At 55.7% G+C, this 231445-nt stretch overlaps 7 protein-coding genes, 1 non-coding gene and 1 pseudogene across 13 annotated transcripts; 4 read left to right on the forward strand and 5 right to left on the reverse strand.

The window, feature by feature from the left end:
- Positions 1 to 2635: 2635 nt before the first annotated feature.
- SLC29A4 (solute carrier family 29 member 4) lies at positions 2636 to 26872 on the reverse strand. Of its 3 annotated transcripts, none has more exons than XM_061153738.1 (11): positions 26545 to 26872; positions 14680 to 14861; positions 11977 to 12102; positions 11577 to 11690; positions 10974 to 11102; positions 7999 to 8073; positions 6665 to 6912; positions 5738 to 5873; positions 5430 to 5617; positions 4546 to 4786; positions 2636 to 3557 (listed from the first exon to the last, which is right to left on the reverse strand). In XM_061153738.1, the coding sequence occupies exons 2-11, from the start codon at positions 14849 to 14851 to the stop codon at positions 3415 to 3417; spliced, it is 1572 nt and encodes a 523-aa protein (XP_061009721.1). In that variant the 5' UTR covers positions 14852 to 14861; positions 26545 to 26872; the 3' UTR covers positions 2636 to 3414. The 3 variants fall into 3 exon arrangements, with proteins under 3 accessions (XP_061009721.1, XP_061009722.1, XP_061009723.1); XM_061153739.1 differs by having other exon boundaries at positions 26534 to 26872; XM_061153740.1 differs by lacking the exon at positions 26545 to 26872 and adding an exon at positions 19118 to 19194.
- A 25078-nt stretch (positions 26873 to 51950) lies between these two features.
- Positions 51951 to 76414, reverse strand: WIPI2 (WD repeat domain, phosphoinositide interacting 2). Of its 2 annotated transcripts, XM_061153744.1 has the most exons (12): positions 76259 to 76414; positions 70175 to 70257; positions 61221 to 61390; positions 59199 to 59295; positions 58709 to 58806; positions 58180 to 58272; positions 57698 to 57768; positions 55715 to 55822; positions 54831 to 54995; positions 54248 to 54355; positions 53439 to 53569; positions 51951 to 52606 (listed from the first exon to the last, which is right to left on the reverse strand). In XM_061153744.1, the coding sequence occupies exons 1-12, from the start codon at positions 76330 to 76332 to the stop codon at positions 52494 to 52496; spliced, it is 1311 nt and encodes a 436-aa protein (XP_061009727.1). In that variant the 5' UTR covers positions 76333 to 76414; the 3' UTR covers positions 51951 to 52493. The 2 variants fall into 2 exon arrangements, with proteins under 2 accessions (XP_061009727.1, XP_061009728.1); XM_061153745.1 differs by lacking the exons at positions 70175 to 70257; positions 76259 to 76414 and having other exon boundaries at positions 61225 to 61364.
- A 20245-nt stretch (positions 76415 to 96659) lies between these two features.
- On the forward strand, positions 96660 to 139451 carry MMD2 (monocyte to macrophage differentiation associated 2). The gene is made up of 7 exons (XM_061153754.1): positions 96660 to 96780; positions 125032 to 125113; positions 126872 to 127032; positions 130564 to 130638; positions 135678 to 135779; positions 136576 to 136645; positions 139248 to 139451. Exons 1-7 carry the CDS (start codon positions 96734 to 96736, stop codon positions 139449 to 139451), a joined length of 741 nt encoding a protein of 246 aa, XP_061009737.1. The 5' UTR covers positions 96660 to 96733.
- Positions 97155 to 100814, forward strand: LOC133063934 (FUN14 domain-containing protein 2-like; annotated as a pseudogene).
- On the reverse strand, positions 110122 to 110194 carry TRNAR-UCU (transfer RNA arginine (anticodon UCU)). The gene has a single exon. It is a non-coding gene; the product is annotated as a tRNA-Arg (tRNA).
- A 2843-nt stretch (positions 139452 to 142294) lies between the features above and the next one.
- On the reverse strand, positions 142295 to 160217 carry LOC133063255 (nascent polypeptide-associated complex subunit alpha, muscle-specific form-like). The gene is made up of 5 exons (XM_061152372.1): positions 160189 to 160217; positions 159395 to 159871; positions 156915 to 157581; positions 147080 to 147229; positions 142295 to 142600 (listed from the first exon to the last, which is right to left on the reverse strand). The coding sequence occupies exons 1-5, from the start codon at positions 160215 to 160217 to the stop codon at positions 142295 to 142297; spliced, it is 1629 nt and encodes a 542-aa protein (XP_061008355.1).
- On the forward strand, positions 157141 to 213689 carry RADIL (Rap associating with DIL domain). Its single transcript, XM_061153700.1, has 15 exons — positions 157141 to 157207; positions 161194 to 161789; positions 194860 to 195107; positions 195908 to 196525; positions 197367 to 197404; positions 201687 to 201847; positions 205283 to 205395; positions 205679 to 205916; positions 206393 to 206565; positions 210071 to 210221; positions 210943 to 211133; positions 211234 to 211585; positions 212283 to 212422; positions 212770 to 212909; positions 213326 to 213689. The coding sequence occupies exons 2-15, from the start codon at positions 161258 to 161260 to the stop codon at positions 213429 to 213431; spliced, it is 3201 nt and encodes a 1066-aa protein (XP_061009683.1). The 5' UTR covers positions 157141 to 157207; positions 161194 to 161257; the 3' UTR covers positions 213432 to 213689.
- PAPOLB (poly(A) polymerase beta) lies at positions 171452 to 175775 on the forward strand. The gene has a single exon (XM_061153737.1). It carries the CDS (start codon positions 171637 to 171639, stop codon positions 173563 to 173565), a length of 1929 nt encoding a protein of 642 aa, XP_061009720.1. The 5' UTR covers positions 171452 to 171636; the 3' UTR covers positions 173566 to 175775.
- Positions 213690 to 216427: 2738 nt separating the features above from the next.
- On the reverse strand, positions 216428 to 231183 carry AP5Z1 (adaptor related protein complex 5 subunit zeta 1). Of its 3 annotated transcripts, none has more exons than XM_061153712.1 (17): positions 231073 to 231183; positions 222091 to 222228; positions 221834 to 222020; positions 221508 to 221649; positions 221314 to 221426; positions 220867 to 221035; positions 220528 to 220668; positions 220360 to 220397; positions 220126 to 220288; positions 219561 to 219739; positions 219040 to 219182; positions 218718 to 218858; positions 218314 to 218425; positions 217955 to 218052; positions 217476 to 217608; positions 217184 to 217398; positions 216428 to 216954 (listed from the first exon to the last, which is right to left on the reverse strand). In XM_061153712.1, the coding sequence occupies exons 1-17, from the start codon at positions 231111 to 231113 to the stop codon at positions 216684 to 216686; spliced, it is 2424 nt and encodes an 807-aa protein (XP_061009695.1). In that variant the 5' UTR covers positions 231114 to 231183; the 3' UTR covers positions 216428 to 216683. The 3 variants fall into 3 exon arrangements, with proteins under 3 accessions (XP_061009695.1, XP_061009694.1, XP_061009696.1); XM_061153711.1 differs by having other exon boundaries at positions 217476 to 217719; XM_061153713.1 differs by lacking the exons at positions 221834 to 222020; positions 222091 to 222228; positions 231073 to 231183 and having other exon boundaries at positions 217476 to 217719; positions 221314 to 221421; positions 221508 to 221646.
- Between the last annotated feature and the right edge of the window lie 262 nt (positions 231184 to 231445).

The raw sequence follows: 231445 nt of genomic DNA on the forward strand, positions 1-231445 counted from the left end.
TCCTCAGTGAAAAGGACCAGGACCTACCAGCAAGATCTGCAACTGAAGACATAAAGAAGGAACCCCAGTGAGACAGGCGGGAGGGGCGGACTTGCAATGCAGTCCACTCCACACCCCCCGGGGGGTGACCATACTCTGGAGAAGAATGACATCACAGAGAATGCCTCCTGCAGGAGTGAGCCTCTGAGCCGCACACCTGCTCGGGGTCCTACACGGGGGGAGACACGCCCCCTAGCATCTGGCTTTTAAGGCCAGCAAGGCTTAATTTTGGGAGTTCCACAGGACTAGGGGGAAAAACCACCCTTAAAGGGCACACACGGAATCTCTTGTGCTCCAGGACCCGGGGGCGAAAGCCATGCCTTGATGGGAGCTTGGCCCGGTCTCCCAGGTCTTGGGGGAGGTCTCTTGGAGAGGCAGGGGCGGGCAGCTATGGTTCACCCTGGGGACAGAGACGCGGGCAGCAGCCAGTCTTGAGCCCTCCAACCACGTGGATGCTGGCGCTGCCCAGCCGTGGGGCACCCCCTCCAAGAGCTGGTCCTACCCAACAGCCTGCAGGCCTCAGTGCTAGGACACCGCCTCCCGAACAACAACTGGGTGGGGGACGCAGCCCCACCCACGGGCACACCCAGAGGCAGCCTGTAGGCCCGAGGCCAGCAGAGAGCCCAGCTCCGGGGTGCCAGCCCCTGGCCCTGATCTCCAGGACGGCGGCTGCAACCTCGGGCCAGCCTCGCCCACCAGGGGGCGCACACCACACATGCAGCAATTCCACTCCAGGACATAGAAAACTATAGAATTCAAAAAGACACGTGCACGCCCATGTTCACGGCAGCACTATTCACAACAGCCAAGACATGGAAAGAACCTAAATGTCCATCGACAGATGAATGAATAACGATGTGGCCCATATATGCAATGGGATGCTGCTCAAGGGTAATGAAAGAATGAATGAAAGAATGAAATAACGCCGTTTGTAACCAGAAAGTATTATACTATGTTAACTCAGGAAGACAAGTACCATATGATATCACTGACATATGGAATCTGAAATATGACACAAATGAAACTATGAAGCATCACAGAGAACAGGCTGATGGTTGCCAAGCGGGCAGGGACGGAGTGGCAGGTTGGGGTTGGCAGATGTGAGCTTTTATATAGAGAATGGATAAGTGTAACAAGGTCCTGGACAGCACAGGTAACGTCACTATTCTATGATTATAATGGAAAGAATGTTAAAAGATATTAACTGCTTTGCTGTACCGCAGAAATTAACACACTGCAAGTCAACTATACGTCAATAGAGTTGTTAAAACTGAAAAAAAGCATCCAAAATCTGTAATACACACACAGAAAAAGGAATACAAACATTAAAAAGTCATGAAATCACAAGAGAACAAAAGAAAGGTTAAAAAAGAGACCTATAAAATGCAACTCCAAACAATAACAAGGGGGTTATAAGAAAAGACATGTTGAGCATTACCTTAGGGGCTTCCCCGGTGGCCCAGTGGTTAAGGATCCGCCTTGCAATTCAAGGGACGCAGGTTCGATCTCTGGCCAGGGAACTAGACCCCACATACCTCGAGGCAACTAAGCCCACCTTCGCATCTAAGGAGCCCGTGCTTGTAAGAAGAAACCTGCGCCCTGCAACTGGAGAAAGTCCACGCGCGGCAAAGGAGACCCTGAACCCCAAGAACGACCCCGCGCAAAGAAAAAAGCTAACAAAAACCTATGGAGCTGAGTGCTCCCAGCTGCATTCACTCTGGAAGAAATAACGAGGGTGCTGACTCTCTGCGGGGCCCTGAGCCGGCGCGAGATGGAGAAGCCACACCCTTGTTCGGGTCCGGGGGAGGCTGGGCCGGGGTCTTGGCGCTGCCCCGCCCCGCCCCCCGGCCGTGCGTAGCTCAGGCCAGACCCCACCGGCACCAGCCCAGCGCCCCAGCGCGCCGGGCGTGCATGGGACACGGATGGCTTTGGTGTCTGAGGGCGGTGTGTGGAGGGCGCGGTGTGCGGATGGCGAAGGCAGCGAGCTCAGCGTCTTAGAGCCGCAGACGGGCTCCTGCTTCCGGGACGGTCCTCGGGTTTTAGAGAAACTGAGTCACGGGCTGGTGCGCGCTCCCCCCTCCCCCATCCCTCCTCCTCCTCCCCTCCCCGGAGCCCCGAGGAGCGGCCCCTGTGGCATCGCCCCGCGCGGGCTCGGCCCCGTCCCCGCCTCCCCAACCCTGCTCCCACGCGCCCACATCAGACTAGACCCACCCGGTTCTCAGGGAGACGAGACACAGAACGGCGGATGAATCTGCTCTAATCACAGTCCGTCAGCGACAGAGCCGAGACCTGACCCCAGAAGGCCCCCCGCCCGGCTTCCTCGCTCTGACCCTGGACGACAGGGCCGAGCTGCCGCCCGTTCTCCTCCCCCTTTCCAGTGGGCGCCCTGAGGCCAAAGGGCACCGAGCCGCCCTTGAAAGCCCACGCGCATCCTGTCCGCGCCCCTCCACACGGATCCTCCTGGGCCCGCACGTGCGTGGGGGGAAGCCCGGTCCCAGCTGGCCGAGGGTCTTGCCCCACCAGGACCCCTCCTCCCACCCCGGCGGGCAGAGACGGCGCGGCACAGACGCGACTTGGAGGCGGAGGTGGGGCAGAGGCTCTGCCTTCATCTTTAATGGCCAGTGCGGTACAGTCAGTGGACAGACGCGTGGACGGGACCAGAGGGGGTGGGAGGGCGCCTGTCCTGCCCCTGGAGAAGCCCGCGGCTGGCAGGATGCTCCAGGAATCCCCCCAGCTCAGGGTGCTGAGCCAGCCTGGAGCTCTGGAGGGACCGCCCCCCACCCTCTTCTACTTGCCAGGGACCCCTGGGCACGTCTGTCCCTCCCTGGACAGGGCTCAAGGCCTAGGTCGGGGGTGTGACTCCAGCCAGGCTGTGGACCCTGCTCATGGCCCTCAAACTGTGCCCTCCGGTATCACAGGCGGCTGGAGGAAACGGGGAGGTCGACCAGGCTCCCTGGGCAGACAGACCCCCAGGCCTGTGGCGTCAGGTGGGTACCAAGGTGCGTGGGGGTGCTGGCGCGGCGTGGGCACACCCAGGTTGCAGCTCCCTTGTAGCAAAGGCATTTGCTGGGGACCCAGGGTTTGAGGACAGGGTGTGGGGGCAGGCCTGTGGGAGCGGGGTCCCCAGTGGAGGAGGTGCCGCCGACGGTGGGGCCAGGGCCGTGGGGCCCTCAGAGCGGACCCAGCAGGGGACGCGGGCTGGTGGTCTGCTCTCCTGAGGCAGGGGGGTGATGGCTGTGAGTAACCCCACAGAGTGGGCCGCTGGACACGGGTGGGGGGCGGGGGCAGGCGGGAAATGGCGCGGACCATCCGTGCGCCCCCAGGCACTGCAGGCAGGAGTGGGGAGCAGGCCCGGCGGCCCTCCCTGGGCGGGGCTCAGAGGCCAACGGGGAAAGAGGCGTTGGTGGCCGAGGGGCGCAGGCAGCTCCGGTGGGCGTCCCGCGTGAGGCTGTAGGTGCAGTAGGCCACGGCCGAGCCCAGCGTCAGCCCCGTCATGTAGGACACGGTCATGGTGTTCCCTGTGGACAGGACCGGGCCTCAGCAGGCGGGGGCGGGGGACCCTGGCGGGCCATTGCCTGCGCTGGAGCCGAAGTCCCGCTCCTGGGGGGTGAGGCAGTGACCACGGCCAGCTCCTGCCGTCCCAGGGCTGCTCCTCCCTGACGGACCGTGCTGGGCGGCCCAGGCCTGGCCTGCTTCTCTCTCCAGCCTCCCTTTCTCTCCACCTTGTCATGGATGACCTGGGGTGTCCACCGGCCTCCCCGCAGGTCCCCTGACCAGAACCCACCTCCAGTGCCCCTTCCCCACTCAGCCCCCTCTGTCTCACTTGACAACCGTCCAGCCTTCCTGCCCTGAGCAACAGGCCCAAACTTGGGAGTCCTTCTTGACCCCCGCCCCCGGCCCTTTCTCACGCTCCATCTCCCAATTCATCAGCTGCCCCTGCAGGCCCCACGGTCAAAACAGATCCCGGAACCAGCGCTTTCTTCCAGGCTCCTCCCACCTCTTCAGGCCACCTCCCTGGCCCACGCCACCGCTTCTGCCCCCCGGGCCTTTGCACATGCTAGTCCCGCCACTTCCCCTGCACCGTGGCTGGCCCCTCACGCCTCCCTCCACGGCTCTGTTCAAGCCGCCTCCCCAGCGATGCCTTGCCAGACTTGCGCGGTGAGGCCCGACCCTGACTCCTCCATTCCATCGTTCTGTTTTATCTTCCTCCAGCACAGCACGCCTTTCTATGCTCTCTCTGTCAGCTCTGGACGGTCAACCCCGTCAGCACAGGGACCGCGTCTATTGTCGCTGTGTCCCTGGAGCTCGGGCAGGGGCTCACCGAGCCGTCGTGGGACGAATGAGGAAGGGGATTGATGAACATCCCAGCCTGCACGCTCTGAGCTGACTCACCCCTGGGACCCAAACGCAGCTGCTTGCGGTGTGGCCTTGACTTCTATGGGCCTGGGTTTCCCTGCCTGGCGGTGAACAGTCTCACAAGGCAAGTGGGCCGAGGGGGGGCCTTACCTGCCAGCTCCCGCTGCTTGGGGCCCACTTTGCCCGCCGCCAGGATCATGGGCACGCTGCCGAAGTAGCCATTGCTGATGCCCATGAGGAGGGAGAGGACGCAGGGCCAGGCCGGGTGGCGGAGGGCAGGTGTGCCACTGGGGTAGACGCACAGGATGAAGAGGGGGATGAAGACCACGCGGAGGCAGGAGCAGGCCAGCAGGTGGGTGCCCCGCCAGTCCATGGGCAGCGCCGCCAGGATCTGCGGGGAGACGGACGTGTGGGCCCCGGCCTCTGCCCTCGTCTCTCCAGACCCATTCCTGTCCCTGGACGCTCCCGGCTCAGGCCGTGTCCCTGTCCTTACCAGTTTTTGTCCCTGAAAACCGACCAAACCCCTCATTATGGCGACACACAGGCCGTGCAGTGTGCTCAGCACTCAGCTAAACGCGACACGTGTCCTGCCTCAGTCCTCACAATGCCTTCCCCTGGGAAGGGGCGGGCTCGCGACCCCATCTGGGAACACGGCGGCCCAAAGAGTCAGGCCCACCTCTGTTAACTTGTAGGAAGCGGCAGCAGCTGGACCCGCTAACTAAGCCTGGCTCGGAGTTTCTCAGACCTCCCGGCTGTGTGACCCCAGACAGATGACTCTCCCTCTCTGAGTCTTGTGTTTTTCTAGAAAAGCCCAACTGGCTAGCCTGTTCTGGGAGCTCCTAACCCCCTTGCGTGTCTCCATACCTGTGCTGCCAGAGACCCCCCCCAACCAGTGAGCCTGGGGCGGGTGCCACGTGCCCCTCCTCTTGCCCCTGGCTGTGGTCTGATCCAGGGCTCAGCTCCCACCCTCCCCACCCGGAGCCACGTGCATCTTCAATTGGGGGCGCTCTCCCCTCCCCCAGGGCGGGGCCCACCTTGCCCACGAAGTCGGAGAGGTTGAACACGGCCATCAGGAGGATGGGCAGCCACTCGCCCAAGATGCAGTGGCGGATCTCGGACTCGAGACCCGGGAACAGGCACAGCGTGATAAAGTAGGTCACGGCGATGGAGAGCATGTCCGCCCAGATGACGCGGGCCACCACGTAGCGGTGCAGGAGCAGGGCTGTGGGCGGCCGGCGGGGTCAGAGGGCCGCGAGCCCGGGGGCCCCTGCCCGCAGCCCGCGGGAGCACCCGCCCCGCCCCGCCCCGCGCGCAGACCCGATGCCCGGGCCGGCCCGCCCACCTCGGAAGGAGGGCCAGCTGCGCCTGATCCTTGGCCGAGGCACGTCGAAGCGCGTGTAGGCGCCCCCGCCCGTCACCTCGTGGGCCGGGCTGTCCTTCGGGGACCCGCCGTTGGCCAGCGCTGGGCCCTGGTGCTCCTGGAGGGAGGACGAAGGGGGCGGGGTTTGCGCGCGGGTCCCGAGGCCCCACTGCTTCCTGCTGTCGGGCAAACACGCCAGGCTCTTCCCCACCGCCCAGCCTCTGGGCCTGCGCTCCCCTCTGCCCCCCACGCCCTTCCGGCCGCACGGGTCAGGTCTCAGCCCAGAGCCATGCGGGGAAGTTCCCTGACCATCAAGGGGGCCCCAGCTTCTGACCTGGGCCTTGTCACTGGCCTCCTGTGGGCCGGTCTCTGGCTCACTGTTGTGTCCCCAGTCCAGGGCCCAGCGAGGGCGACTCGCTGGAACAACGCCTTCGAGAACATTCTGGCTCCCCTTGCCCTGACCTCCTCGTGGCCGGCTCCCCGGCGCCTAGCCCCCACACCTGCCATCCCTGGGCCCTCCACGGGCTACGGGCTACGCAGCCCTGCCGCCACCAGAGCGCGCCCCGGCCCCCAGGACGGCTCCGCGCGGACCTCAGGCCGCAGGTGTGGGCCATCACAGCCATGGGGACGCCCAGGCTGCAGGTGTGGTCCCTCACAGCCGACGTGGGGTGTGTGTGTGTGTGAAGAACTCGGGGGCTGTCATACCCAGAGGGGACTCAGGCCCCGGACATGCGCGCCACCGAGGGATGGAACCGTGGTCCACGTGAGGAAGGATGGCCCGTGAGAAAGCGCCTCGGGCCACAGAAGGAGCCGGAGCTTGAGACGGCAGCGGGACGGGGAGCGCGGCTGGGACAGGGTGGCGGCCGTGCCCGGGGCCCCCAGGTGCCCGCCCCCGACCTCGCGACTTACAAAGTGCACGTCCCCGGCGGCCACGTCGTGGTGCACGCGGTAGCCGGCCCTGCGGCTCGGGCGGCAGTGGCGGGGCCGCGCCGTGTGGTAGAGCACGAAGCGGCTGCCCCGCACCAGCAGGTGCAGCAGGAAGCAGAGCAGCTCCAGGCCCGCGGAGACCAGGAAGAAGATGAGCGTGCCGGCCCTCTCGTCGGGCAGCAGCAGCTTGGTGAGGATGCGGCTCAGAGAGACCATCACTCCCGCCGTGCCTGCGGAGCAGGGGCCGTGACGCCGACCCCGCCCCCGCCGGCCCGGCCCCGCCCCACAAGCTAGCCGGCAGCCCTAAGACTTGCCCACAGGAGGCGTCCTTGCAGACCGCCCCTCCCCGGCCCGCCGCCTGCTCACACCCGCTCCCGCCCCGCTGGAAGCAAAGATGGAGTGCCTGCTGTGTGCCTAGCACCGTCCCGGCCTGAGGACACAGTGGGGATGATGCACACAGGCCCTTTTCTTCTGAGGCTGGTGGGGAGAGACCCCAAGGTCTCATAGAAGAACACCAGGATTTGGGGGTACAGGCAGAGACCTGGGCCGGGGGTAGAGGGCGGGGACGAGCATCCCTGGCAGGGGGCTGGCATGAGCTCTGCGTGTTCCTATTTGAGGAGCTGAAAGGAAGTGGTGGGCTTCGAGCCAGGTGGATGGGGGGGGGGTCACAGCAGGCCAGATACCTTCCTGGGGGCCCCTGCTGCTTGGGGCTGGGTGGAGGGAGGAGCTGCCGCTGTGTGGAGCGGGGGCACCGTATGAGGGGGTCGGCTGCCTGGACCGCGGACTGGAGAGGAGGGATCAGCTGGAGGGCGGGCAGGCAGGCAGGCCCTCGCGACTTGTGGAAGGATGGGGTGTCGAGTAACTTTCAGATTGAGCGTGGGGGTGCAGTTCACTGAGGTGGTGGGAAATGACATGGTGGGCTTGGGACAGTGAGTCTCAGATGCTAAGTGGCGGTGGCTCATGGGTCTAGGGCCTCGAGGAGGGCCTGGTGTTGAGGGACAGCACTTGACATCACGTGTGTGGATGTGTGTGGGCACACACACGCACACACAGACACACAGCACATGCCTCACACAGGCGCTCCAAGACACTCCAGACCCACGCTCAGAGGGGCAGCTGCGCCTCACATCCCAGAAGACCACACACCAAAGAGGCCATGCCCTTCACAACCAGATTCCTGGGAGTCCCGCCCTTGCTTCCCGCCAGGCATTCCCACCCCAGGTGCCCAGGGCTCCTGAGCCCCACCTCAGGCCCAGGGAGAGGCTCTCAGAGCCCAGGAAGCCCAGCGCCCACTCCTGGGGTCTGCAGATACTCACTCTCTCCTGTCATCACCCCCTGCGTGTACCTCTTGGGCAGCATCCCTGTGTACCCGTAGAAGCTGGATTGCTGCACTTGAGAGAGAGAGAGAGTAGTAACCGTGAGACACCACCTGTCACCTGTTCATAAGTTCAAGAACACTTGTGTTGGCAAGAGCGTGGGGAAAGGACATGAACACCACTGGGGGCAGACAGACATGGTCCAACCACCAAGTGGGGTGTGGTGGAAACAGCACTGCCTGCCTTCCATGTCCCCACCCTGGACTGGCCAGGCTCCCCCACCTCCTCTGGTCATTGACAGCCAAGCAGAAATGACACACATCACTCCTGGACCAGGCAGGAAAAGCCCACTTGGTCTCCCGGTCTTTTCTCCCCCAGGGGCAGCTACAGACAAGGCCACGGGCTACAAATGGAGAACCACTGTCAGTACCAGTGAGTCTGGAAAGTCCCCAGGGACAGGCTGGACGTGCAGCAAGAGGCAGGAGTAAGACTGGTTCTGTGAAGCCACTGAGATTTCTGGGCTCATTTGTTCCCAAGCATAACCTCTCTCATCCTGACCAATAAGACAGAAGTGCAGGGACTTCTCTGGTGGTCCAGGGGCCAAGACTCCTTGCTCCCAATTCAGGGGGCCTGGGCTCAATCCCTGGTCAGGGAACTATTAATAGATCCCACCCGCCACAACTAAGACCCAGTGCAACCAAATATATATATATATATTTAAAGACAGAACTGCAGCAGTATCTGGGCAAAATAAAACCACGCTGGCTCACACCCTATCATCTAATGACTCCACGCCTAGAAGTAAACCCTGGAGCAGGACTGGCACACGAGGATCTCACGGTTGTCACCAGGATTTTTAAAAAAATAGAACAGGCCTGTGTACAAAGCCTGGATTGAGAATATTATTTCACAAAGCCTTGATTTCATTTATAAACACACACACACACGTTTGCTGGGTCATAATGTGAAATGCATTTCTTCATGGAAGTCATGATCAACAAAACTACTGGCCTGGGCCTTTGCAAACATCGCTGCCATAAAAGACAGGAAAACTGAGCGCCACTTGGATTAAAGACACTACCAGGAATGCAGCACATGGTCCTGGGTCAGAAAGACAAAAACTACAGACGACGTTATAGGAACAGTCTGTGAAATCTGAACATGGATTGTAGATTCGAGACAGTGTATCAGTGTTCAGTGTCCTGATTTGGGCAATTGTAGAGATGGGAATACCAGGCCACCTGACCTGCCTCTTGAGAAACCTGTATGCAGGTCAGGAAGCAACAGTGAGAACTGGACATAGAACAGACTGGTTCCAAATAGGAAAAGGAGTACGTCAAGGCTGTATATTATCACCCTGCTTATTTAACTTATATGCAGAGTACATCATGAGAAACGCTGGGCTGGAGGAAGCACAAGCTGGAATCAAGATTGCCGGGAGAAATATCAATAACCTCAGATATGCAGATGACACCACCCTTATGGCAGAGAGTGAAGAGGAACTAAAGAGCCTCTTGATGAAAGTGAAAGAGGAGAGTGAAAAACTTGGCTTAAAGCTCAACATTCAGAAAACTAAGATCATGGCACCCGGTCCCATCACTTCATGGCAAATAGATGGGAAGACAGTGGAAACAGTGTCAGACTTTATTTTTTGGACTCCAAAATCACTGCAGATGGTGATTGTAGCCATGAAATTAAAAGACACTTACTCCTTGGAAGGAAAGTTTTGACCAACCTAGACAGCATATTAAAAAGCAGAGACATTACTTTGCCAACAAAGGTCCATCTAGTCAAGGCTATGGTTTTCCCAGTGGTCATGTATGGATGTGAGAGTTAGACTGTGAAGAAGGCTGAGCGCCGAAGAATTGATGCTTTTGAACTGTGGTGTTGGAGAAGACTCTTGAGAGTCCCTTGGACTGCAAGGAGATCCAGCCAGTCCATCCTAAAGGAGATTAGTCCTGGGTGTTCATTGGAAGGACTGATACTGAAGCTGAAACTCCAATACTTTAGCCACCTCATGCGAAGAGTTGACTCATTGGAAAAGACCCTGATGCTGGGAGGGACTGGGGGCAGGAGGAGAAGGGGACGACAGAGGATGAGATGGCTGGATGGCATCACTGAGTCGATGGACATGAGTTTAAGTAAACTCTGGGAGTTGGTGATGGACAGGGAGGCCTGGTGTGCTGCGATTTGTGGGGTCGCAAAGAGTCGGACACGACTGAGCGACTGAACTGAACTGAGACACGGTTCTAGGAGAAATGTCTTAGGTTTAACTGTTACTGTAGTGAAACGCCCTGAACTGTGAGTGTTAAGGCAAAAAGTGTGATGATGTCTGGAGTAACTCCTGAAGGGTTTAAAGAGAAAACGTTCATTATTTTATATATATGTATTACTTATATGTTCATTATTTATATATATGTACGGGGAAATTTATATACACATCTACTTTAGAAGTGGGGAAAGACAGAGAAAGCCAGAGAAGGAAAGAAAGCATTTGCAGCAAAATGTTTACAATTGGGGAATCGAGGCAATAGTGAAGGGCAGGGAGGCCTGGCCTGCTGCCCTCCATGGGATCAAAGAGTTGGATGTGACTCAGTGACCGAACAACAATACGAAGGTGACAGGTATATGCAAACTCATCATATTCTTCTTGAAACTTTTCACAGGTGTGAAATAGTTTCAAAATAAAACATTTTTTTTTTTTTTAATTGGAAAGCCCGAGAGAAACACTGACATGGAAATATGTGCCTGAGAGTTTGTGAAGCACAGCTTATGCCTGAGAAAACCAGGGCAGTGCCTTAATGTCCGCATGAGACTCTTGGGCGTGTGGACATGTGCCCAGCGCACGCAGCCCTGTGATGTGTGAAAGTGGACATGCCCGTGTGCATGTGGACACACACCAGCCCTGAGCCTGGCTCGCCCTGTATAACACGCCCCCGGCACACAACTCAGCCCACGCCTGCCCCGGGTCCTACCTGTGCAGCCGAAGGCCACGGTGCCCACAGCGGCCAGGTTGATGGCGTAAGCCTGGTCCCTGGAGAAAAGCTGCAGCCAAACGTCGCAGATGCTGATAAAGAGGAGGGGGCCCAGCGCTAAGAGGTAACCTGTGTGGGGAGAAGCCAGAGAGGGGAGCAGTGAGCGGTGGGCTGGGGGAGCCCCCTCATCCCACACAGGGCCAGGTCTGAGGTGCTCTCTCTCTGCCATTCCCCTTAGGACTGGGAGCGCAGGACATCTTGGAGGTCTCAGTGGGGCACCTGGAAGACTTCCTGGAGGCAGTGCCTTTTGAGCTGGACTTTGAAGCTGAATGTTCCCATGGAGACAAATGGGAGAGAAAAAGCAGGGGAGAGCAGGGGCCCCGGGACACACGTGGGGCACACAGCAGCCTCCCCAGGTGTGGGCATCATGCCAGCGTGTGCTGCACCCCATGAGCCCGACCCGGTTTTCACAGTGGAACCTGTGACATTCCTAGGAGGAGGTGCGCCCATCTTACAGACAAGGAGAGTGAGGTGCAGGGGATGGAGGCGTGTGTGGTGGCCAGAGGGGACGGCTGGGAGCCGGGCGGGCAGCGGGCAGCGTACCCGCGGTGATCCTCGTGTGCAGGCTCAGTCTCTCCACCAGCGCGTTGTTCAGGAGCACGGCCACCAGCGCCACGAGGATGTAGGTGAGGCTCATGTCAAACACAATCGAGGTTCCTGCGGGCGGTGGGGGGACGCTGGGGGGCAGCCGGGGCTCAGGGGAGCCCCAGGCTCTGCACCTGCCCCCACAGAGCATTGCTTCCTCCCTCTGCCCCAAAGGGGCTAACAGCCCAGAGGGGGTGAGGGGCTGCCCTGGGGTTATGCAGCAACTCACAGCCGAGCTAGGGTTTGAAGAAAATGGGCCCCCAGAGTAGGGTGCTGCCCGAAGGGTTTCTGGAGGGCAGCAGGCCCAAGCCGCGTGAGCAGGGCAGCGTGCGATGGCAGGACGAGGCTGGGGGCCCACCTGGGTACTTGTGGTGCAGGTAGTCCACGTCGGTGATGAAGCTGTTGTAGGGTAGTAGGAAGCCCACGCCGGCCAGCAGCATCGCGAAGTAGATGGCGTGGTAGCGGTCGTCAGGCACCGGCTCCTCTGCCGACAAACCCAGACTCCGGGTGAGATGTGGACGGGCCCACGCGTGGCCACGGCCACCACACTGAGGCTGCAGGCCACCGCCACGGGCACAGTGGACCACACCCCCCCCATCGTGACCACCTTCAGCATCGCCACTCCTAATACTCAGCCACTGAAGCCATCATGACTGTGGGCACTCTCCATCCCTCTGGCCACCGCTGCCCACACCACTGCCATCACGGCCAGCATCAAAAGTTACAGAACACCGTGGCGGCTGTCACCATCATACCACCATCACGACAACCATCACTGTTCCGTGGTCCATCGTCACCCTGGCCGCTGTCACCCCGGCTGCCATCCATCCCACAGCCGAGGGTGGCAAAGCCAACCATGCATCACGGCTATTGGCATCACCATCACAGCCACTGGGACCAGGGTCACGGTCACTGGGCCACTGTCTACCCTCATGGCCACTGCCGCCCAAGTCATCACCGTCGCGGCTACTAGATCGACAACCACCCACGCCACGACCAGAGCAACCCTCGCCACAGCCGCTGTCCGTTACCAAGAGACCACCACCTCCGTGACCCTCACTGCCGCTGTGACTCTCATCATCATGGTCACTGAAGCGCCTGGCTGGACAGAACACTGAAATGGCTTTTTGCAGACTCAGTTCAGGGCCAGCTGGGTGGCAAGAACTAGTGGGGCTGAGACAGTGTTCTCTGGGAGGCTGTCTACGCTCCAAGTCCAGGTCCAATATACGGGGCTGGTTCTCCTAGAGTTAGCGTTCTCATACCCAGGAACCACGGCGAAAGTGAGAGTGGGCCCAATCACTATGACCTGTAGGGGTCCCCTAGCTAGGGATACTGATGCTTTCAAACTGTGGTGCTGGGAAGAGTTTTGAGAGTTGCTTGGACAGCAAGGAGATCAAACCAGCCAATCCTAAAGGAAATCAGTCCTGAATATTAATTGGAAGGACTGATGCTGAAGCTGAAGCTCCAATCCTTCAACCACTTGATGCAGACTGACTGATCCAGAGTCGACTCACTGCAAAAGACCCTGATGCTGGGAAAGACTGAGGGAAGGAAGAGAAGGCGGCGACAGAGGATGAGATTGTTGGATGGCATCACTGACTCGACGGACATGAGTTTGAGCAGACTCTGAGAGATGGTGAAAGACAGGGAAACCTGGTGTGCTGAAGTCCATGGGGTCACAAAGAGTTGGACACAACTGAGTGAACAACAACGGCAAAACGTGCGCTTCCCACCCCCATGTCTCCGGGCTCTGCTGGTGCAGGGGGCTGCGTTCCAAAGGGCGGGATGGTTCCACCCCGAGACACAGTGATCGTGCAGGGGATGGGGTTGCTGTGCCAACTGCGGGGGGCGGGGGGCTGATCCTGACCATCATGGGGACATCCGGGTGCTCCCACGTGTGGGTCTGGAAGACGGGAGATTCCTTATGGCCTCTCTCAGGACGTCCGCTCCCTGTGATACAGTCCATGGCAAATGACACCAACCCAAGTCTAGCAGGACTCCTAGTGCTCCAGAGCCTTCAGGACAAGAGCCCTGACCAGCTAAGGTGCTGGTGGAGGGCACAGGGAATGTGGGGTGGGGGGTGGGAGAAAGTAGTTATAAATACCAGCTATAGCCATGTGACTAGCCAGACAGGAGGACTGACTGAGCATTTCTTATTTTGATATGAACACTTGTGTGTATATGTATTAGGGCTTCCCTGGAGGCACAGACGGTAAAGAATCTGGCTGCAATGCGGGAGACCTGGGTTCGATCCCTGGGTCGGGAAGATCCCCTGGAGAAGAGAATGGCAACCCACTCCAGTATTCTTGCCTGGGGAACTCCATGGACAGAGGAGCCTGGCGGGCTACAGTAATCAAATGCTCTTATTTTATTCACTTTCTCACCCCTGTATCATCTAACATAAGGTGTGTTCGTAACAGTTAACTCTGCATCTCAGTATTTAAGTTTCAGGGAGCTAAGAAGAGGTGTGAACATTAACGCACAAGGACTTTGCATCCCCTGGGGGAAGAGTTAGTGTGTTTTCGTGACTTGCCCAAGGTCCCTGAGCAGACAAAGAGACGGGAGCTCTTTGGAACCCAAATCTGCCTGACTCCAGACCTGAACGCTGCCCACTCTGCAAGCCTGCCCTATTTCCTTCACCGAGGGAACCTGAGGCTCAGAGAGGTGAGGTCCTTGCTCTAGGACACACGGTCAGGTAGTAAACAGGGTCCTTGAATCTCACATCAGTCCTCTCTCCGGGGACTTCACTGAAGTGAAGCAAGGCTGGCTCTGGCCAATGAATGTGGCCAACATAACATATGTCGCCTGCAGACGGAAGTCTGCACACGGGTCAGTGCACCTTAACTTAAGTCCACGTTAAGAGGGAGGCTTCCCTGAACACACTGGGACACACGGCGTCGGGGAAGGCACTGGGACCATGGGCTCCTCTGTCACCGAAGCAGGTCTAATCCGTCCTGACCAGTGCTGGCTCCCGGGCTCAGTGATCCCCTCACTGAGCTTCCCCATCCCAGGAAGGCTCGGGAGGACTCCCAAGGCCGACCCTCTGCTGCCCCTCACTCACCAGAGTCCGTGAAAATCGGGATGCCCCTGGTCCTACCGCCCTGGGCCTGCGTGGCCCCGGCCACCGCCTCCTCCAGGTGGCCGCCGTCAAAGCTGAAGCTCATCACCACGCTCCCGTGCGGCGTGCTCGCCACGCTGGCCTCCCGGGGGCGCTGGCTGCCCACCGAGCCCATGGCGGCTGCGCTGCAGAGAAAGCAAAGGAGGCCGGATGGGGAGCCCAGGAGAGGACCCCCGCCCCACTGCCCTGCTGCCAGGCCCGCACCCCGCAGGGCCTTCCATCCTCTCTATTCATCCCATCCTTTTTTTTCCCCTCTTTTTCCTTTTTTTGCCATGCCACATGGCTTATGTGGTCTTAGCTCCCTGCCCAGGGATTGAACCTGGGCCCTCGGCAGTGGAACTGCAGAGTCCTCATCCCACCCATCTTGAAACACTGCGCTGGATGCAAACCTAAGCGGACACGTGATGTCACGTGACTTGTGTCTTAAGATGCTCCCCGGCTGCAGCAGGGAGCAAGACTGGAGGACTGCATGAGGGTGGCGGCGGTGGGTACAGTTGAGAGGGAAACAGATGCGCTGGTGGGGGAGGGATGGTTTGAGCACTCTGTGTACCAGTGAGGCACTCGAGTGTCCCATGAACCACTGCCCTCTGGGAGGAGGTTCCAACATCCACTCATTTGACGGCTGATGAAAATGAACGTGACTGGGTGAACAGCTCCTCTGCCCCGACACCCCCGTCTCACAGGCAGTGAGCAGTGGGGCCTAAACCTGGACCCAGGCCTGTGGGTCCCCGAGCCACCACGGCCCACGTACTGGGGCCAGCGACAAGAGGTGGCGGGAAGTCCTTCCTCTTCTGCTCTTGCCTCAGTTCCAATCTGTATCTTTGGAGGAAAGGAGCTAACTGATCCTCAGTGGAGGTGGTTGTTCAGTCCCTCAGTCGTGTCTGACTCTCTGCGACCCCATGGGCTGCAGCATGCCAGGCTCCCCTGTCCTTCACCATCTCCTGGAGTTTGTTCAAACTCATGTCCATCGCATCGGTGGTGCCAGCCAACCACCTCATCCTCTGTCGCCCCCTTTTCCTCCTGCCCTCAATCCTTCCCAGCACCAGGGTCTTTTCCAGTGAGTTGGCTCTTCCCATCAGGTGGCCAAAGTATTGGAGTTTCAGCTTCAGCATCAGTCCTTCCAAAGAATATTTAAGACATTTCCTTTAGGATGGACTGATTTGAGCTCCTCGCTGTCCAAGGGACTCTCAAGAGTCTTCTCCAGCACCATTGGAGAAGTTGAGTGTCTAGCTTTTTTCCCCTAAAATACTGACCAGTTTATTTTTGTAACAACCTTTAATCATTTATCTGACTGCCAAGAGGATACACACTCATTGTAGGGAACAGAAACAGAGATGAGACGTGGCAGCATCGGGCACTGAGTGTGGCATCCCTACTTCCTGATTTCCACCCCCGCCCCCCCGCAGTGCGGGTCGGGGGGACCCATAGAAGAAGCGGGGAGAGGGACCGCTTCCCGAGGGACCCCCGTGCCCGGAGCCGCTCTGATTCTCCTGAGCTTGGCCCATGGCCACACCCACCCCCACCTCTGCTGGGTTCATCTTTCCTCCAGCAGCCCAGCCGCAGTCTACCTGCTCCCAGCCTGCCCTGGGCTTCCCCTACTTCTTTGCTCCTCGTAGAGACCTTTAGTTGGGGTCTGAGAGTCTGGAGCCTTCTTTGCTTCCAGGTGGGTCCTGGGGAAATTCTGTCCCTGCTGGCTGGGGGCTGACCGGCAGATGGGTACCCAGGAGCAATGTTGGGGGGGGGGGGTCCAAGAAGCCAAGTGTGACCCCTCCTCCAGGCTCAGCCCAGGACCTCCTGCCACATCCGGAGCTGGGGGGCTGAATGGGACTCAGGACGGAGCTCAGCCTGGGGGTAAATGGCTGTGGCCCTGGGCAGGGTCCTGCAAAGAAGGCTTGGACACCCTGGGTCCCCCAGTCACCCAGCCTCCCAGGCGGGCCCAGGGCAGGGGCGGGCTGCAGCGCGGTGGTCTGTAACGATGAGCACCCCTCCTTCCAGCCCTGGAGGATGTCCACCTCCGACCCCCTGGCCTGTGTTCCCGAGACAGACGCGGTGCCCAGGACACGCGCGGCCTCTGCGCTGAGTTTTCTGCCTAGTCGAGAGGCCACGCCGCTCAGGAGGCGGACGTGCTCCGCATGGAGCCAGGAGGCCACCCTGCTGCTCCCAGACGCTCTGCGGGCGAGACGGGCAGCTGCCACTCACACTGCCTGGGCCGCTGTGCCCACATGCTCCTCCAGGCCCCCTCCTGGGAGGTGCTCAGTGGCCCCAGGACCCCTGGTGTGACCTCCCATGTTGGCAGGGCAAGGGGGGCTGGCTGGAGGGGGCTGCCCCTTGTCTCCTGGGCTGCATGCCTCCAAGCCGACCCTCCAGAGCCCCCCACGCCCAGCTCCACTCCACACAGGCAGCCCGGAGCCTAGCTCTTCCCCCCGGCCTCTCCTCCTCAGGGTCTCGCTTTAATTAAACTTTATGGACAGGCACATGGGCACAGGGGTCTTCTCCCTACCCCAGCAGTCCTGAAGGCCCCCACTTCGCAGAAAGAGAGACGGAGGCACAGAGAGCCGGGTCCAGGGGCCACAAAGCGTGTGCTGGAGCCCCACCAGGCCGACCGCCTTTGGCTCCCCCCTATTTCAGAGGCAACTGAGCTCTAACTGCGCCCTCAGGGCACTGTGAAGGCTCCGGGTGTGTGAACCCCAAGGCCACGCCGACCCCTCTCAGGGGCTGTGCTCTAGCCGGAGGGCACAGGGAGCCTGGGATCCGCTTGGAAAGCCAGCCGGCTAGTCCTCCTGGGGCCTCAGGCCCCTGTGAGCCCCTGGCCCTGGCTGGCTGGACGCCCTTGGATGGCCCCGCCCGGGACCCCCTATCTGAGCCAGCTTGTAAGTTCCCTACTGCTCTTTCCCCAGCCAAGCCTTCCCGACTCGCCGAAAGTCCTCACTGGTGGTTCTGCCCACAGGAAAGTGGGTTTCGAGACCCTCGGGCCACCCCCTGCCTGGAGCGCGGGTAGGAGGCAGGCGGGAACGCACGGGCCAAGGCGCCAGAGGCGCCCGCCGGCCCGGGGTGCCTGGCCCCGCCCCTGGCCCCTGGCCTCGGTGCTGCAGTGCCCCCACCCCCGGCTCCCTCGGCGAGACCAGCCCCACAGCAACGCAGTCGGTTCGCAGGCCGGCGCTCCCGGGCGAAGGACAGACGGTAGGACCCCTGGGAGGTGACCTCTGGGCGCAGGCCCCACCTCTTTCAGCCCCTCTCCCGAAAGCTGGGAGGGGGCGGGCAGGGGGTAGGGGCGCGGTGGGGCGGAGGAACTTCCAGGGAGGAACTTCAGCTGGAAGGATGCTGGGGTGTGCCCGGGGAGGAGGTGGTGCCCGGCCCGGCAGGGCCTGGAGCCGCCGGCCACTCTCCGCTTCCCAGGTCTGGGTCCTGCGCTCGCAGAGGGGCTGGTAGCGGGCTGGCCCGGTCCGGAAGCTGGACAGGGTGCGCGTGGGAGCCCGCTCATCCCGGGATGGGGTGGGAGGATGAAGGTCTCGGGGTCCCCGGGGTCACGCGCCCGCGCCCCTAGACTCGGCGGCCGGAGCCGGCGCGGAGTCGGGGGGGAGCACGGAGCCGGGCCGCGCGCGCCTCAGACAAAGGCTCCGACAGGTCCCTGCGTCCCGGCTGGCCAGCGCCCCGCCCGCCGCCCCCGCGATGGCCGCTTACCTCGGTCCGGTCGGGTCTGGGGGTGGGGGGGGGGTCCTCGGGACGTCCGGCCCCGCCCGCGCCCGACGCCCCCGCGCCAGGACCCCTGGGCGCCCGCGCCCCGGCCCACTGCGCCCCGCTCCCGGCACCCCGCCTCGGGCCCGGCGCGGCCGGCGTCCTCCGCGGGTCCCGGTCCGCCGGCCCCCGGGTCGGCGAGCGCGTCCGGGGGGCGCAGCAGCCGCGGCGAGCACAGCGGGGGACCCCGCGCTCCGCCCCGGCCCGCCCCCCGCGCGGAGCCCCGCCCCTTCCCCTCCCCCTCCCCCGCCCTCCGAGCCCGCGGGGAGGGGGAGGGGCGGAGACTGAGGTCTGGGCCCCCCCTCCCCGGTGACCTCGGGGTGACCTGTGGCTGATCTGGCTACCACTGCCCATGCCCACCTCCGCGCCTGGGTGCCCAGTCCCACTCCCCTCCCCATCTCCCCGTTCCCCGTTCACCTCCCCCAACTCCGGTCCCCTCGCCTGGGAGGCCTGTGGTGCTTGAAGAGTGGGTGGGACAGGTCACCCGGTGACCAGATTCAAGTTCTGAAGGATGAGTAGGAGTCTGCGAGCAGGAGATCCTGTGCATTCCAAACAGGTCTAGGGGCTTCTGCAGCCTCCGTCCCCACTCTTGCCCCGGGGTCCCCTTGCTCACTGCTTGGGATCAGACGCTGAGGATGCGGCTTACCATCTTGGAGCCTCAGTTTCCTCCCAGGGGGATGGACTTACAACCCCCCCAGGGCTGTTGGTCCCTGCGTGCGCCTCTCTGGGAGCCTCCCTTTGCTCATGTGTGACCTGGGAGGAGCCCACCGTGCCTGGGAGATGGGAGGGAAGGTTCCTTGTCAGGAGAGGCGTCCAACCTCAAGGGGAGGAGAGGTGGGAGGTGGATGAACCTACCCGTGGGAAGCCCCCCACTCAGGGCTGAGCCCCCCCAGGAGGGATGCACACAGGTGCCTGGCAGACACCCTGCCAAGCTCCCACCTGTATGCCTTCCCCTCACTTCCCACCAGACTAGCCCCTCCTCCTGTCTGGTGACCCACCTCTGGTGGGCTGGAAGACAGGGCCAGTTGCTCAAAGTCATTAATCTCAGCGTTAATGAGCCTGGTGTCTCCCAGGGCTCTAGAGCTTTGAAAGGGCCAATGCAGGAGGCCGTGGTGGAGCTGCCCTGGTGCAAGGAAAAATTATTTGGTGCCCGTGAGACACTGTTCCAGGTGCAGGGAGCCCATCAGGGTCCCTGCCCCCATGGGGTTTCGCAGGCAATTGGCAAGTGGAATCATTTCCGGAAGCTTCAAATGCCTGGAAGACAGAGAGGCAGTGGTGGGAGAGACAATGGCGTGTGCCTTCCGGGGGTGGGTGGGCGGGCGTCATTGTCTAGCGGTCAGGGAAGGGCACTCTGAGAAGGTGACACTGGACCAGAGAGACTGGCCCCTGGTGGGGAGCTTTGTGGGAAGGGTGCTCTGGGCAGAGGGACCAGCCAGGGCACAGTCCCGAGGCCAGAAAACCTCATTCTATTCAAGAACAGAAAGAAGGCCAGTGTGCCTTGAGCAGAGAAAGTGAGAAGCCACTCTGGGGGGACGAAGGGGGGCAGAGGGCAGAAACCAGCCTGAGGGGTCCTGTTGGAGCATCTTATTTCTTTATTTTGGCCACACCGAACAGCATGTGGGATCTTAGTTCCCCAATCAGGTATCAAACCCACATCCCCTGCAGTGGAAGCAAGAAGTCCTAACCGCTGGACTGCCAGTAAAGTCCCTGGAGTGTTTTAGTCGGAGGAGGTTTTTAAGCCTAGATTCCTGGGGTAGGGGGATGCGAATTGGAACAATCCTCCTGGAAAGTAAATTGGCTTAAAAAAGATGCCTTTGATTTGGAAAATCTAGCCTAAGGAAATAATTCTAAAAATACAGAAAAGGCTTTCTGTACAAAAACATTTGCCATAATAGCCAGACATTGCAAATTGTCTGGTTACCCAAGAAGAGAAGATAAGGAATATTCATCATGGTGGGAGACAGATGACATGATTGTTATATTGGAAAAAAAACCAAGAAAACTAGTGGAATAATTTGTCACCACTAGGATGTACCATTTAATGTGGAAACTGGCCATGTGAAAGCAAGTGATATATAAACAGGAAGTGGGAAGAAATACAAAAGATACTTTGAACTTTGTGGCCCAAATTGGAAAAACTGGATAAAATGATTTTCTGGGAAAATAAAAATGAGCAGACAAGCTGCCATCAAATGAGAAATCAGATCTAAATAGAACATTTACTGGAGAAGAAATAGAGAATTTTGTTAAAGAACTATGTCTTCGCTGCTCCCAAACCCCAGGTGTGGGCAGTTTCACAAAATTACGGAATTCTACCCAACCTTTAAAGAACAGAGAGCCACACTGCAACATCATCCTTTCAGAGCACAGGAAACAAGAAAGACCGTCGTAAACCTGAAGAAGGTTTCTCTAGGAAAATAATAGGCGAGTCTCACCTGTGAATATCAGCATAACACCCTAAATAAAATATTACCAAATAGCGATTGCTTCTGAGAAAGGAGATGGTGGGGGCGGGATCAGAGAAAGGACACTGATTTTTTTACTGTCCCTTCTTGTACACTGAATGTTTTAACATCACTTGGACAAGCCCGATACACAGTGTGCACACAGTATATTTATTCTGCATAGAGGAAAGACTAGAAGGAAATGCAGCAAAATGTTAAACTGTGGTCGCCATTGAATGTGGGGACTGGAGAGGCATCATCCTCTCTATTTTTCTGACTTTTTTTTTGGTTATGCTGCAGGGCACACAGGATCCTAGTTCCCTGACCAGGTTTCCTGTGGGTGGAAGCCCGGAGTCCTAACCACCGGCCCTCCAGGGACGTCCCCGCCTTTTCTTTTTGCTGAGATAAGTTTCATTTTGCTAAGACAGGGGAGAGACTTCAGGGTTTAGATGAGGGCCAAGGTCTGGGAGGGTGAGTGATGTTGCCCGTGTCCAGAGGACCTTAGCAGGAGCTGGCGACATCATGGGGATGGTCAGGGCTGTGTCGTGGGGGCTCCAATGGGCCTGGGAGAGGCGGATGCATTTGAATAGGGCTCAGAATTGAGAGGGCCCAGGCCACTGCCACAGCTTGCCACATCAGGACCCCCAGTCCAGCCACGGGCTCCGCAGGGCTCACGTGAAAGCCACACACACCTCCTGTCTGCGCCGCTGACCTCGGGAGGGTGTTTGCCACGCGGCACGACCGTGGCTGTGGTCACTGATACACTGCTCGCGCTGTGCCCTCTGCCCTGCTCTTGAATGTCTCCTTGCCGTGCACCCTGCCATGGGCATCACACCCAGGGACCTTGCTTTACACTCGGAGGGAGATAGGAAGACTTCCTCTTCCCCCCGGGGACCCTCAGCCCTCAGCAGCTGGCGAGAGCTCGGCCCTCCTGCTGTGCGGGCCGAGGCCACTCACCCCCTCTCTGTCTTGCCTGGAAAAGGAGAACCGGAAGGACTGTTGTGAGGAGTAAAAGACGTGGCCCTCTTCACCAGGGAGGGGGGCCTGATGCTTGCTAAGACCTCAGTGCACATTCACAGACATCCTTCCCTGCGTCCCCCAGCTGCCCTGCGCCGGGGACCCCTACCGTCGTCCCCATTCTACCTGCGAGCAGACAGACCCGGAGAGGTCCCCAGCCATCGGGCAGGGCCGAGTCTTTGGCTCTGCCTGCTGAGTGCTTGGGAGCGAGTGGCAGACCCGGGAAAGTGTTCTCTGTGGGTGAGATCTGGGGCCTGGCCCGCTGTCACTGCCGACAACACCCCAGCCTCGCTGACGGCAGCAAAGACCCTGCTCTTCGAAGCCTGTCCTCCCGTCCCTGTGAGCGGCCTTCCCTTGGAGAAGCACCCTCTGCCAGGCTGCAAAACACAGCCAATTAAGGCCTCCTGGAGCAAGCAGGTGACGGGCTGTGGCAGGGCCGAGGGAGGGGCCTGCCGTCACCCTGTTCAGTCACCCAGGCTCGTGGAGGCGGCAACTTGGCGCAGAGAGAGGGTGGGGTGGGGTCTGCTCCATGCCCCAGAGTGACCAGGGGCCGTCACCGTCGGGGACCAAGGCCCCGGCCCGGCCCGCACTCGGCAGGTGCTGGGCGCTGCTCTCAGGGGCCTCGGCAGCTCCTCCCAAAGTCACCTCTCACCAGGATCCTACCAGGGCCTCCTCCCAGCTTGCTAGGCAGATAGAGAGAGCTTCCTAAAAGCCGTCCTGCTCCTACTAATCTCCCGTGACCCCTCAGGGTCTGCAGGGCTAACACCCAGAGCCCAGAGTGTTCTGACCCCAGCTGACCCTCCCTGTAACCTTCCCCACGCGCATGTGATGAGTGGGTGGGAAGGTGGGTGGGCTAGTGGTTCTGTCCCAGCAGCAGAGATTTGGCTCAGCTGCTCAGCCCAATCTGATATAATTGTTTTAAAACCGTTGTGGGGTTCCTGTGTATCAAATTATAAGCCGTTCCACTATTGGTAGGTAAAAGCTGCACCCACGCATCTCTCAGCGCTGGGCTGAGGAACAAGGTCCCTATGATTTTCAGAAGCTCTCTAGTCTAATAGAGAAAGTCTGAGATGCCTGCTTTTAAGATTCTTAGAAGCCTTTTCATCTAGCTGAGAGTGTTTCAAGTCACTACCTTAAATATTTCTTTTAAAAAAATGTTTCTTTAAAAAAGAATTATTTATTTACTGGTGGTGCTAGGTCTTAGTTGAGACATACAGTCTTTGATCTCAGTTGCAGCATGTAGGATCTTTTAGTTACAGTATGTGGGATCTAGTTCCCTGACCAGGGATCAGACTGGGGCCCTCTGCCTTGGGAGTACAGAGTCTTAGCCCTTGGGCCATCAGGGAAGTCCCCTTAAATATTTCTTAACCATATCGTTTACCCCTGACAATGGTACTTTGAAATTTTGCTTGACCCAGGACCATGTATTGTTGGCAATACTCTACATTCAATCTTTCACAAGGGTGATGGTTTTCCTGGAGGCTCTTGGGCTTGTTCCTGCTGGTGGCCCATCTAACCAACTCTCCAGGTGGTCTCAGGGGAGGCACTTTGGGCTCAAGGCGGACGTTTTAGAATAACTCCCACCATTGCAGTGACAATAGCTACCAGCCTGCCCGCTCACTGTCCATCTCTTCCCAGGGAGTCGGTGCCTCCCAGACCACCATGGCCCCCCAACGAGACTCCGTGTGGGAGTAATGTGCTCAACCCAAAGACCAGCGGGTGTATTAGGGTATTTTCCTGTCCCCTCCAGCTATAGAGTGAGCTTGGTTTATTTGTTTGGAGGGAGGGACTCAAGTTAATCTCAAAAATAAATGTCCACAAAAAGGGCAGATACAGATTTTATGCATAATAGTAGAACCTGCAAACAGCCTGGGGCCTTGCAAGGGAAGATGGTTAAACAGACTGTGTCCCAGCCCTACCATGGAATACTACTCAGGAGTGAAAAGGAACACGCTGCTGCCACCCCCAGTGACCGGATGAACATCAAGTGCAGTTATGCTGAATGGAAAAGACAGACCCAGGAAAGATAGGTGCAGAACTCTTATCGTGTGGGTCCATTCACATGAAATTCTAGAATAGACAAGATGAATCCAGGATAATTCCAGTCGATGCTAACCCTTGGGAAGGGGGAGGGGGAGGCATCAGGTGAGCAACGCTCTCTGTTTTGATAGAGATTTGGCTAATCCAACATGTCCATCTGTCAAATCTCAGCAAATGTTCACTTTAGATTCGTGCCTTCCACTGTTGGTAAATTTTGTCTGAAAAATCCCCAAATATTGACCTCTAGCTGCCACTCTGCAGGTGTGGGGGTGAAGTGTCCTGGTGTCTGCAGCTGGCTTTGAACTGCATTGAAGGAAGGTGGGTTGCTGGGAGAAGGGGGGGTGGAGAGCTGGACTCTCCGAAACAGTGGGTTCCAGGCAGGCTCCTCTGGGGGGGCCTCTGGGGGTCCCCGGCATGACTCTTCCAACTCTTCCTTATGTTGAAAATGTTTGCAATGACATGTCGGGATGCGGGGTGTGGGGGGCGGAGAAGGTGCACCCCGCCACGCTCCCTCCCCACCCCGCCCCATCACTGCGAGGGCTGTTCCAGTCCATCTGCTTCCCGCAGAGCCCAAACCTAATTTATTCCCAACTTATTAACTTAAAGCCCATTAGAATCTTCCCATCGACCGGGACATGCAGCCAAGAGTCAGGCAGAGACCGGCAGGAGGGGCTGGGGAGGGAGAGGCAGACAGAGACCCCCCCGGACAGAGGCTGGGTGCTGACCTGGGTCAGCCAGCTGCCGCTCTGGGCAGGGCCGGGCCTCCGCAGACGGCGGAGGGACGGGGGTCTCCCCCCAGAGCACCTCCCCTCTCACCTCTTCTAATTCATACAGGGACCGGGGAGTCCCCTTTGAGGGCTGGGGAAGCCAGTGGGGCGGTGGGGAGGCTGGGATGAGGGAACAGAGGGTCTTGTAACCATGACCCTGCTCACAGCCACACCACACACGAGCCGGAGTCCACGCTCACAGTGACCCCAGGACACGGTGGTGTTGGTCACCTCAGGGCAGGCCCCGGAACCAGGCTTCTGACCCAGGCGGAAAGGCCCCGTGGGCTGGCCGGGACCCCCAGCCCGAGCCTTGCCGGCATCACACCCCGGGACGCAGTCCGCTCACCCTTGCCTGTGCTCTGCGTTCGAGCATCGTGGTGTCAACTTGGAGAAAATGAGACGCAACCCTCTGGGCTAAAAAGGCAACTTGAATAAGTAAAACCCCAGGATTCTCTCCGAGGAGGGCAGGGACGGCGTGTGTGGTGCTGAGCAGCCCAGGGTTTGGGGGGTGGCACTGACAGCTAGCGCTGGGAGCCGGTCCTGGGCCAAGGTCATTGCTCAGACCCTCGCAGTGAGTCTAGGAGGGGAGGGGCCCAGCTCAGAGAGGCCGGCTGCCTCGCCCAAGTCACACCGCAAGGCCAGGCTGATGGGTGTCCCTCCTCAGCCACCCCTGTCTGTCCTGGGGTGGGGCACGCTGCTCCCCAGAACCCCCCAGGCCCCTAGGGCTGGAGGTCAGAGGGAGGCACACCCGGGGCCAGGTTTCCGGGACCAGGGCCCCGAGCCAGCAGTGTCATCTTGGGGTCCGCCCCTCAGGACACCCCAGGCCAGGCAGTGAGCGGGCATAAAGGCTCCCCGGGGCCCTGCTGGAGGTTGGCCAGGGCGGCGGCAGCTGCTGGCCAGGCTCCAGGAGCTTTTAGCTGGAAGAGCTCTTCATTACAGCCGCTGAGGACAGTGGGGGATGGGAGCCTCGGGGGACCCTGGCTGGCTGCCGCACCCGAGCTCTGATCTCCACCTCCTGCAGCTCCGAACCTGCCCCACGACGCTCCCACCCACCCTGGACTGCCCACCCCCAGCCCCTCCCTTGAGGTCCCAGCCACACCCAATTTCCCCGAGGCTTCCCTTCCCCCAACAACAAGGCGATTCTTTTCTGCCCAAGCTTTTGCCCACCTAGTTCCCTCCACCCCCACCCACACACACCCCTCCCCATCCCGCCAACTCCTATCTCCCCACGAAGGCTCAGCACCACTGTCCCCCGCACACAGAACCTCCCCCAGGCTTGGGCATGTTGGGGGGAGACCCTGAGCACTCACTGGGGGTCACCAGGCCCTCATGGCCTCTGAAGGAAGGCCCAAGGACACCCCAGTATACAGATGGGGGTGAGGCCCAGGGGAGGGAAGGTGTCTGCCCAAGGTCGAACATTAGCCCAAGCTGAGAGGCCTCGAGGAGTCAGCCCGTCTCTGAGCCTCGGGGCCCAGCCTGGAGAAGGTCTGGGTCAGTGAAAGGGTCTGGGTGAACCAGCTACCACTGGGGTTGGGGACAGGACCCTGGGGCCACCAAGCTGACCCCAAGAGGAAGGCAGACAGGGTGACCAGACTCCCAGATCCCCGGGTTCCTAGAGCACCCGAACGATGGTTCATGTCTGGCTCGCTTGCCATCAACACGCCCATTTCACAGATGAGGAAACACGTGCCACAGGCTGGCCCGAGTTTTCCCAGCCAGGCTCTGGGGAGTGGCAGGAAAATGGCCCCGAATGGCCGCCGCTCCTGGCCATGCCTGGCCCACGCCCGGCCTTACCTGGGGCTTACCTGGGACTTCGCTGTGCTCCCTCTGAGGCCTCTCCCCTGTGGAGTCGGAATTTGCTCGTCAGACACGCGGCAGGAACGAGCCTTTGTACTCTCTATTTACAAGAGGAGCCTTGTGAGCAAATTAGCAGGGTAACCAGGGAAATGTTTGGCTTCCGTGGGTGGGAGTTGGAGCCATCTGTTCCCATGTGCTGAGAAAACACCCGAGCAGTCAGTCTCTGGGGCCGCCGTGCCCAGCAGAGCCATGCAGGGTGCCCCGGGGCCCTGCGGGCTGCGTACCCCCCAGGCTGCGCCCCCACCCTCTCAGGACCTGCCCCGGTAAAGCTGAGGGGCCCCGTCTGGCACTGGGACTCCTGAAGGCTTCCTGCCTGCCTCCCTCGTCCTTGCCGTGTAGACAAGCCCCTCCCCAGCAGGAGGAGGCTGCCAGCCGTGAGGATGATGGAGTCGGCCTCCCCGGCACCAGACTTTGGGGTTGGATCTACCATGGCACTCATTTGTTCCCGAGCTGAAAATAGCTGCATTGTCTCCTCTGATTATAAAGATGATAATTCGCCGATCCAGAAAAGTCAACCAAGCAAGGTACACCTCTCCTTGGGTCGACGGGTTATCCGTCCAGAACATCTGTCTAGACTGCTCTCTAAGCAGTGTTGGAGGGGGCGGGGTCCCTGTAAGGGGAGGCGGGGCGAGGTCATTGACTAGGATGTTTCAGAGATGGAAATAGAGATGGAGGAGATGCAGACAGAGAGAGGGAGGGATTTACTGATACCACCCTCATCCCCGGGCAGTTTCGCTCCTTGTTAAGGTTCCCAGATGGCCTGTGACATAGGGTGCCCTGCCCCATACCTCATTGTTGTCCCCGCTCGGGGAGAGCAGAGAGGCTAGATTTGAGCCTTTGTGTGCATGCGTGCTAAGTCATTCAGTCATGTCCAACTCTTTGTGACCCCCTGGACTGTAGCCCACCAGGCTCCTCTGTCCAGGCAGGAATGCTGGAGTGGGATTCTCCAGGCAGAAATACTGTAGTGGGTCACCATGCCCTCCTCCAGAGGATCTTCCCGACCCAGGGATCGAGCCCGTGTCTCATATCTCCTGCACTAGCAGGCAGATTCTTTACCACTGAGCCACCTGGGAAGCCTGGGTTTGAGCCTTGCCATCAGACAAATCTGGGTTTGACTTGAGTCTTCCACCTTCCAGCCGTGGGACCTGTAAAATGGGCTGACAACAGTAGCTGTGTCACCGCAGCTAATTACACTAGTAACCTGTGACGGTCGTCAAGCCTGGCACTGTGGCCGTTGACCGCGATTGGCAGAACCGACAATAAAACTCCCCGGGGCATCTTGACAGTCGGGTAACAACAGATTGCATGAAGCCGGCGCCAGGCGAGCAGGACTCCTTGGTGAGGCTGCGCTGTCCCGCCCGGGGGCGGACTTGGACATCCAGCTAGTTTCCCCGGGGTTGCTTTGTTGAGGGTAACAGCTTTGGCTTCAGGGGGCTTGTGACAGCTGACCAGTGTCTGACGTGGTCTGGTGGTGGCAGATACACCTCCCCCTGGGCAGTTGGAGAATATTCAGCCTGCAGGGTGGGGGGACTACAGCCAGGACAGACTCAAGCTGGGGGTCCCCCCCCCTTGCAGTGCAGCAGGTGGGGAAAGGAGCCACTGGGGCCCTCAGAGCATGTAGAGGGTGTGGGCTGGGGTGCGGGGTCTCTACCAGGGACGCGCATCTGGATCTGCGGGCGTGGTTGGCATCTGGGGCCAGGCTGTCCCTCAGGCCGGGGACGAGGCTGGAGGTGGCCCTTGGGGGGCAGTGGGCACAGTCCCAAGTACCCCCCACCCCCTACCCCGCCATGCACTCAGTGAGGGAACCTTCTAGATGCCACACTCCAGGTTCCCGGCGCTGTGCTGGAGGTGCTCCTGTCAGCTCTGCGAGCCGACAGTTACATTCTTAGGAAATTCTGCTCGAAGGTTGTTAAACTCAGCCTTTGTTAAAAATTAATTAAACAATGCTGAAGCTGAAGCGCCAATACTTTGGCCACCTGATGAGAAGAGCTGACTCACTGGGGAAAAACTCTGATGCTGGGAAAGATTGAGGGCAGGAGGAGAAGGGGGCAACAGAGGATGAGATGGTTGAATGGCATCACTAACTCAACGGACTTGAGTTTGAGTAAACTCCGGGTAATGGTGAAGGACAGGGAAGCCTGGTGTGCTGCAGTTCATGGGGTCACAAAGGGTCAAACACAAATGAGCAACTGAAGGACAAACAACAACCACCAAGGTGATACATCCTCGGGGCTTCCTGGGGGCTCAGTGGTAAAGAATCCACCTGCCAATGCAGGAGACCCCAGAGACGTGGATGTGATCTCTGGGTTGGGAAGGTCCCCTGGAGGAGGAAACGGCAACCCACTCAGTATTCTTGCCTGGAGAATCTCATGGACAGAGAAGCCTGGCGGGCTGCAACCCATGGGGTCACAGAAGAGTCAGACACGACTTAGCAACTGCCTAGCAACAGCAAGCTTTTGAGACCACGTCCACTGCATCTGGGTGGCGGGACTGTTCAGGTGGGCCACTGCGTTCCTCTTGCCAGCTCTTTTCCTTGATGTCATGTGGGTATTCTGAAATCGGCCAGGGCGGGAGCATTGGCAGAGGCTATGAGTTAGGGCTTGTCCCCCCAGAGAGCCAGTTGTTAAGGCATCCCAGCACACCGCCGTTTCCCCCCCACCCCACGTCTAGGGTCTTACAGTCCTCTCCTCTGAGGGCCCCTCAAACACATCCCTGACTCCCGAGCCCTGGACTCCAGCCCGGGGTCCCTTCTCCATTTGTCTGCTTGGCCCCTGGCCACTGTTCTGCGCCCCCTTTCTCTTCTGCCTGTGGCATCCCTCCCAGCATAAAGCTGACTGTGCTGCCCATGGCTCTGGAGCCTTCTATGGCTCCCACCTGTCCTCAGGACAAACCCGAGCTCCTTAGCCAGGCTCTCAGGTCCTCAGGGCTGGCCACCGCCAGCTCCGCCCACCTCACTGTTCACGCCCAGATTCTGCCAGGTGGGCACTGCCAAGGAGAACCTCTCCTAAGCTCCAGTCAGGGACTCCTGACCCAGGCCATCACCCTGGGTTCCCCCATCCGAGCAGTCCTGGCCCCTGATGATCAGCTGTTTGGCTGGTGTGTGGACCCTGAGATCCAGGGGTGACCCAGGGGACCCCTGCGTGCGTGTGCACGCAGCCTATGGTGTCTGGTTTCACACACGTGTTGTGTTTCACCCAGCTGGGGTTGGCCAGGATCCAGGTCCAGAGGTCGGAGGTCAGCACAGTGCCAACTGCCATGCCCACATCCTGGCAGGGAGCTCCGCTCATACCCGGCCTTCCAGGTCCTTAGGAAGGCGGAGACGTTGCCTCACGTTGCCTCTGTTTCCCCCATTTGACCCCTGCCTCAGTCCCTGCACTCTGAGGAGCAGATCTGACTCCGAATTCCAGACTCCACAATCCTTCTTTCGTGGGTTTCTAGCCCAGAATGCCTTGTCCCCGGGGAAGCCTTCCTGGGCTCACAACACCTCTGCTGTTTGCTCTTATTATGGGCGGCAGCATCCTTAGGCCCAGGGGTGTTTGCTGCAGGGCCTCTATCCTTCAGGGGCAGGTGCCAGCTCTCAGAGGCAAGTGCTGGGGGAGGGCGGTGTTTTGTCCCTGGAAGGAGCTTATCTTGGCTGAATTCTCCTAACCCTCTCCGAGGATTAAGGAACTCAATGCACGTCCCCAGATAATGCGTTTAAGGACTTAATAGGCTTCAGGCTTTCCCAGAGAAAGCCCAGACTTGTCCTTGACTCTCTGGGTGACCTTGATCTGTGTCTGCATTCGTCCACCTGTAAAGGAAGGGGTCGATGGTGGTCCGCGGGCCCTGAAACGTTGGGGGTGGGCTGGGGTTGCCATAGTGCGTGTTGGTTCAGAGAGCTTCCCCGTCCCGCTGCCGCTGGTCACGCAGGAGGCCGGTCACGGACAGCACCCACTGGAGCACGGTGGTTGGGTGGGGACGGGCATACGGCATGAGTCTGGCCCACCAGAGCCTTCCTTGGGACAGACGATAGATGTCTGCTCTGCATTAGTTTGCTTGGGTGGCTGTGACCAAGTGCCACAGTTTGGGCGGCTTAAACAACAATACTTAGGATCTCACACTTCTGGAGGCTGAGTCCAAGATCAAGGTGTCTGCAGGGTCAGTCTCCCCTGAGGCCTCTCTCCTTGGCTGCCCATGGCTGTTGTCCCCCTGGGTCCTCACCGGGTCATGCTTCCGTATGTCTGTCCTAACTTCCTCCTTCTCGAAGGATCTCTCTCCTGATGGATCAGGGCCCACGTTCATGACCTCGTGTGCGTGAGTGCTTGGTTGCTTCAGTTGTGCCCGGCTCATTGCGACCCCGTGGACTACAGCCAGCCAGGCTCCTCTGTCTGTGGGGTTTCCCAGGCAGAGAAATTTACCAGAGCGGGTTGCTGTGTCCTCCTCCAGGGGGATCTTCCTGACCCAGGGATCGAACCCGCCTCTCCTGCAGCTCCTGCATTGCAGGCTGATTCTTTACTGCAGAGCAGCCAAAAAATAAGAAAAAAGAAAGAGCGTGCCCTGCCCTCGGCCAAACATTTGCCCCTGGGTCCTCGGGCATTTGCCTGTGGAGCCCAAGAGGGTGGAGGATTCAGACAAGGCCTCCGTCCACCCGCCCACCCATGTGGCTGACACGGGGATCACGTCACTACGTCGGTCTCAAGGTGTCACAGGGATGCAGGCGACCCGGACACCCTCCCGTCGTTTGCAAAATTCCATTCTCAGCAGGCTTGTCCTTCGCCCAGGGAGGCTCAAACCTGGGAGCTCCCAGCTTCTGAGGTTGTGGGTTGACGCCCCACCCCCACCCCGACCTAATTTTCCCTTTTTAGCCAAAGGCCGCGTGGGGTCTGACGGCTTCCAGCCTGCCCTGCCTCAGCCCCTCTCAGTTTTCTTGGGCTTTTAAGGGATATTTAATAATTGATGGCGGTGGCTGCCTTCCGAGCCACCGGGGGCCCAGGGATCTGCAGTTTGAGGGGAGGCGGCAGCCACCCAGGAGTGTCTCTGGGGCGCTCTCTCTCCCAGCTTCGCAGCCTGTGACCTTGGGCAGGTCACGCCTTGACCCCGGCCTTGGTTGTTGCATCCGTGTGACGGTGCGCTGTCGGGGCCAGGGCAGGGGGAGTCCTGATGCTCTGAACCACCAACCAGGGCTATCTTACCGTCTTACGGGCCCAAAGCTGCTCGGGTACCATCTGGAGTCCCCTCCGGGCACAGCCATGGTCCCCCCACCTTCCCCCGCCTTCTCCCAGCAGGCCCGGCCCTCGGGTGCCCATGGGCCTTCCGCCCCCAGATCCCCATGCTCAGACGCCTCTGCCAGGCCTGCCCCGGGCCTTCGTCTCTGCCAGCATGCTGTCCGCTCCGGGCTTGCTGGCTCCTCCTCCCTTGCCTGAGCATTGCCGGACACGTCCCCTTGGAACGGAGCCCCTAGCTTCTTTCCTAGTCGCGCCCACGCCCATGACCTCCCAAGCTGACGGCCCGGGAGGTCGGCGACCCCAGCCCGCAGCCCCGGCCTGGCTTTCTTCCGCGCTCTGGGAAGGCACGTGAGGCCACGGGCCCTGGCGTCCGGACAGCGCTGTGGAGCCCTGTGCCGAGGGCGCAGATGCGAGGCCCCACACCAGGGTCGTCTCCGGATCTGACTGAGCCCCGTAGCAACCGTTGCCATGGGCTCCCCTGATCGAAACCGGCCAGCTTCCTGACCCCATGATCGGTGAAAACACCCGCCCTCACCCATCTCCTGATGCCACCGTTCCAGCAGGAATTTTCTTTGTCCTGAGGCTGTAAACATCAGCTACTAACCCATGAAGGAGGTCGGCTCTCCCCGGGCTGGTGGGGTCCGTTCACAGTGCCCTCATTATCTCTGCTCTCAGTTCTTAATAAACTCACTCCTTTCTGAAATACTCTGGGTCTGGAGATTCTCTTCCAACCTGCGTCCAGACTGGGCCAGACGTGACCTTCACTCACTGGACTTGGGTTCTCCGGCTGATAAGTGGGGGCTGAGCCCTGCGTCCCGGGTCACGGCGGAGCAGGTCTGCGGGCCCCCCGAGGCCTCCCTGAGAGCTGGAGGTGGGCAGGGGGGAGCCAGCTGTGTGTTTACTCCTTTGCCCGCCTTCCAGTCAGTCACAGACGCTCGGGCTGCTCTAACGGGGTGACACGGGCTGGGAGGCTTAAGCAACAGAGATTTCTATCTCGCGGTTCTGGAGGCTGAAGTCCAAAGTCAGGGTGCTGGCGGCTTCTGTCCCGGGTCTGCTCTCGGTTCATAGATGATGGCTTCTCCCTGTGTCCTCACGTGGAGGAAGTGGTGAGGGGGCCCTCTGGGGTCCTTTTGGGGTCCCTTTCATAAGGGCACTAATCCCATTCATGGGGCCTTCCCAGGTGGCTCAGTGGTAAAGAATCTGCCTGCCAATGCAGGAGACTCAGGTTCAGTCCCTGGGTCGGGAAGATCCCCTGGAGAAGGAAATGGCAAGCCACTCCAGTATTCTTGCCTGGGAAACCCCATGGACAGAGGAGCCTGGCGGGCTACAGTCCCTGGGGTCGCAAAGAGTCGGACACAACTGAGAGACTAAACAACAACAATAGCAAATCCCATTCACGAGGGCTCCACCCTCCTGACCTGATGGCCGCAGAGGTCCCACCTCCTACCACCATCACACCCGGGTTAGGGTTCCGCATGAGTCTAGGAGGACGCAGACAGTCAGTCCACACGTGGGGGCCAACCCTACGCAGCTGGTGTGGGTGCTGGAGAGTCACGTGGTCCCTGCAGAGAATATGACGCCTGTCCTTCGGCTGGAGGAGCCCCTAAGTGACCCTACGTCCTTCTGCCGAACCAGTCCCGTGACAGCGGGTCAGCCGTGATGCTCCAAGCCCAAGCTGTGGTGACTAACTCGGCAGTGACCGGGAGACCGAAGCCCCTCTGCGCCCTGTTACGTGGACATGGGAGAGGGCTTCCCGCCTGGGGAGATTGTTCTGTGGCATCTGTGACCACTGTACCCCGGCTCCAAGCATGAAAGGGCTGCACAGAGAGGCTAACGGAGGGACAGAGCCCCAGAGGGCTGGCGACATCTCTGGAGACGCCCCAGTTACACAAACCACGCATTTGCTGTCTTGCTCAAGACAGCTGGAACTGGGTTTCTGAAACGTGCAGCGCCAAGGGTCCCGATCAGTGCAGACAGATGAGGCCTCTGCCCTTGTGGCTTTTGCAGGAACAGGGAGGCAGATGAAAACAAGTGGGTCTCTCTCTTCCGTGGTGACAACTTACAGTAAACATGGTGAAGGATGCTGGAGCATATCGGGGTAGGGCTCCTGGACCGGCGCTCAGGGAAGACTCCTAAGGAGGCGATGCTGAAGCCAGGAAACTGGGGTCAGTGTGTGGAAGGGACAGCTCACCTCCATCTGCATGGGGCAGACTGGGCCGGGCTGGGGGCCCAGATCAGCACTCGGGAAGTTTCAGGGGGTGTCAGCCCAGCTCATGTAATGAAACTGGGGCCAGGGCCAGGGTGGGTGGGGCTGGGCATCGCAAGCGGTTGGAATCAGGGACAGGAATGCTGGCAGCAAGGGTGGGGGTCTGTCTCTGGCCACCCACAGCTTCCGGCTCACCGCCACCACCTCCCAAGACACCTGACCCTTCCCTGTTCCCCGGTGCCAAGTCCAGGGGAGAATCCTGGTTGGCCCAGTGCGGGTCACCGGGCTGCCGGGGGGTGGTCAGATGGTCAGACACAAGACTGGGGGAGCTGGGGGCGCACGTCAAGAAGGGATGCTCTTTCAGGACATGCGAGGGTGCATTCAGGGTGGTGGGGTCTCATCTAGAATATTCTGCAGGGAGAGGAGAGAGCCTGAGGCTTCTTCGAGTTATAACAGAACCCTTCCAGTCTATTCTGGTCGCTTTGATCCTTATCTGTATTGTCAATGCCGTGACAACGGGGAGATGAAGGCTTTCAAGCCTCCAGTGATTTTTGTAAGCAACCACATTTATATTTTTATCTCTGTGAATCCTCTCCAATGATCTCATTCTCAAGGGCTAGGGTCGGGCCTGGAAGGGTCTCAGGGGCCCGTGGTGCCCCTGGGGGGCCCCTCTGCCCAGGCTCCGACTGAGGAGACCGCCGCAGACTCTGTCCTGTGACTTCATCTCTCATTTCTGCCACCACGGCCTCTGCCTGGCTCCCACCCCGCCCCCACCCCTCCTCCGGGCTGCAGCCCCGCGGTGTGTCCTCTGCCTCTTCAAGGACATTTGCAGGCAAACTGGAGTGTCACCTATTCGCTCAGACTGGATTTCACTCGAACTTCAGTCTTCAGCTCGAGAGGCGAGACACACAGAGGCACGCACAACAGACACACAGACATGATCACACACACACAACGACACACAGGCACATGTGTACATATCTCTAACACGCAGAAACATGCATGTATATGCTAACATACACAGAGATAACGCAAAGACACATACAGACATATACATGCACACACAGACACACACTCAGATATACCAACACTCGGAGTCACACACAGACACAAACCTACAAAGACACCCACACACAGACCTCAACACACACAGTTTCACACAGACTCACACACTGTCAGCGGTGGGCAGGTGCCTAGCTGATGACCAGCTCTGATTTGCCGCAATTGTTAATTGCTGTGGTGTAAGTGCTTCCCCGTTGGAGAAGACTCTTGAGAGTCCTTGGACTGCAAGGAGATCCAACCAGTCCATCCTAAAGGAGATCAGTCCTGGGTGTTCATTGGAAGGACTGATGCTGAAGCTGAAACTCCAGTACTTTGGCCACCTCATGCGAAGAGCTGACTCATTGGAAAAGACCCTGATGCTGGGAAAGATTGAGGGCAGGAGGAGAAGGGGACGACAGAGGATGAGATGGTTGCATGGCATCACCGACTTGATGGACATGGGTTTGGGTGGACTCCGGGAGTTGGTGATGGACAGGGAGGCCTGGCGTGCTGTGGTTCATGGGGTCACAAAGAGTCGGACACGACTGAGCAACTGAACTGAACTGAAATGCTTCCCCGTGGTTGGTGTCCAGCTGCTCTCATGATGTCACTGGACGTGGAGATGGGAGAGGGCACAAAATCAGCTCTTGAGCCGGCAGGGGCCGCTCGCCGCTGTGTACCCTAGTGACGCTGATGGACCATCTCACACACACACACACACACACACACACACACACACACACACACACACTTCCACACTTCCTCTCTCCTTCCTTCCCCCTCTCTGCTGACCAGCCTCTCCACGCTGGTGTCAAGGCAGTCCTGGATCAAACCTTGGCTCCGCTGTGTGTCTTTTTTATCACATTTCTCAACCTCTCAGAGCCTCAGATTTCTTTTAAAATGGGGAAAACCCATTTGGTACTGATGTAAGGACCCCTGGTTGCTGTGAACGCCCTCCATGGAGCCTAGCGCCTGGTGGATGCTTAGCAAAAACGGGGCTCAGCCTTGCGAGGAAGACAGAGCTCTCTGCAAGGTCAATATCCTCCTGGAGCCCGAGGCCTGGGCTGGTGCTGACCTCAGTCCAGCTGCCACAGCCCCCAGGTCACACGGGCCTTTGTCTGCTGGCTCCTTGGTGGGCTTGGGCTGCAGATCTCCACTGCTCTCGAGCAGGACTTGGGGTACATCCAGGGTGAAATCTGGGGCCCTGCCAGCCCCCCGCAGTCTTGCCCCTTCCTCATCACCCCCCATGTTCTGCAGAACACCCAGCACACCAGCGATCTCTGCCTGAGGGCCTTTGCATAGCTGACCCTCCCCCTGTCTGCCCTCCCCTTTCTGGGCCATCAAAGCCCGGTTGTCTGCTCCTGCTCAGGGGAGCTAATCCCTGACACTCGCCTGCTGGCCTAAAAGCAGGACCTGGGACGATGTTCACCTCCACACTGAGCTGGGGCTGTCTCTTCTGTGTCTGTCTTCCCATGAAGCTGCCAGCTCCAGAGCACGGAGGCTGGGCCTGACTCCGCCCCCAGAACCTGACACTCTGCTTGGCATGTGGCCGGAGATCAAGGTTCTCAGGTGGGACCCGCTGGGATCAAAGACTCAGTGATCTGAGGAGCTGTAGGTAGGCGGCTTTGGAGCTGGCACTGGGCGGGCATGGGTGGGTGGGGGGTGTGGATCCAAAAGCCCAGAACGGCTCTGAGCAGGCCGGCTACCAACAAAGGCAGAGTCCTGTCCCCCTGTTGTGGACACCCCCAGCCAAAACGTGAGGTCACAGAGGGGTCAGCTAGAAGAGACTTCACTCTTGACCAGGCTCTGCTGGCTGCCTCCCCAGGCTTCCAGGGGTCGCTGCCCCAGGCCTGGCTCTGCTGTGAAGGCCTGAGGCTGCTGCAGGGGTCTTGGCAGCCTGCCTGTCCAATGCCCAGAGCTGCACCCTGACGTCGAGTTCTGAAAGAGGTGCCAGCATCTCCAGCAGCCCCAGAGCCTTGGTTCCAGGAAGCACACGGCCACAGTGTCCAAATTGACTTGAATTCCTGCCAAACTGGCTGTAGCATTAAGGGCAGGAGCCACCAACTCAACCTCAAAGTGAATAACTTTAGCAAATTGTGACCCAAAAAAGCTCCACAAGCTGGAAGCAAAATGGTGCAGCGCCTTGGAAGATGGTGTGGTGGTTTCTTACAAAACAAAGCATTGCCTTTCGACATGATCCTGATATTTACCCAGAGGTGTGGAAAATGTCTGTCCACATAAAAACCTGCACATGGATGATTATAGCACCTTTGTTCAAAAATGCCAAAACGTGGAAGCAACCAAGATGTCCTTCGGTAGGTGAATGGATAAACGATGGTCCATCTAGACGATGGAATGTCGTTCAGGGATTAAAAAGAAATGAGCTACCAAGCCTTGAAAAGACATGGAGGAAACCAAATGCAGATCATTGAGTGAAAAAAGCCAATCTGAAATATCTACATTCTGTATGATTCTAATTATATGACATTCTGGAAACGACAAAACTATGGAAACAGTAAAAGAGTAGTGGTTGTTAGGGTTGCGGGTGGGGGAGGGAAAAATAGGTGGGGTACTGAGGATTTTTAGGGCATCGAAACTACTCTGTAAGATACTGTAAAGGTGGATGCATGTCATTATACATTTATCCGAACCCACAGAATGTACAGCACCAAGTGTGAACTGTAATGTAAGCCGTGGGTTTGGGGTGACTATGACACGTCAGTGTAGGTTCGTCCATTGTAACAAATGCACCTGCATCAGGCGGGGGCCTTGATACTGGGCGAGGCGGTGCCTCTGTCGGAGGAGGGGGTGAATGGAAAAATCTCAGTACCCTCCTTTCAATTTTGCTGTGAACCTAAAACTGCTCTAAAAAAAGTAGTCTTTTTAAAAATAATCCGCAAGCTGGTCTTTTTCCTTATCCAACTGCCGAGCAAATATTTATGGAGCAGTTCAGGCAAAGTCTCTGGTGGAGGTTTTTAAGATGTGGTTCCCAACTCTGCGACACCCCTCCCATCAAGAAGCAGGTCCACGGCCCCTCAGGCTTGGGGGCCAGGGGTCATGGAGCACCGGATGCTGGTGACTTCGAGGCTGAGTCACGGAGGCTCTCTTGGCCTCTGCCCGGGTCTCTGCTCTGGGCGGGGGGCGGTGGGGGGGCAGTGCCAGCCTTGGCACCACCTGCCATCCTGGACGTCCGGCCCCGTTGAGCCCGCAGATGAAAGAGCTCCCAGGGGACATGTGATTGTCACTATATGAGGAACCCCCAGTGGAACCCCTCCTGAGCAGGATAAAACGGTGTTTCACACTGCATGTCAGAGTTCATGTCAGTGTTAGCGGGCAACTGAGACCAGGCAGGAGCAAACATTCAGCGGGTGTGGACCCCCGCCAAGCCCCCTGGGTCCTCTCAGTGACCCCGAGACAGGTAGGAGTATACCCCGTCTTACAACAGGGACCCAGCTCACAAAGAGAGAGGGGATTGGAGCCTTGATTCTGAAGCCGGAGGCCTGGCTCCTGTGCTGAGTTGTCTGTCAAAGTGCTTCTCTTGATGACCAAGCCTTCAGTGGTCAGGCACTGCTCTGCCCCCCAGGCTGGCCAGTGTGTGGATGGGGGCACCGCCGGACACTTGGAGGTGTGGGCAGCCTGCAGGGGACCCTCAGCAGCAGCCCGGCAGGATGCCCCCACCATAAGCATTCAGCCAATTGCTTGGACCACACGGCTTTTCTGGAGACCGAGGGCAGGAGGCCAGGCCAGCCACCGTCCCAAGGCTGTGATCTCGTCAGGTTCACCTGCCTCGTCCTAACCCGAGCCCCTCATCCGCATCCCCCCTCACCCCAAATTCCATCCAGTAGGCGAAGCTGGCTCACATGGGCCCTTGAAAACTGATTGTTAAATTTTTAGAAATGTTGCAAGCTGGTTGTCAAACCAATCACCCAAGAATGAAACGATGTGAAACGTGTGATTAAACAAATGACAGTAAAAGTACGATAATAAATATTTTGATAAGGCCGCTAGAAGAGACAGCCTCTGGTCAGCCCGGCCAGCAGGTGACAGACAGCCTGCCCCGCGCCCAGCTCCTGCTCTGCGAGGGTTCCGCGGAGCCAAGGGGCCTTCTCCACCCTCACACGGTTTCCAGATTTCAGACAGAGATGCTGGAGCAGAAATGATTTCTTCTGAGATTTCAGATGCAAAACAGATTTCTCACGTTCCGGAGAGGGCGTTTCAGGCCTGTGAGGTGACGCCAGCTGCCACGGCCCAGACAGGAGGCTGAGGGTCTTGGAGAGGGGCGGGCGGGCATCCGCAGCCACAGCCTGTCCTGGGAAGGCCTCCGCCCACAACACACCCCACCCGCAACGCCCCAGCGCCACGATGCAGGATCCAGAGACGCCCTCCCACCTCTCAGCTCTGCGCCCAGAGGCGCTGAGGGGCGCATCCTCGCACAAACACTTCACACAGGCGGGCGGATGGCTTCCTGTGAAGTGGCTCTTACAGACTCTCCACGGGTCCCTGACCTCAGGAGAGGGCTCGGCCGCTCCGGGAGAGAATTGTTTGCTGTGTGGACAGAATAGCCTGCCCAGGGGCAGGGGGCGGGGCCCAGGGCAGGGGCGGGGGGCGGGGCCCAGGGCAGGGGCGGGGCCCAGGACAGGGGCGGGGGGCGGGGCCCAGGGCAGGGGCGGGGGGCGGGGCCCAGGGCAGGGGCGGGGGGCGGGGCCCAGGGCAGGGGCGGGGCCCAGGGCAGGGGCGGGGGGCGGGGCCCAGGGCAGGGGCGGGGCCCAGGGCAGGGGGCGGGGCCCAGGGCAGGGCGGGGGGCGGGGCCCAGGGCAGGGGCGGGGCCCAGGGCAGGGGGCGGGGCCCAGGGCAGGGCGGGGGGCGGGGCCCAGGGCAGGGCGGGGGGCGGGGCCCAGGGCAGGGGCGGGGCCCAGGACAGGGGCGGGGCCCAGGGCCGGGGCCCGAGGCCGGGGTCCAGACCCCTCTGGCCCGCTGACCTCGCCTCTGCCTTGGGGGAGTAAATAACTGGATTTCACCGCGCTAACCAGCCTGCTGCCGGAGTCTGCCGCGCCCTCCAGACACCTCGCCCCGCCAGCACGCCCCGCCCCTGGAGGACAGATAACTGCGCAGAGGACCGAGGACACCGCTGGGAGGGCAGGGGGCCGCAGGGGCTGGGGTCCAGCCGCCCGGCTACCTCTTCTGCCCACAGGCCCCAGGAAGCAGGACTTTGTCCTGGTGGACGGGTGACCAGGGATGTCGGGACAGCAGGGCTCAGTGACCAGAGGCAGAGTCTGAGCTGGGGCTCGGAGGCCGTTTCGGCTGCTAGGGCTGGGAGCAGATCGCCCTCTCGGGTCCGTCTCCTGGTCTGTCCTTTTCTCGCCCCGCCCCCGCGCCTGTGTCTCTCCTCCATCTATGCCCCCCCCCCAACCCCTACATCTGGAGGGACACGTCCCCCACATCCCTCTTACCGGCCTACCTGCGAATACCTGCGCCCCCCGCCTGAGGGCGCCCGTGGCCCGGACACGCAGGAAAACCGGTGTTCCAGGAGCTGCTGCTCCTCTGAGTGGCTGTTTGTGAATAAATCTCCCAGCTTCCTTGTCCTTGGGGTGGGACAGCTCAGAGGCCCCCGGGCTGAGTTCCGTGGCCCTGAGCTCCTTCTGTCCCCCAAGGAAACTCTCTGTTTCTGCCTCCGGGGCCAACACAGCCAGAGAGAAGCCCCAAGTCACTCTTACAAAATGTTGGAAGAACACGGCAATGAAAACCTATAGAGCCTTCACCTCAATATACGAGTTGTTAAGAATGTCATCTTTCACTGTTGATGTCCAGTGTTCTTTTTTCAAGCAAAAAAACTTAACAATACCAAATTTATTTCATATAGAATCATTCAATTCAGTTCAGTTCAGTCACTCAGTCGTCTCCGACTCTTTGTGACCCCATGGACTGCAGCACCCCAGACCTCCCTGTCTGTCACCAACTCCCGGAGTTTACCCAAACTCATGTCCATTGAGTCGGTGATGCCATCCAACCATTTCATCCTCTGTCATTCCCTTCTCCTCCTGCCTTCAATCTTTCCCAGTATCAGGCTCTTTCCAAATGAGTCAGTTTTTTTTTAAATGAGTCAGTTCAAATGAGCCGGTTCTGGCCAAAGTATCGGAGTTTCAGCTTCAGCATCAGTCCTTCCAATGAATATTCAGGACTGATCTTTAGGATGGACTGGTTGGATCTCCTTGCAGTCCAAGGGACTCTCAAGAGTCTTCTCCAACACCACACTTCAAAAGCATCAATTCTTCAGTGCCCAGCTTTCTTTATGCTCCAACTCTCACACGCATGCATGACAACTGGAAAAATCATAGCTTAGACGGACATTTGGTAGTAAAGCAATGTCTCTGCTTTTTCACATGCTGTCTAGGTTGGTCATAGCTTTTCTTCCAAGGAGCAAGTGTCTTTTAATTTCATGGCTGCAGTCACCATCTGCAGTGATTTTGGAGCCCAAAAAATATAAAGTCTGTCACTGTTTCCACTGTTTCCACATCTATTTGCCATGAAGTGATGGGACCGGATGCCATGATCTTAGTTTTCTGAATGTTGAGCTTTAAGCCAACTTTTTCACTCTCCTCTTTCACTTTCATCAAGAGGCTCTTTAGTTCTTCTTCCCTTTCTGCTATAAGGGTGGTGTCATCTGCATATCTGAGGGTATTGATATTTCTCCCAGCTCATCCAGCCCAGCATTTCTTGTGATGTACTCTGCATGTAAGTTAAATAAGCAGGGTTACAATATACAGCCTTGACGTACTCCTTTCCCGATTTGGAAACAGTCTGTTGTTCCATGTCCTGTTCTAACTGTTGTTTCTTGACCTGCATACATATTTCTTAGGAGGCAGGTCAGGTGGTCTGGTATTCCCATCTCTTGAAGAATTTTCCACAGTTTGTTGTGATCCACACAGTCAAAGGCTTTGGCATAGTCAATAAAGCAGAAGTAGATGTTTTTCTGGAACTCTCTTGCTTTTTCAATGATCCAACAGATGTTGGCAATTTGATATCTGTTTCCTCTGCCTTTTCTAAATCCAGCTTGAACATCTGGAAGTTCATGGTTCATGGACTGTTGAAGCCTGGCTTGGAGAATTTTGAGCATTACTTTGCTAGCGTGTGTGATGAGTGCAATTGTGCAGTAGTTTGAGCATTCTTTGGCATTGCCTTTCTTTGGGATTGGAATAAAAACTGACCTTTTCCAGTCCTGTGGCCACTGTTGTGTTTTCCAAGTTTGCTGGCATATTGAGTGCAACACTTTCACAGCATCATCTTTTAGGATTTGAAATAGCTCAATTGGAATTACATCACCTCTACTAGCTTTGTTCGTAGTGATGCTTTCTAAGGCCCACTTGACTTCACATTCCACAATGTCTGGCTCTAGGTGAGTGATCACACCACCGTGATTATCTGGGTCGTGAAGATCTTTTTTGTATAGTTCTTCGATATATTCTTGCCACCTCTTCTTAATATCTTCTGCTTCTGTTAGGTCCATACCATTGTATGGTACAATGGTCATCTGAGTTAAATTCACCCATTCCAGTCCATCTTAGTTCGCTGATTCCTAAAATGCCGATGTTCACTCTTGCCATCTCCTGTTTGACCACTTCCAATTTACCTTGATTCATGGACCTAACCTTCCAGGTTCCTATGCAATATTGTTCTTTACAGCATCAGACTCTACTTCCATCACCAGTCACGTTCACAACTGGGTGTTGCTTTTGCTTTGGCTCTCTCTTCATTCTTTCTGGAGTTATTTCTCCACTGATCTCCAGTAGCATATTGGGCACCTACTGACCTGAGGAGTTTATCTTTCAGTGTCCTATCTTTTTGCCTTTTCATACTGTTCATGGGGTTCTCCAGGCAAGAATACTGAAGTGGTTTGCCATTCCCTTCTCCGGTGGACCACATTCTGTCAGACCTCTCCACCATGACCCAACCGTCTTGGGTGGCCCGACATGGCATGGCTTAGTTTCATTAAGACAAGGCTGTGGTCCTGTGATCAGATTGGTTAGTTTCCTGTGATTGTGATTTTCAGTTCGTCTGCCCTCTGATGGAGGATAAGAGGCTTACGGAAGCTTCCTGATGGGAGAAAGTGAAAGTGAAGTCGCTCAGTCGTGTCTGACTCTTTGCGACCGCATGGACTGTAGCCCACCAGTCTCCTTTCCATGGAATTTTCCAGGCAAGAGTACTGGAGTGGGTTGCCATTTCCTTCTCCTGACAGGAGAGACTGAGGCGGAAACTGGGTCTTGTTCTGATGGGGGTGGGGGGGCCTTGCTCATTAAATCTTTAATCTAATTTTTTGTTGAGGGCTGTGTTCCCTCCCTGTTATTTACCTGGGGCCAAACTAGGGTAGAGGTAATGAAGATAATGGTGATCTCCTTCAAAACGTCCCAAGGCCCCAGCCCTGCAGCAGGCCACCGCTGACCCACGCCTCTGCTGGAGACTCCTGGACACGCGTGGGCACATCTGGGTCAGTCTCTTGTGGGGTCTCTGCTCCTTTCTCCTGGGTCCTGGTGCACAAGGTTCTGTTTGTGCCCTCCAAGAGTTTATTTCCCAGTCCACTGTAAGTTCTGGCGGCTCCGTGGTGGGGTTAATGGCGACCTCCTCCTGAGGGCTCCTGCACACCCAGGTCTGCTGCACCCAGAGCCCCTGCCCCTGTGGCGGGCCACGCTGACCCGGAGCTCCGCAGGAGACGCTCAGACACGGTCTGGCTCAGTCTCTGTGGGGTCCCTGGGTCCTGGTGCGCACGAGGTTTGTTTGAGCCTTCTGAGCGTTTCTGGAGGGTATGGGGTTTGGTTCTAAACATGAATTCGCCCCTCCTACTGTCTTTCTGGGGCTTCTCTACAACCTGATAAATAATTTCTTTATGGTGAAATAAATGTCTTATTTTTGAACAGCTAGTTAGGTCGTGTCATTGCGTTAACATTCTTCACACATATTTAGATATACATAATACTTTGAATTTATATATTTTTCAATAAGCAAGAGGAACAGTGTTTTTTATTGACCTTTTGTTTTGTATTAGAGTATAGTCGGTTAACAATGTTGTGATAGTTTAGGTGGACAGCAGAGTGATTCAGTGGTACACATACATGCATCCCAGTGTTTTATTGTCGGCTACACATCTTTCTTTGCGGCGGGGAGGGGCCCATGGAGTGGCTTGTGGGACCTTAGTTCCCTGACCACGGATTGAACCTGGGCCATGGCAGTGACAGAGCCAAGTCCTAACCACCACTGGACTGCCAGGGAACTCCCGGGTTCACATATTTAAAGTCATCCCCAACAAGTCATTATTGCTGTTTTTATTTTTCTGTAACCACCAGTATACCTTTATATCCACCCACAGGCTTCCATGTCTTTGTTCATCATTAAAAAAAAAAAACCCAACACAATAAAAGGACATTTTTTTCCTTTTATTCTTGTTTCTTTCCTATCCCTCTGGAAAATGTATGATTATTTACTTGCTCAACCAATATTTCTTGGACAGCTCCAGACATCGTAGCCTTTTCCCTAGAAATCCTACTCATTTCTCACCTCCCGAAGTTAATCACTCCGTGTTCTATATCTTTGCCGTCCTGTAGGTTACAGTGTGTTGGAATGGTTTTTGCCAGTGTTCTAAGTAAGCATGAAGGGTCTGTAGAAAAGCTTGGATCGCTAGTGATACTCTTGTAACCACATGTCTAGCTGAGCATTCTTATTGCTTCTAACACTTTCTCAAGGTTTTCCAGGTAGACAGTCACATTGCAGAAAATGATAATTCTGCCTCCTCCTTTCCATTAGTTTTTTTTGGGGGGGGAGGGGGGAGGCTTTTATTATAGTAAAATATACATCACAAAATTTCCTATTTTCAGCACTTTCAAGTGCACAGGCCTGGGGCACCTTCACATGTTGTGTAACCACCTTCACAGCCTGTTACCAGAAACTCTGTATCACTCTGAGCGGAAACTCTGCCCGCCTTACACAGTCACCCCCCACCGGCCCACCCCTCCAGGCCCTGGCACCCATTCCAGAGGCCCCTGGATATGCAGGTGTCCCCGGTTTTCTTCAGGCCTGTGGCTGGGGCTGTCCTGCCCCTGGTCACCGGTCAGTTCTTAGGGATCTGAGTTTGAAGCAGCCTCTGTGCCCATCTCCACCACAAACAGATTCAGTGTCCAGCCCCAAGTGGGGGGTCTTGTATCTGGGGTCCAGCGCCACCCCCCCACCCCCCCCCCCCACCGCCAGGCCCCTATGCTGGAAACCCAGTCTCACCACTTTGGTTTTATTTTTTTTTTTTAAGATTTTAAAAAAATGTGGATCACATTTTTAAAAGCCTGTATTGAATTTGTTCTGATACAGTCTCTGGTTGGTGTTTTGATTTCTTGGCTGCAAGGCAAGTGGGATCTTAGATCCCTGAGTGGGGATTGAACCCACACCCCCTGTGCTGGAAGACGAAGTCTTAACCACTGGACCACCAGGGAAGTCCCTCAGTCTCACTGCCTGGACCTTGAATTTCTCAATCTGAGAATTTCTGTCTGTCTTTGGAACCCAGTTAATTCCGTTGTGTTTATAACCTGGAGCGGGGGTGTCTGTGTCCACCAAGTTCACTGCTGTTGCTAAAATCCTCCACCAGCCCCCGCTGCCTTCCAATTATGGAGCAGGAACAACACAGCCTGCCTCCCCCTCCTGCTCAGGACGTGAGCGGAGGCTCTTGGGGCCTCTGTTTGGACAAGTGAATACCATATCTATCCAGCTATCAAGTCAGGCAAAACCTTCGGAGGATTCCAGGGCTGCACACGCACTCTGGATGTTGCCCAGGTGACAATCACGTCTTAACTGGCCTGTTTCTTTACCAAGTTTTACATTAAGGGCTTCAGAGCATTTGTGTTGCTATTGCAAACTTCTGCTCAGAGCTCTCTGGTAGCCAAGCTCTCCCCCGGCTTATGCAAATATAAATCCCCCCCCACCCCCCGCAAAAGGCAGCACCCCTACCACGTGACCGCAAGTGACAGAGACAGCAGGCTCCACGAAGCTCTGGGTTCCTCAACCATCTGGAGCCGGCGGGCCTGGAGGTCAGGACCAGGTTGGGGGCAGCCTCTCTGCTGCCCCCAGAGCCTTAATTCAGCTCCCCTGTGGCTGAGTCGGCACGTCCCTTTGGATGGAGGGGAACTGTGAAGGCTTCTTGTGTTTTCAAAACATGCATGTATCACAGATGTTCAGCAAAGTATGGGGTTGGTGAAGACGTGAAAGGATCAGAATTCTCACCGGCTGCAAATGAGAATTGGGGCAGCTCTGGGGCTGCCTCCCAGGATGGGGGCTCTTACCTTCCTTCCTGTAGGTTCCTGCTGGTCAAGGGAGTCGCGTTTCCCTCCCTTGCATGTGTGCTAAGTCGCTTCAGTCGTGTCCGACTCTTTGTGACCCCATGGACTGCAGCACGCCAGACTTCCCTTTCCATTACCAACTACTGGAGTTTGCTCAAACTCATGTCCATCAAGGCGGTGATGCCATCCAACCATCTCATCCACTGTCGTCCCCTTCTTCTCCCGCCTTCAAACTTACCCAGCATCGGGATATTTTCCAATGAGTCAGTTCTTCGTAAATATATTCACACTTTATTTGAATTTCATGCAAATTTCAAATACATTCACACTTTATTTGAAAAAGTGCTCCGCAACTGCGCAACGACAGAACTCTGCCCACTGCCCTCTCAGGTAAGCGGAGTGGGCGGAGGAGGGGGCTGCAAAGCTCAGGGAACCCTAACACCTGGGATTGGAGCCCCAAGCCCAGTGGACAACGAGCTGCGTTTCTCCTTCCCAGGTCGCTGCCCAGGACCCGGAGGAGAGGATTGTGGAGGCAGGTGCCCTTGGGAAGCACAGCCAGTGGAGACCCGCCCATATCAGCATCATCCCTTTTACTTCCTCCTCCTCCCCCTTGGAGAAGTCACGGCCTCCAGATCCCCGCTCCCTTGCTGGGCCCAGATGGTGACCATGCCACCCTGCCCTGGCACTTTCTCCCGGGAGGCCATGTGATGAGCAAGGATGAGCCCATGTGAGCGAGCGGCCAGCAGCGTTTCCACAGGGCTGTTTGACAGCCGCCCGTACCGTTACTCCCCGTTACTGCGGGGACCTCGGTGACGGCAGGGGCAGGGACCTGCCGAGGGCTTCTTGTTTATAAAGTTCACTTGCTCTGGGAGGGAGGGGACATATGTATACTTGTGGCTGATTCACGTTGTTGTATGGCAGAAACCAACACATTATAAAGCAATTGTGTGTGTGTGTGTGCTCAGTCATGTCTGACTCTCTGTGACCCCATGGACTCTCCTCTGGACTCCCACCAGGCTCCTTTGTCCACGGAAATTTTCCAGGCAAGAATACTGGAGTGGGTTGCCGTTTCCTTCTCCAGAGGATCTTCCTGGCCCAGGAATTGAACCCTCATCTCTTGCCTCCCCTGTACTGGCAGGCAGATTCTTTCCCACTGTGCCACCTGGGAAGCAATTATCCTCAGTTAAAAACAATAAAGTTCACTTGAGGATTTTAGCTGTCTCTGAAGAGCTGGTTTGAACAGGGCATTCCAAGGGCATCATCTCAAAAGTCGGTGGTTGGAGTTTACAACGCCCTCTGCTTACAACGTGTATTGCCATGTTACATATGCCGGGTGCCCGGGTCCCCACAAGCCCAGCTCCCTGGCAGGCATGTGCAGCCAGCAGCGTGGGGGCAGGGGGTTCTTTATCCAAGAAGGAAAGTGGGGGGCTACAACCCTGCACCGCCCTCCTCCCCCAGTCTCCCACCTGTATCCTCCCTGGAGAAAAGGTGTCTGGTTGATCTAAAGGATGTCAGGAATCTCTGTGTTTAGCCTCAAAAAAAAGAAAAAGAAAAAATATTTAATAGAGTAGGGGGAAAAAAAATCACAAAGGCTGTCCCTTCAACAGGAACCAAAATCAGCATATGGGAAGAGTCACAGACTCACCCAGCAAGTAATAGCTGCCCCAGTGTCCCTCCGAGAGGACAGCGGCCACAGTTCTGTAGTCGGCGTGGGGGGGGCGGGGGACCCGCCAAGATATCAGGCTGGGATGCGACTCCAATAGCCACGCCAGCCGGCCTCTGTCTCCCCAGCTGGGGTCACTGGTGGCTTATTCAGAGGCGGCTTTGATATCAAAGGAATGGCTTGTTCAGCCCAGAGGTAAGAGTTTGTGAAGAGCAACCCCATGACAGGAGGGACGCCCGCGTGAAGGCAGCCGCCAGACCAGCCCTTCCCAGCAGAACAGGCCTGCAAGCCGCCTCCGCCCCGCCACGCGCAGGCCGACCACCGCTGCCCACAGCGTCACTCCGCTGCCTCGGGGGCCCCAGGGGCACAGACCTGCTTAATGCCACCCCCATCTCTCAGATGAGGCCGATACTTCCAGCAGAAAGGAGCACAGAACTCATTCCACAAAGGACAGAAACCGGTCCTGCAGGAGTGGTTTCTGTGAGGGTTCAGTCGGGCTGCAGGCTTCCGATACTCTGTTGTAATATTCTAGGTAGAGTTACAGGGCATTCAAATATGGTACCGATGAGATGTATGGCAGACAATGAATCAATGGGAAAAAAAAAACACAGAACTGCACAGGTTTTACTTTCTTAACATAGTTATAAAATGCTGCCAGCCAGGGCTTTCCAGTCGAGCTTGGTTTAGTATGGAATGTCATCAGTACACACACCTGTGGCTTAGACACATACAGTCTCATACACACACACACACACACAAGCTCACACCCCACACATACTGGCTGTGCCCACAACAGTCTCACCGATAAAGAAAATATAAGAAGGAATAATTTAATTACATCTAAGTAAAGAAGGAAAATACAGGGGTGAGGAATCACAACAGTCTCTTTAAAACTCAGCTTCAAAAAGGTTTAATTCTCCTAAATTAAAGACTTCTCTGGTCAGATACCTTAGAGAAGGCTGAGGGCCGGTCAGGCTTCAACATCCAATTATTTTTTGTGCTTCGCAAAATCAACAAAGTGAAAAGGCAGAACACGGGCCAAGGGTTTTGACCTGGGTGCGAACTAAAACACACAGCAGTGAAATCTGCTTGGCGATTAGCGATCATTATGTATTTTCAGTAAGAAGTAAGTTAGTCACAGAGAGAATCCTGTATAAAGGGCCTCCCTGCCCGCCGCCGTCAGGATGCCAACGGCTTGCGAGCACTGCTTTCACATTTCTGACACCGTCAACCCCAGCCCGAGTGTGCAGCCCGCCCACCGTGAGTTTCAGGGTGATTAAGTACACTTGTAAAATAATGTATTTGGGTTTTCAGCTGTGCTACCTACAGTGTCACATTTAAAACCAGAGAGCCTGTCATTTCTGCATGCAGAAGAGGGGCTACAGAGATTTCGGGGGTGGGGGCGGGAAGAGGGGACACACACCAGCCCCGCGCCTGGGCCATGGGCAGCCCTGAACTTGTGCAGCTCGGCCGGCCTGCCGGCAGGACCTGACCAATGAGACGCCCCGTGGATGGCCGTCTGTTTCCCTTTGCTGAGCAGGGACCGGGGCACGTGCAATCTCGTCTCCATGTGGTCCCTGCTGGCCGTGGGGGAGGCAGAAGCTCTGCTCTCCTCTCCAGACGGACCTGCGATCGGGCCAATCTTGCCGCTCCATCCTGGGTTCGGAGTCCCCGCAGAGGGCAGGGCTGGGAGCTCCAGGTGGGACCAGGAAGGCAGGAGTTCGCGTCCCCGTCTCGGCCGGGATGGTGCCGGCCCCAGGGCCCCGATGGGAAACGCAGCCACAGGGGCGGCGCTCCGCGCCGAGACCCACAAGCCTCCAGGCTCCAGGTGGACGCCTACGCCTCCTGATGTCCGGGAGCGAGAAGGGCGGCGGGGACGGACGGGAACCGCACAGATCCTGGTGTGTGAACGCAGTTTATACCCATTCCCACCAGCTTTGTGCTCGGGACCTGGAACTGAACGAAAGCAATGCATCCGGTCCCGTGAGAACGGTTTCTGTTTCCATGTGGACTGGGCGCCCGGTCAAGTCACCCTTCACCAGGGCAGGGAGCTGGGGATTGCCTGCGGTCCCGACCGGAGCCCGGCGCTCCAGGCCCCCTGCCCGCAGGTGGTAGAACCGGGGGGCTGAATTCAGTCCTGCTTAACTGCAGGTTCAACCCAACACTCGGCTCCATCATTTAGAAAGTGAAGGGTGTGGTCCCGATCCACAGGAGTCCACTGGGTGAGCCTCCCAGCGGCGACAAATGATTCTATTTTAAGCTTGTAAACTGTGACCTAAGAATTCACGCTGGTGTAGAGGTCGGGGTTCAGCCGAGCCCCTTCTCGTCCGTGCTTCCAGCGTGGTAGCAGGGGTCCCACCGCTGACCGCTCTGCCCCTCTGCTTCCTGCCCGAGCCCCTTGCAGGACCCCAGACCGCATGCAGCGGAGCGGGGTGGGCAGCAAACACCCATCCATCCTTTGAGTTCTTCTCAACCAGGGCCCCTCCTGGCAGCGCACAGGTTACGCCGACCTGGGTGAGCAGAGGGTTCTCACATCCGAGAAGACGGCGCCTGGGCTGGCAGGGCCCCTGGGGCTGGGAGGCTGAGGCTGACGGGGAGAGCACCCGTCCACTGGGATGGCCGACCCCAAAGACGAAACCACATGCCCGTGACAACAGAAAGCTGGCACAGCAGATCCGAGGCCCCCAGACACACGAGGGGGGGGCGCTCACCAGCAAGGCTGGGACCCGTCTACGGGGAGGCAGCTCTCGCCCCGATGATTCAGGCCCCAGAGCAGCCACGTGCAGTCTCCACACCAAAGGTGCCACTGAGGAGCCGGACGCCGAGCTGGTTCCAGAGACAGAGGGCGGGGCTGCAGGTGTGGCCGGGCGGATGGGGCTGCGGGCTGGACCCCGTCCTCGCTTAGGGCCCCGCGGAGGCCTGGGTTCCAGACCCTTCACCGAGGGTCCCACTTCATCAGGGACCCTGGATGGACGTGCCGAGGCTCTGGGGAGGGAGAAGCTGACTCCATCCTCCCCCTCCCCTCTCACACGGCACTTCACATCGTTGCGATAAGCTGTGTATCTGCAGATTTCTGCGGCAGACGCACCCAGGGCACCTCAGAGCCAACCAGCAGGCAAGTGGCCTGAGGTGTGGGGACTGGCCCCAGCGCCAGGGCACTGGAAGCGGGCGGTCAGTTACGCTGCTCGACGGCTACGACCCAGGTACACGCACAGCCTAGCACGGACACCGCAGACCCGTCCTCTGCTCAGAGGGAAGGCAGACATGACGCCGCTGCTCTCCCACTTGCATCCTTCACCGTTGCTGTCCGAAGCATCCAGAACCGACTTTGGCACCATCGACTCCAGGCAAAAGTCCCTTAGAACCTGAACGGCTACGCCTCTTGGTTTGGAATGCAGAGTGTGAGGTATACGAGGTTGTCTGGATTCTGTAGAAATGAGAGGGGAAGCCAGGCACACACTGGAGTCTGTGACCACAGTCTCTCGTCACTCGTGCCGAGCCGTTTTGGAAGATGCAAACAGAAAGGCACAGATCACCCTTTAAGTGGGGCGTCACAGCCAGCCGCCTCACCCCGCCTCTGACTCGGGTAGGCAGGACCCCACGGACAGGGGCAGTCCAGGTAAGAGCACAATTTGGGTGCCCATCCCACCTGATTTCTGAGCTTTATGGACAAAAGAACACCTACGAATGTCCCTTAGACAAACCCACAGCCCACACATACAGCTGTTCGACAGGAAGGCTACAGCCGAGACCAGGCAGTCCGAGTACATGACATCCCTTGGCTCCGGTGCTCCCAGGCATCTGTCTTTCAAGCCCACAGGCTGTCGGAAGGAAAGGTGTTCAGTTTTCAGGAAAAACCTCTTTCTCTTAACACTGACCCGGAAAACAAGACTAGAAACGGAAGTCTACCGCAGAAGAAATCCCAGAAGAATCCAATTTGGAAAGAATTTAATTAACAAAATAAAACGGGGAGAGGGGGGGAGAAATGGTCCCAGAGGGGCTCCAGTGAGAGAGGACCCCCCAAGGCCGCCGCCCGGCCCGCCTGAGCAGGACCAGATGCGTGCTCGCTGCGCCGCCTTCTCGGCCCGCACCTCTCTGTACAGACGGAAAACCCCAGACGCCTGCGGGCTGTTACGAGCGGGCTCGAGAGCTCCTGGCTGGCTTGGCACATGAATACATGCAAAGCAAAAGTGTTTCGAGGGCTTCACCAAACAGTTGATTTTGGCAAAAAAAGAGAAAACCAACGAAAAGCTAAAAATTCATAAGCAGGATTAAAAGCCACTGAAGTGAAAACAATGTATTTCTCAACAGTATGGAATGAGCCTACAGCTACAATCTTTTTTTTTTCTTTTTGCTTTAGAAGTCTCTGCCATCCTCTCCCCAGCTTGGGTCAAAGTTCATAGCAGCATGACTGCGAAGTCCTCTGTCAGCCAGTGTCCTCTGCCTCGGGGCCCGAGGAGGTCACAGGTCGCGGTCAGTCCGTCCGTAGAATCATGGGGGGGTGCTCGCTGTCATCCTCCAGCCGCAGGGCGCTGGCCTCGTCCTCCAGCCCCGAGCCGCCCGCGGCGCCCAGCTCGTCTGTGTAGGCTGCGGAGAGAGCGGCAGGCAGGCTGAGCCCCGGTGGGCAGTCCCCTCGGGGAGGCTGATGCCCGCCCAACCGTGGGCAGTCCCCACAGGCAGGCCGAGCGCCCGGTGAGCCGGCCCCTCAGGGAGGCCGACCCTGAAGCAGGACCTGGGCCAGCAGGGGGCTCACGGCCCACAGGACATGGAATTCTCACCTCCGCCCTGACCAGCGAGCTCTCTACAGCCCTGAGCCACCCAAGAGAGAGCTGACTTTCCAAGACCGACAAGGTCAGGAAGGAGCGGAGCGCCCGTGTGGACCCAGGGGACAGGCTGCGGAGGGCCCTCCGGGGTGGGGTGGGGGTGCCCAGAACCGGGACAAGGATGCTCAGAGCCTCCTTGGGGCACACGCTGCCTTCACCTCGGGGTGAAACAGTGAGCGAGAGTGCGGTGGCCGGAGCACGCGACCACTCATGCCCGGGGCGGGGCCCGGGGTGGCCTGGGGGAGCCGGCCCCCTCCTGCCTGGGCCTGCTCGCTGACCCGGGCCGCAGGCGGGAGGGTCAAGACCAAGGGTTTGGGGCAGAATCTGAGCTGAGTAGGGGCAGGTGGTGGACAGTCCACAGGCACCTAATGCCAGAGAGCTACTTTTGTCTCAAAGATGAAAATGGACTCAGCCTCGGGAGGCCTTTGAAACCGTGCTTTACAACAGCCGGCCTGAGCCTGCAGGCCCCACCCCCGAGTGCAAGAGAGCCGAGCTCCCAGGCTCCGCCCCCAGGCTCCGCCCCCAGGCTCCGCCCCCAGGCTCCGCCCCCAGGCTCCGCCCCCAGGCTCCGCCCCCAGGCTCCGCCCAGCCCTTACCCAGCGCCGTGGGGGACGAAGGCGCGAGCGGGCCCTTGGCCACGGCTGCGCTGTACGCCTGCGCCACCAGGGGGCAGTCCTGGGACGTGGAGTCCAGGATCTCGTTGGTTGTCTCCATGCTGCCGTCCAACCTGGACGAGGACAGAAAAACCAGCAGGGACAAGTCAGGGCCATGCCGGGGCCGCCCGGGAGGGCCACGCGTGACGCTGCGCTGATCTGCGCGGTGACTCCCCCGAGGGTGTTCCCCGGGATTTCCACACGCTCAGTTTGATGGAGAGAGCTGGACTTAGGCAACCCCACTGCGTTTCCTGAGACTGAAGACCAAACCAGAGTGCGCTGTAAAATAACGAAATCACCCTCATGTTCGCCCTCACTGTAAGAGTATTGGGGTACCACTGTTTAAAGACAGAAAACCCGACGGCACTACCTCCCAATTAACTAACGTTTACTCCTTCTCTTCAAAGAGAACAGCAGCGTCTCAGCAGCATCCCAGGCCCCTGGAGAACCCGCCCCACGTCACAGACGGCACCCTGAAGTTGCTGCTTCTGTGCAGGACGCTGAGCTGCGTCCTCAGCGGTCCTGCCCCGAGACACACCCCCCACCCACAGGAAAAGTGCACCCCAGCCGCTCTGGTCTCTGCCGCGTGCTGAGCCGGGCGTGGGCAGAGGTGTGGAGGGTAGGCTCGCACCCACACTGATGGGTGGTCGTGCAGAGACCCGAGCCTCTGGGTCCCTGGCTTTGGGAAAACGAGCAAGTCGCCCTTGCCCACAGGGACCCCCTCCCGCCTGGCGGAGGCGCAGCCGACTCACTGGTGCTGCTTCATGAGGGTGCATTCGCCACCTTCCTGGGGATCCAGGTTGTACATGTACAGGTACCCGTCCGAGGCGCCCACCAGCAATCGGGGAATCTTCTGGATTCTAGTGAGGATAAAAAGCAACCAAGTTCTAGATCCGAAACTTCCACAAAGTTCCTATTAAACTAACAGCCTGGCCTTTAGCCGGGCCAGGGAAGAACGCCCCCCCCCCCCCCCCCCCAAGCGAGTGAGTGTAGTTTCGTGCACACACACAGTCCACACATGAAGATAAAGAGCCTCGGACCTCGTGAGGCTGCCCGTGCTGGAGGCCAGGGCTCAGGAACTGGCCCTCTCACACGGTTCTGAACTAATGATGCTCTCCAAATGTCCCAGCAACAACGGAAGAGGAGGCGTGGAGGGTCAGACACTGTGGGGGCGGACATCTGGGTTCCCTAACAGCGTCCAACCTACGGCCCCCTCCGCGTCCCCGAGACTCTGGTCTAAACCAGAGGGCCAGGTGTGCAGGTCATCCCCGGTGGCCCGGGACCCCGCTCCCGGCTGGATGCACGGGACAGAGGCAGCCCCCCGCCCCAACTCACGTGGCCAGCGCGCAGATGTTCTTGTGGCCACAGAAAGGCAGGCGCACCGTGGCGAAGGCCCTGCCCTGGTTGAACATCTCTGTCACTTGGGAGGGCAAGTAGCTGGTGGACGCCATGAGCACCTTCCCGAAGTAGCCGGTCCAGGTGGTGGGCTCCTCCTGAGGCCTGGGAGGGGGAACGCCGTCAGACACATGGGGCCCTGGGCTGAGAACGACCACGCGCCCCTCACGTGGAGGCGAGGCTCAGCCCCCAGACTCGAGAGAAGGCTCCCAGGCTCGCGGGGACCCTGGGAACGTCACAGACTGTGTCCTTGGAGGGTCTGCAGAGGGGCCAGGCAACGACCGGCCCCTGCTCTGTTGCTGAGGACACGAGGCCCACGTCCAGGACCCCCGCATCTTTCTATCGGGACGTCTCCAAACACTCCGAGCGCAGCCAACCGGGCACTCCCGCAGCCCATCCCTGCTGTGTTTACTCTGTAGAGACGTGTGAGTCACCCCACAGGCCCCTCAGGGTGAGACAGCACAGATAACAGCACTGATCCTAGTGGGAGGCTTGCCATAGACACTAAGAGACGACAACGCAGAACCACGCCCTTCGCCACACACACCGATGCAGTCACACGCTCTTTAAATCAACCGCTGCACAAACGGAAAACGCCTCTCGGCAGGAGGGAGGCAAGTGCCCCCTCCTAGGGTGGTCCCCCAAGACGTGCCATGGGGGGAAGCGCTGGGGGCAACCACCCTCTGCCGCCCCACCCAGCAGGCCCCCTTCGAACCCCACCCATCCCGCCGCTGAGCCCCCACGAGCCCCCCGGACAGCGTCCATGCTTCTGCCCGTCGGTGGACAGAGGGCCCTGTGTCCCTCTCAACGCCTCTGCGACTCACTTTTCTTTCACAGTCTCGAGTTTGAAGATGTGCACAGTCTCGGTGTTGCTGGAGGCGGACAGGAACATGCCATCCATGCTGAAGGCCAGGGAGCAGATGCTCACACACCTGCGACGAGAGGGGCGGGGTCGGCCACACTGCTGCCCGGACGCGGAGGGCAGACGGCAACCAGCACCGCCGCCCGCTCCGGAAGGGACATCACAGTGAAGGAAGGTTCCCATGACAGGCGCAGGAGGGTCTTCTTACTCCTTTCTAGTCACCTTCTCAAACCACGTGAGGAAGGAGAGCGTCTGAAAGCTGACGCCCTGACGGAGCCTTCTTTTCACAGGTCTTCACGTGGCCACGTAATGAAAGGAATCAGGGCTTCGCTAAATCATTTTTGGCAGAATCAGGCTAGACTTACAGCACTAAACTTAGCAAAAGAAACCTAGTCATTGAGATTATAGCAATTCTTAACATGGAAAAGCATGAACTGGCGACCCTGATAACGTTTAAGAATAAACTTCTGACATCCTGAAGCTAGCTCTCCTTAAAACATCACTGTAAAAACCCGGCGCCTGCGTTTACTCACAGCCCTGCAACCGCAAGGTGCGCTGAGCCCTGTCCCTGGGGAGGGGCTCTGCGCACGTTTCTGGAGCTCAGGGCGCACGGGCACGTGCGAAGGCGCGGACGTGGCTCCTGCCTAGAGGAGCCTGGAGGCTGGGGGCCGGGGCTCAGCACTGCGAAGAGAGGGCTGAGCAGCGAAGGGAAGGCGCTGCAGACACTGGGGGAGAGGTAGGAGGGGGTGCTCAACTGGCGGGAGGGCGCAGGAGCCGGCAGGTCACGGCCAGGGCCCACGTGGAGACAGCTCGAGAAGCTGGGAGAGACGGGGAAGGGAGGCGCACCACAGCAGGAAAGCAAGGAGTCCTGCGTGTGGCGTGAACCCTGGGACGGGGGAGGCCCCGAGAGGCTCCCCGCAGGGCTGCCCCCATCTGTCACACTCCCCCGTGGAAGAACAGCCAGTGGGCTCAGGCCTGAGGGCCAGAACCCGGCGAACATGAGCTGAGGCCACGGTGAGCGCAAGGCCAGGTGGAGATGCCTGGGGCGGGCGAGGCTGGCGGTGGGGCGGGCGCCCCCCAGGTTCAGGCGCCAGGAGGAGAGCGGGGCTGTTCCCTGGGACATGCTGTGTGCAGCATGGTGGGCTGTCGGGGCCATGCTCTGGCCACTGGGTGGAGGGCCCAGTAGGTGGGAGAAACGTGGGAAACCTCGGCAGGTGGCCTGGGGACATGGAGGCATCCCCGGGCACAGAGAGACGCCGTGGCTGAGAATGGATGCCCAAAGCGGGGCCGGGGAGGCTCAGGGCAGAAATGCAGACACAGGGGTGGGAGCAGCAAAAGAAAAGACCCAGACAGATGAGCGTGAGGAAAAGCAAAGGAAAAAGGAAGGAGAGAGACATGAAGCAGGGGACAGGGAGGCCGGCAGCCCGAGATCGCCCGTGGGAGCCCTGGAGAAGGCGGCTCCAGGTCCCGCGGGTCAGGCCCCAACCAGGCAGGGACGCGGACGTCATGCCACAGGGCGGCTGCGCTTTGCCGTTTCTTTAGAAAAACACTGTGCGGCCAGAGCCAGCTGCTGGTTGGAGGAGGGCTGCAGGAGCTGCTTATGGGTTTTCAGAGTCGAGGAGAAGGAGAGGAGCCGCTGCCCAGGTCAGGAGGCCCAGCGCCCACTCAGCGCAGGCCCAGCTGCGCAAGCTCCTCCTTCCACAGCCCGGGCTATCGGGCCACGCAGCTCAGAACTCAGGGCAATCACAAACAACAAAACACAGCTGCCTCTGTAACAACGCCCCTTGACCTCCCACAAGACCCCAGGCCCCTCCTGCCCCACCAGCTGGGCTGAGATTGCTGGCGGCTGGACGGGGCTTAAGTGCCCACTGCTGATCACAGAGAACGTGAAACCGAATTGCAAACAGATGCTCCAGATTCCATTCTGGACACTTGCACACGTTACCTCTTCACTCCTCTCCGGAACTCAAAGAGTTTCTGTCCTTCTGGAATGGAAAACACCCTAATCACGGTCCCCTGCAGCAGGGAGAAGAGGACAGAAAAAGGAGGTTGAGCTGAGTGGAACCAGACTCAGGTCTCTTGCTCTTCGGACACTGGCGGACGGGCGCCGACAGCTGTCCCAGCCGCACGACCCCGAGTCCTACACCCCGTCCCTCGCCGGCACCGTCAGAGCACACCCTGCTCGCTGTTCACACGGTGAGACGCCGTCACTGCTCATCCTAACGCTGAGGGCCCTGCAGTCACAGCTGTGGCGCTCCCCGGCCCAGCATGCTTCAGCCACCGCGCTCGCTCGGCTCAGGCGCGTGTGGCTGCGGGCATGTGGGCCTGGCTGTGAGCGGTGGGGACAGACACCGCTCTGGGGGCTGGGCTGTGTGAACTGCGGTGGACAAGCTGGCGGGACTCCGAGTTTGCACGCAGCCGCCTTACCTTCTCGGAAGCAGTGGCGAGTTTGGTTCCGCTGGCGTCGAAGGCCAGGGCGGCTAACGGGCTGTCATGAGCCGGGATCATGTTCGCAGCTCTCTGGAGGAGAGGGGAAAGTGACCCCGTGACCACTGTCTCTGCGAGTGACCCCCGCCGCCCGTGAAGTCACGCGCTGAGAACGCCCACAGCTGTTATGGAAACCCCTGCATGGCTGACACAGATGCCAAGTCCACCCGATTAACCAGGGGCTGGGGAAGGGGCACGGAAATGCCACTCGGAGCCTTAAAGAGAAAGGGAAGCAACGTCCCCACAGAGGCTCTGTCGCTTCCTCCGTTCCCTCCGGCACGCGTGCTGCCGACTGCTCAGCACGGGGAGCGGGGACAGGAGCACGGCTGGAGGCAGAATGACCCAACCCGCTCGGCCACCAGAAGGCTGCGTCGGGAATTGAGCCGCCGAGCCAGGGAACAAGGAGGCTGGAGGCACCGACCCTTGCCTGAGGAAGGATGGGCATCGCACCGCTCCCCAGGAGCCTCACCAGGTTGATGGTGTCGAAGACCTGCACCTCCCCAATGGTGGCGCTGCCCGGATAGGCCAGGTAACAGTTGTCGTTGTTAATGGACAGCGCACACAGGCCTGCGGGCAACACACGAGGACAAAGCGAGTCAGATCGCGGCCCCTGGGCTCCACCAGCAGCCGGCACGTGCTCAGCGAGGCGGGGAGGATGGACCCATGAGCTCTGATGAGGCCTGGGTGGTCGCATTGCTGGGCCTTCTAAGTTCCAAGACCCCCCACGCCCCGCAAGTGACAGCGGGACTGCTCAAAGGCACTAAGGCCGTGGCTGGAACTGATCAGAAACCCCAAGGCTGCAGGCTGACAGAGCCCATGACTCGTGCGGTCACGAGACCAGCATCAGAAGGACGGTAGCTGGCTCTAAGAGCAACACTGTCTCAGCCCGTGGAACCTAAGGAGAGAGAGAACTCTCACGGACAGAGACCTCTGAAGCGGCGGCGCCCCGCCCCGCTCACCGGTGGGGTTTGGGGGCGTCTCCCGGATGGTGTGCAGCACCTTCATGTCCCGGATGTTGTGGATGTAGAGAGACTCCTCCAGGCACACGATCAGCCTCTGCGAGAGATGCGGACACGGAGGCAGTACGTGAGGGAGCGCCCGACCCCGAGCCCCAGGTAGGGCCTCCTGCATCGGACACCACGTTCCCTCCGGAACCCCGCGTGTGCACCGCGCTCCAGGCCCTGCCCACCACCATGTGTGCACCATGCTCCAGGCCCAGGCCCCGTCCATAACTGCACGTGCACCACGCTCCAGGCCCCGCCCATCACGCACGTACACCATGCTCCAGGCCCCGCCCATCACCGCTCCGCGCTCCAGGCCCCGCCCATCACGCACGTACACCACGCTCCAGACCCCGCCCATCACCGCGTGGGCACCGCGCTCCAGGCCCCGCCCATCACGCACGTACACCACGCTCCAGGCCCCGCCCATCACCGCGTGTGCACCGCGCTCCAGGCCCCGCCCATCACCACGTGTGCACAACGCTCCAGGCCCCGCCCATCACCGCGTGTGCACCATGCTCCAGGCCCAGGCCCCGTCCATCACCGCTGTGTGCACCACGCTCCAGGCCCCGCCCATCACTGCGTGTGCACCATGCTCCAGGCCCCGCCCATCACCGCTGTGTGCACCGCGCTCCAGGCCCCGCCCATCACGCACGTACACCACGCTCCAGGCCCCGCCCATCACCGCGTGTGCACCGCGCTCCAGGCCCCGCCCATCACCGCGTGTGCACCGCGCTCCAGGCCCCGCCCATCACCGCGTGTGCACCATGCTCCAGGCCCCGCCCATCACCGCTGTGTGCACCACGCTCCAGGCCCCGCCCACCACCGCATGTGCACCATGCTCCAGGCCCCGTCCATAACTGCGCGTGCACCACGCTCCAGCCCCGCTCATCACCACGTGTGCACCATGCTCCAGGCCCAGGCCCCGCCCATCACCGCGTGTGCACAACGCTCCAGGCCCCGCCCATCACCACGTGTGCACCATGCTCCAGGCCCCGCCCATCACCGCGTGGGCACCATGCTCCAGGCCCAGGCCCCGCCCATCACCGCTGTGTGCACCACGCTCCAGGCCCCGCCCATCACTGCGTGTGCACCACGCTCCAGGCCCTGCCCATCACCGCTGTGTGCACCACGCTCCAGGCCCCGCCCCCACCCCGCCCCCACGCCTCTCAGTCCCCTGGAGCTGAGCCCCCGCCTGCAACTCCCGCCTCCGGTTAGAGAGGACCTCTAACTGTGCGGTGTAATTGAGCATGACAGAAAGTGGTCCCTAGCTAAGAAAACTGGGGTTTGATTTTGTTTCGCTCTCGGCCCTCCCCTCATGAAAACCAGGTTGAGAGGCTGGGGTCGCTCTGGTGAAGGCCTGCTGCTCTGAGAACCCGATGCTGAGCGAGGCTGAGTAAGCCGCAGCCACGCGGCCATCCCGGGCACTACCTCTGGTCCTGGCCACCAGGCCCATGCTTCAGGCCAGACATCCTTGTGGGTTTTGGGACATAAACCAGACATAAAAAGGTAGTAAATCCTTCACCTTTAGTTAAAAGTTAAATTAACAGTTAAAAAAGGGATAAAGAATTCCTTGGGTGTCCTTGGTCAGGTCTCTGCTTTCACTGCTAAGGCCTGGGTTCAATCGCCCGGCAGGTAACTAAGATCTCATAAGCCACACAGCATGGAAAGAAAAAAAAGATGCTCAGAGGTTTTTTAAAAAGGTAACTCTTATAAAAAAAGGTTCATGTCTTAAGGGATGGGTAAAGCTAATGGCACTAGCCAGGGCATCATCAGGAATGGGTTAGGGGGCGGGCTGCAGTCTGAGCAAAACTGCTGAGAGGAGCGAGCAGACCCGAGCCCGGGCGGGCTGTGAGGGGAGCAGAGTGGCCGGGATCTGCCTGAGGCCCAGCGGCCGCCTCCCAGGTCACTGGAACAGCCTCGCAGCCCAGAGCCTCCCAGGAACCCGGGCCCGGGGCGGTGAGCGGGAGCGCCGCCCACCTGCCTGTTGAGCTTCACGGCCAGGATGGTGTTGGAGTAGCTGTAGTTGCAGATCTCGGTCCCCTTCTTAAAGTGGCAAACCTTCAGCTTCCTGGGAGCCTTGAGGCTGACGATGGCCACCAGGCTGCTCGAGAACAATCTCTCCACGATGCACACGTCTTCCGTGTCAGCTGAAAGGAGGAAGAAAACAAACCCACGTGAGCGTGTGTCCCTGTCAACTGGCCCCAGGGGTCCCCGCACATGAACATGCGTCTAAGGGCAGGCTCCCCGCGGAGAGCTCGGGGGCAGGTGGGGGCAGGGGGTAGACCCCCAGGTCAAGTTCATGGTTTACAAGGCCCAGGCGAGCTGCCCGCAGGTCGCCCCACACTCTGAAAGGAGGGCCTGCTCCTCAGAGACCCCCAGCTCTTGGCCACGGGGCAGGCCCCCCATTCCACACGGGCTGCACCTGACACTCGAGGGGCCCCCACGTGCTCCCGCGGGCTCCACGCCCGGGGCTCCGGGCTTACGGACCCCAGCGTGTCTGCTCTCCGCCCCTTAGGTCCCTGCACCCCACTCACATGGGGACACCCCCACTCAGAAGACTGTGCCTAGAAACCGTGTGTGCAGCGACCCGCCCAGAAAACAGGGGCACAGTGGACTCTCCACGGCTGTCACCTCACCCCCAGCCCCCTCAGTCCCCATTGCGTTTACTTGTGGTCACCGGGGTCAGTTCAGGGGAGGAGCAAAGGGCATTCTGGAAGGCAAGACTCTGGATGATTCCCAGCTGTCTGGACCTGAGCTGCAGCTGAGCCGGGGTTAAGCAGCGGCCTGCTGATCAACCTAACAATGGCCCAAGGCCACACTCTACTCCATGAGGTCCCGAGCTCAGAGGACAGAGAACTAGATGGGTCACAACCCGGGGACCTGCAGGGCCTGAGCGCACTGTGACCAGGCGTGCCCATACCCAAGACCGACGGCTCCTTCCAACAAGCCCTGTCACTAAATTCCATGCTTTAACTGAAAAACACATGTAAGTTTAGAAACCAAATGACTAAAGTGAACGAGTAAGCTCCACAGGTCCCCATATTAAGACAAAAACTCTTTCCAGGAGAATGCAGTGGCCTGGATCATCGCCATGTGGGTTTGAACTCTGACGTGCTTGGCATGGGGCCCATCCAGGGGGAGTCAGCCCAAGGCGACACGACACACATCTGTGGGACTAAAACTAAGGTTTTGCTGTTACGTGGAATGGGACGGGCAGTAAAGTCAAGCTCCTGGAGAACAGGCAAAACCAAGCCATAGCAGGAAACCCAGAACACGGCCTGCCTCCCGGGGGTGGGGTGAGGGAGCTTTCTGGGGTGATGGTGAACCGTGATGGGAGTCCAGGTCACACGGATGTACATGCATTAGTCAGACACGGATGCTTCCTCCAGATGTGTGTGTAAACATGAGGCGTGTACTGACTGTACACAGAGACTGTGCACAGACGGCTGTCTGCAAGGGGCTTTGAAATGCAGACACACAAGACGGACAGGCAAGTTCAACGGTCACAACAGACTCCAGATCCTTGGGTCATGGGTACTGACTATAAAATACTTTCAACTTTTCTCTGTGTGTGAAAACTTCCATTAACAAAATGGTGAGAAGAGGAAAGGGATGAATCGTTCATTCGCTTAAACCAAGGGCAGAAAAAGTAAAGAAACATTTGCTTTAGGTGTCTGTCTAGCTTCCCACCCCACTCTAAGTTTGAGAATTTTTGAAACTTTCATGAGAAGCATAAGAAACTTCTTTCTAGCATTTTAACAACAGGGGAAGCGTGGCGTGGAGGCAGCCAAGCTGGTTTTAGCTGCAAACATTCCTAAGAGCAGACACTGTGACGAAGCTCCAAATACCCAGGACCTAGACTCACAAATGTCATCCTTCTGCCGTTTGGCCTCAACCATCCTTTTCTTTGCTGACTTTTCAACGAGAGGCTCATCATCTTGACATTCCCGCTAAATAAATGAAGACACAGGAAAAATGTCTTTTCCAGCTCATGAAAAAACTGGAAAATTTCTTACATCAGAATCAGCTGAGAGTGGATCAGGTATTTAATGTAAAACCCAAAGCCACAGAACCGAAGGAAGACGTGTGAGAGTGCTTATGCACCCAGAACAGGGAGGACTCTGAAAGCCTCAAGAGCAGGGCTGGGCACAAAACATCAAGGAGGGCGAAGAGACCACGAGAGAGGTGAAGAAGCAAAGGGCCCAGAAGTATTCGCAACCTCCACCAAATGGCTCCTGTGCCTTCAAGCAGTAAGAGAAATGATCCAACAGAAAGAGCAGGAAAATCTAAGAAAAAAACATGCGAAGGACAGTGACTTCTGGAATAAAGTTTCATTTCAGTTATGATTTAAGAAATGCAAAAAAGACAAAAAAACATTAAAAAAACTCAGGCTTATAAATACACATCCACATGATAACCTGCACACAAACATTCACAACAGCCAAAGGGGAAACAACACCCAAACGATGGCACATCCATTGCTTATCCATCAGCAAACGCAGCACATCCACACTGTGATGTCACTGAGCAAGAAAGGAAAGGAAGTGCTCGTCCACGCTCCAGCATGGCAGAGCCACGAAACCAGCCCACGAGAAGGAAGCCAGGCCCACGCCATTCCAGTTACCTGAAACTTCCAGAGCAGCAGGTCAACAGCGGCAGAAAGGAGATTAGCGTTGCTCAGGGCTGAGGGGTGAGGGAGAGGGGAGCCGTCACCCTGCTGCTAATGGACTCAGGGGTTCTTTGGGGAGTGATAACAATGTTTTAAAATTAGATTAAGGTAGGTTGCACAACCCAGTAAATATACTGGAACCTGCTGAATTGTACACTTTAAACAGGTGGTTTCTTATTGGCATCCAAATTACATTTCAAAAAAGCTACTAAAAAACCCCACAGGCAGACTACTGCATCCATGTGAATTCTGACCAGTATGCTGAGACCTGATGTAGTGAGCACAGGGTGGTGAGCAAGAGTGATGGACAGACGGGGGCAGCAGCCCAGCGCCAGGGAGGGTGGAGGGCCCTCACCACGACCCTCTCCCTGGGGTGACCCACGGCCCTGGACCGGGAGCACACACAGGCTTCCACAGGCTCTCAAACTGCTAAAATCACACGCTAGGCATTGGGTTTTTCTCTGGGAAGTACCCGCAACTTCCATCAGATTTCCAAAGGAGCCAGAAAAATCACAGAATGGCCAAGGCTGCCTGCAAAGGGCAGAGGAACTGCCAACCACCGAAAGGGCCATGTGCTTTCGTCTCTGCTTCAGCAAAAACCAACCAAGAGGACCCCACCCCTTCAGCCTAGGAATCTGCCTGGACCTTTCAGGAACACACCTTCACAAAGTGATCTACCTTTATACACTGCCTGCGGTTCACACCCTGCTTGTTGGTCACACCCTGCTCGTGGTTCACACACTGCCCACGGTTCACACCCTGCTCATGGTTCACACACTGCCAGGTTCACTGCTCATGGTTCACACCCTGCCCGTGGGTCACACCCTTCTCGTGGTTCACACCATGCCTGTGGTTCACTGCTCATGGTTCACACCCTGCTTGTGGTTCACACCCTGCCTGTGGTTCACTGCTCATGGTTCACACCCTGCCCGTGGGTCACACCCTGCTTGTGGTTCACTGCTCATGGTTCACACTCTGCCCGTGGGTCACACCCTGCTCATGGGTCACACACTGCCCGTGGTTCACACCCTGCCTGTGGTTCACTGCTCATGGTTCACACCCTGCCCGTGGGTCACACCCTGCTTGTGGTTCACACCCTTCTCGTGGTTCACACCCTGCCTGTGGTTCACTGCTCATGGTTCACACACTGCCCATGGGTCACACCCTGCCCGTGGGTCACACCCTGCTCGTGGGTCACACCCTGCCCGTGGGTCACACACTGCTAGTGGGTCACAAGCTGCTTGTGGTTCATATCCTGCTGGTGGTTCACATTTACTTATTTTTCTGCTGCGTTATTTCCAGTTTAAACATTTCTATGTTAACACCTCACTCCTGAGAGAACTTTTGAAAATAAGCAGCCACAGCGTCCACAGACCCCGAGTGAGTGGTCACGTCCCACAACACGGAAGCGGGCACGGCCGGCAGTGCTGGGATCCAGGTTGACGCCCGGGGAGCAGCGCGGCGTGGGTGCGCCCGGAGGCCTGGCTCTCACAGCCCATTGTGGTGGCCTCGGGCAGTTTGTGCCGAACTTCCTCCTAGAGACTGCCCATCCAAATGGATGAAACTACTTCCTTCTAGAAAGAATGTCGTCCTCCTGGTGCACTGCAGAGCTGGTGATGATAAAACTTCCCACAGGGTGAAGCGGGGAGGAACCAAGCCGCAAACCAGCACAGTGCCGTCCCTGCCCGGTGTGGCCAGGACGCCAGGGGCTCAGAGGACACGTGCGTGTGAGGCCCACCTGATCGTCCACCACAACAGATGCAGGCAGAGAGGGTCCTGGGCTGCCCCGCTGGAAGCCCCATCACGGCACACCTCACCGAGCGGACTGTTCCAGCCAGCGCCCAGTCTGCCCATTCTGGACCGAGACGGACAGCCTGCTTATGTTTCGTTTCTGAACCGAAGGCCTCGTGAGGTTTGAGGTCCTAACTCAGAAACATAAAACGCAAAGATGACACAGGACACAGAATCTGAAAAGGCCAACTTCTCCTTCCAAACTTCCATGGCATTTTACAAACAATACGTTGTCGAATCTGAAAAGGCCAATTTTTCCTTCCAAACTTCTGTGGCATTTTACAAACAATAAATCTACAGCCTTTATTTATATTGTCTACTAGGGTACGGTTTCATGGCAGTAGTGTTTCAGGGAAGAGAGACCACATATTTGCACATCACACACCTTCAGGTAAATAGAAAAGGACACAAGAGGGAAAGAGAGAGTGATTAAACAAACAGGGTACACACAGTGGGCAAGGCGTAAACACGGGACTTCCTGCAACTTGAAGTCTGAAAGAACAGTATAGAGTTAAAAGCAAAAATCTTCCAGTGCTGCTGGGCAAAGGTCTTGGTCTTTTGTTGTTGTTGTTAAATAAACAACAGAACAAGTAGTGGTCAATCTTGCTTTTCCCAAGACCAGCTCTGGCTCATTCTTTCTGTGGCAGCAGCGGTCACCAATAGTGAGGATCTGAACTTATGACGGTCGGTCAAGAGTCACGGTCTACTGAGCCAGGCTGAGTCTGGAGCAGGAAGTTCTACTCTGCTCAGATTCTATGTGCAGAAAAATGCCAGAAAACCATCTTGGTGCAGTAGCTAATTTGTTTTCTAAGAGACATTCTTTTTATCTACTTAATAAAAGAATATGAAAGAGGAAAGTTGGATAATATTCTAGGAGCAAAAGAATTCCACAGCTTCAGTGCATTAACTGTCAGAGAGTTCTCTGTGCATTCCCTCACCTATTTTAAGGGCCAAAGTTCACTAAGAAGAACAAAGAAATCTCTATACCACTTTACCACGCTGGTCAGTATACACCCACTCTTCTGATGATGCTATCAAGACATCACATTTGGGGGACTTCTCTGGTGGCCCAGTGGTTAAGGCTCCAGGCTCCCAAAGCAGGGGGCCCAGGTGTGATCCCTGGGCAGGGAACGAGATCCCACAGGCTGCGACTAACAGAGCCCATGCCACAGCTAAGGCCTGGAGCAGCCAAAAAAAAAAAAAAGCATCACATTTTATTCCAACAAAAACCTTTGAAAAATAAGGTGCCAAAAATCACTTAATAAACTTCAAGGAAACACATTAGTCACTGAATGGATTCAATCTGAGGAAGTGCCAAGACCCTTTCTAAGCACAACGGGTGGGGGTGGGGTGCGGAATCCTGTACATTTCAAACCAGATGACTAATCCCTGCAGCCACAATTTAACAGCACAACTCGGCACTGGTGGGGACGCAGATTTAGTAAATGCTTCACTCATTCGAAAAGCCTAGTGGAATCCTTTCTTCTGTGAAGAAACTCCCTACAGGAAACGATCGTGTGTGGGGCTAAATGAAGGCGGCCAGTGTGGAGGTGAGCAAGTGCTAGGGCTCGGACACACTTCATCACCCAGACCGCACCCGCCAGCCCCGCATGGGGAGAAAGGCTTTCGTAGGAGATGCGGTAAGCATCAGACAGATGAGGAGTCAAGTCTGTGGCAGGAGCCGTGAGTCAGGGACCCGCACTCGAAGAGTCCCGCTTCCAGCTGTCTCCTCATGAAGGGCCCAGATCCCGGCCTCCGGGGGCCTCCTGGGGGTTCAGACACCTCCCACTGCTGGAGGTGAGGGGCACCCGAGGCGGACCCGAGAGGGGAGGCCCGGGCCTGGAGGGAGCCTGGTGAGCCTGGGACCCCGGTGGGCGCGAGAGCTCTGCTGCTGCAAGCACCAGGTACACGGTGTGACTTTCCTCCTGCGGGCCTCGCCGCGAGCTCACGGAGGTGGGGGTGGGACTTACAGCTGCGTCTGCTCCGCACTGTGTCCCCGGCCTGGCGTCTGACACAAGCGCGTTTGCTCGTTCCTGGTCTGCCTCCATTTAAACAGAGCATCACGAGAGCAGGGACTGTCACTGCTGCGTCTCCACGGCCGGAACAGGGCCGGCACACGGCAGGTCCTCGGCGAACGAAACCAACAGTGGACAAGGGGTGTCTCTTCACAACCACTCACTGAAACTCCCCCTTTGTAAGGGACACTAATGGGTAAAGGAGCATTCCAAAAGGGAATACCAAACCACAGTGGAAGCGAAGTCGCTAACAGTGGAACATTCCAGAAGCAGATACTGGCATCGTTAATACAGAGAAAACCCAATTTCCCCAACTGCATGCCCATGTGGATAATTAAAATGATAAAGAGCAAACCTCTCTCTGAGTTCATACCCCAGAGTGACAGAATATGAGCATACTGACCTCCTCAGTTCTCTGTAAGGAGAATTCTTAATGAGGTCAGGCCACAGGCAGGCTTCAGAGTTATCGTCATGTGTAGAGAAACTATTTACAAACCACATACATGAGAAAGGACTAGCATCGAGGGTATAGAAAGAACTTTCAAAACTCAGCATTACAAAGTGGGCCAACACAAATAAGCACATGAAAAGATGTTCGACGTCATTAGCCGTCACGGAACACAAAGCAGAGTGAGGCGGCAGCACACAGCTCCACCAGGAGGGCCAAAACAAGACACGCCGGCCACACCCAGGGCGGGCAAGGATTCCGAGGGGCGGGCTCACTCATACACTACAGGCAGGAATGCAAACCGGTGCAGCCTCCCTGGAAAACAGCTTGGCACTTAGAAACAAAAAACCCCCACACCACCATAGCACTCAGCAATCACACTTAGACATCAATCCCAGAGCAGTGATGTCACAGCCACATGAGACCCGGCAGCTCTAACAGCCCAAGACTGGAGCCAGCCCACGAGTGCTCTGCCAGGCGATTCATTCTGGTGAGCCATGGTGTTCCACTTTGCAGTTCTCCTCTGCCTGCTAATGTCTCTTAGGAAGGGGGAGTTTCAGGTGCAGGAGAAGCAGTTGGGCCGTGTCCGCATACAGAATTCCAGCAACAGAAAAGGTGGCGCTACCGACACCCAGCAGCTTGGGTGAACTTCCAGGGAAAGACGCTGAGTGACAACAGCCAGTTCTCAAAAGGTCTGCTGGTGTTTGGTCGCTAAGTTATGTCCAACCCTTTTTTGACCCCATGGACCGTCAGGGCTCCGTGGGATTTCCAGGCAAGAATAGCGGAGTGTGTTGCCATTTCCTCCTCCAGGGGATCTTTCCCACCCATGGATCGAACCCGCATCTCCTGCGTCTCCTGTGTTGGCAGGCAGGTTCCTCACCGCTGAGCCACCAGAGAAACCCCTCAAAAAGCTACATACTTCCATTGATGTAACATTTGCGAAATGACAGTCATTCTGGAATCAGAGGACAGGTTCCTGGCTGCCTGGGATCTGTGACTAGGGTGGGGGTAGACAGGTGTGGTTACAAAAGGGCAATGGAAGGACCCTGTGCTGTTAGAACCACCGGGTAGCTTCACTGTGGTGGATATGGGTGTTCAGGCTGGGTGGGACCACACACACGCACACACACTCTGACAACACGCGCGCACACACACACACGCGCACACACACACACACGGATCGCATCCTGTCGCCTTCCTGATTGGGATGCTTTATTGAACTTTTGCAGAATGTTACCACTGGGGGGAACTGGGAAAAGGGTAGAGGGACCTGGAGTATTTCTCACAACTACACGTAAACCTACAATTCTACTGATGAAAAAGTTAGGTACGTGTGAGTCAAGGTTTTTCATCCCATTCTCACTGGGGCAGGGCCTATACCTACTACTATTTATTCAGCAAGTGCTCTCTCTCTCTCTTTCATTCTTTTACACACACACACACACACACACACACACACACACACAAAGAAACTGAGGTCCATGAAGTGATCTATGTAAAGTCACAGCAGGTGACTGAGAAAGGTGTCAAAGTTCACGGTCCTCCTGCAACCCCACAGGTCTCTGACACACAGCTATGAAAACACCGTAAGATGCCAACTGGGAAAAAAATAAACCATTCCGAGGCAGGGTGTAAAATTTTCAAATTCTGGAAGTCTTCCATGAGAGATACCTAAATAGTTTTATTGACATTTAAAAAGGGGGAGCATTACAGAGTAATATAGCATGATATCATGTATTGAAAAAGAGGGCCCATAAAACAAGCACTTCAAGTATTTCTACATGTACATTTATAAGCATGCAAATGCACACTTTGATATGATCTCAGAGAACAAATACCGGCTGTTCACAGTCACAGCTGCCCCCTGGCAGTAAGGCTAAGGTGAAGGCAGATCCATGGTCAAGGGGTATCTCTGTATTTTAACCATCACGTTTCAATTAAGAATACAACCTAATTCAAGTATAACTTGTCTACTTTAAGAAAGGGGAAAAATAAAGCAAACACTTACTGCATTCATAGATCTGTTCCAGTTTATCCACAGAAGAAAGGGAGAAAAATTTATACCCGGATTTACTACCAACAGCTAGAGACCTGCAAAAAAGCCAAATTCAGAAATAAGAGCTGAGACGTGTAGGCAGGAATAATGCACAAATGAGCTCCTCGTTACCAAACTTTCTCCATCATCTCTACCCAAAACTAGCACACACGGGTTCGTGTAGCTGGTACCAGGTGAGTAGTGGCAGAGGGGAAAAGAGGTGGGGCAAGGAAGACGCTGGATCTCAGGCCAGGAAAAGGCGACTGTCAACAAAGGCAGAGTGAAACTTTGAAGATAAGTCTGACATAAAAATAAAAGTACTCGACCCTAAACCAATGATCCCCTCAAACACAGTGGGGTTTCTCAGGTGACCCGACACACGTGCGTGGTTGTATGGGAGAGTCCGAAGGTGAAGATAACACTGCAAATTTTAAACAAAGGCATTTACACCCTTGGTGAATGATGGTGTCTCTTGGCACTGCAGTGGGCTGTAACGAACGCAGCTCAGTCATGTGATGCTGAGGCTAAGCAGTGGGATGGAAATAAAACAGACCAAGGAGCTAACTCCCAGTCTGCAAGGGGAAGACCACATCGCAGGGCTGGGCCAGAAGGACAACCCTGTGTGTACGAGCCCACATTCACCACCCAACACCGCTGCTTTAGCTCAGAGGCTTGGGAGGACTTCCGAGCTCTCGCTCCAGATCCCCAGCGTGGCAGAGCTGCAACACGAGATGAGCTTCCCTCGCAGAAGACTACTGCTGTCCAGGACGTGAGCGACCCAGGCAGCAGAGATGAGCTGCAAGCATGGGTTTCAGAAACACAGAGGGCGGGAAGCGGTGGGACAGGCGGACTCAGAGCAGGGGCCTGCCTGGCGCTTCATGTCTGGGAGAGCAAGGCAACAAGAGGAAGCAGAAGGTAAACCAGAAGCCCAGAAATAACAAGGATGACAGCTCACACGATGAGTACATGTGTGCCAAGATAAAACTAGGGCTATTTTCATGATCATTTCATCTATTAGAAACTTGAGATTTCCAACCTCTTTCACGTTCAGGTAGAAGAAACACATTCAAAGAACAGACTTGCTATGAACACTATTGAACTTTCAAATTGTAATTGGTTCACCCCAGAGATATAAACAGAGTAAATCTCTATCAACTCAAATAATTCTTCTCTGCAAAACACTTCACTATATTGAATTAACTAGTAATTAGGTACTGTTACCTATAAATACTTTGAAAAACAATAAAGGAGCCAATAAAAACACAAGAATATTCAGGAAAGCTAAAAATAAAAAAATCTCAGCAGTTCACAACTTCTGGAAAACTGATGTTCAGGAAAATGTTTTCCAGACAACTTAGGGTTACTATTTTAAGCACCCAAGCCTTTTCCCCCAGCATTTCCGATTCTCTTAAAAACTCATTCTTACACAGGTTTCTGTGTGGGATGGCAAACCCTCGACAGCCGAGTGGACTCGCACCACTGAACAAGTGTACTGTCAGAGTGAAGTGACCCTCAGACCCTAACGGGAGCTGAGGGTTTGGGCGGCGGGCGGTCGTGCTGGGCGACACACCACCTGTCACCTTTTCCAGCACTGCTCTCCAGGCACCCTACCGGCATTAACAGGCCCTCCTTCAAATTTCTTGTTGACCTGGAAAGCAAGTAACCAAGCTTCATAGTTTTATATGTAAAATAAGCCCAGGGGGCTTCTTCTATGGGCAAACTTAACCAAACAGAATTGATGAATGAGAACCTGGACTTTTATATACGGGCCTTGCCTGTGCTCCAAATGGCAGAATTTGTTAAAACTGATCAAATACTTGCTCTCGGACATTCTTCCAGATGCTCAGAAATGGGTTTAGGGCACTAAACACCTTCGCTAGTTTTCACTGCATGGCTTCCCGCTTGTGAACCCCAAATCAGTGGGGATGTAAACAAAAATACACCACCTGTTTTTGATAGGTGCGTGTGGTACAGCGTGAGCATACACTTTACCAATAAAGGCAGACACCTTTAAAGGACGGCATGGAATATAAACAGGTGTGATATTTACATCTCGGATACCAGCAGTCAGGTTCACGGACCCGACTTTGTGGAGATTCTGCTCTTAACACCACCTGTGAAGGCAGCGTGGGACAGGTATGGTAACAGACAAGCATGAGAGTTCCCTGACAACTAATCTCATTCCCCGCTAAGTGTTGCTGCAGTAAAGTTTTTGTTTTGTTTCTTAAGGTAATACAATGAGATCTTTTACCGACAAACGGAAAACCAGCAATAACAGAAAAAAGGATATATTTACTTAACGCCCCATTTCACTACCACACCCCTGCCTTCACCTGTGGCTGGTGTCAACATCCAGAGACCCTACGGTACCCTCTGGAGATAAGGCCCAGTCCTTCACCTTTGGGGGCAGGAGACAGCCACTGCTTCTGAGACACACTTTGGGCCAGCCCTCTGGATCTTCGCCACACAAAACTTTCCTCCACTGCAGAGCTTCCTAGACCACCTGACCTGAGCCTTTGGGGGTTCTGTGGGTTCAGGTAGGCTAGTTCTCTGCCTTTCCCACCAGCGATGGAGAAGCTACTTCCTTTATCCCTTGCTGGTTTCCAAAATTTTGTTGCTGGTGCCTTTCTTTCTCATTCTCCTCATTCTATGGGCTTAAGCCTCTTTAAGTATCTTTTTTTGATATTTTACTGATTGCCATTCTATCACAGTTCTGAGCGGGAACCAAAATTAATACTTGTGTTCCATCCACCATCTTTACCTGCAGGTCTCTGTCACTGAATTTAAACTTGATTGCTCAGTATCTAAGGCAGGGATTTCCACTAAAAAACAAACATGTTTTTTAAAAAAACATTTCAAAAATATTTTAAAAGAAAAAAATCATTTTCTTAATGCTTTTTTCTTTATTCCCTTACCCACGATCAGCCGGCCCACTAATGTTTTCCCTTTTCATTATCTTCACCAAAGAGCTACACTCAATGATGGGGTAAAGTGGAAACAGCTCACATCCACAAAAAGGAAGCGGCCTTAAGTGCTGCTGAGACCTGGCAGGCCCCAGGGCCCACCGCAGTAAGCCCCTGTCCACCCCAGACCTCACCCGGACCTCCCTAAGGCCTTTCAAACTCAGTAATATCCAAAGCAGAGTTCACCTTCCCCCTAAACTGAAGCCCCCTCTGATCCTTCTATAATGTGCTGCCACTGTTCATCTCGGACCCAGGCTGGAGACGTGGGAGGGACCTTCACTTCTCCCTCAGGTGCATTATGCACCTCCCGTGTGTCACACCAAATCCCACTAGCTCCCCAGTAGCTCACTGCTGGCCACTGCCGCTGGACAATATCCTCTCCAGTGACTGCCCTGGTTCCTCAAAATGCCCTCCACACGCGGGCAGAACCACCAAGAACTTCAAGGTCAAAGGGTCCTTACTCCCACATCCCTGATCTACTGATGAGGGAAAAGGAGAGAAGTGACCTTCCAGGACAGCTGATGCAACCCAGAAGCACCCCGGTCCAAGGGAGCAATAAACTCAGACCAATGCCTCCCTACTGCCTCTGTGCCCGTAACTTAGACACGAACAGCATCAATGCTACAAACGGAAGATGAGGGAAGTCAAGTTTGTGTCCTTCTGTTTCTCTGAGGAATGTGGTTTCTAAACGATTCGGCTACCGCCCAGCACTGAGTCTGCACATGCCTCATGGGGCCTCCTGCAAGGACTCAGTCCCTGATATTTCCATTGAAGAGCCAAGTGATACTCCACACTTATTAGTTTCTTAATTTTGATGTCAAAAAAACAAAAACTCCTCCAAAACAAGCCTTCCAAAGGGTTACTTTCAAAAGTGGGAGATGACAGGGACCAGCTTCTCTTAATTCCTTCCCCCTAGTTCTAGTTTAAAAAAAAAAAAAAGAAGGTAAAATAAAATAAAACACCCAGACTTTTAGGATAAAAATCACAGGAAAAAGAAAAACAAAACCCTGACAATATTTGAAACCATATTACTACCACAGACAGGACAGATATAGCTTCATATGAAAGGAATATTGCTGTTCAAGCATTACCGTATAACACACAATGTATTTTCTATTAAGTGAAGTGGTTCCAGATTTTCTCACTGAATACCATGAATGTGGATCCAATAATCCTTGCCTTCTGAAAAATTACTGGACGTAATTACGTAATAACGTAAATACTGGAGATGGGGCAAGGGAGGGAAAGGGGTGAACGGTCTGGCCTCTCCCCAGGTGTACACTGACAACAAATTAGTCACTTTAGTCAATAAACTTTTAGTGTAATCCTAGCTTACTATTCCTTCTTATTTCTGCTCATACTCTATCTAGGTCTCTCTGGCAACTCAAAATTATGATGCAGCAATCTGGTCTTGAACTAGTAACTTTAGGACTCACAGAGGAGTGGGAAAAACACATAATTTCTAAGCACAAAAAGATCTTATTTCAGGCAAGAGTGACATTCTTCTATCATACAAGGAAAATGGTGTTTGAATGCCACTTGAAATGACAGCAAAAGAGAACGCTTTCTCATACCTGATTTCCTTTCAATATAAATGGTGAGCGGTGAAAAACAGGAAGAACAGTAGAAAATATTCTGGAGATTCTCTAATTTATACAAGACATAAAAAACCATAAAGCTACCATTCTTACTGGTCTCAAAATACTAAGGGCTTAAAAACGGAATCATCATTGGTTTGAACTGCCCTCTTCCCTACCCAGATTAGTATAACATAGTTCTCAGTCACAACCCCCTGCAACAGGTGGTCCAGATTGCTTTCCCTGGAGTGGCTTTTGGTCATCACGCTAACCCTTCGTCTTTTTCATCTTTAAAGATCGCTACAGTCTGCTTTCTGTGTTCACCGTCCTCCATACCCTACTCTGCAGGTACAAACAACAGCAGGGTGGACTGGAAAGGAGGCTGGAAGAGAACTCAGGAAAGCTGCTCCCACCCCACTATTAACAGAGTCTAGACCCAGGCTCTGCTCCCAAGTTCCTGAACTTCAGTTTCCTCCTCTGAAGTTGGCACAGGTGATCTGCTCCCTTCCAAGCCTCATCCCAATCCCACCGTGGGGGGCTCTGCACTATTTTCCCAACTCTGGAAGGTGTGACTGAGCACCCTCCGCATGCCACTGACTTGGTGCCTTGCCATTCTACAAATGACCTTTCTTTTGCTGATTCCACTGAGCCAGGAACAACTCAACCTACTACTTAGTATGAAGCCAACGACCCACTCCTCCCCTCTTACATCACTTCCTCTTACTCACTTCCCAAGATGGCTCTCCTCCCTTCCAGTCCCACTCATCCTACCTTCTCCAGAAACCTCCTCTAATAACTATCCTCACACGTTCCCCCAGGAGACAGCCTCTGAAGAATCGGCTTCAAACCCGTCAGGGTTTGGACAAACAGCGTTAGGAACCAGGGGTTGGCATCAAGGGCCTCTCTTCCCATACAAGGCTGGCCCATTCCCCGAGGCTCCAGGACTCCTCACGGGTTTCTCTGGTACAACCCTCCCCTTGGCTAGTTTCTCCCCGGGTCAGAGACCAGAATTACTGCTAAGTTTGTTTCTTGCTCGAGGAAGACATCAAGGTTTCCTGTCAAAAAGAACAGCACGAGAGGAAGAAAAGGAAATAGAGGGGTTCCCTTAAGACAAGGAGGAGATGAGAAGAGCCTGGAAGAGCGGAAAGAGTGAGGCAAGAAGCCTGACGAACAAGGGGGCTGGGGGGAGGCGGGATGCACGGGAGAAACCCACCCCCAACCCCCACCGCTCCAGAGATGGTTGGGACAACAGATCAGGCCACAAAGTTCGGGCCCAACTTGGCGAAAAGTGAGATGGAAAAGACAAAGCCTTCTTGGAGATGGGGACAAGAAAAGACCTCCCCTGGCTCCATCCCTTTCCCCGCCCAGAGGTCGCAGCTCCCAGGGCAGAGCCTGGCGGGTTCCCCAAGGAAGGGGGACCCGCCGGGGGTGGGGGGACGACTCCGCCCTCCCCGGGCTCCAGGGCCCCTGGTTCTCCCGGGACCCTGACCCCGACCCCCGACCCCGCCCGTCCTTACGTGACGTCCTGGTTGAAGTTGGCGAAGAGCAGCTGGCTAGCGCCGGCCTCACCGCTCTGACTCGCCAGGTTCATGGTGGGCGCGCGGCCCGCGGGCCCGGCCGGGGGCTCGCGCGCGGGTGGGGCAGGCCGGGGTGAGCTCAGGGTCGGCGCCGGGCCCCGATCGCCGCCTCGCTCGCCGCCGCCGCCGCTCGCCGCCTGGGCATTAACCGCCGCCTCATCCCGGCCCCCCTCTTGTTTATGCTCCGGAGCCGGGGTGCCTGGCACGCCTGCGCGGCCACGCCCCCTCGTCGCACGGCCTCTCACGGCGCAGGCGTGCTGCGGTGGTCCCGCCCCTTCACTTCCGGTCCGGGCCCGGGTTCCGGTCGAACACGCACACGCGTGGGGACGCGCAGGGGGCCGGGCTTGCGGGCACGTCAAGGGCTGCGCATGCGCGTTGGAAAGAGTAGGCGCTCAGTATCCTCCGCCCCCATCATTTTTTTGTTAGTATTAAAAGGGGCCCGCCGCCGCGTGCCAGTCATTGTGCCAAATGCTTGCGTTCTCTGTTGGTGCTTTTAGTAACTCTCTGTATAGCCTGTTGCGTTGTCGTTTTACAAATTTGAAAACTGAGGCTCGGAAATATTAACTTACCAGGTGTTAAATCCGAGAACGGTAAACCCCGCGTTTAGGAGCCCTGGAGCAGATTCTACTTAACGCGTCTTGATTCATTTAGTAACATTTAGGGAGCGCTTTCCATGTGAGCTAAATAGTCCTCCTCTTTTCCCTCAGCGAAGGCACAGTGGGAGAGATTCTTAAAGACTTTGCAAAGCTGGGATTCCATGAGATCACGTAAGGAGGTCCCTTAACCTAGCCTCAAGGGAGGGGACTGTGCAGCCCCAGAATGCTTCTTAGAGATGAGACCTGAAGTTCGAGTAGCAGGTAACCAACCTAAGAAGTGGAAGCATTCCGTATGGCAGAGGTCCACGGATGAGAGTGTGACCTCACCAAGGAACTCTATGCTGTGTGTCTGAGCTTGTGGTGGGACAGTGGACACGACACAAGATTTGGCTTGAGAAATAAGAAGTGGCCAAATCAGATTGGGTGTTAAGATACATTTGGCAAGAGGGTTTCCTTGGTGGTACAGTGGGTGGGAGTACGCCTGCCAAGGTAGGGGACACAGGTTCGATCCCTGGTGCAAGAGGATTCCACGTGGCTGGGAGCAGCTAAGCTGGAATGCTGCAACTGCTGAAGTTCATGCCCTACTGCCTGTGCGTCCCCAACAAGAGAAGCCACCTCAAAAAAAAAAAAAAAAGAGAAGCCACCTCAATGAGAAGCCTGCACGCTGCAAGGAAGAGTAGCCCTCACTTTTCCACAAGTAGAGAAAGTTCAGTACAGCAAGGAAGACCCAGTGAAGCCAATAATAATAATAGGTAAATTAATTTAAAAAACTAAACAAGAAATTTTAGAAACTTTAGGCAAGAGACTCATCTTTGTACCAAGAGCAATATGCCACTATTGAAAATACAGGATGGTGTGATCAAGTGTGTTAATTCTAGTCATGGAAACAAGTGCCTTGAAAATCACTGGGGTGAGTACATCAATTATACTTCAATTTTAAAAAATAGGGAAAAAATTGTATCTAAAAAAGAAAGGAAGAAAGAAAATCACTGAGGAAAGAATGGTCTTTTCTATGAGAGATGCAGACTCTGCCCCATCCCCCCACCTCATACCATACTCAAGCATTCATTTGAGGTGGATGGAAACCTAAATGTTGAAAGATAAGACAATAAAGCTGCTAGAAGAAAACATAGGAGGGTGCCTCAGTGTCTCTGATGTAAACAAAGTCATCTAAACAAGTACTTTAAAAATTACTAACCACGGAATAAAAAGTTGGTTATCATAACTAAGAACATCTCATCAAAAGAGATCATCAAGAGAGGTTGGAATGGGATATGTATATTTGCAATCCATATCTTTTGACAAAGGACTTATTTCCAGAATATTTTGGAGAACCACAAATTAATGAGGAAAATACGGACGACTCATTTTTATTAATGAGTCAAATACTTGAGCACAGACACTTCACAGAAAAGGGCATCAAAATGATGAGTGAGCACCTGAAAAGGTGGTCATCATTGACACTCATCAAGAAAATGCAAATTAAGAGCAAACAGGAGACAGCCAACCATCTGCCAAGTTGGATAAAATGGAAAGAACTGACAGTGGCAAGTTCAGGCCACAATGTGGAGCAATTGGAACTCTGGTACACTGTGAGTAGAACCCAAATCCTTAGAATTACTTTGGCAGACTGTTTGACAGTGTCTACAGAAGTTATACATACATGTTCCCTATGATTCAGCCATTTTACTTCTATGTATATACTCAGTAGAAATGAGTGCTCTTCCCCCAAAAGACAGGTATAAAAATATTTATAGCTGCTTTAATCATAATAATCCCCAAACTGGAAATAACCCAATCATTCTGCTACAACAGAATGAATAAGTAAATTGTGGTGCATTCATATAAAAGAATACTATGCAGCAATGAAAAAGACATATACCCATGGATAATCTCACAGATGTAACATTGAGTGAGAAAAGCCAGACACAAAAGAATATATACACGAGTCCACTTATATGAAGTCAAAAACAGGCAGCGTGGTGGTTACTTCTGGTGGGGAATTGCTTGGGAGGGGGCTGAAGGAGCCAGCTGAAGACGTTTTAGTGGTTGGCTGTATGGACATATACATATGAGGTGTGAGTGTATGTGCACATATGTGTAGGTGTATGTAGGTGTACATATGTGTATGTGCGTGCGTTAGTCACTCAGTTGTGTCCGACTCTTTGTGACCCCATGGACTGTAGCCCGCCAGGCTTCTCTGTCCGTGGGATTCTCCAGGCAAGAATGTTGGAGTGCATTGCCGTTCCCTTCTCCAGAGGATCTTCCCGACGCAGGGATCAAACCCTGATCTCCTTCATTAACCGTTTGAGCTACAAGGAAGTCCTTATGTAGGTGTGTTAATGTGTAAATGTGAATGCCCATCAAGATATAGAGCAGAATCAGCGTCTTCAGGTGGTTCTGTATTAGTTGGCACAGTTTCTTTTGGTCCATTATTATTGAACGAAGGCACACAAAGGGGTCCCCAAGTGAATCCCTGGGTTTTAGACAGCCCTTGACTTCACCTTGAAATGCCACCCGATTTCCCCTTGTTCATCAGAATCTATCAGTCCATTCAGGGTAGTAACTCCTTCTCTGTCTACTGGTTGGGCAGGTGGAAATTCCCAAATGCCCCAGGAGTTGACTGTTTCCAATTTACCAGAACTGTGACTGTATTCCCTGTAGTGATAGGTGACTGAATCTCAAAATCTGGTGAATGTAGGGTTGTGTGATGGAGACAGAAATTTCTTTTTTTTGTTTGTTTTTTTTTCAAACTTTTAAAAAATTTTATTGAAATGTAGTTGATCTACAATGTTGTTAATTTCTTCTGAACAGCGCAGTGACTTCAGTTATACATATGGATATTCTTTTTCATATTCTTCTCCATGATGGTCCGTCACGGGATATTGTATATAGTTCCCTGTGCTATACCATTAGACCTTGTTGTTTATCCACCCTGTATAAATAGCTTGCCTCTGCTAAGCCCAAACTCCCAGCCCTTCCCTCCACTGCGGACCACCCCTCCCCCCAACTTGGCAACCTCAAGTCTATTCTCTGTATCTTTGAGTCTGTTTTGCTCAGTTAGTCGTGTCTGACTCTTTGCAGCCCCATTGACTGTAGCCTGCCAGGCTCCTCTGTCCATGGAATTTTCCAGGCAAGAATCCTGGAGCCAGTTGCCATTTCTTACTCCAGGGGATCTTCCTGACCCAGAGATCGAACCGTCCATCTCTTGAATCTCCTGTATTGGCAGGCAGATTCCTTACCACTAGCGCCACCTGGGAAGCCCTGAGTCCGTTTTGGGGAAACAGAAATTTAAGTGAATAATTAGATGTAATCTGGAAGAAAACACTCCGCCTCCACTTCTAGTTTGCAGCCGTGAATGGTGTCTTGTTTTTGTTTTTGGCTGTGCCTCTCGGCTTGCAGGATCTTAGTTCCCTGACCTGGGGTCAGTCCAGTGCTCCCTGCAGTGAAAGTGTGGAGTCTTAACCCCTGGACCACCAGGGTCGCCCCTGTACTGTGTGTTGTAGTAGAATGACACCTGGGCCTCACAGGGCGTGGTCTCTTAGCTGGCACCACAACTGAACCTTCAGTGAAGCCATCCCATCTTCTGAGTAACAGGGCACATGCTGAGGGTGGTGAATTCCAAGGGCATGAGCCCGTTGCCAAGCTCCCTTCACCTAAATGGAAGGGACTTGGTCAGAAGACGTGTGGTGTGGGCACCTGAATAACCGTATTGAAAACAGTGGCCTCCACCCTTCTGCGTATTCCCCATGCCTTTCATTGTGCTATATTTCCATTAACATGTATTATAGAAGGCTGCATGCTGCTGCTTTTGAATTATGGTGCTGGAGAAGACTTTTGAGAGTCTCTTGGACTGCCAGGAAATCAAAGCAGTCAATCCTAGAGGAAATCAACCCTGAATATTCATTGGAAGGACTGATGCTGTAGTTAAACATAAAATAGTTTGGCCCTTGATGCGAAGAGCTGACTCATTGCAAAAGACCCTGATACTGGGAAAGACTGAGGGCAAAAGGAGAAGGGGGCAGCAGAGGGTGAGATGGTTGGACGGCGTCGTTGACTCAATGGACATGAGTTTGAGCAAACTCTGGGAGATGGTGAAGGACAGAGAAGCCTGGTGTGCTGCAGTTCATGGGGTCGCAAAGGGTCTGACACAACTCAGCAACTGAACAACAACAATAATAGCTCTTATCTTGTCCGATATGTCCAATAATCTTCCCTCCCAACCAGAACACACGCTCCATGAAGGCAGAATTTTTGTCAGTGTTGTTTACTCTTTTCCCATTGCTTACAGCACTGCCTGGAGAACTGAATTCTAGGCCTCCAATCCTGGTGACGAGGATGAGCTGAGGGCTCACCCAGCTTTTGTTTCACCGCTTTATTATCTGCGTGGTATTCAGACACCTGCCCATGTTGGCGAGCAGGCTGGCTTTGTGCCAGAGACCTGGACCTGCGTGTGACTCATACACCCTCGGGTTCCTGCGCACCTGGGGATGGCGTGGCTGACATTCCTGATGGCATGTGGGGCAGGAAGGAGGCTCAGGGGTTTGTCATCATTTCAGGATTCCTCGAGGTGACTGGCCTGAGGCCAGTCCCACGGAGAAGCACTTCGGTTCCTCTGATCAACCATAGAACTGTTACCCAAAGGTGGGGTCTGGCTGCTCGCTGCTGAAATGCCAATAAACAGGCCAGGTTGGTGGAAGGGAAAATCTGCTTTATTTCAGATACCAGCAACTGGGGAGGGGGAGGGGGAGGGCAGACATCTGTCCAAAGGCTGACTCTCCCCACTGGCAACCAGTGGGCGAGAGCTTTTATAGAGAGCAGGAGGGGGCTACACGCAGAAACAGCACAGTCAGCTCTGACAATCATCTTCAGGTTGGTCATCGGTGGTCTGACCAGCATCATCTTGACTGTTTTGGGTACAGCTAATCTTCAGTTCCCCTTCATGGGTCACAGCCTTGTCATGGGAAAGGGGCTTGCATCACTCAATGAAGCTATGAGTCATGCCATGCAAGGAGATCAGACTAGTCAGTCCTAAAGGAAATCAATCCTGAATATTCATTGGAACGATTGATGCTGCAGCTCCAATACTTTGGCCATCTGATGCAAAGAGCCGACTCATTGCAAAAGACTCTGATGCTGGGAAAGATTGAGGGCAGATGAGATGGTTAGATAGCATCACCAACATGAATGGACATGAATCTGAGCAAACTGCGGAAGCTGGTGAAGGACAGGGAAGCCTGTCGTATTACAGCCCGTGGGGTCATGAAGAGTCGGACTTGACTTAGCAACTGAACAACAACACATCTTCAGTTCCAGAGTCGTCTTATTTCCAGTTCTTTGAGTCAGTTCTCTGATTGTGGCAGCTCATGTCATGGGTACAGTCCGGTGATTATGTAGTTAATTTCTCCACCTGGAATTTCAGTATCTATAAGACAGCTCACAGGATATGGATCAGAATATTATCTATTGCCCTTGAGAAAGAACTAAAGGTCCTTGACTGTACTTAGTGACCACATCATTATCATTTGATCTCCTTTGACTTTGTTTTTTGTATGTTCTCATTTCTCTGATTAAACTTACTCTTTGACTGAAGGCAAAATGCAGGCAGAGGACATGAAGTGGGGGGGGGGGGGCAGGCAAGGACAGGGTCCTGCCCTGTTTCAGAACAGAGGCATCAGCTGCAACTGTACAACAGTCCTCGAGTAGTATTCTCACGTGCAACACTGAGAGATCAGCAGCCCCCTGCCCACAGGCAAGGTCCCGCACAAACTCGTAGCATACACAGCTGGCATGGAGGAGGGAGGGACACGCGGGAGTGAAAGGGTGGTGGCGGGCATGTTGCTCGGGGTGCAGTGGTGGGAGGGGGGTCAGGATGTACGGAACACCGAGATCAGACAATGGCTCAGGTTCTTACCAGCTGTATGTTCTTGGGTCAGTCACCCAACCTCTCTGAGCATCAGCTTCCTCGGTAATCACCAGGACTAAGATAACTCACCTCCTGAGACTGCTAGAAGAAAGGTTGAACGGAGGCTTTCCCGACACTCCAGTGGTTGACTCCACACTTCCAATGCAGGGGGTGCGGGTTCAGTCCTTCGTTGGGGAACTGAGATCCCACATGCCGTGTGGCCCGGCCCAACCAACCAACCAGCCAACCTCCTGGCTTCCAAGAGTGGCCACTGCGAAGGAGCAGCTCGCTGTCTGGTGGCGGTTAGGTCAGGAGTTCCGGCGAGGCCCCGTGCCAAGGGGGCATCCATCTGTTTGGTGGGGCTGGATGCACGTGGGGAAGGCTTTCCCCTTGACCCCGAGTGTTGCCCTGAGTGGGCATACCCTTGCCGCCTCCAGGATTGTCTGCGACCCCAGGAGGGCGTTTCTCGGTTGTCTCTCTGGCGCTCTCTCTTAAACTCCCGGACGTCCAAGCATCCCCACCAAGACGTGTGAGGTCTCCCTTTAGGCTTGGCGTGTTCGGCTCAGAGTTCCCATGTGGCCGGTCCCCTCAGGCACGAGAGCTGAGTCCTCAAGTCTTGCTGCTTTCTCTGAGCAGAATCCTGGGTCGCCTCACCTGAGCTGGGGGTGGCGACCAGCCCATCTCGCAGTGACACGCACGTCATCCAAGCTGTCCAAGCCAGCCCTGGGGGAACGCGGGGGCAGCCTACTTTCCTCCGCATGCACGTCTCGAGGTGGAGAGTGGACTGGGGTGGGGTCACTGGGGACCCCAGTGTCCTCAGTGATGCCTGGCGCACAGCTTCCGCCCGCGAGGGCTGACTGGAGAGCAGAGATGGGTCCTTTAGGCCGGTCACATGGGCCCGGACTGCAGTTCCTGCAACAGGGGTTGATGAGAAACTGGGGGAGCCCTTCCCTCCCAGCCTGGGCTGGAGGGAGCCACATCATCTTCTTGGCCTTCCCAGCCATCCGTGGAGCTTCTGTGACGTGGCCGTGGGGTTGGGTGATGTCCGGGGGTTGTGGCTCAAAAGCTATGGACTGCTGCTTTTCATCGATTTAGTCAGTATTCTCGAAAGAATGTGGCTCTACTTGCTGTCTGCCCCAAGGACCATTTCCAGAGATGTTGATTGATTGTTCTGGAATACTCGCACCAGTTACAGCTGTCTCCCAGGCAGAGGGGCCGCTGAACTCCTTATCCATCCTTAATGTAAGTCATACCTCTACCTGTAGCTTTTCCACTTAACCACGCAGCCTGGGGACACTTCGAGGCCAATCCAGATGGAATGCGTTGTTTTCTACAAGTTGCTCTGGAGTCCCACCGTCTGGCTGTCCCACCCGTGTTTAAAGCAGCATTTCTGAGTTGATAGGTATCTAGCATGTTTCCACTTTTTCACTATTTCAGGACGTGTCATTCCTTCTCTCATATTGTCCTAAATTGGCTGCACTGGGTCTTAGTGGCAGGCATGTGGGATCTCGTTCCCCAACCAGAGACGAAGCCCCGGCCCCCTGTGTTGGGAGCGTGGAGTCTTAGCCAGTGGACCACCAGGGAGGTGGTCCATCTTATTTTTGACTCCCAGATTTATTCCTTCTCCCCGACCTCTCCCCTGGGCTCTAGAATGTTGGAGTCTTCCCTTTAGAGACTTCACATGGAGCATCTCCAACTTAAAGACCCAAAGCAGGTTCTGAGCCAAAGTGGTTTCCCCGAAGCCACTCTCCCCCTAGACCTTCCCCACCTTGGCCAGGGACCCCCCTTCCCCACCCCCCCACCTTTCTCTCACCGCCGTGGGCAGGAGCAACCACCACCTGCATGAGAACAAGCAGAGGCTGTCTACTCCGCACTTGCTATAGCAGGAGGGTCGCCCGCCATCGCTGCGGGCTGGCAGAGACTCAGGCAGAGGGGTGGGGCTTCATGGGGGAAAGAAGGGGAGGTGTCAGGTGGGTCCTGCCTGGAGCCTGCCGCCGGGGGAGGCTGCAGGCAGGCTCCCTGGAAGTGAGACGTCCCGGTGCTCCTGCTGAGGGGCGCGTACTTGCTTTTCTCTGGTTGGTCCTGAGTTGGAAGTGGGGCAGTTGTCAGTTACGGATCAAGTCCCGGCATCTGGGGCCGATGGCTGCAGGGGTGTCTGTCTGGGGCCCTGGACTTACTGATCTGGCTGTGGGATGTTTGTGCATCTAGTCAGCCGCACGCTCAGCAAACTGCAGATCCTGCCTCCACAATAGAGTTAGAGACGGACCGCGGGGCACCCCCCATCCCCCGCCATCCGTGTCCTGTACCGTCGTCTCTCACGCTGGGGTGAGAAAAGGCTTCCATCTGGGCGCCCTCCTTGGCGTCCTGCGATAAGCGCTGACCTTTTCCTTCTCCACGACCGAGTGTCAGCAGACTGGCTTTCCTGCGTGCGGGCGAGCAGACCCAGGTTTGCTTTTGTAACGTGACCATGCAGGCCCCCAAGTCCCTGTCCCGCTGTCTTCTCTGCTCCCCCTTCATTTACTCATTTTGGCCATGCCACGTGGTGTATGGGATCTTACTTCCCTGACTAGGGGCCGAACCCGGGCCCTCAGCAGTGAAAGCATGGAGTCCTAACCACTGGACCACCAGGGAATTCCTCTGCTCCTCTTTAAGCACTTAATTAAAAAAAAATATGGATAGTTTCATATTCACCAAAAGCATAGAGCACAATGCATTTCTACAAACCCATAACCCAGTCTCACTGGCAGTCAGCACTTCACTCTCCTTGTTTCAGCTCCACTTCCCGACATCTGGTGGGAATATTTGAGAAGTCAATCCCAGATGCCATTTCATTTCACCCATAGTACCTCAGTTTACATCCCAGAAAACCTCCCCCCTGCCTTTAACACGGCCATAAATCCATGTCTCACCTCACAAAATGAACACTTGCTCCTTAACATTATCAAGCACACAGTCCAGGCTCCACTCCCCACTGATGGTCTAACAGGTCTTGTTTATGGTGGTTTCCTTTGAATCACAATGTAATGAGCCTGGAAGCCTCATTTTAATCAAAACAGTCTCCCCTCTCTCTGTTTTCATGCCAGGGATTTGTTGAAGAGACAGAACCAGTGGATCATAGCCTTGTGTAACTCCATGAAGCTAGGAGCCATGTGGTGAAGGACCACCCAAGACAGAAGGGTCATGGTGGAGAGTTCTGACAAAACGTGGTCCCTCAGAGAAGGGAATGGCAACCCACTGCAGTGTTCTTGCCTTGAGAGGTCTGTGAACACTGGTCCTGAAAGGACCCCCACATTCTGGGTTATGTGGTTTCTTTGATCTCGACGATGAGAACGTTCCTCTCATCTCTTTTACTGAGAGCCAGAGGAAGTGTGTTTTAGCGAGAAAGCTCATCTGGGATACCCAGAGCTGGGGTCAGCGGGTCGGAGAGTTGGTGCATCTTAAGTTCCGACGTGTACCGCTGAGAAAGTTTTCCTAGTTTATAACCCCCACCCCCAGCCCCAGTCAGAGCCAAGCCCTGGATTGCCTTCCTCTTTAACGTGTGATAATTCTACTTCTGGCCACAAGAGGCCAGCAAGGCCCAGATGTTGGACCCAAGGGACCCTCCAAGGCTGGATCCTGGGCTTTGGATCCTCTTGAGCGGGGCCAGGGTTGGGGTGTCAGTAAGCAGGAGGTGGGTGAGTGGAGTGGATGGGGCCGGTATGGATGAGGGGCTTGGCATGTCAGAGAGGAAGAGAGACGGGCTGGCCTGTCAGGGCTAGTGGTCAGCTCCTGGGAATTTGAGTGCAGAACATTTCTGTGATTAAAAACACGTGCTAGTTTTCCAATCATTATCTTAATTTTTAGCGCTATGGATAAAGAATTTGGAGCTTAGTCCACTGCTCTTGACTGAGGTCAGGAGGGGAGGCGTGATCAAAGGGAGTTGATGTGAATGGTTATTTCAAGTGCTGGACAGTGGCTGTGGACGTGCTTGCTAAGTCGATTCATTCGTGTCCGACTCTCTTGACCCTGTGGACTGTAGGCCTCCAGGCTCCTCTGTCCATGAGATTCTCCAGGCAAGAATGCTGGAGTGGGTGGCCATGGCCTCCTCTAGGGGATCTTCCCGACTCAGAGATTGAACCCACATCTCTTATGTCTCCTGAATTGGCAGGCAGGCCTTTACCACTAGTATCACCTGGGAATCCCCAAAATGCCAGGCTCATCTGCCTGCTTCCTTGCTCAGCTGGGAGGCACAGTTCATGGGATTCTCCAGGCAAGAATACTGGAATGGGATGCCATTCCCTTTTCCAGGAGATCTTCCTGACCCAGGGATTGAACCTGTTTCTCCTGCATTGCAGGCAGATTCTTTATTGACTGAGCCACCTGGGAAGCATGGACAGCTATGGGTGAATCCCTTAAGGAGTCTGGATAAATACAGATGGCTGCTAAAACAGAGAAATTAAAATTGTCTATCCATATCCTTAGCAAGTTCATGTATATAGTTTTTATGAGAATGTCATTCCTAAGGTTTAATGAAATTGAGCTTCTACAATATTTAAGAATATGCTAGCTCACTCAATTCAGGCATGTTATCTGATGGCAAACAGAAATGATAAAGAAATGTCATTTTAAAAAAGTTAAAGTTGATAACCATCAATTACAGCAGAAAATGGGCCCCCAAACAACACACACTTTCTGTCTGCCTTTCTTGTGCACACACACACACACACACACACACACACACACACACAGAGCAGGTACAACAATGTGGCTTTTTTTCTATATTGTTACATGTATTTTAAGTCTTTTCAGTCTAATTAAAGTATAATTTACACATAGCAAAGTACACTCTCGTGAAGCGTTCAGTTCTAAGAGTTTTGACAGGTTTATACAGTCATGTAATCACCCTCAAGAGTGAGATCCAAAACAAATCCATCACCCCTAAAATTTACTCATATCCCTTTGCTGTCACATGCAGCCACCCCGGTCCCCAGGCCCCAGAAACCACTGATGTCTATGAGTTAGTTTCTGTATATGATATGAGATATGGAGGCAACAATATTTTTGCACATGGATATTCAGTTTTTCCCAGCACCATTTGTTGAAGAGACCGTCCTCTATAGCCATTAAGTTACCTTGACATCTTTGTTAAAAAACCAAAGGATCTGTTTTATTCTGCTGGTCTGTATGTTCTTTTCTCCTGTTCATAACGTCTTGATTAGTGTAGCTTTAGAATAAATCGAAATCACCTAGCAGGATTACTCCAACTTCGTTCTTCTTTCAGTATCGCTATATTTTTATTTTAGAGTTTTTTAAAGATTATTTTTAAAATTTTTTGGCCGTGCCTCATGGCATATGGGATCTCAGTCCCCCCACCAGGGATCGAAACCAGCCCCCTGCACTGGATGGGTGGAGTCCTAACCACTGGCTCACCAGTGGTTCCAATTTTAGTTTTAGAGCAGGAATACCTTCTCCTTCTCCTCCTCCTGCCCTTCTTCCCCTCCCCCTCCACCTAGGCCTCCAGATCATTGGAGAGCCTGGCGTTGAACTTGGCTTCTTTCTCTCAGAAGGTCCCTCCAGCCCTAGTGGTCTCTTTGAACATGAGACTGGTTTCACTGGAATGACGCCCTTGGGCACTTTGCAAACAGATCACAGGCTGAATAAGAGGTGTCTGGAGGATGAAGTCCAGACCCTGACAGCCCCACGGCCCTCCTCCAGTCCTGGTCTCTGCTGCTGGGGCGGTTTGGGGTTTGGACCCCCAGCTAAGTCAGGAGAGGAGCAATGTGTTTGGAGGAGGTGGGGGGCAGGGAAGAGAGTGAGGGGGCCCAGGCGGAGCCGGCGGTTGGGAGCCGCAAGACCCCCAATCAGAGTTACCCTCCAGGCTGCCAGCCCCCCCCCCCACCCCGGGGTTGCCTCACCCACCTCCTTCCTCTTCTTGCAGCTGCACCCCATGACTGACGGATGGAGTGTGAAGACCCAGCTCCCTCACTCCTGGAGGGTCTCCCCAGCTTCAGAATGCCCCTGGGGACCTGCTGAAGCCAAGGCTTCACTGCAGCCCAAGGGCTCGCCCTGCCCTGCTGCCCACCCAGAAATACTGCCTCAATACATCCCCTCACTAAGTTCATCTCAGAGTCTGAGTCCTGGGAACCCGGCTGGGGGAGCTGCTTTCCCCTTTCTGGCCAGACCTGAAGCCGGCTGCTGGGGGAGGGGGTCAAGGCGGGAAAGGAGGAAGAGTCCCCTCCCCAGCCATCGCCTCGGCCCCCAACCCTGCCTCCCTGGGCGGGCAGTTCTCTCAGGCCACGGCACACGGTGGCCCGAGCGAGGGGCGCGTGGTCGAGTCCCAGGTTCAGCTGATGACAGAGGACAGAGCAGGCTGGTGAGACCAGGACTCCCGCAGTGATGCACACACTTAATGCAGGCCGTAAAATCTGGAGTGTGCTATAAAATCTGAGGTGTATATGTGTATGTAAGCCTCTTTGCTTCTCTGGTGACTCAGAGAGTTAAAGAATCTGCCTGCAACGCTGGGGACCTTGGTTCAATTCCTGGATCAGGAAGATCCCCTGGAGAAGGGCATGGCTTCCCCTTCCAGTGTTCTTGCCTGGAGAATCCACGGGCAGAGGAGCCTGGCAGGCTACAGTCCATGGGGGTCACAAATAATCGGACACGACTGAGTGACTGACACACTAACATGTGTATTTCATCCATATACAGGTATATACAGCTACACACATATACACATGTATACACACATACATGTATACATGCACACAACACACACGTACACATATGTATATACATATACACAATACACATATACATGTATATACATATATAACATACAGATAAGACACACGCTGGCTCCAAGGTGGCACAAAGGAAGAAGCTGTTTTCTTGAAAGCTCCCGCAGAGCCCTTTGATCTGAGTCTGGAAGAACAAATCGAGGCCTGCCAGGCAGATTAAGGCGGAAAGGCATTCCAGGCAGAGGAAACAGCATCCGTGTGGTCACGGAGCAAGAGAAAGCCTGCATGTTTGGAGGAGTTTAGAGTCACTTACTCACTGTGATGGTGGGTGAGGCCCTTTTCTCCTGATTCCACCCTGAGGGCCATGGGAAGGAGAGGGAGACTGGCCTGATCTGGTCTGCATTTCAGAGAGGCTGCTCTGGTAGGGAGGGGGTGGGAGGGAGGGGTCCTGGCAAGGAGTCTGCTGGGCCCCTGAAGCCCGGTGGGGGAGGGCAGGTCCTGGGCCCCTGTTGTCACCTCCTCTCTGTAGCCGGGGGTGCTTGGGTGGGCCTGTGAGTTCTGCCCCAGGAAGCTTCCCCGAGTCCTCCCTCCACTCCAGGGCCTGTCTGGCCCTTGGAGGGTCTGTAGCCTCCCCCACAAAGCCTGGATCTTTGCGGGGCCCTCAAGATACAGGCAACCAGTAGTGGCACACTCTTGGGGTAAGACCCAGGCACATCAGGCACCCCAGCCCCGCCTCCAGGGTGGGCAGCCGAGAAGTTAAGCCCTGGACCCATCCTCCATGGCTTTGCCTCCTGACCCCTCCTCTCTCCGCTGTTTGACTTTGGGCATGTCATTGAACCTCTTTCTACCTCAGTTTCCCCCTTTGTACATCAGGGAGGGAAATCTACCAAGGGATTCTGAAATGAGTGAATCTGTGCAAATCACACACCTTTCAGGTAGTAAGTTCTCAGTTCACATTGGCTGGTACTGTAGTTCCCACTTTAGCCCTGAAATCAGGATGTGTCTTAGCATTCGGTGACCTCTTTATTGGCAATAACAGCCAGACACTGGAAAACAGCCCAGGTGTCAGTCAACAGTGGAGTACGCAGGCTAACCTCGGTACGCCCACACCCTGGGGAACGGACTCAGTGATAAAAGGAACCAGTTACTGATCCATGAAGCAACTTAGATGAATCTCAGAGGCGTTACACTAAAGATCAAAGGATATCAAAGGACATCAAAGGCATTATGTTGAATACAGACTGTGTGTGAAGTTCTAGAACAGGCAAAACTAACCAGAAGAGTGGTTTTCCCTGGGAATGGAGGTGGAGGTTGACTGGCACATGAAGGAACTTTCTGGGGTTCTATATCTTGGAAGAATTTGGCTTATGCATGTGTATGTTCTTGTCAAATACCCATGAATGTTCGCTCAAGATTTGTATTTCATTTTTCCTAGATTTTCTCCTAAGAAAGGATGATAAACACATATTCAACTCTGGTTAATGATATGTACCCTAGTGTCTATTATGACTCCAAGCTACTTTGAAATGCACTCCAAAAAAAAAAAAAAAAGATGGAATGAGGGTATGGATCGAGGCATAGATACGTGACAGGACCAAATGCTAGCTATAGATTCTGGGTGGTGTGTACATGCATGTTCGCCGTACCATTCTTTGAAGCCTGTATGCCTGAAAGAAGTTCGTGATACCACGCTGGCAAAATTAATTGGCAGCAATTTATCTTCCTGAGTGTCACCCAGAAGTGCACCTTACCTGAATGGTGTCTTAGATTTGATGAAATGTGGCATTGTCTATGAGAAGCTGGGTCTCAGCTGGGAATTGGGGGGGGGGGGTGTGTCCTCGTGACTTCTCTTCCTCCATTTCCACTTGCAGACATTCTTTATTTATTACTTATTTTTGGCTGTGCGGGGTCTTCATTGCTGTGCGAGGGCCCCCCCCCCCCCAGTGGCAGCGAGCAGGGGCTGCTCTCTGTTGGGGTCCAAGGGCTTCACGTGGACCACGGGCTCAAGAGCGCCCAGGCTCAGTAGCTGTGGCACCCGGGCTCCACGTGGCCTCAGGGCACGTGGGAATCTTCCTGGATCAGGGGTCGAATCCGTGTCCCTGCACTGATGGTGGACTCTTAACCACTGCACCGCCAGGGAAGCCCTTGAAGACACGTGGCTTCTGTCTCCCAGCATCTCTGTTCTCTGCTCCCTCAGCTCAGCTGGGTGTCTCTGCCCTCAATGGCAGCTGCTCTCCTGTGAGCACCCCCGCTACGTCCTCTGTACTGTGGAGAGGGCCACGTGCCCACGGCGTTGCTTAAAACCCGCTGCCTCTCCAGTGCCCGGAGGGTGTTGTCCAGACCCCGCACCCAGGCTGCCTCTGCACACGCCCTTCCCTCTGCCCGGAAGGCGCTTCCTCCCGTGGCTGCCCCTGGTCTTCCGGCTCATGTCCAGCCATCGAACAGCCTCAGCTGAGATGCCTTCCCCTAGTCCTGGCCCCCAAGGCAAAGCCACTTCCCCTTTGTGGTCCCCGCACCCCCCCAAGACCTCACCTGCGCCTTGGCTGTTGCTTTCCCCAGGCCTGCCTCCTCCATCCACCTGGTGCCTCAAGCTGGGAGGCTAGGGGACTGAAAGGGAAATTCTAGAGACAAGCAGGGGGTTTGGTGTGAGGTCGATGTGGGTTTACAACCTGGCTCCACCCTTCCTGTTGGTCCCCAGCCTCCTGTCCAAGCCTCAGTTGGTCAACTGAACAGGAATCACTGTGTGACTGTTGAAAGGATCCATGTGATGATGTATGTGAAGAGTCAGGCAGGTGACAGGTACTCGAATTGATCACTTGGGCATCAAACAAATGGTTTGCGATCATCAGACCCCATGCTCTAGGCAGCCAGGACTTTGCCTGCTTTTAGCTCCGAGGCCCTGCTAGGAACATCATAGGTGCCCATTCATATCTATTGTTGGAGATTAACGTCACCAAGAGGGAGGGGGAGGAGGATCGGGTCAGGGCGTGCTGGGGGGCCCCAGGCAGAGATGGCCCCGTGGCTGGGGGTTGATCTGGGTGATGGGGAATGTCAGGGCTCCAAGGAAGGGGACAGAAGCATGGGCGGATGGGCAGGCTTTATCTCACCCACCTGCTTCCCGCTCTGCCCCTCCGAATCACTGGGAACGCGCTGAGTGTGTGATCAACATCTGTTCGATAGTGCAGGGGCTCCAGGCTTAGACAGAATCGGCGGTGATTTTTAGTCTAGCCATGTGGCTTAAGTTGGCTGAGCCTGCTTCCTCACCTGTAAACTAGAGAGAGGATTCAGGAGAAACAGACTTTCCATAATCACATCAGATCCAGGCTGCCTTTGTTCCCTGGTGATTCTGCAAGGGTGGGTGCTGCTACCCCGATTCTGCAAGTTGCGGGGGGGCTGAGGCTGGAGCGCTAGCCCCCAGCCTTGAGTCCCGGGGAGGCCACTTAAGAGCTTCCCAGGCACTACCCAGGGGGTAGTGCTGGTACCACCTTTGGGGCTTGGGGGACCGGAGGAGGAGCAGCAGAGAGGAAGGGGAGCTCGCGAGTGGGGTTGCGGCCTGGCGAGGCTGAGGGGCTGACCCTCTCGGCCCGTGAGCTGTCACCATGGTGGAGCTGCAGGTCCCATCTGGAGATGAGGGGTGTCGCCCAGTCCCAGGAGAGGTGAACCAGGCTTTGGTGACGAGGCCGGGCCGAGCCTGGGACCACAGAGCTAGCAGGAGGTGGGACTTCCCAGGTGGCGCTAGTGGTAAAGAGCCCTCTGCCAATGCAGGAGACATCAGAGATGCCAGTTTGATCCCCGGGTTGGGAAGATCTCCCCTTCTCCCCTGGAGAAGGAAATGGCAACCCACTCCAGTATTCTTGCCTGGAGAATCCCATGGACAGAGGAGCCTGGAGTCCATGGGGTCGCATGGAGTTGGACATGACTGAAGCCAACTTACCGCACGATCACACACACACACACACACACACGCATGAGCTTGCACCAAAGGGTCAGCAGTGAGCAGGGCTGGACCTCCCTTTGGGGTGGGGGTGGGGCAGACCCGGGCCCTTTGCCCCAAGGGCGGGGGCCTGAGGCTTGTCCACCAGCCCTTGCTACCCCCGGAACCCACTTATCTTCTTTCTCACACGCAGCCCAACCCTGACTCCGGTGCAGGAGTCAGGCCCTCGGTTGCTATAACAACTGGATCCCGGTGGTAAAAATAGTAACTTATTTTTTATTCAACTTCTCTTGCTCTTGGAGGAAAAGAAAATCCATTTCTTGGCTTGTGTTTCCTTACGGGGGTCTTCTCTGGGGCCCTGCTGAGCTCACTGGCAACACCTGCTTGAAGGCTGACCATGGATGGGGGCTGGGAGGAGGTGAGCGGAGCCGGAGCCGGGGAAGGCCCAGGTCCCCTGCTCTGAGCGTCTCTGCTGGGCCTCTGGGGTTGTGGTCAGCAGCGGACACCCTGACCCTGGGCCTGGCTACCCCAGAAAGGGGGGGACTCTCACCTTTGAAAAGCCAGCAGGGGCGTTTTGGAAATTGAGGTGGAGGGCATTGGAGGAGGTCTGGCTGGTGCCTGGGGACCGGTGTGTCCTGGTGCAGCTGATGGTGAGGCTGGGGGCAGAGATTGGGGTTCAGAGCAATGGCGATGGAGGTCGTCAGGGAAAAATAGCCACGATGTGCAGGGCTTGGCCTTAGCTGCCTCAGTGTGACTTTGGGCTCCTGGAGGTCTAAGAACTCCTTGGAACGGGAGGTTCTGTGCGGGCAGTGAGCTCGGAGTCTGCAGAGCAGGGCTCCTCAGGCTGTGTGACCTGGGGAGGGTTCCCTGGTCCCTTTCAGCCTCACTTTCCCTCCTGTATACAAGGGGAAGAGGCGCTGGCCACCAATGCCATGAGCCCCGCCCTTCTTAACCACGAGACCCAGTAAGAAACCCATTTTCCTTCCCAACCGGGACCCAGATGTATACAAACAAAAGTTTCTTGAATGTACGTGCGGGCTCAGTCCTGTCTTGACTCTTTGCGACCCTATAGGTAGTAGCCCACCTTGATCCTCTGTACATGAGATTTTCCCAGCAAGAAGACAAGGTCCTCCTCCAGGGGATCTCCCAACTCAGGGCTCGAACCTGCGTCTCCTGCATTGGCAGATGGATTCTTTACTGCTGAGCCACCGGGGAAGGCCCTTCTTGAACGTGACCTGTTCCCATTGTCTCTCTTCTACTTCGCTTTCTTTTTAAACGCTGCTCACCATCCTGAGGTTGACTTCATGATCGTCTTGTGTCGTGTGGTCCCACAGAACCTTCCATGATGTTGGCAGCGGTCTGATACGGTAGCCCCTTGAAATACAACTAGTGTAACCTGGGAACCACATTTTCAATTTTATTTGGTTTTCACTCAGTGTGAGATGTAAAGACCTGCCCGAGGCTGGTGGCCACTGTATTGGAAGTCACAGCCTTGGCAGGTCCAGAGAGCAAGTCGAACCCACGGGTCTCCTTCCAGCCCAGCCCTCCCGGGCCCTCCTCACCGGCTGGACCCTCAGCCCTGCCAGACCCTGTGGCCCACACATCTATCTCTTGGCCTTCATGCTTGGCATGCTTGGCGTCATCCCTTGGCACTCATGCCAACCTTGACCTCAAGCTCACCTGGCCAAAACCCCATTCATGTTCTCCCGGCTTCCTGTCACTGCCCCTCTGGCCTCCTCCTCCTCCTCCTTTCCCCACCCTCCTCCCTGTGCTGTCCTGTGCTTCCTTGCTCAGTTGTGTCCGATTCTTTGCAGCCCACCAGGCTCCTCTGTCCATGGGGATTTTCTAGACAAGAATATTGGAGTGGGTTGCCATGCCCCCCTCCGGGGATCTTCCCAAGCCAGGGACAGAACCCAGGTCTCCCATATGGCAGGCGGATTCTTTACCGTCTGAGCCAACAGGGAAGCTAGGTGGCATCCATACCCACCCAGCAGGGCCAGCCAGAAACCCAGGGGCCATCCCCTACTTCTAATCCTCCATCAGCAGGGTCTGCTGGATTTTACCTCCTAAGCACTCCTGGATCCCTTGCCTTGTCCATCCCGCCCCCCCCCCCCCCCCCCAGCCCCGCTGTGGCCTCTGAATGCATATACCTGCAACCCTTCTGGTCCTTACCCATTCCATGTGTGTGTGCTCAGCATCTGGAACCCAAAAGGAATTTGATGGAGTTCCTTTGTCTTTCTCCTTCTTGTTCTAGCTACCTTGGGGCAGAGGACGTGGGTGGGATTATTCTCTGACTGTGTAGTAAGATCTCAAATAAAGCTGGTTATAAAAAGTAGCAAGGAGCTGGGGCTTGGGAAGGGAGGGGCGGAGGGAGAGGTGTGTGGGTGCGAAGGGATGGCCTGTCCTTCTATTTGGGGACTTATCCTTCCCTGTTGGAGGCTGGCCTGCCCTCCAGCAGCCCCTCAGGGTGTCGCCTCTCCCAGTAGGTGGTTTCACAGAGCCCATCATCCAAGCCAAGGTCCTCTAAAGGAGACAGCTGCATTTTGTACAGACCCGGGGTGGGGGTGGGCAGATCCTGGTTATCTGGAATCTGGCGACCAAATGTCCAGACGCTTGTGCCCCTGTCTGGGGATCACGAGGGTCCCCAGAATCATAGCCTCTGGGAGTTGGGGGGGTTCCCCAGAGACTGCGGCCATCCCCTTGGGGCCGTCGAGCTTCGAAGGGGCGTCAAGGCGGCGGGGGGATCGCGAGCTACAAGTACCCTCTGGGGCCGGGCACGCAAGGGGCTGCGGGGCAGACTCGCCTGCAGGCTCCGCACGCCGTGCTGCCCAGCCCCGGCCGGGCCGGGGGTGGGAACAGTAAAGCCAGGGCAGCCTGGCTCCGTCTAACAGGCCGTCTTCGGGCTGGAAGAACTACGTGAGGAGGGGGCCCGGGGAGTGAGGGGGAAGGGGCTGCATTCGGAAGCCCCCGGCCCCCCTCCTCCTCCAGGGCCCCCGCCCCCCAGCGAGGCCGGGAGGGGTCCGCCCCGCGCGGGGAGGGGGCCGGGGCCGCGGGGACTCAGGCGATTGGCCCGGAGCCCCCCCGCCCCGCCCGCCACCATCTGCTCGGGATTTGGCGTCGGCGGCTCCCGGCTCCGCTCCAGCTCGGCTCCGCGCGCCCCCGGCCGCCCCCGCCCCGCGCCCGCCGACCTGCTGCTCCCGCCCCGCGGCCTCTCCGAGTTGCCGCGGTCGGAGCCCCCGGCTGGAGGCCGATGGAACCGCCGCGATGTTCGCCCCGCGGCTCCTGGATTTCCAGAAGACCAAGTACGCGAGGTGAGTGGCGGGGGCGCGCGGGCGCGGGGGCGCGGGTCCGGCTCCCCGCACGGCCAGCGCGCCCCCTACCCCGAGAATTCGGGGTGACCAATGGACCCTGTCCCCGGGCCGGAAGAACCCGGACGCGAGACGTCGCGGTCTTTGTGAGCTCTGCGCTCTGGACCCTGGAGGCGCTCGGGTTCCCAGCGCCTCGGACACGCTTAGCGGGGTGCCCTGGGGCCAGTCGCTTCACCTCTCGGAACCTCGATTTCCAAGTCTGCAAGGCAGGGGTAACGAGCGTCCCCACCCCGGGGGCCCCCCGCGAGGGTTAAGTGAGACGATCCCTTGAAAGCTCTTTGCACGGGCTCAGTCGCTACCTGGAGCTTTTGTTAATGATGAAAGGCGTTGGCCAGTACCGCCCCGTCCCCCCGACCACCGCTGTCCCCGCGCTGACCCTTATCCCCAGCCACCCCTGTCCCCCGATCACCCTGACCTCCTTGACTACCCCTGTCCCCCCCGACCGGCCCTGTCCCCTCACCACCCCTGACCGCCCTCACCGCAAGCAGGACGAATGGGCAAGTGCTCTTTTCAGGTGGGTAAACTGAGGCTAAGCGCCAGGATCCGTGCGTCTTGGCCCTTTCATAATATGAAATCCGTGGTCTCTCCTGAGCTTCCGTTTCCTCTTCTGAAGTGGTGATTTCAGATTGCTGAGTGGAAGCCAAGGTCCTGTGGCTCAGATTCCCAACTAAGGGACTGGGGGAGGGGAGGGAACACTAAATGGCTCTAAGATTTGGGGAGGGTGGACTTGCCTGCAAGCTGGATGAAAACCCTTTTCTAGGGTTGCCCCTTGGCCCCAGGGGTCTCGGGGGAGGACAGGCCGCTCTGGGCATGCAGCCCTGGCTTCTGCCTCCTGCCCTGGGGGAGCCCGATCTGGGAGAGGACACTTTCCCTGCCCTGCCCCTGCCCTCCACCCACGCCTCCCGCCCCCGGGGTGGAGGGGCGGGCGGTGAGTTGAGCTGGTGGGCGTCATTTTTGCTCTGGCACAACAGGGCTCATTGTCTCCCGGCAGTTGTTGAGGGCCCCTGGTCCCACGACGTCTCCGCGAGTTCCGGTCAGTGGGAGCACAGCTTGGCCCCAGAGGCCGGGCTGGGGGTGGGGAGAGTGGGTCCTTTCCCCCTCAGTCTCATCTCTGTTTCCCCTGGAGGGAGACGCGTTGTGTCTCTTCAGTAAAGGTGGGGAGTCCCGCTGGAAAGGGGATGCTAGTGGGAATTCCTGTGGAGTTTCTCTTGGCGCGAAGGTGGGAGGGGCTGGCTGCGCAGACCTGTGAGGGCTCCTCTGGTGTGGACGCTCGGACTTTCTTAGGCTTTTCTCAAGGGTCCAGTGCGCTCATGTGAGATGTAAGTTGGTGGAGTGTTCACTCAAAGGGAAGGGGGATGCCTGGGACCCGAGGCTACACATGCAGACACTCGGGGGAGGAGCTCTATCCCACACCTGCTGTGTGATCTTGGGTAGGTGTCTCAACCTCTCTGGACCTCTGCTGGTTAATCTGTAGGACAGGAGGGTTGGTGTAAGTGATCGCTAGATTTCGGCACTGGTGCTGCCCGCTCTGCTACTGGAGCAGAGCTCCAGCTGGGCTGAGGGCTGGACCGTGAGCCCTTTCTTTCATGCTGGGACTGAACGACTCTTCTCTGGGTGATGAGCCCAGTGAGGAGACGGAGTGCATCGATTATTTCTGTTCTTCTCCTCCTGGTGTGGCCCTTTTTACCATCCAGTCCACATATTAGGGCCATAATCAAGGCTTTGTGATTGAGTGAATTTAATAATATAAGTGAGTTCTCTCCAATAGAGATATCGTACAAGTGATAGAGATAGTTTTAAATTTCCTAGTGGTCATTCAGTTTAACGTGTAGCTTATGTCCCAACTCAATGTCATAAAAAGGTAAAAGAAACAGGTGAAGTTAATGATGAGAATATATTTTAGTTAACTCTTTCTATCTAAAGGACTTTCAATATGTAATCAATATAAACAAATTATTCATGAGCTATTTTACGTTTTTTTCCAATGATAAGTCTTCAGAATCTGGTGTATTTTATACTTACAGCCCATCCCAACTTGAACTAGCTGTATTTCAAGTGCTCAGTAACCATAGATGGTCCAGTGATTGCTGTATTGAACAGGATAAGACTATCCTCCAGGGTGAGATATGGGTATTAATCCATTCAGGCTGCCATAAGAAAGTACCATAGACTGGGTGCCTAATAAACAGCAGAAAATTATTCCTCACAGTTCTAGAGGCTGGAGGTCTGAGGTCATGGTGCCAGCATGGTCTGGGTCTGGTGAAGGCCCTCTTCCAAGTTTCAGACTACTGATCTCTCTGTGTTAGAAAGACACAGGGCCAGCTCTTTGGCCTCTTCAGATAAGGGCACTAATTCCATTCATGAAGGCTCCACCCTCATGATCTAATTATGTCTCAAGTGTTCTGCCTCCAAATGCCATCACATGGGGGGTTGGATTTCAACATGTGAATTTTTTTTGGAGGCGGGGACATGAACGTCCAGTTCTTAATAGTGTTCTTAGTTAAATGCTGTGTGACATTGCAAAAGATGCTTTCCCTCTCTGAGCCTCTGTTTCTCAGTCGCTGGTTGGACCAGTTCATCTTTAAGGTTCTAGCCTCAAGTCCTTGAATGGCTTATCTACATCCAAAACACACTTATCACAGAGCTATAGGAATTAAAGACAGGGTGCAGAGCTTGGCAAATTGACCAACGCAACAGAATAGAGAGCCCAGAAACAGATTCACGCATATAAAGGCATTTGACTTTTGACAGAGGTGGCATTGCTGATCGGGCAGGGATGGTTTAGTGAATAAATGGTACTGAGACTGTTAGTCAGATGCAAACAAGAAAACTGGAGCCCTACCTCACACCTTACAGAAAAAGCATTTCTAGATGGATTACAGATTAACAAGTGGAGGATTTCCCTGGTGGCCTGAAGGCTGAGACGCTGCATTCCCAATGCAGGGGATGGGGGTTCCATTGCTGGTCAGGGAACTAGCCATCTGCCCGAAACAAAAGTTTGCATGCTGCAATGATGTAGTACAGCCTATATATATTTATACACACACATACATACATACATAGGACTTGGCTGTGGGGGGAAGAGGAGTGGACACCCCAGGCCTGCCTGCTCTTTTCCGTCTCCCAGTGGGAATGGAAATGTCTACCACACGTGCTGCAAGCCAGCTCACGCTTGGGCTCCACCGAGCATCTACATTCTCAGAGTTGCCGCGGGTGTCATTGCAAGATGAGCTCGCCGGGATGGCGGCAGCCAGTCAAGGAAACTGAGGAAAATTTTGAGTCCCTGGACCTTGCAGAACTTGCTAAAAAGCAGCCATGGTGGCAAATGCTGTTTGGGCAGGAATCTGAACCTTCAGCCAAAAATGTAGAGTGTGGCTACCCAGCCGTTACTTGGAGATATCACTTGAATGACTGGGAAGCCTGGCGTGCTGCGGTCCACAGAGTTGCAAAGAGTCGGAGACGGCTGAACAACAACTGGATAGTGTGCGGGTTTCATATTCCAGAAGGTGGGAAAGTTGGCTGCGACGGCTTTGGGAGGTGGGTTTCTTCCCTTTCAGCCTGTGAACCATACTGGGTCCATCAAACTGGACTGGCAGCGGGTAGAGAAGGACAGGGGAGAAAGCCACGAGCAGCTGAAGATCCACAAGAGCAACTGGGATACCTAAGCGGAAAGAAAGAAGAAAGAAAATCACTTAGTTGTGTCCGACTCTTTGTGACCCCATGGACTGTAGCCCACCAGGCTATGGAATTTTCCAGGCAAGAATACTGGAGTGGGTTGCCATTTCCTTTGCCAGGGGATCTTCCTGACCCAGGGATCGAACCTAGGTCTCCCATGTTGTGGGTGGACTTTACTGACTGAGCTGCCAGGGAAGCCACAAATCAAGAGCAAAGCAGAGGAGCTGGTGCCGTTTGTGAAGAAGAATGTTCTAGCGACTGGTGGATTTTTTGGAGGCTTTCTGCTGGGCAGGGCGTCCTAAAGAGGACGACTTCACTTCCATTTTTCCTGATTTTTCGAGCCAGCAGCCTCTTGACTCCACCCTAGACCAGCATGTCTCTCCTTCTCTTCTCCCGTGGCTTCCTACCTGCCATGGTGTATCTGATTGGCTTCTGTAGGCATCTGTTGGTTCACCTTGATAATGACCCTACCGTGAGCTTGACCACAACCAGAGAGACGATAGACATTACCTTTTCTAGCACACTTCCCCTGGACTAAACTGTAGGTCAGCAAGAATATTCCTTTCTCCACTACGTAAGGCACTGACCAGAACATGGTGCAAGGTGGCTTTCTATGGAGGATGAGTGGGCCCTCAAAGGTTGTCCCAAACTTGATCTGTAAAAGAAATAACAAACATATAAGATACCATATGTTCTGCATGGAAAGGAACTGAATGCATTTGCCTTTAAGCATGAAAAAAAAAAAAAACAAACGTACAAGTAAAATTAAAAAAATTGAAAACTTTTTGAAAACTTAAAACAGTATCTTTTGGCCATCATGCTAGGTAAAGATTTCTGAAGGCACGGAAATGTACAAACTATAAAAGATCGATAAACTCAACTACAATAGAAAATTTTACATTTTTATTTGCCAAAAACAAAACAAAAAAACTGCCAAGAAAACAAGAGAAGACAAGCCACAAACTTGGAGGACTTATTTGCAACACGTTTAACCAACAAGTAGTTAATACCCAGAATCAGGAATTCCATGGTGGCCCAGTGGTTCAGGGGCTTCCCTGGTGGTTCATGGTAAAGAATCCACTTGCCAATGCAGGAGACACAGGAGACTTGGGTTTGATCCTGCGTCAGAATGGTCCCCTGGAGAAAGAAATGACAACACACTCCAATATTCTTGCCTGGGAAATCCCATGGACAGAGGAACCTGGCAGGCCACTGCCCACAGGGTCGCAAAAGATTCAAACACGTGTTAGCGACTAAAACCACTACCAGCACCAGTGGGTAAGACTATATGCTTTCACTGTTGTGGCCTAAGTTCAATTCCTGTTTGGGGAGCTAAAATCCCACAAGCCACACAGCATAGCCAAAAAAGTTTACAGAATCTGTAAAGAACTACAGTAACAAAAAGACAACCCAATGCAAAATGTGAAAAGAGAGTCCTTTCTGGAAAAGAGAGCGCAGATGAGCAGTAAGCATGTGAAAAGCTGCTCACTTGTATTTGTGATCAAGGAAATGCAAAGCAAGAGTCCTCGGGATGCCGTGCTTGTTTTCAGTATGTTGGAAGCCTGACAATACCATTATAATTGCTTTGGAAAACAGAAATTATCACGTGAACCTGGGCACGGCCATTCTCTTCTGGGTGTCTGCCCTAGAGACACTCTGCACGCCTGGGTACCAGGGGAAGATGGCCCAGAAACTTCTCAGCAGCATTGTTCATGGTAAGCAAGACCTGGAGACATGGACCCAGAGGTCCATGCTGATTGAACAGGGTGTCCTTATACAGTGGAATAGTAATCCTGCAATGAAAACAACCTCCAGTTTCAGAGAGTATACGGATAAATTGCACGGATGTGTTGAACGATAGCAAAACACGGAAGAAAGCTTGACTCCAATCATGCAACGCTTGAAACTCCTCAAACCAGCTGTGTGGTTTAGGAATGCAGAGAAAGGTATGCAAAAAGTGAGAAAGTGATGATTACAAGATCAGGTTAGCGGTCACCTCTAAGGGAGGGAGGGAAAGATACACAGGGTGCTTCTGGGTCTTTGTAATTCTGTTTTAAAAATATTTATTTGTTTTTGCCTGCGCTGGTTTTCGTTGCTGAGCGAGGGCTTCTCTCTAGTTTTTGTGTATGGGCCTCTTGTGACGGCTTCTCTGGTTGCCGAGCATGGGTTCTAGGGCTCAGTAATTGTGGTGCTTGGGCTTAGTTGCTCCACAGCTTGTGAGATCGTCCCAGACCAGGGTTCGAACCTGTGACCCCTGCATTGGCAGGTGGATTCTTAATTGTGGGACTACCAGGGAAGTCCAGGGTCTTGAGAAGAAAAATAAATTTGGTTCTATGTGTCCTGGAAGGCAACTAGGTCTCACATTTCCTGGGCGAGCCCCATGAGGCCACACCTCACTGCAGGGAGATGAGAGTGAAGTCCCATCTGTCTGTCTGTGCCCAGAGCAACACCTGGCACCTGAGTAGTCATCAGTCACAATCTGTTGCTTGGATCCTGGCTGTGTGACTTTAGATGATTGAATCAAGCTGTGCCAACACCAGTGCCCTTTTTCGCTCAATGCAGTGTGACCTTAAACGGGGGTGGGGGTCATTATAAAATAGCAGTGTGGTTATAGATGTAGCTCATGCTCCTTGGAGAAAAGTTTTTAAATCCTAGGAAGTAGGTATGAAAATGGAAACAGCAGACCCTCAATCCCATGATCCCGAGATTATCCCTTTTAAATGTGTTTTCTTCTGGTCTTTTTTTCTATAGATACCCTACAGCTAGAACTGTATCCTGATATTTAAAAATTGACTTGCAATACTCCTTTCTCCTTCATCTTTCATAATTGCTTGCAGCTGCAGTTCGCCATGGGCTTTTTCATCATGTCCCAGCTCACCATCACACCCTGCTTTATTTTATTATTTCCCTCTGTTGGACACTCAGGTTGTTTTCTGGGTTCTGCTTCTATGCAGTCACGCTGCGGGAGCGTCTCTGCAGCGCACCCTCAATCTTTTGTCCATTCAGGGTGTTGCCCTGGTCACCAGGTCCATGTGAGGATCGCCGACTGCCCAGGCGACCGTGACCAGGCTGGGGACCCCCACCCCGTCACAGCGCAGGTCCTGCCGTGGTGTTTGGAGTTGCTCCTAAGGTCAGAGTTGGGTTCTCACTCCTTCTACGGCAGCGTCCTGGGGGAGGAGGAGGAGCCAGGGGCTGGTGCTGTGACCCTGTCCTCCTCTCTGCTCCTTCTCACGGGCAGGGGGCTTTCCCCTGAGCCCCGCTTTCCCCTTTGTAAGTGAGGCTGACAGGTGGGGGCGGGGACGCATGAGGTGGCCGTGGGAGGACTTCTGTAGGTTTAGTCCCGTCTTGCTGCCTGAAGTCACTTCAAAGCTACTTAGTCCTGCTCCAGCCGGGACTCTGAATTCTGGAGGTCACAGGTTTCCTAAACCTTGGCGGTCCTTAAGGTGATTAAGATGAGGTACGCGAAGCAGCTGGTGAGGTAATGGTTTACAATTGGTGCTCTGGAGCGTGGTTATTTATGTCATGGTCACTCTGATCCAGGGTGTCTCTTTCCAGAGAAGCTTTGAGGCAGTTTGTACGAAGCAAGTTTCTGAAGATCCAGGGGCTGTCAGAGAAACCCTTCCATTTTGGCAAAGCTTTCTCTGACTTCAGCAGGTGTCTGGGTGGATGGACAGGCTCCATAGTCACAAGGGGCCAGCAGCCGCTCTACGGGACAGCACAGACATTTAACATTTCCATCACTGCAGAAATTCCTCCGGGAGAGCACTGGCCTAAAAGGTTCAAGTGGAAAATGTAATTAAAAGACTCCACAAATGTAAATTAAAGCAAATGTCAGAAACTGAAAAAGTTTATATGATTCTTAATTCTAAAGTATTCAAAAATTCCTATTAAATTGAAAAGGCAAAATTCAATTAAGATGGGTGAGTATAACATTTTAAAGTCAAATAGTATTTAAGTTAAAGCTGAGATATTTTATTTGAGTTTTTGGAAAATATAATTGAAACCCATCTTATGAAAATGAAACTGCTCATGCCTCAAGTCCAATGTCCAGCTCGTTGCCAGCGTAAGGAATAGATAGAGATCGGGCTTATGGTTGCCAAGGGGAGGAGGAAGGAGGGGGTGGACTGAGAATTTGGAGTTGGTAGACGCAAACTATCATGTAGAGAATGGATGAAAAGGTCCTATTGTGGAGCACAGGAGACTATCCAGGGTCCAGGGATAAACCATCATATGAATGTGAGAGAGAAAGTCGCTCAGTCGTGTCTGACTCTTTGTGACCCCATGGACTATACAGTCCATGGAATTCTCCAGGCCAGAATACTGGAGTGGGGTAGCCTTTGCCTTCTCCAGGGGAGCTTCCCAACCCAGGGATCAAACCGGGGTCTCCTGCACTGCAGGCAGATTCTTTACCAGCTGAGCTACCGGGGAGGCCCCTACACCATCATGGAAAAGAATATTTATGTATTTTGGCAGTGCTGAGTCTTCCTTGCTGTGTGTGGGCTTTCTGTATTTGCGGCGAGCAGGAGCTTCTCTAGTTGCGGTTCGAGAGCTTCTCACGGCTCTGGAGCTCAGACTCAGTACTTGTGGCCATGGGCTTCGTTGCCCCGTGGGACGTGGCAGCAAGCGTCACAGACCAGGGTCGAACCTGTGATCCCTGCCTTGGCAGGTGGATTCTTAACCACTGGACTGCCAGGGGAGTCCAGAGAGGAGTATTAAAAAATAATGTGTATATTATTATGTGTAAAACCAAATCACTTGGCTGTGCAGCGGAGATTGGCACAACGTTGTAAATCGACTATACTTCCGTTAAAAAAAAAGACTAGGACTTCTGTCTCATGCAAGCTGCCTCCAGTCCCACACATGTAGAAGTTCAGGCATGATACGAATGCATTCATATTTCATGTGTCCTTCAGCGGCCATGTGCACCGACTGGGGATTCCAGGGCAATTCACAAGTGTCTTTGAAACCTGGAACTGAAAGGGGAAGAGAGACAAACTGGATGCTGGAGATTGCTGCCTAAAGAGGAAGGCTTTCGAGGATGAATCGAGGTCCTCCCTCAGTACGCACCCTGGGTGGTGGGTTAGTTCCAGGACTCCCTCAACTCCCAGAGTCCGCGGATGCCCCTCTGTATCCTTGGGCTCCGCATCTGTAGACTGAACCAGCTGCTGGTCGCTAGTGGTTTCCGCCTGCGGTTGGTGGATCCCTGAGATGTGTGACCTCTGATGGGGAGGGCCAACTGGACTTTGCTTGTCTCTTACCCAGATCTTTCTGCTGCTCACATCCTTCTTGTTCCCAGTGCCATGCATGGCGTCATCCACAAAGCTCCACGGCGTTTGGATGTGATCGGTTTTTGTTTTTAATTGTGGTAAAATATGCATAATGTAAAGTTTGCCATTTAAAAAATGTTTATTTTATTTATTTGGCTGTGCTGGGTCTTAGTTGTGGCATGTGGGATCTAGTTCCCTGACCAGGGATCAAACCCAGGCCCCCTGCACTGGGAGCTCGGAGTCTTAGCCACTGGACCACCAGGGACGTCCCTGTCATTTGCAAACTCTTTTATGATAACAGTTCTGACTGGTGTGAGGTGGTATCTCATTGTAGTATCTTCCTTTTTAAGGCTGAATGACATTCCATTGTATGGATCTGTACCCATGTTTTGTTCTAGGGACACAGGACAGGAGATGTGATGAAGTACTTGTCTGGGGCCTGCCTGTATTGTTCATAAAGCGGTCGTCCAGGGTCACAACTCACACTGCTGACAACGAGTGCTGTTTCCCCCATGACCAAGGTGCTCGAAGTCTCATTAACAGAGCAGCCTGTGTTTGTGCGAGTGGGGCCCCCTAAACCCTGATCTGCAGCACACTCCAGAGATCCGTTGCCTTGGCGTCAGCTAGCACCCATTAGAAATCCACTCACGGCCTGTGAAATCAGAATCTTCATTGTCATCAGCTCCTTCAGTGATCGGGTGTGCATGAAAGTTGGAGAAGCAACAGATCTAAAGGACGGGGTTAGGGACAGAGGCCCTCTTGTTTAAGGGTGGCGCCGCCTGAACACAGCTCTATAGGATTATTGTTGTTGTTCAGTCTCTGAGTCGTGTCTGACTCTTTGCAACGCTATGGTCTACAGCACGCCAAGGCTTCATGTCCTCCATCTCCAGGAGTTTGCTCAAGTTTGTGTCCATTGAGTTGGTGATGCCACCCAACCATCTCATCCTCTGTCGTCCCCTTCTCCTCCCGCCTTCAACCTTTCCCAGCATCAGGGTCTTTTCCAGTGAGTCAGCTCTTTGCATCAGGTGGCCCAAGTATTGGAGCTTCAGCTTCAGCATTAGTCTTTCCAATGAATATTCAGGACTGATTTCCTTTAGGATGGACTCATTTGATCTCCTTGCAGTCCAAGGCACTCTCAAGAGTCTTCTCGGGCAGCACAATTCAAAAGCATCGATTCTTCGGCACTCAGCCTTTTTTATGGTCCAGCTCTCACATCCTAATAGGATTGTTAGAGTAGGACAGTAGCGCCCTTACTGCCGTCCTTCTCTTGTGTCCAGGGCAGACATCACTAATTGATCGTGGAATTCAAAATCATCCTTCCCACTGAGCAGAGGGAGCCTCGGGTTCCTCAGCCCAGCACGCTTGGCCAGCAGAGAAGCAGGCCAGGGGCACGGCCAGGCAGGTGCAAGAAGTGTGGCTCGAGGGCTTCCCTGGCGGCTCCGTGGTTAAGACTCCACCCGCCAGTGCAGGAGACATGGATTCGACCCCTGGTCTGGGAAGATCCCCCCGGCCGCAGAGCAGCTAAGCCCGTGCGTCACAACTGCTGAGCCTGTGCTCTCGAGTACGGGAACCGCAACTACTGAGCCCGTGAGCACTAGAGCCCATGCTCCATGAGACAAGGGAAGCCACCCCAGTGAGGAGCCCGCGGATCACAACCAAGAGTAGCCCCTGCTTGCAGCAACTAGAGAAAGCCTGTGCAACAACCAAGACCCAGCACAGCCAAAAAAAAAAAAAAATGTGGCTCAAGATTTGGGTAGATTCATTCCCAGTGTCCCAGACTGCTTCTCTGCCACTGTTTTTTTTTTTTTTTTTCGTGTTAATTGCTGCCACAGTAAAGACACGCACCATTTCCCAAGTGTTTTGTATGTTCCAGGCTCTGCTTCCAATACTGTGTGCATTGATTCTTAGCCATCCCGGACCCTGCCAGATCAGTGTCCTTGGCCCCAAGTTACAGGTGAGGTGCCAGGGAGGCTGGGCCGGTGGCCAGGGAGAGGGGCGGCCAGCGCTAACCCCAGCTCCGTCTCACCTCAAGTCTGAGCTTTTTCCAAGCCCTCCCTGCGGGGAACCCAGCCCTCCTTCCAGGGATCCCCAAACCGCCAGAGCTCCCGGCTGAGGCCCAGACCCCTGCAGCCCGCTCCCTGGGGGGTTCTGGGGACCCCTAGCCAGATGAGTGGGAGGGCCACTGGACTTGACCCCAGAGTGTTGGCTTAGCTCACGGTGTCACTGTGGACACTGGCTCACCGTGACTAAGTGAAAATGAAAGAAAGTGAAAGTGTTAGTCGCTCAGTCGTGTCCAACTCTTTGTGACCCCGTGGACTACAGCCCGCCAGGCTCCTCTGTCCGTGGGATTCTCCAGACAAGAATACTGGCGTGCATTGCCATTCCCTTCTCCAGGGGTGCTTCCCAACTCAGGGATCGAACCCGGGCCTCCGGGGTTGCAGGCAGATTCTTTACCGTCTGAGCCACCAGGGAATCCTTGACTAGGTGAAGTCACTTCTTAAAAAGCAGAGCATCTGAGCTCGTTGCAGACTTTGGTGCATTTAGGGCTCCGTGGAGCCTGGGGCTGGAGGCCAGGCGCCCCACAGAGGCCTCAGCGACTCTCCGGGGGTTCGCCCTGTTCTCCACTTTCTCCCTCCCTCACCCTGGACTCTGTGGGTCCTCCCTGCCTCCTCCTCATAGTTCCCGCTTTCTTGGAACCTCAGCTCTCCACCTCTGCTGCTTGCAGCCTCCATCCTGTTCTGTATTTGACTTGCTCCCTTGGCCATCTCCCCACAAGCTTGGGGGTGGTGGAGAGTGTCGGTGTGTCCTCTCTCTACCTGGGAGTGAACGGCACACGGTAAATGCAGCAAGTCCCCAACAGATTGAGGTCTGTTCCGAGAACGCATTCGTGAGTCCAATTTGCTCGTAAGTCCGACAAAGTTAGCCTAGGTACCCAACTAACACGGTACTGTACTGTAGTAGGTTTATAATACTTCCCACACAGATGATACATAAACACACGCACAAAAGAAAACATTTTAAAGGTTATAGAACAGTACCTTGAAAAGTCCAGTAGTCCAGTACAATGGCTGGCGTACAGGGGCGGGCGTTGGGTCACCAGGCAAGAAGGGTTAGTGACCGGAGAAGGGAGAGGAGGTGAGAGGTGGTAGAGCGGAAGGGTCACCAGCGGTGGGAGACGTGGGGCTCAGATGTGGGGCTCAGACGTGGGGCACAGACGTGGGGCTCAGACGTGGGGCACAGACGTGGGGCTCAGACGTGGGGCTCAGACGTGGGGCACAGACGTGGGGCTCAGACGTGGGGCTCAGACGTGGGGCTCAGACGTGGGACACAGACGTGGGGCTCCCGCACCGCTGATGCTGATGGCACAGCTCTGGTTCCTTGCTGGAGTCAAGTCTTAGCTACCCTCTTGAAGAAAAAAGAAAAGATCCAGTGACGTCTGGGTAGTAGATGTTCGCATCTTTGGAAGCTTGCAACTTGGGACTTAGTGTACTTGAGAAATGGAAAGTAGGGTTTCTCCGTGGTGCCTTCTGGCATAAGACCCCCTGTGTGTGCCTCGGGGGCCCCGCCAGTGAATGGCTGTGTGATCTTGGGCTTGTTTACCTGGCCTCTATGTGCCTTGGTTTCCTCTTCTGAGAGATGGGGAATAATAGTGGTGCTAAACTTACGGGGTTGACTGAGTCTCTGAATATCGGTTTCCTCATCTGTAAAATGGACAGAATAGTCGAGCCCCGTTATGAGAGGTCTGGAAGACTGAGTGCCGACCCTGGCCGGTGCTCGGCCCGAGTCCCGCCTGCAGTGAGTGCTCTCGTGGGTGTCGTCCGTCTTGGTCCCGTTGCTCCCCCACTGGGGGCTCTCGGGCTGGTCACTTAGCTTCCCCGGGACTCAGGTCCTCCATCACTGCATGAGGTATGGGCCAGGCGCATACACTTACCAGCTGGTGGGCTGTGCCCCTCTGGCCGCAGACTGGACAGTGAATGACCCTGAATGAAGCAGAGTCACTAGGGTCACTCCAGGAGTGACTCCTCTTGGGACCGGGTCCCTGCACCCTCCGGTCCTGCTTTTCAGGGAACCTGAGCTGCAAAGCTGTGATCCTCAGGCCTGGGTGGGGGGCTCTGCCCCTGGGCTCCCTTCTTCCACCCGATGGTGAAGTTCCCCCTCCTCCCAGAATGCCCAGCTGAAGGAGTCATCAGGGGCGCGAGGGCATCTCGACGGGTTGTCGGGATGCCCCTGAGTCTCTGCCATGTGAGCAGATATGACCACCCAGAAGGCGGGAGCCCTGGGGATTCTGGGGCTGTTTTTTTAATCTATCTGTCTATCATCTGTGCAGCATGTGGGATCTTAGTTCCCCGACCAGGGATCGAACCTGTGCCCCCTGCATTAGACGTGCAGAGTCTTAACCACTGGACCACCAGGGAAGTCCCTCCGACTTTAATAATTACTGCTGGGGTTGAAGTCTTTAGTTGGGGGTGGGGCAGGAGAGAGAGGGGCTCGAGGGTGGATCTGTGCCAAGTGCGTTGGTGGACCACGGGGAGGGCAGCCAGGAACACGTTTCCCGCCATCGACGTGGACACATGGCTGCTCCACACAGCTGCATCCGTGTTTCGTTTGTTCATGAATTCAGCAATAATCGCCGCATGTGGCAAGGTGCCGGGCGCTGTCCCGGTTGCTGGGGACACAGGGCTGACCAAGACAAGCTCCCTGACCTCATGGAGCTCACAACCTGGTATGAGAAACGGACAACAGACGGATGACTATGTGATGGGATTTCAGGGGATGACTGGCCAGACAAGGATGTGAGGTGCAGGGTGCATTGGAATTAAAATGGACCTAATGATGCTTCCCTCGTAGGACTGTTTGGAGGAAATGTACGTAAACCTGCATACAGGGGGTGCCCGTTAAGCGCTGGACTGGTTCTGCAGGGACGGGGTGCTTGCTGCGGGGCCGGGCGCCCCAGGGAGCTGTCCTTTCAGCACCAGCAGGTCTCAGCTCAGCGCCCTCTGCCTGGACTGCGGACCTGAGCTGACAGATGTGCAGGGGATCCTGGGAAGTGACAGTTGTCTGGAGACCCGTGCCAGCGGCAGTGCAGACTCACACCTCAGGTTCATCCAGACGCAGCCCCCCCACCCCACTCCAGGTTTCTTCCAAGCCCTTGTCTCAGGCAGGAGACAGCATGGCAGGTCTTGTGTCCTTGGTCACCATTCCCCAGCCAGACCGCAAGCTCCTTGGAGCAGGGGTGGGTTGGGGGCTATTCAGACCCCCCGGTTTTGTCCCGTGAGGGGCCAGCATGGTCTGGCGTGTGGTGGGCGTGACTGACTCATCCACTGGTTGGGCACCCACAGTTTGCTAGTTGGTTCACTGACTCACCTGAAAACCTTGTTTGAGGACCAAGGCTGGGGCAGAAAAATGAACCCTGTGCCAAGCTTGCCGCCTCCCCTTCCGAAGCTCATAGTTTAGGGGTCTGCTCATAGTATGTGAACAAATGCATAGTTAGGATATTGATACATATGCTGGAAATGTAGGTGTGGTTTCTGCTTGAGTACCTGGGTGAGGAGGGGTTTGAGGGTGACTTTGGGCCCTTCAGTTATAAGTAAGAGAAGTCTCAGTTTGAACTGGCTTAAAGAAGAGAGAGAGAAAGTGGCAGAGGGCGAAGAAGGAGGGAGGAGGAAGCAGAAAGAGGAGGAGGGAAAAGAAGGGAAAGCAGGTTGATTTTCGGAAATGAAAAGGTTGTCGGCTCAGGTCCAGCTGGATCCAGAGTCTCCAAGAGGCCCGGGCTGCCTCTATCTGACTCTGGGGTCTGTTTCCGCTGGTGTCCCCATTCTCTGGACTGCCCACAGCCCTTACGGGTGGAGAGTGTCCTGCAGACTCCTCCAGGAGCACCATGGCCCTGGAACTGAGCCTTCTTGTCCTGGCTTGGATTTCACGCCCATTCTTGGACTGTCGCTGGTGAAAGGTGGGGGGCTTCTTGGGATCCCCAAGGGTCCAGGGCTGCTGGAGCTCTCTGAGAAGGGATACTCGACTGGAGGGTTCCTTGTCGACATCCCCCTTGGCCCCAAAGCCTGCAGTATGTATTTGTTCAGTCCCAGGGCACTGTCATGAAATGAGATTTAAAAAATGAAACCTAGCCTTGAAAAGGAAGGGCATTCTGGTACAGGCTGTACCATGAATAAACCTTGAGGACATTCTGCTACTAAATGTAATAAGCAGAATGCTGTTTTTGCCTTCTGCTAAGAAGCTAACAAACAAAAAGACACCTCCTGTGTGATTCCACTTTCACGACGTCCTTAGAGTCATCAGTATCATGGACACAGAAAGTAGAAGCCTGGGTGCCAGGGGCTGGGGGTGGGAGGGGAGTTAGTGTTTCATGCAGTCAGAACCTTAGTTTGGGAAGATGGAAGGGTTCTGAAGGTGGAATGCTGTGATGTTCGCATAGCAATATGAACGTGCTTATGCCGCAAAAGGACACCCTTCAAAATGGTTAAAATAGTGAGTTTTATGTTGTATCTTACCACAATTAGAAAGTTTATGAAAAATAAAACTCAGTTGAAAATGGTGACATATGCAGGTCGTTTATTAAACGTGAGCAGAAACAGGAAAAAAAGGAACGTTGGCGTTCATGCAGTATTATTTGTTTATTTTTAAAAGATTTTTTTTTCTAATGTGGATCATTCAAAAAAATCTGTGTTGAATTTGTTACAGTGTTGCTTCAGTTTTTTTCTGTCTTGGTTTTTTGGCCGAGAGGCATGTAGGATCTTAGCTCCCCCACCAGGGATCAAACCCACAGCCCCTGCCTTGGAAGGTGAAGTCTTAACCACTGAACTGCCAGGAAGTCCCTGGTGCAGTATTATTTAATGAGAGGCCCACAGACTTTCCCAGTGGCCACATCAGTGGTTCAGTGACCGCTTCCCAGCAGCAGGATGCCCGTCCTGTCCTTGTGGTGTTTTAACCTTGACCCTTGCGCCTGAGCACACACATACACAACCTTGACCCTTGGTTCAGCTTTTACAGGTTGCTCTCTGTAAAGTTACCGTTTCTTTCAGTGATGAGTACCACTGCGGAGGGAGAGGAAGTGCTTGAGAGTTTGCAAACATTCCATTCCTCCTATCGTGAAAACGTCCATTCAAAAAGTAGAGAGAATAGTTACGATGGACCCCATAGCCTACCTAAAATTTACTTATGAATGGACGACTTGCCACACTTGCTTCATCGCTTTGCTTTTTCTCTGTGGACGGTTGAAGGCAAACCCCCGGTGATGTTGCTATTTCAGTCCATGTCTCTAACTGGTGAGGGTTACTTCCATGACCACAAGACCCCCGTCACACCAACAGCGAGGGCCCTGCTTCCTAGCACGGTTGAGCGGTAGCACAGCTGAGCAATTGAACTGCACCTTTGATTTAGTTTTAGCGAGTTCTTGTTGACTTGGCCACACATGGCCCGTGGCTGCCAGAGTGGCCCACACAGGTGTAGAGCCTTATTATATTCAGGATCGACATTCTTGGCGAGACAGACAAGAAGCGTCGCTTCGCATCTCCCAAGGAGGCAGGGGATGCCTGACTGTGCTGTTTCCGGTGATGCTGGGGTCTGTCTCGGGGCCAGCGAGGTGATGCTGAGTTCCCCGGATTGGACCATCCCATTGCTTAGCAACCTCTCATCAACCTTCCCTGCGTCTGTTGGTCACCCTTGCCTGAATCAATGATTTCATTAGGGGTTGTAGTTTTGTGATTTTTCAGGAGCCTCTCTTCAGGAAAATAGACCCTCACTTCAAACACCTCTGCACTCAGTGTATCAAAGTGGTGGGATCTTTGTTATTATCTGAGACAAAACCGAGCCGTCATTTCTTTTGAAGAAAGGCCTCAGTGAGAAGGAATGAATCAGTCCCTTTTTGAAGTGGAGACGTTCTCAGAATGTGCAGGTGCTATTTCAGGCTCCTTGCACCCCCTGGGGTTGTGCACACAGTGTGTGTGCAGGTCTGTGTGCATACCTGTGTGCATGTGAGTGTGCGTGCATGCACATAGGTGCATTTTGCTCCAGAAAGGTGTAGGTCTCTGGGGGAGGCTGTTCCTGCCTGAAGGCAGCTGCTTTGCTCAGCAGTTGGTGCCTGAATCCTGGTCGTAAGGGATGGAGTTGGCTGGGAACCAGCTTTGAGGGGAGAGGACGTCCCAGGGCCCTCTGCTTTGGAATTTCCATGGCTCCACGTAGGATGGTATCCTGGACACTTGGGCGTGGGCAGGGCTGGGCTAAGCCAGGGCCAGTGGCTCTGTGTTGGCGGAGATGGGGCGTGCCCAGGCCTCTGCCCTGTTCTACGGGCCCTGGAGTGGCCCCTCCTTCCACGGGGAATAGTATGAGCATGGAAGAAACGATTTTCTGTGAAAAGATCAGCCATCCCAGGATGCCCCTGTGGTTCAGGTGGGAGGATGGTGCAGCCTACCGGTTGTAAGGTGGCTGCCCCCATCCCTGGAGTTAGGGCTGCTTTCGCCACTTAAGCTGAGCCCAGGGTGGCGACAGGTCTCCTGAGGCTGATGGGGGTGGGGTAGGGGGAGATATTTATTGACTTTCTTTTTATGTAAATATTTATTTACTTATTTTGGCTGTGCCAGGTCTTAATTGCAGCATGTGGGATCTAGTTCCCTGACCAGGGATCAGACCTGGGCCCCCTGCATTGGGAGCCTGCAGTCTCAGCCACTGGACCACCAGGGAAGTCCCTTACTGAGTTTCTCCAAGTTCCTTCCAGTGGATTCTGGTTTGGGATGTGCCTCTTTGAAGGCACATCGGGTGTGGCCCCTGCGAGGAGAGGAGGGGTGGTTGCGATCCCTTCCTGGCTTCCAGGAGGAGAGCGCAGCAGAGATGGGATGTGGTGGGTTTAGGGGAGCAGGGATGGGCAGCATGGTGGCCAGTCCCTTCCCGAGGTGTTGGAAGCCGGAGGGTGTGAGTGAGCCTTGCAGACTGGGATGCGCTGTGCAGACAAGCCTCCTGGGATCAGCAGCTGCAGCAGCCAGGACTGGAATCCCTCAGAGGCGGTACCGCTTCTTATTTGTCGCTTGTTGGCTGCAGGCAGCGCTATGCAGCCTGTGGGATCTTCGTTCCCCAGTGGGAGATGGAGCTTGGGCCCCCCACCCCCCGGATGTGGAAACAAGGAGTCCTAACCACTGGACCGCCAGGGACGTCTGCAGGCTTGCTTCTTGCCCAGAGTGCCTGTGGCTGTATCTTTGGGGTTTTACTCTTAGCTGCCAAGAACCTGCCCTCGTGTGGGCTTCCCCAGAAGCTAAACCCAGGGACGAGGATACAGGGGCAAAGGGTGTATTTGGGAGGTGACCCCGAGATGCAGCAGCAGGAGGGAGCGGGAGTGAGGACAGGGGAGGGCGCAGAGCCACAACGGAAGCGGGGTGCCCTGTAGGCGCCCAGAGCTTGGTCCTGCACGGGAGACTGTGGGGAGCAAGGCTGGGAGTTGTCTCCACTGAGGGCAGAGGGGCAGGGTCTCCGTCAGCCCGCCCGGAGTCCCTGCGGAGGCTGATTCCTCTGAGCGTTAGTTCCCGGGCTCCTAAATCTTCAGTGCAAATCTCAGAGCTCTCGGTCTGGGGTCTGGATGCTGGGGAGGGGGATCGGCATCCCCAGCTTCGAGGCGGAAAGTCGACCACTCGGCTTGTATCAGCTCCCCGTTATGGAGATTCCATAGGGTGGACGTCCACCCTGGGTTTCTGGTCCAGAATGTCTGGGCTCCCGTGGCACCTGTTCGTCTGTCATCTTCTGGGAGCTTCTGGTGAGGCCGGGAGGATGGGGTGGTCCCTGCTTCAGAGGCGTGGACCCTCATTAAGCCAGATTCTGCAGGGAGCCCCCTGGGGAGGCTGCAGGGCTGGGCTCTGGCCCCAGCTGTGTTGGGTCAGGACCACCGGCTGCGCACCTCCAGCGGGGCGCCGTTCACATGGGTTGCCACATTTTCTCTGCTCCAGGCCTACCAGGGACCCCGGCCCTTTCCCCTCTTCCTTGGCTTGCCTTCCTGGTCCCGCTCTCTCCTCGCTGGGGTTTCGATCTCACAACAGTTCTGAGCTGGCGGCGGCCCATGGTCTGTTCTCCCCAACTCTGTTTCCCAGAGACCGAGCCAAGCTGCTGTCTGCTATCCAGGAGGAGCTGGGAATTCATGAATGGACACAAAGAAGTAGCCCGGGACCCAGCTGGAGAAAGGGAGCGGTCCAGAGGGCCCGGGGCCAGAGGGACGGACAGACAGACCCTGCTTTGTCTCCTGGACAAATCCCTTTAGTCCTCTGTCCTGGGGATTCAAGGCTGCCACCACCAGGCACCAGCCTGGCCCGGAAGGGGCGGCTGCAGCAGTTTCCCTGGGCCCTGGGCTCATTCGGAGGAAGAGGCCCGCTTCTCTCCTGGGGCTGCGGACCCTGGCCTGGCCCAGGCCTGGAGGGGAGGGAGACATTGCAGAACTGAGCCTGGGCCTGGCTGCTTCAGACCGCAGGCGGGGAGGGGGTAGGGGGGAGGGCCAGTTGCTGGCACGCCCAGGCCTGGAGGAGGGCCCAGGTGGTGGGCACAGGGCGGGAGATCAGCAAGCTTAGGCCCTGCCAGGGGCTGCCGGCAGAGACCCCAGGGTGGTGGTTTAGTAAGCACACCTTTTACAGGCCCCGCCCAGACCTGGCTGGTAGGAGCCTGAGGCTACTCCATCTTTAACCCTTTATCGGAGTGTAACTACCGATCAAAGTTGGGAAAGGAGTAGACAAGGCGGTATCCTGTCATCCTGCTTTATTTAACGTACGTGCAGAGTATATCATGAGAAAGCTGGGCTGGGTGAATCACAAGCTGTAATCAGGTTGCTGGGAGAAATATCAATAACCTCGGATATGTAGAAGATACCACTCTCATGGCAGAAAGTGACGAGGAACTAAAGAGCCTCTTGATGAGGGTGAAAGGGGAGAGTGAAAAAGTTGGCTTAAAACTCAACATTCAAGAAACTAAGATCATGGCATCCAGTCCCATCATTTCATGGCAAAAAGAAGGGGAAAAAACGGAAACAGTGACAGATTTTATTTTCTAGGGCTCCTAAATCACTGCGGATGGTGACTGTAGCCATGAAATTAAGACACTTGCTCCTTGGAAGGAGGGCTATGATAAATCCAGACAGCATATTAAAAAGCAGAGACATCATTTTGCTGATAGAAGTCCATATAGGCAAAGTTATGGTTTTTTCAGTAGTCATGTATGGATATGGGAGTTGGACCATGTAGAAGGCTGAGCGCCAGAGAATTGATGGTTTCGAACTGTGATGCTGGAGAAGACTCTTGAGAGACCCTCCGACTGCAAGGAGATCCAACCAGTCCATCCTAAAGGAAATCAACTTTGAATATTTATTGGAAGGACTGATGCTGAAGCTGAAGCTCCAGTACTTTGGCCACGTGATGTGAAGAACTGACTCATAGGAAAAGACCCTGATGCTGGGAAAGATTGAGGGCAAAAGGTGAAGGGAATGGTTGAGGAAGAGATGGTTAGGTCACATCACTGACTCGATGGACATGAATCTGAGCAAACTCCAGGAAATAGTGAAGAACAGGGAAGCCTGGCATGCTGCAGTCCGTGCGGTCACAAAGAGTCAGACACGACTTGGCAACTGAATAACAGCAACTACTGGAAAGTGTGTGCCTTTCCTTTAAGGCTGGAAAACTGAGCACCCCCATGGGACCATTTTGAGTTTGGCCGGTTTGGCCAGGGCTGCTCTGACCACTGGCCAGTGAGGTGGGGGTTTCAGGAGCTAGGAAACGGCTCTGTTCCTTCTCTTCTTCACCTCTGATCCACAGCCTGTCCTCCATCCAGGGGGGAATGATCAGATAGTTTATACTACGGTGTGAAAGACTGATGGCAGAACCTTTCCCATCAGGACCATGGACAGGGCTGAAGGAGGAGGTGAGTGGACTGTCTAAACCTGTCTGGGTTGCAGTCAGCCACACCACTTCTGAGTTGGTCTCAGAATCCCCATATACAATGACAAGCGTCATCTTGGCCCTGCACAGCTTACGGCGTCCTTGTGAGGCTGGGAGAGGGGGAGGGAGTGGAAGCTTTGGGGGGAGCTTTTACATCAGTGACGGCCGCCTCTCGCCTACCCGGCGCCATGGCAGACGTTGCTAATTCATCACCTAGATTCATTCTCAGAATTCTTTCAGCACAGCACTCCAGGCCGGCTCCTGTCCATTGATCAGAACTGGCGTGTGAGCTGAAGTCCGTGTACTCCCTCCGCTGGGCCCGGTGTTGATTCTGTGGTCCTGGGGCCCAGGGCCATCCCTGCTGAGTGGCACCTGGCACCGTCCAGGTGGGGCGCCTCACCCCCTGCCTGCCGGCCTCTTCCTCCAGCGTGGAATCGCGTGGGAAGTTTTTTTAAAAAAAATGTCGCCCCTGCTCCCCAGCTGCATTGATCCTGGTTTGTCAGGGACTTTGGGACTTTTCAGATCTCCCCGGTGATTGTTAAGGGCAGCAGTGCTAGCCCTGGCCCCTTCCTCCAGCCTGCCAGGCGAGGGATGATGTCGCTGTTGTCCTGGGTGGTGTGGAATTCGGGGGAGCGGAGCGGTGATGGCCCAGTGGAGACCCAGCTCATGTCACCTCCATGCTGGCGTGTTCACAGAGGGTCTTCGTCCATGCAAGACTTCTTCTTTCCTTACTTAGACACGTTGGAGCACCTCTTCTAGAGCTGGTGGAGGAGGCAGAGGGCGTCAGCGTGTATACATGCCTCCTGTGGGCAGGGCACGTCACACGCTGTGTCTCGTCACCCTCCTGTAGCCCAGGTCTTGAGGTTGGACAATCCCAGGCTGAAATCCTGGCTCCTTCCTTTCATAGCTGTCTTGAATCACCTCAGTTCAGTTCAGTCACTCAGTCGTGTCTGACTCTTTGCGATCCCATAGACTGCAGCACACCAGGCTTCCCTGTCCCATCACCAACTCCTGGAGCTTGCTCAGACTCATGTCCATCGAGTCAGTGATGCCATCCAACCATCTCATCTTCTGTTGTCTCCTTCTCCTCCCGCCTTCAGTCTTTGCCAGCATCAGGGTCTTTTACAATGAGTCAGTTCTTCGCATCAGGTAGCCGAATATTGCATCAGAAAGGTGATTTGGTTTTTTGGATCTCAGTTTTCTCAGCTGTAAAGTGGGTTCAGTAATACCACGGAGGATTTATAGTAACAGAATCATCAGTGTCAGCCATGTGCCGATGTGTACGGAGTGCTGTGTGCAGACTAACCCATTCCATCCCTTTAGGATCCCCCGGCGGGGGGGGGGGGGTGGGGTGCTGATAACGTCCCCATTGCTCAGATGAGAAAAGTGAGGCCCAGAAGGCTTGAGTAACTTGTCCACGGACACGTGGGTTGATAAAGGATGGGGCTGGGGTTGAAGGAGTAGGGACTGGAAGGGTTTTGAAGTTCATGGAAGTAAAAGGCAAGAAGGGGCTTTTTAAAGAAATGTATTTACTTATTTGCTGTGGCGGGTCTTGGTTGCATCGTGCGAGATCTTTCGTCGTGGGACACCTGGGTCTCTCCAGGTGTGGCTGTTGGGCTTAGTTGCTCTGCAGCATGTGGCATCTTAGTTCCCCAACCAGGGATCAAACCTGCATCCCATGCATTGCAAGGCAGGTTCTTAATCACTGGACCACCAGGGACGTCCCTTGAGAAGGGACTTTTCAAGGTAATTCCGGTGTGAGCCCAGCAAGAAAAGAGGAGAGTGGTAGCGAAAGCCTCCATCTTCTGCGAGAATTCATGACAGTCGTGACTAGGATGTTGGCAGAGATTCGGACCCTCACTTTTCTCATCTGAGCAACGGGGATGTTATCAGCACTCTCCCCGCTCCCAGGGCATTCTAAGGCCAGTGTGGCGTGGTCTCAGGTGGGGTGAGGAGCATGTTACTGGATAACGGACAGAAGGTCCTCATTGTAAAGCAGCTGAGATCTTTGCCCGAGTTGTCTCTGTGCTCGTGACCTGGGTGAGGTGGGACTTGTACGTGGTGACCTTGGGCGCTGAGCAGAGGCGGTCCTGAGCCCACTGTTGATGGAGAGGCTTGGCCCTCCCAGCTGCTGATAGTGAGATACGGGAGGAGAGAAACGAATCGAAGAAGGAATTGTGATGCAAAAAGCAACCGGGACGTAAAGATTCGGAGAATTCTCCGCCTGTCCATACGTTAAATAGCGGGCACGTGTTCAGAAGGGAACACCGCAGATGTGGCCCGCAGACCATTCGTGAGGAGATTAGTGTCGATGGGGGGGACCATGGGCCCATCCGCCTCTGCCCTGAAGCCAGGGGCAGAATCCTCCCAGCCGGGGTGAATACATGGAGGAGGGCCGCAGGCGAACGCGGGCGCTGTTGCTCGGGAAAAGGGAAGAGCCACGAGCAGAGGCAGTTCTGAGATCTCGGGGCGGGACCCGCTGCTCCTGTTTTCAAGGGTGGGGGCATCTCAGGGGTGGGGTGATCTGCTGAGCTGGGGGGGTGATGCTGTCACCCAGGGCCCCCGGAGGGCAGAGCGTGGGACCAAAGAAGACATTCTCCAGCCTGAAGGTCTCGAGGAACTTGCCTTGCTCCCCTTTGGCCTTGTTGGGCCCCATCACCCCTTCCTCCTTTGTTCTAACTCTAACAGATCCCTTCCTTTTTAATTTATTTAGTCTTGGCTGCGCTGAGTCTTTATTGCTGCGCGAGGGCTTTCTCTAGTTGCAGTGCTCGGGCTTTTCATTCCGGGGCTTCTCTTGTTGCAGAGCTTAGAACCCTTTCCTTCTTTTCGATATCTTTTTTTTTTTTTTGTAATGGGAATGTCTGTCCCGCACCTGTCCCACTGTTGTATTTTGGAAGCACACAGTTTATTTCGTTTCCCAGACTCACAGCTGGAGAGGAATTTTGCCTCGGAATGAATCGTACTTCCACGTCTCACCCATGTCTGACTTAGATGTCTTCGCCTGACTCGACTTGCTCACTCTCTCAGTCGTGTCTGACTCTTTGCGACCTGGTGGACTGGTGCCCGCCAGGCTCCTCTGTCCATGGGATTCTCCAGGCAAGAACACTGGAGCGGGTTGCATTTCTTCCTCCAGGGGATCTTCCCGACGCGGGGGACGGATGCAGGGATTGAACTCCCCTCCCCTGCATTGCAGGCCTACTCTACCGCTGAGGCATTGGGGAAGCCCCTCGATGACGTTTCGATGAGACTTTGAATTTTGGGCTTTAGAGGTAATGCTGGGTTGAGCTGAGACTTTTGGGATTGTTGGGATGGAACGAGTGTATTTTACGCTCAAGAAGAACGTACATTCGAGGGGCCCGCGGTGGTACGCTGTGGACACACGAGGAGGTCGTGTGGCTGCCCAGAGACGTTAAGGCGTTTCCCCTGTGTCACACAGCAGCGAAGTGACCATGCAGGGACGTCCCGCCCAGCTGTGTCTGGCTCCAAAGCCCTGCCCCGCCAGCTCAGGGTGGGGGTCGACCTTCTGTCCCTGTCTCCCTGGCAGCTCGGCTTGGGAGCCCTTTGCAAAGAGGTACCCTCTCTACTCCCATCAAATGCTGCGGCCACGTGGTCATCTAAGTGGCCGGGCTGGCCACAGAATGCAGATTCTGTTCTCCAGAAAGGAGGCAGAAGGCCCATTTCCCTCCTTTATTTGAACCAGCAGCAACTTGCTAGAAATGCTGACTCTGAAATTTCCCACAGTCTTGAAGTCTGCCAGCTCTGTTCCAGAACATTCTAAATTTTCTCTCTGCATTTCAGCTGTTAAAATTGACTCCCTCATCCCCGTACTGGGGAAACAGATAGACAAGCCGTGGCACGTCCATACGCTGGACTAGTTCTCAGCAATGAAAAGGAAGGGACCATTGACCCAGGCAACAGCATGGATGAAGCTAACCTGCATTAAGCTGAGTGGAGAAAGCCAAACTCAAAAGGCTGTGCCAGGGGAAAAGAAGAAAAGAGGCTGGAAGCGTTGAGATGATGGCCAAGAATAGTAATGTTAGGAGGGTCCATTTTTTTTTTTCAAAGGAAACAAGTTTGTCTTAGATACAGTTTAAGCAGAGAAGAAGTAAGTCCGTGTTTGGCATTCCAAGCACAGTTTCTTTTCATCTAAGAATACACTTGACTTGATGCAATCAATTCTTTTCAGACAGTAAAATAAAATAAAATAAATGTCTGCAGGGCTTCTGTGTGATCCCGTGTATGAGGTGCTGGAAATGGGGAAGCTATGAGGGGTCAGAGAGCAGAGCATCGGCTACAGGACTGCGGGGAGGGACGGGGCAGCAGGAGGGTGTTTGGGGGATGGGCCTTTTGTTTCTCTTGGTTTCTCTTGGTTATGGTGGTGGTTATACAACGCTCTTCATTTACCTAAACGTGTATAAAGATGTGCCGCAAAAAGGAGAAATTTTACTGAACGTAAATGGAAAGGAAATTTAAAAACATAAACAGTGAATGCACTGTCCTCTTCAGAATGCCTGCCTAGAGGTTTGTGAAGGAAGAAAAAGGACGCCACAAGGAGTTAAAGAAAACGTTCTCGACTCTTGCGGGCTGTGGGAACTCTGTTTCTTGGGTCTTTGCCCCTGGCCCCTCTCCACTCTCCCGACCACATTCAATAGCGGCAGCTCCGGGTGAAAGACAAGGAAAGTTTTGTGGAGCCCAGAAATAAATAAATAAATAAACTGCTGCATCCCAGTCGCCCTGGCAACCGTGACATCACCCTCGGACCTGAGAGGCTGGCCTCGTGAGGGGCTTGGTGTTTGTTAAAGGGGCAGGGGAGAGGGCGGTCCCGGCTACAGGTGGGGGAGAAAGGTGTCAGCTGCACCCCTTCACGGCTGGCCTTGGAGTCCCGGCCCCCAGCCCAATCAGCGCGGTGTGTAAACTAGCACCTCCTCTCTGGGGTCTCTGGGGGCAGACTCTGTCAAAGGGAACGCTGTGTGTGCCTGTGTTGGTGTCTCTGGTAACGGATGAACACACACTTTGTGGCTTAGTTATTTTATTTTTTTGCCACGTCGCGCTACACACATGATCTTCGTTCCCCGACCAGGGATCGAACCTGTGCCCCCTGAAGTGGAAGCACGGAGTCTTAACCAGTGGACCACCACGGAAGTCCCCACACTTAGTGGCTTAAAGCAATGGAAATCGGGCCCCAGTTTGGTTCCCTCTGGAGGCTTGCGGACACGCCTGCTCCGGGCCTCCCTCCCAGCTTCTGCCGGCTGCCGGCACCCTCAGTGTGAAGCTGCCCCAGGCCTGTCTCTGCCCCGGTCTTCACTATGTGTCTCTCCTCTGCTTACAAGGACACCTGTCATGTTGGATGAGGGGCTCACCCCCCTTCAGTGTGATCTCATCTCAGCTGATTACATCTGCAGCTCTTTACAAATAAGTCAGATTCCGAGGTCCTGGGGGTCAGGACTTCAGCACAGGAATTTTGGGACGACACAATTCAGCTGTTATAACGCTATTTTTTTGTTGTTCTATTTGCTCTAGTGGTGTAGATCCAGCATACAGGAAGTACCCCACAAATGCTAAGTGGACCGCGCCCGCAGCATTGGGAGCGCAGGGTCTTACCGCTGGACCACAGGGAAGTCTCCCACACCTAGCGCGGACACAGCATACAGTGGCGCTTTATAAATGTTCTGTGCAGTGTACTGCATTGAGCCCTTTGTTCTGAACCACACACTCATTTCTCATGTCTGTGGGTCTTTCTAGTCATAATCGGGTTCCTGGGGTGGGGGCTGGTTTTCGGTGTTTTAGTGGAGTTAACCACCCCTCCCCCACCCGCCACAGGTGGATGATTCTTGGCAGAGTCCAAGGTGAACCGTCCACTTGCCTGACTCTGAGCCGGTGTGGTCCTGCCCGCTGCCCGAGAGAAGGTGTTGGCAGCTCTCATCCCCCAGCCCCCACCCCACTTCCAGCCTGACCTGGAGACACCTGCAGGGAGTCCTGTCAGAGGCAGGCCCGTGCCATCCCACCTGGGTGATGTCGCTTCCTGACTCTGCCCTGGAGCATCCCCTCTGGAAAGCAGGGGTTGTGATGGCTCTGTGGGCCGGTGGAGCTCCTGTGAGGAGGAGACGAGAGACTGGGGTGGACAGAGGCGGGGCTGGGGCTTGGAAGATTCTCTAAAGACACCAGAACATCAGGAATGTTTATCATTGGAACTTCCGGGAGACGTGGGTTGGATCCCTGGCTTGGGAAGATCCTCTGGAGAAGGGAAATGCTACCCACTCCAGTATTCTGTTCTGGACAGTTCCATGGGCTGTATAGTCCATGGGGTGGCAAAGAGTCAGACACGACTGAGCGACTTTCACTTTTCCTGGTGGTTCAATGATTAGCACTCTGCACAGTTAGTGCAGGGGCCACGGGTTCGATCCCTGGTTGGGGAAGTAAGATCCCCCATGTGGCCAAAAAAAATTTTTTTTAAATAGGAATGTTTACTGTCAAGATGAACTCACCTGGTCGTTCCACCTGTGGATCAATGCCGAGCAGAAATGAGTGCATATGTTCACTACCATGAAAGCTCACAGCAGAGTTACTGTAACAGCCTGAAGCTGGAATGTCCACCTCCAGTAGATAGGATAAATGAATTGTGGTTTGCTCACCTGGCAAAATACTGTATTGCAATGAAAGCAAGCAATTACTCCATCTGACAAAAGTCGCACTGAGCGCAAGGAGCCAGACCCAGAGAGTGTGTGCTGTGTGATCCCACAGATGGGAAAAATCAAGAACCAGCAAAAGTAATCTACAGGGACAGTGTGTGTGTGTGGGGGGGGGTGGGGTGGGGTTGGGGGTCGGGTTCCTTGAGGGGTGATGCTCTAGGGAAGGGATGTGAAGGCAGTTTCTAGGGTGTGGGAAAGGAGCTCCGGGCGTGTGTCTGTAAAATCCTTGGAACTGCACCCTGGGGAGCTGTATACTGTGTGTCTGTGACACGTAAAGAAAATTAGGAAATGAAAGAGCATGCTGCACCCCGAGATTTATTTATTTATTAACATTTTGTCCACACTTCACGACTTGCGGGATCTTAGTTCCCTGACCACGGATTGAACCTGGGCCCTCCGCAGTGAGAGCACAGAGTCCTAATCACTGGACTGCCAGGGAATTCCCTGAAACCTGATATTTAGCAAATTCGACTTTGGGGATTTGGCTCAAAATGCTAGATAGTCCAAAAAAGGTGTAATAGAGAGAGGGAGTGAGGGGAGGGGAGGGGAGGGGAGCGGAGGCGGGCCCTCCCCACCAGCAGGGCCGAGGGCCCCTGGGGCTCTGCTGGCCGCCTTGGCCCAGCTTCCGGGGGTTCTGTGTCTTCCCCCCAGGTTCATGAACCACCGGGTTCCCGCCCACAAGAGGTACCAGCCCACGGAGTACGAGCATGCTGCCAACTGTGCGACCCACGCTGTGAGTCCTGGGGGGCCGAGAGCCACAGGAGGGCCAGGAGGCAGCCCGTTGCCCTTGGGGTCCATGCTCTCCTCCCAGGGCGCTGACCCGAGGGGGCCTGTCCCTCAGGCCTTCTTCCGTGGCCCCGGAAGAGGGAGTGGGATCCCAAGGGAAGGCCGTGTGGGTAAATGGGGCTGTGGCTCTGAGTGTGCCTCTCTTTGGTTTTAAGAACCTTCAGTGGCCCCCTAGTACCCAGTACAGTGTCCGGGCTCCGTAGAAGCTCCCAGCGCCAGGTCTTGGCCTGAATGTTGGCCCACCTCCCCCTGCCATGATCTTGCCCTCAGGTGCCAGCATCCTGAGCCCCACCTGCTGTTTCCAAACTAGAAGGCATGACCCAACGTCTTTGCACATGCTGTTCCCAGGGCCTGGAATACTTGCCATCTCCCCCACGAAATCCTGCTCTGGGCAGCGGTCCTTAAACCTTTGGGCCCCTTTGAGGATCTTAGGAAGATCCGGACCTATGCTGTCCAGCTTCGTAGCCACTGGCCTCACGCAGCTGAAATACGGCGCGTCTGAACTGACGTGTGCTGTGAGTGTAGACTACATGGCAGCTTTTGAAGACTCAGCATGAAAAAAAGGACGCAAGATATCTTAATTCTTTTTATATTAACGATGTGTTGAAATGATACTTTGGATATATGGGACTAAGCAAAATATATCAATAAAGTCAGTTTCATCTTTTTTTAATTTTTAAATAAAGTTTTTTCATTTTTAAAATGTGGCTACTAGAAAATCTAAAATTACCTGTGCTGGGACTTCCCTGGTGGTCCGGTGGCTAAGACTCTGAGCTCCCAGTGCAGGGGGCCCCGGGTTTGATCCCTGGTCAGGGAACTAGATCCTACATGCCGCAACTAAGAGTTTGCAGGCTGCAACTAAAGATCCTGCACACGGCAGTGAGGATTGAAGACGCCAAGTGCCACAGCTAAGACTCGGCGCAGCCAAGTACATAAATTAAAAATAATTAAAAGGAAAGTTTCCTGTGCCACCTGCATTGTATTAAGTAGTTCTATCGGCTGTAGCTACTGTAGAATCTCTCTCCAAAATAAGTGCTCCTAACACACAGAATTAGACAAAATCTTTTGGAGACCCTGTACCCCAACCCCCTCCCCGCCAGGGCTTTGGAGAACTCTGAGACTTCTCAGAGGAACCTAACGAAGATCTGAAGAGTGAGTTTTCCAGGTAGACATTGTGGGGAGGGACGTCTTCGGAGAGAACCCTGTGGGCAACAACGCGGCCGTGTGAAGCATCATGGCCAGCCTGGGGTGCTCGAGGCCGGGTTAGCAGTGGACATGGAGGATGGGGGCAGCGGCCAGAGATGCTTCCTGAAGACAGGAGATCCTGGCTTCCTGTTTTACCGCTACATCGTCTAGAGCTATGCTGTCCACTGTCCTGGTGTAGCTGTTGGATTTGAAGCTGAAACCAGTTAAGGTGAAATAAAATGAAGACGACAAGGCCTTAGTGGTACAGCCACATTTCAAGTGCTCGGCAGCTGTGTGGGCTTGGAGGCTACCATCCTGGGCAGTGCAGGTCTGGAACCTTCCCTCCACCATGGGAATTCTGTGGGGCAGTGCAGGTCTAGAATGTTTCTACCATGGTAGGGAGTTCTGTTGGGCAGTGCAGGTCTGGAGAAAACGCGTGGGGGTCGCCCCGGGGCTCCGCACTTGCCTGGCCCCGGCTCCAGAGCCCGACCTTGTAGCACCGCCCCCTCCCTGCCTCCAGCTCTGGATCATCCCCAGCATCCTCGGCAGTTCCAACCTCTACTTCCTGTCGGACGATGACTGGGAGACCATCTCCGCCTGGATCTACGGCCTCGGGCTCTGTGGGCTGTTCGTGGTGTCCACCGTGTTCCACACCATCTCCTGGAAGAAGAGCCACCTCAGGTACCTGCTGCCCAGCCCACAGGTGGGGGCGTGTGCGTGGCGGGGTCACCAGGGCTGGTGCCCACAGCGGGCCAAGGGGGAGGCGAGATGCCTCGGGCTGTGCTTGGCTGAGCAGAGAGGGGCCCAGGATGGAAGGCCTTGTGCCACGTTTGCTTCCGGCTGGCCGGGTTGAGTCCCCTCGGGGGACTCCCCTCACCCTCAGAAGCCTCGTTTGCTCCCCTCTGAGCAGCCGGAAGAGCAAGCTCCTCACTCCCGGGTCGTTATGAGGGACCCTTAGCTGTCACAGTAACTGCCCGTTTCTGGGCACCCCTAGGTTCCGGGCACTCTGCATCTGTCACTTTGGATCTCTCCAAAAATTCTGCAGTGTAGGCATTAACATCCTGGATTTTAATTTTGATTTGTTTTGTGGTAAATATGCATGGTGTAAAATTTACCATCTTGACCGTTTCCAAGTGTACCATCCAGTGGCATTAAGCACATTAACGCTGTTGTACAACCATCACCACCATCCACCCTCTGAATATTTTCATCTTCCCAAACTGAGGCCCTGTCTCCGTTAAACGCTAACTCCGCATCTCCTCCCAGCCCCTGGCACCGCCCTTCTACTTTCTGTCTCTGTGAGTTGTCTGCTGTGTACACCACATGTAAGTGGGATCATATACTACTTAGCCTTTTGTGAGCACAACGTCCTCAGAATTCATCCTCGTCATAGCAGGTGTCAGAATCGCCTTCCTTCTCAAGGCTGAATCATGTCTCACTGTGCAGTTGTTTATCCATTCTGCTGTTACGGACACTTGGGGTGCCTCTGCCCTTTGTCACTGGCTTCTTTGACTGACTGAGACTCATCCCGGGGCTCATCCACGTTGCAGCTTACAGAATCCCGGTTCTTGTGGATGACGACTCTGAATTTTGAAGGTGACAGGACAGGCTTAAGGTCACCTCGCTGGTCGTGTCCAAGCCAGAACTGATTCCAGGACTCCAGGGCCCCCACAGAGTGAGGGGACGCTCCGGTCCATTGTAGCAGCCGCAATGACCACTGGTCCCCATGTCCAGCGCCCCTCCTGCCCCCCAGAAGCCCTGTGACTGCTGTGTCCCACCCATCCTGCCCCCATTCTTTCCGTGGGTCCTGCTGGACCCCACTGTACGCTGCTGTAACGAATTCCCACACACGGAGTGTCCTGAAGCAACAGGAGCTTAGCCGCTCCCGGTTTAGGAGGCCAGAGTCTGAGACTAGTGAGTCAGTGGGGCCACGTCTCCAGGGGGGGGGACCCCGTATTTCCTTCTCCGGCTTCTGGTGGCTCCTGTGGTTCCTCGGCTTGTGGCCGCGTCACTCCAGTCTCCGCCTCTGTCTCCATAGGCCTGCCTTCTGTGCATCTGTGTGTCCCAGTCCCCCCTCTCCTTTTCCTTCTAAAGACGCCAGTCCCTGGGTGTGGGGCCCACACATCAGTGGTGTGACTGTGCCGCCCTCTGGTGTCCTCATCTGTGATGTGGTGGATGAAATAACGGCCCCTACCTGCCCAGGTGGGATTAAAGAGGTCATGCTTAAGAGCTTTGCACGGTGCTCTGATTATAGGATGTGCTCTGTACATGTCAGCTGTTGTCACTCGCTGTATTTCTAGGGAGAAAATCAGTTAGCCCAGCATCAGACACAAAACACTGGCCGTTTAGAGGGCTGCAGTGACCAGACTGAATCACAGTTTGTATTCGTTATCTACTGCCGAGTAACAAATTATCCTGAATCATGGAGACTTCAAATAATGATCAACTCCAATTCTCTCTCTCTAAGCTTCAGAGAGGCAGGAATTGGGGAGCTTCTCTGTGTGGTTCTGGTCCAAGGTTGCTGAAGTGGTCAAGATGCTGCCGGGGCTTCCAGGGGCTGCAGAAGCCACTTCCAAGGCTGCTGCCTTGCAGGGCCGGCGCATCGGTGCTGGATCCTTGGGGGGTGCTTGGTTGTTCCCACGTGGACCTCTCCACGGCCCCGTGGCTTGTTCCCCTCCGTGGTTAGCGATCCAAGAGAACAAGGCGGAGGTTGTCGTGTCTTTGTGACTGAGCTTCAGAAGCCACACGCCGGCACTTGTGTAACCTCACATGGGTTCCCCACGGTTGGTGTGCTCGCCGTGGGAAGGGCTGATGCGGGTGTGAGGACCAGGAGGGGGGGCCCCTTGGGTACCATTCTGGAGGCTGCACCACGCTGGCCAGGCATGTTACGGAGTGTCGCCTGCCCTTGAAGGCGAGGTCATAATGGAAACAGGTGACGTGTGTGAGCACTTCCTGTTCTGTGTGGTGCTGAGTCCTGACCCTCTTCACCCTCACCCTGTGGTAGGATGCCAGTATTCCTCCCCGTTTCACAGATGAGGGAGCTGAGACCGCGGAGAGCAGGTACTTGCTCAGGGTCATCGTTCCTCCGTGGTGGGGTTGGCATCCGAACCCAGGCCTTCTGGCTCCAGAACTTGGACCTGAACTGGAATACCAGAACCCAGAGGGTCTTCAGGGGCACCTAGGTTTGCTGGTTTAGTGAAAAGAGACTAAATATTTAATTTTCCATGTTTTCTTCTGCTTGCCGTGCTTCTATTGAGTATTTTTTAGTTCATTTTTATTTTTTTTAACTGAAGCGTAGTTGGTTTACAATCTTCTGTTAGTTTCAGGTGTATAGCAAAGTGATTCAGTTATACACACACACATGTACTTTTTCAGATTCTCTTCCCATATAGGTTATTAAAAATGTTGAGTATAGTTGAATTTTTTTCATTGTTTAATGGAAGTATAATTGATGTACAGCATAAGTTGCAGGTGTACAATTAGTGATTCACAATTTTTTAAAGATTATATTCCACTTATAGTTACTGCGAAACACTGGCTCTAGTCCCCTTGGTGTATGATACATCCTTGTAGCTTATTTTATTGTGTTTTATTACTCAATATTTATTTAGCCACATCTCAAGGGATGCAGGATCTTAGTTCCCTAACCAGGGATTGAACCAGGGCCACCGCAGAGAAAGCACCCAGTCCTACCCACTGGACCGCAGGGGAACTCCCCTCCTAGCTTGTTTTATAGGTAACAGTTTGTATCTCTTCATCTCCTTCCACCCCTCCCCTCTCCCCTCCCCACTGGTGACCTCCTCTGTTCTCTATGTCTGTGAGTCTGTCTTTTGCAGACTGTGTTTTTCTCTCTCTGTTGTGAGTCTGTGTTTTTTTAAGCTACTGAATTTTTTATCATTTGAAATCTTTCGAAAAGCCCAGAATGTAAAACAGGATGCAGAGTTGCTTTGATCAAAGTAGAAGAGGAGGATGTCAGGGAAGGAGGGTCCTTGACGGGACCCCCGAGGTGTCTCCGTTCAGCCCCTGGGGTGACAGGGAGCCTGGCTGGAAAAACACTGCCTTGGTTGCTCACAGATGGGGACACTGAGGCCCGAGGGGTCATGGCTGGATGGAGGCTCACCAGCCCTGCGCCCAGGCGCCGCCCCCCGCCCAGCCCCGCACAAAGCCCGTTTGTCCAGGTTGGGCCCCCGTAACCCGCCTTCTCTGCTGCAGGACGGTAGAGCATTGTCTGCACATGTCGGACCGCATGGTCATCTATTTCTTCATTGCGGCGTCCTACGCGCCCTGGTGAGTGTCTCTGCGGGTCCCCGAGTGAGGCGGGGGCTGGGGCTGGCTTCCTCTCCTTCCCTTCTTCAAATTTCCCTGCATGTTTGGCTGGGTGATCTGTGACCTCAGCACAAGAATGTAGGTAAAAGGGCACCCTCCACGCCTTCTCCTTCCTAGAAGCCATGACTTAGCGCCAGTTTCCTGTGTATCCTTCCAGGGTGATTTTGTGTAGAAAAGAGCAAATGTGTATGTACGTGTATATGTATAGACATGCATTTGCATACATGCATATGCATATATGCAAATACACACACACACATATATATATTCACACTTACACTTTCCTACTTTATTTTTTTAAAGTCTTTATTGATCTTGTTACAATATTGCTTCTGTTTTACCTTTTGGTTTTTTGGCCACGAGGCACGTGGAACCCCAGCTCCCTGACCAGGGATCCAACCGAGACCCCCTGCCTTGGAGGGTGATGTCCTAACCAGTGGACCACCAGGGAAGTCCCTATTCTTTCCTACGTTCATGCTCAGTAGCTCGGTGGTGTCTGACTCTTTGTGACCCCATGGACTGCAGCCCTCCAGGCTCCTCTGTCCACGGGGATTCTCCAGGCAAGATACTGGGGTGGGTAGCCATACCCTCCTCCTGGGGATCTTCCCCACCCAGGGATCGAGCCCAGGTCTCCCACGTTGCAGGCAGATTCCTACTTGAATAGAAAAGGAAGGATACTGTTACAAACGCTGAAGTCGGCTTTCACTCTCTTAGTCATGGTCTGGGGGAACCTCTTTTCATATTAGTACCATGAAGATTTCCCCATTCCTTTGTTATAGCAGCATACTATTCCCCGGCCGCCCCTCCTTATGAGTGTTTATGACGTCAGGACGCCCCTTCCTTCGCTGTAACACACAGGGCTGCTGTGAATGTCCTTGCTGATGGGTCATTCAGCACATGTGCATGGTTCGGTTGCCTGGAAACAGGTGAAACTGCTGAGCCAGCCTGTTTAGAGCTACAGAAGCCCCAGGTTCTTAAGCCGAGCCTCATCTTTGTGGGGTGAACGCCGAACTTGGAGGCCCAGTGGCAGGAGTGGGCCTTAGTCCCTTGGCTAACTGTTGCCAAGGCACCTTGCACAGATTGTACCGGTTTAAACTCCCCCGGCAGGGACCTCCCTGGGGGTCTGGTGGTTGAGAAACCGCCTGCCAGTGCAGGGGGGACGTGGGTTCAATCCCTGGGCCGGGAAGCTCTCATATTTTGCAGTGTGGCTGTGCTCATGGACCACAGCTGCTGACCCTGCTCTCTAGGGCCCGGGAGCCACAGCTGCGGAAGCCGGCCCACCCTGGAGCCTGTGCGTGTTGGCCTCCAAGGCATGGGAGCCACAGAAAGGCTTGTCCCAGTTTTGCCCAGGGAACTCCAGTGTTTGGCTGTCGTAAATGGAGTGTTCTTTTTCATTATGTCAACTAATAAGTGGGTTCAGTTGGTGCACACGAAGGCGACTTGCCTTCGGACCACGTTTTGTTGAGATGTGCCTGGCAGGGGGGCGGTCCACACAGGGAATTCCCACATCCCGCGGCCGGCCCCCCCGGATGGAGAAGCCATGTGTCCAGCCCTTCCCCAGCCCGCGGCTCCCGGGGTTGGTGTCCACATCCTGTGGTCGGCCGTCTTGGGGCAGCTTTGCCCGATGTCATCTTCCATGTGAAGGGAATCATCATTCTTTCCGGTCTCGCTTTCAGGCGGCCTTGTGTGGTGAGGGTCACGGAGTCACGGTCCAGACTCCTTGCTGGGCAGTGTTCTGGATGAATGAACCAGAGGTGTCCGTCTCCTGTGACAGCCAGTCTGCAGGGTTTCCAAGCTTGGGGTGATTATGGATCCACGGTGGGTCCTCTGGTTGTTCTCGTGAGGGTGTGGCGGTGAACTGAGGAGTGGGTGGGGCTTGAAGCAGGATATTCACTTGGTTTTATTTTATTTGTTCTGTGGACTGTTTTTAAAGTCTTTATTGAATTTGTTACAGCATTGCTTCTGTTTCACGTTTTGGTTTTTTGGCTGTGAGTCATTTGGTTTCTCAGCTCCCGATCAGGGATTAAATCTGCTCCCCCCCTGCATCAAAAGGCGAAGTCTTAACCACTGGACCGTTAGGGAAGTCCTTGGTTTTATCTTTTGGACCGAAGGATGGTGCCTTGGGAGCAAGGAGGTGCAAGGAGGCTGATGCAAGGAGCTGGGAGAGAGATGGTTGTGGCCGGGGCCATGGCAGTGGCCTTGGAGTTGAGAGGATGGATGGATGGATGGTAAATGTATTTACAGGAAACTGAGGGGGAACTGTGAGTGACTGAAGGTGGGGAGGAATACCCAGGTTTCTGGCTTCCCCCAGGAAATCGGCCCATGCTGCTGTCAGCCTGGAGACGTGATCAGAGGCAGCCCGTGCCCGGCTGAGCTTTGTGGGAGGAGGGCACGTATAAACTAGGATGCTCTGGTTGTCAGATGCCCAGTGGGCTGGTGTACGCGGGCCCTGGAAAGAACGGTCAGTCCCGGGTTAGGGGCTGCTGTGGGTAGGTGGGGGCCCCTGGAGATGCAGAGCGCAGCAGAGGGAAGCCAGGAACGATGGGAGGGTGCCTCCCGATGGCCCCGGGCCGCCCCAGGCACCACCTGCAGTTCCCAGGAGTCGGGTGATCTCTGGTTTCTTTTTTGGATGTTGCGAGTTAGAGTAAAGCTAGCTTTTGTACTTGGCCGCAGTAACCGTCCTTGAGTGAGATTTCTGGAACCACCCTCTGACTGTCCCCCGCCTTGGCTGGTTCAGTGCCTGGGTTTCTGTCCTTTATCCCTGATGCTGATGGTCTGGGCACCGACTTCGTGCCCATTGAATGCTGGTGTCTGAGGATGTGGCTGTGAACAGAGACACAGGCCTCTGTCCTTGTGGGACTTAGCGTCTCCCGGAGGATGCGGACTTTGTCCCGACACTGACGCAGAGATAGAACCGCCACTGTGGTCCAAGCTGCGGAGGGGGGACGCAGGAGCGGAGAAGGGGAGATGTTTCCTGGTTTGCGAGCTGTGTCGGGGGGAAGGGTCGGCAGAACCTGGTGGTTGACCGGATGTGGGGTTGAGAGAGGATCAGAGGCGATGACAGTGTCCTACCTAGACACCCGGCTGCATGGGGGAACGGAGACGGGAGACAAGGGTTTGTGGAATGATTTGTGGGTAGTTTTCTTCACAGTGCTCTGGTTGAGGGGGTGGAGGCGTGAATGACTCTGGGTCCCCTCATCCCTGCCTCAATCTGAAAAAAACTCAATCTGTGTTTTGGTTTTTATTTTTGTTCTTTAAAATTTTATTTATTTATTTTTGGCTGCGCTGGGTCTTGGTTGCTGTGTAGGTTTTCTCTAGTTGCGGCGAGCAGGGGCTACATCTCTTTGTGGTGGCTGCTCTGGTTGCGGAGCGCGGGCTCTCGGCTGCTCAGACTTCAGTGGGGGCGGCTCCCGGCTCTAGAGCGCAGGCTCAGTAGCTGTGGCGCAGGGGCTTGGTTGCTCCGAGACAGGTGCGATCTTCCCAGACCAGGGATCGAACCCGCGTCTTCTGCATTGGCAGGCAGCATCTTTACTGCTGAGCCACCAGGGAAGCCCCTTTATTTTCGTTTTTGATAGATTAGACTTACATACAAGATTCTAGCCTATCACCTTTACTTAAAGAAGGGGTCTAAAAGGTGGTCGAAAGGCTCCGGCATTGCTGAGAGAGAACAGTTGTGGCATCAGACCACACGAGGCCCTGGTCCTGATCAGCCTTTCCGGAGCCACATGTCCTGGGACAACTGCCGAGTCTGTCCGAGCCTCAGTCTCCTGGCCTTTACAATGGAGGCAGCGATATTACCCCGTCCCCCAGCTGTTGTGAAGAGGGACAATGGTGACCTGCACACAGATGCCATTCACGCAATTAACCAGGCAGGGAGGATCGTGTCACGAATGATCAAGAAAACTGGCTGGGTCGAGGGTGACACAGAAGCTTCCTTTCCGCAGTGCTTCAGAAAACTACTAATAATCAAGTCATAAATATTGAGGAGCACAGAAGACAAGTCACCGTCTTTTGGAACCAGAGTCCCTTCTGCAGGAATCTAGCGTGCTTCTGTGCAGTCAGGTTGTACAGACGGCGGCATAGGCCGGAGGCAGGAATGCATGCTCGCGGGGCTGGAGAGAGGGTTTAGGACCAGCCTCCTGGCCTGGGGCACAGGCCTGCATTGTCCGGGGCCCCTGGCTCTGCAGCCATTTCCTAAGCCGGGGTCCCCATCCTCCGAGCTCTAATGCCTGATGACCTGAGGTGGAACTGATGTAATAATAATAATAAAAAATAAAGTGTATAATAAGTGTAATGTGCTCGAATCATCACGAAACCATCCCCTCCCCAGTCCATGGAAAAATTGTCTTCCACGAAACCTGTCCCTGGTCCCTCAAAGGTTGGGGACAGCTGGAGCCAAAGCCTAAGCCAACAGCTGGAACCAAAGGCTGGGCTCTGTAGGCACCTGGCCCAGGAGACACCACTTGGCTCGAGCAGCGGAGAGAAAAACCCACTTTTCCGGGAGTCTGGGGAGAGAGTCTCAGGAATGGGGAGGGAAGGAAGGAGTTCCTCCTGCAACGTCCCGTCTACTGCCAAACTGCTGGCTGCAGAGGGAGAAATTCATGAGGCCCAGCTCAGCTGTCACCCAGCAGGCAGGACTTGCCTGGTGGTCCAGTGGGTAGGAGTCCGTCTGCCAATGCAGGGGACACGGGTTCGATCCCTGCCCCGGGAAGATACCGCGAGCTGCGGGGCAACTAATTCCGGGCGCCAGGAAACGCCCTCTGGTTTGAGATGCCCTTTTTCTTCATGGTGGGACATCCTCAGTGTTGCTGACTTGGCTCGAATAATTGCATACAGTTTCGTCTTCTCTGTCTCTCCACGTGTCCTCTGTGAGGGGCCACATCCCACACGTGCAGCCACAGGGGTCTGTGTCCCTGGGAGGGGCTGGCTGTGGAAGGCGAGGTCCCAGGCCTGCCCCGGCACCCCCTCAGGCCCCTGTGCCCTCCCGTCCTGCCTCCCAGGCTGAACCTCCGCGAGCTGGGCCCCTGGGCCTCCCACATGCGGTGGCTGGTGTGGATCATGGCCTCGGTCGGCACCGTCTACGTCTTCTTCTTTCATGAGCGGTAAGCCGGGGCCGGGGGAGAGGGGGCGGGGTCTCGGGGGGGGGGGGGCCGGGTGCCTCCATCAGGGCCTCCTCCCTGCCCCTGGCGGGACGAGACGGCAGGATGTGCCCAGAAGCTTGTGGGCACACAGCCACGCCTGTCTCCCCTGTGTCCAGGCCCATCGGCGGTCCCCAGGCCCACAGTCCATAGGGTCAGTGTGAGGAGGTTAAAATTAAAAGGTCATTGTTGGGGCTTCGACCCGCTGAATGGGGTCTTCCTGAAGCTGTGTTAGCAGATGAGAAGGAGGGTGTCCCAGGGCCGCCCACCCCCTTCCATCCTGCTGAGAGACAGGATGGAAATGAGGACGTGGGGGAAGGAAGCAGCTGGAGAAGGGAAAGGCAGCCGCAGACCCCTGGACTGTCCGAGGACGGCAGACGGGAGTTGGTTGGTGCAGCCGCTCGGATGGATGGAGAGCGATTGCTCGAGCCTTGTGGTGAAAGGTGCTGGGATCGAATAGTAATGCCTGCCCTGGGTTGAGCAAGGGAGGAGCCCCCAGGCACGCTATGCCCACCCAGCATTTGCCACTCTCGAATGTCAGTTCACTGGTGTGGAAACCAAGCCTCAGAGAGGGACAGGGACCCGCCCACGGCCACCTGGCTCTGCCAGCACTTACTGGGTGCAGCTGGATGAAACCCGAGCTCAGGGGTGCTGGCCAGGGGACAGAGTCCCCTTCCATTACTCTTGCGGCAGGGGGGTGTCCCCTCCCAACCACAATGGGGGAGGTGCTGCTCACAGGGAGGCCTTGTCTTCCCGGCAGGTACAAGCTGGTGGAGCTGCTCTGCTATGTCGTCATGGGCTTCTTCCCCGCCCTGGTCGTCCTTTCCATGGTAAGTCACCCCCACCCGCTGTGGGGCTCGCGTCTGGCTGGAGGGGGCCCCGAGTGGTACTGGAGATGGTGAGGTTGAGCCTGCTGCCCCGGCAGATGGCAATCTGAGGCTGGGGGTCCGCATGACTCGCCGGCCAAGGCGGGAGACGTGCAGGTCACCCTGGGCTTGGCTCCTCGGTTCTGGGGCTCCTCCTCTCTCTGCTTCACCTCATTGGGTTCATTAATTTCTCTGGGCTCCAGTTTTCCCGCTTATTTAGGGATCAGCTAAGAAAACTCAGGGAAAGTGACGGGAAGGGTGCCTGCAACAGAGTAAGTCCCTGCTGGCTAAATTAAATCTATAATAATAATAACATAGGTGGCCATGGAGGCGGAGCTGAGTCTCCAGCTTGTGACAGCCCCCTTAGCGTTCCTACTCAACATTTTCCCTGTGAAAATGTGAGTTGTTTGTTGTTCAGTCGCTAAGGCGTGTCCTACTCTTTTGCGACCCCATGGATTGCAGCACGCCAGACTTCCCAGTTCTTCACTGTCTCCCAGAGTTTGCTCAAATTCATGTCCATTGAGTTGGTAATGTATGTCCATTGAGTCCGTAACGTGAGTTATCTAATGCCTCTTCACGAAAAACAGAAAAGATATACAACAAACCATTACGGATGGTTAACAGGCACGTCTATGTGGATATGCAGACATGATGACTTGTGTGCTTTTCTTTTACAAAATAATGGGATCACCCTGTACAAACTGTTCTACCACACGCTTGTCTCACTTGGCGTGATGTTGAGGGCCCGTCACGCAGAGCCGTACCTGCCTCGGGAGAGTGTTGTGAAGATGGTATCGGGTAACTCACGTCAGGCCCTGAGGATGGGGCATGGCAAGCAGTCCATGCTGAGAAGTGCTACTGTGATATGTCTTTAATAGTCAGGCATCACCCCATGGAGGGCTGGGTGCGTGCTTGTACATACCTTCAATGAAAAGCTCCCCAGCTGTTCCGAAGACCAAGGTGGGTCCCCACGTGGGGAGGTAGATAAATCCCCACGAGACTGCACTGTGGAAGTGATGTATCAGATTGACAGGCGTGGCCTGAGCCCCCTTATCTTAAGTGATCTGTCCCTCTGGGCACATACATGCTTATGAAGTGTGTACCCTGTATTGTGTGCATCTAGACGAGTCTGGAAGGATACCATCAGACACTTATTGGTGGTGAGCAGTGAGACCTGTGGGAAGGGGGCCCAGGAGACAGGGCGGTAGGTTCTTAGGCCCCTGTCCCTCCTGGTCTCCTGGAGCCCTCGTAACAACCACCCAGGGGTCACTCGTGCTCATCTCAGAGGGCTGCGAATGCTGCTCTTTTCTTACTGCTTTTTGTTTTTCTCTAAAATGGTTCGCCATGGATCAGTTCAGTTCAGTTGCTCAGCCATGTCTGAATCTTTGTGACCCCATGGACCACAGCATGCCAGGCTTCCCAGTCCATCACCAACTCTCAGAGCTTGCTCAAACTCATGTCCATTGAGTCGGTGATGCCATCCAACCATCTCATCCTCTGTCATCCCCTTCTCCTCCTGCCCTCAATCTTTCCCAGCATCAGGGTCTTTTCAAATGAGTCAGCTCTTCGAATCAGGTGGGCAAAGTATTGGAGTTTCAGCATCAGTCCTTCCAGTGAATATTCAGCACTGATTTCCTTTAGGATGGACTGGTTGGATCTCCTTGCAGTCCAAGAGACTCTCAAGAGTCTTCTCCAATACCACAGTTCAAAAGCATCAGTTCTTTGGCGCTCAGCTTTCTGTATAGTCCACTCTCACGTTCATACCATGGATACATACTACTTTTTAAGAACTGTGATAACATACACATACAGTTTATGGTTTTAGCCATCTTTAAGGGTACAGTTCAAGGGCGTGAAGTTCATTCATCTTGTGCAGCCATCACCAGCGTCCTTCCACAGGACTGTCTCATCTTCCCACACCCTGTCCCCACTAAATCTCAGTCCTTACCCGTTCCCCCCAACCCAGCCCCTGGTGGCCAGACAGCCACTGTGCTTTCCAACCATGAATTTGACTTGTTCAGGTTGTCAAAGCCTACGGTCGCTGTCCTTCTGCATCTGGTTTATTTCGCTTTGCACAATGTCCTTGAGGTTTCCCCCGTGTTGTATCATGTGTCAGAGTCTCCTCCTTTTTCAAGACTGAGTAATACTCCATCGTATAAACGAACACGGATACCATTCTGCGTATCCATTCTCCTCCCGGTGGATGCTTGGGTTGCTCCCTGCTTTTGGCAGCTGCAAATGATGTGCCAGTGAACTTGGTTGTACAAGTATCTGTGTGTGTCTCTGCTTTCCCTTCTTTGATGTATTGCTTTTTAGGAAAGACAAAAAGCTACGACATACCCTTTGAAATGTTGACCGAAATGTGTTACACACGAGGATGAATCGGCGCGGCAGGGGTGGGGTGGAAGAATTCATGACATCGGTGTGTGGAGATGCCCCTCCTGGGACTCTGGGCGGCCCCGCCGCCCACGTGTCTTCTTGTCTGGGGTGGCAGGGGGAGGGCTGGGTGGTTTTGGTCTTGCCGGCCGCTCATCTGACCTGTGCTCATCCTTGTCCTTGCCGACAGCCCAACACCGAGGGCATCTGGGAGCTGGTGACCGGAGGGGTCTTCTACTGCTTGGGCATGGTGTTCTTCAAGAGTGACGGGAGGATCCCCTTTGCCCATGCCATCTGGCACCTCTTTGTGGCATTCGGTGCTGGCACACACTACTATGCCATCTGGAGGTACTTGTATCTGCCCAGCGCCCTGCAGGCCAAGGTATCCAAGTGAGGCCGCGCAGCACGCCTGGGGACATGTAGGCCTTTGGGGCAGAGCATCACGGGGCATGTTCCTGCAAACCGAGCCCAGCGCACAGCGTCCAGGCCCGTCAGCCCTCCCGCGGGTGGAGCTTTCAGTGGGTCCGAGATCACTTCTGCTGATATGCCAGACCATCCCTTGGGTTCTAGGTGGGAGAGAAGGCATTTAGTCATTTTCACAGAGGAGAAATTAACCCTGTAGTGCATTTCTATTCTAGAGAGATGTTTCCTAAAACAACCAATGTTCACATCGTCAGAAAAGGGGGCAGACGGGGTCCTGGCCAGTTGAGGAATGACGGGCCCCATACATGCTTCTCAAGGCCCTGAGAAATCTATCGGGGAGTATGGTGTTATTGATACCCCAGGTGGCCTGCGCCTCCTTCTCTGCTACCAAAGTCCTGGCTGGGGAATTATCCCCTGCTCGGGGGCGGGGGGGGACGTCCCCCAGCTTGTAGATCAGGGATGGTGAGAATCCGTGACCGTGGCAGGCATCCCCGATCAGCTGCCGCGTGGTGCGGTTTCAGAATTCTTTCTGCGACTTCTCTGGGCAGCCACTGCCAATCGACTTGGCACTCGTGAGGGCACCTCTTGGCCTTGCCCGCCCCCGTGCGCTCTGCAGTGGGGTCGTGGCCAGACCACTTCGGCGTCTCCGTGCTGGGGAGCGGGCTTGGTCCCCTGGCAGGGGCAGCTGAGGGCCATGGGGGGGAGATGAGGGGCACCCAGAGCAGCCCGCCATCCTGCTGCTCTGCAGGGGGTTCTCCGCACAGAGGGCGGGCGGCGGGGGATGCGCCTCCAGTGCCTTGGCCGTTTCTTCTCTCGCCGACAAACCCAGAGACACGACGAGAGCCATTCACTGGGGTGGGGGGTGGGGGGCAAGCAGAGCCCAGGAGCTATTTGCTGGCTCCAGATTCAGGGTTTGTGGTGCAGGTTCTCAGTGGCTGCCGATCAGCCGCCCCTGGAGGCTCCTTGGATGAGCCCTGGAGGGAAGGCCTCGGGTCATCTGATGAGGATCTGGGCAGAGCGTCCGGGACACCCCCAACCTCCAAAGCCCATGGCAGTCCAAAGACCAGGAGGCTTCCAGGGGTGTGTCCTCAGCCCTCTCGCGGGGCCAGGCCGGCACTCGGGACTGGCACACAGGCATCTGCTAGGGAGGGAGCCAGGCCGCCTGCAGGGCCTGATCTGGCATCTCAGACCGCGTCAGGACCTCTGTCTCGTTAGACGGATGTCACTCTGAGACTCCCAGCCAGGGTCAAGTGGGCAGAAACAGGGTGCCTTACGCTGAGTTCTCGAACATTCCAGGGTGTTGTTTCAGGGCTCTGGCGTCTGGAACCCCACATCCAAGACGATATTGAGTCCTCTGACACATCCTCAGGTGGGTGGGTTTCTGAGCTTGGGAGTTTTTGTCCTCTTGCCTGGGTGTGTGTGTGTGTTTGTGCAAACGTGCCCTGTGAGCCCACCAAGGATTTCCTATCAGTTGGGGGTCAGGGTTGGAGGTGGGGGAGGGGAAACTTTGAGGGGGAGGGCAGGCTCGCCCTGGTGGGGGGCAGGGACCCTGTGACCCGACCTCTGCTGGGGTCGGAGGTGGGGGAGGGACCACGTGGGTCCTGGGATGCTGTTTAGGAAAACTCCCGAAGCATGGCACCATGGCAGGCGGAGACGACAGTCCCGTCACCGAGGGGCTGATGGGAACCGAAGCCCAGCGGCAGGGCCAGTGCTGAGTGTTCAAGACGCAGACCCGGGACTTCTGTACTGTCCCCGAGCCCCCGCTGAGCGCCTCTGATGCCTGCGTTTCCTCATGCTCCTTCTCCTGGGTGTTGGGTATGACATTTCTCCCTAGACGGCCCGCTCCTTTATCCCCACACCTTTGGAGGTGCCTGTTCCTCTGATGGGGACTCTGTTCACCCCTCATCCACCCAACTCCTATACATCCTTCAAAGCCCCACTCGGGCATTAGCACGGAAGCACTGCCGATCTTCCTCTGATTTAGGGGCTCCCCCTCTCTGCTTCCCAACGCCCCCTGTGCTCACCTGCCCACCCGTGTTCCTTCATCCCCTGGTACTTGTGCCTGCTGCCCCACACACGCTCCTGGAGGGGGGGACTGTGTCTTGCTAGACTCGGGACCAATTCCAGCATCCTCCCACCCCTTTGTGAAGGCTTGGGCCAGCTCCTTAGCCTCTCTGAGCCTCAGTGTCCTCTGCTGTCAGATGAGTGTGGTAAGGCAATACTTCGCAGGGTTTGTTTCAAGGGTCAGCAGGAGGCTGAATGTAAAACACTTCGGCCTGGTATCCTCATTAGCTCCCTGAGTTGGAAAGCAATCCCCGATGATGATAATGAGAGGTGTGGCAAAGCCTGCACCGCCCGAAGGAATGAATCACTAATGGTGGAATGTCTGACTACAGACAGGCTGGTGAGGACCCTGGAGGGTGTTCTGTGCAGCCTTGAGCACACTGCCCCCACCCCCCAACTCCAATTCAGGACCTGCTGCCCATGAGCTGTCTCTCTTTTCCAGCATCATTCTGAAAATGAATTTCCCATCGCTTCTCGGCCTTTTGGCTAAGATCAAGTGAAAATGAATTTCCCAGGATGCCATTTAACCCAAGACCCTGGCATTCCTTCACATATATCACAAACATTACAGGCAAGGAAAAGACATTCCTTAGTCTCTCGTTAGGTAAGACTCCGTCCCAGTAGCAGCCTAGGCTGTGCCCGGGGGTGAGGGGCGGGGTGGTCAGGACACTGGAAATTGAGATGCCCACCAGCTCCCTCGTCCTGTCCTCCTTTGAGTCCATGCTGTGCCAGGATGACCCAGCAAGGCAGCTACTGTGTCCCAAGGAGTCGGGGGAGGGAGGGGTTGGCCGCAGAGTGGCCTGTTGGGCATTCCGGCACTTCAGCCACCGCTCCTGAGTTAGGGGGGCACTTCCAGGGCAGGGCGAGAGGTGGAGCTGGTGTGAAGGTTGGAGAGGAAGGCAGGAGCGGGGGTTGGGGGGCCCCCCCCGGCATCCCGCGCCGCTGGGCCGGCCTGCCGTTGACCACCTGCTCAGTTAGTCCACTAGCGATCGTCACGACAGATGCGAGCAGGAGTGCTTGCTGCTGGAGGCCTGGCTGCCGGCCGGCGGGGCTTCCCTGAAAGGCCCGGAGCAGAGCTCAGCCAGGGCCGGCCCCCCAACCCAGGGGAAGGGTTTCAGTCACTGTCACAGACCAGAGCTGCCTTTCTATCTCGATTGCCAGTTGCAATTGCATGTACAGCGGGAGCAGGACTGAGCAGCCACCGTCCCACCAGCCCCTGGGTCGGAAGAATCCTAGGGAAGCACCGGGAGAGGAGGGGGGCCGACAGAGATGGGACTCGTCAGTGGGCCTGGATCTGAAGCCCTAAAGCCACCTTGGCTGTGGGTGGATGCCCCGCACAGAGGGGTCAGTCCTGGGGCCTCTGGGGGGGCGGGTTTCAACTCTTCCCAGCTCTATTTTCTGTATTTGCGAAAGCTGAAGCACTCTGAAGGTTCTCTGTAACCCTGCTCGAGCCCCTGCAGTCGGACCCAGGCCTCTGTCAGGAACAGGGCAGGGTGGTGCTCACAGCCCCCGCACGTGCTGAGACGGGCAGTTGGAGCTCAGAGGCTGAGAGATGGGCCTGGTGACCTGGTCAGAAAAGGACCTGTCAAACGCGCCAGCGCATACTGTGTGATCAGATGCTGAGATGCAGGCTCTGGGGATGGCTTTGTGGGGTGCTGAAGGAGCCCGGGGAAGCCCCAGCAGCCACTTCCCCATGGGCAGAGCGGCTCAGGAGTACCCATGGGTTACAGGTGTGGGTACAGGTGAGGGAAAGAGGCAGATACTGTCGTCGTATCATTATGAAAGGGCTTTCCTGGTGGCCCGGTGGTAAAGAACTCACCTGCCAATGCAGGAGATGCAGGTTTGATCCCTGGGTCAGGAAGATCCCCTGGAGGAGGAAATGGCAACCGGCTCCAATATTCTTGCCTGGAGAATCCCTTGGACAGAGGAGCCTGGTGGGCTACAGTCCACGGGGTTGCAAAGAGTTGGACATAACTGAGCGTCTAAACAACAAAAACAATCATTATGAAAACACTTTAACTTTGGGAAGCCTCTGGCAGGGTCTTGGGGGGGCCCAGGGACCTAAACTAAACGTTGTTGAGAACCTCGGGTAGATCTAGCGTTGTCCACCTTGTTTTACATCTGGAAACGCTCGGTCAGTGGCGTTACCATAGACCAACACTATCTGGTTCTAGCTGAACCTGAAGACGTGGGCGCGTCAGGGCGGCAGAGGGGAGTGGACAGTGGTCTGGGAGACTCTCTTGGTGTCGAGGGCAGGCCCCATGATCGTCGGGCACTGACAATAACCCCATGCCCAGCAGAGCACCTAGCGCTTAGCAGGTGCTTGGAGAAATGTGCGGACGGAACTGGGGATGGTGAGCGTGGTCTGGCGTGGGCTCCACCTCGTCCCCCTCCCTGAGGCTGAAGACGGGGCAAGGAGTTTCGTGTCAGTCTTGGTCCCTTTACGTCTGGGGCCCGATGGGGCAAGCTCGTGACCAGGGTCCCCAGGGACACTGCCCTGCCTTTCCTCTTGTGTCTCTGCTCATCGGAAGACACCTCGGGGCTGTTTTTTTCCAACTCAGGTTTGTGACGAGCTTTGCCTCTGCCCCAAGTGGGTCTGGAGCCCTGGTACTGCAGGATGAGGGAGACAGGAGCCCATGGGGAAACAAGGTCTGCCCATGTCGGGATGGCAGTCTGGAGGGGCCTGAGACGCCTGTGCCTGGAGGCAGCGTGTATCCTAGTGACTAGGAGGGGGTGGCTTGCTTGCTTTCTTTTTTTTTAACTGTACCAGAGCTTGTGGGATCTTAGTTCCACAATCAGGGATCAAACCTGGGCCCACGGCGGTGGAAACTTGGGAGTCCGAACCACTGGACCGCCAGGGAATTCCCCTGGGGGTTGTTTTCTTAAAGATGTTTTCATTATAATAATAAATGCTTACTATAAAAATTTCAGAAAATGCTAGAAAGGTAGAAAATATTTGCCAGCATCTACCTCAGATAACCCCGGTGGCTCAGACAGTAAAGAATCTGCCCGTAATACGGGAGACCCCCGTTTGATCCCTGGGTCACAAAGATCCCCTGGAGAAGGGAAAGGCAACTCACTCCAGTATTCTTGCCTGGAGAATTCCATGGACCGAGGAGCCTGGTGGGCTGCAGTCTGTAGGGTCACAAGGAGTTGAACACTACTGAGCAACTAAAACACACACACACACACGCCTCAGATAACCACTCCTATTTTTTTCCTTTCTGTTCTCCTCACTCAGTGGGTACTATTTTTGGTTCATTTTGGCTGGGAGAGCTGCAGGGTCTTAGTTCCCTGACCAGGAATTAAACCCAGGCCCTCCTGCAGTGAAAGTGCAGTGTCCTAACCTCTGGACCGCCATGGAAGTCCCTCAAGGCGTACTTTTAAATTTTGATGTTTTCTTCTCTTGCCATAGACACCTTTATAGCCTACTTAAAAAAATGACTTCTATGGAGAAGGAAATGGCAACCCACTCCAGTATTCCTGCTTGGAAAACTCCATGGACAGAGGAGCAAAGGGGTCTATGGGGTCACAAAGGGCTGGAAACAAGTGAGCAACTGAGCATGCATGCAACTCATCCAGTGCTTACAAAAGAAAAACTCAGTAGGACAGGTAAGGATGAATGACCCAATATTAAAAAAAAAAAAAACTAAAGAAGCAAAAAAGTTAAAAAAAAAAAGATTTCTATTTCTCCTTACTCCAAGCTCTCTGTAAACATTCTTTTAAAAGCCTCCATTAAGTGGACGTACCACAATTTCTTTAGTCATTCTTTTAATTCAGGAGACAAATTAGATTGATCTGTGATGAGGATCTTTCACCATCAAGTTTTGCCTCGTATGTCGTGTGTTTGCTTTCGGCCCCATGCAGACGGTAGGTGGAATTTGCTTCCTCCTAATGTGGACTGCCCCATCCTGGCCACCACCATTCCTGTGGACACTGGGCGGATTGCTCCTACAACTGGCCACCGTCCTCATCCCTGAAGGAGTGTGGGCTTCTGGGGACCTCCTAAGGAGTCCGGGTTTCCGGGCACCTCCTGCCTGGGTGCTGCCAGAGAGCGGGATTATCTGGGAGGTTTGGAAAAGCCAGCCCGTGAGGCGTGAGGTGTGAGCAGTGGAGGGGGAGGGAAGCACGTGTCTGTGTGTCCTCCAGGTGGCCTGTAGATTGAGGGCAGGAGGAGAAGGGGGCGACAGAGGCTGAGACGGTTGGACGGCATCACTGACTCAACGGACATGAGTTTGAGCAAGCTTTGGGAGATGGTGAAGGACAGGGAAGCCTGGCGTGCTGCAGTCCATGGGGTCGCAGAGAGTGGGACATGGCTGAGCCACTGAACACGAGGTGGTCTGGTGGCTCACAAGAGGGAGAGGCTGGCGGGCATGCCGCTGGGTGTGGATGCGGCCAGCTGCTGGAGGGAGGTGAGAAGCCCCTGAGGGCACTGGTGAGCTTTACACATGTGTGGTGCCATGCAGCCTGACTGTTAAGCTTTCAGGACTTTGGAAAGTCCTTAAACCACGGCTAGTGTGAATCTGGCCAGAGTGGAATATCGACAGTTGTGGAAATTGGCACAGCCTGCACATCAGAGCTTTGCCTTCTGGGGAGCTTGTTCACCAGCGGGCCGCGGCCCGCACCCCAGGCAGGCATTCTGTGCTCCATCCCCTCTTCATGATTGGCAGGTCAGATACACACAGTTGGAGGGCTTCCCAGGTGCCGCAGTGATGAAGAACCCGCCCGCCAATGCAGGGGACATAGACACTGATCGATCCCTGGGTGGGGAAGATCCCCTGGAGAAGGAAAAGGCAACCCGCTCCAGTATTCTCGCCTGGAGAATCCCATGGACAGAGGAGCCTGGCGGGCGATAGTCCAGGAGGTCACCAAGAGTGGGACACGACTGGGCCTCTGAGCACACAGTCACACACAGTTACAGACGAGTGCTATTCTCATCCCTGTTTTCATGTGTTGCTCCCCGCAAAGCCTGGCTAGACGAAACTGCTGTTTGTGCGTCTTACTTGGGGAGACAGGCTGCTCAGAGAGGCCGAGTGATTTGCCCAGGGCGGCCCAGCGGGCGGGGCCTGGCATCCAGGGCGTGGTCCCTGGCTGAGGCACCCTTCCTCCTCCCAAGGGGCAGGGCTGTCCTGCTCCCCAGGGCTGAGCTCTGGGCAGCAGGTGAAGGCGTCTGCTTAACATCCTTCTGGGGCCAGGTTGCTCCTGATTTGGCTGCTGAATCCCCGAATTCCGTCACTTTTGCCCGCGCCTCGGCAGCTCTGAGGGTGAGACTGCGGGTATTTCCTGCTCCCCCGTGGTGCTTGTCTTCTTAAGGCGCGCGTGTCCAGCCAACGGCTTTCCCACCAGCACACGGCAGTGTGTACACACACTCAAATGAGTCCACGCGTGGAGAAGCGACTGCTCTCATCCACCTGGCCTGTCGGGTGAGGATTTGGGGTCTGCTGGGCCCGGCACAGCCGTGACTGATGAATCCACCTCAGGTCCTCTCAGAATCTCTGCCCATGCCGCACCCCCCACCCCCTTCTCCTTGCAAACCTGGCCTCGCGATGGGCTTTTGAACCGACGTGTACGCTCGTGGTGGTGGTCGGAGGGGAGGCGCCCATCCCGGCGGTGGCCCGACAGCCCATTTCGGGAGGGTGACCTGTGCGTCCCGGGGTTGGCCCCGTGTGATCGCGAGGAGTCAGGCTGCAGGGCGCATGGATTAGCTGGCGTTCGTGTTTTCCAAGCCTTCTTAATACCCATCTAAGAAATGCGTTTTCCACATACGACTCCGGTTCGTATGTCCCGCCCTGAAACAGGACCTGCTGGTGCGTGCACTGTGACCTTCCCTAACCTACCCCGCCCCCCCGGCTCCATCTTATCCTACGGCATTTTTTTCAAACTGTTGGTTGCAACCCCTGGAATGATTCTGTGGCATCCTCAGTTCTGGGAGCTGCTCTTGGCGCATTCTCTGAAAAGCTCCGGGCCTTGGTGTTAGGGCTTCGTGCCAGTTGGCCGAGATCGGCAGGGGTCAGCATGGTGCCATGCCTCGGGAGCCTGGGTGTCCCAGGGCCGTATGGGGAGCTCTGAGGATCTGGTTACTCCCAACCCTGACCCCCCTGAGGGAAACACAGCGTCAGACTTTGGGGGTCTCTTGTCCTGGTGATGCTCCCACGTTCAGGGGCCCCTGGAGCTGAGTGGTTTAGACCTTGGGTGGGCGGCACGCCTGGACGTGTGGGTATTAGTTCAGGAAGCGCTGGGAAGGCGGGAGGGAGAGGGGGAATCCAGATTTTGGAAGAGCAGCTTTGCCTCTGTAAACAATTTCAAATTTCAGGTTCTGACTCTGGGGAATGACCAGTCCTGTTTACACCGCCAGGTTTCATGAGGAATCTGCCCATTTGTGGGCAGGTGTAGACACTGCGGCTTGTTAAGCCCTTTCTTGGGGGTGGGGGTGGGGTAGCGACCAGGAGCTCTGATTGTCTTTCCTACTCATTTTTATAGATCTATCATGTCTACAATGTTTGGGATTGGCACATTTGTGGCATGACTTTTAAAAACCGTCCTGCTGGTACTGGACCTTTTCTGTGGTTGTGAAACTGTCGTTTTGTATTAACTCGTTATTGGATAAACATTTGTATTAAGAAGAATAATCCTGCTGGCGAATGTGGTCGTTTCCAGTGGAGTAGAAAGAACTTAATAAAGATTCAAGATGCCTCACACTTGCCCAGTTGTCTTTTTAAAAATAACATTGGTCAAAAGTTTTTTTTTTTTATATATATAAAAGCTGTTCATTGTAGAAAACTTGGAATATTTAGAAAAATATAAAGGAAAAACTGTATATTGCTATATAACAAGTTATCCTAGAATGCAGTCTTAAAACAGCAAATAACCATCCACCTCTCTTTTGGCTTCTGTTGGTCAGGAATTCAGAATCAGCTTCAGCTGGTGCGGGGAGTCAGCTGAAGGCATATCCAGTCGTATGGTGCTTGGCGCTGGCAGCTGGCTGTGGCCCCTCACTGGGGAGGCTGGCCGAACACCCTGCTTTAAAAGGTAGATCGTGGGACTTCCCTGGCCATTCAGGGGGTGCAGGTTCAATCCCCTATCGGGGAACTAAGATCCCAGATGCTGAGTGGTGTGGCCAAGAAATGTGTTTTTTTAAAGTAGATTTTATTATTATTCAGGGATGGCGAGGCCAACAGATCAGGAGATGACTGCCACTGAAAAGACAGTTATTCACAGACCCCAAGGGAAGGGGGCGTGCGCGGCCAGGCAGGGCTGCAGTGAGAAGCACCAGGTGGGTCAGGAAGCAGTCGGAGCAGGAGAATGTGGACCACAGCCTTCGCTGTGATTTCCTGGAAGGAATCAGCGAGGCTCTTTTGGTCTTTTCCAACCTTTTGTCCAGACTTTGCCCCAACTGTGCATGCACACAATTATTTTTGGTTCATTACGATTTCCTGTGTATTGTAGGTCCCAGTGCAAGCGTTGCGGCAAAGGGTTCTTGGGTCCCAGGCCCGTCTTGGTACCTCCCCCAAAATGCTCCCAGGCAGCAACAAATCAAGTAAGCAATAAAAAATTAATTTTCATGGAAATGCCAGACCCAAGCAAGCATTTTGGCTCTTCAACAATATGCCCTCTAGAGGCCATAGTCTTATGTTTATCACGAGGTCATATTTTTGGCTAATGAAATTAATCTTGATTCCTATGTGGTCTGAAACATACTCCCAGTCCCAAGAGCGCTAGAACTTCCAGAGACTTCACCACATGAGGAGTTTAATAATCACTGGGGTAGAAGATTTATTAGAGCACCCCCCAGCCTAAAATCTGTGACAGTTAATATGATTCAAGTTTCTTTATGACAGACCCAACACTCAAAAGTAATTTGATGTGATCTACTTTAATTGGAAGGACTGATGCTTACGGTGCAGCTCCAATACCTCGGCCACCTGATGGGAAGAGCCAACTCACTGGAAAAGACCCTGATGCCGGGAAAGATTGAGGGCAGAAGGAGAAGGGGGCGACAGAGGCTGAGATGGTTGGATGGCATCACTGACTCAATGGACATGAGTTTGAGCAAGCTCCGGGACGATAGTGAAGGATAGGGAAGCCTGGCATGCTGCAGTCCTGCGGGGTTGAAAGAGTCAGACACGACTTAGCAACTGAACAACAACAGAATTTTAGTGTTACTGTTGGTTTAAACACTGCCAGGCTTCATTTCCCATCAGCATGCTAATGACTTTTGAATTTTATTATTATTGTTTTAATTAAAAACTTTCATTGAAATATAGTTGTTTACAATGTGTTAAGTTTCAGTTATACAGCAAAGTGATATAATTTTACACACACACACATACACACACACACACGTGCTCAGTCGCTCAGTTGTGTCTGACTCTTCCACCCTGTGGACTGGACCCCACCAGGCTCCTCTGTCTATGGGATTCTCCAGGCGAGAATGCTGGAGTGGGTTGCCATGCCCTCCTCCAGGGGGTCTTCCTGACCCAGGGATTGAACCCCTATCTCTTTTGTTTCCTGCATTGGCAGGCAGGTTCTTTACCACTAGCACCACGTGGGAAGCCTGTATGTATATATATGTATATTTTTTCTCTTTAACATTCTCTTCTATGATAGGTTATTACAAGATGTTGAGGATAGTTCCCTGTGCTGTACAGTGGGTTATGCTAATGACTTTGAGTTGATATTTCCCAACTAAATAGCTCACCCGCGGTACAGATCCCTAGCCCTGAATGTTGGATGTCTACATCAGAATATGTGCACAAACTTCAAACTGAATAGTATCAAGTATTGTATCTCTGCCATCTTGGTACCCTATACATTACTCTGTAGCTCTGGTAACCCCACATGATCCTGTAGTCCTCTTGGTGGTGTTCAGTCGCTAAGTTGTGTCTGACACTCTGCGACCCCACGGACTGTGGCACACCAGACCTCCCTGTCCTTGACTCTCTCCCAGAGTTTGCTCAAACTCATGTCCATTGAGTCAGTGATGCCATCCAACCATCTCATTCTCTGTCACCCCCTTCTCCTGCCCTCAATCTTTCCCGGCATCAGGGTTTTTTTTCCCAGTGAGTCAGCTCTTCCCATCAGGTGACCAAAGCTTTGGAGCTTCAGCTTCAGCATCAGTCCTTCCAATGAATATTCAGGACTGAGTTCCCTTAGGATGGACTGATTTGATCTCCTTGCAGTCCAAGGGACTCTCAAGAGTCTTTTCCAACACCATAGTTTGAAAGTATCAATTCTTTGGTGCTCAGCCTTCTTTATGGTTCAACTCTCACATACGTACATGACTACCGGAAAAACCATAGCTTTGACTAGATGGACCTTTGTTGGCAAAGTGACGTCTCTGTTTTTTAATACGCCTAGGTTTAATACGTCCAGGTTTGTCATAGCCTTTCTTCCAGGGAGGAAGCATCTTTTACTTTTGTAGTCCTGTTACTCCAGACATTACTCTAGTCCTGACACCCCATACTGAGCTCGCTGGGACCTGGGACCCTTAACTGCAGTGCTTGCCCTTGGACAAACATCTCCTCAAGCAAGGAAATAAAAAGAAACGAAAAGGGCCTAAAAAATAATTGCAGGCATGTGCAGGTGGGGCAAATTAGGGACAATCAGATACAAAAAGGCTACAAACCAACTGCCACATCGGAGGTGCTGGGAGCAAAAGCAGGGGCCTTGGCTTGATCCCCACATGCAGCACCACCAAGGGGGTGGGCAGACCACCCAAGCGGCTCCTCCCGCCAGATGCGCTGATGCTCCCCGACCCTCACCCCCTTGAAGGAAGCAGCCCACGCTCCTTGGAGCGAGCCAGGGCACCTGTGACTTGTGTTCGCTCCTTAGCACGAGTCCCAGGACAGCCTCGCCTGAACTGCTCGTCTGGCCTCTTACCGGCTTCTGTTGATTAAAGGGTGCAAGGACCCAGCGCCTAAGTCCTGGCTTCCGTACCTTACCAGTGCTGCTGCTGCTGCTGCTGCTAAGTCACTTCAGTCGTGTCCCCATAGACGGCAGCCCACCAGGCTCCCCCATCCCTGGGATTCTCCAGGCAAGAACGCCGGAGTGGGTTGCCATTTCCTTCTCCAGTGCGTGAAAGTGAAAAGTGAAAGTGAAGTCGCTCAGTCGTGTCTGACTCTTTGCGACCCCATGGACTGCAGCCTACCAGGCTCCTCTGTCCATGGGATTCTCCAGGCAAGAGTACTGGAGTGGGGTGCCATTGCCTTCTCCATACTAGCGCCAGAGGTACTAATTGTCAGCCGAAAGCTATTTAGCAGAGGATGTGGGAAGACAAATAATAACTGCAGAGCTGTCGGCTGGTGAGTCCACAGGGAGCCCCAAGCCCTGCTCTCGCGGGGTCGTGGTGCTGAGCTCATGGGGGCGGAACCTGAGCCCGAAACCACTCATTTCCAGCCCCTTCTAGGGATGGAGAGGTAACTTCCTCGGTGTGTCTGCTGCCTCCTTCCCTCCCTCTCTCCTGGCCTTTCGATAGCTCAGGCTCTCTGCCCCTGAACCTGCCCTTTGACCTTAACAAGATGTTTTTTCCTTTGGGCGCCTTTGGTTTTTCCCCTAGTCCCGGGGCTCTGCTGCTCTCTGGTGGCCACAAAGGGCAGCTCAATGCTCTATTTAAAACCCCTCAGTTCAAAATTCTGCTCACCGGCCCATGGCGGCAGTTGCAGGAATACAAGTGTTGGTCACTCAGTTGTGTCTGACTCTTTACGACCCCATGGACTGTAGCCCGCCAGGCTCCTCTGCCCATGGGATTCTCCAGGCAAGAATACTGGAGTGGGTTGCCATTCCCTTCTCCAGGGGATCTTCCCAACCCAGGGATCGAACCTGTGTCTCCTGCATTGGCAGGCGGATTCTTTACCACTGTACCACCTGGGAAGCCCTTATTCTGAACTGGTGAGTGAATTTCCCAGAAGGAATACAAAGATGAATAAAATTCAGCACTTGTCCTTGAGAAGCTTCCAGCTGAGGGAGGGGGTGAGAGGTTGAGATTGGGTGGAAATCTGTTCATTCCCTTGCTCATTCATTTAACAAATATTTATGCAGCCCGAAATCTGGGGCTTCCCTGGTGGCTCAGATGGCAAAGAATCCACCTGCTAATGCAGGAAAGGCGAGCTCAATCCGTGGAAGATCCCCTGGAGAAGGATCCAGAAGTGGATCCAGTGGATCCAGAAGATCCACTGCAGTATTCTTGCCTGGGAAATTCCATGGACCGGGGAGCCTGGTGGGCTACAGTCCCTGGGGTTGCAAGAGTCAGACGTGACTTAGTGACTAGCACGTTTTCACTTACTCTGTGCCATGTGTAGCAGTAAAGAAGACAGATGAGGAGCCGGCCTTTACGGATCTCAAATCCTGCTGTGTGTGTCAAATACACAGATGAATAGTGATGAAGGCCTGTGAAGTAGACAGCTTGTGAGACAGAATGAGCATAGGGGTGACCGCCATGAGAATGGTCAAGAGGTAACAGAACTGTTTGTTTTGGCCGCTCCACACAGTATGTGGGATCTTAGTTCCCCGACCAGGGATCGAATCCATGGCCCCTGCAGTGGAAGCGCGGAGTCTTAACCGCTAGGCCACCAGAGAGAAGTTCCAGAGCTGGGTTTCAGGGAGAGGAAGATGGCATCATGCCGGCACAGCAGGACGAGCATTTGGGGAAGAGGACGCAGCAAGGGGAAAGGCTTCAGAAGAGGGAGTGAGCTTGGTGTGTTTGAAGACAGAAGCTTGGCGTCACTGGAGCTCTGTGGTGCAGGGAGAGACCAGGTGGAGCGGTCAGCAGGGCCCCCCTGGAGGAGGGCGTGGTAGCTGGACTTTAAGCTTGAAGAGAAGTGATTCGAGGACCGCAGGACGGGGAGGAGAAATCTCTGATTTGCATTTAAGGAACGTGGTTTGATATAACATGGACTTGGTGAATAAAAAGGTAAAAAACAAAAGTCTGTGGGAGGGAACTCCCCGGTGGTTAGGACTCCGTGCTCTCACTGCTGAGGGCCCAGATTCAGTCCCTGGTTGGGAACTAGGATCCCACCAGCCGAGTGGCAAGGCCAAAAAAAAAAAAAGGTCTGTGGAGCACAGAGGAGGGGCATGTGGCCAGGTCTGGGGGCAGGGAGGCCTTTCTGGGTAAGGGGCACTCATTGATCTATTGCTGCGTAACCACGGCCCCAAAACTTAGGGGCACCAGTCAGGAGTGAACATTTATCGTCTCAGGTAGTTTCTGAGGGCTGGGGATTCGGAAGCAGCTTTGCTGGGTGACTCTGGCTGTGTCAGTCACTCAGTCGTGTCCGACTCTTTGCGACCCCATGGACTGTAGCCTGCCAGGCTCCTCCATCCATGGGATTCTCCAGGGATGGGTAGCCATTTCCTCCTTCAGGGGATCTTCCCAACCCAGGGATCGAACCCAGGTCTCCTGCTTTGCAGGCAGATTCTCTACTGTCTGAGCCACTGTGTGGCTGAGGGTCCCTCAATAGATGCGATCAGGGTGGCAGTCATGGAGGTTCCTGGGGCTGGGGGACCCACATCCAGGATGGCTCATGCGGGTGGCAAGTTGGTGCTGTTTTGATGGGAGGCATTGGTTTTCTCGCTACGTGGACCCCTCCAGGGTTCCTTGAATGTTCTTCCTCTGGAGGGAATGATCATGGAGAGAGCAAGGGCAGAAGCCACAGCTTTTCTAATTTAGCCCCAGAAGTCACACGGTCACTTTGGCAACATCTTACTGTTTACACAGCTTCGATCTGATTCAGCCTGGGAGGGGACTACACTGAGGTATGAAACCAGAAAGTGTGAATCACTGGGGACCACCGTGGAGGGAAGCAACTACATAAGTAACATCTACTCTGAGCCTTAAAGGATTGAGTAGAAAGCCAGATGATGAAGACTGTGTGAGGAACTGAATTGTGTTCCTTTCAAATCCATATGTTGAGGACTTCCCTGGTGGCCCGGTGGTTAAAAATCCGCCTGCGTGTGTGGATTGATCCTCGGTCCTGGAAGATTCAGCACGCCGCAACAAGAGAAGCCACCGCAATGGGAAGCCTGCACGCCCCAGCTCGAGAGTCACTCCTGCTCACACAACTAGAGAAAGCCTGCCCAAGGGCAACGAAGACCCAGTGCAGCACCCCCCAAAAAATACATTTTAAAAATTAAAAAAAAAAATCCGTATGTTGAAGCTATACCCCCCAGCATCTCAGAATGTGACTGTATTTGGAGATGGGGCCTTTAAAGAAGTGATTAAGTGAAAATGAGGTCATTAGGGTGGGCCCTAATCCAGTCTGACTGGTGTCCTTATAAGAGGAGATTAGGACACAAATAGGAAAGGAGGACAGTGAGGACACAGGGAGAAGCTGGCTGTCTGCAAGCCAAGGGGAGCGGCCTCAGAAGAAGTCACCTCTGCCGGCACCTTGATCTAGGACTTCCAGCCTCCAGAACTGTGAGAAAATAAATCTCCACTGTTGAAGCCCCCTGGTCTGTGTTATTTCATTATGGTCACCTGAGCTGAGTACTACAATTGGGAAAGGTGTACCAAGGCAGAGGGGATGAACTGAGCAGAGAGAGATGTGAAAGGTGTGTGTGCGTGTGTGTGCGTGCGTGTGTGTTAGTTGCTCAGTCATGTGCAACTCTTTGTGACCCCGTGGACTTCTTTACTATCTGAGCCACCGGGGATGCTAAGAAATAGCTAACAAATAGTTGGCATTACTAGATCCTGAAGAGCAGGGCCATGGATTTTTCTATAAAGGGCCATATAGTAAATATTTTAGGCTTTGGGGTCTGAAAAGTCTCTGCTACATGAAAGCAGTTTTAGATGATATATAAACAAAGGGGTGTGGCTGGGTTCCAACATAACGTTATTTACAAAAAACAGCAGCTCAGGTTTGGCTCACAGGTGGGAGTTTGCCCCCATCACCCTGCTGAAGAAGGGTGAGGGGAAGGGTAGGCCTTGGGACAGGATGATGGTGAGGAATGCCTTAGGAGGAAAACATAGGTTTAAACCCAGGCTCTCCTTTCAGTGCTGACATTTGCCTCTTCGGGGTCAGAGTGGGGGAGGCTGTGCACATATATGGGGAGTCTTGCCGAGAATATTTAATCACACAGTCCTGGCTTCAGTTCCTGGATCTACTTCTAGCTGTTTGACTTGTCTGGGTGTAACAGCATCTGCCTCACAAGAGTTGATGTGAGCTTCAGATGGGATGACCAACATAAAGCCCCTGGTCTAGGGTCCAGCATACAGTAGGTGGTCAATAGATTTCTGTTCCCTCCTCCCCAGTTTCTCCCTAGCAAATCTGGGGTTATGACCATAAAACTTTATACCTCAGTGAAAAAGTGAGAGTCAGTTGGTCTTGTCCGACTCTTTGCGACCCCACGGACTGTAGCCTGCCAGGCTCCTCCATGGAATACTCCAGGCAAGAATGCTGGAATGGGTTGCCATTCCCTTCTCCAGTGGATCTTCAAGACCCAGGGATCCAACCTGGGTCTCCCGCGTTGCAGGCAGATTCTTTACTGTCTGAGCCACTAGGGAAACCCTTTTTACCCCAATAGCTGTCACCAAAAAGATTCACTCCCAGGGTTAGAATTCTGCATGTTTTTATCCAGAAGCCACATGAATCCCCCAGGTCTAGACCAAGAGCAGGGCGGTACAAAGAGAGCTGTTTGTGAGAAGCCTTTCTCCAAGGTGAAACCCCAGCTGGAGGACTTGGGCCAAGGTGAGTCTAAGGACACGAGCTTCTTTTAAAACAAGTTACTCAAGGAGGACGGTTGGGCCAGAGCCCCGGCGCTAACCTGACCCCGTTTTGCATCGTTTTAAGCAGAAGAGAGCCATGATCTGATTTGTCGTTTAAGACTCAGGCTTCTAGGTGGAGGACGGATTGTAAGAGAGAGGTGAACCTGCCACTCTTGTCCTCTTTCCGTGTTTTGGATGTTCATATATCAGAGTAACGGCTATGTAGCAACATAAACGCTTTCCATCAGCGCTTGTCTTAACCCAGCTTCTTTGCCTTGGCCTTGTCCGCCTAGGGACTAGAAGGTGGGGACAAAATAGTTTGCTAGCCCCGGCCCCCACCCAGCCTGAGGCCGCCACTTGGCCTCAGAGCTCAGCTCTGGCCCGGCATCTCCTGCATAGGCCCCTTGAGCTGAAGACAGAGGTGCGCTGCCCAGCCCCCGCTTCTCTGCGGCCAGCCCCGCCCACCTTTGCCTTCGAGGCACGTCCGTGCCTATTAATTGGTCGGCACGTGGTGCCGGAGCCCGGCACGCCCCCCATCGGCTCCACCCCTCCTCCTAGGCCCCGCCCCCTCCAGACCTTGTGTGCGTTCATTGGGCGGCCGCGGGAGGACCATAGGCCCCGCCCATCTCCAGTCGCCCCGCCCACTCAGGGAGGCCACGCCCCTCGAGGTCTCACCCGCGTCCATTGGGCCAGCGGCTCGTCCCTCGGAGGTCCCGCCCCTTCCCGAGGCCCGCTCCGTGTCTCGGGTTGGCCGCAGGAGGAGCTCGCGCTCCCGTCTTCCCGCCGCCCGCCCCGCCCCCCTCGAGGCCCCGCCCACCTAGCCCCGCCCCCGAAGGCCCGCCCCCGTCCGTTGGGCGGCCGGCAGGAGGCGTCGCGCCATGCGCGGGTCCGGGACACGGGCTCGGGCCAACGGCGAGGGTGGGAGCCGCGCGGGAACGCGGCGGCGGCGGCGGCGGGCTGCGTTGGAGGTGAGGGGTGCGCGAGGAGCGGCGGCAGGGGTCGCTCCGTGGCGTCCGGGACTCCGGGGCGCGGAGGCTGGCTGGGCGGCGAGGCCCCGGGGCGGGGGGCACGCGCCGGGGCGGCTGGGCCCGCACGGGGCGTCTCTTGGGCCGCCCAGGCCAGGCTTCTCCGGTTGTCGTGGAAACAGGAGGCTCTCGGGGGCCCGGGCGCGGTTTCGGGGGGCGGGTCCCGCAGGCCAGCTGCAGGGGGTGAGGGCGGCCTGGCCCGAGGGTTCCAGGAGGTCACTTGCGGCCACCGTCCCCTGCGGCCCTCCGAGTCCAGTCCCCAAAACCGCGGCGTTCCCCGAGCTTGTCTCTCTGGCGGCCCCCTTGGAGAGGGGTGCCTGCAGGTGGGCACGGAGCATGGGGGTCCGTCACCCTCTTCTCCAGGGTCGGGGCGACAACCCACCCCCCCCCCCCCACGCCCACAGCCTATTCTGGTTTTCCTGTTCACACAGTAGCACGTTCCCCGCTCGTGTGCCAGCTGAAAGCATTGTCTCCCGGTTATTTCTGTACCATTTCCAGCCCCTCGACAAAATAGTGCCTCTTAAGAAAACACGCAGGGCTGGGGCTCCTGGGGACCCCTGCCGAAGAAACAGGATTATCCCATTTCGGAGCCAGTGGGTGGGGCCAGGGCGGGGCTGCAGACCCAGACACCCGGGCTCGCAGCACCTGGTCAAGTGTTTGATTAATCTGAATTGCTGGAAAGAATTTTCCAGCCGTGATTACAGGTGTCTCTGGTTAGTTACAGGTGTCTCCCATTAGCTTGGGCAGCCTCTGGAGTATACTGGAGAGAGGAGACAGTCCTTAATCCCACAGACAGAAAAAGTCAGATGCCTCTCAGGAGGCTAGCACGTCCGAATTAAATCTGATTAAATTATTTTCATCTTTAAAAGTGTGGCTCTGGCCGGAGCTGTCAATGTAGGATTTATGGCTGGTCGGAATCAGACAGAGCCTGTGAATCCACCCTCTTCCTTCCCTGCCCCGGTGGAAATGCTAATGGATCCCACATTGCAGTGTTGGAACAGCCATGTCCCTCCACCCATTCGGTCAGCCCCACACTGACCTCACTCGCTGCTGTGACTTGAGCTTGTTTTCATCAGAAATTGGACTCTTTTCTTGAGAACAAGAGAAAAACATTCTCCAGGAGAAGCAACAGCAGGCGACCTGCAGCCTTGGGCCCCTGTTTCCCCAAGTTTTTGTGAGAAAGAGGAGGGGACTGAGCAGAAGAGGAAAAGGCTGGTCATGCTTCCAAAAAAACAGATCTGGTTACCCCGGGCGTGCTCCGCTCCGTAGGAAACTCCTGCATGCCTCTTGCCCTTTGCAAAAACTCATGTGTCCCATTTTGACAAACAGGCTGTACTCTGCATTCTGTGTGTGATTGTGGGGGAAGGGCGCGTGTGAGCAAGTGGCCACACTCCGTGGTTTCTCCCTGAAGGTGGCCACAGAGGGAATGCCCATGAGGATGCGAGAGTCTCCTGGTAAAATGGATCCAGCCCATCAGGGTCTGTGTTTACTGGGACTTCTTGGGGCTCAAGAAGCAGTTGCTGGAAGGGAGTGAGTCAGTGTCTCCTACGTTTTTCTGCCCCTTTTTTATTGATGTTGCTAACTTTGCCCCAGAGGAGGGTGGGCTCCCTTCCATGACTCTACACATAGCAGCTATGTGTTTGTGATTTTCTGTTTTTAATTAAAGCAGAATCATACAGGCTTTAGAATCTGTAAGAACCTTACAGAACCTGTAAAGATGCACCTCCTGGTGCAAAATAGCTTTTTACTTCTTCGTTGTATCTGCTCTGCTTAGGTGCTAAGTCATGTCCAACTCTTTTTGACCCGATGGATTATATCCCACCAGGCTCCTCTGTCTGTGGGATTCTCCAGGCAAGAATACTGGAGTGAGTGGCCTTTCCCTCCTCCAGGGGATCTTCCCGACCCAGGGATCGAACGCATGTCTCTTGCATTGGCAGGCGGGTTCTTTACCACTGAGCCACCTGGGAAGGCCTCTGTTGTATCTGGGGCCTTTTAAATCCCCGCATTTATTACTTCCTGACTTTTCTGTGAGCTGGCCTTCTGCTGAGACACGGCTTCCGCCATTTTCAGCATTGTATTTACTCTCAGACTCAGACATCGTCTCTGAACACAGAGGTTTCCCTGGCAGACCGCGGGGCTGCGCTCGAGGTGAGCCGTGTGTCTGTGGGGGTCAGGCCCGCCGAGAGCGGGTCGCCAGGGGCACGAGTTGGACATTTCTGAGGCGGGTAGCGTGACTCGGGAGGCGCTCGCGTGGTGTGGGAGCCAGAGCTGCGCACTTGTCCCGGGAGGCCCATCGGAAACGCTCCCGTGGTAGGTTTAGTCGGGGCTTCGGACGGGTCTGAGGGGGAGCCAAGCCAGCTCTGGGCTCCGCGGCCTCTGACGGGGAGGACGGAGTCGCTCCTTTCCAGCGGACTCGAGCCGGGAGACCTTGTGCACTCCTCCGCTGAGGACCCCTGGCTGCTTTCAGCAGGTTCAGGCTTCAGAAAGCTGGTCCGCAGCGAGGGGCTCTGCGGTGGTGAGTGTGGGCAGCAGGCTTGGCGGTGCAGGGGGCTCCAGGCCACCCGGTGGGCACATGTGAGCGTTCGGAAGCCAGTGTTTGGGGTGTGACTTTGTCAGGAGCGTTTTGAAGGGTTCAGAGTTCTCTAAGGATGGTTCTAGAGGAACGGAAGGGCAGGTCTACTACTCAGCCTTCGTTCCTACAGCCCTGGGGTCGGGGTGGGGGGTGATGACCTCACAGGCTGTGACTGAGACCCAGGGGCCAGCCAGCTGGGAAGAACGAGGTTTGATGTCGGTGCCCTGGCCGGGTGCCTCGCCCTCTTTGGGTCCCGCGGTGTGGGTGTGGGTCCTCGTCTTCAGAGGGGCTCCCTAGTCACTTCTCCTACCCGGGGCGGTCCCCTTCCCCCCTGGGAAGCCCCTCCCAGCACCCGGGAGTCAGGGCTGAGGCGATGACCATGGCGGAGTCCCGTGCTGACACTGGTCAGGGGGGCCGGTGCCCAGAGCTGCTCTCACCAGGGCCGGGCCTGGGTTTCCAGAGCCTTCTAGAAAGTGGACCTGTCCTCTCCAATCTGCCTGCCTAGAGAGGGCGCAGAGTCGGGAGCTGGCTGTGTTCGGGCTCCCCCAGGGTCGTGAGCCCCGAGTTTCTGTGGAGGAGGACATCTTCCTTCCCCTCCGCCCACCTGGAGCTCGTGGGGGGAGGGCCTGGGACCCCGCTCTCTGGAGTCCTAGGTCTCTGGGGCCCCAAGTGCGTGAGAGTCCTGACTTTATGACTCTCCTGGGTGTCTCAGTGCTGTGTTCTCATTTCCTCGGCACGATGGTCCCTCTGGCCTAGCTTGGGCCCGCGTGCCTGGCTGGACGCCGTGGGTGGACCCCGGCATTCCAGCCCTGCCTCCGCTGCCTCTGGAAGAGCCCTTTTGTGCCCGTGGTGGTCATGTGTCCATTCGAGCGCTGCCGTCCCGGGGAGCGGCTCCTCCAAACCAGGACCGGTCTGCCTGGAGCAGCGTGTTGGGGGCTTGTGTGCTGACCGCGGGTGGCTGTCCGCTCGGCCCGTGTGGCCGACTCTGCCTGCCGGCTGGCTGCGTCACCGTGTGCGCCAAGTCTCCCGGAGCATAGGCAGTGTGGGGGGGCAGGTGGCGTTTAGGGGAGCCGCACCGGACTCCACCCTGGCTCTGGGCGTCTCTTGTCCGCCCTTGGGTGACCTCACGGAGCTTCCTCGTGACGACTTTCCCTGAAGGGAACCCCAGCCGCTCCGGACCTGCTCTGTCCCCTGCAGTCCCACCGGCTTCAGCCGTATCCTCCCTGTTTGATTCTTCTGAGGTGCCGTGTCCGTGGCTTCTGCTGGGGCAGCAGGACGGCCGTCCAGTCCAGTGAAATTCTCCCAAGCCTCGTGGGCTCCTGCTGGTCGTGCTCACCCGCCTTTCGTTTTCTCCCAGGACGCGGCCTCTTCCCTGCCGCTGGCCGGAGCCCTTGGCGCTCATCGGTGAAGACGGGCCCATCATGTTCTATGGGACCCACTTCATCATGTCCCCACCCGCCAAGAGCAAGCTGAAGCGGCAGGGCCAGCTGCTGTCCAGCGTGCTGTCCCGGACCCTGAGCTACAAGTACCGCGACCTGGACGCCCCCTGCTCGGGCCTGGGCGCCAGCGATGACCCCGCCGAGCTGTCCACGCAGCTCTCGGCCCCCGGGGTCCTGAAGGTGTTTGGGGACAGCGTGTGCTCGGGCACCCACTACAAGAGCGTCCTGGCCACCGGCACGTCCAGCGCCCGGGAGCTGGTGAGGGAGGCCCTGGAGCGCTACGCACTGAGCCCCGAGCGTGCCTCCCAGTACGTGCTGTGTGACGTGGTGGGCCAGGCCGGCGGCGGGCACACGTGGCAGGCCCAGGGCTTCCGGGTGTTTGGCGACAACGAGAAGCCCCTCCTGATCCAGGAGCTATGGAAGCCCCGAGAAGGCTTGTCCCGGAGGTTTGAGCTGAGGAAGAGGTCGGAGGTGGAGGAGCTGGCCGCCAGGGACGTGGACACCATGACGGCAGGTGAGGCGGCGAAGGCGGGGGTGCGGGGGACAACGGGGTGTCTGGAGGGGGACAGACGGAGGGGCCTGTCCACACGGCGGGTGGCTGCTGGTGCCGACTCCGTGCCACCTTGCGGCGTCGTGGGGCAGGGAGGACCTCGGCCCGCACAGGTGGCAGACGTGATACAGAAAAGCCCTCGGCGTCGGAGGCTCCCGGGGCGTCTTGGGAGCAGGGGGATGTGCACTGCTGGAGGAAGGGGTCTCAGCTGTAGTGCACCGGGGAACATGCCGGAGCTCGGGGCCTGGGCTGGAGGAGGTGGGTCACTGCCGGAGGCTCGCTCGGTCAGCCTGAGCCCCTGAGGGGGCCGCAGCCTCTGGGGCCTGCAGGCTGGCCGCTCCTTTGTGTCTGGCTTTTATTCACTTGGTGGAAAGAAGCTGGTTATCTTAATGGTAAGCGCCATAAAAAATATATGCTTTTTCAAATGCCGAAAGACTCTTAAATATATCTCGGGTCGTATTTGACTTCTCCTTTGTTTCTTATGAAAATGGTGGCTTTATGTGAGCAAATGGAGTGGTCTCATGCGGCTCAGAGCAGAGGTCATTCGGTGGCCTCAGGAGACCCATCACTTGGTACTGCAGGGTCGGGGGGCTGGAGCCCTTGCTGACGTCCTGTGTGTGTCCCCAGGTGTCTCGAATGCTTGCGTGCTCTGGTCCTCCTCTGGTGTGAAGCCTGCCTTGCACGCTCAGGGTGTGGGGACGAGAGTGTGGCAGGCGGATGGATGGCTGGCGTCCCGGGGCCTGCCGGGGCCACGGTGCCAGCTCCAGGGCCACCACGGGTGGTGGTGGGCGGCAGCGGACCCTGCTACCTCTTCTGGCCTCAGTCTTGTGATCTGGAGGTTGGGTGCTCGCCTCGCAGGGGCCCCAGGGTGCAGGGGTGTGTGCAGAGTTTCCACCTGTGATTGACTGGTTTGTTCTGTGTGGGCCGGGTGTTTTATCACCGATGTTGTGTAGAGTTTCAGGCACCTGGGAGAATGAGGAGCTGCCCAATGAGTAACTGATGTTTCTGGGTTGTTTCTTTTATTGTTTTATTTTTTTTAAATTTAACTTTATCGAAGTAGAGTTAATTTACAGTGTTGTGTTAATTTCAATGTTATTGTTTCCAATTCTCCTCAAACGCTGCGAACGCCCCACCCACAGGCCTGGCTGCAGGTCCCATGCCGGCCCTGCCCTGCTGCTCCCGAGGCCCCGGTTCCTTGCCCGCCTCACTCTGGGAGGCCTGGAAGGGGCCGCGTCACGTCACATGGGCGGAGGGGGGGTATTTAGCTCAGTCACCATCCTGCCCAGCATTTCCTCTGCTGGACGGAGAGCAGAGAGCGTGTGGGCTGGGCCGACCCCGCCGGTCCTGTGGGTCCCGGATGGGCCCTCGGGGGGCCGCTCTGTGTCACAGGGGTGACTGCTTGAGCAGAGAGGGAGCAGGGCAACCATGCGGCTGGCTGCCAGCTGGGCGCACAGGGTTTAGTCCTGTTCCCCAACCCTATTTAGACCTGTTCCTCTTACACTATTGAGGTAGGAGAAGGCGCACAGCCTATTCAACCTGGCAGTGGTTTTCAGAGAGTCTGTTGACTTGGGTGGGTCTCACTGACACACTTCTCCGGGCTGGAAGTGGGTTGTGTTACCTGCCCGGAGCAGGCTTCCCGGGCCCCAGGGATCGGCCTTTCTGGCCAGCCTCTGACTCGGGTGTGGCCTGGGTGCCCTGTGCCTCCTGGCTGGACCGTCCCCCCCACCAGTGACCATGCCACAGAGTGAGCGCCGAGGACCCTGCAGGCAGGCCCGCCTCGTCCAGCCCTGCTCCATGGGGCACGGGCGGCGGAGCTTCACCAGAGCCCAGGACCCTTGTGTCAGATGTCTGGGGATCCTGGTGATACGCGGATGTGTGCACACGCTCACACGCGTGAATCGCACTCTGCACTGTTCCCTCACGTAGAAAGCCCGCTGCAGCCCCTGGGTCCCTAGGTGTCTCTCACCTCCTAGGGCACCCCAGGGTCCGGGCCCCCCTCCTCGCGATGGCGGGGACTGCAGAGAGACTGAGGAGTGAGGTGCTGCTGTCGGGGGGTGGTCGATGAGCCCCTCTGGCCGCTCCTTCCTGGCGGCTTCTGCTCCTGTTCCTAACACCTGCGTCTCCAGAGAACGGGGCACCCCACCTCCCGGGTGGCCTGTGATGAGCCCTGAGATGCTGCTAGTGACCCGAGTGTCGCTGAGAGGCTGTGGTGGGCACCCAGACACCTGATTCCCTGCCTCCTTCCCTGAGGATGGGTGACGGTGTGTCTATGCCCCGGGAGTGGACGGTCCACTTCGTTGGGAGAAGGGTGCGAGAGGAATGGATTGCCTGTGTGGACGTGTGTGTGCATGTGTGTAGGTGTGCGTGGATGTGTGTGCATGCATGTGGATATGTGCGCGCGCGTGGACGTATGTGCATGCATGTGGGTGTGCGCGCGCACGGATGTGTGTGCATGCGTGTGGACGGACGTGTGTGCGTGTGGACGCGTGTGCATGCGCGTGGACATGTGTGCATGCGTGTGGGCGCGCGCGTGTGGATGTGTGCATGCGTGTGTGTGCCTGTGTGGACATGTGTGCATGCATGTGGATGTGTGTGCACGTGCGTGGATGTGTGAATGTGTATGTGCGCGCACGTGGACATGCATGTGGGCGGACATGCGCCTGGACATGTGTGCATGTGTGTGGGCGTGCGCGTGGACGTGTGTGCACACATGTGGACATGTGTGCATGTGTGTGGATGTGCGCGCACACATGGACGTGTGTGCATGCGTGTGGACGTGTGTGCGTGTGTGGATCTGTGTGCATGCGTGTGGACGTGTGCGTGCATGGATGTGTGTGCATGCGTGTGGATGTGTGTGTGTGCGTGGACGTGTGTGCATGTGTGTGGATGTGTGTGCACGCACGTGGACATGTGGATGTGTGCGTGCATGTGGACATGCGTGTGTGTGGACGTGTGCGTGGACATGTGTGCATGCGTGGACATGTGCACGTGCGCCTGTGTGTGGATGTGAACAAGCACCCGCCTCCCTAGGTGTCAGGTTACTGCAGTCACAGCATTAGTAGTTATTCCCACAGTGTCCTCACATCAGAAAAGCGCCTGTGTGGTGTGCTGGGGCTCATTGGTTGTGCTGGTTTCAGGTTAAAAGCCCCCTCGTGCATCCTGCACCCGAGGCCGTGTGTCCCAGGGCCCTGCCTGAGGGACTGGGGTGCCTTCCTTGCGGCTTGCCTGGCCTTGTTCCTGTCTGGGAGGCAGGGCCTCCTTGGCTCTGGGCACCCTCTTCGGAGGGAGGCAAGCTGAGAGGGTTTCTGAAGCTGCCATATCGTGAGGTTCTCTCTGCAGGACTGTCTCTGCATCAGCCCTGGGCTTGTCCCCATTGCGCTGCAGTGTCTGTGTGGTCTGGCATACAGCAGGAGCTCGTTAAATGCCTGTTTAAGGGTTGATGCAAATTAGAAGGGCACGCTCCTGTAGGTGTTGGCTTCAAGGTGCACCCCAGGCTGCAGGTCTGGGACTGGTTTTCTCTGTGGGGCGTGGGAGGTGGGGGTGGCCTGCAGAGGGCATGGGTGCCCACCAGCACGGGCTGGGGCTCGAGTGAGGAGGAACATGCTGCTCTGGCACCGACCGCGGGGCCTGCCAGCCTCCCATCTCCTGCAGGGCTGGCGGTGGCGGGCATGTCATCTGAGCAGCAGATTGGGTGTGTGTTCACCGTCCCACCCGGTCCATGGAGGGGTGGACAGGCCTGAGCCCCGACTAAACTGGGGTGTCCAGGCGTCTGGTGAGACCGCTGCGGTCTCAGCTGCTGCCTGTGCTGTGAATTCCGTCCCGCGTCCCCAGCTTCTCAGTGCTGTCTGCTTTTGACCTTGTTTCTCTCCTGCCACGAACCTGACGTTTCGTAATACTTCTCTCAGGATGAAGGAGGTGATCTGGATTCTTTTCTCCCTTACTGAACTCTCGAGTCTGGAACGAGACTCCCCTTGAGCCTGTTCTCAGCCAAGTCATTGTGGGAAACATTTAGTTTACGTGGTTGGGTAAAAGCAAAACAATGCCCAGCTTTCCCCATCAGTCTAAAACTAGAAAATCGACTGAACCTGAAAGACGTTTTTGAGGATTTCTGTTGTTTATTTCTGGCTGTGCTGGGTCTTTGCCGCTGTGTGTGGGCCTTTTTCTAGTTGCGTCAGGGGGCTACTCTGTTGCGCTGCGGTGGCTTCTTGTTGCAGAGCACAGGCTCCCGGGCACGTGGGCACTCAGGATCTGCAGCACGCAGGCTCGGGAGGTGCGACTCTTGGGCTCTAGAGCGCGGGCTCGGTAGTTGGGGTGCACCGGCTTAGTTGCTCCGAGGAATGTGGTGTCTTCCCAGACTAAGATCAGACCTGTGTGCCCTGCGTAGGCAGGTGGATTCTCATCCATTATACCTACCATGAGGGAAGTGTGTTCTTGAGGATTTTTAATTCAAAGAGAACATAAAGTTGAATGGTTAGCTGCTAACCAGTTTCATCCTTCGATTCACTGCTTAAAGAAAAAAATTATAGCCTTTAGTTTCACTTAGAGGCGGGGTGTTGGAAGGAAGCCTAGAAGCCCTGTCCCCCGAGCTGGATGGTGCCCACCTGGGGCCTGGCTGGCAGCACCTCCCCCTGCCTGCCCCCCAGAGACTTTGGGCCACATTATCTAAGGAGCCTTCGAAGGCTCAGCGCTTAACACAGAAAACACAGGGGGAGATCAGAACTGGTGCAGAATGTTTGAAAGACACAAAACATACGAGGATTTGGCTACAGTATGGCTAGGGTGGACGGTGCAGGGAAGGAAAAGTAAAGTTGGATCCTTACTCCAAATAGTTTAAAAACCCACACATCAGAGAGAAAGTTATAGAGCTAAAAGAAAGATTTCATAAATAAGGCTTCAGTTCAGTTCAGTCATGTCCTACCTTTGCGACCCCATGGACTACAGCACGCCAGGCCTCCCTGTCCATCACAAACTCCCGGAGCTTCCTCTAACTCATGTCCGTGTCAGTGATGCCATCCAATCATCTCATCCTCTGTCGCATCTTTCTCCTCCTGCCTTCAGTCTTTCCCAGCATCAGGGTCTTTTCCAATGAGTTAATTCTTCGCATCAGGTGGCCAAAGTATTGGAGCTTCAGCCCTTTCCATGAATATTCAGGACTGATCTCCTTTAGGATGGACTAATTGAATCTCCTTGCATTCCAAAGGACTCTCAAGAGTCTTCTCCAACATCACAGTTCAAAAGCATCAATTCTTCAGTGCTCAGCTTTCTTTATAGGACACAAACCATGGGTTAAGGCAGATAAATTTGACCATATTGAAGTTTAAGCTTTCTTTCCATCTACAGACATTATATACTATATAATGTGTAATAAGATATCAGATTTAGTTCTACCCATGGTGCTGCATGTAAATCCAGCTCTTTTTTGAGGCACTGCTTTTGCTTGAGGCCTGGTTTCCACCACTTGCTTTTGTACTCCATGATCCATTCTCCTAATCATGGGTACTCAGGTTGCATCCAATTCTTCCTGCTACAGACCATGGCATGATGACCCTCTGCAGGGCCTGTGCCAAGTTCCCTGGGGGGTTCCCACTAGGGAATGGTGCTTCTGGATTATGGCAGGACAGCAGCTTTGCAGACAGGCTGCCTGCCTTCTTGTACAGCCGTTCCGTATCCTCAAGCATTGAGTATGAGCCGCCGCCACATGGAAATCCTCCTGGAAACAGGTTAAAATCAGAAGGTTCCAAAAAAAAAAAAAAGGTGCTGCAGGGTGGCAGGGTGCCGGAGTCATGCGGCCAGAGAGGTGCCTGGGCTGGCGGGCGTGAGCAACTGTGGACTGAGCTGTGAGCTGACTTTCCGGAGTCAGAGTGTGACTTTGAAATGGTCCCTCGGACTAAACAAAACTCAAGAGACGGACCTTCTGGATGTTGATTAGCCCGAGGTTTGAAGGTGAATGAATTTTCCTTTTCAAAGACTCATTTGGCTCTACTGGGTCTTCGCTGCAGCAGTGGCATCTTCAGTCATGGCATGCGAACTCTTAGATGTGACGTGTGGGACCTAGTTCCCTGACCGGGGATCAAATCCAGGCCCCCTGCGTTAGGGGTGTGGAGTCTTAGCCACTGAACTAAGGGAAGTCCTGAAATAATTTTCTTTGTTATGCTCATTCATTTATTTGTCAGCAAATATTTGTTGAGTGCTACTATGTTAGGTACTTGACTAGGTACTGGATATACAGCAGTTAACAGACAGGTCATGTTCTCATGGAGCTAAGAGTCTACAGTGGGAAATAAAGATGATTTGAAAAACATAGGATTACAAATTCTATGTGCTATAAAAGAAGAGCATAGGTGCTAATGTAGCAGGGAGGTTAGGGATGTTCCGAGATGAAATTCAAGCCGATCTCAGAGTTGACAGCACCAAGCAGTGAGGAGCGGTGGGCAGGAGGCCGCAGGAGGCGCCTTCCGGGCGGAGGGGGCCGCGCTGTGCAGAGCTCGGGGCTGAGTCGCTGCTGGTGTCAGTCGCTGAGTCGCGTCTGAGTCTTTGCAGCCGCATGCGCTGCAGCATGCCAGGCTGCCCTGCCCGTCACTGTCTCCCAGAGCTGAGTCAGTGATACCATCCAACCATCTCATCCTCTGTCACCCTTTCCTCCTACCTTCAATCTTCCCCAGCACCAGGGTCTTTTCCAAGGAGTTGGCTGTTCGCATCAGGTGGCCAAAGTATTGGAGCTTCAACATCAGTCCTTCCAATGAATATTAGGGGTTGATTTCCTTTAGGATTGACTGGTTTGATCTCCTTGCTGTTCAAGGGACTCTAAAGAGTGTTTTTCAGCACCACAGTTTGAAAATGTCAATTCTTTGACACTCAGCCTTCCTTACAGTCCAACTCTCACATCCCTGCATGACTACTGGAAAAATCATAACTTTGACTATACAGACTATACAGACCTTTGTTGGCAAAGTGATGTCTCTGCTTTTTAATATGCGAGAGAATGAAACAAATGTGAGTTACCAAAAGGCAAGGTAGCCAGAGGGTGGGGAAAGTTGTGAGAGGTGAAGCTGGAGAGTTGGTAGGGGTTGTTAGGGATTTTGGATTTTAGACTAAGTTTAATGGGAGGCCACTGAAGGGGTTAAAGACCGATGTGGCTACTGGGTAGAGAATACTTTGAAAAGTCAGTAATAGATTAATTACTTTATTGTAGGAGTCTAGGTGAAAGTTGATGGTAGTTTGGACTAGAGTTATGAAAAAGCAGGTAGAAGCTGATGAATCCCAAATATATCCTGGGGGTAGAATCATCAATATTTGTAAATGAACTAGATGTCAAAGATGAGAAAGAGGTGTCAAGAATGAAGCCCGGATTTCTGATAAGAGCAGCTGAGTAGATGGAGGTGCCATTCACCGAAGTGGTGACTTCCCAGAGAGAAACAGATTATGGAGGGAAGAGGAAGAGCTCTCTGCAGACTGTGTCCAGTTTGAGACGTCCAAGTGGAGGTGTCAGGAAGGAAGTCAGATGATGTGGGTCTGGGGCTCAGACGAGAGCAGGTTATAAAAGCTGAAGCTGTTAATAGGTGATACTTGAGCTGTGAAAATTGATAGATGACCCAGGTAATAAATACACATACAGTGAGAAGAGTCAAGGGCCTAACAAGGAAACTGGAAGAGCTCCAACTTTAGAGGAAAAGCAATGAAGGAGCAAATTAGACTGAGGGGAGACCAGAGATGTACAAGACAACACAGTGGGTGATACCGTGGAGGCAGTGTGAGTCTACTGTAGGTCAAAAAGGGTGCAGGCCATAGAAGCCACTGTATTAAGCAAGATGGAGGTCACTAAAGGCCCTATTGGTAGCTATTTTGCTGGAATGTTTAGCACGCATACCACGTTGAAATAGGTTGAGAAAGTAGTGCTTACATTTCTGGAAATATGTGGGATTAATTAGCCTGGAAGAGCTTTCTGTATAAAGTACCTGGAAGTGCTGGATGAATTCTAACAATTCTCCTTTTAGATGCATAGCTGAGAACCTCCTAAAATAAAGGAATCCCTAGGGGTGAAAAAAACGACAAAATGAGGACCTTAGAATCTGAACTGATTATGAAGCTAAAATTGCCTTGCAGTTATTTGCCAGTCTTTGTAATCAAGAAACTTAAGTTTAACAGCTGTCCAAGAAAGATGTAGCAAGTTGGAACTGAGACCTCATATCTTTTTGAAAACTATAAAGGTGGACACACTCAATGAAAAGATAGAATATGAAGAATTTGCTACCTGGTAAAAGGAGATGACAAAGAGTTCTCTCTCTTGACCCTGGCTCTGGGTGCAAAAAACTAAATACTCTTTCCTGGAATTGAAAATCACTCTTCCTCTCACATGTTTGGAGTTCAGAATTGTACTATTTAAGTGATGTGAATAAGAAATTACATTGTACATAATTTGATGATGTACAAGGACATTGGATAGAACAAAGTACTCTTTGGAAGGACATCCTTCCACACAGGCCTCCCAAATCTGGCCAGAGATGAGCTCAGAACCCCAAATAACAAGACACATGAAGTGATGCTACTTGAAATGAGTCAGTAGAAAACTGTAGAATCAAATTCTCAAGAACCTGGGAATTGGAACCATTAGTTATAAAATATTGAGTAAGTAGTTTTAAAATATTTAATGAAATATAAGGTAGAAAGAAAACAGGAAAGAACAGAATGTCATCCCAAAAGGCAGGGAGGATTTGGAAAAGAAAAAGATGCTTTTAGTAATAAAAATGCAAGTTTGTAAAGGGACACTTTGGTGATGGCTTAAACAGCAGACTAAATACGACCGAAGAGAACTAGAGAACAAGGTAGACCCGGCACCATGCAGACACAAACATGGGCTGAGAGTCACGGGGAACTGACGGGAAGGTCTGTCACAATGTCCACACGAAGAGGGTCAAGAGAATGGAGGGAGGACATACTCCACGGACGTGCCCGAGAGTTACCCGGGAGTGTGACTCCGCGAGCACCAGTCTTCCGCTTCAGGACTCGGCGTTCGCCGCGTGATTTGAACGAGAGGTTCGCCCCCTTGCTCCCTGGTGGCGATGCCGCAGGACATTTCAGGCGGATTTTTACAGCAGTCACAAAGACAAGACCGGCAAGCAGCAGGCTAGCCGGCTGCAGACTCTGCACCGGGAGCCGCAGAAACCAGAGGTCAGCAGATGGGACCCTCAGAGCTGGACAGGACAGGACCGAGAACCCGGAGCAGCGGTTGCAGCTGCCCCGCTGCCACCCAGGTAGCCGACCACCCGGGACGTGACAGAGCCGCTCCCCCGCAACGGACCCCGCTTTGCAGGGGTCCTCAAGGACGGGCCTGAGGACAGAGGCCCCCTGAAGGTGCCGCGGGAGGGGACGGAGACCCGGCAAGGAGGAACTGGCGAGAGAGCAGATGGACGGTAGGTCTGGGCAAATGTCTCACACAGCTTTGACACGGCCGGAGCCGGGGCGCACCCCTGCCCGCCCCGACCGGCCGGACGCCGGGGCGGAGCCCCCGGAACTACAGCCCCCATGAGGCTCTGCGCACGCGCATGCGCCGTGGCTCGCGTGGCGCATGGCGTGCGTGGCGCGCGGCGTGGCGTGCGTGGGCGTTCTAGAACGCAGCGGCGAGGGCCCCGGCGCCATGTTGGGGCCGAGGGGACCGCGGAGAGGCGCTTGAAGCGGCGGGAGCGGAGCGGGAGCGGGTCGGACCTGGGCTGGTAGGAGCCCCGCCCCTCCCGCCTCAGCGGATCATGACCCGGGCGGCGGCCACGGAGGTCGCGGTGGCGGGGGACGCGGCGTGGCGGGGCCAGCGCTAGAGATGATGCCGTTTCCGGTGACCACCCTGGGACCACAGCGGACCCCGCCGCCGCCCAAGCACTACGGCATCTCTTCCCCCATCAGTTTAGCACCCCCCAGGGAGACTGACTGCATACTTACCCAGAAATTAATTGAAACTCTGAAGCCCTTCGGGGTTTTTGAAGAGGAAGAGGAACTGCAGCGCAGGATTTTAATTTTGGAGAAATTAAATAATCTGGTAAAGGAATGGATACGAGAAATCAGTGAAAGCAAGAGTCTTCCACAAGCTGTAATTGAAAATGTTGGAGGGAAAATCTTTACATTTGGTTCTTACAGGTTAGGGGTGCATACGAAAGGTGCAGATATCGATGCGTTGTGCGTGGCACCGAGACACGTTGATCGAAGCGACTTTTTCACCTCCTTCTATGATAAATTGAAACTACATGAAGAAGTAAAGGATTTAAGGGCTGTTGAGGAGGCATTTGTACCGGTTATCAAACTGTGTTTCGATGGGATAGAGATTGATATTTTGTTTGCAAGATTAGCACTGCAGACTATTCCTGAAGATTTGGACCTAAGAGATGACAGTCTGCTTAAAAACTTAGATATAAGATGCATAAGAAGCCTTAATGGTTGCCGGGTAACTGATGAGATTTTACATCTAGTACCAAACATTGACAACTTCAGATTAACTCTGAGAGCCATCAAGCTGTGGGCCAAATGTCACAATATTTATTCCAATATACTAGGTTTCCTCGGGGGTGTTTCCTGGGCGATGCTAGTAGCAAGAACTTGCCAGCTTTATCCAAATGCCATAGCATCAACTCTTGTCCGTAAATTTTTCTTGGTGTTTTCTGAGTGGGAATGGCCGAATCCAGTGCTACTGAAAGAGCCGGAAGAACGGAATCTGAATTTGCCTGTTTGGGACCCAAGAGTAAATCCCAGTGATAGGTACCATCTCATGCCCATAATCACACCAGCGTACCCACAGCAGAACTCCACATACAACGTGTCTGTTTCAACACGGATGGTCATGATTGAGGAATTTAAGCAAGGGCTTGCTATCACACATGAGATTTTGCTGAGTAAGGCAGAGTGGTCCAAACTTTTTGAAGCACCCAGCTTCTTCCAGAAGTACAAGCATTATATTGTGCTTCTGGCAAGTGCGCCAACAGAGAAACAACATCTAGAGTGGGTGGGCTTGGTGGAATCAAAAATCCGAATCCTGGTTGGAAGCTTGGAGAAGAATGAATTTATTACACTGGCTCATGTGAATCCTCAGTCGTTTCCAGCACCCAAGGAGAGTCCTGACAAGGAAGAATTTCGTACGATGTGGGTGATTGGGTTAGTGTTAAAAAAGCCAGAAAACTCTGAAGTTCTCAGTATTGACCTCACCTATGATATCCAGTCTTTCACAGACACTGTGTATAGGCAAGCGATAAATAGTAAAATGTTTGAGATGGACATGAAAATTGCTGCAATGCATTTGAAAAGAAAGGAACTTCATCAACTACTGCCTAATCATGTGCTTCAGAAAAAGAAAACAGTTTCCACAGAAGGTGTCAGATTGACAGCCTTGGATGACAGCAGCCTTGACTTGTCTGTCGACGGTGAGAACAGCACGCCTGTGTTATCACTTCCTGCCGCTTCGAAGACTGGCCCAGTGACTGGCAGCACTCAAGGCAGAAACAGTGCTGCCCCGGCTGCAGCGGCAGCATCTGTGACCGGCATACAGTTTCCTGAAGTTTCCTCTCAGCAAGCAAATCCCAGCGACAGCCCGGGGGGCCCGCCCAGTGAAAGCATCCCTCAGACTGCTTCACAGCCAGCTGTTCCTCCAGCACCGAAGCCCATGGTCACCAGAGTTGTTTCCTCGACACGGCTGGTCAGCCATCCACCCAGACCTTCAGGGAGCGCAGCAGCAAGCATAGCGAATCCTATCGTAGGAGTCTAGAGGACATTGTTGCGTCACCAAGAAGAAAGGACCAAGGCAGCCAAAACAGAAGAGGAATGTTCTCGTGGAGAGACCAGTGTGACTCGATTGAAAACCATTCAGACAGCAGCTTCTGTTGGCCTCACGGGGAACATCCACTGCAGACCTTCCCAGTACCCCTGCTCTCCCTGCAGATCCTATTCCTATTATCAAGAATTCAATAAAACAGATTGAACTGAGAAAAACACCTCGAGGGTCCATAAACAGTATCTGCCAACTCAGCCTGCTGTCTTCACGTGCTAACGGAGGAGAAGGAAGGATGCCAGACTAGATACGGCCCCAGATAGGCTATTAGGCACACTTGGTGCCTTCTCTCATGGGCTGAGCTTGATCAGAAGTCCAGGTTAGCATGTGAAGCTAGAAGTGCTGTTACTAATGTGTGAGGTTACTATGTGTTAGCCACAGTTATGCTATATATGTCAAAGAACTCCTGCCCTTTAGGAGGAAACAGTGAGGAAAGAATCCCTCCAGCTGTGTTTGTACCCATGACTGACATCTGGACGGGACTGAGGTTGGATGTATTGTTGGGGGAAGTTTGCAATACAAACTGGTATCAGAATTCATTATGCTGATGCACTTTATGTATATTTTTATTAGAAAGTAGAACTAACTATAGATTTTTCAGCTTGATGAATTTCAGTTTTTCCTGAAGGCTGTTCTTCGCTATTAATCTTCAGATGGGTTCCCATTGTGCGGTGAGTGGTGTACTGTACTTCAGAAAAGGCATCAGGTCCACCTGGCTCAGTCCTGTGAGGTAACCCTTTGAAACGAAATATCAACTCTTAGGATGTGCACTTGGCATTGGAACAGTAATTAGTAGGTGTTTGGTTTTGATGAGACAGGATCAAGAAAGGAGACACTGGTTTTATCTGTAGAACTGTTTCAGGGTGCGTACAATCAGTGGTCAGACAGCAGATACTGAATTGAGCTAACAAAGCTCCATATTCTCTTATCCTTCATCATCTGTCTTAAAACAAGAAAGAGCTTTTTGTATCCCCCACCCCTGCTGCCTTCTCTGCTTGTGTGCACAAGGTGCGCTTGTATATTGTTTCACAGAAAACTCAGTATGCTAGTGTTTGCTTAACCATGATGTGAATCCAACAGTCCTGTGGCTACCTGGCCAGTATTTCAGTGAAGTTTTACTAAAAGTAATTCCTGTGAAGCATGTTATCCATGTTGGATGGCCATTCAGTCTCCACATAAGAGAAGATGCGTATACTCCACAGAATACCTGCTTATGGTAAAGTTAATTTCTAATTTAAACGTGTTAGCAAAAGCATTTTCTCTAGAATTTTAAATCAATTTTTATTTGTAAGTGACTTACGAAAATTCATTAGTGAAATTTACATGTAGAAACATAAAACGTTTCTAGCAAGCACTTGACATCTGGTCAGCTTTCTACTCTTGTTTATGCTGCAAAAGATTCGAAATACCTTTCTTTAAATTAGAAAAAAAAGATCACTCATGATTAAGCCGCAGAACATTCATGTTGAAAAACAGGAATGCCCGCACTTGTAGGTGAATGAAAACTTAGTCTTATTCTGGACACAGCAGACCTAACAGGTTTTCCATACAGCCTGGTTCTGACTCTTGCCATCCCCCGACTGTTCCTTTCTACCACACGTGCATTTTTCACCTCAAACTGCAGCTTCTTAAACTCTTTCCCCGTCCTTTTGAATAATTTCCCCAGAGTTGGATGATAGTCATTTCCGTCGTGGGCTGTGCAGTAATTGAGACTCTTCACCATGACTTCCTGACGCCTGGTGCACGGTGTTCCTGCTACCTGTGTGGTCCTCTCCCCTCCTGCTGCAATAAAATCGGGTGACGTGTGTACAGTACCTGTGTATTTTGAATAGCTATTGTGTCATTGAAATTGCCAGGCACAAATTTAGTCCTGTCATTTTGGTCACACATTGGGGGAAAGTAGTTTATTAAGTGTTTCGTGTAATTGTACTTGTTTTTCCAAGCTGGAAAGTTGGAGCTTTTTAATTCTAGTTTTCATTACCTGAATATCGGACTATTTTTTCATACGGTGTGCATAGTATCTCATGACTGGAGTTTGCTTTGTTTTATAGTATCTGTACTCCTTGTATTTTTCAAGCGCTATTTTGAAAAGAGATGATGTATTTCTCCATTTAAAAAAAAAAACAATAAAAGTAAATGAGAAAGAAGCAAGCAGAGGGGTTTAAATCTGAGGATAATGGTTCAGCTGTTCTTACAGTGTTCTGGCAGGGAGAGACACTGATGAACCTTTCCGCTTTATTTGCAGTCTAGAGTTCCTGATATAACGTTAGGGAGCAGCCTGAAAAGGTTAACACTTCATTTCAAGCGTGCTGACCCCGCAACCAGACGAGGGCCTAAAGCGGCAGCAGTGAGCACATGACCTCTGGCTTTCCTTCTGAGCCAGCCTGACCAGAAGCAGCTTGGCCCCTGCCTGACCCCCCTGCCCCAGGCTCTTGTACAGGATGCCGAGGCGGGGAGGAGGCTGGCGGCGTGAGGAACAGCTGGAGTGGGTTCCGGCAGAGGGGCTCCCCAGGCGGCGGGGCAGGGAGGGCGCTGACGAGTGCAAGCCCTGCTTCTGAACAGGTGGCTTCAGCCAGCGGCGGGGAGGGGGCCCAGGGTTGTGAACTGCGCCTTCCAGCCCCGGCAGTGGTCTCTGGAGAGTTTTCTGTGTTGTATCGGACAAAAATAGCATTTTAGAAAAGTCTTAAAGTTCCAGAAGAATTTTCTTCACTAAAAAAAATTTCTGAGAGCATCTTACTTTGTCCTAAAAGCAATAAACTATTTTCTTTTGGGGGCAAATGGTTAAAACATAGAGGTAAAAAATTCCTAATCCAAAAGAAGGTAGGGGACTTCCCTGGTGATTAAACCTCAGCACTTCTAAGGCAGGGGGGTGAGGGTTCCATCCCTGGTCAGGGAACAGAGAGTCCGCGTGCCGGCAGAGCTGCCCAGTAGAAGTCTATCAGAGGAAGTCAGGAATGAGGCGGGGCGGGTGAGGGGTGGGAAAAGGTGCCGAAGGAAAATACCGTCCAAGATGGTGGAAATGAAACCAAGTCCGTCTGTCACTGTGTGTGTAAGTGGAGTAAACATCCTGACTAGACGACGGAGGCTGTCGGAGTCTCTGGAAAAACTGAGGCCGGCTGCTTGCTGCCTTGTGTCCGAGCGGCACACCCAGAATGTAAGACGTAAGAGAGGAGAAAAGGCCAGCAAGAAGCTGTCAGTAACGACGTCATCCAGACGTTTCAGGGAAAATAATTACCAGGGGCAAAAGGGACCAGCGCATCAGGGAGAGGAGAGAAAATGCAGCAGGAAAGGGAACGGCGCGGTGTTCGGATGTAATAAAACAGCCTCAACATAAACAAAGGTTACGATCTGTCGGAAGTGTCCTTGTCAGAGAAGAGTTTTACACAGCTCTTCTCCTTAGTTGATGTTAAGCAGACAAAAAGGAAATAGTTTTGAACACAACAATAGGGGTTGGCAAACACTTTTGTGAAGGGTTAGGTGGTGGTGGTATGGGGCTCAGTCATGTCTGACTCTGTATCCCAGGGACTGCAGCCCACCAGGCTCCTCCGTCCGTGGGAGTTTTTAGGCAAGAGTACTGGAGTGGGTAGCTGTTTTCTCTTCCGGGGATTTTCGCCAGCCAGGGATCAAACCAGTCTCCTGCATTGCAGACAGGTTCTTGACCACTGAGCCGCCAGGGAAGCCCATAAAGGGCCAGCAAGGAAGTGTTTTCAGTTCTGTGGGGCTCCACAGTCTCGGCCTCAGCTACTGAACTCTGCCCTTTAAGGAAGCCCTGGACAGTATGTATGTCAGCGGACGGCCAGGCTGGATTTGTCACCCGTTCCCCCCACCGGCGTTTTTTATCTCTGCACTATTGGACGTTTGTTATAGAACCTTCCACTCAACAATTAGAAAATGCATTTTATTGTCAAATAAACAGTGGGCATGTAAACACACACAAACCCTAATGTTCAAGCAGAAAGTAAAACTCAACATACTTTAAATTACCTGATTGATAGAACATGTTCTCTGACTGTAAAACAGTTAAGTTGGGAATGAATAATAAACAGCACAGAGAAAAATTTCCTAAAGAAGACACAAAAGAGCTAAAGTTATGAAGAGACTGACAAACAGAATCTCTTATTCTATCCAGTGATGAACAGTGAAAAGTGGAAAACAGGCTGTCAGCACGGAGATTTCATAATACATCAGACAGTCACGATCCAGGAGATGTTAACAGTGGGGGAGAAGGTCTCTGAAAAGATGAAGCAACCCGATAAACTGGCGAAAGAAATGCTTAGGTATTTCACAGAAGAGGAAATAAGAGTGGACAGTAAACGTGAGAGGATGCGGAATCTTATTAGTGGTGAGGAAAATGGGAATTAAGACCACAGAGCTGCTTTTTTTCTTTTTTTAAACAAAAATGAAGTCTGACAGTGTTGAGGTTTGGCGAGGAGGGGGGCACGCTGATGTGATGCCAAGGGGACGGCACGCTGACGGGTCCCTTCAGGAGATGGGGGTCTCTGCTAGTGTGGCCGACGTGCCCACCCCGCTCGTGGGGCTCTGCCCTCCATCTGACTGCTCCCTCCTCCGTTGAGGCGGCCAGAGTCTGGGCTGCCGCCGCAGCCTCTGCAGACCCCCCAGCCCCTCTAGCTTACCTCCCGTGTGCCACGTGGATGTCATCCATTCCCGAACGTGCCACGTCAGGAAGCACTTTGCTAGAGAGACTGCCCCGAGGTCCCCAGGGGATGAGTAGGAGAGTGAAACAGCAGCATTTTGTAATAGCCTGAAGCCTGAAAAAACCCATATCTCCATTAGCGCACAGCGGAGGGTGCGTGGTGTATTCATGCAGTAAATAACGTCGACCCAAGCCTACCGTGTGTCCAGATAGTATTCATAGGCGCATCTCATAACGCTGAGGGGAAAAGAAACGCACAGGAAAACATGCAGTGTGGCCATTCTGTACGAGGCTGAAAGAGAAGCAAAGTAGGGCAGTGTCGTTTAGCACAACTGTGGAGTGTGACTCTAAGGGAGAAACCAGGGGAAGTGGAACAGAATCCAGAGTAGCTGGGGCCAGAGGGGCAGGAGGGGAGCTGACGCAGCCGGGACGCAGACACGGGAAGCCTTCCTCTTCTTGCAGGTAGGGTGGGGGAGGAGATGCTGCTGGTTTTATTGTTAGTCCAAGTTGTAAATGCTTCTGTGTGTGTGACGTCGTCTGAGATCAAGAAACCCAGCACCATGGTGATGTCATCTCCCGAAGTCCAGTGGGCTGTCCACTGTGCCCAAGGGCCACCTCCAGAGGGGGGTCTTAAACCCGTCTTCATCAGTTAAGAATTGCATTTGACCAGACGTTGCATTTGACAGTGACTGAGCCCAGTACAGGCAGACTCTCTCTCACGTCCAGAGGGAGTCGGTTCAGGGCCAGTGGGGAAGCGCTCCTGGTCCCCAGGGACCCCGGCTTCCCGAGGGCCAGCCCCACCGTTGTAGTTCGTGCCTTCCATCTGCAGGTGCAGGGTGAAAGGTGGGAAGAAGGAAGGAGGCGGGAGGGGTGACGGTGTCCCTGCAGACCGTGTCCTGGAAGATGACATGCCCCCGTCTTTGGCTCATTGGAATTTGGCAGGCCCTGTGTGTTAGTCACTCAGTCACATCAGACTCTCTGCGACCCCACAGACTGTAGCCCGCCAGGCTCCTCTGTCCATGGGATTCTCCAGGCAAGAGTACTGGAGTGGGTTGTCATCCCTTTCTCCAGGGGATCTTCCCAACCCAGGGATTGAACCCAGGTCTCCTGCATTGCAGGTGGATTCTTGGCCACCCGAGCTACTAGGGAAGCCCTATAAGGCCCTGCCTACCTACAAGGGAGGCCAGAAGGTGTAGTCTGTGCTCGCTGGACACATAATCGTCATCCCCATTGTTATGCGAGAGGGAAAAAGGATGGATGTTGAAATAACAATGATAGAGCATCTTGCACACACTCTAGACACAAAGACATTTCCGAATAAGTCAGGATCAAAAAAGACATTTTAATGTGAATTGGAACTGAAAAGTAATGAAAATGCAACTTAAGGATGCAGCCATGATGCTTAGAAGAGGAGCGGCCTGGCTGTAAACGCTACCCTAGAAAATAATAAAGACTGAGGAGCGATGTGCTGTGTGCCTTCAGAGCTAGATTAAAAAAGGATATAACAAATTCAAAGCAGCAATATAGAGCAGAGAGTAAAGACAGGAAATATACACGCAGTGGGGAGGATCAACAAAGCGAAGAGTATGTTCTCTGAAGACTAAAATAGTCAAAACTGGGAGGACTGAGGAAAGCTAAAGATGATACACACTTTAGAAAGCTTTATGCTAGTAAAGTTGAAAACTTAGTTGAAATGGGCAATCTCTTACACAGAGATAACCTACCCAGATTTACTGAAGGATAGAAAACCTGAGTGGACTTATAACCTTGAAAGAAATGGCTTGAGTAGTTTGAAAATGTCCCCACCAAAACCAAAGTAAAATCACAAAAACATATGACCTAGAAGGTTGTACAGGCAAATTCTACCTGATACTCAGTGAGAAGACTTATTCCAATATTTTACATGGGACTATGCCAGAAAACAGAAAAATTCTATACAACAAATAAAATGTTTATATCAAAACCAGAGAAACAGGACATGAAGAAAGTTAAAAGCCAAATTCACTTATGAATGTGGATATGAAAACTAAACCCAAACCAGAAATGTATACCAAGCCATCCTGAGCAAGTTTGATGGATCTCTGGAATCTGAGGTGATGTAACACTTGCGATGCCGGCTGGTAGGTTGATGCTGGCTGTTGCCAGGAGGCCCCAGCTCTCCGTAGGCTGGCGGAGCGTCCTCACGGTGTGGCAGCTGACTTCAACTCCGGCTCGTGATCTGAGAGTGCAAGGCACGAGCTGTAGTGTCTTCATGACCCGAACGTGGAAGTCACACCACCCCTTCCGCCGTGTCCTTGTGGTTAAACAGGAGGAGACGCCAGAAGAGCTCAAAACGCAGGAGATCCCTCGGGGCCATCTTGGAGACTTCCTCACTGATCAGCAGGCAGAATGGCCCATTAAATGCCTCACGGTGAGACACGGTACAGCACTGGACAGGAGTGAGCTAGAGGTACGCAGAGCCAGCGGCTGTGTTCATAATGTGTGATACCATTTCATCAGGTTTTTAAAGACTGCAAATGAAATATACGCTTTTCAGAGAGGTTTACTGTGTGTGTATATAATATCCTCACCATACTAATCCATGAACAAACACACAGACAGGAGTTATGACCCCAGATCCGTACAGCTCTTTTTGGAGGGAAGACTTCTCACCCGTATCTAGGATGGCCTTTCCAGTGGGTCTGTTCTGTTCTTCACACCCTCGCAGCTGCCTGCAGCGTTTGCTTGTTACCCAGGAGGGCGAGGAGGAGACGGAGTGGGAGCCTGTGTGTAGGCAAACTTTCCACAACGTGTGGCTGAAGAGGAGGGTTGAGGGAGGCGCCTGCGGCTTGCGGGTGTGGGTGGAGGCGGGGCTGGGAGCCCAGCGCGTGGGGTGCCGGGGCTGGGGCCCACGGCCAGGGGGCGAGGGGAGGCCTGCCCGCCGCGTGTGGGGCTGTCCTGCTCACCCTCCGTCCTGGTTGTATAGCAGCACACGTTCATCTTAAAGACTGAACCACTGGTGAAAATACAGAGAAGAAAGGTCACCGAGACCCCGGCTCCCGTTAGACCACCGTGATGAACCGTTTTCCTTTTTACAGAAGAGGATGCGAAGCATATCTGAGGGCTTCCCTGGTGGCTCAGAGGTACAGAATCCACCGCCAAGGCAGGAGACACGGCCTCAACCCCTGATCCGGGGGGCCCGCAGGCCAAGGAGCAACCAATCCCGTGACCACGGGTGCTGAGCGTGCGCTCTGGAGCCGGGAGCCGCAGCTGCTGAGGCCGGCACACCCTGGAGTCGGTGCTCTGCAACTGGAGAGCCAGCCCTCAGCAATGAGGGCCCTACGCAAACAAAAATAAACAGATAATAAAGAAAACTACAAACAAAGCCGCGTCTGGGCAGTAGAACCAGCAGTTACAAAGCTCCGTCACCCCCGCTGGGCAGCGGTGCCCTCGGCAGGCGGCCGGGGTCTCTGCTGGAGGTGCGCCCGCGTCCCGACTGGGACGCTTTGCTTTTCTCCAGATGGCCCGGTTTTGCCTCAGTGTGAACTTTGTGAGCTAAATCAGAGGGGTGCGGGCTTTCGTGTCTCCTTTCAGCCGGCTTGCGAAGTTCAGGCAGGCGCTCGTGGGTGCGTGCGCGCTGAGCCGGGCTCCCGCTGCACGGAGCGCGGATGCTCCGGCCGCCGCGGGGCCGTGTGCGCTGACCGGGGCTCCGGGGCGCGCTGATCGCAGCTCCCGCTGCACGGAGCGCGGATGCTCCGGCCGCCGTGGGTGCGTGCGCGCTGAGCGGGGCTCCCGCGGCTCTGAGCGCCGGTGCTGCGCCCGCCGCGGGCCAGTCCCTGCTCGTGTCAGGTCTCGGGCTGGTACGAGGCACGTCGCCGTTGTCGTCGTCTCCCGGGCTCGGGGTGCGGTTGGGGTCACTCCCGGGGAGACCACCTTTCTGTCCGCTGGCCTTCCCGGTGCCGCCTCCTGCTGAGCACGCAGACTGCCCTGGAAAAGGCAAGGCCTTGAAGCTGAGACCGCAGCTCGAGGTCTCTTGGACCCACCCTGCACCCCGTACGGTCACGTGAACTGGTTAAAACTCTCTCCTTCCTCCTGCCCCAGTTTTTATTGGTGCCCAGACACCTCTTCCCACCGGCCCTGGGGTTATCTGTGGCTCCCTTCCCCTTCTGAGCTTTCATCCTGATGTGGGGAGGGTCTCCTTTACACTCACTGAAGTGGGTGAGCCCAGCTTTGGTCTCTAGCTCCACCCTTGTTCCCTTCCCCTGGAACCTGCAGGGTTTTCAGGGCAGGTGTGGCCGGAGATCCTCCTGCCTCTGGGTCTTCAGTTCAGTTCAGTCACTCAGTCATGTCCGACTCTTTGAGACCCCATGAATCGCAGCACGCCAGGCCTCCCTGTCCATCACCAACTCCCGGAGTCTACCCAAACCCATGTCCATGGAGTCGGTGATGCCATCCAGCCATCTCATCTCTGTCGTCCCCTTCTCTTCCTGCCCCCAATCCTTCCCAGCATCAGGGTCTTTTCCAATGAGTCAACTCTGCATGAGGTGGCCAAAGTCTTGGAGTTTCAGCTTCAGCATCAGTCCTTCCAATGAACACCCAGGACTGATCTCCTTTAGGATGGACTGGTTGGATCTCCTTGCAGCCCAAGGGACTCTCAAGAGTCTTCTGCAACACCACAGTTCAAAAGCATCAATTTTTCGGCGCTCAGCTTTCTTCACTGTCCAACTCTCACATCCATACATGACTACTGGAAAAACCATAGCTTTGACTAGATAGACCTTTGTTGTCAAAGTAATTCCAAAGTAATTTTAAATATGCTATCTAGGTTGGTCATAACTTTCCTTCCAAGGAGTAAGCGTCTTTTAATTTCATGGCTGCAATCACCATCTGCAGTGATTTTGGAGCCCCCAAAGATAAAGTTTGACACTGTTTCCACTTTTTTCCCCATCTATTTCCCATGAAGTGATGGGACCAGATGCCATGATCTTAGTTTTCTGAATGTTGAGCTTTAAGCCAACTTTTTCACTCTTCTTCTTCACTTTCATCAAGAGGCTTTTTAGTTCTTCCTCACTTTCTGCCATAAGGGTGGTGGTGTCTGCATATCTGAGGTTATTGATACTTCTCCCGGCAATCTTGATTCCAGTTTGTGCTTCCTCCAGCCCAGCGTTTCTCATGATGTACTCTGCATATAAGTTAAATAAGCAGGGTGACAATACACAGCCTTTCCCCACTTGGAATCAATCTGTCAGTCTTTCTGTGTCTCGGGCTGCACCCTGACAGTTTGTTTCCCTGGGGCCCTTACCGCCCCCACCAGCTCTAGCTGTTTCCAGTGTTGATAGTGTCCTTGTCCACAGACACCTGCTGTGACCCCTGTATTTCAGGGAACAGACACCGCTCCTGGTGCTAACAAACATATAGACTCACTTTCACGTGGCTGAGTGTGTGATATAAATTTCTTTATCGTGAATTCTGTGCTGGTTAACAGCCTGATGCCTCTGTTAGTTTTGCCGGGTCACAAGTCGCCTTAAACTCGGCAGCTTCGATACTATCCGTGTGTGCGCTCACAGATGTGTGCTCAGAGGCTGGGGTGATGTGGCTGGACGTTGAGCATCAGTCACAAGGTTGAATCAAGATGCCTGGGGGCAAGGCCCGCTCCCAGCCCGTCTCCCCGTTGTTCCGGCTCCTGGCTGTGGAGCCGTTCTGGCTGTGGAGCTCAGGCTCCCACCTCCCTGCTGGCCATCGTCTTGAGGTTATCTTCCCCGCCTTTCGGCCCCTGCGCCTTCAGGTTCCTTGTCCTTTGACCCGTGCCCTCCTCTCCACTTTTACAGGCTCCTGTGGTTAGGTCAGGCCCACCTGGATAATCTCCCTTTGGATGAAGCCAGTGAACTGATTAGTGAAATTAATTAGGTCTGTGGAACCCTTCTTGCCATATAACAGACAGCCCCACCCACCCGGAGGTGGTGAGACCGGCACGGTTGGTGGGCTCATTCTGGCTGTAGCCTGCCCTCTGGCCCCAGCAACCCTCATCCACGTGCAAAATGCAGGCACCCCATCTCCCGTTCCCAGATCTCACCCCGTTACAGTAACAGTTCAAGTCCCAAATCTCAGTGTCTAAGGAGCCTCGGTCGAGTGTGGAGGAGGCCCCTAGGTATAGTCCATTAAGCACAGCCCTGAGGGTGGAGGGGCACAGTCCTTCCCCCGAGGACCCGTGGGTACAGGGGCGAGCTACCTGTCCTGCTCCCGGCAGCCAGTGGTGGGGCAGACACAGGAGAACGTCATGGGCGTTCCAGGTCGAAAGGGGGACATGGACGGTGAGGAGGAGTCGCTGGTGCAAGGCAGAGCCCCGTCCCTGGGGCTCTTCGGCGGAAATCACCATGTTCTGCTTCCTTCCTTCCTTGTCCTTGCTAGCTGTGGGCCGGCGCCCAGGCCTAGCTCCTTTTCCCATCCGAGCGAGGGAGCCCCCTTGTTCAGACCTTCTCTTCTGTGACCATCCGGAGAACACTCTGCTTTGGAGGTCGCTCGTGTGTTAGGTTGGGTCTGCCGGATAATCTCTATCTTCAGATCAGCTGCTCAGGAACCTTAGTGATACCTGCAGGATCTCTCCTGCCCATGAGCCTACTCCCGGGAGAGACCCCAGGGGCGGAGGTCACGGCCACCTTAGGCTTCTGCTCCCCCATGGCCTTCCATAGTTACCCTGTGCTCCCATGCTGATGTACAGACCTATGTAAATACGGACGGGCGCGGGATTTTCATTAAAATTTGTTGTTTTTTAAAGAAACAGGCTCATGTACTTATTTTTCTGTATTTTTTTAAAAAGATTGATTTTTTTCCTTTTGGTCGCGCTGGGTCTTCCTTGCCGCTCGTGGGCTTTCGCGAGTCGCCACGAGCAGGGGCCGCGCCTCGTGGTGGTGTGCGGCCTTCCTGCTGCCGAGCTCGGGCTGTGGCGCCTGGGCTTCAGTCGTCGCCGCGCAGGGACTCGGGGGCCGTGGCGCACAGGCTCTGCGTGCGGCTCAGTAGTTGAGGCACATGGGGCTTCGTTGCTGCTGCCACGTGGAAACTTCCCGGGCCAGGGGTCAACCCCGTGACCCCTGCGTTGACAGGCAGATTCTCAACCACTCGCCCACCAAGGAAACCCTCTGTATCTTGTCTTACCAAGTTCCTGTTGAAAATCTCCCCATGTCATCTGTTACCATTTTAATTCATTCATTTCAGGGCTTATGGAATACTCCATGGTGTGGTCAGAGCATTGTGTACATTTTAGGATCATTGAGAACAGTTTTGCAGTAGGTATTCTTGTATGTACCGTATTTTACAGTACAATCAATAACATAAAAGATGTTATTGATTGTAAGATCACCAGTACCTGCTTCCCACTAACGTAAGAAATACAAGTTCAACAAGGACACAGTGCCTTATATTATTACTTATTTGTGCACAAATGCCCTTTTCTGGGCCTCAAGAACATTGCTGGGCTTCTCTGGGTGGCTTAGTGTTAAAGAATCCCTCTGCCAGCGACACGGGTTTGATCCCTGGTCCAGGAGGATCCCACGTGCGGTGGAGCAGCTAAGCCCATGCACCACAGCCGCGGAAGCCCGTGGGCCCCGAGCCCATGGGCCGCAAATCCTGAGCGTTTGGGCCCTGAGCCCATGGGCCGCAAATCCTGAGCCCGTGTGCGCCTGAGCCCTTGGGCCCCGAGCCCGTGCTCCGCAACAAGAGAAGCCCCTGCAATGAGAAGCCCGAGCGCCAGCGCTCCAGAGTGGCTCTCACTCTTCACAGCTGGAGCAAGACCCGTGCGGCAGTGACCACCCAGCACAGCCAGTCATAAACAAACAGAATAAAAAGCCCAAAAAGCATCGCTGAGGCCACGCCTCTTAAGAGCACTTCATGTTATCCTGAGATTGTCTCTCAGCCATGGCTCAAAATTCTGCAAGTTTGCGCTAAAGAACCAGAACTCACCCACTCTGAGGGGGCCCCTGAGTGACTGGAATATTGCAAAGTCTGGCCCCCCAGGAATGGCAGCCAGTTCTCACGTGACAGCTGCTGCCTGGGACTCCCCATGTGCACGCAGGGTGCGTTCAGAGATGTGAAAGTGTGTCTCATAATGGATGAAATATACACCATACGTGCATGCATTCATTCACTTCTTCGTTCAGTAGGTAGAAAAGCATGTACATCTAAAAGCTTGTTTTCACCAGTAACCTCCATGAGCGGCAAAGCGATACTTTCTCATCGCTGATTAAAATCAGAAGCAAAGCACGGAAGCCAGACAGCCCATCCCTGCCCTCGCCTCCCGGCCTCCTGGCTGACCTGCCCAGAGGGCCCCAGGCTCAGCTGTGAACTCTGGTCCTTGCTGGCGTTTAACCCCGAGGCTCACGGTGACACGCGTGTCCCACTGTCACTAGACGGAAACTCCACTCTGTTCACCCTCGCTCATTTAAAGCGTCAGCCCCTTGGGCCCTGTCTGCTCATAAATCTGAATAAGTTTGTTTAGAGTTGTGATCAGTGTTTGCATCCTTATGACCAGAGACAGCGTTTTGCAGTGAGGACTAGTGTTCACAGAGATTACCTTTTCTTCTCGCTCAGCCTCTGTTTTCTTTGAAGTTAACTGCTGTCGTTGTCATCTGTTTGCCCGTTTTCCTCGGTACTTTTCCCTCACTCAGTATTCCTGGTCCTCTGCCGGTGTCTCTTCTCAGGATGCTCAGATGTGTGTGGGTTTTATCCAGTTGGGGGTGGCTGCTCTCCTGCCCGCTCTCAGCCGCCCCTCCTTGGTGTCTCTGCAGAGGGGACCCCCCCCGCCCCCTTCTTCCTGGTTCTAGGTTTACGCCTGGCCTTGGAGGACTGGCTTCTCCAGTGGTGGCCTGAGCATGTCCATGGGAAGTGAAGTTGCTTAAAAGATCTTTATTCTACCTTAATGCTTGATTAATAGTTTAGCTGGATATAGAGTTTTACATGAAAATACTTTCTCTCCTAGCATTTTGGAGGCCTCACTCCGTGTCTTCTAACTCTCCCTCCGGGAGAAGCTGTGACACATGATTCTCGCTCCTTTGGACTTAATCCCTGCCTTCTCCCCCTGGAAACACAGCGTCTCTCCCCCCAGGCTCATGGCACAGACTCAGTGTGTCTGCATCCTTTGTGTCAGATATTTTTTTTTAATGGAACAACGATGGTTGTATCAGTCATCCTGGCCGTGTGTCCGTCACTCGGTGGTGTCCCCCTCTCCGTGACCCCATGCACTGTAGCCCACCAGGCTCCTCTGTCCATGGGGTTTTCCAGGCCAAGAATACTGGAGAGGGTTGCCACTTCCTACTCCAGGATCAGTTATCATATTTGTTTATAAAGTCCATATTGTCTTATTTTATGAAGGTTATTAAAATTTTGTTTGCCTATTTTGGCCCTTTATGCATTTTTGATCTCTACTGTGTTTAGCGACTTTTAATGGGCCATTTCACCTTGAAAACGCCTGTTCTTTGGTTCTGAACAATCACCCCAGTCCTTGGACCGCCCTTCCTGGGCCTGCTCTTATTCGGGTTTGGTGTCTCCTGGACGGCCATCTTTCTGTGATCTTTTCTCTCTTAGCTTCTCTTTTTCGTCTTCTCGCTCGATTTTCAAAGTGGTTTCGTCGACTCTGTCTTCCGACCTGCATGCACGTGGGCAGCCGTGCGGGCATCTGGAGACGTGGCGTCCGGGGTAGGGAGGCTCCTCCCTGTGGACCAGCAGAGCGGTGCTGGGCTCGGCTGGAGGGCTGCATGCCCAGCTGAGCGCCGGGGGGTCAAGGAGCCCCTCCCGTGGGTCGGCGAGGCCTGGGGCGCCGGCTGGGCTGGTGCCGCTGTGTTTACCAGGGTTCCCTCTGTGGGGGTGGGGGGGGGCTGGAGGAGTCTCCGGGGGATCCAGCAGGGCCTTCGGTTTCAGCTAAAGAAAACTCGGGCCTCCGCCATGCCGATCTGTCTCTGGCACGGCTCTGGGAGGCCCGTCTCCATCTGTGACGGGCTGACAAGTGGCCGAAGCATTTGATCTCCTCAGTTACCCATTATCTTAATTAGGTTATTAGCCTTCCTGGAGACGCTGCTCTTGCTGATTAAGGCCCTAATTAGTAGGAGAAGGTCCAGGTTTTACCACGGAGATAATGCTCCTCCGTACTTTCAGGCTGTTCTTGCTTAAAAACATTCTTTACTTTAATTGATTTGTTCTTCGTTGCTCTTCGGGCTTTTCCCTAGCTGCGGCTCCCCGGCTCTAAGCACAGACTCAGTAGTTGTGGTGCTTGAGCTTAGTTGCTCTGCGGCATGTGGGATCTTCCTGGACCAGGGTTCGAACCCGTGTCTCCTGCACTGGCAGGCGGATTCTTTACCACTGAGCCACCAGGGAAGCCCCTGCTTGGTACTTGAAAACGTTTTTATTGTTGAAAATTTGGAAAATAAGAAAAAGAATACAGAGGGTAAACATCAGCTGTAAAATTACCTCCAAAAGAGAATTGCTTTTAACATTTTGGTGCCTTTCATTCTTTTCTTTTTTTTTTTTTCCCTTTCATTCTTTTCTTACTGTCAAGTTTATTTTCTTACATAACTCGGATCCACCTGTGTACGGAGCTCTTCCCCTCTTTCTAACCCAGTGTACTTACTCATGCTGTGAACGCCACCTTTAGTGCTTAGCAGGGGGTGGTCTGCGTAACTGTGTCCTCAGTGAAGCTTCAGAATATTTCCCGCTTTTCTAAGTAATGCTTATGTAAGCATCTTTGGTTCCTTTCTGATTGTTTCTGGAGGACAGCAACTTAAAGGTGGGACTCACTCGTGGAGAGATGGCGGTGTTTTCAGACGCAGGCCTGTGCGTGTCTAACAGTCCGTGGTTGGCGCCGGGCCCCTGGTTGGTTCTGACCTTGGTGAGGACCAGTGCTGGGTGATGCCCCCACGGGCAGTTTCCGAGCACACCCGTCTCGCCTCGTCTGCGTTCCCCTGTGGCTCTGGCCTTAAAGAGCCTCTGCTGGCTGGACCAGGAGACACACTCATGTTAGTTTGTGTTTCCTGTAGTGTTTGTGAGATGCAGTGGATTTTAGCCTGTTCACCAGCCATCTACGCTTGATAGTCTGTACCTGCCTCTCGTTGCTTTCCTCATCTTTATTTTGAAATACTTCCAGCAGAGAACTAGACCGAGGGTAACCTAGTGACCTGTTTGTGCACCCACGACCCAGCTCCAGAAATAAGACGTCCCAGCTGGAGTGCGGCGGGAGGGCGTGGGGCCGCGGGCCGTGGAGGTGTCTTTGGCTCTCCACTCAGCCCTGGCGAGGAAGCTGGGAAGCGCAGGACATCTGCATTTTGCCTGGGACTTGAACCCCTGGGCCGCTGGTGGGAAGGTGGACATCTGTCAGCTCCTTGGGTGGCGGGCGAGGATCCATGCCGGGGCGGGGCTGGGGAGAGACGGAGCCGCAGAGCTGGCAGCATCCGACATCCAGAGCGGCTGGTGTGGACGCGTCCTCACGCTGGTTGGAACAGGGGCTACTGCCGCCTGTGGCCGCCCGCAGGAGGCCGGGCCCTCGGTGGGATGGACGTGGGGTGTGGTGCCCGCGGCGTCCTCAGGGTGCCCTCCGCCCGGACAGGTGTGGCGGCAGGTCTTGAGGCTTCGGTCGGGTGTGGGGCTGTGGGGGCACCGTGTGGGCCGTAGGTCAGTACCAGGGGTGAGGCGGGCACGTGGACTCGGCTTGCTGTCCCCTGGGGCTGCCCTGAGCGCCACCCTCCCTCCCCCTCGGAAGGAACCACCGTCGTGACTTTGTAGCGGTCGTCTTCTCGGTGTTCCTCAGCGTTATCACCCGTGTGTTTCTGCCTGCGATGGTTTGGCTCTGCCTGTTTTGAGTTGTGTGGGTGGATTCATGACTCCTCCATCACACTGCGCCCAGCCTTGGCCTGCCCGCACCCCCCCCGAGAGTGAGTCTGGGAGCCACGTGCTCCGAGCATCCTGGCCCCCGCGTGTGACCCCCCTGCGGTGCGCACCTGGCGGGGACTGGCTGGACGCTGAGGGTGCGTATTTTCCCTTGGCCTGGGAGGCCGGCTTCCTGGCTCACAGCTCGTTGGCGACCTCAAGTGTGTGCTCTGCGCTTGTGCGTTTTCTGTTGCCTGGTCCTTTCCTCACTGATTTGTGAAACGTGAAAAGAGGGAGTTGCTCAGTCGTGTCCGACTGTTCGCGACCCCATGGACTATACGGTCCATGACATTCTCCAGGCCGGAACACTGGAGTGGGTAGCCGTTCCCTTCTCCAGGGGATCTTCCCAACCCAGGGATTGTACCCAGGTCTCGCTACATAGCTGGTGGATTTTTTTCCCAACCCAGAAATTGAACCAGGGTCTCCTTCATTGCAGGCGGATTCGTTACCAACTGACCATCGGGGAAGCCCTGTATTGATTTGTGGGCGTCCTTTATTCTAGTTCCTAGTCTTTATCAGCGATACGTGTTGTGACTGTTTCCTCCAGCTCTATGAGATGATGTTCTAAACTCTGCTTATAGCGTCTTTGATGAGTAAACTGTCAGCGTGGCTGGATTTGTTCATTCCCTTCTTCATGGTCAGTGTTTTTGTTTCAGTTTTGTGTGAGAAATCCTGCCCTGTCTCCTGGGTCATAAAGATATTCCCCTCGTTCTCTTTGGAGAGCTTTCTGGTCTTGCCTTTCACGTGAGGGTCTCTAAAGCCTGTTTTAAAAAATGGAAATAAAATTGACATAACAAGGCTAACAGTGTTAAAGTGCATTCCAGTGGTGTTTAGTACCTGCCCACGTCATTCTGGCCTTTTATTGTATCTTTTCGGTGTATTATAGCACAGTTGACCTGGTCATCCTGCTGTTGGTGGAGGTGAGTAGTTTCCAGCGTGGGCCCGTTTGCAGCGATTCTGCTGGGGCATGTGCCTCTGACGCCCACCGCGGAGTAGCCTTGCCGGTCAGCGGCAGAGCCTCCACCCCGCAGCCTGTGGGGCGCTGACCGTTCCCCTTCCTCTCGCGCTTGCTGTCTCTCTCACTTCAGTTTCTTTCATTTCTGTCGGCAGCACTTTGTGGTTTTCAGTGATGTGGTCTTACCAGCTTTTGGAAGATTTGTTCCTTGTTGTTTCCTATTTTTTGACGCTGTTATAAATGGTGTCATTTGTAATGACGTGCCCCTTTCTCTTTGTTTCTAGTATTTAAAAACAGTATTGCATTTCTTTACATGTGGTATCTAGGCCCCTTGCTGAGTAAGTTCATTTCTTACTTCTAATAGTTTGTCCATAGATTCTTTTGCATTTTCTGTGTACACAATCACATTGCCTCTAAAATAATTACAGGTTTCTATTTTTCCAGTCCTCCCACCGCCCGTGTGTTTTTCGGGTGTGACTGTACCGGTTAGGACCCCAGTTCGGCGTGAACAGAAGTGGTCGGCAGGCCTCACGTGCTCCTTGTGGGGAGGTGGGTGCGCATAGACGTTTCTGTTTAGAACTGTGTTTGCCCGTGGGAAGATTGAGCCTGGGAAGCCAGGTAGCACATTCCTATCTCACTGCAGTCCCTTTGTAGGGTTTATTATAATAAGAGAACAAAGTGGAATTAAATGTAAAGTGCGCAGAATAAGGCCAGCCATGTAGGAGGCAGATGCTCTTCAGACGATCCTGAGGTCTCTGTTGTACGTTTAAATACAAAAAAGCTTCACGTTAAGCTCACGGGTCACTTGGTTGTCGTGGAGCTGCGTTATGCAGCCTTTGCTGACCTGGAAACAGCATTCCAGTCCAGAGGGCGTGTTGAAGGCAGGTCTGACTTGGGATTTCGCCACGGCTGTGGCCGATTCTCTCTTAGCAGCGCATCCCCAGCTGTTGTTAGGGCCCTGAAGTCGTCTCAGTAACCCCCATTTTAGCAAAACTCGCCTGCATAGGCTTGTTTGCCTTGTCAGCCCCGCATCCCAGTCACGTCCGAGGCCTGCCCCAGCCGTGGTGGTGGGGGTGAGCAGCAGAGACTTCTCCGAGCTGTGTGTCTTGTTTCAGACCCTCTGGTTCCTGGGAGAGATGCTCACACAGGGCCCGGGGGTCAAACCTAATGCTGTCCGGAACATCCTGACATGCAGGAAAAGGCTTGTTGTTCTTCCCAGGGCTGCTCTGGAGCCCTGACGACAGCTGCTTCCAGCGTTCACGTCCCCTCCCCCGTGTCCAGGGTCCTCGCCTCTCTCCTGGCAGAGAGGACAGAGGACGGGATGCCTGGACCAGCGCAGGAACCTCCGTGTGGTGGGGTGTCCCCCACTGCCTGTGCTGCCTGGCCCGGGGCGTCCGATGGGGGAGACTCAGGTCCTGCCCTGCACTGCTGCCGCCAGAGGAGAGCCCGCTCCTTCCCTGAGCCGCGAGCGTCGTGCCTGGAGGACATGCCGCCCCTCTGTCCATCAGGGACCCCTCCCCCAGGCGCGACCCCCTTCCCTGCCAGAGGCACCCCGTCCAGGAGCGATGCTGCCCGCGCGTCCTGCCTCCCGCTGTACGGGGACGCGTCCCCGTCCCAGGCTCAGCGAGGAGGGTCTGCTCAGCCGGGCAGAGCCGCCCTGGTTTTGCGTGGCACTGGGACGCATGCATCAACCCCGGAAGCCACGACCTCCTTGGAGCGACTGGCTGCAGGGCGATCCCCCTGCCTCGGAGCAGCTGCAGAGTCCTCACGGGGAGGGCACTGCGTCGTGCTTATGACTTGGACTTTAAGGAAGTTTTAAAAAATAAAGGATAGACTATAATGTACTTGACACCCGCGTACCTCCCTTCCTGAGTTGACCTGGACATTTAAAAAATCTTGTTTATTTAGTTTTTATGAGTGAGTAGACGGCACACACAGCTGTCTCTGAAGCGTGTCCTAGTGTGTGCAGGTGTGATGTTCCACGTGTCCTGGTAGGCCCCCGGGCCCGATCCCCCGGCCTGTGAGCCGGCTAGTTCTAGAGTGCGCTGTGTGCCTTTCTGTCTGCTTTTGCAAACAGCTTTACCTGCACGGGGATCCAGCCATGAGCACGTGTGGGGGCGCTTCCTGTGCAGCTTGGCCCGTGTGAACAAAGGTCTCCCGCCCTCCTCCAGGTGCAGGCTGGGGCCGGCCTCCCCGGGCAACGGGCAGTGTCTCCGTCCTGCCAGGCAAGCGGTCCCCATGGAGCTCATGGGGGCCCGGCGCCCGCCCGCCCTTGCTTGGTGTCCGCACGCGAGGGTTGTCCTGGCTGTGCCCCTGCGGGGTCTGCAGCGTCCATGTCAGCTCCGCGCGCTGGCCGTCCTGTCGGTGGTCCAGCGGCCCTGGCCACCAGCTGCCCCCGCCTTCCCCCTGGGGCCCGCGGAGGGGCCCTGGGAGCTGGGCCGGGTGGCGCTTGAGCACTCCAGGCAGTTCTGAGCGCGGGCGGGTGAGAGGCCCTGCCGTGACCTGGGGGAGGGGTCATTGCGGGGCGGGACCCCAGCTGGAGGACTGGGCCTGGGTGGCTGTGAGCTGGCACCACCCCACGCCCGTCTCCTGCAGCCCCAGGGGACCCTGGCCCCGGGCCCCAGGCCTCGTCCTGGTCTGGGAGGGAAGGGCGACCCTCTGGGCTCTGTTGCCGCCTGGGAGCCCTCACTTCTGGAAGGCGGCTCTGGGCGCGTTCTCTATGGAGGGAGGGGGGCCGGGGCTCAGCGGCGATGCCCCAGCCGGCACACAGGGTGGAGGGGGCTGCCTCCTCCACGCCTGCCTCCTGCCCCCACCCTGCCCCTCCCTCGGCTCCCTGCCCGAGAGCTGGCCCGGCTCGGCTCTGCGGCAGCGGCCCCGGCAGACAGCTCGCACTGCGGCTGGGCTGAGCGGAGCGGCCTTCTCCCTCAGCCCTGGCCCCCTGTGGGCTGCAGAGGCGCCGGCTTCCCTCTCCTGCTGGAAGCAGGTCTGTCTCCCTCCCGCTTGGCTGCCAGCGCCTGGTAAGGCAGCGCCCTTGGCCCCGCTTGCCCCCACCCTTCCCCCGGCGGTGTCTGCTTCTGTCTGGAGTGGTCGTGGGCAGGACACTGCAGACAGCGGCTGTGGGGGCTCTCGGAGGGCTCAGAGCAGAAGCCCTGGCCAGCCGGGGACGCGGCCGTGACGGGAGACCAGCGTTCCGGGTGGCTTCCCAGCTTCAGTGTGGCTCTAGTGTGAAGAGCGCTTCCCACCCGCACAGGTCTGTCCAAGGCTTTCCTGGGGTGAGAGTGTGTGTGCACGAGTGGGCACACCACACCTCTGACCTGCCGTGTTGGAGGCGGCCCAGGAAGGACCAGCTGTGTTCCGAGTGGTGGGCTGGGGGGCCCCGGCAAGTCGGCGGCTTCCTCCTGTGAGATGTGGGGCGAATGAGCGTTCTCATCTAACCAGCGCGCACACGCAGGGTGCCAGGGTGGGCCAGGGGACGGGGTGGGCTTAGCATCCTGCAGCGACCCACTGCAGTGTGCCCTCGGGCTCCTGTGGGGCGTTTGGGGTTCAGGACAGCCGGGCTGCCTGGCTCCTGGGGGAGCCCCCAGAGTGCCCAGCCTTCCAGGGTGCGGTCACTGGGCAGACTCCTGCGGCTCCTCGAGGCCTGCTGGATGGAGCAGTGACCGGCGTGAGCAGCTCCTGTGGCCTGAGCCCGGAACTGGAGGCCGGGCCCTGCTCACCCCGCCCGGCTGCTTTTCAGGGATCAACGCCCAAGCCCGGAGGCTGCAGCGGAGCCGCGCCAAGGGAACCCCAGCCCCAGCCGCAGGGGGTGCCCGGAGCCCTCCTCCAGCCCGGCTGCGCCGCACAGTCAGCGAGACCAGCCTGAGCTCGGCTGCCGCCCCGCCTGCCGCTGCCCGGGGCCCCGAGGAGCCTGCCCAGGACGCCATGCGCTGCTCCCTCTATGAGTCACCCCACCTGCTGCTCCTGCAGGGTTACAGCCAGCAGCACGTGAGCCCCTCACGGGGCGGGGGGGGCCCTCAGATGGACCGGGGGGGCGGGGGGCCCTCAGATGGACCGGGGGGGTGGGGGGCCCTCAGATGGACTGGGGGGGCGGGGGGTGGGGGCTCTCAGATGGGCCTGGGGGCTCTCAGATGGACCGGGGGGGGCGGGGGGCCCTCAGATGGACGGGGGGGATGGGGGCCCTCAGATGGACCGGGGGGGCGGGGGGTGGGGGCTCTCAGATGGGCCTGGGGGCTCTCAGATGGACCGGGGGGGCGGGGGGCTCTCAGATGGGCCTGGGGGTTGGGGGGCTGGGGGCTGGGGGCTGCGGTGGCTTTGGTTGGTCCTGGACTCTGGAGGAGAGTAGAGGCTTCCCTGCCCTCTGCTTCCAGAACATTCCCTGGTGTAGCTACAGTAGGAGGCAGCAGGGCCCTGGGAAGGGGTCTCCCAGCTCCTCACTGATCCCAGCCTGGGGCTCACCTGATACCGGCCCCGCCCACCTGTCGCTTAGGCCGCTACCTGCCTGGCTTTGGGGGGAGTCTGCCGCTTCCCCCGGGGGTTGACGGGTCCCAGGGAGTGGTTCCTGTGGGCCGGTGCCCGCCTCCCGTGGCCTCCAGTGTGTGCGGGGCTGCCTCTCACGTCTCCATTGGAGTCGCTCCTGGTGTCTGGGTGGACGCCCAGGGTGGGCAGGCTGGGGGCAGGCTGTGGTCAGGACATGCTCCAGGCTGGGCACCCCGGGCGGCTTAGCTGGCAGGGACGGCGTTGCTGGCATGGTGTCCAGCCCCTGATCTCCGGCGTCTGCGTCTCAGGACAGCCTGGTGTACGTGCTCAACCGGGAGCGGCACACGGTGGGCCAGAGGACCCCGTCCAGCAAGCCCAGCATCAGCCTCTCGGCCCCCGACATCCTGCCCCTGCACTGCACTCTGCGTCAGCTCCAGCCCTCGGGCCCGGGCCCGGTGGGGGCCCGGCTGGTGCTGGAGCCACTGCCCGGGGCGCCCGTCTCGGTCAACTTCGCGGAGGTGGGGGCCCGCCCGGTGGTGCTGCGGCACGGAGACCTGCTGTCCCTGGGCCTCCACTACCTGCTGCTGTTCAAAGACCCGGCGCAGGCCCGCCCGCTGCCCGCCCAGGCCCTGGCCCGCCTCCGGGCCGCGCCGCAGAGCTGCCGGCTGTGCGGCGCCCCGCTCCGGGCCCGCGGCGCGCCCGCCCCGCCCCGGCCGCGGCCGCTGCAGCTGGAGTTCGAGCCTGACGTGGAGGACGCGCTGCTGCAGCGCATCCTGACGCTGGTGGAGCCGGGCGGCGATGGCCCCGCGCTGACCCCCGCCTTCCTGCTCTGCGTCTGCGTCCAGCACTCGGCCACCCGCCTCGAGCCGGGCGCCTTCGGGCAGCTGCTGCTCAAGATAGCCCGGCTGATCCGCGAGACCGTCTGGGTCAGTGGTGGGGCCAGGCTGGGCGGGTGCAGGGGCTGGCTGGCAGAGGCCCCGAGCTCCACGACTGACCCTCCCTTCCCGAGTCTGCCCTCCGCCAGGCGCTGGGTGTAGTCATCCGCCACTGTTGGTTCCTTCTCACAGCGGCCCCCCTCCCTGGCGCTCACGTGTCTCCTCAGTTCAGGCGCCGGGAGCGCTGAGAGAGCCCGTTGGGGCCACGCCGGGCCACCTTCGCTAGAGCGGGAGTCATTTCCTTTTTTGTTTGTGTGTATGTGTGGCCGTCCCCTAGGCATGTGGGATCTTAGTTCCCAGACCAGGGGTCAGAACACGAGCCCCTTGCCGTGGAAGTGAGGGGCCCTAACCACTGGATTGCCAGGAGAGTCCCAAGAATGATTTCTTGATTAAAAGGGACAGAAAACATTGGCTAGGCCTGAGTGCCCGTGGGCACGTGGAACTGCACTTGTACAAACTCAAGCCCACGTGCAGCTGCTTGTTTCCGGGGACTGGCTTTTAAAAGTGCGTTTACATAGCTTCACCATCAGAGAGTTGCTGGAATCCTTATTCTGAAACCTGTCAAACATTTGACCCGTTTTTCCTCTTCCCTGCCTGGCCGGTTGTTACGTAAGAGAGCTGGGTGTGAAATGTCCCTTCTGTGCTGGGAAATCCGACCAAATGGGAAGACAGGTTCCCATGTGGCTTAGAGCAGGTCACTGGGTACGGGACGCCCCGGTAGGGAAGCCGTGTGCGCACGTGGACGGGAGCTGCCGTCGGTGGTGGTCTAACTGCACGCAGCCGTGCTGGCCTCTCTGTCTCATCTTTGCTCTCTCCCTGTTTCTGATTGTAGGAGAAAACCAAAGAACTGGCAGAGAAGCAGGCGCTCCTGTAAGTATGGCCCCGTCATTGCACACCCCCCACCCGGCCCCTGGTTCCTGAGGGGCTCAGACCCAGCTCCCTCCACCCCCGCCGGGGTCCACGCTGCGCTTCCATGAACCGTGGTGTGGAGGAGACTCGAGAGTCCCTTGGACTGCAAGGAGATCCAGCCAGTCCGTCCTAAAGCGTCTGTCTGTCTGTCTCTGGGGGGTCCTTCCATGTCTGCAGAACTGTGTGTCGGGAGCGTGGGACACAGCGGGCGCGGCCCTCTCGGAAGCCGCCGCCTCCCTCGCTCCCGTAAGGACCGTGCTAACGTGAACCTGCTGCTTTGGGGAAATGGACACCTCCGGGGTCCAGATGGGGCAGCCGGTCTTGGCTCTCCAACGTCAGTTTTCACCAGAAGCACTGTATCTACTCTTACTCGATGCTGGAAGACTTGGGAAAACCATTTGGCATTAACGGTAAAGATGAACAGACACCGCAGGGAACTGCCTTGGCAAACGCGCCTGTGTTTGTGCCAAAGACTCGAAGCCGTGGCCACCCGTCCCCTTGAAGGAGCGTGATGCGTGGTGACGGCAGAGACTGCGTGTGGTCACTACACATCGGCGGTGAGGGGCTCTTGAGGCCACAAGTCCCACTGCGGTCCACAGGGGTTTGCCTCATCCCTGTTCGTGTGACAGCCTAGACAGCATATTAAAAAGCAGAGACATCACTTTGCCGACAAAGGTCCGTCTAGTCAAAGCTGTGGTTTTTCCAGTGGTCATGTATGGATGTGAGAGTTGGACTGTGAAGAAAGCTGAGCGCCAAAGAATTGATGCTTTTGAACTGTAGTGTTGCAGAAGACTCTTGAGAGTCCCTTGGACTGCAAGGAGAGCCAACCAGTCCATCCTAAAGGAGATCAGTCCTGAGTGTTCATTGGAAGGACTGATGCTGAAGCTGAAGCTCCAGTACTTTGGCCACCTGATGTGAGGAGCTGACTCAGTGGAAAAGACCCTGATGCTGGGGAAGATTGAGGGCAGGAGGAGAAGGGGACCACAGAGGATGAGATGGCTGGATGGCATCACCGACTCAATGGACATGGGTTTGAGTAAACTCCAGGAGTTGGTGATGACAGGGAAGCCTGGCCTGCTGCAGTCCATGGGGTCGCAAAGAGTTGGACACAACTGAGCGACTGAACTGAACTGTTCACGTAAGGATGTCGAGTGAAGAGGGCCCATTTATATGGCATGTGTCTGCTGTCGTGCTTGCCGGGTACCGTCCACCTGCAGTAGGTCCTGTAAGGGGAGTGGGAGGAGGCCTCGTCGCCCCCTCCTTCCCACATCGTTGTTGGGACCTGGACGGGTGGAGCTGGGAGCCGGGGTCTGAGCAGCGAGGCTGCCTCTGGGCTGAGAATCCCCGTGGGGCTTGTGGGCATCCGAGCGGCGCTGGCCCGGAAGTGGGGTTGCTGGGTCACGAGGGAGCTCTGGTTTATGTTTCTGAGGCACCTCCGTGCTGCGTCCCCCAGCGGCTGCGCCAGTTCGTGTTCCCGCAGCAGTGCACGGGGTTCCGGTTTCTCCACGTGCTCTGCGACACTCTCTGTGTCTGGTCTTCTTTAAACACTGACTTTCGCGTTTGGCTGCAGCGGGGTCTTCGCCGCGTCCGGCGGGAGCTCTGGCCGAGGCGCACGGACTCCGTCGTTGTGTGTGGGCCCCGTGGCTCTGCGGCGTGTGGGGGCTCCATTCCCTGACCGGGGACCGAACCCGCCTCCCCTGGCCTGCAGGGCGGGTTCTTGGCCGCTCGGCCCCCGGAGCTCCCGTCTCTGGACAGGTGTGACGTGGCCGTGCTCTGACCTGCGTCTCCCTGGTGATCAGGGAGGCTGAGGACTTGTCCTGGAGACACATCTGTTGACATCTTTAGCCCGTCTAGAATCGGGTTATTAGGGTGTTTGCTTGTGAATTGTAGGAGTTCCTGTGTGTGCTGGAAACTCACCCCTTTCGGCTGGTGTGTGGTTTGTAAACTCTCCCATCCGCCGGTTGCCTTTTCGTCCTGTGAGCGGTTTCCTCTGCTTTGGTGTGACTGCCTGGTCGGGCTCCGCTCCGTGGATGGTGCCTTTCTGGCCCCGGCCCCACTCAGGCGCTGCTAGGCGGTGGGCCAGGCTGCAGCACCTCCTTGGGGCCCCAGAGCGCCACCCGGGCTGGCCGGGGGCACGGCCTCAGTGCCGACCACATCAGGGCCTGATCCCAGAGCCCCGCTGGTGGGCTGTTCCTATGGGGAGGCCTGTCCGTCCCCCTGAGTTCTGGGTGAGGCTGAGAAGGGTGATACACGTGGAAACAAAACGGAATTTGGTTCTGACAAGCAGATTAATGGGCTTCCCAGGTGGCGCTAGTGGTAAAGAACCTACCTGCCAACGGGAGACAGAAGGTTTGATCCCTGGGCTGGGAAGATCCCCTGGAGGAGGGCATGGCAACCCACTCCAGTACTCTTGCCTGGAGAATCCCATGGACAGAGGAGCCTGGCGGGCTATGGTCCATGAGGTGGTACAGAGTCGGACACAACTGAAGCAGCTTTGCATGCATACACAAATTAATCCTTTTTTAGTGACATAAAGTTCTGTCTAGTCAAAGCTATGGTTTTTCCAGTAGTCATGTCTTGATGTGAGAGTTGGACCATAAAGAAGGCTGAGCACCAAAGAGTTGATGCTTTTGAACTATGGTGTTGAAGACTTTTCAGAGTCCCTTGGACTGCAGGGAGATCAAACTAGTCAGTCATAACGGAAGTCAACCCTGAATACTCACTAGAAGGAGTGATGCTGAAGTGCCAATACTTTGGCCCCCTGCTGTGAAGAGCCAACTCACTGGAAAAGAGCCTGATGCTGGGAAAGACTGAGGGCAGGAGGAGAAGGGGATGGCAGAGGATGATGGTTGGATGGCATCACCGACTCGATGGACATGAGTTTGAGCAAGCTCCGGGAAGTGGTGGAGGACAGGGAGGCCTGGCGTGCCGCAGTCTGTGGACACAGCCCCGAGCAGTGAGGACACCGCGCCCCACGCCTGTGCACAGACGTGTGTGATTCAGACCAGCGAGGAGGACGGACGAGGGGAGCAAGATAAGCGGGAAAAACAAGGAGAGGCGGACGTGGGAAAGGGAGCCCCGGGCCCAGGCCAGCTGCTCGGAGGGGGACCCAGCCCTCCCGACGCTTCCCGGCTGGGCCTGTGGTCTGACCCCCGGAACCCCCAGCGTGACGGTCACTGCGACAGCTGGAGTCTGCGAGCTGCTCTGGGTTCCTGCAAGCCCCCCAGGCAGGACGAAGAGCGGGGGTCGGCCCTGTCCTCGCACGAAGTCTGCAGCACCTGCCTCGCGCCTGGAATCCGCCAGTGAGAGGCACAGCTGCGGTCACCGGCCAGACCCAGGGTACCTCCGGGGGGCTTGCTCTGCTCGTCCGTGGGTCCCTGCTCACCTGTCGGAGCCTCGGCAGGTGTGGTCAGGGACCCGGTGGAGGATCCTGTCGGGACACACGTCTCCCAGCCGGGCTTGCTGCGGGGGAGGAGCCGGGCTGAGAGACGCAGGGCTGCTGTTTACACGAGGGTCACCTGCCCCTCAGCTTCCCCCCGGGACCGGCGAGGACAGCACGGAAGCTTCTGTCACAACGCAGGTGACCTGGATCCCAGGTCCTGGCTCTGGAGATGCGGGAGTAAGGGCCCGAGATGGGCGGAAGCCTCCTGGCCGTGGAGGCAGGGGGCCTCAAGGTCCCCAGTGTTGCCGGGGAAGGGACAGGCGCTGGGTGGCCCGGGCAACCGGCCCCCAGGAGGGATGGGACTGGGGGGGGGGGCCCGCCTGTGTCAGCTCCCAGGGGACGTGAGCGCCTCTGCCCGAGCTGAGCTGCGTGTCAGTGCCTGGGGCCCTTGGTGTGTTTCCTGATGATTAAATCTTCCAGTGACCCCCCGTGACCCCCCCAACCCACTGACTCCCCATCGTCTTCCACGTCCTGCTGTGCTTAGCCGCCCGTCTGCCCACCCCCCGAGCAGTTATGTCTCCGTTTCCTGTTCGTTCCACTGTTAGCGCAGAACTGGGCGCTGCTCTTTGACTCCTAAACACCCAGGGTGGCCCCCCTGCCCGTGTGACCTGATTCTGAGGGAGGATGTGAAGACCGCGCATCCACCAGAGGCCTTTGCTCTGGGGCCGCAGACGCTCCTTCCTGAGGCTCGCGGGCAACGCGCCTCTCGCCGTTCGGGATCTGAGTCTAACTGCCCAGCCCGACGTGGGGCGCTGATGGGGCGGGTCGGCCTCCTGGTGATGCTGGGTCTCTGTCCGGCAGCCCCGAGCCGCCGTCCGCGGCCAGCTGCTCCCTGGCCGGCCTGGCGCCCGACCTGCAGCACATCCTCTTCTGGATGGCCAACGCGGTGGAGCTCCTCTACTTCGTCCAGCAGAGGTGCCCGCTCTACATGCAGAGCCTGGAGGAGGAGCTCGACGTCACAGGTGAGCCGTGCGCCGGCCCCCGCCCTCCAGCCCCGCTGAGCTCCCTCCCTGGGCACGGCCGCCCCGGCCACGGCCCCTCCTACACGCGGCCGAGGTTCAGAGACAGGCGCGCTGCCCGCGAGAGAGACGAGCGTGTGATGGGAGACTCAGACGGAAGCGCGGAGAATTGATGAAAGGGGCTTGAGTGCTGAAGACGCCCTGTGGGAAAGGGGCTCCCGGGGGCGGTCCGCAGGGCTTCACGGGGAAGGTGGTGTCCGGCCTGGCTCTGAGGCGTGCGGGGTTTCAGCGGACGTGTGTCTGACGGGGCTGGGGCCCTGGCGGGTCTCGGGATGGAGCGGCAGGCTGACCGCAGGGCTGGGCGTGCGGGCCGGGCCCCAAGAGCTCAGTTTCGGCCTGGACAGGACCGTGCGTCCCTCCCTCCTGCCAGCCTCCCTGGAGTGGCGGCTGCCCAGGGGCACGGCCCAAGGTCCAGCTGCACGGGGCTGTGGGGAGGCCGGGCGGCAGCACGGGGTGCCCGTGGACTGACCCAGCCCTGTTCCCTGGGACGTGGCCCCGGGCTCACGTCAGCCTGAGGCCCTGGCCCCGATGCCCCTGCTGGACCCGATGCCAACCGGCCCGGCTCCTGGAGGACGGGCTCGTGGTGGCCAGGGGTGTGGGGCGTGGGCAGGCTTCACGGCCCCACTCTGTGCTCAGCTGGCCGCAGGGGCGCCAGCCTTGGAGACGGCCGAGGCGCTGGAGGCCTGGCCGAGCTGAGCCGTGGGGGCCTCGGCCCTGGGTGGAACCCTCCGGCACTGGGGAGGTGGGTCCATCTCTTTCCCTGTGGCCAGTCTTGCTTTCGGAGGCTCTGGGGGCCGAGGGGCCTGGGCCCGCGTGGACGCCTGGTGCGGGCCGTGCGTGGCTCCTTTGTGTCCGCGGGTCTGCGTTCCAGGCCCGCCGACCTGGTGCTTTGGTGCCTTCCCCTCGGGTGGACGTTGTGCACCTCGTCTGGCGGCTCCTGGGCGTTCTGTCCCTGAGGCCGCCCGTCGCGGCTCTCCCCCACCCCGCCAGGCTCCTGCAGGCCATCAGCCTGGGGTTGGTCTCCCCAACCCCACGTGAGTCCCACCGACGCCCCTTCCTGTCTCATCATTTCAGACGCCGTGTCCTGCAGAGGGATCCTGAGTCCAGCTCACGTTCATAAAGCAGGGGGCTCCGCTCCCTTGGCCGCTGCCTCCGCTCTCAGGAGGGAGGTACTTTTGGTCCAAGGCCAGATGTTGTGTAGCCTAGTCGACGCTGGGAGAGGGGGTCCAGCCTCTGCCCACGCCGGGGACCGGGGCAGCCACAGCAGGGCCTGAGCCCCGGAAACACGGTCTGGGGGCATGTGGGCTGCAGAGAGCATGGGCAGGAGCCCCAGCCCAGAGCGGGTCGAGGGGCGCCGGCCCCCTGCCCTAGAGCAGGAAGCGTCCGTGGGAAGGACGCTGGGGCAGGACGTCACATCCTGAGCGCTGGGAAGAGCTGTCCTTCCCAAACACTCTTTTCTGCCTGAAGCAGAAAACCCAGAAGCGGTAAAACCCAGAGAGCCTGTTCACATGGGCAGATAAAACGTTAGCCCATCTAGGGAGTGTTTATGTTATTCATTTAAAATTCTCCTGTAAGATTCGGAGGTTCTGCCTCAGATCCGAGATGTGGGGGGATGTCCTCAGGGCCCAAGGGCTCAGGATGCGGGTGGGGGGAGGCCGAGGCTCCTGGCCCTCTGACAGGCTTGTGTGGGTGTTGGCTTAGTTGGAAACCCCAGCAGCCTGCGCTGTGGGTGGAGGGGCTTCGGGGGGTTTCTGGGCATCTGCTGGGGGCCGCCCTGGGGTCGTGCTCTGTGGGTCCCCAGCCGCCGCCTCTCCATTGGCTCATCCCACCGGAACCTCGGCACCCACTCAGGGGTGTAGATCTGCCTTCTCAGATGAGCAGGCGGCATCCAAGGCTGTAGGACGCAGGCCTGGGGCCCTCAAATCGCCCCACTGGCTTCTCCCCCGAAGCCCAGTTCAGTTCAGTCGCTCAGTCGTGTCCGACTCTTTGCAACCCCCATGGACTGCAGCACTCCAGACTTCCCTGTCCATCACCAATTCCTGGAGTTTACTCAAACTCATGTCCATCGAGTCGGTGACGCCATCCAACCGTCTCATCCTCTGTCGTCCCCTTCTCTTCCTGCCTTCAATCTCTCCCAGCATCAGGGTCTTTTCCAATGAGTCAGTTCTTCGTATCAGGTGGCCAAAGTATTGAAGTTTCAGACCCTTCTGAAGCCCAGGGAGGTTCTCAGATGAGACTCCGGGATGGAGCCTGGGGGCCCCGCAGGCCTCTGGCTTCCTGGTCGGGTGGGTTCTTAGGGTGCAAGCCATGGGGTGAGGGATCCCGAGTCCTTGATGGTGTGTGGTGATGTCTGCAGGGCGGGTCTCTAATGGGCTCACACTGTCTGCTCTCCGTTTGACGAGCGGTCCCAGCCCCGTACGCCAGGGGGGCCTGGCTTAGGGCTCACGTCGATTCCTGGGCCCCCTCCCACCCTGAGAGGAGATTCCTGGACGTGGGTTCACACTCTGCGCTGATTAGAAGGCGGCGCAGGGCGCACAGCGGAAGGACGGCCGTGCGGGCAGCCTCCTGTCTTTGCAGAGAGAGACGGGGGCTGAGCGTGCAGGCCCGGGTCGGGGTCCCGTCTGGCCCTCTCTGCCCCCAGGGCACCGTGCGCTCGGGCCTCCCTCAGGTGGCCCCACCCTCGGGGCCTCTGCTCTTGGGGACCCTGTGGCCGGCCTGGCTCTTGGCCCTACTGGAGCCCCTCCTGGGGGGAGTCGCCTAGAACCGCTCACACCCCGACCCTGGCTGCTGCCCAGCCTGGAAGCCCTGCCCACACCCGCCTGCTGCCCGTTGGACCCGAGGTGCTGAGGGCCTGGGGCCTCTGCCCTGTGCTGGGACGGCGCGGCTTCCTGTGGGGCGACCGGGGCGCTGGGGGCCGGCGGTGCACAGGGGCCGTGTGGGCTCTTCTTGGAAAACACACTGCTCTCCCGAGTGATGGTCTCCGGAGGAGCGTTGGCCCGTGCCCTCTGATCTGGGTCCCAGTGAGAAGTGACCGGGGCCGGGTCGGCTGTCGCGGGCGCTGGGTCCTGACTGAGTCCTGAACCGGCCCGTTCATGAGCGCCTGCCGCGCTGGCCCTGGCTCAGCATCCAGAGGCGGGAGGCACGGGGCCTGGGTCCCGGCCGCCTCGGCCAGCTCCTCCGGACGCCGGGCCCGGGAGAGGTGTGGCAGGCCGGTTCCGGGAGGGTGGGCTGCCTGTGGCTTTGGTTTATCTCATTCTCCAAGCCCAAGAGGAGGCGTTGGGCGGAGCTCTCAGGAGGCCACGGGGTGGTTCCGGAAGGTTCCCGTCTGTGTCCCCCAGCCCGCACCCTGCCCTGGTGATGGTGCCGCTCTGCCCGCAGGCTCCAAGGAGTCCCTGTTCTCCTGCGCCCTCACGGCCAGCGAGGAGGCCATGGCGGTGCTGGAGGAGGTGGTCCTCTACGCCTTCCAGCAGTGCGTCTACTACGTCTCCAAGGTAGCGTGCCACGCGCCTGGGGCCTGAGTGCCAGCCCCCGGACCCCCGGCCCCGGCCCCTCTGCCCCCCGAGCCCCGGCCCTCCCGTCCCCGCAAACCCCGGCCCCCCGGCCCCGGCCCCAGCACCCCCGTCCCCTCACTCGCTGTTCCTCCATTGAGTGAGCCCCCCACGTCGCTGCTCTGGGGAACAGCGGCCCCGCCCGTCCCGGCCCCTTGCGGGCCCCCGCGGCTTCTGTGGCCGGGGCGGGCCCGGGCCTCTGCCAGCTGTGCTTCCCTCTGCCCAGTCCCTGTATGTCTGCCTCCCGGCCCTGCTGGAGTGCCCCCCGTTCCAGTCGGAGTGCCGGGAGAGCTGGAGCTCGGGCCCCCCGCTGCCCGAGGAGCTGCGCCGCGTGGTGGCCGTCTACCAGGCCGCCCTGGACCTGCTGCGGCAGCTGCAGGTGCACCCCGAGATCGCCGCACAGGTGCTGGCCTACCTCTTCTTCTTCTCGGGCACGCTGCTGCTCAACCAGCTGCTGGACAAGGGTGAGGGCGGGCGCACGCCCGGGGGAGGCCGGCGGGCAGGCGCCCCGGGGAGGAGGTGGTGCGGGGCCGCCCGGCAGCGTGTGCAGGTGGCCCACCGGCCTTTCCTGGTTCCTGCTATCCCCACTCAGCCCCGGGCCTCTGAGAGGTGGGGACGGGCTCAGGGAAGTGGCGTGACCTTTGACCCAGCCTCACTGGTGCCCAGATCTCCTCTGTCACCCGGCCCAGGCTCAGGGTTGCCAGGATCTCTGGCTAAGGAAGCGCTGGGGCGTGGGCCGGGCGAGTGGGGCCGGCCCACGGTTCTCCCGCCTCCCCCAGGGGGTCTGGGAGCAGGTAGGGAAGCTGGGAAAGTGATGGAAGGTCTCCCGTCTGTCCAGAGGCCTGGGTGGGGTGGGGAGGCGACAGGGCTGGGGCCCCGCCGGGCTTGTCTCCCTGGGAGGGGTGGCTCCGTGTCACCCTCCCTCCATCCCTCCCCCCAGGCCCCTCTTTGAGCTGCTTCCACTGGCCCAGGGGCGTCCAGGCCTGTGCCCGCCTGCAGCAGCTCCTGGAGTGGACCAGGAGCGCCGGCTTCGGAGAGGCGGGGGAGCACTTCTTCCGGAAGCTTTCCTGCACGCTCAACCTGCTGGCCACGCCCAGCGCCCAGCTCGTCCAGGTGAGAGGGGCTGGGGGGTGGTGGTCGCTCTGGGCTCGGCAGCTTGCAGCCCCTGCGTGTGGGCTGTGTGTGCCTCAGCCGTGTCCGACTCTTCGGGACCCCATGGACTAGTCCACCGGGCTCCTCGGTCCACGGGATTCTCCAGGCAGGAATCCTGGAGTGCGTCGCTGTGCCCTCCTCCAGTTGCAGCCCCCAGCTGTTCCCCCCGCAGGCAGGGTGACGGCCCAGGATGTCTGCGTCTCGTCCCTGACCTACAGCAGTGGCCCAGGGGGCCCTGCTGACAGGTGGCGGTGAAGGACCCGAGGTGGGGAGGTCACCCCGGTCACCTGGTAGCCCCATCTAAGCTCAGAAGTCCTGAAAACTGGGAAAATATTTGCAAATGATGTGACCGACAAGGGCTTCATTTCCAAAATCTACAAACAAGTCATAAAGCTCAGCATCAAAAACTAGCCCAATCAAAAATAGCAGAAGACCTAAATAGACAGTCTCCAAACAGGACACACAGACGGCCAAAAGGCACGTGAAAAAATACTCGCCGTTGCTGATTAGTAGCGAGATGCAAATCAAAACTACAAAGAGGTATCACCTCACGCCTGTCGGAATGGCCATTGTTAAAAAGCCTACAACTAAGAAATGCTGGAGAGGGTGTGGAGAAAAGGGCGCCCTCCTGTGCTGGTGGGAATGTAAATTGGTGCAGCCACTATGGAGAACAGTGTGGAGAATCCTCAAAACTTAAAAAATAGAGTTGCCATATGATACACCACTTAATTCATATGCTAGCAAGGTAATGTTAAAAATTCTTCAAGCTAGACTTCAACAGTATGTGAACTGAGAACTTCCAGATGTTCAAGCTGGGCTTAGAAAAGGCAAAGGAACCAGAGAGAGATCAAGTTGCCAGTATCCGTTGGATCATAGAAAAAATGAGGGAATTCCAGAAAAGCATCTGCTTCATTGACTACGTTAAAGCCTTTGACTGTGTGGATCACAACAAACGGTGGAAAATTCTGAAAGAGATGGGAATACCAGACCACCTTATCTGCCTCCTGAGAAATCTGTAAGCAGGTCAAGAAGCAACAGTTAGAACTGGACATAGAACAACAGACTGATTCGAAATTAACTGGAGGACTTTAAGGCTGTATATTGTCCCTCTGCGTATTTAACTTGTGTGCAGACATCATACAAAATGCTGGGCTGGCTGAATCACAAGCTGAAATTAGGATTGCTGGGAGAAGTAACCAACAACCTCAGATATACAGGTGATACCATTCTAATGGCAGAAAGTGAAGAACTAAAGAGCCTCTTGAAGGTGAAAGAGGAGAATGAAAAAGTTGGCTTAAAACTCAACATTCAAGAAACTAAGATCATGGCATCCAGTTCCATCACTTCATGGCAGATAGATGGGTAAAAAGTGGAAATAGTGGCAGATTTTCTTGGCCTCCAAAAGCACTGTGGATGGTGACTGCAGCCACGAAATTAAAAGATGCTTGCTCCTAGGAAGAAAAGCTATGGCAAACCTAGACAGCATATTAAAAAGCAAAGATATCACTTTACCAGCTAAAGGTCCATAGCATCAAACCTACGGTCTTTCTAATAGTCATGTATGAATATGAGAGTTGGACCATAAAGAAGGTTTAGTGTTGAAGAGTTGATGAATTTGAATTGTGGTGCTGGAGAAAACTCTAATTCAGAAAGACACATGCACCTCAGTGTTCATAGCAGCAGTATTTACAACATCCAAGACAGTGAAACAACCTGAGTGTCCACAGACAGAGGGATGGGTAAAGAAGATGTGGTACATGTATATAGTGGAATACTCCTGAGCCATTAAAAAGAATGAAATAATGGTATTTGCAGCAGCGTGGATACAGCTAGAGATGATCCTACTAGGTAAGTCAGGAAGAGAAAGACAGATGCATGTGCTATCCCTTGTATGCAGAATCTAGAATAAGATATAAAGGAACTTGTTTTCAAAGCAAAAACAGACTTGCAGACATAGAAAACAAACCAGAGGGGAAAGGGAAGAAGAGAGAAATCAGGAATTTGGGATTAACAGATACAAACTACTCTCCATAAAATAGGTAAACAACAAGAATTTTCTCTACAGCACAAGGGGCTACACTCACCATAATGAAAACGAGTCTGAAAGAGTCACACATGTGTGGTCTTGTATGTGTAAAATTACTTCATACCAGCGATTAACAGCGCACTGTAAATCAACTGTACTTCCATAAAAGGAAAAAAAGGCAGAAGAGTGGGTCAGAGAGACAGGAGAGGAGGCGGCGGGGGACGGGCCGGGGGCGCAGCGGCCTCCGGGATTCGGCGGCCCTCGGCCGGCGCGGCGGCGGGACCTCAGCCCTGCAGCCACGGGGGCGCCGCCGGGGAGCGCAGCCCCGACGCTCGGTTTAGCCCCGAGTCTGACCCCGAGACCCGCGAGGCTGTGCTTGTTCTCGCTGCCGCGTTGGAGCGCACTTGCTACAAGAGCAGCCGGAGACAGGATGGCAGCTGCCCGCCTGCCTCACTTGGCCGTGATGCGGCCGTCACTGGGAGGGATGCGGCCGCCAGGCCCTTTCCTGCTGGGCGGCGGGCAGCCCCGTGGGCTCGCTCCCTGCCGCCCGCAGTCCTGCCCGAGCTGTCACTCACCGCCCGGCACCGTCGTTTGCCAGCCTCGAGACAGACCGTTTAGGGAGAAGAAGCTTATTTAAAAACCGCCGACATTCTCGTAAAGAGGAGGCAGAGTATCCGTAACATAATGACCGGATGCTGTAAATGAGAGAACAGAAAGAATTCTTGGAAGTTAAAACTGCGACAGCAGAGATGCAAAGTTCAGTAGCAGAGTTGGAAGTTTGGGGAATTTCCCAGAAAGCAGAGCCTGTGAGATGGGAAGGAGGTGCCCGGCTGTCGGGCGCCCATTGACTCCCTCGCTGGGTGCGGGGTGCAGTGAGGATGGGGCCGCCCCCATGCAGCTCAGGGCCCCCCGTGACCCCACCCAGGCCTCTGATGTTGGCAGGGAAGTCAAGCGAAAAAGGAAGAGAGGAGGAAGGTAAAGGACAGTCGGTGAGACCAGAGAGGCAGAGGAAAGGGGCCAAGACTGCACCCCTCCTCCCTGGGAGGAGACCCATGTCCCGGAGGTCACGGGCACAGCGGCTTCCCGCTTCCCAGGAGCGGACGCACAGCCGCCCCCCAGATTCCCCACGAGGGCCTCCCGCCTGGAGTCCTGAGCCCTGGTGGCCGGGAGGGTGCTCTCCCACCCTGGACCCCCGGGCCCCCCAGTGCCGGCCTCCCCAGGAGGCTTCCCCTGCAGAAGGCAGGGGCGGTCTGAGCGTTCCCGGGAGCCCTCCCTGGTCCCCATCACAGCCAGAGCCGGTCCCCTTGCAGACCTCACTGTCCGCCTGGCCCCCGGGGGCAGTGTGTGTGCTGGGGGCCCTGGGGGCTCCCCGGAAGGCAGGCCAGCCCCCCTTGCATGGGGTGGGCTCCGCGGCCTGTGACCCGGAGCTTGTTGTGGCAGATGAGCTGGGCGAGCCTGCGGGCCGCCTTCCCCGCCCTCAGCCCCGCGCAGCTGCACCGGCTGCTGACCCAGTACCAGCTGGCCTCGGCCATGGGCCCCATGAGCGCCTGGGAGCCGGGCGCCCAGGACAGCACCGCCGCCTTCAAGTCAGGTGAGGCCCGTCCGGGGGGCTGGGAGCTGGGGCATCGTCCGTGGGCTCCTAGATGCCCTGTCCCCGGGGGCGGCAGGGCAGGACCCCCGAGGAGGAAGGCGGCCCGGGGCTGGGGCTCCCCTTGGCCCCTGAGGTCCGGGCTCGGTCACAGGTCCCCGCTGCCCCTTGGGGCCTCGCGCAGCGCTCGGCCACGAGGCAGGGGCAGGCTGTCCACACCGGGCGGCTCGATGCGCGCAGTCCTGAGCACACCCGCCATGTGCACACGCTCGCGCACACGGGGACAGACCTACACACGTGCTCTCTGTGAGTCAGCCGAGCCCGTCTCATCGTGAGCAGAGTGTGACAGATGGACAGGGTAGGGTGGGCTGCAGACAGAAGGGGCTTCGCCCCTGTCTCCCCCTCCTCACCCGGGCTTGGATTCTGCACGGTCCCCCATTGTACGGGGTCACGTCCGAGGCCCGCGAGGGGGCTCTGTCTGGGGATGGGGAGCCCCGTTCCTGGTGTGGAGGCCAGCACGCAGGTGGGCTGTGCCCGTGGGTGACGGTGTGGGGTGCAGTCGGCATGGCTGTGGGCGCCCCCAGTGTGGGTGGGTGCTGGGCCAGGGGCACCGGGGAGGGCGTGGGGCGCACGTTCCCCCGGCAGACCTGCCTGGGGTCCGGTCGTGGCGGGTGGGGCGCAGGCAGCGCCTCCTGGCCGAGGTCACAGCCCCTCGCTCCCCCAGAGGAGGTCCTGGAGTCCTACGAGAACCCCCCGCCCATCGTCCTGCCGAGCGAGGGCTTCCAGGTGGACCTGGACGCGGAGTGCCCGGACGAGCGCGTCTACCAGCACCTTCTCTACATCCGCCACTTCTTGTGCAGCCTACGGAGCCAGCCTGGCCCCAGCGGAGCGCCCGCCCGGCCTGAGGGCCTCCAGGTGCCGGGGATGCAGCAGCGGGGCACCCGCGACTCGGGGGGCCCCTCTCTCCCCCTCTCTGGTCCACCGCTCGGGGCTGAGTGCTCTCTCGTCTCCCCAGGGCCTGCACCACGCCGGTCCTGAGGGCCACCCTGAGGCCCAGAGCTTTCCGCCGGCTTCCAGGAACCCCAGCGGGGGAGCCCGAGAGGCTAGCCTGGAGCACCCCCTACCTCCCGTGGGTGGTCCCCGGGCACAGGGCCCCCCAGGAAGGCTGCCTGGCCGCCCGAGCCGCGGGGGCCCCCAGGCCGCGGACCCGCACGGGGACCCCTCATGCCTGCTCACACCCCCAGGCACACCGCTAGGCCTGGAGCCCGCGGCCCCCGACTGGCCCGAAGGCGGCAGCGCCTGTGGGAGGGTGCTCCCGGAAGGCCGGAGGACGGGGTCTGGCGGCCTGCGGGGCACCTCCCGGGAAGGTGAGCCTGGCCTGGCCTCACAGCTCCCTCAGGGTCCTTCCCCCGCGGAGTCGGGCGGCATGTCTGGCTGGGCTGTCAGCGTCCTGTCACCCTGGACAGACGGGCCCCGGGGAGGGGGCTCGGGGGGAACGGACGGCTGCCGATGTGCGTTCAGCCCCGGAGCCAGTGCGAGGCCCGCGGGTTGGGAGGATGGGGGAGCGGAGGGCCCGGAGCCCTGGGTGCGTGTGTGCTCAGGCCACTGGCCGGGCTGAGGGCAGTGGGGGGCAGACTGGCGAGTCGTCGGTGCTCAGCCGAGCTGGGTGGGTGCCCCGCAGGCAGGGTCAGGGGGCAGGGGTGCGCCCGAGGCAGGACACCGCTCAGGTGGGCAGCACGGCTGGGCCTGTGGGGAGGACCCAGCCATCTGGGTGGGGAGCAGCAGGGCCGCCCCTCAGGAGGGGCAGACGGGGATCACCGCTGGGGGTGGGGTGGGGGAAGAGGCGGGTGAGACCCCGAGCAGAGCCCCCGCTCAGCCTCCTGAGAGGGGCGGGGTCCCACGGCAGCACGGGCGGCCTGCCTGCCCCAGCGGGCTTCCCCCGGACCTCCGGGAGCCAGTGTCCTCTGGAGCAGCTGAGCCGGATGTGGGTCCTGGACTTGGGGCAGACTCTGGATGGAGGCCTGAGCGGCCACCCCTCACCCACGGCACTTTCCGCTTCTACAGGAGACTGTGCGGCCCCGGAGGATGAGCCCCCTCCGGCCCCATCCAGCCGCAGCTCCAGCACCGACGACTTCTGCTACATGTTCGTGGTGGAGCTGGAGCGTGGCCCCTCGGGTCTCGGCATGGGCCTCATCGACGGGATGGTGAGTGGCCGCCCTGCGCGCCCCGGGCTCCTCTCTCCACTGGGCAGGCCCACAGCTGGGGGGTCGCGACAGGGGGGAGGCCTGCGACCATGGGGACCGGGGCACCTCCTGGGACTGGAGGACCGGGGGTGGGGTGATGGGCAGGGTCTCCCACCTACACCCTCTTCCTCGGGCGTCTGTCCTGGGCCCTGGCCGCAATGGTGACCCGCGCGGCCCTGCAGACACACCTGTGACCACAGCGTGGGTGTGTGAGTGTCCCCAGCCCGCCTGGGGAGGTGTGGAGGTGCCTGTGCTGGGGCCCCGCGGGAGAGGGCCCTCGGAGCCCTGAGGCTGCCCCTCTCCCACAGCACACGCCTCTGGGCGCCCCCGGACTCTACATCCAGACCCTGCTCCCGGGCAGCCCCGCCGCAGCTGATGGGCGGCTGGCGCTGGGAGACCGCATTCTGGAGGTGAACGGCAGCAGCCTGGCAGGCGTCAGCTACCCGAGGTACCCGCCCCGCCCCGCCCCGCCCCGCCTGTGGGCCAAGCCTGGCTGCAGCCTCAAAGCCCAGCAGCGGGCCCTGGTACCAGCCGATTTCGAGACGCGCAAGTGAGGCGCAGCGTCGCCTTCTGCCCTTCCTTCCCTCACTCTCCCTGATGCCTCCCTGACCCCCACCCAGGGGCTCAGATGCCTCTGGGGCGGGGTGGGCCCCGGAGTGGCAGGGCGCCCCAGCTGTGTGATCCTGGAGCTCGTCCCACTCGGGGGGCGCAGGTTGCTGTCTCTGACTGTTCCCTCGGGACAGCTGGTGGGTGGAGGCTGCCCCCCGCCCCGGGCACCTCCAGGAGGCGCCGCCCGCTGGACCAGCGCTGAGTCCTCACTGGGCAGGCTCATCTACACCGGCCGCATCCCTTGGCTCCTTTCAGGGCGGTGGATCTGATCCGACACGGAGGCAAGATTATGCGGTTTCTGGTTGCCAAGTCTGACATGGAGACGGCCAGAAAGGTCCGCTTCCGCACGCCGCCCCCCTAGGCACCCTGCGCGGTGGGCCGCCCGCCTGCACTGGGCCCCGCGCGCATGTCTCGGCCAAGCTGTTCCTTGCGGGTGCGCCCCCTGCAGGACACCCGCAGTCCCTTCGTGTATGTTTTATTTATATGACAGATAACAGTTGTGATGTTTGTTACAGAGCTTTTATGTTTGAAGATTTTAATGGAAAAATATAGATTCAATAAACTATCTTTCATATTCCAGAGGGTGGCAGGGCATGCATCTGGGGAACACCATGCTGGTCCCCAGAGGGGCCACGGGGGCCCCTGGATCTGCTCCTGTCCCTGCTGGTGTGGGAGACCCGTTGAGGACACGGGGTCCCTGGGGTGGTGGGATGGTTCTGCCTAACTCCGCGTCTGCCCTCCGCCCGCCCCAGACGAGGAGCAGCAGGCCATGCCAGGCAGCCCCCTGCCACGGAGGGAGTGTGAGAGCCGCCCCCTCAGAGTCGGCTTTGCGCTTGGGGCGCCGCGATCAGCACGGTCCCGAAGAAATGGTCTAGAAACCTTGGAAGGCTATAAAGCGGGACTCTTGACCCACTCTGGGTGCTCAGGCCTCCCTGGCCTCGCCCCTCAGTGTCCTCTCTGCTGTGGCTGGGCCCTAACACCAGGCTGGCTGGCCCCGGCTCTCTGCCTGGCCGCCTGGCGTCCACCTGGTGGCAGGCCCGCCTCCTGCCCCAGCAGCGGGGCTGTGCTGGTGTCACGGTGAGGCGCTGGCCGTCTTCAGCAGGCTCAGCCGCGTCCTCACTGGGCGCGGAGCCCGGGGCTGGGCTCTGGGCCCGTGTCCTCCTCTGACAGGCACGCAGACTCTGGGGACGAGGGGTCCTGGCCAGTCCGCTGCAGACACAGCGCCTACGTGGACAGGAGTCTCCTGCGGGGAGCAGCAGCCCGGTCAGTCCCAGGTGGGTCCCAGGCCCTGGGCCTCAAGTGCCACGAACTCCCTGCCGCACCCTGGTGAGCGGGTGGCCAGGGCGGCCCTGCTGGCTGCTTTGTATCGGGCATCGGGATTCTGACTGCCTTGAAGCAGCTCCCCAGGCGCTGGATGAGATGCATTTCCCCTGAATTTTATTTATGTTTGGCTATGCTGGGTCTCCGCTGCTGCCTGGGCTTCTCTCTGCGGGGAGCGGGGGCTGCTCTGGTGGCGGCTTCTCATTGCAGAGCACAGGCACTAAGGGCACGGAGCCACCGGGATGCCTGCATGAAATGTACTTGTAAAAAGTCATTTAAAATGCATGCTTGAGCCCAAAAGAAACTCTTAGAGCCCAGATTGAAATGAGGCCACAGGTTCAGGGAGGCTGGCCCCCGGCCTCCCACCTCCGTGGTTGGGGGACAGCCCCGCGGGTCTGGGGGAAGACCCCGGGGCTCCTCTGCTCGCAGGGAGCGCGGGTGCCACCTGTCTGTGGGGAGGTGCCCAGGTCATGCCCGGGCCGTTGTGTGAGGCCGGTACTGTTATTACCCCCGCTGAAGGGACTGGCTGCCGACTCTAGTACTGGTGCCTAGCTCCACGGACAGAGGAGCCCGTGGGATCGCGGTGGGACACGGCCGTCAGTCACTCAGACGCTTTCCCTGTTTCACTTTCAGGTGAAGGTGGAGCACGTGGGACAGCGGTTTCCTGTATCTGGGCGGGCGGAATGGCGCGGGGAAACCGCATAGAACCACCTCTGCAAGCCGCCGCCCTCCTCTCTGCGCCTGGGCACGGCCTCAGGTGAGCGCTCTGCGGGCATGCAGACCTCGACCTTGACCTCGCACCACGGCTGGGCCAGGCTCCCAGGCCCGCAGCGTCCACCTGTGTGTGGTGTGGATACCTCGTGGGCCACCCGGCCCCGCCGGTGAGTGGGCGCACGCTCCCCACACGAGCCCAGGGCAGAACGGGCGGTAACCGCCACCTCCACCTGGCGCAGTCAGGATTTGAACTCGGGTCGTTCAAGTAGACTCAGCCACCACCAAAGTCTACCCTACAGAGAGAATGGGAAGGGAACACTGCTGGAGGGGCCTTGGCCCAGTGTGAGGAAGCAAGATCCCCTCAAAACCCACGTTCTCAAACGAGTTCTTAACGCATGTTTGGGACGCAAACTTGCAATACCTGACGACCTGAACACACTGGAAGCTACACGTTACGGGGCGTTTGCAAAATGGAGTTTCTTCTAGGTGACATGTGCTCCATCTGGGCCTCCCGGGACCCCAGTCCGGAGGGCTGGGCAGCAAGGCTGAGGGGCTCGCAGGGCTGGGCCAGCCCCGCCCCGGGAGGGTAGAGCCGGGTGCACCACTGGTCACTACTCGGGAAGCATCTGAGGCCAGCACAGCATGTAGACGCTGCGCTCCGCAGGGCGCCTGAGGGGCGAAGCCTACCGGGGGCGGGGCCAAGGGCGTGGCCAGTGCCTGGAGGCTGGACCCGCGAGGGGCGGGGCCAGGGCGGCCGGGCCGGGACTCGCGGAGCAGCAGCGCCACCTGGTGGCCGGGCTCCTCCAGGCGCAGGTGGGGCTGGACCGCAGGCCGACTTCAATCGAAGAGCGGTAGGGAGCGCTGGGGCTGCAAGGGGTTCTGGCCCCACCGCACCCAGTCTGTCCCACTCGGGGTCAGAGCGGAGCGCACCTGATCTCCGGGTAAGGCTTCCAGCGGCACGTGCTGGGGTGGCCTTGTCCTGCTGGTGGGAGGCTGCAGGCCTGTGGAGGCAGCAGGGCCCGGACCCGCCTTCCTGCCTCCAAGCTCCTTGGGAGCATGAAAAGCTCTCCAGTCACTGACCAGACTCATCTCCCAGTGCAGCCGTTGGCTCTGGGAGATGGACACGGCTCCTTTCTGACCGCGTGTCAGTGCTCTGTTCTCGACCATCGGGAACACGTGGGCATTAGGCAGGAGGACCCCCAGGGAAGGCTCCCCACATCCGGGGCCAGGTCTGCCGGCCCAGCAGCAGCGGGTCCCCTGCGCAGAGATGATGGGGCAGCCTGCAGGGCTTCCTGGGTGGAGAGGAAGGGAACCGACCCTGCCTTGTTCGCACAGATGTTTTGTGAAGGAGGTTTATTTTTGTTTTATCTCCTCTTGCCCCCAAGTAACAGCAGGACACAGATCAGCCTTCACCTAGTCCCAAGAGGGGCCAAAGCCGAGACTCTGCTGTCCCCACCAGAGGAGGCAGAGACCGAGGCTGAGATGGTGACCTCCTCCCCGAGCCTCTCCGACCCCTGAGGCCATGGCAGGGACGGAACAGCAGGCTCTGCAGCCTGGCGCCCACTGGGCCCTCGTCCCCTCACCCTGGCAGGAGGCTTGCCTCCCGCTCCAGCAGCCGGCTGACCATGTCCAGGGCCAGGGGCAGGGCTGTGTTGGAGTCGCGGTGATAGCGGGGCTGGGACACCTCCACGCTGGGCGTGAGCACGAACTGGGCCACGCTGGGCATCTTGAGCAGGTTTAGCAGCTCGGTGGCCCGTGTGCGGACAGCTCCCAGGTCGTCTTCACTGTGCACGGGGCCCACGGCTGGGCTCTGGGCCAGGGTCCTCATCTTGGACAGGAGCAGGGAGACCCTGGGGGTGGGGGCCCAGCCCATCAGCGCAGGCGCACCCCTCAGGTGGACGGGGGCTCGGGCTAGTGTGGCCTTAACTCCGAGAAGTGCCCATAGCCCTGGCCACTGGCGTCCAGCTGGGAGGCTCGTGCAGACGCTGCGTCCAGGTGTCTGGGAGGGGGCGGCCGCCAAGCCCTTTGCTTTCCCCACGGGAAGGTTGTAGGTTCCCTCTACCTGCCCCAAACCTGTACCTGGGGATCAGGTCTTGGCTCCGGGAGGCCAACTTGGTCAGCGTGGTCATCAGCACGGTGATGACCTGCGGAGGACATTTGGGAAGGGCGGTGGAGGGCCGAGCCTGCGTGACCTCAAAGAGCAGGGCCTCCAGAGCTTCGAAGAACCTGCTGATCTGCTCTGCGGTGCAGCGCCGGTCCCAGGACACCGAGAGGTACTCGCCGATGGCCCACACCTGGCCGGGGGACAGCACTCAGCCCGCAGCAGGCCCCATGTCAGGCGTGGGCCGGGGTGATAGGGTGGCCACCTTACCACAGACGTGAGCATGTACCCGGTGCCAGAGGGCCCCCCCAGGCTGCCCACGAACTCCAGCAGCTCTTTGGCCTGCTCGACCACCAGCGGGGGGTGCAGCTTGCACAGGGCCGGGAACTGGGAGCTCAGCACCCTGCCAGAGAGGGCACCCTCAGAGACCCCAGGCCCACGGCCGTCCGGAGGAGAACCAGGTGGTGGGGTGGGGACAGCTCTGTCCTCGGGCTGGGCTGGCGAGGGGACGAGCCTGCACGAGTCGGGCTTTCAGAAAGGGTACCTTCTGGAAGGCTCTGCCCAAGAGAAGCTTGGGGGGGAATGTGGCAACTCTCTGGAGTGGGAAGGGTCTGTGCGGCAGCCCACGAAGTGCTGAGGCTGGGCCTGAGGAGGGGTCTGTGGTGACCAGAGCTGAGAGGGGCTGAGGGCGCGGGAGGCTGGAGCTATAGGAGGGGTGGAGCCCCGCGGAGCCGCCGGGAGAGACCCACCTGTGCACGTCGGCTTCATACCCCTCAACCTGGAAAAGCGCATCACTTCTCTCCAGGAGCAGCAGCGCCAGCCGGCTGGCCAGGGCCCCATCGGCGAACTGGGAGGGAGAGTGAGCCTGGGTACCTGCGCAGAGGCACCTCTGCGCCGGGCCTGGCTGTGTCTGCTGCCTTGGGGGCTGCTCACAGCCGCGTCCTGGGGGGACAGGAGCTGGGCCCGGGCTGCTGTGAGTAGCACTTTCCACCCCGACCCGCGCACTGCCAAGGTCTGCCCCTGGCTGGCAGTGAAGCTGGGGCCCTGTGGCTCCTGGCTCCGGCTGGCCCTCTGCTGCGGGCATGGAGGCCCTAGGAGGCAGGCTCACCTGCGTCACTGCCGCGAAGAATGCTCGGAGTAGGGTGGGCACGGCCTGCGCACACTGGACTACCCGGGCGCAGCTGGCCAGGGGCTGCAGCAGCTGGTGGAGCGGCGTCAACCTGGGGAGACGGGTGTGGCGGGGGTCAGGGGACCGGGCCAGTCCCGGCGCTTCCGCCTCTCGGGTGCTCAGCCTCACTTCCTCCGTCTGCGGAAGGAATCAGTGTGCCCCCACCCGCCGGAGCAGTAAGGACAGGACTGGGGAGCAGAACAAACCACAAGCTCAGTGCCCGGGAAGCGCTCAGTCATGTGGTCAGCGCTGCTGGCGGCCGTGAGCAGAGCTCTCTCTCCAGGTCAGAAGGCCGGGCTCCGGTTGCAGCGGCCCGCGCTCAGGACCCACCCCGGTGTGCCTACCTTTCTGTGGTCCCGCTGGCCTTGGCGCGCAGCAGGTGCTGGAAGAGGCCCTGAGCCTGGGGGTCCCGCAAGGCCTCCAGGCAGCCGGGGGCTCTCACAGAGATGTCCCAGAGCGGCCTCTCAGATGCAGCCTGCGACGACCTACGAGCAACAACAGTGTGGCCAGGCTGGGACGTGGGCTCCAGCCCCGGCCCCTGCCCCGTGGTGTCCCTGGTCAGGCAGAGACTCGAGCAGCCGTCACCCTAACGGCACCTGCCCTGGACTGGGCCTTGCAGGGGGCGGGGCAGATGCGGGGGAAAGGGGAGCAGCGGGCTGGGCTCACCGGAGCTGCAGGTCCAAGGCTGCGGTCAGGCTCGGCAGGTCCAGCAGCAGGTGGAGCATCTCTGCGGCCGTCCCCGCGTCGACCAGCGCCGGCAGGAGCGCCACAAACTCGGACGTGAGGGCTGGACTGCTCCAGGCCTGAAACTGCAGGGATGAGAGGGCACCACCTCAGTCCCACTGATCCCAGGGTCGGAACGTGCCCTCCACCGTCCTCCCCGTGATCCTGCTTGCTTCCGCCCTCAGCTGGTGCCAACAATCAATCCCTGTGCATCTGCCATCGTTTCTTCCTGATCAACGGACTAAGTCTCTGATTTTGGAAAAGCCCCGCAGTGACATGCCAACCTCAAAACATCCATCAGAGATGATGGTACCAAAAGGCTGAACACAGTAGGCGGGGCCCCCAGTGGAGCTGCTAACTCTGAACCAACTCTGTGGGCTCTGCCAGCCCAAGCGCGCCTTCCCAAGGGCCCGGGGTCACCATGTGCATGGGCGTGCGCTGCCCCAGGGGCCCAGCTCACACGCCTTGAAGAGGTTGGGGAAGCTGGTCTTGAGAAGGTCCAGGTTGCTGCCGAGCAGCAGAAGGGGGTCCCTGCAGAACTGGACGAACTCGAAGGCCAGCATCGGGCTGTGGAAGTGTTCCGACGGGATCCTGGTGAAGAGGTGCTGGTAGACAGCATCGGCGTCCACTGCGGCGGCCTCCCCTGAGAGCACCAGCTCCGTCAGGGCAGGCGGCCTCAGGCCCGGCCTCCAGGGCCTCTTGTGTCCCCAGGACACCCGTGGCCAACACGTCTGGCGTCACAAGTACGGGAGGGCCGGCTGAGCGCACCCAGCTCTTCCTGTGTCTGGCCACAGACCCGCCCCTCTGGGTACAGAGGTGAGGACTGCTCCTTAGAGGGGCTGGCTTCCAGGCACCTTCTAGGGAATGCCTTGGTGAAGAGAGCTCGAGATTAACATCGACTTGGTAACATTTTAAAACTCCCCTCCACGTAAGTGCTAGGTGCCCATCAAAGCACCGCTGCTCTCCGGCGGCGGAGGGGGCTGTGAGGAGGACCGGGCCGCCCTGTTCTCCAGCGCGGGAGGTGCTCACCGTGCCGCAGGAAGAACCGGGCGACGGGCAGCAGCGCGCGGGCGCAGGCCGGGTCCCCGCAGAGCCGGGTCCGCAGGGCCCGCAGGCACGGGAGGACGCGGTACAGGAAGGCGGGGTCTTGCCGGCAGAGCACGTCCAGCACCAGCACGGCCTCCACCAGGCACTGCGGGGACACGGGCGGCTCAGAGGGTGCGTGGGCACCCCCCCACCCCGAGGCCGCCCGCCGGCACTCACTGCCTTCTGCAGGTCCGAGTCGGCCTTCCTCAGGGCTCCTGGGGGAGGGAAGAGGGCCGCCTGGTCTCTGCGTCCCACCGGCACCTACGGGTGAGGAGCGTCCGGGGAGCCCGCATCTGGGGGACCCGGCGCAGACACGCAGGCAGGCGGGGCAGGCCCAGGACTCACGCCGGCCACTCTGCTCCAGGAGGCGCTGGCAGTACTCCAGGGCCTTCTCCCGCAGCCACTCGGCGGGCGGCAGCAGGTGGCTGGCAGTGGAGGCGGCCGAGAGCACGGACAGGGTAGAGCCCTCCAGCTCCGACCGGTCGTCTGGAAGAGGCAGACGGCTCAGCAGCTTGCGGGGATGGGCGGTTTGGATGGTGGGGGAGCGTCCCCATCTGGGCGCTCAGTCCCGCCAGCTCCCGCGGTGTAGATGCACCCGGACTGTCTAAACCGCTAGCAGGTGAGCAGATGAGTCGTGTGACTCCAGCGTCTGGGAAAGGCACCCAGGGGCCCGCCCTGTCCCACCTGCATCTGTGGCGCTGGGGTGTGCGGGGCCGCCCTGCAGCAGCCAGCCCCGCAGCATGGAGAAGGCCTGCACGTTCAGCCGCTGGTCCTCTGTGAAGCGCTGGCCCGTGGACAGCACTGTGAAGAAGTCCGTGGCCACAGTCCCGTCCACCTCGGTGACAGGGCCCGGCTGCAGGGGACAAGGAAGGTCAGCGGGCGCGGAAGGGCCGAGAACAGCCAGGGCGCCCTCATAGGGCACGAGGATGAGGGCACTTGGGCTGATGACAAGGCCCTGCTCACGATCCCCTCCCGACCAGAGACTCCTCACAGCATCGCAGGGGCGGGGCCCAGGCACCATGCCCGCAATGGCTGCGTGGAGACAGGAGAGGGGCCATCCTGGGACGGGGCGGCGCTCCCGTAGGAGGAGCAGACGGCAGCCCGCAGGTGGCCGACGCCCCTGAGACTCACCTGCCGGGCTCTGGGCGCGGAGAAGAAGCCCCCGGAGGCGTGGGCCGCCCCTTGCTGGACGCTGGCGTAGCGGAGCCAGTCCCCCAGCCGCTTGCTGAGCGCCTTGGTCTGCTCTGCGGGGTACACCACGGGGATGGAGTTAAGTGTGCGGGGCTTCCTGGGACCCGGTCCCCCGCTGACAGGAGTATGCTGACCTTCAGGAAGGGCATCCGGGGCCAGGCTGGCCACCTTGGACACGACCGGGAGGAGGTGCGTCAGGCTGGGCCCCTCAGGCTGCCGACTCTCTAGGACCTTGATGACACGCTGGCCCATGGTCCTGACCTGCTGTGGGTCGCCCTGCAGACCCCCCAGTGGAACGTGAACACCGACTTCCCCCACAAACACCACTCCACCCAGGCGTCCAGAACATCACCAGGGCAGGCCCAGCCCAGCCCGCTCCCTCACGGGGCGCACACAGCCGGCTGGATCGCTGAGCCCCAGGGCCACCAGGGTGGGGTGGGGGCCGCGGCAGTCACAGTACCTGGGCCAAGAGCACGGAGGCCACCAGGCCCAGCTGCCGCGAGCTCTGCGCGTGGTCGCAGGACAGGCTCAGGCTGTCGGAGGGCGCCATCTCTCTCAGCACAGCGGCACACAGCAGCTGGAGCCGCTCGGGGCAGCGGGGCGAGCACAGGGCGGTCTGCAGCAGCGCCACACACGCGGGCTCCAGCCTGCGGGGCAGGGGCCGGTCAGCCCGCGCGGGGCTGGGCGGGCCGCCCGCGGGCCAGGGTGGGCACTCACCTCCTGCTATACTTGGTGGCCGCCACGATGAGGAAGAGCCTCCGCAGGGCGTCCAGGGTGTCGGGGCCCCAGTCCTCCGCCTGCAGCAGCGCGCTGACACGGGCACAGAACCTGCCTAGCTCCTCGGCCCCGACCTCCCTAGAGAGAGACAGACCACCACATGGGCAACCGGAAGCGCTGCCCCAGCGGGGGACAGGCCCTCCTCAGCAGAGGGGCCTGGGTGTCGTGGGGCCCCGGGGTGGGGGGGGGGGTGCTCTAGGCCTCTCGGGATGAACCGCTGACGGGTACCCGAGCCAGGTCCTCGCCCCCTCCCCGCTGGAGGGAGACCCTCACGCCACCAGCTTCCACACACTCAGGTTTTGTTATTCCAGGAGCAGAAAAAAAAACAATTGGTTTAGGAGTCAAAACTAAGGGAGATTTAGTCTGAACCAAGTTGCTTTTCAAAAGATTCTTTTAACTTCTGGGAATAAGAGTTAAGTATGATAGAGCAAATATTATGACATTACTCTTGTGCTTAATTTAAAATATAGCTACTGAGCCTTTACAACAGGTTCGATACTGAATGAGGTCTCAAAACAGCGTGCTTCCCATTCCATGCTGAAAGGCAAGGAGAAGCAACATGCCAGCAAGTCACCACGCTGCGAGCTTCTGGGGGGGTTCCCAGAAGGGTGCAGCACACAACTGGGCCCTGCCCCCCCCAACAAGCTGTGGGTGAAGCCCACCAAATCCATTCTGCTGGCACTCAGGGTCTGCAGTTTTGACCTTAGGGCGTGTGCACCCCCAGCCTCTGAGGCTGTGGAGGGGGTCCTGGGCAGTGGCTTGTGCTTCCCCATTTCACTTGAGGGCTGGCAGAGACGTCCCAGCAGACTCCCCCACCACTGCCCCCTCATTTCATTTCTTCACTTATTCTGGCCACAGCAGGACACAGCTCCCTACAGACACAAGCGGAGGCCTGAGTGGGCCGAGGCGACTCGGCCCTGGGCCGGTCCAGCCTGCTTTTCTCTGGGTGATGTCGGAGGCAGAGACTGCCAGCCTGTCCCAGACGGCGGTGTCCTTCGTCCACACCCAGCCCAGCCCTTTCCAACCACAGGAGAGTCCCCCGCTCACACCCTCAGCAGCTCCCCGCTGCTCTCAGACCCAGACTCCCCGGTGCCGGCGACGCACACAAGTGCCCAGCCATCCTGACTTCCCTGAGGGCACCGCGTCCTGTTTGCCTGCCTTCGCTGGCTAGGACCCTCTGCCTGGAACGCTCTTGGCTGCTTCCCTCGCTGGATAACGCCCCCAGCCCTGCACACCCTCCCCGCTTACCCAAGTCCCTCCTTCCTCTGAAGCTCTCAAGTCATGCTTCTGATAAGCTTCTCCATCCTCCTTTCCATCTCTGAAAAATTTAGAACTAAAATTTTCTCCAAATCTTAACTCCCAAACTTTAGTATTTGTTTTAAAGTGCCACGAAAAATCAAAGACTTAAAGAAAAATAGTGAACACTAGTAAGACACAACTGATAGTTACTTAACCTTTCCTCAAGTCTTAACAGGAATTCCTACCCACCTAAGAGACAGAGAAATAAGAAATAGGGCTATTCCTTCAGCCTATGAGTTTATGACCGTGAACAGAAGACAAGCTGGGAGTTGTGAGTGGGTCTTAGCTCTTTGTGTCCCTGGCAAGAACTGTGGGGCAAGCATATCGCATGTTGAGTGAGATGCCAGCATTCCATCTATTTTCTGGGGAGAGGAGAGCAGGAGGACACAGAGCTCACCTCCCACTACAAGCGCACGCACACCACCCTGACGTGAGGAGCGACTCCCACTGAGAACAAAGTGGAGCCTGGCGGAGTCCTGTGACCCTGGGCTGGGAGGAGGAGCGGACACAGGAGAGAGGGGGTGCACGGGCGCGAGGGGTCTGAACCACATACTGCATGTCCCAGCCTTGGGGTCTGACGCCAGGAAGACGAGTCCTTTGGCTGGTTTGAAAACCAGTGAGACCAAGAGCAGGGCTGCAAGAAACCTAGACTCCACTTGTGAAGTGTGGGCCTGGGCTTGCTCACTGCCCAACTAAGGCAGGGGAAGCAGAATGTGACTGTCCGGGGCTCTGGCTCGTTCTGGGCGTCCCAGGGCACGCAGTGGTAAAGAACCTGCCTGCCAATGCAGGAGACGCAGGTTCATCCCCTGGCTCAAAGACCCCTTGGAGGAGAGGATAGTCACCCACTCCAGTATTCCTGCCTGGAGAATCCCATGGACAGAGGAGTCTGGCAGGCTGCAGTCCATGGGGTCGCAAAGAGTCGGACACGGCTGAGCACGCGATGGCTGGTTTCCATGCCGGCCCAGCCAGCACCCGCCCCAGCCCTGCTCCGCTTTAAGGACAAGGATGCCACTGCTGGGAGGGGGGCGAGCACATACTCAGAGGGAACGAACGGAACCAGCCTGGACCTGATCCTCAGGGCTTCTGCTCCAGCCGTGGGACCCGACCCCACCCCGCGAGGGCAGTGATAGCTACTGTGGTGTGGAGAATCCAGCTCCCCGACTAGGCACGTGCCCAGGGACACCCCTTCAGGATCACACGTGATAGGTAACTGTTTCACCTGATGTCACAGACACAGAAAACTAAAGCAAGATGAGAAGGCAGAGAGCTGAGAAAACAACTAATCAAACAGAGAATTACCAGAAAAAGAGCCCAAAGTATTAGTAGTAAGAATGCTACCTGAACTAGGTAAAAGAATTGAACACAGAATTTTAACAAGGAACTAGAAAAAAAAACATAATCAGAGCAGAAGCATACAACAACTGAAATGAAAAACATACTAGAAGGAATAATAACTGGCTATGTGATACAGAACAACATGTAGGTGCTCTGGAAGACAGTGAAAATTATCCAATCAGAACAGCAAAAAGAAACACATTTTAAGAAATGAAGCCCAATTAAGACTCCTCTGGAACAACAGCAAGGGTGCTAACATTCATATACAAGGGTCCGAGAAGAAGGGTCGAAAATGTATTTGATGAGATTATGACTGAAAACTTCCTGAACCTAAAGAAGTAAACAGCCAGGTACAGGAAGCAAAGAGACCCCTAAACAAGATGAACCCAAAGACACCCACACCAAGACATACCAAAATTAAAGTGGCAAAAGCTAAAGAGAGAATGCCAAAGGCAGCAAGAGAGAAACAGTCACATACAAGGGAAGTCCCACACGGCTTCAGTGAGTTCTTCTGTAGGAACTGCTCAGACCAGGAGGGGTGGCAGGATATATTTAAAGTCCCAAAAGGAGAACCTACAGTCTGGGGTGCTTCACCCAGCAATGTCATCATTCAGAATTAAAGGAGAGGTACCAGGAGGGGTGGCAGGATATATTTAAAGTCCCAAAAGGAGAACCTACAGTCTGGGGTGCTTCACCCAGCAATGTCATCATTCAGAATTAAAGGAGAGGTGAAGAACTTTTCAGACTAGCAAAAACTGAAACAGTTCATCACGACTACACTGACCCTGAGAGTTACAGGAATTTATAGATTAGGAAAACGCCCATGAGTAAGGGCAAATATATAGTAAAGGCTGTGGGTCAACCACCTAAGTTGCCACAAAGATCACAAAAGGGAACCCCATGGTAGGTAACCACAAATCAAAAAAAAATCAAGAAACAATGGAGAAGTAGATAAAAACAGCTAGAAAGCGAGCAAGAACATGGCAGTGAGCACACACCCGTCAGTAATCACTATAAATGCCAACGGACTGTTATGCTCCAATCAAAAGACATAAGCCAAACTGGTTAGTTTAAGAGAGTCACTTCACAACTAAGGACACAGACTGAAAGCAAAGGGGATGGAAAAAGATACTTCATGTAAATAGAAATAGGAAAGCAGGGCAGCAATACTTATCAGACACAGTAGACTTTAAAACAAAGTCTGTAACAAAAGACAAAGAAGGGTGTTACATAATGATACAGGGATCAATACATGAAGAGCATATTATACTCACGAACATCTACGCACCTACTGAAGCAGCACCTAAATGCGAACAGGCCAAAAGGGAGGAGCTGACAAGGACACAGTAACAGCGGGGCTTTAACTTCTCACTCGCATCAGTGGACAGACTGTGCTCAGTCGTACCCACGGGCTGCAGCCCCTTGGCTCCTCTGCCAGGCAAGAAGACTGGAGTGGGCTGCCATGCCCTCCTCCAGAGGATTCTTCCCAACTCAGGGATGGAACCTGCGTCTCCCGCATTGCAGGCAGCTTCTCTACCGTGTGAGCTGCCAGGGAAGCAATCGTATCAACAGACTTATTACTCAGACATAAAAATCAATAAGGACGCAGCAGTCTTAAATGACACAAGTAAACGAGGCGGACTTGATCTATAGGATTCTTCACCCAACGCCAGTTGAATACGCATTCTTTTAAAATGCACACAGGATGTTCCCAGGATAGATCACATATCAGATTATTAAATGAGCCTCAACAAATTTAAGAGGACAGAAATGATAACCAGTATCATTTCTGACCACAACAGTATGAAACTAGAAATGAATTACAGAAAGAAAAAAAGGGAAAAACACAAACATGTAGAGTCTCTATGGGCTACTAAACATGCTACTAAAATAAGCAACAAAGAAACGGAAGAGCAAATAAAAAATACCTCAAGAGGAAAAGAGCACATCCCCAAATCTATGGGATGCAGCAAAAGCAATTCTAAGAGGGAAGTTTACAGCAATCCAGGCATATCTCAAGAAAGGAAAGTCTCAAACAACCTACCTACCTTCCATCTGAACAGAAGAGACAAAGTCCAAAGTCAGCAGATGGAAGGAAATGATAAAGATCAGAGACTGGAACAATAGACCAGATTTTAAAAGACAAAATTGATAAGCCTTTAGGTCAGGGTGATCAATAAAAACAAAGAGAGGACCCAAATAAAACAAGATATGAAAGAGGAGAAATTGTGAAGTGAGATACCAAGAAACTCCACAGAGAATACTACCAATACTTAACAGGCAGACAAATGTGATGACGTAGAAGAAATGGATACATTTCTAGAAATATACAATTTCCAAGACTGAATCAGGAAGAAACAGACAATCTGAACAGACCTGTCACTAGCAGTGAAATTAAATTAGTAATAAAACTTCCAGCAAACAAAAGTCCGGGACCAAAGAGCTTCATGAGGGAATTCTACCAAACATATAGAGAGATAATACCTATCCTCAAACTATCCCAAAAAACCAAAGGGGAGGGAACACTCTCCAATTCTTTCTATGAGGCCACAATTACCTTGATACCAAAATCAGGCAGACACTACAAACAACAAAAAAAATTTATAGGTCAGTATCTATGATGAACATAGATTTGAAAATCCTCAAAAGAACATTAGCAAACAAAATTCAACAATATAAAAAGATCATGGGGAATTCTCTGGTGGTCAAGTGATTAGAACCCTGCGACTTCACTGCTGAGGGTGAAGGTTCAATCTCTGTTGGGGAATTAAGATCCCACAAGCCATGAAGTATGGCAAAAAAAAAAAAAAAAAAATCCTACAGCATGGTCAAGTTAGATTTATGTTTATTCCAGGGTCACAAGGATGCTTCAACATCTTCAAATCAATTGGTGTAATACACCACATTAACAAATGGAAGGATAAAATTCACGTGACTGTCTCAATAGATGCAAAAAGAAGCACTGGACAAAAATCAATATTCATTCATGACAAAAACTCTCATCAAAGTTGGTATCAAGGGAACATAATAAAGGTCATTTATGACAAACCCACAGCTAACGTCATACTCAACACTGAAAAGCTGAAAATACTTTTCTTCCAGCATCAGGAACATATATAAGGATACCCACTCTAGTGTAGTGTTTTGTAGGAGCACTTTAGTAAGTAGGAAGTCCTAGCCACAGCAGTCAACTAGGAAGAACAAATAAAAGGCATAAAACTTGGGAGGGAAGTAAAACTCACTATTTGCAGATGACATGATACCATATATATAGAAAACTAAAGTTTCCACCAAAAACTATTACAACTAATAAAATAACTTCAGTTAAGTTGCCAGGATACAAGATTAATATTCAGAAACCTGTTGCTTTCCTATATACTAGTAAAGAGCTATCAGAAAAAGGAAGAAAATAATCCTGTTAAAATCATGTGAAAAAGAATAAAATACCTAGGAATAAACATAACAAAAGAGGTGAAAGACCTATACTCTGAAAACTATAAAACACTGATAAAGGAAATTGAAGATGACACAAAGAAATGGAAAGATATCTCATGTACAGGAGTTGAAGAATTAAAACTGCTAAAATCTCCATGCTACCCAAAGCAATCTACAGATTTAATGTAATCTCTATCAAAATACCCATAGTTTTTTCACAGAACTAGAATAATTCTGAAACGTGAACAGGCAAAGCAATCTTAATAAAAAACAGAGCTGGAGAGAGGTATCAGGCTCTCTGATTTCAGACTAAACAACTACAAAGCTACAGTGGTCACTATGTAAACATTATGGTCCTGGCACCAACACACACACACACCCCAATGAAACAGAATAGAGCTCCCAGAAATAAAACCACACTCACGGCCAATTAACCTGTGACAAAGGAGGCAAAAATACACAATGAGGAAAAGACAGTCTCTTCAATTAGTGGTGCTTGGTGAAACCGGACAGTTACCTATAAAGGAAAGAAACTGGAACATTTTCTTGCACCGTATACAAAAATAAACAAAATGGATTAAATAACCTAAATGTAAGATCAGAAACCATAAAACTAGAAGACAGAACACTCTGTGACAGAATAGTGGCAAGTTTTTTTTGGTTCTGTCTCCTAAGGCAAAGGAAGCAAAAGCAAAAACAAGCAAACGGGGCCTAATTATTACACTTAAAAGCTTTTGCACAGCAAAGGAAACCAACTTGATGGGAGAAAATATTTGCAAGTGATATGTCTAACAAGGGTTTAATATCCAAAATAAACAATTCACTCAACTCGATATGAAAAAAACAATTAAAAAATGGGCATAACACCTGAATAGACATTCCCCCTAAGACGACACACAGACGGCCAATGGCAGATAGAAAGATGCTCAACTGAGAGAAACAAATCAAAACCACAACGAGGTAACACCTCACACCTGTCAGAATGGCTATCAACAAGAAGACTACAATAACAAATACTGGTGAGTAAATGGAGAAAAGAAAACCCGAGTTCACTGTTCGGAGAAGGCATTGGCACCGCACTCCAGTACTCTTGCCTGGAAAATCCCTTGGATGGAGGAGCCTGGTAGGCTGCAGTCCATGGGGTCGCTAAGAGTCGGACACGACTGAGCGACTTCACTTTCACTTTTCACTTTCTTGCATTGGAGAAGGAAATGGCAACCCACTCCAGTGTTCTTGCCTGGAGAATCCCAGGGATGGAGGAGCCTGGTGGGCTTCTGTCTATGGGGTCACACAGAGTCGGACACGACTGAAACGACTTAGCAGCAGCAGCAGTTCACTGTTGGCGGGAATGTAAATTGGTGCAGTCACTGGAAAACTGTAGAGGTTCCTCAAAAAAACTAAAAACTGAACTACATTCCTGGGTTTATATACAAAGAAAACAAAAACTCTAATTTGAAAAGGTCATGCACCCCAATGTTCACAACAGCCCTGTTTACAACAGCAAAGACATGGAAGCAATCTAAATGTCCATCAACAGATGACTGGATAAAGAAGATGTGATGTGTATATACACAATGGAATATTACTCGGCCATAAAGAATGCAATTCTGCCATGCGCAACAGCATGGAAGAACCTAGAGAGCATTATGCACAGTGAAATAAGTCAGAGAAAGACAAACACTGATTATCATTTATAGGCAGAATACAGAAAATGGAATTAATGAATACAACAAAACAGACTTACAGAGCACACATACTAGTGGTTATCAGTGGAGACGGAATTGGGGAGGGGAAGGGGTTAAGAGGTACAAACCATGTATTAAACAAGATATAGATAATACACAGTACAGCCCAGGGAATGTTGTCAATATTTTATAACAACTTTAAATGGAATATAATCTATTAAAACACTGAAGCACTACATTGTACCCCTGAAACTGATGCTGTAAATCAACTGTACTTCGACTTTTTGAAAAAGCTATTTTCCCTTAATACAGCTTCTAAATTCAAACGAGCCTGAATTGGAATAGTGGAACTTGAGTATTGGAATATATGTCCAAGATTGAAGGAAATATAGACGTTTTTGGACTCAATGGGAGAAACACCAGCCTAACAGATTTTCAAGAGTTGTTTTGACTACAGCAAACTTCTGCCCCATTCACAGCCCCATTCACACATTCAAGATCTTGCTTCCCTAAGATCACAGAAGCCTCAACCAGCCTAATTTTTTCCACCGACTGGTCTAGCTCCGAATCCAGGTAGTTTTTCCTTTAAACCATGGTTCTGGCCGCCTTTGCTTCTCCTCGAGTAGCATCGAGTCTCACACGGACGGACTGCGGGGTCTGGGTCCGAGTCTACATCGGTTTTCCCCCGTGAGTGGCCAGTCGGTGAGGAGAGGCCTACCGACTAGTCAGTGGGCGTCCAGAGGCAACCCGGGGCCAGAGGCCGGAGGAGCATCCCTCAACACGCCCAGCGCCCCCGCGAGAGTCTACCTTTCTAAGTCACTAACCCCCGCGGCTCCCCGAAGCCCTCGGAAGGCAGCGGACTCGCGAACCTCGCAGAGCCCGCCACGGTTCGGTCCAGCCGGCTCCCCGGCGCGTCTGTGGCTTTCCAGGCCCTGACGCCGCCGAGCGCTCCGGAGCCCGCTCCTACCAGACGCGGGAGCCGCGGCCGCCGAGCCTCCGGCCCAGCCCCCGCGGGGCCCCAAGCCCGCTCGCTTTCAGCTCTTCCCTCAGAGCGCCTCCCCCGGGGGCTAGCTCGACCTTCCCGGACCTCCTCACGCCGGGTCCGGCCTCCTCCGAGGCCCCGCGCTGAAACCCACCGCCACGCGCGCGAGGGGTAAAGCGTACTCACCTGGCCTGGCGGAGCAGGCTCTCCGTTCCCGTCGCCAACATCTCGCCGCCGCCGCCGCCCTGAGGGCGGGCCGCGCGCTCCTGCCGCGGGCGACTCGCGGAGCAGGGCCCACAGCGACGCAGCTTCCGGGCCGCGCAGCGTGCCGCCTCACGTGGGCTCGGCGCACGGCCCCCGACCAATAGGCTTCGACGCGGCGCCTCCGCGCGGGGAGGGGCGGGACTGTGCGCGGGGGGGCCTGTAGGGCCTTCCGGCGCTTTACACCGCGGGTGCCGGGACCGCGGGGGCCCGGAGCCGCCTCACCTCGGAGCCATGTCGCTCGGAGCCCCGGCGCGGCTCCGGGCGCCGTTAGGGGCCTCAGCCCAGCGCCCCCGTT

The sequence above is a fragment of the Dama dama genome, chromosome 10 (genome assembly GCF_033118175.1).
Source record: "Dama dama isolate Ldn47 chromosome 10, ASM3311817v1, whole genome shotgun sequence".
In the NCBI taxonomy this organism is placed as follows: domain Eukaryota; kingdom Metazoa; phylum Chordata; class Mammalia; order Artiodactyla; family Cervidae; genus Dama; species Dama dama.

Coding starts and splice junctions, on each gene's coding strand:
- LOC133063255 (XM_061152372.1), bottom strand. CDS start 160,217: ATGGTCATCGCCTCAGCCCTGACTCCCGG. Junction 159,872..160,188: donor GCCTCAGCCCTGACTCCCGG/GTGCTGGGAGGG, acceptor CTCCTGACAAAG/TCACACCCCAAACACTGGCT. Junction 142,601..147,079: donor AAAGCCCATCGCGAGGCCAG/GTTTGCAAGGAG, acceptor CGGGCCTTTCAG/GGAAGCCCCGCCGGCCGGCA.
- PAPOLB (XM_061153737.1), top strand. CDS start 171,637: ATGATGCCGTTTCCGGTGACCACCCTGGGACCACAGCGGACCCCGCCG.
- WIPI2 (XM_061153744.1), bottom strand. CDS start 76,332: ATGAACCTGGCGAGTCAGAGCGGTGAGGCCGGCGCTAGCCAGCTGCTC. Junction 61,391..70,174: donor GGAACAGATCTATGAATGCA/GTAAGTGTTTGC, acceptor TCCTCCTTTCAG/CTGACACGGAAGACGTGTGC. Junction 58,807..59,198: donor GACGCCCCCAAACCCCACCG/GTGAGCGGGGCG, acceptor TGTTGCCCGCAG/GCCTGTGTGCGCTGTCCATT.
- MMD2 (XM_061153754.1), top strand. CDS start 96,734: ATGTTCGCCCCGCGGCTCCTGGATTTCCAGAAGACCAAGTACGCGAG. Junction 96,781..125,031: donor CAGAAGACCAAGTACGCGAG/GTGAGTGGCGGG, acceptor TCTTCCCCCCAG/GTTCATGAACCACCGGGTTC. Junction 135,780..136,575: donor GTCTTCTTCTTTCATGAGCG/GTAAGCCGGGGC, acceptor TCTTCCCGGCAG/GTACAAGCTGGTGGAGCTGC.
- RADIL (XM_061153700.1), top strand. CDS start 161,258: ATGTTCTATGGGACCCACTTCATCATGTCCCCACCCGCCAAGAGCAAG. Junction 195,108..195,907: donor AGGGTTACAGCCAGCAGCAC/GTGAGCCCCTCA, acceptor TCTGCGTCTCAG/GACAGCCTGGTGTACGTGCT. Junction 211,134..211,233: donor CCCGGCCTGAGGGCCTCCAG/GTGCCGGGGATG, acceptor TCGTCTCCCCAG/GGCCTGCACCACGCCGGTCC.
- AP5Z1 (XM_061153711.1), bottom strand. CDS start 231,113: ATGTTGGCGACGGGAACGGAGAGCCTGCTCCGCCAGGCCAG. Junction 222,229..231,072: donor AGCCTGCTCCGCCAGGCCAG/GTGAGTACGCTT, acceptor GTCTCTCTCTAG/GGAGGTCGGGGCCGAGGAGC. Junction 218,859..219,039: donor GCCTTGGACCTGCAGCTCCG/GTGAGCCCAGCC, acceptor TGTTGCTCGTAG/GTCGTCGCAGGCTGCATCTG.
- SLC29A4 (XM_061153738.1), bottom strand. CDS start 14,851: ATGGGCTCGGTGGGCAGCCAGCGCCCCCGGGAGGCCAGCGTGGCGAGC. Junction 6,913..7,998: donor GGGGGTGATGACAGGAGAGA/GTGAGTATCTGC, acceptor CCTGCTCCGCAG/GCACGGCGGGAGTGATGGTC. Junction 4,787..5,429: donor TCTCCGACTTCGTGGGCAAG/GTGGGCCCCGCC, acceptor GTCTCCCCGCAG/ATCCTGGCGGCGCTGCCCAT.